This window comes from Hyperolius riggenbachi, chromosome 3 (assembly GCF_040937935.1).
Source record: "Hyperolius riggenbachi isolate aHypRig1 chromosome 3, aHypRig1.pri, whole genome shotgun sequence".
Taxonomy (NCBI): domain Eukaryota; kingdom Metazoa; phylum Chordata; class Amphibia; order Anura; family Hyperoliidae; genus Hyperolius; species Hyperolius riggenbachi.
Window position 1 is genome coordinate 9,813,024 of NC_090648.1, and position 273,355 is coordinate 10,086,378.

Sequence of the window (273,355 nt, forward strand, 5' to 3'; positions counted from 1 at the left end):
GACTGGAAGCTGTAATTGCAGCAAAGGGTGGTTCTACAGAGTATTGACTCAGGGGGCTGAATAATTACGCACACCTCACTTTGCAGTTATTTCTTTGTAAAAAATGTTTGGAATCATGTATGATTTTCGTTCCACTTCTCACGTGTACACCACTTTGCATTGGTCTTTCACATGGAATTCCAATAAAATTGATTCATGTCTGTGGCAGTAATATGACAAAATGTGGAAAACTTCAAGGGTGCCGAATACTTTTGCAAGCCACTGTATTAACAATATTTTACTACAACCTAACCTGACGCTACTCTCACAGAACCCTCCTTACCTGACACCTAACCCTAAAACTCCTCCTCCTGTTACCTAACCCTAAAACCACCTATAACTTAACCTGACCCTGCTCTCACACAGAACCCCCATTCCTGATGCCTAACTATAAAACCACCTACAACTTAGCCTGACCCTACTCTCACTCAGACCCCCCCCCCCTTTCTGATGTAACCCTAAACCCTCCTACAGCTTAACCTGACCTTATTCTCACACATAATCAACCCCCGCTTTCTGATGTAACCCTAAAACCCCCCTTCCTAATCTTATAATGCGTACGTACGAAAAGGGCGTCGGGAAAAAAGGGCGCGTGGTATAAACGATAAATGGAAATATCGTTTATAGAAATTATTGTGTAGAATTTCGTTTATAAATAGTGATTTAAAAATGTATAAATCACTAAATAATGTGTATGAGATCGGCAATTCTTAAAACGTTAATCTTCCCTGTTTGTAAAGTGAAACTTATATTTTCGTTTATTAAAAACCCTCCCTGTACCTATCCCTAACCCCTAGACCCCCTGTTGGTGCCTAAACCTAAGACCCCCCTGTTGGTGCCTAACCCTAAGACCCCCCTGTTGGTGCCTAACCCTAAGACCCCCCTGTTGGTGCCTAACCCTAAGACCCCCCTGTTAGTGCCTAAACCTAAGACCCCCCTGTTAGTGCCTAAACCTAAGACCCCCCTGTAGGTGCCTAACCCTAAGACCCCCCTGTAGGTGCCTAACCCTAAGACCCCCCTGTTGGTGCCTAAACCTAAGACCCCCCTGTTAGTGCCTAAACCTAAGACCCCCCTGTAGGTGCCTAAACCTAAGACCCCCCTGTTGGTGCCTAAACCTAAAACCCCCTATGGATAATAATGTTTTACAGACATGAATAAATAAAGAATGTAAAGAAAAAAAATGTAAATTATTTTTTTGGGTGGATAATAATGTGTTAGAAATGTTTTAGAAATAGTGATTTATTATCTTCATAAACGTTATTCGTCACGGGCTCATTTTGTAAACTTAAATCATCACAAACATAGTTATAAATCCTTAAAAATCTCCGGGCGCCGTTATAAATCCTTAAAAATCTCCGGCGCCTTATTTTCCCCGTTCAGCGCCCATTAAACGATATTTATAATGAAAGTGAATGGGGCGCCCTTTTTGTCCACTTGTCTCATGCGCCCAAATCTACTGCTTCCCTTATAATATTAACCATTTCAGCCTTAAGTTGTTTTTCACCTTATGCATCCCCCCATTTATTCACCAATAACTTTATCACTACTTATCACAATGAAATTATCTATATTTTTTTCTGCCACCATTTAGGCTTTCTTTGGGTGGTACATTTTGCTAAGAATTATTTTATTATAAATCAATTTTAACAGTTTAAGAGAGAGGACTGACATTTTATGTCCGGAGAGTGTCAACTAATGACAACCCTTTTGCGGCTGTTTTTGGCGGTGGGTTAAGCAGTGAGTGCACTGCCCACAGGATTAGCAGACAGCACTTTCTGCAACTTGGCCTGATGAAGGGCCTTCATGTGCCCGAAACGAACGTGTCGTTGCCCTTTTCAAAATTGCATGAAGTCTACGCTAGAGTCTATGCCTGTGCTGTAAATTTTGCATTGGAAGTTTTTGCAAGGAACCTGTAACAGTGAGATTTTTTACCTTTTTCAATGTGTCAATAAAGTTTTTGATGTTTTTGCATTTAAAAGTCCTGTATGAACTCTTTTCTTTTTTCATGGTCCTTTTTATACATGCAAAGTTCTGAAAGGGTATGGTGGATGACCCTAAAAAGGATTACAGGTTTTCTCTTTTTCCCTTTGGTGTAAAAAGTTTATACTCCCAATTATATAATATGCTGTGGGCAGAGGAGCAGGAACTGCTCAAGGGCAGAGGCGGAGTGGACGAGGGTGGCTGTGAAGGTGCAAGGGAGAAAGCGGCTGAAGATGCTGCACCTGAAGGAGGAAGAGGAGAAGGAGGGTGACTTTTCTTTTGTGTGCTGCTTTTGCTCAGGTGCTCTTCCCATTGCAGTGTGTGCCTTTTCTCCAGGTGCCTTCGTAAGGCACTTGTCCCTACGTGAGTGTAGGCCTTTCCATGGCTCAATTGTGGGAGGCAGAGAGTACAGATGGCATGGCTCCAATCTGAGGCAGACACATTAAAAAAATTCCAAACTTCTGAGCCCCCCTGGGGTGATGGCACTATGATGGTATCAGCAGCTGACATTGAAGGGTATGTTGACTGGCTGTACATAGGTGGCGATACATGGCGCCAGACACTGCCACCAGCTGTTTCAGAGGATGAGCTCCCCCTGCTTCTTTCAGGAACTCTTCTCCTCCTACTACTCTCTTACTCCGCCTCTGAACTGTCCCCCTGTTCATCTCCTCTATTGGGAACATACAAGGCATCCGTATAATCGTCATCATCATAATCATCCTGCCCAGCTTCGCTTTCCTCAGACAACTCCAAAACTGCAACAACAGCAGGTACTTCATCCTCCTCCTCACACATTACGTCCATAGTGTTGCCTATCAGTGAAAGGTATGCACTGATTTGACTAATACAATGTGCAGTCACACAGGTGTAGCAGTTAACAGGTATGCACAGAGTGGTATATCACACTGCGTGCGCTCACGTAGGTAGGTGAGTTCACTGACCGCAACAGCTAGGTATATGCTGTGATGAGGTGGGTTCACTGAACACAACAGCTAGGTATATGCAGATGAGGTGGATTCACTGAACACAACAGCTAGGTAGGTATATTCTGTGATGAGGTGGGTTCACTGAACATAACAGCTAGGTATATGCAGTGATGAGGTGGGTTCACTCAACACAACAGGTAGATATATGCAGATGAGGTGGGTTCACTCAACACAACAGCTTGGTATATGCAGTAATGGGTATTACAATGTGCAGCTCGCTGTCACACACACACACAGGTAGTAGTCACTGAATGGGCTGGGCCTGGCAGTGGCACACACACAGTATGAATTACAAAAGCTGTCTATGCAACACAAGTGTCAGTGGGACACACAGAAAAAAAAAAAAAAAAAGATCACAATAACAACATTATGTAACGACTGGTGTCAGCAACACAGATTTTTCTGATTATTGGTGATCTGCAGTATCACCAATAATACAGATGCTATACCTGATTATGTGGTGATCTGCAGAATCACCAATAATACTAGTATAACTAGACACAGGACACCCAATGTAGTATAGTGTTTGGTGCAACAGACAGTACTTGGAGGAGTTATCTCCTGAGAAGCGGGAGATACAGACACTACTGCAGCCAAGGATTCCATGAGGGGCAGGGAATCAGACTGTACTGCAGCCAGTGGACACCTGAGGGGCAGGGACCACTGTTTGGAAAGATATGGTGAAGATTGGTCTGCAGTTAGAGATTCCTTGATGAGCAAGGAATAAGACTGTACTGCAACCAAGGATTCCCTGAGAGGCAGGGAATCATACTGTACTGCAGCTAGTGGACCTAGAGAGGTAGGGATCCACTGACTATGCTGCCTGATGGCCTCCAGAGGAACTGATGACCATAGAACTGAGATGGCAGCAAGTAACCACCTGAAGAGCAGATGTCACAGGTGTACAGTAAGGCTGCTCACCCAAGAGCTAGGTGACAGCCAGGAAGGTCAGACAAGCCAGGTCGGCAACACACGGACAGACAAAGTACAGAAGCGGAAGACTGATTCGGTATCCAGGTACAGGCAATGTCGGCAACAGATAATCAGATGGGCAGAAGTACCGAATCAGAGGACAGGAGAATGGTCAGGAAAGCCAAAGGTCATAACAGGTAACAATAATGTGTCACAGTTCTAGACTTAGGTGTGAGGGCCTTGGTCTCAACACCCTGGAACTAGTCTAACAGATAAGTAGTGACAGTGATCTCCTAGACTTAGGTGTGAGGCCCTTGGTCACAACACCTTGGAACTAGTCTAACACATAAACAGTAACAGAGCAGTGATCTCCTAGTCTTGGGTGTGATGTCCTTGGTCACAACACCCTGGAACTAGTCTAACACATAAACAGTAACAGAGCAGTGATCTCCTATTCTTGGGTGTGAGGTCCTTGGTCACAACACCCTGGAACTAGTCTAACACATAACAGAGCAGTGATCTCCTAGTCTTGGGTGTGAGGTCCTTGGTCACAACACCCTGGAACTAGTCTAACACATAAACAGTAGCAAGCAATAGTACTTTAAGCTATCAATGGAATCTGACTCAGTGTGAATTCCCAGCTCCGGCTGGTTCTAACACACTGTGGGATCTGACTCTGGTCTGAGCGCTAACACGTAACTCTTCGCAACAGCAGACAACTTGCAAGTGATAGGCAAGTCCTATAAATACTAAAAGCGCTCCACAGCGCTGCCCCAGTCACTCAGCCAATCCAGAGCATAGCTGGAGTCAGCTGATCGGCCTGATCAGCTGACTCCCCTTCTAGCAGCATAATGGTCCTGTCGCCTGGCGCGCGCGCGCGTAGCTCTCCATCTGTGTGAACTAGAAGGACCAGGCAAAGCAATATCAGCAGCCGCTGGCTGAGACGCGGAGATAGCCGCCATGCCACTTGTCCATGCGGCAGCATCTCCGCTATTCATTACAGTACACCCCCCCCCGAGGAGTGGACCCTGGACACTTCCTACCCGGTTTCTCAGGATGTAAGTCATGAAATTCTTTTTTCAATTCCTCAGCATGCATGCGACAATCCGGCACCCAAGTTCTCTCCTCCAGACCATACCCCTTCCAGTGGACCAGATACTGCACAGAATTTTGCACCAATCGAGAATCCAAAATCTTCTCGATCTCATACTCAGGTTGGTCGTTAACCATCACAGGTGGAGGGGAGAGGAATCCACGTGCACTGCAGGCTTCAACAGAGACACATGGAATGATCTCACACCTTTCATGCTAACTGGGAGATCAATCGCATACGTGACATCATTAATCCTTCTGGAGTGGACACCGGGTATGGTCCTACAAATCTGGGTCCCAGTTTAGGTGACGGTTGCTTTAAAGCTAAATGCCGAGTAGAGACCCACACCATGTCCCTTGGAGAAAACTTCCACTCTGCAGACCATCTCTTATCTGCCTGTTTCTTCTGAGTCTGGAAAGTTTTTCCCAAATTCCTTTGAACCAAGACCATTTTGCCCTCAAACTTGGGGAGTTCTTCGACAAAGTCCATTGACAAATGAGTCCAAGGTTCATTTGGAACTGGTAAGGGTTGTAATGTACCCACTGATGTCTGACGAGAGGGCTTACCCCTAGCACAAACTGAGCACTCTCTCACAAACTCTCCACAATCAATTGCCATAGTAGGCCACCACTAGAGATGAGCGTAATGGAGTAATTACGATTTCGCAAAATTTTGCGTAATTAGTGTAATTACGTTTATGGCCGTAAGTACATAATCGTAATGAAGAAGGATTTCGCGAAATTTCGCGTAAGCGTAATTTTCACTTAATTTTCGCATTGCAACGGGTATTACGAAATTAATGCGTATGGTCATGCTCCCGAAGCGGAAAAGTTGATGCATGTATCAATGTTAGGTAGCCGCCGACTTTAAGGGTTAATAGCAAAGCCCCCTTAAATGCTAAGAGCCTCAAATTTGGAGAATATATTAAGGAGATCAGGAGGAATAAGAGGAAAAATTTTTCTTTCAAAAAGACCTTATAGTTTTTGAGAAAATCGATGTTAAAGTTTCAAAGGAAAAATGTGAACATTTAAAAACCCGCCGACTTTAACGGTTAATAGCAAAGCCTGCTTAAAGTTTAGGAACACCAAATTCCCAGGGTATATTAAGGGGATCAGTGGGAATAAGAGGAACATTTTTTTTTTCAAAAAGACCTTATAGTTTTTGAGAAAATCGATTTTTAAGTTTCAAGGGCGAAAATGTCTTTTAAATGCAGAAAATGTCAGGTTTTTTTGCACAGGTAACAATAGTGTATTATTTTCATAGATTCCCCCAAGTGGGAAGAGTTTTACTTACTTCGTTCTGAGTGTGGGAAATATTAAAAAAAAACGACGTGGGGTCCCCCCTCCCAGACCTCTTTAACCCCTTGTCCCCCATGCAGGCTGGGATAGCCAGAATGCGGAGCACCGGCCGCGTGGGGCTCCGCACCCTGACTATACCAGCCCGCATGGTCCATGGATTGGGGGGTCTCGGAAGGGGAGGGGCAGCCAAGCTTTCCCCTCCCCCTACGAGCCCTTGTCCAATCCAAGGACAAGGGGCTCTTCTCCACCTCCGATGGGCGGTGGAGGTGGAGGCCGCGATTTCCTGGGGGGGAGGTTCATGGTGGAATCTGGGAGTCCCATTAAAAAGGGGTCCCCCAGATGCCCACCCCCCCTCCCAGGAGAAATGAGTATAGAGGTACTTGTACCCCTTACCCATTTCCTTTAAGAGTTAAAAGTAAATAAACACACAAACACTTAGAAAAAGTATTTTAATTGAACAAAAAACATAACCACGAAAAAAGTCCTTTAATATTCTTAATTAACCATTAATACTTACCTGTCCCTTTAAATAAATTATCCCTCGAAATAGCCTCGGAAATGTTCTATCAGTTACAATGTAACAAAGTTATTACAATGTAACAACTTTGTTACATTGTAACTACGCCGCACCCGACGTCACTCGCCGCCGCCGCATATGCGTCTGCGCTGCACACATTCCCGACAGAGCTCTGAGCTATATAGCTCAGAGCTCTGAGAAGCATCTTTGTATTTTGGCTCCAAGGAGCCCCATTGGTCCTTAGCAGACCAATGGGGTTCCTTCAAATCAAAAAGAACCCCATTGGTCTGCTAAGGACCAATGGGGCTCCTTGGAGCCCAAATACAAAGATGCTTCTCAGAGCTCTGAGCTATATAGCTCAGAGCTCTGTCGGGTCCGTGCAGCGCAGACGCGTATGCGGCGGCGGCGAGTGACGTCGGGTGCGGCGTAGTTACAATGTAACAAAGTTGTTACATTGTAATAACTTTGTTACATTGTAACTGATAGAACATTTCCGAGGCTATTTCGAGGGATCATTTATTTAAAGGGACAAGTAAGTATTAATGGTTAATTAAGAATATTAAAGGACTTTTTTCGTGGTTATGTTTTTTGTTCAATTAAAATACTTTTTCTAAGTGTTTGTGTGTTTATTTACTTTTAACTCTTAAAGGAAATGGGTAAGGGGTACAAGTACCTCTATACTCATTTCTCCTGGGAGGGGGGTGGGCATCTGGGTGACCCCTTTTTAAAGGGGACTCCCAGATTTCACCATGAACCTCCCCCCGAGGAAATCGCGGCCTCCACCTCCACCGCCCATCGGAGGTGGAGAAGAGCCCCTTGTCCTTGGATTGGACAAGGGCTCGGAGGGGGAGGGGAAAGCTTGGCTGCCCCTCCCCTTCCGAGACCCCGCAATCCATGGACCATGCGGGCTGGTATAGTCAGGGTGCGGAGCCCCACCGGTGCTCCGCATTCTGGCTATCCCAGCCTGCATGGGGGACAAGGGGTTAAAGAGGTCTGGGAGGGGGGACCCCACGTCGATTTTTTTTTATATTTCCCACACTCAGAACGAAGTAAGTAAAACTCTTCCCACTTGGGGGAATCTATGAAAATAATACACTATTGTTACCTGTGCAAAAAAAACCTGACATTTTCTGCATTTAAAAGACATTTTCGCCCTTGAAACTTAAAAATCGATTTTCTCAAAAACTATAAGGTCTTTTTGAAAAAAAAATTTCTCTCTTATTCCCACTGATCCCCTTAATATACCCTGGGAATTTGGTGTTCCTAAACTTTAAGCAGGCTTTGCTATTAACCGTTAAAGTCGGCGGGTTTTTAAATGTTTACATTTTTCCTTTGAAACTTTAACATCGATTTTCTCAAAAACTATAAGGTCTTTTTGAAAAAAAAAAATTTCCTCTTATTCCTCCTGATCTCCTTAATATATTCTCCAAATTTGAGGCTCTTAGCATTTAAGGGGGCTTTGCTATTAACCCTTAAAGTCGGCGGCTTTTTTATATTATACGGAGCGTTACTGTTTAACGCGAAATTACGGTAGCGTTTAATGCGAAATTACGACATGAATGAAACGCGAAATTATGCGTTGAAAATTACGCTTACGGTATTTTCAATTACGATTTTAATGGCAATTACGCTACTGTAATTTCGCATCGTAATCACAAATTTCGCATGCGTAGTTTTAGTAATGCGAAATTACGAAAATTTCAGCTCAACTCTAGCCACCACACACATCTGGTCATCAAATCCAGAGTCCGAGCTGCCCCGGGGCGCCCAGCATTATCATGAGAATGGAACAATTGTAAAATTTGTAGGCGAAAAGGAAGTGGTACAAACATAACCCCCTCAGGTTTCCCCTCTGGAATGTCCTGTTGATAAGACTCCAGAGTAGCCGTCCAATCCTCCCAGGTTTCGGTAGCTGCCAACACCACCTTTTGAGGTAGGATGGTCTCAAGGGTTGAAGGCTGAACTGTCCCTGGCTCAAAACACCCAGCTAGAGCATCTGCTTTGACGTTCTTATTACCTGGTGTATACATTACAGGTAACCGGGAAGGACAGATGAAGCCTTTGCCCAAGTTTTCTTTAATGTATTCCTGCATTACCAGTCCCTCAGATCCCGACAGATTATGGAGATGGCCACTAGGAGGCCTACAACCGGGTCCTAACTCCATGGAATAATCAACATTCCAGGGAGGCGAGAGTTTACCTGCAGAATCTGGACAGAACTCGTCAGTGAATTCTGTACACTGCCTTGACACCCCTTTGAGCTGTATCTTGGTAGCGTAAACAGCAACTCTCTCCAAACAATGATGATGACAATGGGTTGACCAACTCTGTAGCTGACCTGAAGCTAAGTCAATTTGAGGGGAGTGGAGTTGCAACCAGGGCATACCAAGAATAATGGTAGAGGTTGCCATTGGCAGAACAAGGAACTGTAGTTTCTCTTTATGTAACACCCCTATATTACACAATAACAAGGGGATCTGGAAAAGAGCCTGTCTACACTGTAATGGCGAATCATCCACCGCCGTGACTAGAATCTGCCGGTCTAGAGGGAGTAAAGGAATCCCCAATTTTTTTACAAAATCATAATCTATAAAATTGGCTGCAGAGCCAGAGTCCACAAAGGCTTCTGTGAATCTGTTCTGACCCTCCCATGTAATGGAACAAGGAAGGAAAAGACGATTATTGTTTAGAGATAAAGACTGCTCGCCTATGGTATGACCTCTGACTACCCCTAGGCAGCAGCATTCTCCCGATTTTTTAGGACAATTGTGGACAACGTGACCCTCCTCAGCACAATTTAGACCGAGTCTTTCTGACCTTCTGCAAGTTTTTTCCACTTGCATCAATCTAGAGTACCCGATTTGCATCGGCTCGTCTGGAGGTGACGAGGGTGGAGAGGAGTCGTATGAGACAGATCTTATAGCATTCCTACCACGAATCTGTTTCTGGTAGTGCAAGCGGCGATCTATCCGCACGGCCAACGAAATCGCTTCGTCTACAGATTTGGGCTCAGGATGTCCTAACATCAGATCATAAACTGCATCAGACAATCCTGCCAGAAAACAGTCTAATAATGCATATGCTCCCCATCTAGCTGACACAGCCCACTTCCTGAACTCAGCGGCGTAAACCTCAACCGATTTACAACCCTGCCTGAGCATCTGGAGTTTCCTTTCAGCAGTGGAAGCAATATCCAGATCATCATATATAATGGCCATGGCCTTAAAAAATTCCTGAACTGAGGACAACGCCTCATGTTCTGCATGAAGGCTATATGTCCATGTTTGAGAATCCCCTGACAAAAGGGTCTTTATAAATGTTACCCTCTGAGACTCAGTTCCTGACAAGGTAGGCATCAACTCAAAATAAGACAACACACGATTCCTGAAATTCTGAAAGTCAGATCTATGGCCAGAAAACTTTTCAGGTACGGACATGTGAAGGTCCGTGACTGGAGGGGATCGCACTGTATTTATAGTCAATTGAAGTTCCTGAACAGCTCCAGACAGTTGTGTAATCTGGGTTTGTTGGTTAACAATCACCCCGAAAGACTGTTAACCGCAGTGGTCAGGACTTCAACATGACTATGCAGTGTGTCCATAATGTTTTGGTCTACTGTTCTGTAACGATTGATGTCAGCAACACAGATTTTTTTCTGATTATTGGTGATCTGCAGTATCACCAATAATACAGATGCTATACCTGATTATGTGGTGATCTGCAGAATCACCAATAATACTAGTATAAATAGACACAGGACACCCAATGTAGTATAGTGTTTGGTGCAACAGTACTCGGGGGAGTTATCTCCCGAGAAGCGGGAGATACAGACACTACTGCAGCCAAGGATTCCCTGGGGGGCAGGGAATCAGACTGTACTGCAGCCAGTGGACACCTGAGGGGCAGGGACCACTGTTTGGAAAGATATGGTGAAGATTGGTCTGCAGTTAGAGATTCCTTGATGAGCAAGGAATCAGACTGTACTGCAACCAAGGATAACCTGAGAGGCAGGGAATCAGACTGTACTGCAGCCAGTGGACCGAGAGAGGTAGGGATCCACTGACTATGCTGCCTGATGGCCTCCAGAGGAGCTGATGACCATAGGACTGAGATGGTCGCAAGTAACCACCTGAAGAGCAGGTGTCACAGGTGTACAGTAAGGCTGCTCACCCAAGAGCTAGGTGACAGCCAGGAAGGTCAGACAAGCCAGGTCGGCAACACACGGACAGACAAAGTACAGAAGCGGAAGACTGATTCGGTATCCAGGTACAGGCAATGTCGGCAACAGATAATCAGATGGGCAGAAGTACCGAATCAGAGGACAGGAGAATGGTCAGGAAAGCCAAAGGTCATAACAGGTAACAATAATGTGTCACAGTTCTAGACTTAGGTGTGAGGTCCTTGATCTCAACACCCTGGAACTAGTCTAACAGATAAGTGGTGACAGTGATCCCCTAGTCTTGGGTGTGAGGTCCTTGGTCACAACACCCTGGAACTAGTCTAACACATAAACAGTAACAGAGCAGTGATCTCCTAGTCTTGGGTGTGAGGTCCTTGGTCACAACACCCTGGAACTAGTCTAACACATAAACAGTAGCAAGCAATAGTACTTTAAGCAATGGAATCTGACTCAGTGTGAATTCCCAGCTCCAGCTGGTTCTAACACACTGTGGGATCTGACTCTGGTCTGAGCGCTAACACGTAACTGTTCACAACAGCAGACAACTTGCAAGTGACAGGCAAGTCCTATAAATACTAAAAGCACTCCACAGCGTCGCCCCAGTCACTCAGCCAATCCAGAGCATAGCTGGAGTCAGCTGATCGGCCTGATCTGCTGACTCCCCTACTAGCAGAATAAAGGTCCCGTCGCCTGGCGCGCACGCGCGTAGCTCTCCATCTGTGTGAACTAGAAGGACCAGGCAAAGCAATATCACGCTGCTGCGCGGCAGCAGCCGCTGGCTGAGACGCGGAGATAGCCACCATGCCGCTTGCCCATGCGGCGGCATCTCCGCTATTCTTTACACATTAGCTCTCAAAAGAGCTGTTGTGGGATGCTATTTTAGCAATAAGAATCAGCAAGGAACAAGCTAACAAGTCTACAAGAGCCTAACTAATCTTTCCCTATGAGAGTCTGCCAGCAGCTTGCCCTTCTCTCACTATTGCAGGAACACGAGTGAGTGTAATGGCCTGCACTCCCGGTCTTATATACAGGGGGGAGTGGCTCCAGGACTGAGTGTAGCCTGATTGGCTACAATGTGCCTGCTGACTGTGATGTAGAGGGTCAAAGTTGACCCTAATGGAGCATTATGGGGGCGAACTGAACTTCCGGGAAAGTTTGCAGGTCTCCGCGATCGCGAACACCCAGAAGTTTGCCGGGAACCGTTCGCCGGCGAACCGTTCGGGCCATCTCTAACTGTTAATGATATGGTTCTCAAACTTTGCACAATTTTTCACTGGGTGACCAGGATTAATATTCAGAAAAGTGGGTGGAGCTTACAAGAGCCAATAAAAAATCACCTATTGATTTTCAAGGGGAATATTTCATTGATGCCATTTGTGATGATTTGCTCAGCTGCCTGTGCAGGCAGGCAGCTTTTTGACCATTGTTTAGGTTTGCATGCTGCAGGACTCTGGAAAGAAGAGCTTCTGTCAGTTTTGCAGCTTGTACTTGCTAAGGAATTTGCATACGTTGTCATGCAAATTGCCTGGCCACATTCATTGGAGGCGTGTACTATAAGTACTATGTGTGTTCCACAATGCTTTGCTGGTCATATGGATTCCTTCCTGTGAAACACTTTGGAGAGTGTCAGCCATGCTCTTTGTTTGAAGATCAGCTTAGAGTAATTCCTGGAAACTGTGCTAGGCAGATTCCCTAGTGCAGTTAGGATTGTTTATCTGTTTTGTTTGTCTGTTGCGATTGTCCTGTCCCAGCGGTGGTCGACAGGAAATCGTTCTGATCTCTGTTCTTGAAGCATAGCTGGTGCGGCGGTTGCTACCAGCTATCTCTTCTGTTCTGCCTCTCTGGATCGCACTAGCATCCTGCGCTAGTGCTGTGGATCCTTCTGTTCTGTTACTCTTTCCCTGGATCACACTCGCTTCATGCTAGTGCTGTGGATCCTTCTGTTCTGCCTCTCTGGATCGCACTAGCATCCTGCACTAGTGCTGTGGATCCTTCTGTTCTGTTACTCTGTCCCTGGATCGCACTCGCTTCGCGCTAGTGCTGTGGATCCTTCTGTTCTGCCTATCTGGATCGCACTAGTCTCTTTTTGCTAGTGCTGTGGATCCTGGCTCTCGCTTGTTCCTGTTTTAGTGTGTCTGTCTTGTCTGCTACGAACGCTTGCTGGAGGCTCGGTGAGGTAACCGTTAAGCAAGCGCTCGCGTCCTCTATTTTACGTTTGTCTGTCGTTGGTTAGTTAGGCGTGCTTGTCCCTGTTGTGCTTATCACGTGGGGACCGCGCACAAATGCGTGCACTGTTGCGAATGCACGAGTGCGGGGTACGCGTTCAGTTAGCGTTTGTTATTTTCCTTGTCTTCTCATTGGCCCTGATTCACAAAGCGGTGATAACTCAGTTATCACGCCTAAAAGACTTTAGGCGTGATAAGCCGTGCAAAGCTGAGTTATCACCGATTTGTGCTGCTCTTCGCGCGAAGCTCCCGCACGCAAAGTTTTGCGCGCGTAGCGCACCGCGCTGCGCGCGCAAAGTCTCATAGGGCTCAATGGACGCTGCGCGCGAAGCATGGTACACTGCGCGCGCAGCGCGGTGCGCTACGCGCGCAAAACTTTGCGCGTGGGAGATCGCGCGAGTTTCTTCTTATCACGCCTAAACTGAGTTTAGGCGTGATAAAGGGCTTTTCACAGGCGTGCAAACACTTTGCACCGCTTTGTGAATCAAGCCCATTGTATGATTTGCTGTGCCTTTACTATCCTCGTATTCTGTTCTGATCTTCCTTGTGTCGCTTCTGGCAATCGCCTTTCTTGCGGTTGCGTTTCTGTTTCGTATCTGCTGTTGTGTGTGCGCTGTCGCGGGGTGACGACTGGGTTGGCGCACACACATACAACCTGTCCCTTTGCTCGTTCTCATTCGCAATCGCTTCTCTTGCGATTGCGTTCTGCGCTTCGTACAATTCCTGTCTGGCATTTGTGGAGGTACAGAGGATTGGTTCCTCTGCACTCCCCAGCGCCATCTGCCGACAGGAATTTCTCTCTACGGGTGCGTAGCACCTTTTGCTGGGTGCCTGCAATTATACGCTTGTGGAGGATTTCCGCCGTATCAGCGCACGCGTTGTGTGCTGCTCACGGAGAAAGTTCCACAATCGTTACACCATTCTTGCACTATTAATGGCACAAGTCTCAAATCTGGTACAGTTGGTCATTGGGTGACTAAGGTTAAAAAGAAAAAAGGGTGGAGCCACAAACAGACAATCATTTTTGTTTCATTTCTATTCAAATTATTGATGCCAAAGACCGCAAAGCTACCGTATTTTTCGGACTATAAGACGCTCCGGACTATAAGACGCACCTAGGTATAGAGGACAAAATCCAGGGGAAAAAATAATATACTAAACCTGGTGCGTCCATGGTGCAGGAGCGTCTTATGGACCTTTTCCCCAATTATGTCTGTCTTTCTTATACTTCTTGTGCCCCCTGTGTTCTCCTATGTTTCTCTGCCCCCCTTGTGTACTCTGCCCCCTGTGTCCACTGGTGTCTCTGTGTTCTTTTTACCCCTTTCTCTCCATGTCCTCTGTCCTCCTGTGTCCCCTGTCCTGGTGTCTGATGCCCTGTGCTCTGTCCTCCTTCCTCTGTCCCCTTTTTCCTCCATGTCCAGTGTCTTCTATCCCCATTGTCCCAGATTTTGCTATCCATGTGTCCCCATGTCTACATGTCCCCTTGTACCAGTGTCTGCATGTCCCCTATGTCCGCCTGTCCCAGTGTCTTTGTGTCCCCTATGTCCCAGTGTCTGTGTGTCTGCATGTATTCCATGCCCCTGGTGTCTGTTGTCCTGGTGTCTTAAACACATATATGCAGCTGCCACTCATCATCAGGCTGCCCCCCTGTCCCAAATACACAATGTTTGCGTGTCCCGATGTATCAAACACATACTTGCAGCTGCCACTTGTTCATCATCAGGCTATCCACGTGTCCCAAATACACTGTGTTTGCATGTCCCCGGGTGTTCCGATTACACACTTGCAGCTGCCACTTGCTCATCAGGCTGCCTAGTTTACCTCCCTTGAAGCTTTGATCATCGCGGTGTCCCCCGGTACAGCCGAAGTTTGTATCGATCAGGAAGTCCCGGGCGTCCGTGCAGACAAATGGACCAATCAGTTGGGGAGCGCTGTGATTGGTCCCGATGACGGAGAGGTGGCCCCGCCCTCGAGACATCACTTGAGCAGTGCGCAGCGTGATTGGCGGTTAAGGCTAGCGCCGCCGCCTGATTGGTGCATTTGTCTGCACGGACGCCTGGGACTTTCTGATCGATACAAAGTGCGGCGATACCGGGGGACACCGCGATGATCAAAGATTCAATGAAGGTAAACCGGGGAAAGCCTGTTGAGCAAGAGGCAGCTGCAAATATGTGTTTAAGATATCGGGACGCCCGGGGACGCGCAAACACCGTGTATTTGACACGGGGAACAAGTGGCAGCTGCAAATGATACATCGGGACACCCGGGGACACGCAAACATCAGGGACACAAATACTCAGATACTGGGACACAAGGGGACACACAGACACTGCAACACAGGGAGACATGCAGTCACTGGGGCACAGGGGGGCATGTAGACACGGGATAAGGAACAAGGGAAGGGAGGTGCAGGACCAAAAATGTAGCATTCGGACTATAAGACGCACTGATATTTTCCCCCCACTTTTGGGAGAGAAAAAGTGCATCTTATAGTCCGAAAAATACGGTAGTTCACAAACTAGGTCATTAAGTAACTGAGCAATTGTGTGTTAGGGCTAGAAAAAGTGGACGCAGCCAACACCAGGCAAATATATACGCTGGGTCATCAGTCGGTGGAGACAAATACAAATTTCACTGGGAAACTGTAAATTGCAGCCATTATTACGCTGTTAATGGCAGGGTTCGCAAACTTTGCACAGTTGGTCACTGGGTGACTGGGGTTAATATTCAGAAAAGTGGGTGAAAAAGCCAATCAAAATTCAACTATCGCTTTTCAAGGGGAATATTTAATTGCTGCCAGGGGCGTCGCTAGCCCTATTTTGGGGTGGCACGTGCCCCCAATCTGTCCTGGGGTGCCACAGATCTCAGCGGCTCCCTCCAGCCGCCGCCACCGCCGCCACGTCACTCAGACCTCAGGGTCAGGCAGCGAGCCGGCGACCAATCGTGCGGGCGCTAGGACCCAGCGCCTGCACTGATATGCGGAAGTGACATCACTTCCGCATATAGAGCGGGTGCGTCCGGCGCCCGCTCTTACTGGTCGGGTCGCCGCTGATCCTGAGGTCTGCTGCAAGGTAAGGGGGCGGGGAGCGGCGGCGGCAGTGGCGGCTAGAGGGGGGCCTCCCTGTCACTCACTCACTCCCTAAAGGGCCTCCCTGCCACTCACTCACTTCCTAAAGGGGCTCCCTGGCACTCATTCACTTCCTAAAGGGGCTCCCTGCCACTCACTCACTTCCTAAAGGGCCTCCCTGCCACTCACTCACTTCCTAAAGGGGCTCCCTGGCACTCGCTCACTCCCTAAAGGGGCTCCCTGTCACTCACTCACTTCCTAAAGGGGCTCCCTGGCACTCACTCACTCCCTAAAGGGGCTCCCTGGCACTCACTCACTACCTAAAGGGCCTCCCTGTCACTCACTCACTTCCTAAAAGGGGCTCCCTGGCACTCACTCACTCCCTAAAGGGGCTCCCTGGCACTCGCTCACTGCCTAAAGGGGCTCCCTGGCACTCACTCACTGCCAAAAGGGGCTCCCTGGCACTCACTCACTCCCTAAAGGGGCTCCCTGGCACTCACTCACTCCCTAAAGAGGCTCCCTGGCACTCACTCACTGCCTAAAGGGGCTCCCTGGCACTCACTCACTCCATAAAGGGGCTCCCTGTCACTCACTCACTCCCTAAAGGGGCTCCCTGGCACTCACTCACTACCTAAAGGGCCTCCCTGTCACTCACTCACTTCCTAAAGGGGCTCCCTGGCACTCACTCACTCCCTAAAGGGGCTCCCTGTCACTTACTCACTCCCTAAAGGGGCTCCCTGGCACGCACCCACTCCCTAAAGGGGCTTCCTGGCACTCACTCACTACCTAAAGGGGCTCCCTGTCACTCACTACCTAACTGGAGGCGCCTGTCACTCACTAGCTAACCTGGGGGTCCCTGTCACTCACTACCTAACTTGGGGGCTACCATATTAAGGGGGCATTCTGCCTATTTATGTGAAATGCTGTCTATTTATGTGCCTCATGACTGCTGAATTTGTCTTGTTGGGAGCCTTATGATTTGTTGGGGGCCTCATGATTGCTGAATTTGTCTTGTTGGGGGCCTCATGATTGCTGAATTTGTCTTGTTGGGGGCCTCATGATTTGTTGGAGGCCTCATGATTGCTGAATTTGTCTTGTTGGGGGCCTCCTGATTTGTTGGGGGCCTCAAGATTGCTGAATTTGTCTTGTTGGGGGCTTAATGATTTGTTGGAGGCCTCATGATTGCTGAATTTGTCTTGTTGGGGGCCTCCTGATTTGTTGGGGGCCTCATGATTGCTGAATATGTCTTGTTGGGGGTCACATGATTGCTAACTGCGAGACTATGGGAAAAGCTGAATCCTTATCATATGAGACAATAGCATTAAACTTACTTTTTTAGCTTTTTAAAACAGAAAATAAAACTGGGAGGTTCTAAAAAATTGAATACATTTTTCAGAAGTAGGATGGATGAAATTGTTTATCTTCACAGTTTATTTTCAACTTGGATTTTCCATAATGTTCATGTATGAGTTAAAACGTTTGTACAGTATTTAGTTTAAATTGCGGTTGCCACTTTGCGATAGATAAGTGACTTTTGGGTTGCAGTTTGGGCACTCTGCCTCCAAAAGGTTCGCCACCACTGTCATAATCTAATGTCCCACCATTGCTAGGTTCATGTAAATTTGTCTCCACCCATTACCACACCTATATTCTGGTCCATGGCCCACCCATTTTTCGGTGCGACGCGATAAGCACGCCGCACAACCTGATCCTCATATTTTTGGCACGCTAGCTGCAGTGTGCTGAATTCTGCTGCCTACAGTATGTACAGTATACGCTGTTCTCTAGTGCTTGCACTGTGTGCTGATTTACCTCCAGTGTGTACAGCGTAAGGTGTTACTCTGTGCCTTTACTGATTGTAAACCAGCTATATTGTATGCTGATCCCTGCTACTTTCAGTATGTACAGTATTAACTGTAAAGCCTGGTACACACATACAATTTTGATTAGCCAATTTTAGCTCTGTTCATAAAATTCATTGTCTGTTGTCCCATTTACTGCACTGGGGTGGTAAAATTGGGGGTCAGTGATTGACCAATCAAAATTGTATGTGCGTATACATCTTTGATCTATGCCTATACTGATTGTAAATTATCTAAATAAAGGACGGGGCTCCATCCAATATTTCGATGGGCAGGCCCGTTATCTGTAGCTTACACCGCTGCTAAGTTCATGTACATTTGGCCCCACCCATGGCCACGCCCACTCACCTCATGGCCACGCCCATTTTTTTGCCGCTGCGCGTATACCTCCCCGCCTGCTGCCCACAGGTGCCCCCGATCTCCAAGGACCCTAGAAACGCCCCTGATTGCTGCCATTCTTGCACTGTTAATGGCACAAGCCCCAAACCCGGGTACAGTTAGTCATTAGGTGACTGGGGTTCAAATTGAGTAATTGAGTAATTGCGTGTTAGGGTTAGAAAAGTGGGCAGAGCCAACACCAGCCAAATACATAAGCGGGCAATGCCAGGCCATCAGCTATTAGCTAATAAAGGCTTTTTTATTGATTATTGAGAAGGGTATGAATATTTTTTTTAGTATACTGCAATTTATCGTTATCGTCAATCTGCTTATGGATTGCCTGGTGCCACTGCCTATGGCTTTCCAACATCTGATATGGTTGTGTGACCACTAATCATGCCTGCTTGACTGGTGACAATTGCGAGACTTTGCTGGGATGACTAATATACATGCATTCAGACCTTGCCTGAAACTTGCTTTAAAGCCAAACTGGAAATACTTTTTTAAATACTCTGTTTCACTTACCTGCAGCTTCTGTAAGCCCCCAGCAGGTGTCCTGTCCCGTGCCGGTCCTCCACGAGCTTCCGTTCTTCCGCCGCCGCTCCGTCCCGTACCTCGACTTGTAATTTGAGGTCAGCGCAGCCCTGCCAAGCGTATCTTTTCTTCGCAATCCCCTCTGCAATAGCGGGGAACACGAAGAAAGGATACGCGTGGCCAGAGCCACGCAGGCGCAGCGGTCCGGCAGCAAAACCGAAAGTAGCTGGCGGCGGGGGAACGGAGGCTCGTTGAGGACCTGCGTGGGACAGGACGGCTGTTGGGGGCTTGCAGAAGCCCCAGGTAAGTGAAACAGTGAATTTAAAAAGTATTTACAGTTCCGCTTTAAGCCACTACATGCTTCTTGTTCATATGGGATCCCTGATCACACTAGGGGATTGTATTTAGGTGCAGTTGTATGTGGGTGTGTGGATGTGAGTGGTCATGTCACACACAGTGAGTCAGTGCACTTTTAATGTTTATTATTTTATGTAAATTGATGATTAATAAAGTGATGCTTTTGTATTTTTACATGAAGATAGTGTTGTCAGTGTAGGTTTGTTGCACTTGCCCCTCAACCCAACCCTGTCCCCCCTCCCCCGCATTTCTCTTGATCCATATATGAATCATTTTGGACTGGATACTTTTTGCTCAAATGTAAATAAAAGCTGAGAAATGTTTTTTTTTTTTATTCCCCACAATAATTCCTCTTGTACATCATCTTATTATCTTTTGGGAGACACCTATGTCATTTCCCATCAAAAAATTACTTGCTGGTTGAATAAAAGTAAATTTAAGTCAAAATGTGGGTATAAATAATTATGGGCGACACTGTAGATCATTTACGTGTGATGAGTAGTGATAAAGTTATTGGTGAATGAATGGGAGATTGCTTCCGTCCTGAAGGTGAAAACACTTGCGGGTTGAAGTGGTTAAAGATGATTTTGCTCTGGCTATACTTAGTATAGCTGCCAAGCGTATCTTTTCTTTGCAAACCCCTCTGCAATAGCGGGGAACATGAAGAAAGGATACTTAGTATAGCTAGAGCTGCGGCGAGGAGTGGCAGTGTGTGGTGGTGGCAGTGTGTGCTCATTTTTTTAAAAAAATTCCCACCACTCTGAACAAAAAAAGTTTAAAAAAATCAGGTAAAGTTGCCAGGGATTTTTCTACAGCCATATTGCGGCTGTATAGCTATCCCTGGCCAAATCGTTGCCGGGGGTCTGCTCCGTACGCACTGCATATGGACCCCCTGGAAACCCCTGGTAAGGGGGCTTTGCTATTAACCATGAAATTTGGGAGCCATTAGGCGAAAACACAAACATTTTAGTGTATTTTTGTAAAAAGAATCTTGAAAATGAAAATGGCACATCGGTTGCAAAAATGCCTTTGACGAAAATTTTCAAGCAACACTGCAAATAACATGAATACAAAAAGCAATATATTTCTAAGATAATAAAGTTCAAAACGATAATTTATGATATTATAATTCTCAGAATGCATTTCAAAACAATATTTATTGAAACACTAAATTCCCAAAATGAAAAATTTTGGTTGACCACTTCTAAGAGAAGTAGCTTGTTTTCTGACATAAATGCAAAGGTGCCAATATTTTATCCAAGACTATATACAGTCCATGTGCCAACATAAAAAGTAATCGGTTCTTTTCTTTCTCTTTTGGGGGTGATTGAACAGACATTTCTTATTGCATTTTCCTGCAGACTTATTGGTTTCCTAAACTTTGGATTTTCTGTTCACTTCACAGCCAGTAACCTCACTGCTCAGCTGGAGAAGTATAAACAGGATACAGGTAAGTCAACAAATAATTTCCATGATGAGGGCTGAGATACAAGTTTATATTAATTGACTCCTAGAACAAATCAGGTCATCTGATGCTGCTCTCCTCAATCTACTCATATTTGTTGATTTCCAACAAAAGTCTGTACTAGTCAAGGTTGCTCATTACGAGCTGTTGATCACGGAACACCCGTAATCACAAGTATTTTTTTTGTCTTCGAATTCAGAACCCGTGAGCAATAAAGATCACGGAATCCGAATTCAAGTGCACCCGTGATTACATCGAATTTGGGCGTGATCACGGGTGAAATCTGTGATCCCAAACCCAGATACACGCGCAGTAACCGTTGGATGACGTTGTTGGGCCAATCAGAGGGCCCCCAGCTGCTGCTGTGTCTTATAGCAAGTGCTTTTCTACTGTTTTACAGTGCGTTTTGCTTCTGTAACAACTAGTAGCTCAGCGGCTGCCGACACGCAGGGGGTGTCTGCAGCCTCTTCCTTTCCTGGCTCGCAGGCATTTTCCGTTCCCTCGGCATCTGGCATGCCGGGAACGGTCGGTTCTCTGACTCACAGGAGGTCTGTCTCGCGCGGGCGCACGCAGAGACAGGACCTTTATGCTAGCAGAAGGCGCGTCAGCTGACCTGCCGGTCGGCTGACTTCAGGGATGACTCTCGCCGCTCGGATTGGTGGAAATCCGAGGTGGGAGTGGCTGAGAGTCTCCCTCTTCCTCATAAGTCTTCACTTGTCATTCGGTCTTTGTCTGCTGTCGTGAATACTTACGTGTTAGCACTCAGACCTTAGACTAGATCCCAGGTGTTGAAACCAAGGACTTCACACCTAGACTAGGAATTGTTATATTGTTATTGATTACCTGTGTATGATTCTGGCTAAATCTCTGACCTTGCTTCCTGTTTAACGTTTCAGTACTTCTGCCTTTCTTCTAGTTGCTGAACCTCTGCCTGTTACCCGTTATCCCTTTGCCTCACGATTCTGTACTGATACTTACCTCTCTGTTGCCGAACCTAGCCTGTCTGACCACTCTGTCCTCTAGAGTTGGGCCGAACCTCCGATTTTAGGTTCGCGAACCTGGTTCGCGAACTTCCGCGGAAGGTTCTGTTCGCGTTAAAGTTCGCGAACCGCAATAGACTTCAATGGGGATGCGAACTTTGAAAAAAAAAATAATTATGCTGGCCACAAAAGTGATGGAAAAGATGTTTCAAGAGGTCTAACACCTGGAGGGGGGCATGGCGGAGTGGGATACATGCCAAAAGTCCCGTGGAAAAATCTGGATTTGACGCAAAGCAGCGTTTTAAGGGCAGAAATCACATTGAATGCTAAATGACAGGCCTAAAGTGCTTTCAAACATCTTGCATGTGTATACATCAATCAGGTAGTGTAATTAAGGTACTGCTTCACACTGACACACCAAACTCACCGTTAGAGTTGGGCCGAACGGTTCGCCTGCGAACGGTTCCATGCGAACTTCAGTGGTTCGCGTTCGCGTCCCGCAGGCGAACCTTTGCGGAAGTTCGGTTCGCCCCATAATGCACATGGAGGGTCAACTTTGACCCTCTACATCACAGTCAGCAGGCCCAGTGTAGCCAATTAGGCTACACTAGCCCCTGGAGCCCCACCCCCCTTATATAAGGCAGGCAGCGGCGGCCATTACGGCCACTCGTGTGCCTGCATTAGTCAGAGTAGGGCGAGCTGCTGCAGACTGTCTCTCAGGGAAAGATTAGTTAGGCTTAGCTTGTTCCTGTCTGGCTGCATACCTGTTCTGTGAACCCACCACTGCATACCTGTGCTGTGAACCCACCACTGCATACCTGTGCTGTGAACCCACCACCAGTGGTGCTCAGCAGAGCTCGAATATTCGAGTAGCTCGAATATTCGAGCTCTTTTTCAGCTATCCGAGCTCGGTATTCGAGCTCCGAATAGCTGTAGCTATTCGAATGGGCTATCCGAGTACACTCGAATAGCCCATTCACTATTCGAGCTATTCGAGCAAACGGCGCTATTCGAGCTCCGTACCGAGCTCGAATAGCGTCATAGCCCAGATTGATGTCCTTAGAGCCAATCAGAGGGCTCCCAGGCCCTCTGACGGCAGCCAATCACAGAGGGGGACCCTGGCCAGCCCCTACCCTATAAATAGCGGCCGCCATGTTCCGTTTCTCCATGCTTGCCTGAGACTTGTACAGAGAGAGAGTTGCTCCTTTGTGCTTTGGCTTAGCAAGTGCTCTATTGTGATCATTTACCTAGCGTTTTTGCTCACCTACACCTGCCATATACACCTATATTGTTGTTAGTTAGATAGACATTGTATTTTAGTTAGTAGCTTGTGTGTTACATTAGAGACAGGCAGCTGCTGCAAGCTTACAGGTTTAGGCCTCAGGGGGGCCTTGCCTCTGTGGGCAGCTGTCCTCTGTTTATTTCTCTCATCTATACCAGTATTTCTGCTGTCCTTTACTAATAGTATTGTAGTTATACTGTACTAGGAGTAGGACACTCACTGACTGTCACTGTTTATAGGCTACTAGCTAGCTCCTGCGTGTGTGCACTCACTCACTGTCTGTGTGTACACACACTCTATTTCCTTCTGATTACTGATAGATTATTGTTAGTTAGTTGTACTTACTGTTACTACTTACTCTTACTGTACTAGGAGTCTAGGACACTCAGTCAGACAGTCACTGTGTTCATAGGCTACTAGCTCCTGCGTGCGGTCACTCACTGTCTGAGTGTACACACACCACCCACACTCCATTTCCTTCTGATCGCTGATTGATTATTGTAATTAGTTAGTTCTACTTACTGTTACTACTTACTCTTACTGTACTAGGAGTCTAGGACACTCAGTCACTGTGTTCATAGGCTACTAGCTCCTGCGTGCGGTCACTCACTGTCTGAGTGTACACACACCACCCACACTCCATTTCCTTCTGATCGCTGATTGATTATTGTAATTAGTTAGTTCTACTTACTGTTACTACTTACTCTTACTGCACTAGGAGTCTAGGACACTCAGTCACTGTGTTCATAGGCTACTAGCTCCTGCGTGCGTGCACTCACTGTCTGAGTGTACACACACTAAATTTACTTGTGATTACTACTGATTATTGTAACTGCTAGTTGTACTTCCTGACTGTTACTACTCACTTACTGTACTAGGGGACACTCACTCAGTCACCTCACCAACCAACCCACTCCATTAAAGTACCCCACTTTTCACCCGCCCTTTTACAAAACTTTTGTCTATACGCCCAAAACATTTAAGATGTCTGGAAGTGGCAGCCAGCGCGGTTTGGGCAAGGGGAAGGGCAGCAAGGGAATCAGGAGGAGAGGGAGCAGCATTGTGGCAAGCCGCGGCCGCGGGCGCGCCACCATGCACAGTTCCGCAGCAGCAGCAGCAGCGTCAGTGGCTAACATTCCTCCCATAGCCACTGGCCGTGGACGCCTTGGGCGCCGCCCAGCAGGAGCATCTGCAACTCACGCTGCAGAGACACAGCAGCAGCAGCGTGTAGCACCTGCTCCCATTTTCCTCCAGCCGGGTCGGAAACGTCCCATTGAGGAAAAGGATGCAGACACTGTGGTGCAACTCATGACGGAGGATGAGCAGCCCGCCATCAGCTCTGCATCCGAGGCCTCCACCCTCACCACCACCACCACCCCTGTTCGCAGCAGCCGCCCAGCAGGGTCTGGGGAGGAGGCCAGTTCACCGTCACTCGCCGACCTGTCATTCAGCAGTCTTTTGACCCCAGGCATCATGAGTAAATTGTCTGCTGTTGTTGGCGATCTTGAGGAGGAGATGCTGATGGGCACTTTGGGGGATGAGGGATTGGACAGCAAGACTGTGGCGACAGTCAAGCAGCCCATCCATGCATCAGGAGAGGAGTTTGGGGGGTCCTCATCCCAGCAGGACATGTTTCAGGAGGGGGAGGATGATGATGACCCGGTGACAGACAGAGACTGGGTGCCACCACCTCCAGGGGATGTCGTCCTCAGCAGCTCTGAGGAGGAGGAGGAGGATGCTCTTGTGGGCCTTGCAAGGAGGCGCATCATTGCAAGCATTGGCAGCAGCAGTAGGCAGGTCCCACAGCCTGCTGGTGTCTCAGGCTCAGCAGCAGCAGCATCTGCCAGTACCACCACCAGCCGCACCCAAGCCCCCCAAGCCCCCCCCCCAACCACCACAGGGAGACAGGCAGCAGCGCTTCCATGCCGTAGGGGGATGTTTAAGTCACCAATCTGGCGATATTTCACCATGCCCACTGTGTACAGCAAGTACGCCACTTGCAACCACTGTCAGCGGAAGTTGAGCAGAGGTGCAGACCCCTTAAAGTTCTGCACCAGCTCGCTCATCAACCACCTTGCGGCTAAACATTTCCACCAGCATGAGGAGTTCCAGAGGCTGAAGGCATCTGGTGCTGGCAGTGGCACCACACCCATCACTGCACAGCCTTCAGCAGCAGCAGCAGCAACAGCAGCCACCCGCCCTCCTGCTCCTCCAGCAGCACCAGCAGGAGTGCGGAAACGCACTGCTCCTCCCCCCTCTGCAACTCCTGCCGCCGACACTGAGGCCTGTTCTGGCAGCCAGTCCTCAGTGGCCTCCTCTGCTGTGTCTGCTGATTCCCGTGTCAGCAAAAGGCCACGCCAGAGCCTTTTGAGCGAGTCCTTCCAGGGGGTGGTTAGGGCTCTGCCTCCCAGCAGCCGTCGCGTGCGGCAGCTGAACGGCTTGCTGGCACGGGCCATGTGCTCCCAACTCCTGCCGTACACGCTCGTGCAGGAGGGGAGCGACATTCGTGCGCTGCTTGCTTGCGCAGCCCCAGACTGGCAGCTCCCCAGCAGACACTTCTTTGCCCGCAAGGCCATTCCTGCACTGCACCGCTTTGTGATGGCCAATGTGGAGCGAGGGCTGGAGCACGCGGTTGGTGAAAGGGTCCACGTCACCATGGACTCCTGGAGCAGCCGCTTCGGGACAGGCCGCTACCTGTCCTTCACTGTCCACTGGGTCAGCTTGGTGGAAGGGGGTGAGGATGGGAGAGCAGCAGCGGGCACAGCAGCAGCAGCAACACAGTGGGTGGTGCCACCCCGCAGGCTCAGGGGAACTGCAGCAGGTTCCTCCGATCCTCTGCCATCCTCCGGCACACCTGGCCAAACCCCCCGCCTCAGCAGCAGCGTGAAGGCCCGCCACTGCCAAGCGCTGCTGCACTTGGTCAGCCTTGGGAAGACCAAGCTGACGGCAACCCATGTGTTGGCCAAACTCCAGGAGCAGGAGAGGATTTGGCTGACACCCAGAGGCCTCAGAGTTGGAGAGGTGGTGGCCGACAATGGGGCCAATCTGGTTGCCGCAATAGACAGGGGAAACCTGACCCACATCCCCTGTCTTGCCCACGTGCTGAACCTGGTGGTGCAGAAGTTCCTGCGCACCTACCAGGGGATGGGCGAACTGCTGGAAACGGCAAGGAATGTTGTGCGTCACTTCCGGCGCTCGGCTGCAGCCTGTGCGAGCCTGGAAGACGTGCAAAAGGAGCTGGATCTGCCACGCCATCGGCTGATCCTTGACGTTCCGACTCGCTGGAACTCCACCCTGGCGATGTTGGAGCGTCTGGTTGAACAGAGGCGCGCTGTCAAACAGTACCTTGCCCTGGCCACTGTTTCCGCAGCTCAGAGAAGGGACAAGACCAGCAACTTCCCGTCCATCGTCCCCGATGATGACTGGAGGCACATGCAGCAGGTGTGCTTAGTGCTGGCTCCCTTCCTGCAGGCCACAAACATGGTGAGCAGGGACCATGCTATGGTCTGCGAGTGGGTGCCCCTGGTTTCTCTGCTGAACAGGGCCCTCGATGCTTTGCTGGAACAGGGAGCGGCAGCCTTGGACCAGCAGGAGCGGCAACCAGCTGCGCAGTCCACCTCTGAGGGGGAGGAGGAGGAGGACTTGGTGGAGGTCCCTGACCTGGCTGCTGATGAGGGGGATCAGCACAGCGCAGCTGAGTTGGTGCGGGGGTGGAGAGAGGATGAGGCGGCAGAGGAGGAGGATGAGGACAGCACTGACGTCGATGTGCCAGCAGACGTGGCCCGCCTCTTCCCAATGGCAGCGCACATGCTGACGTGCCTGCGCAGGGACCCCAGGGTGATCCAGATGAAGCAGAGGGAGGACATCTGGATCAGCATGATGTTGGACCCACGCCTCAAGGGGAAGTTGAGCCAGTTCCTGCCACCTGCAGGAGGAGACCCAGCGCAACAAATAAGGAGCTTGCAGCAGGCCCTTGTTGAGCGCTTGGAGGAAGCCTTCTCCCAGCCTTCCACCCCCACTGTCCAGCAGCCAGCACAGAGGCAGCAGCAGGTGCCTGCATCCAGCAGCAGCAAGCGCCCCACAGACCTGCTGTCTCTCAGCCACGAGCTCTACAGGACTGTAGAGGCTCCGGCAGCAGTGACTAGAGAGGAGATGCATGCAGCAGCATCCTCCTCCGGTCACAGCCAGCGCCTGACCCGCATGGTGGCTGACTACATGGGGTCGTACAGCGGGCTTGACAGCGATGCCCCTGTTGATCCCATGGAGTATTGGGTCAAGCGCATGGAGATCTGGAGCGAGCTGGCGCAGTACGCCCTGGAAGTGCTGTCCTGCCCCCCTTCCAGCGTGCTGTCCGAGCGCTGCTTCAGTGCAGCTGGTGGCGTGGTCACCGAGAAACGCTCACGTCTGTCTCACAAGTCTGTGGACAGACTGACGTTTCTCAAGATGAACCAGGCGTGGGTGGAAGGCGAGTTCCTGGCCCCTGTTGTCGGCGAGAGGGGGACATGAACTGGCTGCCGGAACCATCGTTAATGTGCCTTACCACCCTTTACCACCTCCTGGCTCCTGCTCACTAAGCCAGCCTGGTTCACTTTGACTATTACGTCGCCTGCAGCCACACATTTTACACCTACAGTGGGCTGCTGTGTACTGCCCTTCTGCTGTCTGTCTGTGTTTCCCACTGCCAGGGTACACAGATGATTTACCTTCTGCTGCCACTCTGCCACCAGCTATTACGTCAAACAATAGCTGCTCGCCTACTCCTCCATTCCTCCTCCTGCTGCTGCTGTCTGTCTGTGTTTCCCACTGCCAGGGTACACAGATGATTTACCTTCTGCTGCCACTCTGCCACCAGCTATTACGTCAAACAATAGCTATATTGGTTGCAAAACCAAAAACCAAAAAACCATAAAAAAAAAAAAAAAGGTTTAATTTTTCTGAGGTGCCCGGGTTGAAAACTGTGTTGTCCCAGTTGTGTATTGGACACAATGTGGGCTGCACGACCGCTGTCTGGGACCTCCTGTTGTGTTTATTTACAGCCCTGGTATCACCGCTAGGTACCAGGGCTATTATGTCACGCTGCCTACCTGCTGCCACACTCACACTGCTCCTCCACACCTCCTCCTGCTGCTGCTGCTGCTGTCTGTCTGTGTTTCCCACTGCCAGGGTACACAGATGATTTACCTTCTGCTGCCACTCTGCCACCAGCTATTACGTCAAACAATAGCTGCTCGCCTACTCCTCCATTCCTCCTCCTGCTGCTGCTGTCTGTCTGTGTTTCCCACTGCCAGGGTACACAGATGATTTACCTTCTGCTGCCACTCTGCCACCAGCTATTACGTCAAACAATAGCTGCTCGCCTACTCCTCCATTCCTCCTCCTGCTGCTGCTGTCTGTCTGTGTTTCCCACTGCCAGGGTACACAGATGATTTACCTTCTGCTGCCACTCTGCCACCAGCTATTACGTCAAACAATAGCTATATTGGTTGCAAAACCAAAAACCAAAAAACCATAAAAAAAAAAAAAAAGGTTTAATTTTTCTGAGGTGCCCGGGTTGAAAACTGTGTTGTCCCAGTTGTGTATTGGACACAATGTGGGCTGCACGACCGCTGTCTGGGACCTCCTGTTGTGTTTATTTACAGCCCTGGTATCACCGCTAGGTACCAGGGCTATTATGTCACGCTGCCTACCTGCTGCCACACTCACACTGCTCCTCCATACCTCCTCCTGCTGCTGCTGCTGCTGTCTGTCTGTGTTTCCCACTGCCAGGGTACACAGATGATTTACCTTCTGCTGCCACTCTGCCACCAGCTATTACGTCAAACAATAGCTGCTCGCCTACTCCTCCATTCCTCCTCCTGCTGCTGCTGTCTGTCTGTGTTTCCCACTGCCAGGGTACACAGATGATTTACCTTCTGCTGCCACTCTGCCACCAGCTATTACGTCAAACAATAGCTATATTGGTTGCAAAACCAAAAACCAAAAAACCATAAAAAAAAAAAAAAAGGTTTAATTTTTCTGAGGTGCCCGGGTTGAAAACTGTGTTGTCCCAGTTGTGTATTGGACACAATGTGGGCTGCACGACCGCTGTCTGGGACCTCCTGTTGTGTTTATTTACAGCCCTGGTATCACCGCTAGGTACCAGGGCTATTATGTCACGCTGCCTACCTGCTGCCACACTCACACTGCTCCTCCATACCTCCTCCTGCTGCTGCTGCTGCTGTCTGTCTGTGTTTCCCACTGCCAGGGTACACAGATGATTTACCTTCTGCTGCCACTCTGCCACCAGCTATTACGTCAAACAATAGCTGCTCGCCTACTCCTCCATTCCTCCTCCTGCTGCTGCTGTCTGTCTGTGTTTCCCACTGCCAGGGTACACAGATGATTTACCTTCTGCTGCCACTCTGCCACCAGCTATTACGTCAAACAATAGCTATATTGGTTGCAAAACCAAAAACCAAAAAACCATAAAAAAAAAAAAAAAGGTTTAATTTTTCTGAGGTGCCCGGGTTGAAAACTGTGTTGTCCCAGTTGTGTATTGGACACAATGTGGGCTGCACGACCGCTGTCTGGGACCTCCTGTTGTGTTTATTTACAGCCCTGGTATCACCGCTAGGTACCAGGGCTATTATGTCACGCTGCCTACCTGCTGCCACACTCACACTGCTCCTCCATACCTCCTCCTGCTGCTGCTGCTGCTGTCTGTCTGTGTTTCCCACTGCCAGGGTACACAGATGATTTACCTTCTGCTGCCACTCTGCCACCAGCTATTACGTCAAACAATAGCTGCTCGCCTACTCCTCCATTCCTCCTCCTGCTGCTGCTGTCTGTCTGTGTTTCCCACTGCCAGGGTACACAGATGATTTACCTTCTGCTGCCACTCTGCCACCAGCTATTACGTCAAACAATAGCTATATTGGTTGCAAAACCAAAAACCAAAAAACCATAAAAAAAAAAAAAAAGGTTTAATTTTTCTGAGGTGCCCGGGTTGAAAACTGTGTTGTCCCAGTTGTGTATTGGACACAATGTGGGCTGCACGACCGCTGTCTGGGACCTCCTGTTGTGTTTATTTACAGCCCTGGTATCACCGCTAGGTACCAGGGCTATTATGTCACGCTGCCTACCTGCTGCCACACTCACACTGCTCCTCCATACCTCCTCCTGCTGCTGCTGCTGCTGTCTGTCTGTGTTTCCCACTGCCAGGGTACACAGATGATTTACCTTCTGCTGCCACTCTGCCACCAGCTATTACGTCAAACAATAGCTGCTCGCCTACTCCTCCATTCCTCCTCCTGCTGCTGCTGTCTGTCTGTGTTTCCCACTGCCAGGGTACACAGATGATTTACCTTCTGCTGCCACTCTGCCACCAGCTATTACGTCAAACAATAGCTATATTGGTTGCAAAACCAAAACCAAACAAACCATTAAAAAAACAAAAAAAGGTTTAATTTTTCTGAGGTGCCCGGGTTGAAAACTGTGTTGTCCCAGTTGTGTATTGGACACAATGTGGGCTGCACGACCGCTGTCTGGGACCTCCTGTTGTGTTTATTTACAGCCCTGGTATCACCGCTAGGTACCAGGGCTATTATGTCACGGCGAGCTGCCTGCCTCATTGACTGCCTGCTGCCACACACTCATCCTCCTCCTCCTGCTGCTGAATTTACCTCCTGCTGTCTTTGTGTTTCCACTGCCAGGGAGCACATACAATGGCGCTTCCAACATGCGTGCACCCACCAGCTATTTGTTACGCTCAAAAATAGCTGCATTTCTTTAAAAAAAAATTGAAAAGAGAAATACGTGAAGAAGAATAAGACTATATTGAAAAGGAAGGAGAAGAAGAAGAAGAAGAAGAAGAAGAAGAAGAAGAAGACGATATAGAAGAAGAAGAAGAAGACGATATAGAAGAAGACGATATAGAAGAAGAAGAACAAGTATATACAGTAACACTACTGAACAAAATTAAGGACACAACTTCTCTTTCCACATTTTTTTTTAAAGGAACATCCCCACATAATCACTTGCTGTTGTTACTTGGAAAAAAAGAGGTTTCTTGCATCATTCACCCTCAAAACAAGTGTTGGAAGCTATTTAAGGCCAATTCGAATAGTCAGCTCGAATAGTCAGCTCGAATACCGACTCGAATAGTGAGCTCGAAGTCCGAGGTCGAATCGAATAGTAAAAATTATTCGACTCGAATATTCGAATGACCTCGAATAATTTACTATTCGAATTCGACCAAACTCGAATTTTAAAAAGGGGTATTTGAGCACCACTACCCACCACTGCATACCTGTTCTGTTCAGTGGACCCGCCACTGTATACCTGTTCATTGAACCCACCACTGCATACCTGTGCTGTGAACCCACCACTGCATACCTGTGCTGTGAACCCACCACTGCATACCTGTGCTGTGAACCCACCACTGCATACCTGTTCTGTTCAGTGGACCCGCCACTGCATACCTGTTCTGTTTAGTGAACCGCCACTGTATACCTGTTCTGTTTAGTGGACCCGCCACTGCATACCTGTTCTGTTCAGTGGACCCACCGCATCAGTGCGCATACCTGTGCAGTTAAGTGAACCCGCCACTGCATACCTGTTCTGTTCAGTGGACCCGCCACTGCATACCTGTTCTGTTTAGTGAACCCGCCACTGCATACCTGTTCTGTTCAGTGAACCCACCGCATCAGTGCGCATACCTGTGCAGTTAAGTGAACCCGCCACTGCATACCTGTTCTGTTCAGTGAACCGCCACTGTATACCTGTTCTGTTTAGTGAACCCGCCACTGCATACCTGTTCTGTTCAGTGGACCCGCCACTGCATACCTGTTCTGTTCAGTGAACCCACCGCATCAGTGCGCATACCTGTGCAGTTAAGTGAACCCGCCACTGCATACCTGTTCTGTTCAGTGGACCCGCCACTGCATACCTGTTCTGTTTAGTGAACCGCCACTGTATACCTGTTCTGTTTAGTGAACCCGCCACTGCATACCTGTTCTGTTCAGTGAACCCACCGCATCAGTGCGCATACCTGTGCAGTTAAGTGAACACGCCACTGCATACCTGTTCTGTTCAGTGGACCCGCCACTGCATACATGTTCTGTTTAGTGAACCGCCACTGTATACCTGTTCTGTTTAGTGAACCCGCCACTGCATACCTGTTCTGTTCAGTGGACCCGCCACTGCATACCTGTTCTGTTTAGTGAACCCGCCACTGCATACCTGTTCTGTTCAGTGGACCCGCCACTGCATACCTGTTCTGTTTAGTGAACCCACCACTGCATACCTGTTCTGTTCAGTGGACCCGCCACTGTATACCTGTTCATTGAACCCACCACTGCATACCTGTGCTGTGAACCCACCACTGCATACCTGTGCTGTGAACCCACCACTGCATACCTGTGCTGTGAACCCACCACTGCATACCTGTTCTGTTCAGTGGACCCGCCACTGCAAACCTGTTCTGTTTAGTGAACCGCCACTGTATACCTGTTCTGTTTAGTGAACCCGCCACTGCATACCTGTTCTGTTCAGTGGACCCACCGCATCAGTGCGCATACCTGTGCAGTTAAGTGAACCCGCCACTGCATACCTGTTCTGTTCAGTGGACCCGCCACTGCATACCTGTTCTGTTTAATGAACCCGCCACTGCATACCTGTTCTGTTCAGTAAACCCACCGCATCAGTGCGCATACCTGTGCAGTTAAGTGAACCCGCCACTGCATACCTGTTCTGTTCAGTGAACCGCCACTGTATACCTGTTCTGTTTAGTGAACCCGCCACTGCATACCTGTTCTGTTCAGTGGACCCGCCACTGCATACCTGTTCTGTTCAGTGAACCCACCGCATCAGTGCGCATACCTGTGCAGTTAAGTGAACCCGCCACTGCATACCTGTTCTGTTCAGTGGACCCGCCACTGCATACCTGTTCTGTTTAGTGAACCGCCACTGTATACCTGTTCTGTTTAGTGAACCCGCCACTGCATACCTGTTCTGTTCAGTGAACCCGCCACTGCATACCTGTTCTGTTTAGTGAACCGCCACTGTATACCTGTTCTGTTTAGTGAACCCGCCACTGCATACCTGTTCTGTTCAGTGAACCCACCGCATCAGTGCGCATACCTGTGCAGTTAAGTGAACCCGCCAATGCATACCTGTTCTGTTCAGTGAACCGCCACTGTATACCTGTTCTGTTTAGTGAACCCGCCACTGCATACCTGTTCTGTCCAGTGAACCCACCGCATCAGTGCGCATACCTGTGCAGTTAAGTGAACCCGCCACTGCATACCTGTTCTGTTCAGTGGACCCGCCACTGCATACCTGTTCTGTTTAGTGAACCGCCACTGTATACCTGTTCTGTTTAGTGAACCCGCCACTGCATACCTGTTCTGTTCAGTGAACCCACCGCATCAGTGCGCATACCTGTGCAGTTAAGTGAACCCGCCACTGCATACCTGTTCTGTTCAGTGGACCCGCCACTGCATACCTGTTCTGTTTAGTGAACCGCCACTGTATACCTGTTCTGTTTAGTGAACCCGCCACTGCATACCTGTTCTGTTCAGTGGACCCGCCACTGCATACCTGTTCTGTTTAGTGAACCCACCACTGCATACCTGTTCTTTTCAGTGGACCCGCCACTGTATACCTGTTCATTGAACCCACCACTGCATACCTGTGCTGTGAACCCACCACTGCATACCTGTGCTGTGAACCCACCACTGCATACCTGTGCTGTGAACCCACCACTGCATACCTGTTCTGTTCAGTGGACCCGCCACTGCATACCTGTTCTGTTTAGTGAACCGCCACTGTATACCTGTTCTGTTTAGTGAACCCGCCACTGCATACCTGTTCTGTTCAGTGAACCCACCGCATCAGTGCGCATACCTGTGCAGTTAAGTGAACCCGCCACTGCATACCTGTTCTGTTCAGTGGACCCGCCACTGCATACCTGTTCTGTTTAGTGAACCGCCACTGTATACCTGTTCTGTTTAGTGAACCCGCCACTGCATACCTGTTCTGTTCAGTGGACCCGCCACTGCATACCTGTTCTGTTTAGTGAACCCACCACTGCATACCTGTTCTTTTCAGTGGACCCGCCACTGTATACCTGTTCATTGAACCCACCACTGCATACCTGTGCTGTGAACCCACCACTGCATACCTGTGCTGTGAACCCACCACTGCATACCTGTGCTGTGAACCCACCACTGCATACCTGTTCTGTTCAGTGGACCCGCCACTGCATACCTGTTCTGTTTAGTGAACCGCCACTGTATACCTGTTCTGTTTAGTGGACCCGCCACTGCATACCTGTTCTGTTCAGTGGACCCACCGCATCAGTGCGCATACCTGTGCAGTTAAGTGAACCCGCCACTGCATACCTGTTCTGTTCAGTGGACCCGCCACTGCATACCTGTTCTGTTTAGTGAACCGCCACTGTATACCTGTTCTGTTTAGTGAACCCGCCACTGCATACCTGTTCTGTTCAGTGAACCCACCGCATCAGTGCGCATACCTGTGCAGTTAAGTGAACCCGCCACTGCATACCTGTTCTGTTCAGTGGACCCGCCACTGCATACCTGTTCTGTTTAGTGAACCGCCACTGTATACCTGTTCTGTTTAGTGAACCCGCCACTGCATACCTGTTCTGTTCAGTGGACCCGCCACTGCATACCTGTTCTGTTTAGTGAACCCACCACTGCATACCTGTGCTGTTCAGTGGACCCGCCACTGTATACCTGTTCATTGAACCCACCACTGCATACCTGTGCTGTGAACCCACCACTGCATACCTGTGCTGTGAACCCACCACTGCATACCTGTGCTGTGAACCCACCACTGCATACCTGTTCTGTTCAGTGGACCCGCCACTGCATACCTGTTCTGTTTAGTGAACCGCCACTGTATACCTGTTCTGTTTAGTGGACCCGCCACTGCATACCTGTTCTGTTCACTGGACCCACCGCATCAGTGCGCATACCTGTGCAGTTAAGTGAACCCGCCACTGCATACCTGTTCTGTTCAGTGGACCCGCCACTGCATACCTGTTCTGTTTAGTGAACCCGCCACTGCATACCTGTTCTGTTCAGTGAACCCACCGCATCAGTGCGCATACCTGTGCAGTTAAGTGAACCCGCCACTGCATACCTGTTCTGTTCAGTGAACCGCCACTGTATACCTGTTCTGTTTAGTGAACCCGCCACTGCATACCTGTTCTGTTCAGTGGACCCGCCACTGCATACCTGTTCTGTTCAGTGAACCCACCGCATCAGTGCGCATACCTGTGCAGTTAAGTGAACCCGCCACTGCATACCTGTTCTGTTCAGTGGACCCGCCACTGCATACCTGTTCTGTTTAGTGAACCGCCACTGTATACCTGTTCTGTTTAGTGAACCCGCCACTGCATACCTGTTCTGTTCAGTGAACCCACCGCATCAGTGCGCATACCTGTGCAGTTAAGTGAACACGCCACTGCATACCTGTTCTGTTCAGTGGACCCGCCACTGCATACATGTTCTGATTAGTGAACCGCCACTGTATACCTGTTCTGTTTAGTGAACCCGCCACTGCATACCTGTTCTGTTCAGTGGACCCGCCACTGCATACCTGTTCTGTTTAGTGAACCCGCCACTGCATACCTGTTCTGTTCAGTGGACCCGCCACTGCATACCTGTTCTGTTTAGTGAACCCACCACTGCATACCTGTTCTGTTCAGTGGACCCGCCACTGTATACCTGTTCATTGAACCCACCACTGCATACCTGTGCTGTGAACCCACCACTGCATACCTGTGCTGTGAACCCACCACTGCATACCTGTGCTGTGAACCCACCACTGCATACCTGTTCTGTTCAGTGGACCCGCCACTGCATACCTGTTCTGTTTAGTGAACCGCCACTGTATACCTGTTCTGTTTAGTGAACCCGCCACTGCATACCTGTTCTGTTCAGTGGACCCACCGCATCAGTGCGCATACCTGTGCAGTTAAGTGAACCCGCCACTGCATACCTGTTCTGTTCAGTGGACCCGCCACTGCATACCTGTTCTGTTTAATGAACCCGCCACTGCATACCTGTTCTGTTCAGTGAACCCACCGCATCAGTGCGCATACCTGTGCAGTTAAGTGAACCCGCCACTGCATACCTGTTCTGTTCAGTGAACCGCCACTGTATACCTGTTCTGTTTAGTGAACCCGCCACTGCATACCTGTTCTGTTCAGTGGACCCGCCACTGCATACCTGTTCTGTTCAGTGAACACACCGCATCAGTGCGCATACCTGTGCAGTTAAGTGAACCCGCCACTGCATACCTGTTCTGTTCAGTGGACCCGCCACTGCATACCTGTTCTGTTTAGTGAACCGCCACTGTATACCTGTTCTGTTTAGTGAACCCGCCACTGCATACCTGTTCTGTTCAGTGAACCCACCGCATCAGTGCGCATACCTGTGCAGTTAAGTGAACCCGCCACTGCATACCTGTTCTGTTCAGTGGACCCGCCACTGCATACCTGTTCTGTTTAGTGAACCGCCACTGTATACCTGTTCTGTTTAGTGAACCCGCCACTGCATACCTGTTCTGTTCAGTGAACCCACCGCATCAGTGCGCATACCTGTGCAGTTAAGTGAACCCGCCAATGCATACCTGTTCTGTTCAGTGAACCGCCACTGTATACCTGTTCTGTTTAGTGAACCCGCCACTGCATACCTGTTCTGTCCAGTGAACCCACCGCATCAGTGCGCATACCTGTGCAGTTAAGTGAACCCGCCACTGCATACCTGTTCTGTTCAGTGGACCCGCCACTGCATACCTGTTCTGTTTAGTGAACCGCCACTGTATACCTGTTCAGTTTAGTGAACCCGCCACTGCATACCTGTTCTGTTCAGTGAACCCACCGCATCAGTGCGCATACCTGTGCAGTTAAGTGAACCCGCCACTGCATACCTGTTCTGTTCAGTGGACCCGCCACTGCATACCTGTTCTGTTTAGTGAACCGCCACTGTATACCTGTTCTGTTTAGTGAACCCGCCACTGCATACCTGTTCTGTTCAGTGGACCCGCCACTGCATACCTGTTCTGTTTAGTGAACCCACCACTGCATACCTGTTCTGTTCAGTGGACCCGCCACTGTATACCTGTTCATTGAACCCACCACTGCATACCTGTGCTGTGAACCCACCACTGCATACCTGTGCTGTGAACCCACCACTGCATACCTGTGCTGTGAACCCACCACTGCATACCTGTTCTGTTCAGTGGACCCGCCACTGCATACCTGTTCTGTTTAGTGAACCGCCACTGTATACCTGTTCTGTTTAGTGAACCCGCCACTGCATACCTGTTCTGTTCAGTGGACCCACCGCATCAGTGCGCATACCTGTGCAGTTAAGTGAACCCGCCACTGCATACCTGTTCTGTTCAGTGAACCGCCACTGTATACCTGTTCTGTTTAGTGAACCCGCCACTGCATACCTGTTCTGTTCAGTGAACCCACCGCATCAGTGCGCATACCTGTGCAGTTAAGTGAACCCGCCACTGCATACCTGTTCTGTTCAGTGGACCCGCCACTGCATACCTGTTCTGTTTAGTGAACCGCCACTGTATACCTGTTCTGTTCAGTGGACCCGCCACTGCATACCTGTTCTGTTTAGTGAACCCGCCACTGCATACCTGTTCTGTTCAGTGAACCCACCGCATCAGTGCGCATACCTGTGCAGTTAAGTGAACCCGCCACTGCATACCTGTTCTGTTCAGTGAACCGCCACTGTATACCTGTTCTGTTTAGTGAACCCGCCACTGCATACCTGTTCTGTTCAGTGGACCCGCCACGGCATACCTGTTCTGTTCAGTGAACCCACCGCATCAGTGCGCATTAGTGATGCTCAAATACCCCTTTTTAAAATTCGAGTTTGGTCGAATTCGAATAGTAAATTATTCGAGGTCAGTCGAATATTCGAGTCGAATAATTTTTACTATTCGATTCGACCTCGGACTTCGAGCTCACTATTCGAGTCGGTATTCGAGCTCACTATTCTAGCTGACTATTCGAATTGGCCTTAAATAGCTTCCAACACTTGTTTTGAGGGTGAATGATGCAAGAAACCTCTTTTTTTCCAAGTAACAACAGCAAGTGATTATGTGGGGATGTTCCTTTAAAAAAAAATGTGGAAAGAGAAGTTGTGTCCTTAATTTTGTTCAGTAGTGTTACTGTATATACTTGTTCTTCTTCTTCTTTATCTTTCTTCTTCTTCTAGATCTTCTTCTTCTATATCTTCTTCTTCTTCTTCTATATTTTCTTCTTCTTCTTCTTCTTCTTCTTCATCATCTTCTTCTTCTTCTTCATCATCTTCTTCTTCTTCTTCTTCTTCATCTTCTTCATCTTCTTCTTCTTCTTCATCTTCATCTTCTTCTTCTTCTTCATCTTCTTCATCTTCTTCTTCTTCTTCATCTTCATCTTCTTCTTCTTCTTCATCTTCATCTTCTTCATCTTCTTCTTCTTCATCTTCTTCTTCTTCTTCATCTTCTTCTTCTTCTTCTTCTTCTTCTTCTTCTTCATCTTCTTCATCATCTTCTTCATCTTCTTCTTCTTCTTCTTCATCTTCTTCTTCTTCATCTTCTTCTTCTTCATCTTCTTCATCTTCTTCATCTTCTTCTTCTTTTTCATCTTCTTCTTCATCATCTTCTTCATCTTCTTCTTCATCTTCTTCTTCATCTTCATCTTCTCCTTCTCCTTCTTTTTCAATATCGTCTTCTTCTTCTTCACGTATTTCTCTTTTCAAATTTTTTTTTAAAGAAATGCAGCTATTTTTGAGCGTAACAAATAGCTGGTGGGCGCACGCATGTTGGAAGCGCCATTGTATGTGCTCCCTGGCAGTGGAAACACAAAGACAGCAGGAGGTAAATTCAGCAGCAGGAGGAGGAGGATGAGTGTGTGGCAGCAGGCAGTCAATGAGGCAGGCAGCTCGCCGTGACATAATAGCCCTGGTACCTAGCGGTGATACCAGGGCTGTAAATAAACACAACAGGAGGTCCCAGACAGCGGTCGTGCAGCCCACATTGTGTCCAATACACAACTGGGACAACACAGTTTTCAACCCGGGCACCTCAGAAAAATTAAACTTTTTTTTTTTTTAATGGTTTGTTTGGTTTTGGTTTTGCAACCAATATAGCTATTGTTTGACGTAATAGCTAGTGGCAGCAGAAGAAGGTAATTCTGTGTACCCTGGCAGTGGGAAACACAGACAGACAGCAGCAGCAGGAGGAGGAATGGAGGAGTAGGCGAGCAGATATTGTTTGACGTAATAGCTGGTGGCAGAGTGGCAGCAGAAGGTAAATCATCTGTGTACCCTGGCAGTGGGAAACACAGACAGACAGCAGCAGCAGCAGCAGGAGGAGGTATGGAGGAGCAGTGTGAGTGTGGCAGCAGGTAGGCAGCGTGACATAATAGCCCTGGTACCTAGCGGTGATACCAGGGCTGTAAATAAACACAACAGGAGGTCCCAGACAGCGGTCGTGCAGCCCACATTGTGTCCAATACACAACTGGGACAACACAGTTTTCAACCCGGGCACCTCAGAAAAATTAAACCTTTTTTTTTTTTTATGGTTTTTTGGTTTTTGGTTTTACAACCAATATAGCTATTGTTTGACGTAATAGCTGGTGGCAGAGTGGCAGCAGAAGAAGGTAATTCTGTGTACCCTGGCAGTGGGAAACACAGACAGACAGCAGAAGGGCAGTACACAGCAGCCCACTGTAGGTGTAAAATGTGTGGCTGCAGGCGACGTAATAGTCAAAGTGAACCAGGCTGGCTTAGTGAGCAGGAGCCAGGAGGTGGTAAAGGGTGGTAAGGCACATTAACGATGGTTCCGGCAGCCAGTTCATGTCCCCCTCTCGCCGACAACAGGGGCCAGGAACTCGCCTTCCACCCACGCCTGGTTCATCTTGAGAAACGTCAGTCTGTCCACAGACTTGTGAGACAGACGTGAGCGTTTCTCGGTGACCACGCCACCAGCTGCACTGAAGCAGCGCTCGGACAGCACGCTGGAAGGGGGGCAGGACAGCACTTCCAGGGCGTACTGCGCCAGCTCGCTCCAGATCTCCATGCGCTTGACCCAATACTCCATGGGATCAACAGGGGCATCGCTGTCAAGCCCGCTGTACGACCCCATGTAGTCAGCCACCATGCGGGTCAGGCGCTGGCTGTGACCGGAGGAGGATGCTGCTGCATGCATCTCCTCTCTAGTCACTGCTGCCGGAGCCTCTACAGTCCTGTAGAGCTCGTGGCTGAGAGACAGCAGGTCTGTGGGGCGCTTGCTGCTGCTGGATGCAGGCACCTGCTGCTGCCTCTGTGCTGGCTGCTGGACAGTGGGGGTGGAAGGCTGGGAGAAGGCTTCCTCCAAGCGCTCAACAAGGGCCTGCTGCAAGCTCCTTATTTGTTGCGCTGGGTCTCCTCCTGCAGGTGGCAGGAACTGGCTCAACTTCCCCTTGAGGCGTGGGTCCAACATCATGCTGATCCAGATGTCCTCCCTCTGCTTCATCTGGATCACCCTGGGGTCCCTGCGCAGGCACGTCAGCATGTGCGCTGCCATTGGGAAGAGGCGGGCCACGTCTGCTGGCACATCGACGTCAGTGCTGTCCTCATCCTCCTCCTCTGCCGCCTCATCCTCTCTCCACCCCCGCACCAACTCAGCTGCACTGTGCTGATCCCCCTCATCAGCAGCCAGGTCAGGGACCTCCACCAAGTCCTCCTCCTCCTCCCCCTCAGAGGTGGACTGCGCAGCTGGTTGCCGCTCCTGCTGGTCCAAGGCTGCCGCTCCCTGTTCCAGCAAAGCATCGAGGGCCCTGTTCAGCAGAGAAACCAGGGGCACCCACTCGCAGACCATAGCATGGTCCCTGCTCACCATGTTTGTGGCCTGCAGGAAGGGAGCCAGCACTAAGCACACCTGCTGCATGTGCCTCCAGTCATCATCGGGGACGATGGACGGGATGTTGCTGGTCTTGTCCCTTCTCTGAGCTGCGGAAACAGTGGCCAGGGCAAGGTACTGTTTGACAGCGTGCCTCTGTTCAACCAGACGCTCCAACATCGCCAGGGTGGAGTTCCAGCGAGTCGGAACGTCAAGGATCAGCCGATGGCGTGGCAGATCCAGCTCCTTTTGCACGTCTTCCAGGCTCGCACAGGCTGCAGCCGAGCGCCGGAAGTGACGCACAACATTCCTTGCCGTTTCCAGCAGTTCGCCCATCCCCTGGTAGGTGCGCAGGAACTTCTGCACCACCAGGTTCAGCACGTGGGCAAGACAGGGGATGTGGGTCAGGTTTCCCCTGTCTATTGCGGCAACCAGATTGGCCCCATTGTCGGCCACCACCTCTCCGACTCTGAGGCCTCTGGGGGTCAGCCAAATCCTCTCCTGCTCCTGGAGTTTGGCCAACACATGGGTTGCCGTCAGCTTGGTCTTCCCAAGGCTGACCAAGTGCAGCAGCGCTTGGCAGTGGCGGGCCTTCACGCTGCTGCTGAGGCGAGGGGTTTGGCCAGGTGTGCCGGAGGATGGCAGAGGATCGGAGGAACCTGCTGCAGTTCCCCTGACCCTGCGGGGTGGCACCACCCACTGTGTTGCTGCTGCTGCTGTGCCCGCTGCTGCTCTCCCATCCTCACCCCCTTCCACCAAGCTGACCCAGTGGACAGTGAAGGACAGGTAGCGGCCTGTCCCGAAGCGGCTGCTCCAGGAGTCCATGGTGACGTGGACCCTTTCACCAACCGCGTGCTCCAGCCCTCGCTCCACATTGGCCATCACAAAGCGGTGCAGTGCAGGAATGGCCTTGCGGGCAAAGAAGTGTCTGCTGGGGAGCTGCCAGTCTGGGGCTGCGCAAGCAAGCAGCGCACGAATGTCGCTCCCCTCCTGCACGAGCGTGTACGGCAGGAGTTGGGAGCACATGGCCCGTGCCAGCAAGCCGTTCAGCTGCCGCACGCGACGGCTGCTGGGAGGCAGAGCCCTAACCACCCCCTGGAAGGACTCGCTCAAAAGGCTCTGGCGTGGCCTTTTGCTGACACGGGAATCAGCAGACACAGCAGAGGAGGCCACTGAGGACTGGCTGCCAGAACAGGCCTCAGTGTCGGCGGCAGGAGTTGCAGAGGGGGGAGGAGCAGTGCGTTTCCGCACTCCTGCTGGTGCTGCTGGAGGAGCAGGAGGGCGGGTGGCTGCTGTTGCTGCTGCTGCTGCTGAAGGCTGTGCAGTGATGGGTGTGGTGCCACTGCCAGCAGCAGATGCCTTCAGCCTCTGGAACTCCTCATGCTGGTGGAAATGTTTAGCCGCAAGGTGGTTGATGAGCGAGCTGGTGCTGAACTTTAAGGGGTCTGCACCTCTGCTCAACTTCCGCTGACAGTGGTTGCAAGTGGCGTACTTGCTGTACACAGTGGGCATGGTGAAAAACCGCCAGATTGGTGACAGAAACTTCCCCCTACGGCATGGAAGCGCTGCTGCCTGTCTCCCTGTGGTGGTTGGGGGGGGGGGGCTTGGGTGCGGCTGGTGGTGGTACTGGCTGATGCTGCTGCTGCTGCTGCTGAGCCTGAGACACCAGCAGGCTGTGGGACGCTGCCAATGCTTGCAATGATGCGCCTCCTTGCAAGGCCCACAAGCGCATCCTCCTCCTCCTCCTCAGAGCTGCTGAGGACGACATCCCCTGGAGGTGGTGGCACCCAGTCTCTGTCTGTCACCGGGTCATCATCATCATGCCCCTCCTGAAACATGTCCTGCTGGGATGATGACCCCCCAAACTCCTCTCCTGATGCATGGATGGGACGCTTGACTGTCGCCACAGTCTTGCTGTCCAATCCCTCCTCCCCCAAAGTGCCCATCAGCATCTCCTCCTCAAAATCGCCAACAACAGCAGACAATACCCTGATGGTGCCTGGGGTAAAAAGACTGCTGAGTGACAGGTCGGCGACTGATGGTGAACTGGCCTCCTCCCCAGGCCCTGCTGGGCGGCTGCTGCGAACAGGGGTGGTGGTGGTGGTGGTGGTGGTGGTGGTGAGGGTGGAGGCCTCGGATGCAGAGCTGATGGCGGGCTGCTCATCCTCCGTCATGAGTTGCACCACAGTGTCTGCATCCTTTTCCTCAATGGGACGTTTCCGACCCGGCTGGAGGAAAATGGGAGCAGGTGCTACACGCTGCTGCTGCTGTGTCTCTGCAGCGTGAGTTGCAGATGCTCCTGCTGGGCGGCGCCCAAGGCGTCCACGGCCAGTGGCTATGGGAGGAATGTTAGCCACTGACGCTGCTGCTGCGGAACTGTGCATGGTGGCGCGGCCGCGGCTTGCCACAATGCTGCTCCCTCTCCTCCTGATTCCCTTGCTGCCCTTCCCCTTGCCCAAACCGCGCTGGCTGCCACTTCCAGACATCTTCAATGTTTTGGGCGTATAGACAAAAGTTTTTTAAAAGGGCGGGTGAAAAGTGGGGTACTTTAATGGAGTGGGTTGGTTGGTGAGGTGACTGAGTGAGTGTCCCCTAGTACAGTAAGTAAGTAGTAACAGTCAGGAAGTACAACTAGCAGTTACAATAATCAGTAGTAATCACAAGTAAATTTAGTGTGTGTACACTCAGACAGTGAGTGCACGCACGCAGGAGCTAGTAGCCTATGAACACAGTGACTGAGTGTCCTAGACTCCTAGTACAGTAAGAGTAAGTAGTAACAGTAAGTAGAACTAACTAATTACAATAATCAATCAGCGATCAGAAGGAAATGGAGTGTGGGTGTGTGTACACTCAGACAGTGAGTGCACGCACGCAGGAGCTAGTAGCCTATGAACACAGTGACTGAGTGTCCTAGACTCCTAGTACAGTAAGAGTAAGTAGTAACAGTAAGTAGAACTAACTAATTACAATAATCAATCAGCGATCAGAAGGAAATGGAGTGTGGGTGTGTGTACACTCAGACAGTGAGTGCACGCACGCAGGAGCTAGTAGCCTATAAACACAGTGACTGAGTGTCCTAGACTCCTAGTACAGTAAGAGTAAGTAGTAACAGTAAGTAGAACTAACTAATTACAATAATCAATCAGCGATCAGAAGGAAATAGAGTGTGTGTTGTGTGTGTACACTCAGACAGTGAGTGCAGTGCGCACACGCAGGAGCTAGTAGCCTATATGAACAGTGACAGTGAGTGTCCCTACGGGTACAGTAAGAGTAAGTAGTAAGTAAGTACAACTAACTAACAATAATCTATCAGTAATCAGAAGGAAATAGAGTGTGTGTACACACAGACAGTGAGTGAGTGCACACACGCAGGAGCTAGCTAGTAGCCTATAAACAGTGACAGTCAGTGAGTGTCCTACTCCTAGTACAGTATAACTACAATACTATTAGTAAAGGACAGCAGAAATACTGGTATAGATGAGAGAAATAAACAGAGGACAGCTGCCCACAGAGGCAAGGCCCCCCTGAGGCCTAAACCTGTAAGCTTGCAGCAGCTGCCTGTCTCTAATGTAACACACAAGCTACTAACTAAAATACAATGTCTATCTAACTAACAACAATATAGGTGTGTATAGGAGGTGTATGTGAGCAAAAACGCTAGGTAAATGACCACAATAGAGCTCTTGCTAAGCCAAAGCACAAAGGAGCAACTCTCTCTCTGTACAAGTCTCAGGCAAGCACGGAGAAACGGAACATGGCGGCCGCTATTTATAGGGTAGGGGCTGGCCAGGGTCCCCCTCTGTGATTGGCTGCCGTCAGAGGGCCTGGGAGCCCTCTGATTGGCTCTAAGGACATCAATCTGGGCTATGACGCTATTCGAGCTCGGTACCGAGCTCGAATAGCGCCGGGTTGCTCGAATAGCTCGAATAGTGAATGGGCTATTCGAGTGTACTCGGATAGCCAATTCGAATAGCTCCAGCTATTCGGAGCTCGAATACCGAGCTCGAATAGCTGAAAAAGAGCTTGAATATTCGAGCTACTCGAATATTCGAGCTCTGCTGAGCACCACTGGTGCGCATACCTGTGCAGTTAAGTGAACCCGCCACTGCATACCTGTTCTGTTCAGTGGACCCGCCACTGCATACCTGTTCTGTTTAGTGAACCGCCACTGTATACCTGTTCTGTTTAGTGAACCCGCCACTGCATACCTGTTCTGTTCAGTGGACCCGCCACTGCATATCTGTTCTGTGAACCCGCCACTGTATACCTGTTCTGATCAGTGAACCCACCGCATCAGTGCGCATACCTGTGCAGTTAAGTGAACCCACCTACCTACGTGAGTGCACGCAGTGTGATATACCACTCCGTGCATACCCGATATGGACAAAACAGGTAGAGGAAGAGGTAGTGGCAGAGCCAGAGGAAGGCCACCCAGCAGGTCTGCGCGAGGTCGTGTAAATGTAATTTCGTGTGGACCTGGCCCACAGTACAGTGCTCGGAAGAAGGCACGTCCCATCACCTCCCAAGATTGTCAGGACGTGGTTGAGTATTTAGCGACACAGAACACCTCATCTTGCTCAGCCACCAGTGCTACTACTAGCACCACTTCCGCTGCATTTGACACTTCGCAAGAATTATTTAGTGGTGAAATCACTGATGCACAGCCATTGTTGTTACAGCCAGATGAATTTTCACCAGCTCATATGTCTGAGTTACGCGGCAACATTATGGATGTAACGTGTAAGGAGGATGAAGGACCTACTGATGTTGGTGCATGTTTGGATTTGTCTGAGGCAAGCGAAGCTGGGCAGGATGATTACGATGATGACGATGATAGGGATCCTCTGTATGTACCCAATAGAGGAGATGAAGAGGGGGACAGTTCAGAGGGGGAGTCAGAGAGTAGGAGGAGGAGAGAAGTTGCTGAAAGAAGCTGGGGCAGCTCTTCGTCAGAAACAGCTGGTGGCAGTGTCCGGCACCATGTATTGCCACCTATGTACAGCCAGCCAACTTGCCCTTCAGCATCAGCTGCTGAGGTCCCCATAGTGCCCACATCCCAGGGTGGCTCAGCGGTGTGGAAATTTTTTAATGTGTGTGCCTCAGATCGGACCAAAGCCATCTGTTCGCTCTGCCAACAAAAATTGAGCCGTGGAAAGGCCAACACTCACGTAGGGACAAGTGCCTTACGAAGGCACCTGGAGAAAAGGCACAAACAGCAATGGGATGGCCACCTGAGCAAAAGCAGCAGCAGCACACAAAAGCAAAGCCACCCTCTTCTCCTCTTCCTCCTCCATCAGGTGCATTATCTGCTTCTGCCGCTTTCTCCCTTCCACCTTCACAGGCACCCTCCTCCACTCCGCCTCTGCCCTTGAGCGGTTCCTGCTCCTCTGCCCACAGCAGCAGTCAGGTGTCCGTGAAGGAAATGTTTGAGTGGAAGAAGCCAATTTCGGCCAGTCACCCCCTTGCCCGGCGTCTGACAGCTGGCGTGGCGGAACTGTTAGCTCGGCAGCTGTTACCATACCGGCTGGTGGACTCTGAGGCCTTCCGTAAATTTGTGGCCATCGGAACACCACAGTGGAAGATGCCAGGCCGCACTTATTTTTCGAGAAAGGCCATACCCCAACTGCACCGTGAAGTTGAGAGGCAAGTGGTGTCATCTCTTGCGAAGAGCGTTGGGTCAAGGGTACACCTGACCACGGATGCCTGGTCTGCCAAGCACGGGCAGGGCCGCTACATTACCTACACAGCCCATTGGGTGAACCTGGTGGTGAACGATGGCAAGCAGGGCGCAGCGGACCAAATTGTGACACCTCCACGGCTTGCAGGCAGGCCTCCTGCCACCTCCTCTCCTCCTGCTACATGCTCTTCGCTGTCCTCCTCCTCCTTGGCTGAGTGGCAGTTCTCCTCTCCAGCTACACAGCCCCAGCTCCGCAGGGCCTATGCTGCATGCCAGGTACGACGGTGTCACGCCATCTTAGACATGGCTTGTCTCAAAGCGGAGAGTCACACTGGAGCAGCTCTCCTGGCTGCTCTTAAGAAACAGGTGGATGAGTGGCTGACCCCGCACCACCTGGAGATAGGCAACGTGGTGTGCGACAACGGCAGCAATCTGCTTGCCGCTTTGCATATGGGGAAGCTGACACACATACCCTGCATGGCACATGTCATGAATCTAGTGGTTCAAAGATTTGTGGCAAAGTACCCTGGCTTAGCGAATGTCCTGAAGCAGGCCAGGAAGTTCTGTGGGCATTTGAGGCGGTCTTACACAGCCATGGCACGCTTTGCGGAAATTCAGCGCAAAAACAACATGCCGGTGAGACGCCTCATTTGCGATAGCCCGACTCGCTGGAACTCGACCCTGCTCATGTTCTCCCGCCTGCTAGAACAGAAGAAAGCCGTGACCCACTACCTCTACAACTACAGTAGAATGAAACAGTCTGGGAAGATGGGGATGTTCTGGCCCGACAACTGGACACTGATGGAGAATGCATGCAGGCTCATGCGGCCGTTTGAGGAGGTGACCAACCTGGTGAGCCGCAGTGAGGGCACCATCAGCGACTTAATTCCCTACGCTTACTTCTTGGAGCGTGCTGTGCGTAGAGTGGCGGATGAAGCTGTGAATGAGCGTGACCAGGAACCGTTACGGCAGGAACAGGCATGGGACCAATTTTCATCAGACCCAGCTGTTTCCTCAACACCTGCGGCAGCACAGAGGGGGGAGGAGGAGGAAGAAGAGAAGTCGTGTGCAGAAGACGAATCAGACTCAGAGGATGATGAGCAAGGTGTTTCTTTGGGGGAGGAGGAGGAGGAGGAGGAGGGGACAGCGGCAGGAGAACAACCTCAGCAGGCATCGCAAGGGGCTTGTGCTGCTCAACCTTCCCGTGGTATTGTTCGCGGCTGGGGGGAGGAGGTTGACTTACCTGACGTCACTGAGGAAGAGCAAGAGGAGATGGAGGGTACTGGATCCGACTTTGTGCAGATGTCGTCTTTTATGCTGTCCTGCCTGTTGAGGGACCCCCGTATAAAAAACCTCAAGGGGAATGAGCTGTACTGGGTGGCCACACTACTAGACCCTCGGTACAGGCACAAAGTGGCGGACCTGTTACCAACTCACCGGAAGGTGGAAAGGATGCAGCACATGCAGAACCAGCTGTCAACTATGCTTTACAATGCCTTTAAGGGTGATGTGACGGCACAACGCCAGCAAGGTACCACTGCCACTAATCCTCCTCCCGTGTCCACGCAGTCAAAGACAGGACGCTCCAGCGATCTCATGGTGATGTCGGACATGCGGACGTTCTTTAGTCCAACGCCTCGCCGTAGCCCTTCCGGATCCACCCTCCACCAACGCCTGGAACGGCAGGTAGCCGACTACCTGGCCTTAAGTGTGGATGTAGACACTGCTGTGAACAGCGATGAGGAACCCTTGAACTACTGGGTGCGCAGGCTTGACCTGTGGCCAGAGCTGTCACAATTTGCCATCCAACTTCTCTCCTGCCCTGCCGCAAGCGTCCTCTCAGAAAGGACCTTCAGCGCAGCTGGGAGCATTGTCACAGAGAAGAGAAGTCGCCTAAGTCACAAAAGTGTTAAGTACCTCACCTTTATCAAAATGAATGAGGCATGGATCCCGGAGGGCTGCTGCCCGCCCCAAGACTAAGTCAGTCCCCGCACATACAGCATCTCTGCCTGCACGCCGTGTGACTGGCTGCCTGGCCTGCCCCAAGAAGACTAAGTCGCTCCCAGTCCCTCCACACAGCATGTCTGCCTGCAGGCCGCTTGACTACCTTCTCCGCCACCACCAACAGGGTCCGGGACTCCAGGCGGATTGCTGAATTTTTTAGGCCGCCGCTGGCCGCTGTAATAATTTTTCGGGTGCGTGTACATGACTGCCTAATTTTTCTGGCTGCACTGCGGGCAGCTGCAACAACAAAAGAAAAGGCATGTACATGCGCCCATTCCCCTTCGTGATCATTACCTTGCCGTGGTGAAGGGGCTTGCGTATCACAATGGAGCAATGACCGGCGCCTAGATGAGTGTCTCGGGGGGCACACCCACGATAATAAGGTCGTTGCCTCATTGTGGTCAGACCAAATTTGATCAGCTGGACAGTCACTGTTCTGTCATTCAGCTACATCAGCCAGGTGACCATATGGGCTGTAAAGCCACCAAAACCTGCACTCTCGCCATGGTGCGCACCAGTCCAGCACGGCCATCACTACACAAACAGCTGTTTGCGGTGCGTTACACGGTGAGTTTGGTGTGTCAGTGTGAAGCAGTACCTTAATTACACTACCTGATTGATGTATACACATGCAAGATGTTTGAAAGCACTTTAGGCCTGTCATTTAGCATTCAATGTGATTTCTGACCTTAAAACGCTGCTTTGCGTCAAATCCAGATTTTTCCCGGGGACTTTTGGCATGTATCCCACTCCGCCATCCCCCCCTCCAGGTGTTAGACCCCTTGAAACATCTTTTCCATCACTTTTGTGGCCAGCATAATTATTTTTTTTTTTCAAAGTTCGCATCCCCATTGAAGTCTATTGCGGTTCGCAAACTTTAACGCGAACCGAACCTTTCGCGAAAGTTCGCGAACCCGGTTCGCGAACTGAAAATCGGAGGTTCGGCCCAACTCTACTCACCGTGTAACGCACCGCAAACAGCTGTTTGTGTAGTGACGGCCGTGCTGGACTGGTGCGCACCATGGCGAGAGTGCAGGTTTTGGTGGCTTTACAGCCCATATGGTCGCCTGGCTGATGTAGCTAATTGACAGAACAGTGACTGTCCAGCTGATCAAATTTGGTCTGACCACAATGAGGCAACGACCTTATTATCGTGGGTGTGCCCCCCGAGACACTCATCTAGGCGCCGGTCATTGCTCCATTGTGATACGCAAGCCCCTTCACCACGGCAAGGTAATGATCACGAAGGGGAATGGGCGCATGTACATGCCTTTTCTTTTGTTGTTGCAGCTGCCCGCAGTGCAGCCAGAAAAATTAGGCAGTCATGTTCACGCACCAGTGGCGGGTCCACTGAACAGAACAGGTATGCAGTGGCGGGTTCACTAAACAGAACAGGTATACAGTGGCGGGTTCACTAAACAGAACAGGTATACAGTGGCGGGTTCACAGAACAGGTATGCAGTGGCAGGTTCACTGAACAGGTATACAGTGGCGGGTCCACTGAACAGAACAGGTATGCAGTGGCGGGTTCACTAAACAGAACAGGTATACAGTGGCGGGTTCACTAAACAGAACAGGTATACAGTGGCGGGTTCACTAAACAGAACAGGTATACAGTGGCGGGTTCACAGAATAGGTATGCAGTGTCAGGTTCACTGAACACAACAGGTATGCAGTGGCGGGTTCACTGAACAGGTATACAGTGGCGGGTCCACTGAACAGAACAGGTATTCAGTGGCGGGTTCACTAAACAGAACAGGTATACAGTGGCGGGTTCACAGAACAGGTATGCAGTGGCAGGTTCACTGAACACAACAGGAATGCAGTGGCGGGTTCACTGAACAGGTATACAGTGGCGGGTCCACTGAACAGAACAGGTATGCAGTGGCGGGTTCACTGAACAGGTATACAGTGGCGGGTCCACTGAACAGAACAGGTATGCAGTGGCGGGTTCACTAAACAGAACAGGTATACAGTGGCGGGTTCACTAAACAGAACAGGTATACAGTGGCGGGTTCACAGAACAGGTATGCAGTGGCAGGTTCACTGAACACAACAGGTATGCAGTGGCGGGTTCACTGAACAGGTATACAGTGGCGGGTCCACTGAACAGAACAGGTATGCAGTGGCGGGTTCACTAAACAGAACAGGTATACAGTGGCGGGTTCACAGAACAGGTATGCAGTGGCAGGTTCACTGAACACAACAGGTATGCAGTGGCGGGTTCACTGAACAGGTATACAGTGGCGGGTCCACTGAACAGAACAGGTATGCAGTGGCGGGTTCACTGAACAGGTATACAGTGGCGGGTCCACTGAACAGAACAGGTATGCAGTGGCGGGTTCACTAAACAGAACAGGTATACAGTGGCGGGTTCACTAAACAGAACAGGTATACAGTGGCGGGTTCACAGAACAGGTATGCAGTGGCAGGTTCACTGAACACAACAGGTATGCAGTGGCGGGTTCACTGAACACAACAGGTATGCAGTGGCGGGTTCACTGAACAGGTATACAGTGGCGGGTCCACTGAACAGAACAGGTATGCAGTGGTGGGTTCACTAAACAGAACAGGTATACAGTGGCGGGTTCACTGAACAGGTATACAGTGGCGGGTCCACTGAACAGAACAGGTATGCAGTGGCGGGTTCACTGAACAGGTATACAGTGGCGGGTCCACTGAACAGAACAGGTATGCAGTGGCGGGTTCACTGAACAGGTATGCAGTGGTGGGTTCACAGCACAGGTATGCGGTGGTGGGTTCACAGAACAGGTATGCAGTGGTGGGTTCACAGCACAGGTATGCAGTGGTGGGTTCAATGAACAGGTATACAGTGGCGGGTCCACTGAACAGAACAGGTATGCAGTGGCAGGTTCACTGAACAGGTATGCAGTGGTGGGTTCACAGCACAGGTATGCAGTGGTGGGTTCACTGAACAGGTATGCAGTGGTGGGTTCACAGCACAGGCATGCAGTGGTGGGTTCACAGCACAGGTATGCAGTGGTGGGTTCACAGCACAGGTATGCAGTGGTGGGTTCACTGAACAGGTATGCAGTGGTGGGTTCACAGAACAGGTATGCAGCCAGGAACAAGCTAAGCCTAACTAATCTTTCCCTATGAGAGAGAGTGTGCAGCAGCTCGCCCTACTCTCACTAACGCAGGCAGCACACGAGTGACCGTAATGGCCGCCGCTGCCTGCCTTATATAAGGGGGGGTGGGGCTCCAGGGGCTAGTGTAGCCTAATTGGCTACACTGGGCCTGCTGACTGTGATGTAGAGGGTCAAAGTTGACCCTCCATGTGCATTATGGGGCGAAGCGAACTTCCGCAAAGGTTCGCCTGCGGGACGCGAACGCGAACCACCGAAGTTCGCATGGAACCGTTCGCAGGCGAACCGTTCGGCCCAACTCTACTGTCCTCACCAGTGGGCTTAGCCTCTGGTGAGGGATTCTTAGTATTGAATCACCTGCTCCTCAGGTGATCCTTTCTTGCAGTATTGTTTGTAACACCTGCTCCTCAGGTGTCCACTAGACTGCGGTATAGTCTTAATCACCTGCTCCTCGGGTGATCATTAGTTGCAGTATTGTTTGTAACACCTGCTCCCCAGGTGATCACTAGACTGCAGTTTAGTCTGAATCACCCGCTCCTCGGGAGAGTCCATCAGCATCACCAGTTGCTGGGGCTCGTTCTCTGTTACACTGTCTGTGTACTGATTGTACCTCCAGCCCCTCTGGTGAGGCCTCGCCAAATTACTTAGTTACAGTCTGCGTATTTTAGTACCTTACCAGCCCCTCTGGTAAGGTCTTGCAAAACTAATAAAGTTACGGTTGGACCAAGCACTACACTCTTAGCACCCTATTCTGCAGATCACCACATAATCAGGTATAGCGTCTGTATTATTGGCGATTCTGCAGATCACCATATAATCAGACATCTGAGTTGCTATACCCAACCGTTACAGAACAGCAGACCAGAAAAAATATGGAGACACTCTGCAACCGGGTCGATGTGTTAGCCACTACTGTTAATGAACTCATCAAAATGGTTAAGGCACCACAGACTCAGATTGAGCAACTGACTGAGTCAGTTAACCGCTTACTAGACCCCAATGCACGAGTGTCACCCCCTTCTGTGATAGAACCGAGGGTGCCCCACCTGAGAAATTCTCGGGGCATCGCTCAGATTTTCGTAATTTTAAGCATAGATGTTTATCATATTTTGATTTACGACCCATCTCTTCAGGTACAGAAGGTCAGAGGGTCACTTTTATTAAGACATTGTTTACTGTATGTCCCCTTTAAATGATCGTTGTATTCTAGTATCACCTGTAAGGGACCTAAACATGGGTAAAGCATGTTGCTTAACCACCCTGGCGTTCTATTAAGATCGCCAGGGCGGCTGCGGGAGGGTTTTTTTTAAATAAAAAAAAACTATTTCATGCAGCCAACTGAAAGTTGGCTGCATGAAAGCCCACTAGATGGCGCTCCGGAGGCGCTCTTCCGATCGCCTCCGGCAGCCAGAAGTAACACGGAAGGCCGCAATGAGCAGCCTTCCGTGTTTGGCTTCTCCTGTCGCCATGGCGACGAGCGGAGTGACGTCATGGACGTCAGCCGACGTCCTGACGTCAGCCGCCTCCGATCCAGCCCTTAGCGCTGGCCGGAACTATTTGTTCCGGCTGCGCAGGGCTCAGGCGGCTGGGGGGACCCTCTTTCGCCGCTGCTCGCGGTGGATCGCCGCAGAGCGGCGGCGATCGGGCAGCACACGCGGCTGGCAAAGTGCCGGCTGCGTGTGCTGCTCTTTATTTGAGCAAAATCGGCCCAGCAGGGCCTGAGCGGCAGCCATCGGCGGTGATGGATGAGCTGAGCTCGTCCATACCGCTAAGGTGGTTAAATGGGTAAAGCATGTTGCATGTATGGATCCGCAGTAAATGGTAACTGTGCTCTTAAGGGGAATATGTGCCTTCAACAATGAACTATCCATTGGGCTGTGATGTGAGCCCACAACATTGAGCAAACCCATTGGATTGGTCTGATTTTATCATGATAAATTGTTGTGAGGAACTGCACTGTGAATTGTTTACACAGACATCTTTCCCCATCTGTGATGGATTTCTATTGCGCTGCTGTATTAAGGCTTATGCAAATTAATTGTAATATACAAAGTCCTGGGTATTGGTTGACCAATCTGGATATGAACTTTCTACTGTTGATATGCCTTACCTTCAATAAAATACCTGCGTAGTGGCCGTGTTACAGTGTTAAGCACAGGCAAGCCGCATGTGACATACTCCATGCAGTGAAATAACAAATGGTCAGCATGGTAACGTGATGCGGTGGGTGGAGCTTGAATTACTACATATGAGGTGACATCTACTAGCTAAACCACACCCTGATGAAACGCCCAATTAGAGCGTGAAACGCGTCGGTGGGCGGAGCTGACGCGGCTGCGTGTGCTGCAGCACTCATCCACACATGTAGTTTACGGAACTCCGGGCTGGCGTCCTCCGTGTTTGATGTCCCTGGTGTAGTGGAGCCGACAGTGTTACGTTCTTAAGCCATTCAAGTAGTATGGACTAAACCACATGGACCAGCGGATGTTTCGGTAATTGGGTACCCACGTGGATATGGGTGAGAGCTAATCCTCCCTGCTTGTTTAAAGTGGCATATATTCACACCTTCTCTCCTTTGTTTTACAGATTCTCTGTCCAGCAACGTTCAGAAGATTCAGGGAGCTGTGAAGAACTTGGACATGATAATCCATGATGTAAATAGTAAGTTTGTGTTACCTTAGGACAGCGACATTTACCTACAGACTGATACTCACCAGTAGCCCAGAGTCCCAATCCTACCAAACTACACTCCAACACTGTACTCGTTCACTGGCCCGTTAACCCTTTCAGAACCTATGCTAAGATCACCTAGTACAAGGAGGTGACCCATCCATCAGTGTGTGTGTGTGGGGGGGGAGGGGTCTGGCACTGGCTCAAGCACCCTATCCTCACCACTGATCAAAGTGTTAAACTGAGGGACTTGATGCTGTGTCAGTTCCAAAAGTGGCAAAAGCAATAGGAGAATATGTACTGTGTCCAAGGTTGAGAAAACTTTATTCTGGACGTCTATATATATAATAGGCTACGTGCCTCAACCTTCAAGCAAGAAGAAGAAGTATCGCCCTGCCCCCAGGGCCAGTCCAAGCAAGAAGAAGGGGCTGGTCCAAGCAAGAAGAAGAAGTAGCGCTCTGCCTCCAGGGGCGGTCCTACACTTGCCGCCGAGCTGGAGGGGGTAGCGGGCAGGAAGGGGGTATTGGGCAGAGCGGCGGGGAGGGGGGTCGGACCCCCCCTCACCTGGGTCCTCCATGTGCGCTCCCCCTCTAGCTTAAGTTCAGCAGCAGCCACCTCTATTAGTAAGAGGCAGTGGGTGGGGATGACTCACCTCTTCCGTGTTCCAGCGTGCATTCCACTGTTGTCACTTCCTGCAATGCCGTCCACTTACAATACAGTGGGCAGCATTGCAGGAAGTGATGACAGTGGAACACACGCTGGAACGCGGAAGAGGTGAGTCATCCCGGACCACTGCCTCTTAGTAATAGTGGTGGCTGCTGTTAAGAATCAGAATCACTTTATTTTGCCAAGTACAATGGGAGTTGCACCCGGAATTGTTTTTGGCACATACAGGGTCGGTGATGTACAGTAAGTGTTACATTTACAGTAAGCATAGCAGGTACAGTACAACATAGGAAGGCATTTGCACAGTACATAACCATCATGAAAGAAGAACCAGAGGGGTAGTTTGACTGAGTGCTATGTGAGTGGAGCTGCAACATTAACCTGCGGCGCTCAACAACTGTGCAGCAATTCCAGATGCCCGCTGTGTGTCCTTGTGACAGAAAGAGAGAAGAAAAGAGAGAGATAGAACAGAGAAAGAGATAAAGGATAGACAGAGATTGAAGAGAAAGAGAGTAGAGATAGAGAAGGAGAGAAAGAAAAATGAGAGATGGAAAGTCCTACTGGAGTTGCTGCGGTGAATCGGTCGACTAAGTGGGCTGTCGAGTCCTCAGGGCTCCCCAAAGGGCCCTTGGCTTGCAGATTAGTGTGGGGCCAGGTAGACAGCACTGGCCTGCAGCTTATTGTGGGGCCAGGGGATCATCACTGGCCTGCAGTTTTGTGTGGCCATAGGATAGGTACTGGCCTGCGGCTTAGAGTGGAGCCAGCGTGTGGCATAATCCTACAGCTTTGTGCGGTGCCAGGGAATTGACATTGGCCTGCAGCTTGGTGGGGGGGCCAGGGGACCGGCACAGGTCTGCGTCATGGTGTGGGGCAACACTGACCTGCCAGCGATGAGCCTCAGCAGCCTAGAGTGGTCCAAGGGCGATGGTGCAGTGGATCCAGGCATCACACACAGGAGGAGGCTGTCGGCAGTGATGGAGAGCCAGGTTCCCACATACCGTGCTGGACTGCCGAAGAACGACTGCATGGTGCACCCAGGCAGTGGCAGCAAGGACTGGGATTCCTCAGAAGCAGCTGGGGCCAGCATCACATCTCCAGGCTGTGAGGTGTCCCAGTCAACGGCGATGGAGTGCTGGAGCAGCGGCAGGGGGGCCGTGTGTCTGGAGTGTCCCAGGCAGCGGTGGTGAAGAGTCCCCGGGCAGCGGTGGTGAAGCGGGCAGCAGAGATGAGATCGGAGTGGCTGGTGGTGAAGCAGCAGCAGCGTGGAACCCTCCTGCGGGCGGGGTGCTCATCAGGACTCTCGAATTCGATTGTACCTGAAATTCGGGTAGAATTTCATGGTTGCCAAAGTTGAAGCCGAAGCCCGATGCTGTTGCTGAATTTGAAGGTTCCCGAATAGTCACTCTCGAATTCAGCCGGATGACGCGGTGATCACTAGGTTCGGCTTCGGTATCCGGGAATTACGTCACTGGGCCTCCCCTCCTCTATATACGGTGGCGGCCATGCTGCGGAGTCCCGTCCTTGCTTAGTGCCTTGTGGTACTGAGAGCATCTCCAGTGCTGCTACGTCTGAGAGCAAGTGCTTTTCTTGTGCTAAGCCCAGTGTTTTGCTTTATAATCACCTCCTGAACACTTCTATTATACTCATTTATAGTTAGCTAGTAATTTGTTTTTAGTCAGCTAGTGTATACAGTATACTGTGCTAGGCTAGTGTTAGTCTGTGTGCAGGCTAGGCCTGCTAGCCTAGGGCAGCCTTAGTCTACTACAAGCTTAGGTAGGTTAGGGATTCTAGTTAAGTTGTTAGTTGTGTACTAGTACTATAGGAGTTTAGTGAATTTGTACTGCTGTATTCTGTTAGTTTATTAGCTTCAGTACTGTGTTAGTTACTGACTGTGTACATGCCAGCAAGCATCTGTTGTGATCTGTGACTGTCATCTGCCCGATCCTATTGATTGCGTCTGTGTGCGATTGACTCAGTGATGCTCGGATAGTGCTTTTTAAAATCCGAATTGACCCCAATCCGGATACCTAGATATCCGGATCCGGCTCGGATATCCAAATCTGGCCTTTTAGATATCCGGTCGCATTATCCGCGGATATCTGGCCTATTCGGATATCTGGATAGAAAAACCGGAAGTGCCCTTTAAATAGCTTTAAAAGGGGTTTTGAGGGTAAATGAGGCATGTAGCATCATTATTTTGCAAAGGGAAACACTAATTGATGATGTGGGGACTTCGAATCCCCCCCCCCCCAAAAAAAAAATGACTGTCAATTAACATTAGGCCTAGATTCCAGACAGCGGTCGTGCAGCCCACATGGGGCTTGATTCACAAAGCGGTGCTAACTGTTAGCACGCCTGTGAAAACCCCCTTAGCACGTCTAAACAAACTTTACGCGCGCAAAACTTTATGTGCATAAAACTTTACGCGCATACTGCACAGAGCGCAGGGCGCTCCGCGCGAAGTGCCCATTAGAGCCTATGGGACTTAGCGCGCGTAAAACTTTGCGCGCGTAAAACTTTGCGCGCGCAAAGTTAGCGCGCGATCTGATTGAGAAATTTGGTGCTAACCTACTTAGCACCCTGGTTAGCGGGTCTAAAGACTTTAGACATGCTAAGTAGGTTAGCACCGCTTTGTGAATCAAGCCCATTGTGTCCAAAGTCCAACCGCACAACTGGGACATGACAGTTTTCAGTCAAGACACCTCCAAAAATTGATGCTGCAATTTTGTTTTGGGTTAAATATATGTAGTATCAGTGGCCTGTGGCACCCTGTCCTGGCGGTGGGAGCTGCACAGGCAGCAGAAGCAGGGCAATGCAGCAGCAGCAGGTGTAACGTGTGCCAGGAGCATGACGGACGTGGTACGTGGCACTTGCCAAGTGTCACGTGACAAGTGCAGAGTGACAGACAGCAGAGGAGAAGACACTAACTGGTGCACACTAACACATTAATGAATTAACAAGAGTGGAGTGATAGTGAAGGGGTTAATCACTGAGCTTATCACTCTGTACAGCCCTTGGCCCAGCAGCAGCACTGCAGCTGTACAGCACACACTCTAACTGTCACACTATGAGACATCAGTCAAGCTAATTAACGATTACTATGGAGTAGTGAAGGGGTTTATCAATGAACAGCTTTAGGTTTATAACTGTGTACAGGCAGCCCTGGCTAGGCCAGCAGCACTGGAGCATGTCTCTCAGGAAGCATTCAGCAAGCTAGGACGATATGTCTGATCATGGCAGCCCTCCTTATTATACAAGGGGGGCTGGCCAGTGTTCCTTTCTGTGATTGGGTGCCAGGGCTTAGGCTAGGAGGCCTCTGATTGGCTCAATGAGGTCAGGTGGGGCTGGCCAGGGTTCCCCTCTGTGATTGGTTGCTAGGGCTTCTGCTGGGAGCCCTCTGATTGGCTCCAGGACGTCATCACCTTAGTTACAGTATTTCGGGTCCGGATATCCGCGGATATCCGCAGATATCCGGGTCATGCGTCAAACTATCCGCAGATAGCTATCCGGATATCTATAGCTATCCGGGATCTGGAATCTGACCCGGATAGCGTAAAAAATGCTCGGATATCGGGGTTACTCGGATATCCGGAATCTAGATGAGCATCACTGGACTGACTTTAATTGTCACTCACTGTCTGCAACACGAGTTAGTTATCATGTACTACACTAGGGATTATAGTTAGTTGGTAACTACTACTACCACTACTACTAGTTCACTTAATTTCTACTGTTAGTCTGTGAGTTTAGTAGCTTCTGTACTGTAGTTACTTCACAGGCCAGCAGCATCTGTTGTGATCTGTGACTGTCATCTGACCAACCCTATTGATTGCGTGCCTGTGTGACCAACTTTGATTGTCACTGTCCGTCACACAAGTTAGTTCAGTGCTGGGCCGAAATTACGCATTAGCGTAATTACGCATCGTAATTCACTACAAATGCACCGTAAGCGTTACGTGTAAGGCTACGGTTTTATGCGTAATTAATTACGCATAGACCGTAGGGTTACGTTTTACGCGTAACAAATTACGCGTAAGACAGTAAACTCCCATTGAAATTACACAGTCTGCCGTAATCGCGTAATATTACGCTCCCGTATAATATAAAAAAGCCGCCGACTTTAAGGGTTAATAGCAAAGCCCCCTTAAGTGCTAAGAGCCTCAAATTTGGAGAATATATTAAGGAGATCAGAAGGAATAAGAGGAAAAAATTTTTTTCAAAAAGACCTTATAGTTTTTGAGAAAATCGATGTTAAAGTTTCAAAGGAAAAATATATACATTTAAAAACCCGCCGACTTTAACGGTTAATAGCAAAGCCTGCTTAAAATTTAGGAACACCAAATTCACAGGGTATATTAAGGGGATCAGTGGGAATAAGAGGAAAATTTTTTTTTCAAAAAGACCTTATAGTTTTTGAGAAAATCGATTTTTAAGTTTCAAGGGCGAAAATGTCTTTTAAATGCAGAAAATGTCAGGTTTTTTTGCACAGGTAACAATAGTGTTTTATTTTCATAGATTCCCCCAAGTGGGAAGAGTTTTACTTACTTCGTTCTGAGTGTGGGAAATATAAAAAAAAAACGACGTGGGGTCCCCCCTCCCACACCTCTTTAACCCCTTGTCCCCCATGCAGACTGGGATAGCCAGAATGCGGAGCACCGGCCGCGTGGGGCTCCGCACCCTGACTATACCAGCCCGCATGGTCCATGGATTGGGGGGTCTCGGAAGGGGAGGGGCAGCCAAGCTTTCCCCTCCCCCTCCGAGCCCTTGTCCAATCCAAGGACAAGGGGCTCTTCTCCACCTCCGATGGGCGGTGGAGGTGGAGGCCGCGATTTCCTGGGGAGGGGTTCATGGTGGCATCTGGGAGTCCCCTTTAAAAAGGGGTCCCCCAGATGCCCACCCCCCTCCCAGGAGAAATGAGTATAGAGGTACTTGTAGTACCCCTTACCCATTTCCTTTAAGAGTTAAAAGTAAATAAACACACAAACACATAGAAAAAGTATTTTAATTGAACAAAAAACATAACCACGAAAAAAGTCCTTTAATATTCTTAATTAACCATTAATACTTACCTGTCCCTTTAAAAGCCAGTTCCCACGCAATATCCTCGGAAATATACTAATCAGTTACAATGTAACAAAGTTATTACAATGTAACAACTTTGTTACTTTGTAACACCACCGCACCCGACGTCACTCGCCGCTCACCCGCCGGCCGCCGCATACACGCTAGTCCCCGCTGGCTCCCGCCGTCCACTCCGCCCACACCTGTCACTCATATACATGCTGGCACCCATGGGTGCCAGCATGTATATAGGTGACATGTGGGAGAGGCGGGGAGGGCAGCGGAGCCGGCGGGGACTTAGCGTCCCTTCACCCGACAGAGCTCTGAGCTATATTAGCTCAGAGCTCTCGAAAGCATCTTTGTATTTGGGCTCCAAGGAGCCCCATTGGTCCTTAGCAGACCAATGGGGTTCCTTCAAATCAGAAGGAACCCCATTGGTCTGCTAAGGACCAATGGGGCTCCTTGGAGCCCAAATACAAAGATGCTTAGAGAGCTCTGAGCTATAGCTCAGAGCTCTGTCGGGTCCTGCAGCGCAGACGGTGGCGGCGGCGGCGGTGAGTGACGTCGGGTGCGGCGTAGTTACAATGTAACAAAGTTGTTACATTGTAATAACTTTGTTACATTGTAACTGATTAGTATATTTCCGAGGATATTGCGTGGGAACTGGCTTTTAAAGGGACAGGTAAGTATTAATGGTTAATTAAGAATATTAAAGGACTTTTTTCGTGGTTATGTTTTTTGTTCAATTAAAATACTTTTTCTATGTGGTTGTGTGTTTATTTACTTTTAACTCTTAAAGGAAATGGGTAAGGGGTACTACAAGTACCTCTATACTCATTTCTCCTGGGAGGGGGGTGGACATCTGGGGGACCCCTTTTTAAAGGGGACTCCCAGATGCCACCATGAACCCCTCCCCAGGAAATAGCGGCCTCCACCTCCACCGCCCATCGGAGGTGGAGAAGAGCCCCTTGTCCTTGGATTGGACAAGGGCTCGGAGGGGGAGGGGAAAGCTTGGCTGCCCCTCCCCTTCCGAGACCCCCCAATCCATGGACCATGCGGGCTGGTATAGTCAGGGTGCGGAGCCCCACGCGGCCGGTGCTCCGCATTCTGGCTATCCCAGTCTGCATGGGGGACAAGGGGTTAAAGAGGTCTGGGAGGGGGGACCCCACGTCGTTTTTTTTTTTATATTTCCCACACTCAGAACGAAGTAAGTAAAACTCTTCCCACTTGGGGGAATCTATGAAAATAAAACACTATTGTTACCTGTGCAAAAAAAACTGACATTTTCCGCATTTAAAAGACATTTTCGCCCTTGAAACTTAAAAATCGATTTTCTCAAAAACTATAAGGTCTTTTTGAAAAAAAATTTTTTCCTCTTATTCCCACTGATCCCCTTAATATACCCTGTGAATTTGGTGTTCCTAAATTTTAAGCAGGTTTTGCTATTAACCGTTAAAGTCGGCGGGTTTTTAAATGTATATATTTTTCCTTTGAAACTTTAACATCGATTTTCTCAAAAACTATAAAGTCTTTTTGAAAAAAATTTTTTTCCTCTTATTCCTTCTGATCTCCTTAATATATTCTCCAAATTTGAGGCTCTTAGCACTTAAGGGGGCTTTGCTATTAACCCTTAAAGTCGGCGGCTACCTAACATTGATCCATGCGTCAACTTTTCCGCTTGGCAGCATGACCTTACGCATTAATTGCTAGTAGGATTTTACGCCTAAACCTATAACGTAATAACCTGAATTACGGTATACTTACGCGTAATTGCGTAAGTGCTATGCGTAATTATAGACATGTACCGAAATTGACTGTCTATGCCGTAAGCGTAATTTCGTAATGCGTAATAGCGTAAAATTACGCGTAATGATCCGTAAGCGTAGCTTTCTCCATTACGACCAGCACTGAGTTAGTTAGCGACTACTGTAGAGTACACTACTGTTATTTTTTGTTGTCAGTCACCAGTCACCACCACCAACCCAGACTCTTTATTAAAGTTTACACCCTTTCTCGCCCTTTTCTACACATTTTTTTTCTTATTGTATTTGTATAATTGTACAATGAATGGCAGAGGTAGAGGGCGAGGCACCACCAGGAGAGGCAGCGCCATTGCAGCAGCCACTGCCAGCAGCAGCAGGTCTGTGACTGGTCCGCCGCCAGCCACTGACCACAGAGTTGTGCAGGAGGGAGCAGAGGCACAACAGCAGCGGGTTGCACCCATCTGTGAGACGGGTCATCGCCCCCAGCCCATTGGGGAGAGTCAGGTGCTGGCTGTGGTGGAAATGATGGCGGAGCAGCAAGCCACCATTTCCAGCCAGACCTCCAGCACCAGCAAGACCAGTGCCACTGTAACAATGCGCATGTGTGTCATGGCAATGGACACTCCCACCAAGGGTTAAATATGCAATTACTTTTTGTGTGAAGTGCTGCTGTAAAGGGAGCCTGCAGGTGCCGCCAGGGGGAGCCCATGAGCAGGAAAGAGGAGTGAGAAGCTAGGCATGTGCAGGGGGAAATGGCAGTTGGGTTTTGGTAGTTGAAGGCTAGTGAGGGGGAGGAGCCTAGGAAGCTGTTGGGGCAGTGTTGATGATGCGGCAAGAAATAAGCTGGATGTGCGATGATATGGAGGAGAGGCACAAAAAATAGCAGCAATTGGTGAGACAGACTGAGCAAGGCACAGCCACAGACAAGAGAGCACAGCCACAGATAAGAGAGCACAACTAAAAACTAAAGCGAGGAAGAGAAAGAGAGCTGCAGACATACAGGAGAGGAGAGAGAGAGAGAGAGAGACCACTAACAACTACAGGCCAATAAAGAGCCGCATTACTGGAGAGATAAGCCAGAAGAAAAATAGGAAAGTAAAAATTACCTGTAACCGAGTGAGGTAACAGAAAACAGCAGAGACATGACAGTGACACAGAGACAGCAAGACAGCAAGACAGCAATGCATACAAGAGTGAGACAGAGAAACAAGTGACAGGATTACAGAAAAGGAGTGCAGACTGCAGTGCAGTGTCTGGAGAGATTGTGTGACAGCGGCTGGCAGACAAGCTACAGAGGAGACAGCAGTGAAGAAACCTTAAAAAGACAGCGGTGAAGAGGTGGCAGAATGAAGAGTGTTGTGTGAGGAAAATTCTTGCAAGTTATTGCTAATAAACTGTATCACATACATGTTTCCTGAACTAGCCCTGATCCTAGCAGGCGAATGTATATAAGAGGCATATCTATACTTACCTGCTAAGAAGAAGTTTATGAATGTGTTTTGTCACTTAATTTTTTTATCCATATGATTTAATACAAATATATTTTTTAAAGAACTTGATTGGTGTCTGGAGGATTTCTTGACAGTTAAAGTGTTCTGAAGGTGTTACACCACCACCAGCACTCCGGTCCGCAGCAGGCCTCCACCACCGCTTGAGGTCATGTCGACCCCAGCAACCAGCCTGCCCACATTGAGCTCTTTCTTCACCCCAGTGACTGCAAGCATTTACAGGGATGTTGTGGAACAGTTTGAAGCGGAGATGATGGGGACATCATCATGCAAGGAGGAGGAGTTTAATGCGGAGCAGTTTGTTGTTGGCGGTGAGGAGGAGGGACGTGATGCAGGGGATGTTGGGGTAGCGGAGTCGGTTGAGGTGGGCTCAGAGGAGATGTTTGGGGATGATGATGATAACGTGCTGGATCCTCCCTATGTGCCAGCAGTACCACCAGCACAGTTGGTTGAAGGCAGCTCATCATTGGAGGTGGAGGCATCTCTGGCACAGAGGCGTGGCAGCAGCAAGGCAGCCAGCACAGGGCGTGGAAGGCAGGAGCCACAGCCTGCTGCTTCAGCCGCTACCACCACCCGCAGCAAACCTCCCCAAGCAAAGTAAAAAAACCACAACCCTCTCAGGCCAAAAAAAAATCCCCAGCCCTCAACCTTGAAGGGCAAGTTGAAATCCCCAGTCTGGTGGTTCTTCACTGTGCGCAAAGACGACAAGACCCGTGCAATTTGCCACAGTTGCAGTGTCAGGCTGAGCAGAGGTTGCGATCTCAACAAGTTGAGTACCTCGTGTCTGCAGACCCACCTTGAGACCAAACATTTCAATGAGTACAGTGAGTTTCTGAAGCTGAAGGACAGTGGCGCAGGCAGTGGTCAGAGCCAGACATCCACTGCACAGACTTCAGCAGCAGCATCCCAGCAGCAGCAGGAGCACAGCAACTCACTGCCCCCCCTCCCTGGGCAGCCAGTCCTCAGTGGCCTCATCAGCTCCCTCCACAGTGGCCTCCTCTTCCTCCCATGCAAGCAAACGCCGCCAGACCCTGCTCAGCGAGTCGTTCCCTGGTGTGACCAAGGTGCTGCCTCCCACCAACAGGTTCATCCAGGTGCTGAACGGGTTGCTTGCTCGGGCCATGTGCTGCCAGCTCCTGCCATACTCCTTTGTGCAGGAGGGGAGTGACATGAGAGCGCTGCTTCAGTTTGGGATCCCTGGAGTGGCAAGTCCCCAGCCGCCACTACTTCTCCTGCACGACGATCCCAGCACTGCACCGGTTTGCTATGGCGAATGTGGGCCGCTCGCTCGATCACGCAGTGAGTGAGCGGATCCACATAACCATGGATTCGCGGAGCAGCCAGTTTGGGACAGACCGCTACCTGTCCTTCATGGCCCACTGGGTCAGCCTGGTGGAATGCGCCAGCGAGGAAGCAGCAGGTCCATCCTCGGGCGCATCAGCACCAGTTGCCCACTATGTGGTTCCACCACACGGGGTCAGGGGAGAAGCAGCAAACCCCGCCGCCAAGTGACCCAGCATCAACAGCAGCGTTAAGGCCGGCCACTGCCAAGCGCTGCTGGAGATGAGATGCCTGAGGAAGAACAGTCTCACAGCAGCCAACGTGCTCCACTACCTGAGAGAGCAGGAGAAGATGTGGCTGACCCCCAGAGGCCTCAAGGTTGATTTGGTGGTGTCCGACAATGCGGCCAACCAGCTGGCTGCCATCAGCAGGGGACACTTGACCCACATCCCCTGCTTGGCCCACGTCCTCAACCTGGTGGTGCAGAAGTTCATGCGCACCTACCAGGGGATGGATGAGCTGTTGGAAACAGCAAGGAAAATTGTGCACACTTTCCACCACTCAGCTGCTGCCACAGCAAACTTGGCAGACATCCAGCAGCACAAGGGCCTGCCACGACACCGCCTTGTCATTGATGTGCCAACTCGCTGGAACTCCACCCTGGCAATGTTGGAGCGGCTGGTTGAGCAGAGGAGGGCTGTCAACCGCCACATCATTGAGGGCACTCTCGCCGGCACCACAAAACTCCAGCTCCTCTCCAACACGCAGTGGGGGCAGATGCAGCAGGTCTGCTTGGTGTTGGCTCCTTCCTGCAGGGAACCAACCTGGTCAGTGAGGAACGGGCATCCCTCTGCCAATGGGTGCCCTTTGTTTGTCTGCTGGACAGGGCACTGTGCAATTTGCTGGATTTGGGAGAGGATGCCCTGATCCAGCTGGAACAGCAGCCACCTGCGTAGTCCACTTCTGCGTAGAAATTTGAGTTGTTGGAGGAGGATGAGGAGGAGTTGGAGGTGATGGACGTCGCTGTTGAGGGGGAACAGCAGAGCACAGCAGCAGTGGTGAGAGGGTGGAGAGAGGAGGAAGTGGATCAGGTGCCAGAGGAGGAGGTCAGCGAACTGGAAGCCACTGACCCTGATGTCTCTGGTGGAAGGACCACCCTGTTCACCATGGCTGGGCACCAGTGTTGATCGAACAGTGTTCGACACTGTTCGTTATTCCCCGAATATCGGGGTGTTCAGGTTCGGCTCGAGCCCAGCCGAGCACCACATGGTGCTCGGCCGAACAGAACGGTCTCCTCCCCTCACTTATTGGCGCCTTCAGGCAGCCAATAAGCGGCGACGATGGTTTTTTGCACAGCTATGGTTGCACAGCCTAGCTGGCTGTGACCATAGCTGTGATTGGCCAGGCGGGTCACGTGAGTCGGGTATATAAACCCACTAAATACCCCCCATATTGTACGGGCAAAAACAACCCTCAATAACCCACAAGAACGGGACCAGGTACTTCAGTGGTTGACTTCTCAAGCGTCCAGCAGCGGGTTAAGCACCAGCCCATCCTTGTCAGGCAGTTACAAGAAGCCAGTGAGCACAAACGTGACACAACCGGCAGCTACACCATGCACACAGTGGCAACATACTGACTCCGAGTCTGAGCAATTGATCCATGACACAATGGGATATTCGCAGGAGCTATCAACCCCCCCCCCCCCCAACATGTGCAAACTTACATATGTGAAAGGCCAATGGAACAGCCACAAATGTGCCTGGATTCACAAGCATTGGATGCAGAAAATGCATCAATTATTACTTAAAGAGGACGAAGAAACCCGAAGCTTGCAGCAGTGTGCACAGAAATTTGGATCGCAGGATGCCTGCCAAGATGAGGAAGGGATGGGATGCGCAGAGGTTCTTCTGAGGAGCTCTACTCCAGTGCAGACACATGACATGGAAGAAGTGGAAGAGGAGGTTAAGGACGATGAGTTCAGAGACCCAACATGGTAAGCAGGCCGTGGACGTCGGAATCATAGCACTACAGATGAGTCATCTGAAAAATCCACTGCTGCAAGAGTTTGCGTTGTGCCAGAAAGTATTCAGGGAAGCGCACAAGTGAGATGCAAAAGAGGCATCTGCCAAACTCCCCAGCAAAGCAGTAGGTCATCCAAAGTCTGGTCATTTTTTGAAGACAGCAGGAAGGATGTAACCAAGGTGGTTTGCAAGGTGTGCAGGACCACAATCAGCAGGGGGAAAAATGTAAACAACCTCACCACCTCCAGCATGCGCCGGCACATGGAAGCCAAACATCGTAATCTGTGGGCAGACACACAAGGCCAGAGTACCGGCTCGCTTCCAGCCCCCAGCAAAACTGGCTCCGTTTATGACACCAGACCCTCCTCAGCAGCCCAGCCATTACGTGTAGACCAACCATCAGTACCCGATGTCAGTCGCAGCAGTAGTGCTCTTGACTGCTCCCAGTCATTGATGACAACAACAATCAACTGCCCTTCAGTGTGCGATCCTACTGTTCAATTGTCTGTCCCGCAGATGTTGGAGCGCAGGAGAAAATTGCCAGCAAACGACCCCCGGGCCATAGCACTAACAGCCAGCATTGCCAAATTCCTGGCCTGCGAAATGCTGCCATATAGAGTGGTGGAGACAGAGAGCTTCAAATCCATGACGTCAACAGCCATACCACGTTACGTGGTTCCCAGCCGCCACTACTTTGCACGCTGTGCCGTGCCAGCATTACAGGAGCACGTGGAAGCAAACATCACCCGAAGCCTGAAAAATGCAGTTGCCTGCAAGGTTCACCTCACCATTGACACGAGGACGAGTGTGTTTGGCCAGGGTCGCTACATCTCCCTTACGGCGCACTGGGTTAACCTTGTGAAGCCTGGGAGCGACTCCTCACCCGCTATGGCACAGGTTTTGCCAACACCTCAAATAGCTAGACCTGCGACCCTATGAGTTGATACCTACCTCTCTGGCTCCTTCTCCTCCACTGCCTCTCCAAACTCTACCTCATCCGGCAGCGCTAACTCAGCAATAGGTGCGTGGAAGTGGTGCAGCACAGCTGCTGCCATGCGTCAGCAGGCCTTATTAAAGCTGATCTGCCTTGGAGATAAGCAGCACACAGGTTCTGAGATTTGGAAGGGAATACAGGAACAGACCCCAATGTGGCTGGCACCGCTGGACCTGGAACCAGGCCTGGTTGTGTGTGATAATGGGAGCAATCTCATTAGCGCATTATGGTTGGTAAAGCTGAGACACATCCCTTGCCTGGCCCACGTTCTGAACCTAGTGGTTCAGCGGTTCCTGAGGACATACCCAGAAGTGGCGGATCTTCTGCAGAAGGTGCGACGAGTGGCAAAGCATTTTCGCAAATCCAGTACCGCTTCGGCTGCACTCACCAAGTTGCAGCAGCCATACATTCTACCCAACCATCGCTTGGTGTGTGATGTCCCCACGCACTGGAATTCGACACTGTACATGTTAGCACGCCTTTGCGAGCAGAAGAGTGCAGTAGTCCAGTACCAGATGGAGCAGTACCGAGGCTTATCCAGTCAGCTGCCAAACTTCTGTGGTTCAGAATGGGCCACCATGTTGGACCTCTGCTAAGTCCTCCAAAATTTTGAGCAATCCACGCTGATGGTGAGCGGTAATAACTCATTAGCAACATTACAATATCACTGCTGTGTTAACTTTAGAAGTCAATGTTGAAGATCAAGGATGACGCAATCAGGATGGACCAGGAGGAATTCAGAGAGGAGTTGGACACCGCACAGTGTGATATCCACATCAGACAGTCTGCCACAGTTACTGCTGGTCCCTTGTATGATGAAGAGGATGAGGAACAGTTGGAGTTGGAGCTGGACATGGATGCCTCCACTGCCGAGAGAAATGGCCACAATTCAGTGGGAATGGGCAGGAGAAGGCAAGGAAGAAGGTGGGCATGATGCTGGTGATGGTGCATCACAAGCAAGCACAGAACATGATGATGATGACAAGCAACCTGTTGGGACTGGCACACATGGCTCAGTTTATGTTAAGGCTGCATTGAACACGACCCGTGCATTGTCCGAATTCTGGGGGAAGTGGAGTACTGGGTTTATACCCTTCTGGATCCACGCTACAAAGAAACTTTCCAACATTGATTGAAGAAAGTGTCAGACAGGTAAAAATGCAAGAATACCAGAAGGCCCTTGTGAAGAAATTGGTGAGGAGATTTGCATCCTCCTCCAGCCACGCCGACAGACTGACTTCCGCAAACCCAGGAGGACTAGGAGGGGAGCTGTAATGATCCGCTTGGCTGGCTGCACAGGCAGACAGCTGTTTGACCATTCCTTGTGTCTGAGGGATGCAGGTCTCTGGATAAGAGACCTGGCTTTGTCTTGCAAGTTCCAGACCTGCTCTGTTGCTGAGGGATTTGCATACATTGGTTATGCAAATCATCTAGCTGCTGGCAGTATAAAGGTTGGGATCACAATCCTTTGCTGGTCATTCCTTCAGGGTTTGTTGAAACACTCCTAGAGTGTCAGCCATGCTAGTTCTTGTTAAAGTTATCTTAGAGTAATTCGTGGAACTGTACTAGGCAGTTTCCTAGTGCAGTTAGATTGCATATCTGTTTTGTCTGTCTGTTGTGATTGTCCTGTCCCAGCGGTGGTCGACAGGAAATCTTTCTGTTTGTTTGCTTGCTAACCGGGGCAGCGGTTGCTACCGGTAGCCCCTTCTGATCTGTCTTGCCTGGATCGCACTAGCCTTGCGCTAGTGCTGTGGATCCTTCTGATCTGTCTTCCTGGATCGCACTAGCCTCTAGTGGTAGTGCTGTGGATCCTTCTGATCTGTCTTCCTGGATCGCACTAGCCTCTAGTGGTAGTGCTGTGGATCCTTCTGATCTGTCTTGCCTGGATCGCACTAGCCTTGCGCTAGTGCTGTGGATCCTTCTGTTCTGTTTTCTTGGAGTATAGCGGGAGCAGCGGTTACTACCAGCTATCTCATCTGCCTGTCTTGCTTGGATCGCACTAGCCCCTAGCGGTAGCAGCTGTGGATCCTTCCTAGCTTATTCCTGATTTCCGTTTGTCTGTCTTGTCTGATACGAACGCTTGCTATAGGCTCGGTGAGGTAACCGTTAAGCAAGCGCTCGCGTTCTCTGTTTCGTGTATGTGTGTCGGTGGTTAGTTAGGGTGGCGTGCTTGTCTCTGTTGTACTTAACACGCGGAGACCACGCTGTAAACGCGTTGCGAATGAGTGCGGTGTTCACGTTTAGTTAGCGTTGATTTGCTGTGCCTTTGCTACCCTTTGCTACTCTTGTCCCCTGTCTTGCTTAAGCCTTGTGTCCCCTCTGGCAATCGCCTCTCTCACGATTGCGTTCTTACTTTGTTTCTGCTGATGTGTGTTCACTGTCGCTGGGTCGCGACTAGATTGGTGAACACACATTCATACTGTACCTGTGCTCTTTCTCTTTAAGGGCTGTTCAGCCCCGCATTGTCTTGATCCGTACAATCCCCATCTGGCATCTGTGGCCGTGCAGCGGTTGTACTCGTCTGCACTCCACAGCGCCATCTGCCGGTGGAAATTGCCCTCTACTGGTGCTTGCACCAAAACTGGGTTCCCCCCTTCATACGCTTGTGAAGGATTTTCGCCGTGTCAGCGCACGCCTTGTGCGCTGATCACGGAGATTATTCCGCAATCGTTACAGGAGCAAAGAACAACACAACAGCTAGTCCCCACAAGGGAATGGTATCGGTAGTGTCCAAGGAGTGGCAACATTTTCTGACACCCATGCAGCAGCCCACAGAACAGTGTTCGTGCAGTTCCACCTCCAACACCGCTCGCCTGCAGAGGATGGTCAAGGACTACATGTCAGATGGCGTAGCCGTGTTCAACCAGTCCCCTTTAATTATTGGGTCTCTAAGCTAGACACCTGGCACAAACTGGCAATGTATGCAATAGAGGTGCTGGCTTGCCCTGTCGCCAGCGTTATATTCGAACGTTGTTTCAGTGCTGCCGGAGGCATCGTTACAGATCGGCGTATCCGCCTCTCCACAGAAAATGCAGACCGTCTGACACAAATAAAAATGAATCAATCGTGGATTGGAACTGACTTCGCAACACCCCCCAACCAAGCGCCATGAACATCTGTGTTGGGTTAGCGTTGCCGTTCCCAGATAGGAATAGGACTGCTTTTCAGGAATATCTACTTTGTATAATATTTATCAATGCATGGCGGCAAAATGCATTGGTTTAAAGTGAACCTGAGGATAATGAGATTGAGGTTGCCATATTTATTTCCTTTTAAACTATACCAGTTACCTGGCACCCATAATGATCTATTTGGACGCAGTGGTGTGTGAATTACACCAGAAAGAAGCATGCAGGCAATCTTGCCAGGTGGGACATTATTGTCAGAAACATCTGATCTGCTGCATGCTTGTTCAGGGTCTATGCCTGAACGTATTAGAGGCAGAGGATCTGCAGGACAACCAGGCAACTGGTGTTGCTTAAAAGGAAATAAATATGGCAGCCTCCATGTCACTCTGACCTCGGGTTCACTTTCAGCATGCATTCTGTATTCATGCAAGGCCTGGGTTGTGTCACAAAGCGTGGCCTTGTTCTCCTGTTGTACCTCCTCTTCCATTCTGTGTGCTGGGTTAGCGTTGCCGGTCCCATTGGTAGGACTGCTTTTCAGGAATATCTCATTTTTATTATATTTATCAATGCATGACGATAAACTGCATTAGCCTTAAGCATGCAGTTTTCCCCCATACATGTCACGTATGCCTTTTTTGAGGGGTTTTATTTGTTTTATTGGCAGTCAAGTATAATTGGCGCACTGTTCTGCAAACATGAGTCCCTGCTTTTGTTCTGAGCCTACGATCTATGTGTAAAATGCCTCCCCACTATTTCCAACCCATTTTACAGAAGTTTCCCTCATTTTCAAGTTTTTCCAGGCTGAAAAGCAGGCATGCTCGGGTCCTCATCGACTTCCATTAGGCTCAGAGTGAGCTGCACATCTGGAGTGAGCTGGCGCGTACTGCGCCTGGAAGTTTTGTCTTGCTCCCCTTCCAGCGCGCTGTCCGAGAGGTGCTTCAGTGCGGCCGGTGGCGTGGTCACCGAGAAGCGCTCTCGTCTGAGGGTGTGGACAGACTCACATTTTTGAAGATCAACCAGGCCTGGATTGAAGGCACGTTCCAGGCACCTGTTGTCGGAGAGAGGAGGACATGAGGTGCCTGGGAATTATTGTTTGACATCAACCTTCAGTCAGTGGGCCCTGATAATTTGGCCTATTTTTTCTTTAGTTGCTGTGGTACTAACGCTAGGTACCATGGCCCGTTACATGCCTGCTGCCAAACGTCACTCACCCTTCCTGCTGCTGCTGCTGCTGTATTTATACTCCTGCTGTCTGTGTTCCCACCACTAGGGTCCACAGAATTATGCACTGCTGCCCTGCGCCACTAGCTATTATGCCACTACAATAGCTACATTTTAACAAAAAAAAATCTGAGGTGTCTGGGTTGAAAACTGTGCTGTCCCAGTTGTGCATTGGACACAATGTGGGCTTCACAACTGCTGTCCGGAACCTCCTGCTGTTGGTGTTTATTTACAACGGTGGTACCAACGCTAGGTACCATGGCCTGTTACATTGCCTGCTGCCAAACGTCACTCACTCCTCCTGCTGCTGCTGTATTTATCCTCCTGCTGTCTGTGCTCCCACCACTAGGGTCCACAGCATTATGCGCTGCATGCGCCACTAGCTATTACGTCACTACAATAGCTACCTATATACTGTTGTAAAAAAGAAAAAAAAATCTAAAGTGTCTGGGTTGAAAACTGTGCTGTCCCAGTTTTGCATTGGACACAATGTCTGCATCACGACTGCTGTCCGGAACCTCCTGCTGTTGGTGTTTATTTACAGCCATGCTACCAACGCTAGGTACCATGGCCCATTCACCGCCTGCTGCCACACATCACTCCTCCCCCTCCTCCTCCTGCTGCTGCTGTATTTAACCTCCTGCTGTCTGTGTTCCCACCGCCAGGGTCCACAGAATACATTGCCTGCTGCCAAACGTCATGTCACTCCTCCTCCTCCTGCTGTATTTATCCTCCTGCTGTCTGTGTTCCCACCACTAGGGTCCACAGAATTATGCGCTGCTGCCATGCGCCACTAGCTATTATGCCACTACAAAAGCTAGCTATATACACAGCACCACGGAATATGTTGGCGCTTTATAAATCAATAATAATAATAATAATAATATACTGTTGTAAAAAAAAAATTCTGAGGTGTCTGGGTTGAAAACTGTGCTGTCCAAGTTGTGCATTTGGCACAATGTGGGCTTTACGACTGCTGTCCGGAACCTCCTGCTGTTGGTGTTTATTTCGGATCAGTGAATAATGGCGCACAGCGCCTATGCATACAAATGGCGCCGCATTAAAAAGATACTCTTATCGCTATTTATCGTTAGTACTGCATAGTAATGGCGCACAGGGAAAAAAGAAGAAAAACGGCACACACTAACGTTATTTATCAATAGTGCCGTTCATTTGCCAAACAGCAGACGTTATTGTGCACAGTAATGTTATTTATCAATAGCGCCCTACATAAGCCAAACAGCAGAAATTATTTAACTGCAAAACAGTGAATGGATTTAATGTAACACTGTCAAGGTTAGGGTTAGGCACCACCAGGGGAGATTTAGGGTTAGGCACCACCAGGGGGGTGGTTAGGGTTAGGCACCACCAGGGGGGTGGTTAGGGTTAGGCACCACCAGGGGGGTGATTAGGGTTAGGCACCACCAGGGGGGTGGTTAGGGTTAGGCACCACCAGGGGGTGGTTAGGGTTAGGCACCACCAGGGGGTGGTTAGGGTTAAGCACCACCAGGGGGTCTTAGGGTTAGGGATAGGTACAGAGAGGGTTCTGTGTGTTAACGCTAAATAACAATAAGGCTTTAACGTTAAATAGCGATAAGGCTTTAACATTAAATAGCAATAAGCGTCAAACAGATTAGCAGCAACACCCTGCACCATTATTCGCAGGCGCCATTTTCAGATGGACCAGTTTATTTACAGCCATGCTACCAATGCTAGGTACCATGGCCCGTTACATGCCTGCTGCCACACGTCACTCCTCCTCCTCCTCCTGCTTCTGCTGTATTTAACCTCCTGCTGTCTGTGTTCCCACCGCTAGGGTCCACAAAATTATGTGCTGCTGCCATGCACCACTAGCTATTACGCCACTACAATAACTAGCTATATACTGTTGTAAAAAAAAAAAAAATCTGAGGTGTCTGGGTTGAAAACTGTGCTGTCCCAGTTGTGCATTGGACACAATGGGCTTGATTCACAAAGCGGTGCTAACCTACTTAGCACGTCTAAAGTCTTTAGACGTGCTAACCAGGGTGCTAAGTAGGTTAGCACCGGATTTCTCAATCAGATTACGTGCAAAGTGTAGCACATTTTAGAGCATAGGCTTTAATGGGCACTTCACACGGAGCACCCTGCGCTCTGTGCAGTGCGTGCGTAAAGTTTTGCACACATAACTTTGCACGCGATGTGGTTCACCGTGCAAATTAGCACGTGAAAAGTTTGTTTAGACGTGCTAAGGGGGTTTTCACAGGCGTGCTAACAGTTAGCACCACTTTGTGAGTCAAGCCCAATGTGGGCTTCACGACTGCTGTCCGGAACCTCCTGCTGTTGGTGTTTATTTACAGCCGTGCTACCAACGCTAGGTACCATGGCCTGTTACATTGCCTGCTGCCAAACGTCACTCCTCCTCCTCCTTCTCCTCCTGCTTCTGCTGTATTTAACATCCTGCTGTCTGTGTGCCACCGCCAGGGTCCACAGAAGTATGCAATGCTGCCTGCTGCCATGCGCCACTAGCTATTATGCCACAAATTTAGCTATGCTGCCGGTGTTGATGAAAATTTTTTACAACAGTAGAGTTCTGTAAGAGAAAAAACATTAAGTTGGGTACAAGAGGAAGAATATGAACACAAAACAAAAAAAAAAAAAAAAAGAAAAAAGGAGGAGGAGGATGGAATTTGGATACATTTGAGCATGCCTACGTGTGAGCGATGATGAAGTGCTGGAGCAGCGCCGGCGGGGACCTGCTCATCGGAGCCTCCAGGTTGAGTGGTGGCTCAGGCAGCATCAGTGAGGAGACCCAGACAGTGGGGGTAAAGAGGCAGCAGGGGAGAGATACGGAGCGGCTGGGGCCGGCACCACGTGGGCCATCAGCTGAGCCGACCACGTGGTGAGCTGAACCTCAGCATGTGTGCCCTGTTGCCGGAGTCTGGGAGCCAGAGAGTCTCCCATCCTCCTGATGGTGTAGCAGAGCTGGAAGGAGACCATCAGAACAGTCACGGCCGTGAGTCCAGGAGGGAAAGGTTAAAAAAAGATAGATCTAGCCGAAACCCTGTGGCCGTGGCTACCAGTCAGGTGCCATCTTGGTGGCCTGAGCTTAAGCTGGAGGGGGAGCACAGATGGGGGACCCAGGTGAGGGGGGTCCGACCCCCTTTTTCTAACCCTAATACACAAACACTCATTGCCTAAGTTTGTGAGCTTTGGGGTCCTTGGCATCAATAATTTGTATTTTCCCACTAAAATCTGATTGGCTGTTTGTGGCTCCACCCCCTTTTCTGAATTTGAAGCCCATTCACCCAATGACCAACTGTACCAGGTTTGAGGCTTGTACCATTAACCACTTCAGCCTTCAGTCGTTTTTCACCTTATGCATCCGAGCAATTTTCACCTCCCATTCATTCACCAATAACTTTATCACTACTTATCACAATTAATTGATCTATATCTTGTTTTTTTTTCCGCCAATAATTAGACTTTCTTTGGGTGGTACATTTTGCTAAGAATTATTTTTTTCTAAATGCATTTTAACTGGAATATTAAAAAAAAAGTGGAAAAAATCATTTTACCTCAGTTTTTGGCCATTATACCTTTAAAATAATACATGCTACCATAAATAAAATCCATGTATTTAATTTGCCTATTTGTCCCGGTTATTACAGAATTTAAATTATGTCCCTATCACAATGTATGGTGCCAATATTTTTTGGGGAAATTCTTTTTTTTTCATTTTTGCGTCCATCACTATTTACAAGCTTATAATTTAAAAAAAAAATGTAATATACCCTCTTCTTATGCATATTTAAAAAAAATCAAACCCTTAGGTAACTATTTATGTTTTTTGCTTTTTTATTGTACTTTTTTTATTTAAATTAAAAAAAATATATATATAATTGAATATTCTTGTGGAGTGTGGAGGTAAACAGTTAATTTTAAATGTAATAAACTGTATTTATTTAACAAAAATGTATGTAGATGTAGTTTTACTAGATGGCCACAGTCATATTTTTTTTTTTAGTCCTGTAAGTGAGCACTCTCACTCTCACAGGATGTGAATGGAGGACAGGAAACTTTTTTTTTCTTCAGAAAGATTGCAGCTCCTGAAAGAAGCCATCAGTCTTTCTAACAGGGACTTAGATCAATAAATGGGAACTGTGTTCCCATTTATTAATCTCCAGGCTAACGGGCAGCAGCATGGGAGTGTACGGGCGTGCACACGATTGCGCGTGGGAGTGCATAACTGCACGCAGCAGCATTAGAGCAGCCTTTTGGATGTAGCAGCTACGTTCAAAAGGAGAAAGTGGTTAACAGTGCAAGAATGACAGCAATTTCAATATTCCTCTTGAATTTTGATTGGCTTTTGTAGGCTCTACCCACTTTTCTGAATATTTTTCCCAGTCACCCAGTGACCAACTGTGCAAAGTTTAAGAACCCTGCCATTAACAGTGTAAAAATTGGCTGCTGTTGACATTTTCCCAGTGAAATTTGTATTTGTCTCCGCCCCCTTTTTGTTACCTTAAAACTCAGTCACTCAATGACCAAGTTTGGGAGCTTTCAGGTTCCTGGCATCAAAATTGTGTAACTAGAAGTAGGTTATCAAAGAAATCTGGATGTTTGTGGCTCTGCCTCCTTTAGAGAATTTGAACCCCAGTCACTTAATGACTGACGGTAGCAGGCTTGGGGCCTCTGCCATTAACAGTGTAAGAATGGCAGCAGTTTAAATATTCCCCTTGAAAATCAATAGTGAATTTTGATTGGCTGTTGTAGGCTCCACACACTTTTCTAAATATTAACCCCAGTCACCCAATGGCCAACTGTGCAAAGTTTGAGAACCCTGCCATTAACAGTGTAAGAATGGCTGAAGTTTATATTTTCCTAGTGAAGTTTGTTTTTGACTCCACCCACTTTTTGTAACCTTGACACACAATCACTCAATGACCAAGTTAGTGAATTTGGACCCGATTCACCCAGTGACAGACTGTACCGGGTTTGAAGCATCTGCTATTAACAGTGTAAGAATGGCAGCAATTTAAATATTCCCCTTGAAAATCAACAGGTGAATTTTAATTGGCTGTTGTAGGCTTCACCCGCATTTCTGAATATTAATCCCAGTCACCCAGTGACCAACTGTGTCATGTTTGAGAACCCTGCCATTAACAGTGTAAGAATGGCTGCAGTTTATATTTTCCCATGTAAAAAATGTAGTTGTTGGTGCCGCCCACTTTTTCTAACCTTGACATACAGTCACACCAAGTTTATGAGCTTTGGGGTCCTTGGTATCAATAATTTGTATACTCCCATTGAAACAAAGCAAATCTGATTGGCTGTGGCTCCACCCCCTTTCTGAATTTGAACCCCAGTCAACCAGTGACCAACTGTACCAGGTTTGAGGCATCTGCTATTAACAGTGTAAGAATGGCAGCACTTTAAATTTTATGCTTGACAATCAACAGGTGAAGTTTGATTGACTGTTGTAGGCTCCACCCATTTTCCTGAATATCAGTCCAAGTCACCCAGTGGCCACCTGTGCAAAGTTTTAAAACCCTGCCATTAACAGTGTATGAATGGCTGTAATTTGTATTTTCCAAGTGATTTTTTTTGGCTCCACCCACATTTTGTAACCTGGACACACAGTCACTCAATGACCAAGTTTGTGACCTTTTAGGTTCCTGGCATCATAACTGTGTGAATGGAAGCAGTTTATCCTCCAAGGAAATATGATTGGATGTTTGTGGCCCCGCCCCTTTAGTGAATTTGAACCCCAGTCACCCAATGACCGACTGTAGCAAGTTTGAAGCCTCTGCCATTAACAGTGTAAGAATGGCAGCAGGGTAAATATTCCCCTTGAAAATTAATGGATGAATTTTGATTGGCTGTTGTAGGCTCCACCCACTTCCCTAAATCTTAATCTCATTCACCCAGTGACCAAGTGTGGCAAGTTTAAAAAAACTGCAATTAACAGTATAAAGAATGACTGCAGTTTACATTTTCCCATTGAAAATGAATGGCTGAATGTTGATTGACTGTTTTATGCTCCGCCCACTTTTCCTGGAATTGTCACCTCGGTCACCAAGTGACCAACTGTGCCAAGTGTGGGGACTCTGGCTTGATTACTGTGAGAAAGGCAGCCTTTTACATTTTTTCCATTGATATGAATGGGTGAAATCTGATTTGCTGTTTGTAGCTCCGCCCAGGTGTGCAGGGGGGACGCAAGACCCCCAGAACATATCATCCCAGGTAGTAAGGGATCTGTGTATCAAGTTTCGTTCAAATCGGTCAAGCCGTTTTCGCGTGATCGCGGCACATACACACACACACACATATACACACACACACACACACACACACGCACGCACGCACATCCAAATAGATAGATAGATAGATGAATAGATAGATAGATAGATAGATAGATAGATAGATAGATAGATAGATAGATAGATAGATAGATAGACTATAAGCCCATCCAGCCACAAAATTACCAAAAGGCACATACACACACACACATATACACACACACACACACACACACACACACACACACACATCCAAATAGATAGATAGATAGATAGATAGATAGATAGATAGATAGATAGATAGATAGATAGATAGATAGACTATAAGCCCATCCAGCCACAAAATTACCAAAAGGCCTGCATTTCCATCAGAGGCGTAGTTATGGGTGGGCAAGGGGGAACGTATGTCCCCGGGTGCAGCACTGTGAGGGTGATCAGCAGGGCCACTGCACCCTGAGAGGTGGCTCACTGGCTGCCCCTAACTGCCCCCGCTTCTCTGCCTCCCGCTGCAGAGGAGTGTAGAAGAGTTATCAGCAGAAAAAGTGGGGTAGATCTGGATATCTATAGGGGGAAGGGGACACATCTGGCTATCTAAACAGCATTTGTACATTTGACTCCACCCATGACCACAAACACATTCTGATGTGTGGCCACACCCATTTTGTTTGGGGGAAAGAGCTGTCTTTGTCCCCGGGTGCTGAAAACCCTAGCTGCGCCTCAGGTTTCCATTCTCTCACTATTGCCTTACAGACTCTCCTCTATACACAACATTTTCATCTCACCCTTTTAAGGTCAGGTCACACCAGTGGCATAGCAATAGGGGGTGCAGCGATACTAGCAACCGCATTGGGGCCCTTGGGCCAGAGGGGCCCCATGGGGCTCTTCCTCAACCAAAGTATTAGCTGTTTATTGGTCCTGTGCTGGTAATAATCACTTCTATAGATGCTTTGAATAGTAGTAATTATTAACACACTGTTCCCCACCCCCTTTTTGCACCTCTAATACTGGATGACCATGGCAGGTTTTAGTGCGCCGTATCAAGTGTTACATATACAGTGCTTGGGTAGGCCCCATGTAAAAGTCGCACCGGGGCCCATAGCTCCATAGCTACGCCACTGGGTCACACCCTCCTTTCATGGGATTCCCCTCCCTCCCCATGGAGACACTCCCCCCATGTACAACACAATCTTTCAGATTCCTTACCTATAACTTGCCACACTGTCCCTTTTTATTTGCACTGCTCCTTTCCAGGTATCAATACTCTCTAGGGGCTTGATTCACTAAAGAGTGTTAACACAGTTGTGCTAACTGCCTAAAAGCTTTGCACGTGCAAACTAGGGTGCTAAGTAGTTTGCACGGCAAAGCTGTTACTGTTCGCGTGCTATTTTAGTGTGCGTAAAACTTTGTGCACGTAAAGTTTTACACACACTACTTCGCATGCAAAATCAGCTGCTTTGCATGCAAAGTATGCTCATCACACTACTTAGCACATGAAGCAGCTGATTTTGCACGCAAAATAGTGCGCATAAAACTTTATGCATTATCACGCGAAGAGGCAGTTTGCACGTGATAAGCGGCTATTCACTGGCGTGCTTTTGTGAAACAAGCCCTATGTCTCCTTTTTCTCAGTTCTCAGCCTGCTTTCCCTTCATCATGCCCATGATCAGGGCCGGCCCGCTCATGAGGCGGGGTGAAACTTTTGCCTCAGGCGGCAAATTTCTAGGGGCGGCATCCGCCCATCGGTGGGTGCGGGGAGCCGGCCGCCCAGCTGGAGGGGTAGCGGGCAGGAGGGGGGTATTGGGCCTAGCGGCGGGGAGGGGGTCAGACCCCCCTACCTCGCCTGGGGCCCCCGTCCTCTGCTCCCCTCCAGCCTTAAATAGATAAGAAGCGCAACTCGTAAGAGGCAGTGGGTGGGGAGGACTCACCTCTTCCTCGCTCGATCCAGCGTGCGCTCCACTGACGTCACTTCCTGCAACGCCGCTCACTGTATTGTAAGTGGACGGCGCTGCAGGAAGGGACGTCAGTGCAGCGCACTAGGCCCAATACCCCCGCCGCTAGGCCCAATACCCCCGTCCTGCCCGATACCCCTCCAGCTCGGCGGCGGTGGTCCACGGAGGGGGGGGCGGCGGAAATCATTTTTTTTCCTCAGGCGGCAGAAAGTCTAGGGCCGGCCCTGCCCATGATGATAATGGTGATGCAAGTATGACTGAGGATGATGGTGCACAGGTAGTAATCAAGTAATACTGATGATCTATCCTGCAGGTACACGGAGCTGCAAGGCACTGCTGGACGGCGGTGTGATTCAGTCCGGCTGGTACACCATATATCCAGATGGGATGAGGCCTCTGAAGGTTCTGTGTGACATGGACACCGATGGCGGAGGATGGATAGTAAGTGGGTGGAGACAGAGGAATGGGTGGAGACAGAGGAACATGTGACTTATTGGTGGAAGAGGGAAATGATGTGTGACTTGCAAAGGAGCTCCTCAGGTTTGAAAATTGCATGTAAAGGGTGGAGCTACAGATGTGGGTGGTCAGCTGGAGCCAAATCTGTTGGATTGATTTGCTTGTTTTTACATAGAATATATGAGTGATCTTCTTTTAAAATGTTAGATTAACTACCTTAAGAGCGCCTCACGCTAATGGGCGTGACCGCGGCGGCAGCCCCAGGATGCCAATTAGCGTCCTGGGGCCGGCTACTGCGGAGGCTGCACGCATCTGCTGCTTGGAAGGGAGAGCTCCACCCTGCCTTCAGTCTCCGAGCAGCAATTAATCTTCGGGAGACCGTAAGACGGCAAAACCGCCATCTATTCACTAAGAACAGCACTGCGATTCACAGAAGAGCTGTATTTGGGACAGCCCTGTGACATGGCTGTCCCCTCCATTGGCTCAGAAGTGATCAGCTCTGTCATAGGCAGAAGGCCAGTGATTGGCTGGCGGGGAGAGGGGGGGGGGGCAGGGTTGAAAACAAAAATACATAAACAGTGAAATGTATTATAAAAATAACATAAATATTTACAAAAATAAAAAAATAAAATGAACATCTAAGGGGCATTCAGACCCCACTAACAGAGAGCTCTGTTGGTGGGGAGAAAAGTGTGTGTGGGGGAGAATCACTTGTGTGCTGAGTTGTAAGGCCCTGCAGCTTGGCCTTAAAGCTGCAGTGGCCCATTTGTGGCCTGGTCTTTAGAGGGGTTTAACACTGTGGTCCTCAAGTAGTTAAAAGTACATGTTTACACTGAGAAGCTCCTTCAGTTACAAAGTGAAGCATATGATTTTTATAAGATATTTACAGAAGTTTTATCCAACTGCCTGGTTGTCTGAGGGACTGAGGAGAATTGCTAAACGATATAAGCTGTCTTATAATTAAGACGGCTGTTAACGAGCTGAGAAATATCTCAAGGATGTAGGCCTCGGGTCTCACCTGGAATCGAAACAGATTATGCATGCATAATGGAGAGTCTCACACCAAAGGTTAATTGTATAGTGCTCTGCCCCAGAGGAGGACGAGAAGAGCTTTTATTAAGCTTATGTCATAATGTAATCACATGTTAATATGACATATAGAATGGGCTGTATTAAGATATGCATAGCACATATAAAAGAATAATTGCTGAACATGCTAGATTAATGTTAGATTGTCTATTGGTTAGTGAAATCTGCAGGTATAAGCATTCTTCGGCTGAATATTGTCTCGTGGTAAAGTCACGGGTGCATCTTGGCATCTTTGTGATGTCTGGTTTCATCAATCTGCAAGCTAAGGATCTTGTCTGGTGATCCGGCTGAAAGTAGCAAAACAGTACAGTACAACAATGCAATAGCAACAGAATTACAACCAAGCAAAAAGCAATACAGTACAATAAAATCCAACAGATTGCTACAGATTGTGCAAAGTGCGTCTAGTGCGATCAAGTTCTATCCAACAACCAACTTGTAGGGAGGACAGGTTGTTGAGTGGAGAGGGAGTGTGAGAAGAGAGTTCAGAGATTGGACAGCTGAGGGGAAGAAGCTGTTCTTGTGCCTTGAAGTCCTGGTGGCAATGGACCGAAACCTTCGGCCTGAACGGAGGCAACTGAAAAAGAAAGAGCCGGGGTGTGAGGGATCGTTGGCGATCCTCAAAGCTCTGAAATGCAACCTCGTATTTTAGAGGAGGTCCAGAGGGGGGAGTAGTCTCCCAATTATACTCTCAGCTGATCTGATGATCCTCTGTAGTTTATCCCTGAGGAACCAGCGTACCAGACCAGGATTGATGAGCACAGGACTGTTTTGAGTGTGGCGGAGTAGAAACTCATCAGGCGTTTCTGGGACATACCCATAGGCGTAACAATAGGGCCTGCAGCCCCTGATCCCACGGGGGGGGGGGGGCGTTTTGTGGGGGCTGGAGGGGTGGCAGCATGAGGGGAAAGCCTCACCTCGGGGCTCCCCCCTCTGCGCTCCCCTCCAGCTAGTTACAGTTTGGGCAGTGGGCAGCGGGCAGCGGCGGCAAGATGAGTGACTTTCAAAAGTGACGTCAGCCGCTAGAGCGAGGAGTATGCAGTGGAACGCAAGGAAGAAGGTATGTATCAGCCTGCCGCTGCCCGCTGCCCATTGGCCAAACTGTAACTAGCTGGAGGAGAGTACAGAGGGGAGAGCCCCAAGTTGAGGGAGAGGGGGGGAACTTCCCCTCTCCCCGCTGACTGTGGCCAAGGCTTTCCCCTCATGCTGCCACCCCTCCAGCCCCCACAAAACGGCCCCGAGCAGGCCCCAGGGAGGGGGGGGGGGGCGCAATGGAATTCTGCAGGGGGGCCCGTTGGGGCCTAGTTACACCCCTGGACATACCAAACTTCTTCAGTTTGTGGAGGAAAAATAGCCTCTGCTGCACTTTTCTCTGAGTGGAGGTGGTGTTGGTCTTCCAAGTCAGGTCCTTGGAGATTGTAGTGCCCAAGAGGAATGCCAAAGGGAACTATTTCAACTTCTGTGCTGTCAAAGCAGATTGGGGGTGGAGGGTGGCCTGTTTCTTAAAGTCTACAACCATCTCAACAGTTTTTGTGGTATTAAGGACCAGGCCATTTTCCTTTCACCAGAGGCAAATTCTCTCAACCTGGTGGCAGTTAGAGATGGCTCAAACCTTAGATTTTGGGTACGCGAGTCGCAAACATGAACCTCCGCAAAAGATTGTGAACCGGCGAACTCAGCGAACTGCAATAGACTTCAATGGGCAAGCGAACTTGAAAAACTACAAACACTGTTTCTGGTGATGGAAGTGATGGAAAAGATGTTTCAAGGGGTCTAACACCTGGAGGGGGGCATGGCGGAGTGGGATACACGCCAAAAGTCCCAGGAAAAATTACGGATTTGATGCAGAGCAGGGTTATAATTCCCAAGAGGCAGAAATCACATTGCATTCCTAAATTGGAGGCATAAAGTGCTTGAAAACATCTTTCGTGTGAATACAGGGATCACCAGGTAGTGTAAGTAGTGTACTGCTTCACACTGACACACCAAACTCACTGTGTAACGCACTGCAAACAGCTGTTTGTGTAGTGATGGCTGTGCTGGACTAGTGCGCACGATGGCAAAAGTGCAGGAGATGGCGGTTTTCAAGCCCCTATGGTTGGGCTGAGGTAGCTCAATGACAGAACAACAGTGACTGTCCAGCTGATCGAATTTGGTCTGTCCACAATGAAGCAACGACCTTGTTATCTTGGGTGTGCCCCCAACACACTCATATAGGTCATTGCTTCATTGTGATATGCAAGCCTCTTCACGGCAAGATAACGATCACGAAGGGGAATTGACACATGTGCATGCTTTTTGTTTTGTTGTTGCAGCCGCAGTGCAGCCAGAAAAAACAGGCAGGCATGTACACGCACCAGAAAAAAAAATATTCTTTTTGTTATTCTTTTTGCTAGCAGCGCCTTAAAAATTCAGGACTCCACCTGAACTCCTAGACCCTGTTGGTGGTAGCGAAGAAAGCAGTCAAGCAGCCTGCATGCAGAGATGTTGTGTGGGGACTGACTTAGTCTTGGGGCACGCAGTCACACGGCATGCAGGAAGAGATACTGTATGGGGACATCTCCGCCACTTTGTGCTTATACCGAGGGTCTAGTAGTGTTGCCACCCAGTACAGTTCAACCCCCTTGAGTTTTTTTATACGGGGGTCCCTCAACAGGCTGGACAGCATGAAAGACCCCATCTGCACAAAGTCGGATGCCGACCTACTAGCCATCTCCTCTTGCTCTTGCTCAGTGATGTCAGGTAAGTTCTCCTCCTCCCCCCAGCCACGAACAATACCATTGGAAAGGTGAGCAGCACAAGCCCCCTGTGATGCCTGCTGCGGTTCTTCTTCTGCCTCCAACTAAAAAAAAAACACCTTCCTTGTCTGACTCCTCTTCCACAGATGACTCCTCCTCCTTCCCCTCTTGCCCCCTCCTCTGTGCTGCCGCATTTGTTGATGAAACATCTGGTTCTGCTGATGATTGTTCCCACTCTTTCTCCTCTTCCTGTTCACGCTCCTCCACAGCTTGATCCACCACTCTACACACAACGTGCTCCCCAGAGACTGACATTTCGCCGTAGCTATACAGATATACAGCTATTATGCAGGAGAACAGAGGCGCCAAAAGGATAAAAGGAAGCTAAATGAGCTTAAAAACCAAATTCTTGGTAAATAGAGGAGATAGTGGTGGACTTACCTCCTCCAAGTAGACACACAACGACTGTAGTAAACACAGTCAATATATTTTATTTATGAACTCCAAATATGCAACGCGTTTCGCAGGTTTGATCCCGCTTCATCAGGCAATAACAACGGAGCAATAGCATATGTGGTCAGTAGAAGAGCCAGGCACCTACAGCTATACAGGCTTTCTCCTGTTGTAGCAGGCAGTCAATTATGAGGAGCATTGAATTCCAGCGAGTAGGGCTATTGCAAATCAATCGCCTCACCGGCAAGTTGTTTCTCTGCTTAATATCGGCCAAGTGCCCAATAGCTGTGCAGGAATGCCTGAAATGCCCACACACCTTCCTGGACTGCTTCAAAACCTCCTGTAAGCCGGGGTACTTACACACAAATCTTTGGATTATAAGATTAAGCACATGTGCCATGCAGGGTACATGTGTCAACTTTCCCAAACTCAAAGCCGACAAGAGATTGCTGCCGTTGTCACACACCACGTTGCCGATCTCCAGTTGGTGCGGGGTCAGCCACTGATCCACCTGTTTGTTCAGAGCAGCCAGTAGAGCTGCTCCAGTGTGACTCTGACTCTCGGCTTTGAGGCAAGACATGTCCAAGATGGCGTGACACCGTTGTACCTGGCACGCAACACAGGCCCTGGGGATAGAGATGAGCGTAATGGAGCAATTACGATTTCGCGAAATTTCGCGTAATTAGTGTAATTACGTTTATGGCCGTAAGTACATAATCGTAATGAAGAAGGATTTCGCGAAATTTCGCGTAAGCATAATTTTCGCGTAATTTTCGTATTGCAACTGGTATTACGAAATTAATGCGTATGGTCATGCTCCAGAAGCGGAAAAGTTGACGCATGTATCAATGTTAGGTAGCCGCCGATTTTAAGGGTTAATAGCAAAGCCCCCTTAAATGCTAAGAGCCTCAGATCAGGAGGAATAAGAGGAATTTTTTTTTTTTTCAAAAAGACCTTATAGTTTTTGAGAAAATCGATGTTAAAGTTTCAAAGGAAAAATTTAAACATTTAAAAACCCGCCGACTTTAACGGTTAATAGCAAAGCCTGCTTAAAGTTTAGGAACACCAAATTCCCAGGGTATATTAAGGGGATCAGTGGGAATAAGAGGAAAAACATTTTTTTCAAAAAGACCTTATAGTTTTTGAGAAAATCGATTTTTAAGTTTCAAGGGCGAAAATGTCTTTTAAATGCAGAAAATGTCAGGTTTTTTTGCACAGGTAACAATAGTGTATTATTTTCATAGATTCCCCCAAGTGGGAAGAGTTTTAATTACTTCGTTCTGAGTGTGGGAAATATAAAAAAAAAACGACGTGGGGTCCCCCCTCCCAGACCTCTTTAACCCCTTGTCCCCCATGCAGGCTGGGATAGCCAGAATGCGGAGCACCGGCCGCGTGGGGCTCCGCACCCTGACTATACCAGCCCGCATGGTCCATGGATTGGGGGGTCTTGGAAGGGGAGGGGCAGCCAAGCTTCTGCACATGTGGGTGACATGTGGGTGACATGTGGGAGAGGCGGGGAGGGCAGCGGGAGCTGCGGGGACTTAGCGTCCTGCACGGACCCGACAGAGCTCTGAGCTATATAGCTCAGAGCTCTGAGAAGCTCAAAAACTATAAGGTCTTTTTGAAAAAAAAATTTTTCCTCTTATTCCTTCTGGTCTCCTTATTATATTCTCCAAATTTGAGGCTCTTAGCACTTAAGGGGGCTTTGCTATTAACCCTTAAAGTCGGCGGCTACCTAACATTGATCCATGCGTCAACTTTTCCACTTGGCAGCATGACCTTACGCATTAATTGGTAGTAGGAATTTACGCGTAAGCCTATAATGTAACAACCTGAATTACGGTATTCTTACGCGTAATTGCGTAAGGGCAATACGTAATTACAGACATGTACCGAAATTGAATGTCTATGCCGTAAGCGAAATTTCGTAATGCGTAATAGCGTAAGCGTAGTTTTTTCCATTACGACCAGCACTGGGGAAGAGACAAGACAGATGTTTGCCCACAAACTCTCCAGGCAAGCTCTGCATCATGCTGTGTATAGTTACCAGCTTGCCTGCCCTCTAATTGCACTTTTATCAGCTAGCCTTGTGTTTCACATTGCCTTACAACAACAAACCTGAATACACCAGACACCAGACCAGCCCTAAATCACTGAATGAAAGGCAGCCTCGGGGGAGATGGCCCCCCTTCCCCCCCTGGCCAGTGTGGGTCTGCCCAGGGCCGGCGCTACCATTAAGGCAAAGGAGGCAGCTGCCCCAGGGCCCCAGAGCTTGTAGGGGCCCCCAGTGGCTACAAGAGGAAAAAAAAATCGATTTTAAAGTTTCAAAGGAAAAAAAATACACATTTAAAAACCTGCTGACTTTAATAGTTAATAGCAAATCCACCTTAAATTCTAGAAACCCTAAAATTGCAGGATATGTTAATGAGATCATTAGGAATAAGAGGAAAAAACTATTTTTCAAAAAGACCTTATAGTTTTTGAGAAAATCGATTTTAAAGTTTCGAAGGAAAAAAGTATACTTTTAAATGCGGTAAATGTCACTTTTAGTAGCAAACCTAACGGTAGTGTAATTTTACATGCATCAAACGAAAGCGCAATAAATTTCCTGACGGGGTTTCCAGGGGGTCTATACGCAGCCGCAGCGCTTTGGCCAGGGATCGCTATACAGCCGCAATATGGCTGTATGAAGATCCCTGGTATTTTTTCCTATTTTCCCAATTTTTTTTTTTATGTTTAGAGAGTGTGGGAATTTTTTTTTTTTTTAATTATGTGGGGTCCCCCCTCCTGAAACTTTTTAACCCCTTGTCCCCCATGCAGGCTGGGATAGCCAGAATGTGGAGCTCCGACCGATTGGGACTTCACACCCTGACTATACCAGCTGTAAAAAAGGTCCCCTAATGCCGATTTTTGTTTCGGGGTATATGTTGGGGGGGCCCCCCAGGTTTATTTTGCCCTGGGGCCCCATTGTTGCTTAAACCGGCCCTGGGTCTGCCTGCCACTGCAGCTGAGCTGAACATGCAGGCATATGGGAACAGTCTGAAAGACCACCTGGGGGGCCCAGCAGAGGTCAGAGGCCCCGGGGCATTTGCCCCTTTTGCCTCTATGGTAGCGCCGGCTCTGACTCGGTATATGCAGTGATGAGGTGGGTTCACTGAACAAAACAGCTACATATATGCAGTGATGAGGTGGGTTCACTGAACAAAACAGCTAGGTATATGCAGTGATGAGGTGGGTTCACTGAACAAAACAGCTAGGTATATGCAGTGATGAGGTGGGTTCACTCAACACAAAACAGCTAGGTATATGCAGTGATGAGGTGGGTTCACTGAACACAACAGGTAGGTATATGCAGTGATGAGGTGGGTGCACTGAACACAACAGGTAGGTATATGCAGTGATTAGGTGGGTGCACTGAACACAACAGGTAGGTATATGCAGTGATAAGGTGGGTGCACTGAACACAACAGGTAGGTATATGCAGTGATGAGGTGGGTTCACTGAACACAACAGGTAGGTATATGCAGTACTGGGTATTACAATGTGCACCTGTACACAGGTAGTCACTGAATGTGCTAGGCCAGGCTGGCAGTGGCACACACACAGTATGAATTATCAAGGCTGTCTATAATGCAACACAAGTGTCAGTGACACACAGAAAAAAAAAATCACAAGAACAGGATTAGCTCTCAAAAGAGCTGTCGTCGGGTGCTAGTATAGCAATAAGAATCAGCCAGGAGCAAGCTAACAAGCCAAGAGCCTAACTAATCTTTCCCTAGGAGAAACAGTCTGCAGCAGCTCGCCCTACTCTCACTATAGCAGGCACACGAGTGAGTGTAATGGCCAGTGCTCCCTGCCCTATATACAGGGGGGAGTGGCTCCAGGAGTGAGTGTAGCCTGATTGGCTACAATGTGCCTGCTGACTGTGATGTAGAGGGTCAAAGTTGAACCTAATGGAGCATTATGGAGGCGAACCGAACTTCCGGGAAAGTTCGCCTTCGCTTGCGAAGGCGAACCACCCAAAGTTCATCTGGAACCGTTCGCATGCGAACCATTCGGGCCATCTCTAATACTGATGCCTAACTCAGACATACGAGGTGGTGTAACATGCTTAGCATCTTCATCTTGTAACAATAATGGCTGTGAATCAGTTAATTCCCCACCAAATCACTCCTGCAAACTCTCAAATGGAGCGGATGTAGTGCTAGTAGTAGCAGTGGTGGCTGACGGCTAAGTGTTAAGTGAGGTGCCAGAATCAGAGCAGGAGGAGGAATATATGTCATGGTTCCATGCGGAAGCTGAGGAAGATGAGGTGTTCTATGTTAAATAGTCAACTATGTCCTGACAATCTTGGGGGTTGATGGTACATGCCTTCTGAACACTCTACTTTGGTCGAGGGCCGCACAAAATCACGCTAGCATGACCTCGAACAGACCTGCTGGGGGGCCTGCCTCTTGCTCTGCCTCTGCCTGTTATTTTGTCCATATTGGGGGCATATGATGTGAAAAGTATGCACTGACTGGACTAATACAATGTGCAGTCACAGATGCAGTGAAAGGTATGCACTGACTGCTGGTATAATACAATGTGCAGTCACAGAGATGCAGTGAATAGAGATGGCCCAAATGGTTTGACTACAAACTTATTTGTGCGAACATCGCTGGTTCGCGTTGAAACGGGAACTTTATGGTGAGTTCGACCCGCCCCTCAAGCTTGACCCTCTACCTCAAAGTCAGCAGACACATGGTAGCCAATCAGGCTACATTCCCTCCCGGAGCCCCCCCCCCCCCCCCCCCCCTTATATAAGGCAGATGCATCGGCCATTTTCCTCACTCAGTGTTGCTGCAGTAATTAGAGAAGGGAGAGGTGCTGCAGAGAGACATAGGGAAAGCTTAGTTAGGCTAAAGTTAGGCTTGTTATCTTGCTCCTTTCTGATACTTATTGCTAAAAAGCACCCCACAACAGCTCTTTTGAGAGCTAATCTTGTTCTTGTGGTCTGTTTTTTTTTTTTTTTGTGGCCCACTGACACTTGCATATACAGCCCTGTCTGTTAGTCGCAGCTGGCCCAGCACATTCAGTGACTACCTTTTCACTGCACGTGTGTGACACCTGCACATTTGTAATACCAATCTGACCGTCCATACCTGTTCACGGTACCTGTTTGTGTTACAGGCAGCTGCACATTGTATTGATACCAGTCACTGCATGCCTGTTCAGTGCACTTGCATAACAGCACGCAGTGTTATATTATATAGCAGTCACTGCATACCTGTTCATGGTACCTGTGTGTGTGACAGCTGCACATTTGTAATACTAGTCACTGCATACCTGCTCACGGTACCTGCATGTGTGTGACAGCTGCACATTTGTAACACTAGTCACTGCATACCTGTTCATGGTACCTGTGTGTGTGACAGCTGCACATTGTATTGATACCAGTCACTGCATACCTGTTCAGTGCACCTGCAGTGTTATATTTTATAGCAGTCACTGCATACCTGTTCATGGGACCTGTGTGACTGCACATTGTATTAGTCAAGTCAGTGCATACCTTTCACTTCATCCCCCCCAATATGGGCAAAACAGGCAGAGGCAGGCCGCCCGGCAGGTCTGTTCAAAGTCAGGCTGTTGTGATTTTGTGCGGCCCTGGACCAAAGTACAGTTTTCAGAAGGCATGTGCCATCAACCCCCAAGATTGTCAGGACATAGTTGACTATTTAGCACAGAACACCTCATCTTAATCACGGAACCGTGACATATCTTCCTCCTCCTGCTCTTATTCTGGCACCCAACTTAACTGGATCAGTGAATAATGGCGCACAGCGCCTATGCATATAAATGGGGCCGCATTAAAAAGATACGCTTATCGCTATTTATCGTTAGTACTGCATAATAATGGCGCACAGGGAAAAAATAAGAAAAACGGCACACACTAACGTGATTTATCAATAGTGGCACACACTAACGTTATTTATCAATAGTGCCGTTCATTTGCCAAACAGCAGACGTTATTGCCCACAGTAACGTTATTTATCAATAGCGCCCTACATAAGCCAAACTGCAGAAGTTATTTAACGGCAAAAAGGTGAATGGATTTAATGTAACACTGTCAAGGTTAGGGTTAGGCACCATCAGGGGGGTCTTAGGGTTAGGCACCATCAGGGGGGTCTTAGGGTTAGGCACCACCAGGGGGGTCTTAGGGTTAGGCACCACCAGGGGGTGGTTAGGGTTAGGCACCACCAGGGGGGTGGTTAGGGTTAGGCACCACCAGGGGGGTGGTTGGGGTTAGGCACCACCAGGGGGTGGTTAGGGTTAGGCACCACCAGGGGGTGGTTAGTGTTAGGCACCACCAGGGGGGTGGTTAGGGTTAGGCACCTCCAGTGGGGTGGTTAGGGTTAGGCACCACCAGGGGGGTGGTTAGGGTTAGGCACCACCAGAGGGGTGGTTAGGGTTAGGCACCACCAGGGGGGTTGTTAGGGATAGGCACCACCAGGGGGGCTTTAGGGGTTAGGGATAGGTACAAAGAGGGTTCTGTGTGTTAACGCTAAATAACGATAAGGCTTTAACGTTAAATAACAATAAGGCTTTAACGTTAAATAGCGATAAGTGGCAAACGGATTAGCGGCAACACCGTGCGCCATTATTCGCAGGCGCCATTTTCAGATGGATCCCAACTTAACACTCAGCCAACTGCCACCACCAAAGTGCCATTATCCCAGGGCTCAGCAGTGAGGAATTTTTTGTGTGTGTCTGCCTCAGATGAGAGCAATGTCATCTGTACTCTCTGCCACCAAAATTTGAGCCATGGAAAGACCAAGACCCATGTAGCGACAACTTCCTTACAAAGGCACATGATGACAAAGCACAAACTGCAATGGGATGACCACCTGAGAAAAAGCAGCACACAAGAGCATAGCCACACACACAACAGTGGAAGATACCAGGCCGCAATTATTTCTCAAAAAAGCAATGCCCAAACTGTACCGTGAAGTTGAAAGGCAAGTGGTGTAATCTCTGGCACACAGCGTTGGGTCAAGAGTCCATCTGACCACGTGGTCTGCAAAGCATGGTCAGGCCTGCCCGAAAACTAAGTCAGTCCCCACACACAGCGTCGCTGCCTGCACACCGTATGACTGGCTACCCCAAGACTAAGTCGGTAACCAGTCCCCACACAGCATCTCTGCCTGCAGGCCTCTTGACTGCCTTCTCAGCCACCACCAACAGGGTCCAGGAGTCCAGGTGGATTCCTGAATTTTTAAGGCCGTTGCTAGCAGCGGCTGCTATAATAATTTTTTCTGGTGCGTGTACATGCCTGCCTAATTTTTCTGACTGCACTGCAGCTGCAACAACAAAACAAAAGGCACGTCAATTCCCCTTTGTGATCATTACCTTGCTGCGGTGAAGGGGCTTGCGTATCACAATGAAGCAATGACCGCCGGCTATATGAAAGTGTTGGGGGGAACACCCAAGATATTAAGGTCATTGCTTCATTGTGGACAGACCAAATTTGATCAGCTGCAGGGGCAAATCCAGGATTTTCAAGGGGGGGGGGGGATTCCTGAAAGGCCCAGTATAGATTAGATAGGTAAATGCCTCCAGTATAGATTAGCTAGGTATATGCCCCCAGTATAAATTAGATAGGTATATGCCCAGTATAGGTTAGATAGGTATATTCCTAGTATAGATTTAGATAGGTATATGCCCCCAGTATAGATTAGATAGGTATATGTTCCCCAGTATAGGTTAGATAGGTATATGCCCCCAGTATAGATTAGATAGGTATATGTTCCCCAGTATAGGTTAGATAGGTATATGTCCCCCAGTATAGATTAGATAGGTATATGCCCCAGTATAGGTTAGATAGGCATATGCCCAGTATAGATTAGATAGGCATATGTCCCCCAGTATAAGTTAGATAGGTATATGTCCCCCAGTATAGGTTAGATAGGTATATGTCCCCCAGAATAGGTTAGATAGGTATATGCCTCCAGTATAGATTAGATAGGTATATGCCCCAGTATAGGTTAGATAGGTATATGCCCAGTATAGGTTAGATAGTTATATGCCCAGTATAGGTTAGATAGGTATATGTCCAGTATATCTTAGATAGGCATATGTCCCCCAGTATAAGTTAGATAGGTATATGTCCCCCAGTATAAGTTAGATAGGTATATGTCCCCCAGTATAGGTTAGATAGGTATATGTCCCCCAGTATAGGTTAGATAGGTATATGCCTCCAGTATAGATTAGATAGGTATATGACCCAGTATAGGTTAGATAGGTATATGCCCAGTATAGGTTAGATAGGTATATACCTCCAGTATAGATTCAATAGGAATATGCCCCCAGTATAGATTAGATAGGTATATGACCCAGTATAGGTTAGATAGGTATATGCCCAGTATAGGTTAGATAGGTATATGCCCAGTACAGGTTAGATAGGCATATGTCCCCCAGTATAAGTTAGATAGGTATATGTCCTCAATATAAGTTAGATAGGTATATGTCCCCCAGTATAGGTTAGATAGGTATATGCCTCCAGTATAGATTAGATAGGTATATGCCCCAGTATAGGTTAGATAGGTATATGCCCCAGTATAGGTTAGATAGGTATATGCCCAGTATAGGTTAGATAGGTATATGCCCAGTATAGATTAGATAGGCATACGTCCCCCAGTATAAGTTACATAGGTATATGTCCCCCAGTATAAGTTAGATAGGTGTATGTTCCCCAGTATAAATTAGATAGGTATATGCCCCCAGTATAAATTAGATAGGTTAGGTGGGGGGAGCGGGGAGAGCTGCGGGGAGAGAGGAGTTTCCACTTACCTGTCTTCATCCTGCACGCAGCTTCTATCTTCAGCCTCTCCCGGCACGCGTCGCATCAGTAAGAGCTCCCCCTGTGATGACATGCGGTTACGTCATCACTGGGGGCGCTGTTACCATAGTGACAGACGCCGGCCAGGACAGGAAGTACATAGAAGCTGCGCAGGATCCAGGCACCGTAAGTGGAAAGTCTTCTCTCTCCCCGCAGCTCTGCCTGGTGCTCGTACGCCCGCTGCCACCCGCCAGCAGCAAGCGAGGCCCCCCGCAACGTGAGGCCTGCTCATACAGACCCTCGCTGCACACACCCCACTTCCGGTCTCCGTGCAGGGGGGGTGTTCCAGAAACCCGGAACACCCCCTTCCGTGCGCCAGTGAGCTGGACAGTCACTGCTGTTCTATCATTGAACTACCACAGCCCGGCAACAATATGGGCTTGAAAACCGCCATGGCCTGCACTCTCACCATGATGCGCACCAGTCCAGCATGGCCGTCACTACACAAACAGCTGTTTGCGGTGCATTACATGGTGAGTTTGGTGTGTCAGTGTGAAGCAGTACACTAATTACACTCCCTGATTGATGTATACACATGCAAGATGTTTTAAAGCACTTTGTGCCTCTAATTTAGCATTGCAATGTGATTTCTGCCCTTAAAACGCTGCTGTGCATCAAATCCAGATTTTTCCCCGGGACTTTTGGTATGTATCCCACTCCACCATGCAAAACTCCAGGTGTTAGACCCCTTGAAACATCTTTTCCATCACTTTTGTGGCCAGCATAAATGTTTTTAGTTTTCATAGTTCGCCTCCCCATTGAAGTCTATTGCGGTTCGCGAAGTTCGCGCGAACCCGAACTTTTGCGGAAGTTTGTGTTTGAGGTTTGTGAACCTAAAATTGGAGGTTCGAGCATCTCAAGCAGTGAAAGGTGTGCATGGACTGGTATAATATTACAATGTGCAGACACACAGATGCAGTGAAAGGTATGCACTGACTGCTGGTATAATACAATGTGCAGTCACAGAGATATGATTCAAGTGAATTCAAATCCGTGATCATGATCAAGGAAACCGATTTGAATTTGCATTATTTTTCTTCTTCTTCTTCACCTCATCTTCTCTTCTTCACCTGGCTCTTCTTCTTCTTCTTCACCTGGTTGTTCTTCTCCTTTTTCTTCTTCTTCTTCCTCTTCTGTTTTCTGCTCCACCATCCTTTTCTTCATTTTCTTGTTCTTATTCTTCCTTTTGTACTCAACCTCATTTTATTTTTTCTTTCTTTTTTTTTTAAATTTTTTTATTTTTCTGCCACAGCATAGCTAAATTTAGGGCGTAATAGCTAGTGGCGCATGGCAGCAGCACCTTATTCTGTGGCCCCTGGCAGTGGAATCACAGACAGCAGAAGATAACAACAGCAGCAGCAGGAGGAGGAGGAGTAATGTGTGGCAGCAGGCAATAATAGGTCATGGCACCTAGCGGTGGTACCATGGCTGTAATTAAACAGCAGGAGGTTCCAGACAGCGGTCGTAAAGTCCACATTGTGTCCAATACTCAATTGGGACAGCACAGTTTTCAACCCAGAAACCTCAGAATTTTTTTTTTACAATGAAGTAGCTATTGTAGTGGTGTAATAGCTAGTGGCACATAGCAGCTGCACCTTATTCTGTGGACCCTGGCGGTGGGAGCACAGACAACAAGAGGTTTACTGCACCCGTAGGAGGAGGAATAACGTGTGGCAGCAGGCAAGATAATAGGCCATGGCACCTAGTGGTGGTACCACAGCTGAAATTAAGCAGCAGGGGGTTTCAGACAGCAGTCATGAAGCCCACAATTGGTACAGCACAGTTTTCAACCCAGACTCCTCAGATTTTTTTTTTTTTTACAACAGTAAAGTAGCTATTGTAGTGGCGTAATAGCTAGTGGCACATGGCAGCAGCACCTTATTATGTGGACCCTGGTAGTGGGGGCACAGACAGCAGGTGGTTAAATAAAGTAGCAGCAGCAGGAGGAGGAGTAACATGTGGCAGCAGGCAATAAAAGGCCATGGCACCTAGCGGTGCTACCACGGCTCTAAATATAACACCGAGAATACAGCAGGAGGTTCCAGAGAGTGGTCGTGAAGCCCACATTGTGTTCAATACACAATTGGGAAAGCAAAGTTTTGAACCCAAACACCTCAGAATTTTTGTTTTCTTTATGTTACAACAACAAAATATATAGCTATTGTAGTGGCGTAATAGCTAGTGGCGCATGGCAGCAACACCTTATTCTGTGGACCCTGGTGGTGGGAGCAGAGACAGTAGGAGGTAAAAGCAGCAGCAGCAGCCGCAGAAGGAGGAGGAGTAGTAACATGTGGCAGCAGGCAATATAATAGGCCATGGCACCTAGTGGTGTTACCACAGTACAAACAAAAATAAACAACCGTGAGGTTCCAGGAAGTGGTCGTACAGCTGAAGTTGTGTTGTCCCCACAGCTCGGACAACACAGTTTGCATCCCAGACATCTCAGATTTTTTTTTTTTTTTTTTTTACACAAGAACAGTAGTAGCTATTTTGATGATGTAATAGCTAGTGGCAGCAGGGCATAATTGAGTGGACCCTGGAAACACAGATAGCAGGAGGTTAAATGCAGCAGCAGCATACATGGCAGCAGGCAGCTTAAGCCATGGCACCTAGTGGTGGTACCACAGCAACTAAAAAAAAAACACAGGCCAAATTAGCAGGAGACTGAAGGTTGGTGTGCTAAAGAGATTCCCAGCCACCTCGTGTCACCCTCTCACCAACAGCAGGGACCAGGAACCTGCCTTCAATACAGGCCTGGTTGATCTTCAGGAATGTCAGCCTGTCAACAGACTCTGGGAACAGATGAGAGCACTTCTCGCTGACCACGCCATCGACCACACTGAAGCTCCTCTCGGACAGCACGATGGATGGGGGCATGCAAGGTCTTCAAGCTTCAAGGGTGAACTGTGCCAGCTCCCTCCAGATCTCCAAGTGCTTGATCCAATACTCCATGGGGTCCACAGAGGCCTCGGTGTCAAGCTCGCTAAAGGACCCTATGTAGTCTGCCAACATCCGGGTCAGGCACTGGTTCTTTTTTTTGTAACAATATTTTATTAAGTCAAAAATCAGAGTGTACAAACTTTGGTATCCAATAAAGAGAAAAAGAGAAAAAGTACAACACCACAGGACCAGGCGGGGTCCGAGACCCTTCCATGATTGTAGAAGAGGAAATACAGGCATCTTATAAACATATACAACATATCAAGTGCTAGAGGATAGAGGGCAGTAGAAGGATGGCCTATGGAAAACGATGTCATTGCAATAAGCTTATAGTAAAAGGGTAAGTAACAGATAGGCCTACGTCTCACTTTTGAACCAGAAGACTGCCCAAAATGTCATCTGTATCTCGTCCCACCATGGTGTTATTACATAGCTGCATCAGGGAGAAAGAACAAAAGAAAAAAAAAAAAAAAGTGTAGTTTGAATCACTCAAGCCTTGATATACTTGACAAGAGTGACTATGAATCATGTCTCCCCATGGCACAGAGGGAGCTTCTTGTTTGTCAGAGCAAGAATTAGTAAAACCTAATGGCTCTAGAATGGTAAAAGACCACTATCTTTTGAGGTGTCTAGCCAATTGGTTGTCCAGTTGGTTGTCCAGTTGAGGGCCCCTTGTCTATATAATGAAGAAACATGTAGAGAAAAGGGGAGCAGCACCTCCAGGGTATCTAAACAATCTGTAGTTAATCAGTTTCTCATGATATTCTTATAGATTTCCTTGTCCGTGAAATCATACCATAGCTAGTGTTGGGCGAACAGTGTTCGCCACTGTTCGGGTTCTGCAGAACATCACCCTGTTCGGGTGATGTTCGAGTTCGGCCGAACACCTGACGGTGCTCGGCCAAACCGTTCGGCCACATGGCCGAACTAAGAGCGCATGGCCGAACGTTCCCCGAACGTTCGGCTAGCGCTGTGATTGGCCGAACGGGTCACGTGGTTCGGACCCGAACGCGCTCTGATTGGCCGAACGGTCACGTGGTTCGGGTAAATAAATACCCGAACCACGTCATATCTCCGCCATTTGTCTGTGGGTTTAGCTTTGGGTAGGCAGGCAGGGTAGTTCGCGCTCCAGCCACGCTAGCCAGGGTCCCCCCCAGTCATTGTGTGTCGCAGCTGGGAACAGTAGTACACCGCTCGCTCAGCCACACTATATATAGCATTGTTTACTGCCACTGTGTACCTCGCTCAGCCACACTATATAGCATTCTGTGTACTGTTCTGTGTCTGCTGGGAACAGTAGTACACCGCTCGTTCAGCCACACTATATAGCATTCTGTGTACTGTTCTGTGTCTGCTGGGAACAGTAGTACACCGCTCGTTCAGCCACACTATATAGCATTCTGTGTACTGTTCTGTGTCTGCTGGGAACAGTAGTACACCGCTCGTTCAGCCACACTATATAGCATTCTGTGTACTGTTCTCTGTCTGCTGGGAACAGTAGTACACCGCTCGTTCAGCCACACTATATAGCATTCTGTGTACTGTTCTGTGTCTGCTGGGAATAGTGGTACACCGCTCGTTCAGCCACACTATATAGCATTCTGTGTACTGTTCTGTGTCTGCTGGGAACAGTAGTACACCGCTCGTTCAGCCACACTATATAGCATTCTGTGTACTGTTCTGTGTCTGCTGGGAACAGTAGTACACCGCTTGTTCAGCCACACTATATAGCATTCTGTGTACTGTTCTGTGTCTGCTGGGAATAGTGGTACACCGCTCGTTCAGCCACACTATATAGCATTCTGTGTACTGTTCTGTGTCTGCTGGGAACAGTAGTACACCGCTCGTTCAGCCACACTATATAGCATTCTGTGTACTGTTCTGTGTCTGCTGGGAATAGTGGTACACCGCTCGTTCAGCCACACTATATAGCATTCTGTGTACTGTTCTGTGTCTGCTGGGAACAGTAGTACACCGCTCGTTCAGCCACACTATATAGCATTCTGTGTACTGTTCTGTGTCTGCTGGGAATAGTGGTACACCGCTCGTTCAGCCACACTATATAGCATTCTGTGTACTGTTCTGTGTCTGCTGGGAACAGTAGTACACCGCTCGTTCAGCCACACTATATAGCATTCTGTGTACTGTTCTGTGTCTGCTGGGAATAGTGGTACACCGCTCGTTCAGCCACACTATATAGCATTCTGTGTACTGTTCTGTGTCTGCTGGGAACAGTAGTACACCGCTCGTTCAGCCACACTATATAGCATTCTGTGTACTGTTCTGTGTCTGCTGGGAACAGTAGTACACCGCTCGTTCAGCCACACTATATAGCATTCTGTGTACTGTTCTGTGTCTGCTGGGAATAGTGGTACACCGCTCACCCGCCACTGTATAGCATTGTGCTCTGTGTCGCTGCTGGGAATAGTGGTACACCGCTCACCCGTCACTGTATAGCATTGTGCTCTGTGTCGCTGCTGGGAATAGTGGTACTGTATAGCATTTCTGTACTGCCACTGTACTGCTGCCAGTCAGCGTGTACTGTAAGGATAAGTGAAATGAGGAAGAAATCCGGTGAAAGAGGGAGGGGCAAGGGAAGAGGTGTTTCCCCTGACGGTTCACGTACAGGCCACAGGGGAGCACCCAAGAAAACCCACTCAATACCGCCCATGTTGTCCAGGACAACAACCCTCACAAATCCAAAAGAACAGGACCAGATAATTACTTGGATGACCTCTCAAGCGTCCAGCAGTGGGTTAAGCAGCACCAGCACATCACGCACGAGGTCCGAGTCCTCAGCCAGTTACAAGGAGCCAGTGGGCACAAAGCTGACACAACCGGCAGCGACACCACGCACACAACTGCCAGATAACCAGTCCGATGAATTACCTCAGGACACAATGGGGTATTCGCAGGAGCTATTCCCAGCCCAACAAACTTCCACCTTTTAAAGGTCAATGGAGGAACAGCCAGAAATGTTGTGCCTGGATTCACAACCGTGGATTCACAACCGTTAACTGTGGGAAATGCACCGCGCACTGAAATACAAGGCGAGTCCGAAGAGGACTCGGAAACCCAAATCCCAGAGCAATTTGGGCAGGAGGGGTTGCAATTGCAGGAGGTCGGCCGACAAGATCTGGAAGACGACGTTGGAGTGTGCTGCGCAGAGGTTGTTGTGGGGAGCTCTACTCCACGGCGGCGGCCCAAAATGACATATGACGAGTTTGAGGAGATGGAAGAGGAGGGTATGGACAATGTGGACAGAGACCCAGATTTTGTTTGTGAACGAGAACATCGCCGTCGTAGCAGCAGCACAGATGAGTCTGTTGAAGAACCCACTGCTGCACGAGCTCGCCTTGTGCCACAAGGTAGGCGGCGCGCAATTTCAGGCACCACAAGCGTGGAAGTTCAAGTGAGAGGCAAAAGAGGAGCAAACAGAAATCGCCAGCAAGGAGGCAGGTGCTCCAAAGTCTGGGCTTTCTTTGAAGACTGCACTGAGGATGTTACCATGGCGATTTGCAAGGTGTGCAAGACCCGCCTGAGCAGGGGGAAAAGTATTAACAACCTCTCCACCACCAGCATGAGCCGTCACATGCTATCCAAACATCCCACTCTTTGGGCAAACGCGTCAGGACAGGGTGCCAGAAACAACACTGCCTCCCTTGGGTTCACCAGACCCGCCTCAGCAGCAGCAGTAGCCCAGCCATTGCGTGGTTCACAACATTCACAAACATCAGACGACGCTGACACTGTCACTTTCCGGAGTAGTGCTCTTGAGGTCTCCCAGTGTTCTTCAAACACAACAACCAACAGCCCTTCCGTGTGCAGCGCTACGGTTCAGTTGTCTGTGTCGGAGATGTTTGAGCGCAAGAGGAAATTGCCAGCAAATGACCCCCGGGCCGTGGCAGTAACAGCCAGCATAGCCAAGCTTCTGGCCTGCGAAATGCTGCCATATCGATTGGTGGAGACAAACAGCTTCAAGGGCATGATGTCAGTGGCCATCCCACGTTACGTGGTTCCCAGCCGCTACCACTTTGCACGCTCTGCAGTGCCTGAGTTGCATGAGCACGTGGTCAGCAAAATAACCCGAAGCTTGAAGAATGCCGTTGCCTGCAAGGTTCACCTCACCACTGACACCTGGACGAGTGCGTTCGGCCAGGGTCGATACATCTCCCTTACCGCGCACTGGATGAACCTTGTGGAGCCTGGCAGCGATTCCTCACCTGCTACGGCACGGGTGTTGCCCACGCCACAAACAGCTGCACCGCCGTCCCTCACACTGGATAACAGCAGCACCTACCTCTCTGACTCCTTCTCCTCCAACGCATCTCAAAGCTGTACCTCATCCGGAAACGCTAACCCAGCAGCAGTAGGATCGTGGAAGCAGTGCAGCACAGCTGTTGGCATGCGTCAGCAAGCGTTGCTGAAGCTAATCTGCCTTGGGGATAAGCAGCACACAGGGGAGGAAATTTGGAAGGGAATAAAGGAACAGACGGATTTGTGGCTGGCACCGCTGGACCTGAAACCGGGCATGGTTGTGTGTGATAATGGGAGTAATCTCATTCGCGCTTTAAGGTTGGCTAAGCTGACACACATCCCTTGCCTGGCGCACGTGATGAACCTAGTAGTTCAGCGGTTCCTGAGGACATACCCAGGCGTGGCCGATCTTCTGTTGAAGGTGCGTCGAGTGGCCAAACATTGTAGAACTTCCAGTACTGCTTCGGGGGCACTCGCCAAGATGCAGGAGCGCTTCAATCTCCCCCACCATCGCTTGCTGTGTGATGTCCCTACGCGCTGGAATTCTACGCTGCACATGCTAGCCCGCTTTTGCGAGCAGAAGAGTGCAGTGGTCCAGTACATGACGGCGCAGTACCGAGGCGCATCCGGCCAGCTGCCAAGCTTCTGTGGAACCGATTGGGCCAACATGTTGGACCTCTGCCAAGTCCTCCAAAATTTTGAGCAATCCACGTTGCTTGTGAGCAGTGACAACTCTTCAGTCAGCATTACCATACCACTGCTGTGTTTACTGAAGAGGTCGATGTTAAAAATCAAGGAAACAGCTGTCATGATGCAACTGGGGGAATCTGAAGGAGAAAACGATCAGCGTGATGGTACCAACATCAGGCCATCCGCCTCAGGGAACGCTGGCCCCAGCAGCTATGACGAAGAAGAGGAGGAGGAACAGCTGGAGTTGGAGCAGGAGTTTCATGCCACCACTGACGAGGGCCAGAGCGGTGCACGTTGGACTTCCACAATTCAACGCGAATGGTCAGCAGAAGCAGACCAGGAGGAAGGTGACGACTATGATGCATCACAACAACTATCACAACGCTCACAAGAGGATGATGAGGATTCTGGTGGGACTCTGGCACACATGGCTCAATTCATGCTAGACTGCATTGAACGTGACCCACGCATTGTGCGCATTCTGGACAACACCAATTACTGGGTTTATACCCTTCTGGATCCACGGTACAAACACAATGTTCCAAAACTGCTTGAAGAAAGAGTCAGACAGGTCAAAATGGAAGAATACCAGCAGGCCCTTGTGGAGACTTTAGAGAGGAGATTGACATCCTCCCCCTCCTCTAGCCAGTTGTACGCAGACAGACTGACTTCCGCAAACCCAGGACGACCAGGAGGGCAGCAAACAACGCAAGCCGCAGCTAGTACCCAAAAGGGAATGGTATCGGCAGTGTCCTTGGAGTGGGAAAATTTTCTGACACCCATGCAGCAGCAGCCCACTGAACAGCAAGCGTGCAGATCCACCTCCAACACCGATCGCCTGGAGAAGATGGTCAAGGACTACATGTCAGATGACGTAGCTGTGTCTAACAATCCATCTGCACCCTTCAACTATTGGGTATCGAAGCTAGACACCTGGCACGAACTGGCAATGTACGCAATAGAGGTGCTGGCTTGCCCGGCAGCGAGCGTTATGTCGGAACGCTGTTTCAGTGCTGCCGGAGGCATCGTCACAGATCGGCGTATCCGCCTCTCCACAGAAAATGCAGACCGTCTGACTCAAATTAAAATGAATCAATCCTGGATTGGAAACGACTACGCAACACTCCAGGACCCCAACCAAGTAACATGACCAATGAACATCTGGGATGGTTTAGCGTTTCCGGTCCCTGTTTATTGAACCTCTCATCTGTATTACACTTATGACTGCATGGCGGCAAAAAGCATTGCTATATCCGCACGCTTTTTGTCCTCATGCAAGGCCTGTGTTGTTGTGTCTCAAAAAGCTTGGCCTTCTCCTCCTGCGCCTGCTCCTGTTCCATCACGTCTGCTGCTGCTGGGTTAGCATTTCCAGTCCCTGTTTATTGAACCTCTCATCTGTATTACATTTATGACTGCATGGCGGCAAAAAGCATTGCTATATCCGCACGCTTTTTGTCCTCATGCAAGGCCTGGGTTGCGTCTCAAAAAGCGTGGCCTTCTCCTCCTGCGCCTCCTCCTGTTCCATCATGTGTGCTGCTGCTGGGTTAGCGTTTCCAGTCTCTGTTTATTGAACCTCTCATCTGTATTACATTTATGACTGCATGGCGGCAAAAAGCATTGCTATATCCGCACGCTTTTTGTCCTCATGCAAGGCCTGGGTTGTTGTGTCTCAAAGCGTGGCCTTCTCCTCCTGCGCCTCCTCCTGTTCCATCACGTGTGCTCTGTGCTGCTGCTGGGTTAGCGTTACCGGTCCCTGTTTATGGAACCTCTTCTCTTTATTACATTTATGACTGCATGGCGGCAAAAAGCATTGCTGCTATATCCGCACGCTTCTTGTCCTCATGCAAGGCCTGGGTTGTTGTGTCTCAAAAAGCGTGGCCTTCTCCTCCTGCGCCTCCTCCTGTTCCATCACGTGTGCTCTGTGCTGCTGCTGGGTTAGCGTTACCGGTCCCTGTTTATTGAACCTCTTATCTTTATTACATTTATGACTGCATGGCGGTAAAAAGCATGCTATCCGCACGCTTCTTGTCCTCATGCAAGGCCTGGGTTGTTGTGTCTCAAAAAGCGTGGCCTTCTCCTCCTGCGCCTCCTCCTGTTCCATCACGTGTGCTGCTGCTGCTGCTGGGTTAGCGTTACCGGTCCCTGTTTATTGAACCTCTTATCTTTATTACATTTATGACTGCCTGGCGGTAAAAACCATGTTACCTGTGCAAAGAAACATGACATTTTCAGCATTTAAAAGACAATTTTTCCTTTGAAACTTTACAATCAATTTTCTCAAAAACTATAAGCTCTTTTTGCTAAAAATTTTTTTCCTCTTGTACCCACTCCCAAGGTGCACATACCCTGTAAATTTGGGGTATGTAGCATGTAAGGAGGCTTTACAAAGCACAAAAGTTCGGGTCCCCATTGACTTCCATTATGTTCGGAGTTCGGGTCGAACACCCGAACATCGCGGCCATGTTCGGCCTGTTCGGCCCGAACCCGAACATCTAGATGTTCGCCCAACACTAACCATAGCGCCCATGTTCTGGTAAATTTATCAGGTTTTTCCTGTTTTAAGGATATTAATTCTTCTATATCTGCTATCCTCTGGACCCTTTCTAGCCACATCTTAACAGAGGGTGGGTTTGATGATCTCCACAAAGCTGGTATGCAGGCCTTTGCTGCATTAAGGAGGTGGCAAGGGAGGGACCCTTTGTAACCTTTACCTGTACCAGGCATGAGATGGAAAAAAATAGCCTCCGGGGCCCAGGGCACGTCAAATTCTGCAATGGTTTTCACCCATTTTTGTATGGCCTTCCAAAAAGTGATTATAGGGGGGCAAGACCACCATATGTGGAGAATGTCTCCGGGGTGGGTATTGCATCTCCAACACAGTGGTGATTGGGAGTTATAGATTTTATTGAGGAGAACAGGAGTACGGTACCAGCAAGATAGGAGTTTAAAGTTGCATTCCTGTGTCGTGACGTTCATGGAGCTTTTATGGGCTAGGTTACATACTTTCATCCATTCCTCTCCATCAATTGATCTACCTAAAATGTTTTCCCATTTTTCTAAGAAAAGAAAGGGAGGTGAGGCATTTCCTAATATTAAGTCTAGGTACAATTTGGACAGTAAATGTCTCTGGGGATTTGCCTGTATGCACATGGATTCTAAAGGTGTAAGAGTTCTAGTGTAGATATCTTTAGAGACAAGCGTACCTATGTAGCTGTGAATTTGTAGGTAGGCCCAGAAAGGTATTGGCTCATCCAGGTCAGCATTAAGGACAGCAAAAGGTTTCATTAGAGGAACCTGTACCCCGGTTAGGAAGTCTTTTATAAACAAATCTGAAAGGGAGGGGTGATTCTTGAGGAATTTCAGCTGCTCACCAGGAGGAAATGCTTTGTTCATTCTAATTGAGGATAATGGGCCTGGTACTGAGGAAAGTTTTGAGGAAGAAAGTATTGAGTGAAATTTTTGAAAAATTGGAGCTAGTATGGGGTGGTTAGATAGATCTAATAATAACGGTTTAGATATGTCTGAGGGTTTTGTCCACGTTAGCCATTTGAGAGAAACATTGAGGCTTTCATTCTCTAATGTGACCCAGTCTTTTGAGTCAGCATTACAGTGCCAGTCTACTACTCTGGAGAGGAGGGAGGCATGATGGTAGTGTGTCAAGTCTGGCAGGCCTAATCCGCCTTTAGGTTTAGGGTATGTGAGTTTGTGATGATGAAGTCTAGGGGGTTTGCCCGCCCAAACAAATTTCACTAATGATTTCTGCATTTGCCGAAGCCAAGCTGTAGGGAGTGAAATAGGTACTGTCTGAAAGACATAAAGTATACGTGGCAAAGCTGTCATCTTTAAGCTTGCTATACGGCCGAACCATGACAATGGCCTCTCTCCCCACTCACCCACGCTCGTAAGGAGTTGCGTTGCTAGGGGTAGGGGTTGATAATTATGCTTAAAGAGATCTTTAAGATGTCTTGTGACCTGTATTCCCAAGTATCTGAAGGATGTTGAGGTCCATGTAAAAGGAAAATTATTTTTGCAAATCTCAACAATTCTCTCTTGGAGGGAAACATTCATGGCAATTGACTTTTGGAAGTTAATCTTTAAATTGGAGAGTTCTCCAAAGATTTTGAATTCCTTAAGAAGGTTGGGAATCGAGATCAGAGGCTGTGTTATATAAAAGATCATATCGTCCGCAAAGGCGGCCACTTTATACTCTTTAGTTCCAATGCATACTCCATGAATGTTAGGGTTTTTGCGTACGGCATTCAAGAAGGGTTCCAAAGAAAGAATGAAGATGAGTGGGGAGAGGGGACACCCCTGTCTCGTACCGTTGTGGAGAGTGAACCTGTCAGACAGAGTGCAATTTACCTTCACCCTGGCATTAGGATCTGAGTAAAGGAGAGAGATCCATCCTTTCACGCTCTGGCCCAGGCCAATTGCATCCAACAGGGCAGCTATGTAGTCCCACGAGACCCGATCAAAGGCCTTCTCGGCATCGGTGGAGAGAAGCAAACCACCCACCGAATGCCGAGAAAGCCACCACTGAATATCTAGCGTTTTGATGGTGTTGTCCCTGGCTTCACGCCCAGGGACAAAACCAGTTTGGTCCCGTGATATCAGGTATGGGATATGTATGACAAGACGGTTTGCAAGAATTTTTGCAAACAGTTTCAGGTCGTTATTTAGAAGCGAGATTGGCCTGTAGCCAGAGCAGTCTTGGGGGTCTTTGCCCTCTTTATGAATTACTGTGATATGTGCTTCTAGGAGTTCTAAGGAATGTTTATCATCTTTTGGGACTGAGTTAAAGGCCTCCAAGAAATAGGGAGACAACACATCGCGGAACTGTTTATAGTACTGAATGGTTAGCCCATCAGGACCTGGGCTTTTGCCTGTTGCTGATTGCTTCAGCGCCAAAGTTAGTTCATCACTGCTTATGTTGTCCTCCATCTCCTCCAGAGCCTGTTCACTCAGCTTCGGAAGGTCATTAGCAAGTAAGAAAGCCTGGATAGCTTCTTTAGAGGTTCAATGAGATGCAGAGTCTAGATTAATATTGTAAAGGTTGCTATAAAACTGTCTAAACCTCTCAGCAATATCTTTTACGTGTTGGGTTGTGGTACCGTCAGCTTTCTTAATAGCGTTGACCTGGAGAGCCATCTTTCTTTGTCTTAAGGTGCGGGCCAATAATTTGCCTGGTTTGTTTCCCTCTTCGTAAAATAGTTTTTTCCTGTATAAAAAGGCCCTTTCTGCTTTTCTATTTAGGGTTACTAACAAAGCCTGTCTGGCCAATTTCAGTTCCTCAGCAGTAGAGTCAAGTGGTGACTTTTTATGCTGGAGTTCTAGGGTCCGTATTTTCTGGATTTGTGTGTCTAGCATAGCTTCTAATTCTCTTTTTTTTTTGGGCCCTCAACTGGACAAACAACCCCCTAATTACTGGCTTGTGAGCCTCCCAGAGCGTCATGGGATTAATATCATTGCTGTTATTCAAATGGAAGTATTCTCTCAATGTCTGCTCCACTTTATCTTTATTTCCCTCATAAGTCAACAGAGAGGGGTTTAACCTCCAGATCCACTGCTTATGTGAATGTTGAGGTTCATGGAGAACTATGGTAACAGGTGCATGATCAGATATAGAGAGAATACCTATATCTGCTGAGATTAAACGATGTAAGTCTCTCTGCATCAAAAAAATTGTATCTATACGTGAGTATTTCATGTGTAGTGAGGAAAAGTAGGTATAATCTCTGCCTGAAGGGTTTGCTAGACGCCAGGCATCTAGTAGTTGGAGAGAGGTAAGGGACTTTTTAATTTGAGCTATAGATTGAAATGGTAAGGAGGATTTTCCACTGGAGGTATCTAAAGCCGGTTCCAGCGGGACATTTATGTCACTGCCAATAAGTAATGTACCTTCACAAAACCCCTTTAACTTATAGGTGATAGAGCTCCAAAAACGTGATTGCTCAGTATTAGGTGAGTATACTGAAGCTATTGTGTATATCTCATTATCAATTTTGCCCTTAACGAAGAGAAACCTTCCATTAACATCTTTAAGCTGATCTATTAAACTAAAATTCAATTTTTTTGTGAAAGATAATTGACACCCCCTTGGTCTTGCCCACTGGAGCTGTTGCATGGAAAACCTGCGTATAGTATTTATCTCTCAAAGCAGGGATGTGGTCCCGTTTGAAGTGGGTCTCCTGAAATATACCTACACCTGAATTTAGCTTGTGGAGTTCTCTTAGGAGTGAATGCCTCTTATTGGGGTTGTTGAGTCCTTTCAAATTGTATGTTGTGACACGCAGGGGTCCCATGATGATGCCCAAATTGGCAAGAGCAAGTAAAAATAATGCAATTTTCAGTAGAGCTAGCCTATGCTGAAGGAATACAGTTTTGAGCCGTCCGTTGTGTGCCATGGGGAGAACACCACCCCTTATCTGTAATACAGTACTGGCTCTAGGCTGCAATGCTCCGCCAAGCCTCCGCAAGGCGAGATCTAAGGCGGGGATCACAGAGCCAAGAAATTACGAACAATAATCCCTGAGGGGTCTCCAAAATATATAGGAGGTCCCTCACTAATTGCGTTCGGGATAAAGTTGGGACTCCTCACCACTGGTCCACTCCCTCTAACAATGAGAGGAGCGAGCCAGCCCGAGTCAGCCCCAGACGGGGAAAAATAGCCCGACCAGCAAGTGCAAGACTTTGGGAGGAGGCAATAGAGAACTGAGGCTTTAAAAATGAATCGCCTCAAAATCAGCAGGTGAATAATTTCACAATTAACAACTATGACTTATTTTTAGTAAAAGCAAAAGTTATATCAACCAAAAAGTGTCAGCTAGCCCCTATTGGCTTCTCCCAGTGCAGGCAGTCAATTACTCATCTTTATATTGTAGATAGGCTAAGGGAAATCGATGCTATAATATCAGAAAATATCGTAAGCAATATGCTAATCATACGCCAACCATCCAAGACAGAGTAGGGATAATGCAGCAAAAGGCGAAGAGGGGGAAAGGGTTAAGGGGCAGGGAGGTTGGGTAGGTGGGGGAGGGGGGGGGGAGAGGGGGAGGTAAGGGGGGGTTTGGGGTGGAATGGGTAGTAGGATGAGGATTAGCATAATCAAGTAGCTGAACATCTGCATTTCTCAATAAGGTGGTTGACAGTCAAATCCCAACACATGAAACTAAAAACACAGAAAATAATGACCCAACATTGCTCTCAGAACAAAGAGAAGGAAAAGAGGGTGAATATATCTCACTGATCTAGTTTGCCCCATATTAAGCTTGCATAAAACATATACATGTTGGGGCGATTGTGAAGTAGTTACGCTTTAATGTCCACAAGGCTATAGGAGGAGAAAAACAGGGGAAATTAACCACCTCAAGTGTTTAGTACATAGATTTCCGAGCGTTACCTGAAAACAGAACGTCATAGGAGTCAGTCACCAGAGGGTTCCGTGGATGATTCGCTCTCTCTTTGCGAGGCATGTCTCTCTCTATCCTGGTTGCGAGAGGTGCCATATGGAGCACCTCGTTTTGGCCTCATGCCTCTGCCTCGGTATCTGCGTGGCAAGTTGGTAGAGAAGCTTCTCAGGGGTATGATCGCACCTTCATCATGCATTTGACCCAGCACTTCTGGTAGGCGGAATTCCTGGTACCACTCCGGGACTTCCGTATACGGAATCTTTAGATCATCGCAAAACTTCTCCAAGTCTTCCGGAGTGCGTAGTAGGCCTGAACACCCCTCTTTGAAAGCATAAAGAGCAAAAGGAAATCTCCATTGATAGGTAACGTTCGCCCTTCGTAGTTCATCTAGTAAAGGCCTTAATGCTCGTCTGTTCTATAAGGTGATCGGGGAAAGATCTTGGAACAGCTTGACTTCCTCAGAGTTAAAAAGTATGGCATCCTGCAGTCTGGCCTGTTTCATTATCTCCTCCTTGATAGTAAAATCGACTAGGTGACAGACAACATCTCGTGGTGTAGATCCCTCTTTTCCCTTCGGCCGCAAGGCCCGATGTGCTCTGTCCATGACTATGGTGCTTTCCTTCGGTCTGTCTAATAGACCATTAAAGATGGATTCTAGGGCCGAGTGTATGTCTTCTGGACCCACCGACTCTGGTATGCCTTTAACCCTTATATTGTGTCTCCGGCCTCTGTTATCGAGGTCTTCCATCTGCCTGTTTAGTTCAATAAGCTGGGTCTTGTGAGTGACCGCCGCTAGTTGCAGCTCCTCGATAGCAGCGTCTCGGCTATCTCCCGCCTTTTCTATCTCCCCTATTCTGGAGACTAGGCCCTGGAGATCCTCTCTCATCTCATGAACAGCGCCCATCATGCTGTTTTTAATGTCAGCTGCTAGAGACATCATGTCGTGCATTGTGGGAAGCTGCTTCATGTACTGGAACATGTCTGCAGTGCTTACCGGAGGGGTAGGTTGTTCGTCATGGAGGTCGGGTGGGTCCGGGCCTCGTGTAGGAACCGGCGCCATGTTGGCCGCTGCAGCGCCAGCCGAAATAGTCTTCTGCTGCCTAAAGATAGCAGGTATGTTGCCGCTAGCTTGGGGTCCTTTTTCTCCCTGGGGTTTAGGGATGGGATTCGGCTTGTTATTTTTCCCCGCCATTGCTTCAGAACGCTGACTGCTGTGCACTGAGAGGAGTTCAGGAGCGGAGCTCTCTCTTCACGCCGCCATCTCGCTCGCTGGCCAAGCCACGCCCCCCTCAGGCGCTGGTTTTGACTTTGAGAGGAGGATGCTGCTGCAAGCACCTCCTCTCTCAGCAGCTCTACCATTGTGTAGAGTGCCTAAGTCAGAGACAGCAGGTCTCCTGGGGACCTGCTTCTGCTGCTGCTGCTGGCTGCAGGCACCGGCTGCTGTGCTGGCTGAACAGGGACAGAGGGGGTGGAATGCTGGTGGAAGGCTTCCTCCAATCATCGAACAATGATCCACTGCAACTCCCTTGTTCACTGCTTATGGTCTCTCGCAGGCAAGAACTGACCACCTTTCCCCTCCAACAGTGGCTCCAGGATCATGCTGATGCAGATGTCCTCCATCTGGATCACCCTGGGCTCCCTGCGCAGGCACCACAGCATGCGCGCTACCATGGGGAACAGGGCAGATGCAGCAGAGACATCAGGGTCATCATCGGCACCCTCAGAGCCAACATCACTGTCCTTTTCCTCTGAGCCTCGTCCTGCCCTCTCCATCCTCGCACCACTGCAGCTGTGCTCTGCTGTTCCCCCTCAACAGCAACGTCAGGGAGTTTAAGGCTCCAAATCCTCCTCCAACAACTCAAAGTCCTCCTGAGAGGTGGACTGCACAGCCACCTGCTGATCCAGCTTGATCAGGGCCTCCTCTCCTGCTTCTAGCAGATCAAACAGGGCCCTGTCCAGCAGACAAACCATAGTCACCCACTCACAGAGGGATGCCCATTCCCGGCTCACATGTTGGTTCCCTGCAGGAAAGAAGCCAACACCAAGCACACCCTCTGCATCTGCCTCCACTGTGTGTTGGAGAGGACCTGGAGGTTGGTGGTGCCGGAAACAGTGGCATCAATGATGTGTTGGCTGACAACCCTCCTCTGCTCAACCAGCCACTCCAACATCACCAGGGTGGAATTCCAGCGAGTTGGTACATCAATGACAAGCCAGTGTCATGGCAGGCCCTCACACCAAGTTTGCTGAGGCACCGGCGGAGTGGTGGAAATGGCGCACAATTTTCCTTGCTGCTTTCAACAGATTGTCCATCCCCGGGTAGGTGCGTAGGAACTTCTGCACCACCAGGTTCAGGACATGGGCCAAACAGGGGACATGGGTCAAGTGTCCCCTGGTGATGGAAGCCAGCAGGTTGGCCACATTGTCGGACACCACCAATCCAACTCTAAGGCCTCTCAGGGTCAGCCACCTCTGCTCCTGCTCTCTGAGGTTGGCCAGAACATTGGCTGCTGTCAGTTTGGTCTTCTCCAGGCTGACCATCTCCAGCAGCACTTGGCAGTGGTGTTTTTTTAAGCTGCTGCTGAGGCGGGGACGCTTGGCGGTGGGTGTGCCGGAGAAGAAGGGACCTGGAGCATAGGAGCTTGCTGCAGCTCCCCTGAACCCGTGGGGTGCCCGAGGATGGATCTGCTGCTGCTGCTTCCTCACCCACTTCCACCAGGCTGACCCAGTGAGCCGTGAAGGACAGGTAGCGGTCTGTCACGAAACGGCTGCTCCAGGAGTCCATGGTGACATGGACCCGCTCGTTCATGGCTTGATCGAGCGAACAGGCCACGTTCGCCAACACAAACTGGTGCAGTGCTGGGATAGCCGTGCAGGAGAAGTAGTGGCGGTTGAGGATTCACCACTCAAGGATTCCATACTGCAGGAGCACTCTCATGTCACTCCCCTCCTGCACAAAGGAATATGGCAACAGCTGGGAGCACATGGCACGGGCAAGCAACCCGTTCAGCGTCCGGATGCACCTGTGGCCAGAAGGCAGAGCCTTGGTTACATTGGGAAAGGACTTGCTGAGAAGGGTCTGGCAGCATTTGCCCGCACAGGATGATGAGGAGGCAACTGTGGAGGGAGCATAGGAGGCCACTGAGGACTGGCTGCATGAACCAGCCTCAATTGTGGTGGAAGTGACGCAGGGGGGGCAGTGAGTTTCCACACTCCTGCTGTTGATGCTGCTGCAGGCTGTCCGGTGGGTCTCTGGCTCTGACCACTGCCTGCATCACTCTGCTTCAGCCTGTCAAGCGCCTTGTAGTTGTGATAATGTTTGTTCTGCAAGTGGGTCTGCAGGCTTGAGGTACCCATCTTGGACGGATCACGACCTCTGCTCAGGCTAGCCCAGCAGCTGTTGCAAACTGCATGGCTCTCATCCATGTCAGACATGTGGAAAAACCACCAGATTGGGGGTTTGAACTGCCCCCTCCGGCTTGAAGGCTGGGTTTTTCTCCCTTTGGTTGGGGGTTGACTAGTGTGGATGCCAGTGGTGGTAGTGGCTGAAGCAGCAGGCTGTGGCTCCTGCCCTCAGCACCCTCAAATCACTATATATCTATAAATCAGTACAATAAATGTGTTTAGAATTATTATGAAACAAAACACACTGTAAAACAGTTGAAAAGCGCTTGCTATAAGACACAGCAGCACTGGAGATGCTCTCAGTACCACAAGTCACAGCAAGGATGAGATCCTGAAGATGGCCCCTTGCCTTATATAGAGGAGGGGAGGGCCAGGTTGCTAGGGCCTTGGCTGGTGGCCCTCTAATTGGCCCAACAACTTCATCCCATGGATACCCCGCGTCATCCAGATTCGTGATCATGGGTTTAACCCATGATTATGACCAAATTCGAATTCAATCACGGGTGCACTCAAATTCAGATCCATGATTGTGATTAGAGATGGCCCGAACGGTTCGCCCGCAAACTTTCCAGGCGAAATTTAGGTGGTTCGCGTTTGCCAGCGAAGGCGAACTTTTGCGGAAGTTCGGTTTGCCCTCATAATGCTCCATTAGAGTCAACTTTGACCCTTTACACCACAGTCAGCAGGCACATTGTGGCCAATCAGACTACACTCACTCCTGGAGCCCCCCCCCCTTATAAAAGCCAAGGTTCTCCAGTTGTTTTACTCTTTGACACTTTCTCTTAAGAGGCTATGGCTGCCGATTGTCCCAGCTTTAGGTTAGCAGGAATGGTTGCATTGCCACCTAGCTTTTCATCCTTCCCAGGCCAGCTAGGCTGGCTTCAGCCTGTAGTGTCGGTAGTTTAGTGGTGAGCATAGCTGCCCTCCAAGCAGTTGACCTGGGTTCGATTCCTGGCCAAGGAATGTGAGTTAGCTTTTGACATCCTACAAATCCCTGGAAGACAAGATCCTGGAGGAAGATTACACTCCCTTAATGATGTATACACATATAGTAGTGTAGGCCTGCAATATAGCATTGAATGGGATTTCTGCCCTTAAAACACTGCTTTGGGTGAAAATCTATTTTTTTTCTGGCACTTTTGACATCTATCCCAGTCTACCATGTCTCCCTCCAGGTGTTTGATGCTTTGAAACATCTTTTCCATCAAGTTCGCCTCCCCATTAAAGTGTATGGCGGTTCATGAAAGTACGCGCGAACAGAACTTGCGCGGTAGGTTCGCGAACCTAAAATCGGAGGTTCGGGCCATCTCTAATTGTGATCGATATCGGGATCCAAATACCGAGTCCGTGATTGGGAAAAAGTGCTCGTGATCACAGGCTAGCCGTGATCACAAGCTCTGTATCTTTCTATCCAGAAAGTGGAAGACAATCCTTGGTGCGTTTTATTACATCTTAATAAATACAAGGGTTATAAAGGATTGATTCTGCCATGACTGCTTAATGCATCAAAAAGCCTTATCCCTCTTACCTGGAAATCTGATAAGACCCCCTCGATTGGGGAATGGATTGATTAAGTCAATGAGACTCAAGAAATTGAACACACAGTCATGACTAGTAGAGATTGTTATGATAAATATTATGCAATGTGGGCAGTGTGGATAGACTATAAGGATTTCGAAGAATACCTCAATATTATATCATGTAGGACTTAGCTCTCTGAATTAACTGGAGGCTGCCAATATGAGATATACTACATACCAATGTCAACATTTATTTGTTTACTAGCTGATGACCCAGGTATATATTTTGCTGGCATATGGCATTGGCTCTGTCTAACCCTAAATGTGTTAGGGTTAGGCTCCGTTCACACTTGCGTTTTTGCAAAAAACGGAACGGATCTCCGGATCCGTTCCGTGCGCATCCGGACCGGATGCGTACTGTTGCACTCAGGATCAGGTCCGGATCCGTTCCGTTTGCATTCATTTTTTCATCAATAGGTGATCAGGTTGATATCCGGATACGTTTATAAAGAGATACAGACTTTATAAATTCTTGGGGTCTGGGAGGTCTGCAGAAGCCCTGGGGTCATTGTTGGAGACAGCCTGAAGTGTGGATACCATCCTTGGATATAGAGACTGCAGTTTGGACCATGGATCCAGTGTTTTTGTACTCATTTTACCTGGGAATTGTCTCCTTTTTGATTTTTACCTATACTATGTGGGAAGAAGGCGTGCTCCTCACAGGAGATGGTGGGTGCACCAGGCAGGTAGCTGCTGCACCTGTAGAATCAGGTCCTCAGGTGTGTAGGGCCTCACCTCTTCGTCCGACATGCTGCCAAATATCTCCAGCCACAAGTCACTGCTGCTCCACTCCTCAAATGCTGGGCCCATGAAAACGCATAGGAAGTGGGTAGAACGTCCAGATTTTTTATAGCCAGTGTGTTGCCTCCTTTCCGTTTCTCATTGGTTCATCTGTGCGAATGGTGCAGTCAGGATCCGGTCCGGGTGCAGCGGCCGGATCCGACGTACGTGAAGAATAGAGCAAGTTGGAAAAGTGTCCAGAGTCCGGATCCGGTCCGCGTGGAACGGACGAGTATGTACGCATCCATAGACTATCATTGGATTGCCAAACGTCCGTTCCGTTTGTACAGTATACGTTTCGGATCCGGTCCAGAAAATCCTGACTGCTAACGCAAATGTGAACCCAGCCTTGGAAAATAACCCCAACACACAAAAACTGAATGACCAAGTTTGTGAGCTTTGGGGTCCTTGTCATCAATAATTTGTATTTTCCCAGTGAAAGGAAACAAACCTGATTGTTTGTGGCTCCACTGCCTTTTCTGAATTTGAACCTCATTCACCCAATGACCAACTGTACCAGGTTTGAGGCTTGTGCTAACAGTGCAAGAATGGCAACAATTACATATTCCCCTATAAAATCAAAAGTTGAATTCTGATTTTTTTTGGGGGGAGACTCCACCCACTTTTCTGAATGTTAATCCCAGTCACCCAGTGACCAACTGTGCAAATTTTGAGAACCCTGCCACTAACGGTGTAAGAAGGGCTACAGTTTACATTTCCCAGTGAAAATTCTATGTTTCCAACTGCCAAAAAACATCTCCTTTACAGACATCACCTGCCAGCAGTAAAAATGTTGTCATTTGATAAATACCAAAATGTGAATCTGGGAGAGGAAAGATTTTACAATGGGCAAATACTGACTAAATCATTATTGTGAAAATTAAGCACCTTTTTCAATTATATTGTTTTCACTGGAGTTCCTCTTTAATGACCAATAGTAGCAGGTTTGAGGCCCCTGCCATTAACAGTGTAAGAATGGCAGCAGTTTCAATATTCCCCTTGAAAAATAGTAGGTGAATTTTGATTGACTGCTGTAGGCTCCACCAACTTTTTTGAATATTAACCCCAGTCACCCAGTGGCCAACTGTGCCAAGTTTGAGAACCCTGCCATTAACGGTGTAAGAATGGCTGCAGTTTATATTTTCCCATGTAAAAAGTTAGTTGTTTTTGGCTCCACCCACTGTTTGTAACCTTTACATACAGTCACTGAATGACCAAGTTTGTGAGCTTTGGGTCCTTGGCATCAATAATTTTCATTTTCCAATTGAAATTTAATGGCTCCTCCTCTTTCCAGAATTTGAACCCCAGTCACCCAATGACAGAATGTACCAGATTTGAGGCCTCTTCCATTAACAGTATAAGAATGGCAGCGGTTTAAATATTCCCCTTGAAAATATATAGGTGAATTTTGATTGGCTGTTGTAGGCTCCACCCAATTTTTCTGAATAGTATTTCCAGTCACTCAGTGACCAACTCTGTCAAGCTTGAGAACCCTACCATTAACAGTGTAAGAATGGCTGCAGTTTATATTTTCCCATGTAAAAAATGTAGTTGTTGGCTCTGCCCACCTTTTCTAACCTTGACATACAGTCACTCAATGACCAAGTTTATGAGCTTTGTGGTCCTTGGCATCAATAATTTACATTTTATTTTTATAATATTATTTTTTAAATATTCCACTTGAAAATCTATAGGTGAATTTTGATTGGCTGTTGTAGGCTCCATCCACCTTTCTGAATATTAATCCCAGTCACCCAGTGGCCAACTGTGTGAAGTTTGAGAACCCTGCCATTAACAGTGTAAGAATGGCTGCAGTTTATATTTTCCCATGTAAAAAGTTAGTTGTTTTTAGCCCCACCCTCTGTTTCTAAGATTGACACACAGTCACTTAATGACCAAGTTTGTGAGCTTTCAGGTTCCTGGCATCAAAAATGTGTGAATGGAAGCAGTTTATCCACCAAAGAAATCTGTTTGGCTTTTTGTGGCTCTGCGCATTTAGTGAATTTAAACCCCAGTCACCCAATGACAAACCAGTGCAAGTTGAAGCCTCTGTCTTTAACAATGTAAGAATGACAGCAATTTGTAAATAAATAGGTGAATTTTGATTTGCTGTTGTAGGTTTCACCCACTTTCTGAAATCTTAATCTCATTCACCCAGTGATCAAATATGCTAACTTTGAAAACCCTGCGATTAACAGTCAGAATCAGAATCTTTAATCTTGCCAAGCACGACTGCGTTGTGCCCGGAATTGGGCTTGGCACGTACAGGGTACTGATACAGATACAAATACAGATACAGGATGGAACATGCAGTCAGAAGGAACCAAAAACAAAATAACAGATGCAGGGAGACACAATGAGGCATTAGTTACAAATCAAAAACACACCCAAAAAACAGGCAAAAAGTTTACTGGAGCAAGAGCGCCGACCATGTGCAGTATACCTCAGCATGATATAATGTGGTTTGAATTTGTAGGGTGAGGATGGCCAATTTCGTGGAGAGAGTTCATAAGGTTGACAGCAGAGGGAAAGAAACTGTTGTTATGTCTCGAGGTCTTGAAGAGGATGGACCAGAACCAGAGTCTCCGGCTCGAGGGAAGCTGACTAAAGAAGCGGTGGCCTGGGTGTGAGGGGTCGTTGGTGATCTTTAATGCTCTGGTGTTCATCCTGGAGTGGTAGAGGAGGTCCAGAGTAGTAAGGGCTTTCCCAATAATCCTCTCTGCGTATCTGATGATCCTCTGCAGTTTGAGCCTGTCGCTGGCGGAGGAGCCGGCATACCAGACCAGGATGGAAGAGCATAGGACAGATTTGATTGTAGCAGAGTAGAAGTTTGTCAGAAGTTTTTGGGCCATACCAAACATTTTTAGTTGGCGAAGAAAGAAAAGTCTCTGTAACAGTGTAAGAATGCCTGCAGTTTACATTTTACCATTGAAAATGAATGGCTGAAATTTGATTGGCTGTTTTATGCTCCACCCACTTTTCCTGGATTTGTAACCTCGGTCACCAAGTGACCAACTGTGCCAAGTGTGGGGACTCTGGCTTGATTACTGTGAGAATGGCAATTTTTTCGATTGACATGAATGGGTGAAACCTGATTGGCTGTTTGTAGCTCCACCCAGGTGTTCAGGGGGGCCGTTAGACCCCAAGAACATATCATCCCAGGTAGTAAGGGATCTGTATACCAAGTTTTGTTCAAATCGGTCAAGGCATTTTTGAGTGATTGCGGTACATACACACACACACGCATACCGGTACATACATACACACATCCGATTTTATATATACTGTAGATTTTTTACTTGTTATTGGTATTTCTATTTGTTTGAATTCTGGTGTTTCTGAATCTATGGTATAGACTGAGATCTGATCCCTCAGAAAACTAATTGGAACAACTGTGTCGTGTATGCTATAGATGGAGCCTCTGAAGACTCAGATCTGTAAGGTGAAAGGCTAAGAGACTGGATATTTATCTGTGTATTTACCAGACAGCTTTATGACCTTTGACCATATGTGAAATATAAAATTCACGCTGGATGCTGTGTTTTCATATTGTACCGCCTTTCTCTAAATAAAATTTGATTATGTAAAAAAAAAAAAAAAAATTAGATGGCTTGCATTCTGGAACTGGAACACAGGTCTTGAGAATAACAAGAAGCCTTGAGAAATATTAGCTTTCACCTTAAAGTGAATGGGAACTGCATTTAAAAAAATGAGACAGATACTTACCCAAGGAGAGGGAAGGCTCTGGATCCTATAGAGCCTTCCCGCTCCTCTCCTGGTCCTGTCGTTCCAGTGCTGGCTCGCCCGGTAGCAGTATTTCACTAATTTAGTCAAATACTGCTTTACCCAGCTGAAGGAGGCTTCAGAAGTCTTCTGGGAGCCCGAGTGCTCCTGAAGAAGGGCGGCCCTGTACTGCGCCTGCGCAAGCACGCTCTCTTGCACGCTCACGTCTGTGCAGTATGGAGCCGTACGTCTTCAGGAGGACACGGCTCCCGAAGACTTCCACATACCCTTTCGGTGGGGGATTGAAACGGGGGGGGGGGGAGCCAGCAAAGGATAGAGGGCACCGAGAGAGGAGACGGAATGCTCTATACGACCCAGAGCCTCCCCTCTCCTTAGGTAAGTATTTGCTTCATTTTTTTTAAAATGCGGTTCCCATTCACTTTAGAGGGAATGTCCAGGATCATTAGAAAACAAAAATCTGCTTACCTCAGGCTTCCTCCAGCTCCTTGCAGCTGTCCTGTGCCCTCGCCACAGCTCCAGTGGCTCCCGGACCCCTCCGGTGCAGAAGCCGATCTCGCCGGGTGAGGTGAGACGCACACTGAAACGCAAGTGGTAAGTACCGAAGGGGACCCCAGGCCACCGGCGGGGAGCGGAGCTGCAGCGAGGACACAGAATGGCTGCAAGTGTCCCCTCCAGTGTCCCGTCAATCCAGCACTGCAGCCCCCAAACAGCGGCGAGATAAAGATTTACCTACCGCAATCCCTGCATAGGTGCACTAGCCGCTCTCTGTTTGGGTTCAGGCAGAAATAGCCCTAGCCCAATTGGATCTGCTCTACTGCCCAAGTCCTTTGCGTCTGCGCAGTAGAGCAGATATGATCTGTTTCCGCTATTTCTGCCTTACCCGAATGAACAGCTGCAATCTTTTTTAAATGTAGAAGAGGTGGTGCAGTGGTAAGGCAACTGTTTTGTAAGCGTATGGTTTTGAGTTGGAAACACATTGGCATCACTTTTTTTTTTTCACTTTCACTCAAATAGAATTTTTATTTGTATTACTCCTCACAAAATATACAGGTGTCTAATGAAAATTAAGAACATGTTGACATAACACCACATTTCTATACTAAGTAGTGTATATGACAAGGTGAGTAGAGGAGGCGGCTGCTTTCAGTATGAGGGAGGACAGAGGCTCCAGAATGCTGTGGCTTTCAGTATGAGGGAGGAGAGAGGCTCTGGAACACAGTGGCTTTCAGTATGAGGGAGGACAGAGGCTCTGGAACACAGTGGCTTTCAGTATGAGGGAGGACAGAGGCTCTGGAACACAGTGGCTTTCAGTATGAGGGAGGACAGAGGCTCTGGAACACAGTGGCTTTCAGTATGAGGGAGGACAGAGGCTCCGGTATACTGTGGCTTTCAGTATGAGGGAGGACAGAGGCTCCATAATGCTGTGGCTTTCAGTATAAGGGAGGACAGAGGCTCCGGAATGCTGCAGCTTTCAGTATGAGGGAGGACAGAGGCTCCGGAATGCTACAGCTTTCAGTATGAGGGAGGAGAGAGGCTCTGGAACACAGTGGCTTTCAGTATGAGGGAGGACAGAGGCTCCGGAATGCTGCAGCTTTCAGTATGAGGGAGGATAGAGGCTCTGAAATGCTGTGGCTTTCAGTGTGAGGGAAGACAGAGGCTCCGGAATGCTGCAGTTTTCAGTATGAGGGAGGACAGAGGCCCCTGAACACTGTCGCTTTCAGTATAAGGGAGGACAGAGGCTCTGGAATGCTGTGGCATTTAGTATGAGGGAGGATAGAGGCTCTGGAACACTGTGGCTTTCAGTGTGAGGGAGGACAGAGGCTCCGGAATGCTGCAGCTTTCAGTATGAGGGAGGACAAAGGCTCTGGAATGCTGTGGCTTTCAGTATGAGGGAGGACAGAGGCTCTGGAACACTGTGGCTTTTAGTATGAGGGAGGACAGAGAATCCAGAATGCTGTGCCTTTCAGTATGAGGGAGGACAGAGGTTCCAGAATGCTGTAGCTTTCAGTATAAGGGAGGACAGAGGCTCCAGAATGCTGTGGCTTTCAGTATGAGGGTGGACAGAGGCTAAGAAACTCTGTGGCTTTCAGTATGAGGGAGGACAGAGGCTCCGGAACTCTGTGGCTTTCAGTATGAGGGAGGACTGAGGCTCCGGAACACTGTGGCATTCAGTATGAGGGAGGACAGAGGCTCCGGAACTCTGTGGCTTTCAGTATGAGGTAGGACAGAGGCCTCTGAAACTCTGTGGCTTTCAGTATGAGGGAGGACAGAGGCTCCGGAACTCTGTGGCTTTCAGTATGAGGGAGGACTGAGGCTCCGGAACACTGTGGCTTTCAGTATGAGGGAGAACAGAGGCTCCAGAACGCTGTCGCTTTCAGTATGAGGGAGGACAGAGGTTCAGGAACGCTGTGGCTTTCAGCAGCATGCAGCAATCAGTGTCCGGGAACAGTGGGCCTGGCACATGGATAGCTCAGGTACAGCAGTGTGATTAATGCTTAATGTGTGTGTGAGTGCCCCCTACAGGTAGAATCGCTTGCTGGTCTGCTCTCCACTATTCTCTATCCGGCCTCCACTTTCTCTTGCTGGTCATAGTGTAAGAATAAATAACGTTTTAAAAGATTTTGGATCTATCATAATTGATAATGGTAATTTGATAATGGTAAGAAGCGTTATATAATATAGCGATACCGGCATCACCATGCACCATTGCTTCCGGCTCTTCTTTTGGATTTATGCCCCATGACAAGGGCAGCAATAATACTCCCTCTATAAAAAATGCCACATTACACCATCCAAGTGCAGCAACCATCTCCAGCTCTGCTGCTGGCTCAGCCTGGATACTGAGATTAGAATCCTACAGATCCCCATATGTATAAATGGTACATTCCCACACACCACACTGAGGATAGCTCTGCTGCTGATCTGCCTGGATACTGAGATTAGAATCCTACAGATCCCCATATGTATAAATGGTACATTCCCACACACAGCACTGAGGATAGCTCTGCTGGTGACTCAGCCTGGATACTGAGATTAGAATCCTACAGATCCCCATATGTATAAATGGTACATTCCCACACACCACACTGAGGATAGCTCTGCTGCTGATCTGCCTGGATACTGAGATTAGAATCCTACAGATCCCCATATGTATAAATGGTACATTCCCACACACAGCTCTGAGGATAGCTCTGCTGCTGACTCAGCCTGGATACTGAGATTAGAATCCTACAGACCCCCATATGTATAAATGGTACATTCCCACACACCACACTGAGGATAGCTCTGCTGCTGACTCAGCCTGGATACTGAGATTAGAATCCTACAGATCCCCATATGTATAAATGGTACATTCCCACACACAGCTCTGAGGATAGCTCTGCTGGTGACTAGTGTTGGGTGAACAGTGTTCGCCACTGTTCAGGTTCTGCAGAACATCACCCTGTTCGGTTGATGTCCGAGTTCGGCCGAACACCTGATGGTGCTCGGCCAAACCGTTCGGCCACATGGCCGAACTAAGAGCGCATGGCCGAACGTTCCCCGAACGTTCGGCTAGCGCTGTGATTGGCCGAACAGGTCACGTGGTTCGGACCCCGAACACGCTCTGATTGGCCGAACGGGTCACGTGGTTCGGCCCGAACTAGTGTTGGGCGAACAGTGTTCGCCACTGTTCGGGTTCTGCAGAACATCACCCTGTTCGGGTGATGTTCGAGTTTGGCCGAACACCTGACGGTGCTCGGCCAAACCGTTCGGCCACATGGCCGAACTAAGAGCGCATGGCCGAACGTTCCCCGAACGTTCGGCTAGCGCTGTGATTGGCCGAACGTGTCACGTGGTTCGGGCCCGAACGCGCTCTGATTGGCCGAACGGTCACGTGGTTTGGGTAAATAAATACCCGAACCACGTCATATCTCCGCCATTTCTCTGTGGGTTTAGCTTTGGGTAGGCAGGCAGGGTAGTTCGCTCTCCAGCCACGCTAGCCAGGGTCCCCCCCAGTCATTGTGTGTCGCTGCTGGGAACAGTAGTACACCGCTCGCTCAGCCACACTATATATATAGCATTGTTTACTGCCACTGTGTACCTCGCTCAGCCACGCTATATATAGCATTGTGTTTTCTGACACTCTGTGTACACGGCTTAGTCTGGCTATATAGCATTGTGTGTATTGCCACTGTGCACCTCGCTCAGCCACGCTATATATAGCATTGTGTTTTCTGACACTCTGTGTACACGGCTTAGCCTGACTATATAGCATTGTGTGTACTGCCACTGTGCACCTCGCTCAGCCACGCTATATATAGCATTGTGTTTACTGCCACTCTGTGTACACCGCTCAGCCAGACTATATACCATTGATTACTGACACTCTGTGTACACCGCTCAGCCAGACTATATACCATTGTTTACTGACACTCTGTGTACACCGCTCAGCTAGACTATATACTATTGTTTACTGACACTCTGTGTACACCGCTCAGCCAGACTATATACCATTGTTTACTGACACTCTGTGTACACCGCTCAGCCAGACTATATACCATTGTTTACTGACACTCTGTGTACACCGCTCAGCCAGACTATATACCATTGTTTACTGACACTCTGTGTACACCGCTCAGCCAGACTATATACCATTGTTTACTGACACTCTGTGGACACCGCTCAGCCAGACTATATACCATTGTTTACTGACACTCTGTGGACACCGCTCAGCCAGACTATATACCATTGTTTACTGACACTCTGTGTACACCGCTCAGCCAGATTATATAGCATTGTTTACTGACACTCTGTGTACACCGCTCAGCCAGACTATATTGCATTGTTTACTGACACTCTGTGTACACCGCTCAGCCAGACTATATACCATTGTTTACTGACACTCTGTGTACACCGCTCAGCCAGACTATATACCATTGTTTACTGACACTCTGTGTACACCGCTCAGCCAGACTATATACCATTGTTTACTGACACTCTGTGTACACTGCTCAGCCAGACTATATACCATTGTTTACTGCCACTCTGATTCTGCTGGGAACAGTAGTACACCGCTCGCTCAGCCAGACTATATAGCATTGTGTTTACTGCCACTCTGTGTACACCGCTCAGCCACACTATATAGCATTGCGTACTCTGCCAGTCAGTGTGTATATTGCTGGGATCAGTAATACTCCACTCACCGTCAACCACTATATGAGCTCAACATGAGTTCCCCAGAGACCTCCGCTGTAAGCAGCACTCCCAACAACAGCAACAGCCAACGCCCCACGCAAGCTATAACATCCACCCCAGCAGCCAGTGGTCAGCAGCAGCCCTCCCCGGAGGAGAACATTGTGTCCATCGGTCCGTCGCCAGAGCGATTAATGAGGGCTGCCATTGAGGAGATGATGGGGCCTGATGTGGAGGAGGAGGTCTGGCTCAGGCCAGCATCCCAAGTTAATGTTGAGGACGATGAGGGGTCTGTGTCTGGGGATGTTGGGGTGGCAGAGGTGGTGGGTGGGTCAGACTCAGGAGAAGAGTTGTATGATGAGGATGATGATCGGGACCATCTGTATGTGCCTCAGAGTCCGACCCCGGAAAACATGTTGTATCGTGTGTTTAGGTACTAAAATCTGCGTTCCCTCCCAGTAGTGTTGGGCGAACAGTGTTTGCCACTGTTCGGGTTCTGCAGAACATCACCCTGTTCGGGGTGACTATATAGCAGACTATATAGCATTGTGTTTAATGCCACTCTGTGTACATGGCTCAGCCACACTATATAGCATTGTGTTTACTTCCACTCTGTGTCTGCTGGGAACAGTAGTACACTGCTCACCCGCCACTGTATAGCATTGTGCTCTGTGTCGCTGCTTACAATAGTGGTACACCGCTCACCCACCACTGTATAGCATTTCTGTACTGCCACTGTACTGCTGCCAGTCAGCGTGTACTTTAAGGATAAGTGAAATGAGGAAGAAATCCGGTGAAAGAGGGAGGGGCAAGGGAAGAGGTGTTTCCCCTGACGGTTCACGTACAGGCCACAGGGGAGCACCCAAGAAAACCCACTCAATACCGCCCATGTTGTCCAGGACAACAACCCTCACAAATCCAAAAGAACAGGACCAGATAATTACTTGGATGACCTCTCAAGCGTCCAGCAGTGGGTTAAGCAGCACCAGCACATCACGCACGAGGTCCGAGTCCTCAGCCAGTTACAAGGAGCCAGTGGGCACAAAGCTGACACAACCGGCAGCGACACCAGGCACACAACTGCCAGATAACCAGACGACGTTGGAGTGAGCTGCGCAGAGGTTGTTCTGGGGAGCTCTACTCCACGGCGGCGGCCCCCCACAATGACATATGACGAGTTTGAGGAGATGGAAGAGGAGGGTATGGACAATGTGGACATAGACCCAGATTTTGTTTGTGAACGAGAACATCGCCGTCGTAGCAGCAGCACAGATGAGTCTGTTGAGGAACCCACTGCTGCACGAGTTCGCCTTGTGCCACAAGGTAGGCGGCGCGCAATTTCAGGCACCGCAAGCATGGAAGTTCAAGTGAGAGGAAAAAGAGGCGCAAACAGAAATCGCCAGCAAGGCAGGTGCTCCAAAGTCTGGGCTTTCTTTGAAGACTGCACTGAGGATGTTACCATGGCGATTTGCAAGGTGTGCAAGACCCGCCTGAGCAGGGGGAAAAGTATTAACAACCTCTCCACCACCAGCATGAGCCACTACATTCTATCCAAACATCCCACTCTGTGGGCAAACGCAGCAGGACAGGGTATCACCAGCAACACTGCCTCCCTTGGGTTCACCAGACTCACCACCAGACCCGCCTCAGCAGCAGCAGTAGCCCAGCCATTGCGTGGTTCACAACATTCACAAACATCAGACGATGCTGACACTGTCACTTTCCGGACTAGTGCTCTTGAGGTCTCCCAGTGTTCATCAAATACAACAACCAACAGCCCTTCGGTGTGCAGCCCTACCGTTGAGTTGTCTGTCTCTGAGATGTTTGAGCGCAAGAGGAAATTGCCAGCAAATGACCCCCGGGCCGTGGCAGTAACAGCCAGCCAGCATAGCCAAGGTTCTGGCCTGCGAAATGCTGCCATATCGAGTGGTGGAGACAAACAGCTTCAAGGGCATGATGTCAGTGGCCATCCCACGTTACGTGGTTCCCAGCCGCTACCACTTTGCGCGCTCTGCAGTGCCTGAGTTGCATGAGCACGTGGTCAGCTAAATAACCCGAAGCTTGAAGAATGCCGTTGCCTGCAAGGTTCACCTCACCACTGACACCTGGACGAGTGCGTTCGGCCAGGGTCGATACATCTCCCTTACCGCGCACTGGGTGAACCTTGTGGAGCCTGGCAGCGATTCCTCACCTGCTACGGCGCGGGTGTTGCCCACGCCGCAAACAGCTGCACCGCCGTCCCTCCCACTGGATAACAACAGCAGCACCTACCTCTCTGACTCCTTCTCCTCCAACGAATCTCAAAGCTGTACCTCATCCGGAAACGCTAACCCAGCACCAGCAGCAGTAGGATCGTGGAAGCAGTGCAGCACAGCTGTTGGCATGCGTCAGCAAGCGTTGCTGAAGCTGATCTGCCTTGGGGATAAGCAGCACACAGGGGAGGAAATTTGGAGGGGAATAAAGGAACAGACGGATTTGTGGCTGGCACCGCTGGACCTGAAACCGGGCATGAAGCTAGACACCTGGCACGAACTGGCAATGTACGCAATAGAGGTGCTGGCTTGCCCGGCAGCCAGCGTTATGTCGGAACGCTGTTTCAGTGCTGCCGGAGGCATCGTCACAGATCGGCGTATCCGCCTCTCCACAGAAAATGCAGACCGTCTGACTCAAATTAAAATGAATCAATCCTGGATTGGAAACGACTACGCAACACTCCAGGACCCCAACCAAGTAACATGACCAATGAACATCTGGGAAGGTTTAGCGTTTCCGGTCCCTGTTTATTGAACCTCTCATCTTTATTACATTTATGACTGCATGGCGGCAAAAAGCATTGCTGCTATATCCGCACGCTTTTTGTCCTCATGCAAGGCCTGGGTTGTTGTGTCTCAAAAAGCATGGCCTTCTTCTCCTCCTGCGCCTGCTCCTGTTCCATCACGTGTGCTGCTGCTGCTGGGTTAGCGTTGCCGCCCGGTCCCTGTTTATTGAACCTCTTATCTTTATTACATTTATGACTGCATGCATGGCGGTAAAAAGCATGCTATCCGCACGCTTTTTGTCCTCATGCAAGGCCTGGGTTGTTGTGTCTCACAAAGCGTGGCCTTCTCCTCCTGCGCCTCCTCCTGTTCCATCACGTGTGCTGCTGCTGCTGCTGCTGGGTTAGCGTTGCCGGTCCCTGTTTATGGAACCTCTTATCTTTATTACATTTATGACTGCATGGCGGTACAAAGCATGCTATCCGCACGCTTCTTGTCCTCATGCAAGGCCTGGGTTGTTGTGTCTCACAAAGCGTGGCCTTCTCCTCCTGCGCCTCCTCCTGTTCCATCACGTCTGCTGCTGCTGGGTTAGTGTTGCCGCGTGGTCCCTGTTTATTGAACCACTTATCTTTATTACATTTATGACTGCATGGCGGTACAAAGCATGCTATCCGCACGCTTCTTGTCCTCATGCAAGGCCTGGGTTGTTGTGTCTCACAAAGCGTGGCCTTCTCCTCCTGCGCCTCCTCCTGTTCCATCACGTCTGCTGCTGCTGGGTTAGCGTTGCCGGGTGGTCCCTGTTTATTGAACCACTTATCTTTATTACATTTATGACTGCATGGCGGTACAAAGCATGCTATCCGCACGCTTTTTGTCCTCATGCAAGGCCTGGGTTGTTGTGTCTCAAAGCGTGGCCTTCTCCTCCTGCGCCACCCTCCTCCTGTTCTATCACGTGTGCTGCTGCTGGGTTAGCGTTACCGGTCCCTTTTCCTGGAACCTCTTATATGTATTACATTTATGACTGCATGCCGACAAAAAGCATGTTACCTGTGCAAAGAAAACAGACATTTCCCGCATTTAAAAGACAGTTTTCCCTTTGAAACTTTAAAATCGATTTTCTCAAAAACTATAAGCTCTTTTTGCTAATTTTTTTTCCTCTTGTACCCACTCCCAAGGTGCACATACCCTGTAAATTTGGGGTATGTAGCATGTAAGGAGGCTTTACAAAGCACAAAAGTTCGGGTCCCCATTGACTTCCATTATGTTCGGAGTTCGGGTCGAACACCTGAACATCGCGGCCATGTTCGGCCTGTTCGGCCCGAACCCGAACATCTAGATGTTCGCCCAACACTAGCCCGAACGCGCTCTGATTGGCCGAACGGTCACGTGGTTCGGGTAAATAAATACCCGAACCACGTCATATCTCCGCCATTTGTCTGTGGGTTTAGCTTTGGGTAGGCAGACAGGGTAGTTCGCGTTCCAGCCACGCTAGCCAGGGTCCCCCCAGTCATTGTGTGTCGCTGCTGGGAACAGTAGTACACCGCTCGCTCAGCCACACTATATAGCATTGTGTGTACTGCCACTGTGTACCTCGCTCAGCCACGCTATATATAGCATTGTTTACTGCCACTGTGTGTACACGGCTCAGCCAGACTATATAGCATTGTGTGTACTGCCACTCTGTGTACACCGCTCAGCCAGACTATATAGCATTGTTTCCTGCCACTCTGTGTACACCGCTCAGCCAGACTATATAGCATTGTTTACTGCCACTGTGTGTACACCGCTCAGCCAGACTATATAGCATTGTTTACTGCCACTCTGTGTACACCGCTCAGCCAGACTATATAGCATTGTTTACTGCCACTGTGTGTACACCGCTCAGCCAGACTATATAGCATTCTGTGTACTGCCACTCTGTGTACACCGCTCAGCCAGACTATATAGCATTGTGTGTACTGCCACTGTGTGTACACCGCTCAGCCAGACCAGGACAACAACCCTCACAAATCCAAAAGAACAGGACCAGATAATTACTTGGATGACCTCTTAAGCGTCCAGCAGTGGGTTAAGCAGCACCAGCACATCACGCACGAGGTCCGAGTCCTCAGCCAGTTACAAGGAGCCAGTGGGCACAAAGCTGACACAACCGGCAGCGACACCACGCACACAACTGCCAGATAACCAGTCCGATGAATTACCTCAGGACACAATGGGGTATTCGCAGGAGCTATTCCCAGCCCAACAAACTTCCACCTTTCAAAGGTCAATGGAGGAACAGCCAGAAATGTTGTGCCCGGATTCACAACCATTAACTGTGGGAAATGCACCGGGCACTGAAATACAACAAGGCGAGTCCGAGGACTTTGAAACCCAAATCCCAGAGCAAGTTGGGCAGGAGGGGTTGCAATTGCAGGAGGTCGGCCGAGAAGCTCTGGAAGACGACGTTGGAGTGAGCTGCGCAGAGGTTGTTCTGGGGAGCTCTACTCCACGGATGCGGCCCCCCACAATGACATATGACGAGTTTGAGGAGATGGAAGAGGAGGGTATGGACAATGTGGACATAGACCCAGATTTTGTTTGTGAACGAGAACATCGCCGTCGTAGCAGCAGCACAGATGAGTCTGTTGAAGAACCCACTGCTGCACGAGTTCGCCTTATGCCACAAGGTAGGCGGCGCGAAATTTCAGGCACCACAAGCGTGGAAGTTCAAGTGAGAGGCAAAAGAGGAGCAAACAGAAATCACCAGCAAGGCAGGTGTTTCAAAGTCTGGGCTTTCTTTGAAGACTGCACTGAGGATGTTACCATGGCGATTTGCAAGGTGTACAAGACCCGCCTGAGCAGGGGGAAAAGTATTAACAACCTCTCCACCACCAGCATGAGCCACCACATGCTATCCAAACATCCCACTCTGTGGGCAAACTCGACAGGACAGGGTACCAGCAACACTGCCTCCCTTGGGTTCACCAGACTCACCACCAGACCCGCCTCAGCAGCAGCAGTAGCCCAGCCATTGCGTGGTTCACAACATTCACAAACATTAGACGACGCTGACACTGCCACTTTCCGGAGTAGTGCTCTTGAGGTCTCCCAGTGTTCATCAAACACAACAACCAACAGCCCTTCCGTGTGCAGCGCTACGGTTCAGTTGTCTGTGTCGGAGATGTTTTAGCGCAAGAGGAAATTGCCAGCAAATGACCCCCGGGCCGTGGCAGTAACAGCCAGCATAGCCAAGCTTCTGGCCTGCGAAATGCTGCCATATCGAGTGGTGGAGACAAACAGCTTCAAGGGCATGATGTCAGTGGCCATCCCACGTTACGTGGTTCCCAGCCGCTACCACTTTGCGCGCTCTGCAGTGCCTGAGTTGCATGAGCACGTGGTCAGCAAAATAACCCAAAGCTTGAAGAATGCCGTTGCCTGCAAGGTTCACCTCACCACTGACACCTGGACGAGTGCGTTCGGCCAGGGTCGATACATCTCCCTTACCGCGCACTGGGTGAACCTTGTGGAGCCTGGCAGCGATTCCTCACCTGCTACGGCGCGGGTGTTGCCCACGCCGCAAACAGCTGCACCGCCGTCCCTCCCACTGGATAACAACAGCAGCACCTACCTCTCTGACTCCTTCTCCTCCAACGCATCTCAAATCTGTACCTCATCCGGAAACGCTAACCCAGCAGCAGTAGGATCGTGGAAGCAGTGCAGCACAGCTGTTGGCATGCGTCAGCAAGCGTTGCTGAAGCTGATCTGCCTTGGGAATAAGCAGCACACAGAGGAGGAAATTTGGAAGGGAATAAAGGAACAGACGGATTTGTGGCTGGCACCGCTGGACCTGAAACCGGGCATGGTTGTGTGTGATAATGGGAGTAATCTCATTCGCGCTTTAAGTTTGGCTAAGCTGACACACATCCCTTGCCTGGCGCACGTGATGAACCTAGTAGTTCAGCGGTTCCTGAGGAAATACCCAGGCGTTGCTGATCTTCTGTTGAAGGTGCGTCGAGTGGCCAAACATTGTAGGAATTCCAGTACTGCTTCGGGGGCACTCGCTAAGATGCAGGAGCGCTTCAATCTCCCCCACCATCGCTTGCTGTGTGATGTCCCTACGCGCTGGAATTCTACGCTGCACATGCTAGCCCGCTTTTGTGAGCAGAAGAGTGCAGTGGTCCAGTACATGACGGTGCAGTACCGAGGCGCATTCGGACAGCTGCCAAGCTTCTGTGGATCTGATTGGGCCAACATGTTGGACCTCTGCCAAGTCCTCCAAAATTTTGAGCAATCCACGTTGCTTGTGAGCAGTGACAACTCTTCAGTCAGCATTACCATACCACTGCTGTGTTTACTGAAGAGGTCAATGTTGAAAATCAAGGAAACAGCTGTCATGATGCAACTGGGGGAATCTGAAGGAGAAAACGATCAGCGTGATGGTACCAACATCAGGCCATCCGCCTCAGGGAACGCTGGCCCCAGCAGCTATGACGAAGAAGAGGAGGAGGAACAGCTGGAGTTGGAGCAGGAATTTCATGCCACCACTGACGAGGGCCAGAGCGGTGCACGTTGGACTTCCACAATTCAGCGCTAATGGTCAGCAGAAGCAGACCAGGAGGAAGGTGACGACTATGATGCATCACAACAACTATCACAACGCTCAAAAGAGGATGATGAGGATTCTGGTAGGACTCTGGCACACATGGCTCAATTCATGCTAGACTGCATTGAACGTGACCCACGCATTGTGCGCATTCTGGACAACACCAATTACTGGGTTTATACCCTTCTGGAGCCACGGTACAAACACAATGTTCCAAAACTGCTTGAAGAAAGAGTCAGACAGGTCAAAATGGAAGAATACCAGCAGGCCCTTGTGGAGACTTTAGAGAGGAGATTGACATCCTCCCCCTCCTCTAGCCAGTTGTACGCCGACAGACTGACTTCCGCAAACCCAGGACGACCAGGAGGGCAGCAAACAACACAAGCCGCAGCTAGTGCCCAGAAGGGAATGGTATCGGCAGTGTCCTTGGAGTGGGAAAATTTTCTGACACCCATGCAGCAGCAGCCCACTGAACAGCAAGCGTGCAGATCCACCTCCAACACCGATCGCCTGGAGAAGATGGTCAAGGACTACATGTCAGATGGCGTAGCTGTGTCTAACAATCCATCTGCACCCTTCAACTATTGGGTATCGAAGCTAGACACCTGTCACGAACTGGCAATGTACGCAATAGAGGTGCTGGCTTGCCCGGCAGCCAGCGTTATGTCGGAACGCTGTTTCAGTGCTGCCGGAGGCATCGTCACAGATCGGCGTATCCGCCTCTCCACAGAAAATGCAGACCGTCTGACTCAAATTAAAATGAATCAATCCTGGATTGGAAACGACTACGCAACACTCCAGGACCCCAACCAAGTAACATGACCAATGAACATCTGGGATGGTTTAGCGTTTCCGGTCCCTGTTTATTGAACCTCTCATCTGTATTACATTTATGACTGCATGGCGGCAAAAAGCATTGCTGCTATATCCGCACGCTTTTTGTCCTCATGCAAGGCCTGGGTTGTTGTGTCTCAAAAAGCATGGCCTTCTCCTCCTGCACCTGCTCCTGTTCCATCACGTGTGCTGCTGCTGCTGGGTTAGCGTTACCGGTCCCTGTTTATGGAACCTCTTCTCTTTATTACATTTATGACTGCATGGAGGTAAAAAGCATGCTATCCGCACGCTTCTTGTCCTCATGCAAGGCCTGGGTTGTTGTGTCTCAAAGCGTGGCCTTCTCCTCCTGCGCCTCCTCCTGTTCCATCACGTGTGCTGCTGCTGCTGCTGGGTTAGCGTTACCGGTCCCTGTTTATGGAACCTCTTCTCTTTATTTCATTTATGACTGCATGGCGGTAAAAAGCATGCTATCCGCACGCTTCTTGTCCTCATGCAAGGCCTGGGTTGTTGTGTCTTAAAAAGCGTGGCCTTCTCCTCCGGCGCCTCCTCCTGTTCCATCACGTGTGCTGCTGCTGCTGCTGGGTTAGCGTTACCGGTCCCTGTTTATGGAACCTCTTCTCTTTATTACATTTATGACTGCATGGCGGTAAAAAGCATGTTACCTGTGCAAAGAAACATGACATTTTCAGCATTTAAAAGACAGTTTTTCCTTTGAAACTTTACAATCAATTTTCTCAAAAACTATAAGCTCTTTTTCAAATATTTTTTCCCTCTTGTACCCACTCCCAAGGTGCACATACCCTGCTAATTTGGGGTATGTAGCATGTAAGGAAGCTTTACAAAGCACGAAAGTTCGGGTCCCCATTGACTTCCATTATGTTCGGAGTTCGGCGCGAACACCCGAACATCGCGGCGATGTTCGGCGAACGTTCTCGAACCCGAACATCTAGGTGTTCGCCCAACCCTACTGGTGACTCAGACTGGATACTGAGATTAGAATCCTACAGACCCCCATATGTATAAATGGTACATTCCCACACACAGCTCTGAGGATAGCTCTGCTGGTGACTCAGCCTGGATACTGAGATTAGAATCCTACAGATCCCCATATGTATAAATGGTACATTCCCACACACAGCTCTGAGGATAGCTCTGCTGCTGACTCAGCCTGAATACTGAGATTAGAATCCTACAGACCCCCATATGTATAAATGGTACATTCCCACACACAGCACTGAGGATAGCTCTGCTGCTGACTCAGCCTGGATACTGAGATTAGAATCCCACAGACCCCCATATGTATAAATGGTACATTCCAACACACAGCACTGAGGATAGTTCTGCTTCTGACTCAGCCTGGATACTGAGATTAGAATCCTATAGATCCCCATATGTATGAATGGTACATTCCCACACACAGCACTGAGGATAGCTCTGCTGGTGACTCAGCCTGGATACTGAGATTAGAATCCTGCAGACCCCCATATGTATAAATGGTACATTCCCACACACAGCACTGAGGATAGCTCTGCAGCTGACTCAGCATGGATACTGAGATTAGAATCCTACAGACCCCCATATGTATAAATGGTACATTCCCACACACAGCACTGAGGATAGCTCTGCTGCTGACTCAACCTGGATACTGAGATTAGAATCCTACAGATCCCCATATGTATAAATGGTACATTCCCACACACAGCTCTGAGGATAGCTCTGCTGGTGACTCAGCCTGGATACTGAGATTAGAATCCTACAGACCCCCATATGTATAAATGGTACATTCCCACACACAGCTCTGAGGATAGCTCTGCTGCTGACTCAGCCTGGATACTGAGATTAGAATCCTATAGATCCCCATATGTACTTTATAAATGGTACATTCCCACACACAGTTCTGAGGATAGCTCTGCTGCTGACTCAGCCTGGATACTGAGATTAGAATCCTACAGACCCCCATATGTATAAATGGTACATTCCCACACACAGCACTGAGGATAGCTCTGCTGCTGACTCAGCCTGGATACTGAGATTAGACTCCTACACATCCCCATATGTATAAATGGTACATTCCCACACACAGCACTGAGGATAGCTCTGCTACTGATGTCAGAATTCTAGCGGTTTTATTTATGCAGGAAAAGCTGTCATATGTGTGTTTTAAGTTGTAATGTTCTATGCAAAATTTCATTGTAAACTGTAAAGTAGGGTTACTTCTTTAATATATTGCTCTGTGACATCTCAGCATATTCCAGGCTGTAAAGCTTATAAGATTGTTTTAACTTGCAAGCTGGCAGAAAATGTATGTACTGGTTACAAGAAGCCAAAACATTCTTTGTTAATGTCAAGGTTAGACTGTGCAATATGTGTAAGGCAGAATGCTAGTTTAAAACTCACATTACTGCAGTAATTATATATGCACATTTTCTTAATTATTACACATATATATTATTAATCTAAATATTAATAATCAATACAGCCCTTCTAAAGAATGAAATAGTTATTGTTAAACCCTATATAATATAATGTAATACTTTGAAATACACTTAAAATGCTGGATTCTGCAGTAAAAGTTTCAAAATATATTAGCTGTTTTTCACAAAGTTGTTTAGACTATAATTGTTCTTTGGAATGTCAATAATAAGTTCCAAGGTTTTTGTATTGTCCTGTATTTAGGACAAATGATGCCACCTGGCGGTTTCATTGTCTTATAAAATTAATATTATAAATAGATTGTTATTTATGATGAGATAGTGACATCTGCCGGTTGAAGTCATTATATTTATTCATAAGAAAGGCAAATATATAGAACATGATTTTATATTATTAAGATTTAATATGCAATCACTTCTTATAATGATTAATTGTTTTAAGAAGAATTATATAATAAGCTTTATATTTAAATAAGTATATTAGAAGTCCTGTATGTTTTGTATGTGTAACGATCGGTGAAGCACAGAGAGGATCTGATTACCGGTGATCTGCAGTATCACTGGGAATACAGATGTATACCAGATTATAAGTGATCTGCAGTATCACCGATAATCCGATATACCAGCTAACCTCTGTTCACCTGAGTAGAGTGTAGTGTTTGGTGTAACAGTAACACTTCGAGGACTAGGCCTCAGTGCAGAGGGGAGTACTGCACGGATTCCTTCTGAAGACCTGGACTTTCCTAGATGGGAGGAGTCAGGCTGAGAGTAGGAAGGACTGTTCTGCAAGTGACACTCAGGAGGAAGTGTCACTAACAGGACGAGGAACCGCCTCCAATAGTAAGGTCGGTTCTCGAGGACGGACAAGCCAGGTCGTAAACACACGGACAGATAAAGTACAGATACAGTAGGCAGAGGCGGAGTCTAGGTACAGGCAGGGTTCGGCAACAGGTATCAGAAATATCGAGGTACAAGATCAGGAGGCAGAAACAGAGTCTAAGGACGAGCCGGGGTTCGGCAACAGAGTATCAGAAATATCGAGGTGCAAGATCAGGAGGCAGAAACAGAGTCAAGCAGGCAAAGGGTCATAACAGATAATCACAATCAAACTAGTACTTTAAGCTATCAACAGAATCTAGCTTAGTGTAGGATTACAGCTCCAGCTGGTCCCGGCACACTAACGGATCTGACTACAGGTCTGAGTGCTCCCACGTATGTGTTTGCAACGCCAGACAACCAGCAACTGAATAAGCAGCAGAATATATAGTTGCTGGACTCTGCTGCCCCGCCCGAACCATTCAGCCAATCATGAGTCCTGCAGGAATCAGCTGACCTTCCTGATCAGCTGACACTTCCTCTGCAGGTATAAAGGTCCTGAATTCAGGCCCGCGCGAGCATAGCTCTCCATCTGCCTAGGTGCACTCGCGCGTGTCACTCTGAATCTTGGTGGGCTATCAGTCCCAGCCACACCCAGCCACACCAGTACTGTCTTGCAATGTATCCAGTTCCAATGCGGATTCCGCCGCTCCCAATGTGGATTCCGCCGCTCTGCCTATGCGGCATGCGGCGGTTTTTCCGCGTTGTGACGCCATGCTGGATGCGGAAACAGCCGCCTCACCTTGAGAGACGGCGGCTTTTCCGCGTTTCTTCACAGTACCCCCCCCCCCCCCCCGAGGAGTGGACTCCGGACAACTCCTACCAGGTTTCTCGGGATGTAAGGCGTGAAACTCCCTCCTTAATTCGTCCGCATGCATGCGACTCCCCGGTACCCATTGTCTCTCCTCAATGCCATACCCTTTCCAATGTACGAGATATTGTACCGAGTTTTGTACAACGCGTGAATCTAAAATCTTTTCTACCTCGTACTCAGGCTGGTCATCCACCAACACAGGAGGAGGAGGAGTGGGACCCGCAGGGACACGTGGAAGGATCTTGCCCTATGCATGCTGGCGGGAAGATCAACGGTGTAAGTGACGTTGTTGATCCTTCTGGCTATCGGGAAAGGCCCGACAAACCTGGGCCCCAACTTGTCTGAGGGCTGTTTCAGGGCCAAGTGACGTGTGGATACCCAAACCAAGTCTCCTGGTTGGAATCTCCACTCCAAAGACCGTTTCTTGTCAGCTTGACACTTATGACTCAGAAACGCCTTTTCCAAACTGTCTCTCACCGTCCGCCAAATGTCTTTAAAAGACCTTTGCCAAGCCTCCAGAGCTGGAAACGGAGTGGAGGCCACTGGTAACGGTGAAAATTTGGGCAATCTTCCAGACACTACCTGGAACGGAGAAAATCCAGTGGAAGAACTTTTCAAATTGTTTTGTGCAAATTCTGCAAAGGGCGCCTCTGCAACTCTGCAACGTAGCATCTCAAAAACTGCTCTAATGACTGGTTGACCCTCTCCGTCTGACCGTTGGTCTGTGGGTGGTAGCCCGATGAAAACGACAGCTTCATGCCCATTTGATGACAGAATGCCCTCCAGAATTTAGATACGAATTGGACTCCCCGATCGGACACTATGTTTTCCGGAATGCCGTGCAGCCGGAACACGTGTTTGATAAACAAGTCGGCCAATTCCTGGGCCGAGGGGAGTCCTTTCAAGGGCACAAAATGGGCCATCTTGCTGAAGCAGTCGACTACCACCCAAATGACCGACATGCCCTCTGATCTGGGAAGCTCACCCACAAAATCCATGGACAAGTGGGTCCATGGTTCACTCGGGGTGGGTAAAGGCTGCAATGTCCCTACAGGTGCCAGCCGGGAGGGTTTGCTTTTAGCACATACCGCACAATCCTTAACAAATTCTTTGCAGTCGGCTGCACAGCACTGAGGATAGCTCTGCAGCTGACTCAGCCTGGATACTGAGATTAGAATCCTACAGACCCCATATGTATAAATGGTACATTCCCACACACAGCACTGAGGATAGCTCTGCTGCTGACTCAGCCTGGATACTGAGATTAGAATCCTACAGACCCCCATATGTATAAATGGTACATTCCCACACATAGCTCTGAGGATAGCTCTGCTGCTGACTCAACCTGGATACTGAGAATAGAATCCTACAGACCCCCATATGTATAAACGGTACATTCCCACACAGAGCAGGGACAAGGTCCTCCAGCACCCAAGGCTGAGACACCAAAGTGCGCCCCTCCATCCCTCCCACCCCAGCTGTCACACACTGATTGCTATTAGACTAAGAGGGCCACAGGGCCCACAAGCTCCTCAACACCTTAATATCTAGTTATCTGGCTTGCAGTCACTGCTATGTATCCCCATTTCTTATTTCTTCTTGCTTCATACACAATTAGGAATGACAGCTGAATGAATTGTGCGCCCCCTCCTACACTGCGCCCTGAGGCTGGAGCCTCTCCAGCCTATGCCTCGGCCCAGCCCTGTTCCCACACACAGCACTGAGGATAGCTCTGCTGCTGGCTCAGCCTGGATACTGAGATTAGAATCCTACAGATCTCCATATGTATAAATGATACATTCCCAAACACAGCACTGAGGATAGCTCTGCTGCTGACTCAGCCTGGATACTGAGATTAGAACCCTACAGACCCCCATATGTATAAATGGTACATTCCCACACACAGCACTGAGGATAGCTCTGCTGCTGACTCAGCCTGGATACTGAGATTAGAATCCTACAGATCCCCATATATATAAATGGTACATTCCCACACACATCACTGAGGATAGCTCTGCTGCTGACTCAGCCTGGATACTGAGATTAGAATCCTACAGACCCCCATATGTATAAATGGTACATTCCCACACACATCACTGAGGATAGCTCTGCTGCTGACTCAGCCTGGATACTGAGATTAGAATCCTACAGACCCCCATATGTATAAATGGTACATTCCCACACACAGCACTGAGGATAGCTCTGCTGCTGACTCAGCCTGGATACTGAGATTAGAATCCTACAGATCCCCTATATGTATAAATGGTACATTCCCACACACAGCACTGAGGATAGCTCTGCTGCTGACTCAGCCTGGATACTGAGATTAGAATCCTACAGATCCCCTATATGTATAAATGGCACATTCCCACACACAGCACTGAGGATAGCTCTGCTGCTGACTCAGCCTGGATACTGAGATTAGAATCCTACAGACCCCCATATGTATAAATGGTTACATTACCACACACAGCACTGAGGATAGCTCTGCTGCTGACTCAGCCTGGATACTGAGATTAGAATCCTACAGACTCCCATATGTATAAATGGTACATTCCCACACACAGCACTGAGGATAGCTCTGCCGCTGACTCAGCCTGGATACTGAGATTAGAATCCTTCAGACCCCCATATGTATAAATGGTACATTCCCACACACAGCTCTGAGGATAGCTCTGCTGCTGACTCAGCCTGGATACTGAGATTAGAATCCTACAGACCCCCATATGTATAAATGGTACATTCCCACACACAGCACTGAGGATAGCTCTGGGCTTCTGCATATGGCCACACATAGAGCACACACTGGTCCTGGGATTATCAGTGGTCAGAGTCTGTAGAGCACACCAGGGAGTGGCCACCTCCAATGACTTATCTCAGGAGAACTCAGCTGAAGACCTCTCTCCTCTCTCCCAGGTGTTCCAGAGACGTGCTGATGGCTCGGTGGACTTTAACCGAGACTGGGAAGACTACAAAAGAGGGTTTGGCAGCCAGCTGAGTGAGTTCTGGTTGGGTAATGAGAATATTCACCAACTCACAGCCACAGGTAAACCCCACATAGAGATAAACTTATTTTATGGTCAGAATTGCTTTTTTTCTCATTGGCACTTCAATCAATATTCTTCTCTCAGGTTCCTATCAGCTGCGGGTTGATCTGGAGGATTTTGACCATAACAGGACTTATGCCACATATAGTGAGTTTAAGCTGGCAAATGAGGGAAATCTTTACCGTCTGTGGTTCAGCAAATACACAGGAGGCACTGCAGGTAGATTATCCTCTTATATTTATCATACACAACTCCAACTTCCTGTGTTGTGTATAGACTGATTATGTTTAAAGGGAAGGTTCAGGGAGGGTGGGGAAAAAATAAAAATCAATTTCCACTTACCTGGGGCTTCCTCCAGCCCGTGGCAGGCAGGCGGTGCCCTAGCCAGCCGCTCCGCAGGCTCCCGGTGGTCTCCGGTGGCCGACCCGACCTGGCCAGGCCGGCTGCCAGGTTGGGCTCTTCTGCGCTCCAAGTCCTTGTACTTCTGCGTCCCACGCCGGCGCTCTGACGTCATCGGACGTCCGCCGGGCTGTACTGCGCATGCGCAGTAGTTCTGCGCATGTGCAGTACAGCCCGGGGGACGTCCGATGACGTCAGAGCGCCGGCGTGGGACGCAGAAGTACAAGGACTTGGAGCGCAGAAGAGCCCGACCTGGCAGCCGGCCTGGCCAGGTCGGGTCGGCCACCGGAGACCACCGGGAGCCTGCGGAGCGGCGGCGAGGGCACCTCCTGCCTGCCACGGGCTGGAGGAAGCCCCAGGTAAGTGGAAATTGATTTTTATTATTCCCCCACCCTCCCTGAACCTTCCCTTTAAGATACTGTTATACCAACTGTCCGTATATGGATTTTCCTTTAGTACAGAGTTTATGTCCCTTGCCTGTTAAATCCGTAGCTGTCAGAACATATTCTGGCATGTAGTCCGCAAGTTAAAGCATCATTGCCACACCGCTGACAGAGAGACACAACTGACAAAGACAGCCTCAATTCACTAAGCTTAACTCCTATCTTTAATAACTCTTCTGAGCTGTTTTACAGTTATCACAATTAGATCACCATGGTGATAACTGTAAAACAGCTCAGAAGAGTTATTAAAGACAGGAGTTAAGCTTAGTGAATTGAGGCAGTCTTTAACCCAATGCAGGTGTGTAACGTTTGGTGTCAGTAAGCACAGATTTTCTGTTTATTGGTGATCTGCAGTATCACCAATAATACAGATGCTATACCTGATTATATGGTGATCTGCAGAATCACCAATAATGCAAGTATAGCGTGACACGATACAATCGGATGCAAGAAGGTGCATGATGCAATAGAGTATCTCTATAGGGCACAGAGATACAACCTCCAGCAAGCTGGAACAGCAGACAACAATAATATACAGTGTAAATTCTCAAGTATGTGGAAAAGTCCACCACACCGTAATTCCTCAGAGGTGTGGTTACCTCTGAATGGAAAACCCGTGTGTGAGATCCTCCAAAGGATGGAGTGGAGGAGTCTCGGCCTCTAGCAGCAAGGGTTTGCTAGTGGCGGCTGTCTCAAAGAGGCAAGCCTCTGATAGAACCCTACTGTGGGAGACGTTCCACTGAAGGGAGAAAGGTCAGACAAAATGAGGTTCGGCAACAGATCAGGCGGCAGCAGTACAGAAACGTGAGAAAAGAGAATAGTCGTAAACCAAGCCAATAGTCGAGAACGGTACGGGCTGGCGAAGTACAGAATCAGGAAGCAGAAGAATAGTCAAGACAGGCACAGAATCATACACGATAAATCAAGACAGTATAATATGTGTATATATTGGCGATGAACCAGTATATGACGCAATATCAAATACAAGGCTGACTAGGTGTGACAAGAGCCGGGGTCCTGCCAGATTATCACACGGGAACTGACTAGGTCTGAGTGCTGACACAGGGTATCGCAAACACAGACGAAGTGTGACTGAGAAGCACTTCCTTATATACTGCTTGGGAGAGAAGTCTCCACCCCAAGCAGCAACCAATCAGAGCAGGAAAAAACGTCAGCTGACTTCTAGATCAGCTGACACACTTTCTAGGGGTATAAAGGCGTGCCTGGTGCGCGCGTACTCCCTAGAAGCAAGATGGCAGAGCCCTGATGTGCAGCACGCCGGTGAGTTTGGCGCAGTGCGCCTGGAGGATCTTGCGAGGCGGATGCCGCCAAATTTCCGCATTCCGCATTTGAAAGTCTGCATGCCGGAACGGATGCGACCATATTTCCGCAATCCATCCGGCGTCGTGGGATTTTCGTTACAAGGTGTTGCACATACAGTGTGATGAATAAACTCCACAGTGCGATAGGGGTGGGTAGAGACTGGGTGCTTACTGAGGATCAAACAATCTGGAATGAGATGGAGATAACCCTTTGATTATGACAGGAATAGTGCAACTCCATAAAATCTTACATTGCACAACATTATATTACTCACACATAACCTCAATGCAAATACAGTGCAACATATCACAGGTAACAGAAATCTGCATAACATGTGATCATCATGTCTGCCACATGCATTGTTCTAACAGTACTGCAATGAGTATCAGGGGATCTGTCCTGTGACAGCACCGCTCTTATCTCTTCCTCCAGCATATGAGAGATCAGGGGAGCTGTCCTGTGACAGCACCGCTCTTATCTCTTCCTCCAGCATATGAGAGATCAGGGGAGCTGTCCTGTGACTGCACCGCTCTTATCTCTTCCTCCAGCATATGGGAGATCAGGGGAGCTGTCCTGTAACTGCACCGCTCCCATCTCTTCCTCCTGCATATGAGAGATCAGGGGAGCTGTCCTGTGACTGCACCGCTCCCATCTATTCCTCTAGCATATGAGAGATCAGGGGAGCTGTCCTGTGACTGCACCGCTCCCATCTCTTCCTCCTGCATATGAAAGATCAGGGGAGCTGTCCTGTGACTGCACCGCTCCCATCTCTTCCTCCTGCATATGAAAGATCAGGGGAGCTGTCCTGTGACTGCACCGCTCCCATCTCTTCCTCCTGCATATGAAAGATCAGGGGAGCTGTCCTGTGACTGCACCGCTCCCATCTCTTCCTCCAGCATATGAGAGATCAGGGGAGCTGTCCTGTGACTGCACCGCTCCCATCTATTCCTCTAGCATATGAGAGATCAGGGGAGCTGTCCTGTGACTGCACCGCTCCCATCTCTTCCTCCTGCATATGAAAGATCAGGAGAGCTGTCCTGTAACTGCACTGCTCCCATCTATTCCTCTAGCATATGAGAGATCAGGGGAGCTGTCCTGTGACTGCACCGCTCCCATCTCATCCTCCAGCATATGAGAGATCAGTGGAGCTGTCCTGTGACTGCACCGCACCCATCTCTTCCTCCAGCATATGAGAGATCAGGGGAGCTGTCCTGTGACTGCACCGCACCCATCTCTTCCTCTAGCATATGAGAGATCAGGGGAGCTGTCCTGTGACTGCACCGCTCTCATCTCATCCTCCAGCATATGAGAGATCAGGGGAGCTGTCCTGTGACTGCACCACTCTCATCTCTTCCTCTAGCATATGAGAGATCAGGGGAGCTGTCCTGTGACTGCACCGCTCCCATCTCTTCCTCCAGCATATGAGAGATCAGGGGAGCTGTCCTGTGACAGCACCGCTCTTATCTCTTCCTCCAGCATATGAGAGATCAGGGGAGCTGTCCTGTGACTGCACCGCTCCCATCTCTTCCTCTAGCATATGAGAGATCAGGGGAGCTGTCCTGTGACTGCACCGCTCTCATATCTTCCTCCAGCATATGAGAGATCAGGGGAGCTGTCCTGTGACTGCACCGCTCCCATCTCTTCCTCCAGCATATTAGAGATCAGGGGAGCTGTCCTGTGACTGCACCACTCCCATCTCTTCCTCCAGCATATTAGAGATCAGGGGAGCTGTCCTGTGACTGCACCGCTCTCATCTCTTCCTCTAGCATATGAGAGATCAGGGGAGCTGTCCTGTAACTGCACTGCTCCCATCTATTCCTCTAGCATATGAGAGATCAGGGGAGCTGTCCTGTGACTGCACCGCTCCCATCTCATCCTCCAGCATATGAGAGATCAGTGGAGCTGTCCTGTGACTGCACCGCTCTCATCTCTTCCTCCTGCATATGAGAGATCAGGGGAGCTGTCCTGTGACTGCACCGCTCCCATCTATTCCTCTAGCATATGAGAGATCAGGGGAGCTGTCCTGTGACTGCACTGCTCCCATCTCTTCCTCCAGCATATGAGAGATCAGGGGAGCTGTCCTGTGACTGCACCGCTCCCATCTCTTCCTCTAGCATATGAAAGATCAGGAGAGCTGTCCTGTAACTGCACTGCTCCCATCTATTCCTCTAGCATATGAGAGATCAGGGGAGCTGTCCTGTGACTGCACCGCACCCATCTCTTCCTCTAGCATATGAGAGATCAGGGGAGCTGTCCTGTGACTGCACCGCTCCCATCTCTTCCTCCAGCATATGAGAGATCAGGGGAGCTGTCCTGTGACTGCACCGCTCTCATCTCATCCTCCAGCATATGAGAGATCAGGGGAGCTGTCCTGTGACTGCACCGCACCCATCTCTTCCTCTAGCATATGAGAGATCAGGGGAGCTGTCCTGTGACTGCACCGCTCCCATCTCTTCCTCCAGCATATGAGAGATCAGGGGAGCTGTCCTGTGACTGCACCGCTCTCATCTCATCCTCCAGCATATGAGAGATCAGGGGAGCTGTCCTGTGACTGCACCGCTCCCATCTCTTCCTCCAGGATATGAGAGATCAGGGGAGCTGTCCTGTGACTGCACCGCACCCATCTCTTCCTCTAGCATATGAGAGATCAGGGGAGCTGTCCTGTGACTGCACCACTCTCATCTCTACCTCTAGCATATGAGAGATCAGGGGAGCTGTCCTGTGACTGCACCGCTCTCTTCTCTTCCTCTAGCATATGAGAGATCAGGGGAGCTGTCCTGTGACTGCACCGCTCTCATCTCATCCTCCAGCATATGAGAGATCAGGGGAGCTGTCCTGTGACTGCACCACTCTCATCTCTTCCTCTAGCATATGAGAGATCAGGGGAGCTGTCCTGTGACAGCACCGCTCTTATCTCTTCCTCCAGCATATGAGAGATCAGGGGAGCTGTCCTGTGACTGCACCGCTCCCATCTCTTCCTCTAGCATATGAGAGATCAGGGGAGCTGTCCTGTGACTGCACCGCTCTCATATCTTCCTCCAGCATATGAGAGATCAGGGGAGCTGTCCTGTGACTGCACCGCTCCCATCTCTTCCTCCAGCATATTAGAGATCAGGGGAGCTGTCCTGTGACTGCACCGCTCTCATATCTTCCTCCAGCATATGAGAGATCAGGGGAGCTGTCCTGTGACTGCACCGCTCCCATCTCTTCCTCCAGCATATGAGAGATCAGGGGAGCTGTCCTGTGACTGCACCGCTCCCATCTATTCCTCTAGCATATGAGAGATCAGGGGAGCTGTCCTGTGACTGCACCGCTCTCATATCTTCCTCCAGCATATGAGAGATCAGGGGAGCTGTCCTGTGACTGCACCGCTCCCATCTCTTCCTCCAGCATATTAGAGATCAGGGGAGCTGTCCTGTGACTGCACCACTCCCATCTCTTCCTCCAGCATATTAGAGATCAGGGGAGCTGTCCTGTGACTGCACCGCTCTCATATCTTCCTCCAGCATATGAGAGATCAGGGGAGCTGTCCTGTGACTGCACCGCTCCCATCTCTTCCTCCAGCATATGAGAGATCAGGGGAGCTGTCCTGTGACTGCACCGCTCTCATCTCATCCTCCAGCATATGAGAGATCAGGGGAGCTGTCCTGTGACTGCACCGCACCCATCTCTTCCTCCAGCATATTAGAGATCAGGGGAGCTGTCCTGTGACTGCACCACTCCCATCTCTTCCTCCAGCATATTAGAGATCAGGGGAGCTGTCCTGTGACTGCACCACTCCCATCTCTTCCTCCAGCATATTAGAGATCAGGGGAGCTGTCCTGTGACTGCACCGCTCTCATATCTTCCTCCAGCATATGAGAGATCAGGGGAGCTGTCCTGTGACTGCACCGCTCCCATCTCTTCCTCCAGCATATGAGAGATCAGGGGAGCTGTCCTGTGACTGCACCGCTCCCATCTCTTCCTCCAGCATATGAGAGATCAGGGGAGCTGTCCTGTGACTGCACCGCTCCCATCTCTTCCTCTAGCATATGAGAGATCAGGGGAGCTGTCCTGTGACTGCACCGCTCTCATCTCTTCCTCTGGCATATGAGAGATCAGGAGGGCTGTCCTGTGACTGCGCCGCTCCCATCTCTTCCTCCAGCATATGAAAGATCAGGGGAGCTGTCCTGTGACTACACCGCTCCCATCTCTTCCTCCAGCATATGAGAGATCAGGGGAGCTGTCTTGTAACTGTACCGGTCCCATCTCCTCCTCCTGTACAGGTATATAAGAGATCAGGGGAGCTGTCCTGTGACTGCACCGCTCCCATCTCTTCCTCTAGCATATGAGAGATCAGGGGAGCTGTCCTGTGACTGCACCGCTCTCTTCTCTTCCTCTAGCATATGAGAGATCAGGGGAGCTGTCCTGTGACTGCACCGCTCTCATCTCTTCCTCTATCATATTAGAGATCAGGGGAGCTGTCCTGTGACTGCACCGCTCTCTTCTCTTCCTCTAGCATATGAGAGATCAGGGGAGCTGTCCTGTTATTGCACCGCTCCCATCTCTTCCTCTAGCATATGAGAGATCAGGGGAGCTGTCCTGTGACTGCACCACTCTCATCTCTTCCTCTAGCATATGAGAGATCAGGGGAGCTGTCCTGTGACTGCACCGCTCTCATCTCTTCCTCTAGCATATGAGAGATCAGGGGAGCTGTCCAGTGACTGCACCGCTCCCATCTCTTCCTCTGGCATATGAGAGATCAGGGGAGCTGTCCTGTGACTGCACCGCTCTCATCTCTTCCTCTATCATATTAGAGATCAGGGGAGCTGTCCTGTGACTGCACCGCTCTCTTCTCTTCCTCTAGCATATGAGAGATCAGGGGAGCTGTCCTGTGACTGCACCGCTCCCATCTCTTCCTCCAGCATATGAGAGATCAGGGGAGCTGTCCTGTTATTGCACCGCTCCCATCTCTTCCTCTAGCATATGAGAGATCAGGGGAGCTGTCCTGTGACTGCACCACTCTCATCTCTTCCTCTAGCATATGAGAGATCAGGGGAGCTGTCCTGTGACTGCACCACTCTCATCTCTTCCTCTAGCATATGAGAGATCAGGGGAGCTGTCCTGTGACTGCACCGCTCTCATCTCTTCCTCTAGCATATGAGAGATCAGGGGAGCTGTCCTGTGACTGCACCGCTCCCATCTCTTCCTCTGGCATATGAGAGATCAGGGGAGCTGTCCTGTGACTGCACCGCTCTCATCTCTTCCTCTAGCATATGAGAGATCAGGGGAGCTGTCCTGTGACTGCACCGCTCCCATCTCTTCCTCCAGCATATGAGAGATCAGGGGAGCTGTCCTGTGACTGCACCGGTCTCATCTCTTCCTCCAGCATATAAGGGATCAGGGGAGCTGTCCTGTGACTGCACCGCTCCCATCTCTTCCTCCAGCATATGAGAGATCAGGAGAGCTGTCCTGTGACTGCACCGCTCCCATCTCTTCCTCCAGCATATGAGAGATCAGGGGAGCTGTCCTGTGACTGCACCGCTCCCATCTCTTCCTCTAGCATATGAGAGATCAGGGGAGCTGTCCGGTAACTGCACTGCTCTCATCTCTTCCTCCAGCATATGAGAGATCAGGGGAGCTGTCCTGTGACTGCACCGCTCCCATCTCTTCCTCCAGCATATGATACATCAGGGGAGCTGTCCTGTGACTGCACCGCTCCCATCTATTCCTCCAGTATATGAGTTATCAGGGGAGCTGTCCTGTGACTTCACCGCTCCCATCTATTCCTCCAGCATATGAGATATCAGGGGAGCTGTCCTGTGGCTGCACTGCTCTCATCTCTTCCTCTAGCATATGAGAGATCAGGGGAGCTGTCCTGTGACTGCACCGCTCCCATCTCTTCCTCTAGCATTTGAGAGATCAGGGGAGCTGTCCTGTGACTGCACCACTCTCATCTCTTCCTCTGGCATATGAGAGATCAGGGGAGCTGTCCTGTGACTGCGCCGCTCCCATCTCTTCCTCTAGCATATGAGAGATCAGGGGAGCTGTCCGGTAACTGCACTGCTCTCATCTCTTCCTCCAGCATATGAGAGATCAGGGGAGCTGTCCTGTGACTGCACCGCTCCCATCTCTTCCTCCAGCATATGATACATCAGGGGAGCTGTCCTGTGACTGCACCGCTCCCATCTATTCCTCCAGTATATGAGTTATCAGGGGAGCTGTCCTGTGACTGCACCGCTCCTATCTATTCCTCCAGCATATGAGATATCAGGGGAGCTGTCCTGTGGCTGCACTGCTCTCATCTCTTCCTCTAGCATATGAGAGATCAGGGGAGCTGTCCTGTGACTGCACCGCTCCCATCTCTTCCTCTAGCATTTGAGAGATCAGGGGAGCTGTCCTGTGACTGCGCCACTCTCATCTCTTCCTCTGGCATATGAGAGATCAGGGGAGCTGTCCTGTGACTGCGCCGCTCCCATCTCTTCCTCCGGCATATGAGAGATCAAGGGAGCTGTCTTGTAACTGTACCGCTCCCATCTCCTCCTCCTGTACAGGTATATAAGAGATCAGGGGAGCTGTCCTGTGACTGCACCGCTCCCATCTCTTCCTCTAGCATATGAGAGATCAGGGGAGCTGTCCTGTGAGTGCACCGCTCTCTTCTCTTCCTCTAGCATATGAGAGATCAGGGGAGCTGTCCTGTGACTGCACCGCTCTCATCTCTTCCTCTATCATATTAGAGATCAGGGGAGCTGTCCTGTGACTGCACCGCTCCCATCTCTCCCTCTAGCATATGAGAGATCAGGGGAGCTGTCCTGTGACTGCTCCGCTCTCATCTCTTTCTTCAGCATATGAGAGATCAGGGGAGCTGTCCTGTGACTGCACCGCTCCCATCTCTTCTTCCAGCATATGAGAGATCAGGGGAGCTGTCCTGTGACTGCACCGCTCCCATCTCTTCCTCTAGCATATGAGAGATCAGGGGAGCTGTCCTGTGACTGAACCGCTCCCATCTCTTCCTCCAGCATATGAGAGATCAGGGGAGCTGTCCTGTTATTGCACCGCTCCCATCTCTTCCTCCAGCATATGAGAGATCAGGGGAGCTGTCCTGTGACTGCACCGCTCCCATCTCTTCCTCCAGCATATGAGAGATCAGGGGAGCTGTCCTGTGACTGCACCGCTCTCATCTCTTCCTCCAGCATATGAGGGATCAGGGGAGCTGTCCTGTGAGTGCACCGCTCCCATCAATTCCTCTAGCATATGAGAGATCAGGGGAGCTGTCCTGTGACTGCACCACTCTCATCTCTTCCTCTAGCATATGAGAGATCAGGGGAGCTGTCCTGTGACTGCACCGCTCTCATCTCTTCCTCTAGCATATGAGAGATCAGGGGAGCTGTCCTGTGACTGCACCGCTCCCATCTCTTCCTCTGGCATATGAGAGATCAGGGGAGCTGTCCTGTGACTGCACCGGTCTCAGCATATGAGAGATCAGGGGAGCTGTCCTGTGACTGCACCGCTCTCATCTCTTCCTCTAGCATATGAGAGATCAGGGGAGCTGTCCTGTGACTGCACCGCTCCCATCTCTTCCTCTGGCATATGAGAGATCAGGGGAGCTGTCCTGTGACTGCACCGGTCTCATCTCTTCCTCCAGCATATAAGGGATCAGGGGAGCTGTCCTGTGACTGCACCGCTCCCATCTCTTCCTCCAGCATATGAGAGATCAGGGGAGCTGTCCTGTGACTGCACCGCTCCCATCTCTTCCTTAAGCATATGAGAGATCAGAGGAGCTGTCCTGTGATTGCACCGCTCTCATCTCTTCCTCCTGCATATGAGAGATCAGGGGAGCTGTCCTGTGACTGCACCGCTCTCATCTCTTCCTCCAGCATATGAGGGATCAGGGGAGCTGTCCTGTGAGTGCACCGCTCCCATCAATTCCTCTAGCATATGAGAGATCAGGGGAGCTGTCCTGTGACTGCACCGCCCCCATCTCTTCCTCCAGCATATGAGAGATCAGGGGAGCTGTCCTGTGACTGCACCACTCTCATCTCTTCCTCTAGCATATGAGAGATCAGGGGAGCTGTCCTGTGACTGCACCGCTCTCATCTCTTCCTCTAGCATATGAGAGATCAGGGGAGCTGTCCTGTGACTGCACCGCTCCCATCTCTTCCTCTGGCATATGAGAGATCAGGGGAGCTGTCCTGTGACTGCACCGCTCTCATCTCTTCCTCTAGCATATGAGAGATCAGGGGAGCTGTCCTGTGACTGCACCGCTCCCATCTCTTCCTCCAGCATATGAGAGATCAGGGGAGCTGTCCTGTGACTGCACCGGTCTCATCTCTTCCTCCAGCATATAAGGGATCAGGGGAGCTGTCCTGTGACTGCACCGCTCCCATCTCTTCCTCCAGCATATGAGAGATCAGGAGAGCTGTCCTGTGACTGCACCGCTCCCATCTCTTCCTCCAGCATATGAGAGATCAGGGGAGCTGTCCTGTGACTGCACCGCTCCCATCTCTTCCTCTAGCATATGAGAGATCAGGGGAGCTGTCCGGTAACTGCACTGCTCTCATCTCTTCCTCCAGCATATGAGAGATCAGGGGAGCTGTCCTGTGACTGCATTGCTCCCATCTCTTCCTCCAGCATATGAGAGATCAGGGGAGCTGTCCTGTGACTGCACCGCTCCCATCTATTCCTCCAGTATATGAGTTATCAGGGGAGCTGTCCTGTGACTGCACCGCTCCCATCTATTCCTCCAGCATATGAGATATCAGGGGAGCTGTCCTGTGGCTGCACTGCTCTCATCTCTTCCTCTAGCATATGAGAGATCAGGGGAGCTGTCCTGTGACTGCACCGCTCCCATCTCTTCCTCTAGCATTTGAGAGATCAGGGGAGCTGTCCTGTGACTGCACCACTCTCATCTCTTCCTCTGGCATATGAGAGATCAGGGGAGCTGTCCTGTGACTGCGCCGCTCCCATCTCTTCCTCTAGCATATGAGAGATCAGGGGAGCTGTCCGGTAACTGCACTGCTCTCATCTCTTCCTCCAGCATATGAGAGAACAGGGGAGCTGTCCTGTGACTGCACCGCTCCCATCTCTTCCTCCAGCATATGATACATCAGGGGAGCTGTCCTGTGACTGCACCGCTCCTATCTATTCCTCCAGCATATGAGATATCAGGGGAGCTGTCCTGTGGCTGCACTGCTCTCATCTCTTCCTCTAGCATATGAGAGATCAGGGGAGCTGTCCTGTGACTGCACCGCTCCCATCACTTCCTCTAGCATTTGAGAGATCAGGGGAGCTGTCCTGTGACTGCACCACTCTCATCTCTTCCTCTGGCATATGAGAGATCAGGGGAGCTGTCCTGTGACTGCGCCGCTCCCATCTCTTCCTCCGGCATATGAGAGATCAGGGGAGCTGTCTTGTAACTGTACCGCTCCCATCTCCTCCTCCTGTACAGGTATAAAAGAGATCAGGGGAGCTGTCCTGTGACTGCACCGCTCCCATCTCTTCCTCTAGCATATGAGAGATCAGGGGAGCTGTCCTGTGAGTGCACCGCTCTCTTCTCTTCCTCTAGCATATGAGAGATCAGGGGAGCTGTCCTGTGACTGCACCGCTCTCATCTCTTCCTCTATCATATTAGAGATCAGGGGAGCTGTCCTGTGACTGCACCGCTCCCATCTCTCCCTCTAGCATATGAGAGATCAGGGGAGCTGTCCTGTGACTGCTCCGCTCTCATCTCTTTCTTCAGCATATGAGAGATCAGGGGAGCTGTCCTGTGACTGCACCGCTCCCATCTCTTCTTCCAGCATATGAGAGATCAGGGGAGCTGTCCTGTTATTGCGCCGCTCCCATCTCTTCCTCCAGCATATGAGAGATCAAGGGAGCTGTCCTGTGACTGCACCGCTCCCATCTCTTCCTCCAGCATATGAGAGATCAGGGGAGCTGTCCTGTGACTGCACCGCTTCCATCTCTTCCTCCTGCATATGAGAGATCAGGGGAGCTGTCCTGTGACTGCACCGCTCCCATCTCTTCCTCCAGCATATGAGAGATCAGGGGAGCTGTCCTGTGACTGCACCGCTCTCATCTCTTCCTCCAGCATATGAGGGATCAGGGGAGCTGTCCTGTGAGTGCACCGCTCCCATCAATTCCTCTAGCATATGAGAGATCAGGGGAGCTGTCCTGTGACTGCTCCGCTCCCATCTCTTCCTCCAGCATATGAGGGATCAGAGGAGCTGTCCTGTGACTGCACCACTCTCATCTCTACCTCTAGCATATGAGAGATCAGGGGAGCTGTCCTGTGACTGCACCACTCTCATCTCTTCCTCTAGCATATGAGAGATCAGGGGAGCTGTCCTGTGACTGCACCGCTCTCATCTCTTCCTCTAGCATATGAGAGATCAGGGGAGCTGTCCTGTGACTGCACCGCTCCCATCTCTTCCTCTGGCATATGAGAGATCAGGGGAGCTGTCCTGTGACTGCACCGGTCTCATCTCTTCCTCCAGCATATAAGGGATCAGGGGAGCTGTCCTGTGACTGCACCGCTCCCATCTCTTCCTCCAGCATATGAGTTATCAGGGGAGCTGTCCTGTGACTGCACTGCTCCCATCTCTTCCTCCAGCATATGAGAGATCAGGGGAGCTGTCCTGTGACTGCACCGCTCCCATCTCTTCCTCCAGCATATGAGAGATCAGGAGAGCTGTCCTGTGACTGCACCGCTCCCATCTCTTCCTCTAGCATATGAGAGATCAGGGGAGCTGTCCTGTGACTGCACCACTCCCATCTCTTCCTCCAGCATATGATACATCAGGGGAGCTGTCCTGTGACTGCACCGCTCCCATCTATTCCTCCAGCATATGAGTTATCAGGGGAGCTGTCCTGTGACTGCACCGCTCCCATCTATTCCTCCAGCATATGAGATATCAGGGGAGCTGTACTGTGGCTGCACTGCTCTCATCTCTTCCTCTAGCATATGAGAGATCAGGGGAGCTGTCCTGTGACTGCACCACTCTCATCTCTTCCTCTAGCGTTTGAGAGATCAGGGGAGCTGTCCTGTGACTGCACCGCTCTCATCTCTTCCTCTAGCATATGAGAGATCAGGGGAGCTGTCCTGTGACTGCACCGCTCCCATCTCTTCCTCCAGCATATGAGGGATCAGGGGAGCTGTCCTGTGACTGCACCGCTCCCATCTCTTCCTCTAGCATATGAGAGATCAGGGGAGCTGTCCTGTGACTGCACCGCTCTCATCTCTTCCTCTAGCATATAAGATATCAGGGGAGCTGTCCTGTGACTGCACCGCTCTCATCTCTTCCTCTAGTATATGAGAGATCAGGGGAGCTGTCCTGTGACTGCACCGCTCCCATCTCTTCCTCTAGCATATGAGAGATCAGGGGAGCTGTCCTGTGACTGCACCGCTCCCATCTCTTCCTCCAGCATATGAGAGATCAGGGGAGCTGTCCTGTTATTGCACCGCCCCCATCTCTTCCTCCAGCATATGAGAGATCAGGGGAGCTGTCCTGTGACTGCACCGCTCCCATCTCTTCCTCCAGCATATGAGAGATCAGGGGAGCTGTCCTGTGACTGCAGCGCTCCCATCTCTTCCTTAAGCATATGAGAGATCAGTGGAGCTGTCCTGTGATTGCACCGCTCTCATCTCTTCCTCCTGCATATGAGAGATCAGGGGAGCTGTCCTGTGACTGCACCGCTCTCATCTCTTCCTCCAGCATATGAGGGATCAGGGGAGCTGTCCTGTGACTGCACCGCTCCCATCAATTCCTCTAGCATATGAGAGATCAGGGGAGCTGTCCTGTGACTGCTCCGCTCCCATCTCTTCCTCCAGCATATAAGGGATCAGGGGAGCTGTCCTGTGACTGCACCGCTCCCATCTCTTCCTCTAGCATATGAGAGATCAGGGGAGCTGTCCTGTGACTGCACCACTCTCATCTCTTCCTCTAGCATATGAGAGATCAGGTGAGCTGTCCTGTGACTGCACCGCTCCCATCTCTTCCTCTGGCATATGAGAGATCAGGGGAGCTGTCCTGTGACTGCACCGCTCTCATCTCTTCCTCTAGCATATGAGAGATCAGGGGAGCTGTCCTGTGACTGCACCGCTCTCATCTCTTCCTCCAGCATATGAGGGATCAGGGGAGCTGTCCTGTGACTGCACCGCTCCCATCAATTCCTCTAGCATATGAGAGATCAGGGGAGCTGTCCTGTGACTGCTCCGCTCCCATCTCTTCCTCCAGCATATAAGGGATCAGGGGAGCTGTCCTGTGACTGCACCGCTCCCATCTCTTCCTCTAGCATATGAGAGATCAGGGGAGCTGTCCTGTGACTGCACCACTCTCATCTCTTCCTCTAGCATATGAGAGATCAGGTGAGCTGTCCTGTGACTGCACCGCTCCCATCTCTTCCTCTGGCATATGAGAGATCAGGGGAGCTGTCCTGTGACTGCACCGCTCTCATCTCTTCCTCTAGCATATAAGGGATCAGGGGAGCTGTCCTGTGACCGCACCGCTCCCATCTCTTCCTCCAGCATATGAGAGATCAGGAGAGCTGTCCTGTGACTGCACCGCTCCCATCTATTCCTCCAGCATATGAAAGATCAGGGGAGCTGTCCTGTGACTGCACTGCTCCCATCTATTCCTCCAGCATATGAGAGATCAGGGGAGCTGTCCTGTGACTGCACCGCTCCCATCTCTTCCTCCAGCATATGAGTGACCAGGAGAGCTGTCCTGTGACTGCACCGCTCCCATCTCTTCCTCTAGCATATGAGAGATCAGGGGAGCTGTCCTGTGACTGCACCACTCCCATCTCTTCCTCCAGCATATGATACATCAGGGGAGCTGTCCTGTGACTGCACCGCTCCCATCTATTCCTCCAGCATATGAGTTATCAGGGGAGCTGTCCTGTGACTGCACCGCTCCCATCTATTCCTCCAGCATATGAGATATCAGGGGAGCTGTCCTGTGGCTGCACTGCTCTCATCTCTTCCTCTAGCATATGAGAGATCAGGGGAGCTGTCCTGTGACTGCACCGCTCCCATCTCTTCCTCTAGCATTTGAGAGATCAGGGGAGCTGTCCTGTGACTGCACCGCTCCCATCTATTCCTCCAGCATATGAGATATCAGGGGAGCTGTCCTGTGGCTGCACTGCTCTCATCTCTTCCTCTAGCATATGAGAGATCAGGGGAGCTGTCCTGTGACTGCACCGCTCTCATCTCTTCCTCTGGCATATGAGAGATCAGGGGAGCTGTCCTGTGACTGCGCCGCTCCCATCTCTTCCTCCGGCATATGAGAGATCAGGGGAGCTGTCTTGTAACTGTACCGCTCCCATCTCCTCCTCCTGTACAGGTATATAAGAGATCAGGGGAGCTGTCCTGTGACTGCACCGCTCCCATCTCTTCCTCCTGCATATGAGAGATCAGGGGAGCTGTCCTGTGACTGCACCGCTCTCATCTCTTCCTCTAGCATATGAGAGATCAGGGGAGCTGTCCTGTGACTGCACCGCTCTCATCTCTTCCTCCTGCATATGAGAGATCAGGGGAGCTGTCCTGTGACTGCACCGCTCCCATCTCTTCCTCTAGCATATGAGAGATCAGGGGAGCTGTCCTGTGACTGCACCGCTCTCATCTCTTCCTCCTGCATATGAGAGATCAGGGGAGCTGTCCTGTGACTGCACCGCTCCCATCTCTTCCTCTAGCATATGAGAGATCAGGGGAGCTGTCCTGTGACTGCACCGCTCTCATCTCTTCCTCTAGCATATGAGAGATCAGGGGAGCTGTCCTGTGACTGCACCGCTCTCATCTCTTCCTCCTGCATATGAGAGATCAGGGGAGCTGTCCTGTGACTGCATTGCTCCCATCTCTTCCTCCAGCATATGAGAGATCAGGGGAGCTGTCCTGTGACTGCACCGCTCCTATCTCTTCCTCTAGCATATGAGAGATCAGGGGAGCTGTCCTGTGACTGCACCGCTCCCATCTCTTCCTCCAGCATATGAGAGATCAGAGGAGCTGTCCTGTTATTGCACCGCTCCCATCTCTTCCTCCAGCATATGAGAGATCAGGGGAGCTGTCCTGTGACTGCACCGCTCCCATCTCTTCCTCCAGCATATGAGAGATCAGGGGAGCTGTCCTGTGACTGCACCGCTTCCATCTCTTCCTCCTGCATATGAGAGATCAGGGGAGCTGTCCTGTGACTGCTCCGCTCCCATCTCTTCCTCCAGCATATGAGAGATCAGGGGAGCTGTCCTGTGACTGCACCGCTCCCATCTCTTCCTCAAGCATATGAGAGATCAGTGGAGCTGTCCTGTGATTGCACCGCTCCCATCTCTTCCTCTAGCATATGAGAGATCAGGGGAGCTGTCCTGTGACTGCACCGCTCTCATCTCTTCCTCTAGCATATGAGAGATCAGGGGAGCTGTCCTGTGACTGCACCGCTCCCATCTCTTCCTCCTGCATATGAGAGATCAGGGGAGCTGTCCTGTGACTGCATTGCTCCCATCTCTTCCTCTAGCATATAAGAGATCAGGGGAGCTGTCCTGTGACTGCACCGCTCCCATCTCTTCCTCTGGCATATGAGAGATCAGGGGAGCTGTCCTGTGACTGCACCACTCTCATCTCTTCCTCTAGCATATGAGAGATCAGGGGAGCTGTCCTGTGAATGCACCGCTCTCATCTCTTCCTCTAGCATATGAGAGATCAGGGGAGCTGTCCTGTGACTGCACCGCTCCCATCTCTTCCTCTGGCATATGAGAGATCAGGGGAGCTGTCCTGTGACTGCACCGCTCTCATCTCTTCCTCCAGCATATAAGGGATCAGGGGAGCTGTCCTGTGACTGCACTGCTCCCATCTATTCCTCCAGCATATGAGAGATCAGGGGAGCTGTCCTGTGACTGCACCGCTCCCATCTCTTCCTCCAGCATATGAGAGATCAGGAGAGCTGTCCTGTGACTGCACTGCTCCCATCTATTCCTCCAGCATATGAGAGATCAGGGGAGCTGTCCTGTGACTGCACCGCTCCCATCTCTTCCTCCAGCATATGAGAGATCAGGAGAGCTGTCCTGTGACTGCACCGCTCCCATCTCTTCCTCTAGCATATGAGAGATCAGGGGAGCTGTCCTGTGACTGCACCACTCCCATCTCTTCCTCCAGCATATGATACATCAGGGGAGCTGTCCTGTGACTGCACCGCTCCCATCTATTCCTTCAGCATATGAGTTATCAGGGGAGCTGTCCTGTGACTGCACCGCTCCCATCTATTCCTCCAGCATATGAGATATCAGGGGAGCTGTCCTGTGGCTGCACCACTCCCATCTCTTCCTCTAGCATATGGGAGATCAGGGGAGCTGTCCTGTGACTGCACCGCTCCCATCTCTTCCTCTAGCATATGAGAGATCAGGGGAGCTGTCCTGTGACTGCACCGCTCCCATCTCTTCCTCTAGCATTTGAGAGATCAGGGGAGCTGTCCTGTGACTGCACCGCTCTCATCTCTTCCTCTGGCATATGAGAGATCAGGGGAGCTGTCCTGTGACTGCGCCGCTCCCATCTCTTCCTCCGGCATATGAGAGATCAGGGGAGCTGTCTTGTAACTGTACCGCTCCCATCTCCTCCTCCTGTACAGGTATATAAGAGATCAGGGGAGCTGTCCTGTGACTGCACCACTCCCATCTCTTCCTCTAGCATATGAGAGATCAGGGGAGCTGTCCTGTGACTGCACCACTCTCTTCTCTTCCTCTAGCATATGAGAGATCAGGGGAGCTGTCCTGTGACTGCACCGCTCCCATCTCTCCCTCTAGCATATGAGAGATCAGGGGAGCTGTCCTGTGACTGCTCCGCTCTCATCTCTTCCTCCAGCATATGAGAGATCAGGGGAGCTGTCCTGTGACTGCACCGCTCCCATCTCTTCCTCTAGCATATGAGAGATCAGGGGAGCTGTCCTGTGACTGCACCGCTCCCATCTCTTCCTCCAGCATATGAGAGATCAGGGGAGCTGTCCTGTTATTGCACCGCTCCCATCTCTTCCTCCAGCATATGAGAGATCAGGGGAGCTGTCCTGTGACTGCACCGCTCCCATCTCTTCCTCCAGCATATGAGAGATCAGGGGAGCTGTCCTGTGACTGCACCGCTTCCATCTCTTCCTCCTGCATATGAGAGATCAGGGGAGCTGTCCTGTGACTGCACCGCTCCCATCTCTTCCTCCAGCATATGAGAGATCAGGGGAGCTGTCCTGTGACTGCACCTCTCCCATCTCTTCCTTAAGCATATGAGAGATCAGTGGAGCTGTCCTGTGATTGCACCGCTCTCACCTCTTCCTCCTGCATATGAGAGATCAGGGGAGCTGTCCTGTGACTGCGCCGCTCCCATCTCTTCCTCCGGCATATGAGAGATCAGGGGAGCTGTCTTGTAACTGTACCGCTCCCATCTCCTCCTCCTGTACAGGTATATAAGAGATCAGGGGAGCTGTCCTGTGACTGCACCGCTCCCATCTCTTCCTCTATCATATGAGAGATCAGGGGAGCTGTCCTGTGACTGCACCGCTCTCTTCTCTTCCTCTAGCATATGAGAGATCAGGGGAGCTGTCCTGTGACTGCACCGCTCTCATCTCTTCCTCTATCATATTAGAGATCAGGGGAGCTGTCCTGTGACTGCACCGCTCCCATCTCTCCCTCTAGCATATGAGAGATCAGGGGAGCTGTCCTGTGACTGCACCGCTCCCATCTCTTCCTCTAGCATATGAGAGATAAGGGGAGCTGTCCTGTTACTGCACCGCTCCCATCTCTTCCTCCAGCATATGAGAGATCAGGGGAGCTGTCCTTTTATTGCACCGCTCCCATCTCTTCCTCCAGCATATAAGAGATAAGGGGAGCTGTCCTGTGACTGCACCGCTCCCATCTCTTCCTCCAGCATATGAGAGATCAGGGGAGCTGTCCTGTGACTGCACCGCTCCCATCTCTTCCTCTAGCATATGAGAGATCAGGGGAGCTGTCCTGTGACTGCACCGCTCCCATCTCTTCCTCCAGCATATGAGAGTTCAGGGGAGCTGTCCTGTGACTGCACCGCTCCCATCTCTTCCTCCAGCATATGAGAGATCAGGGGAGCTGTCCTGTGACTGCACCGCTCCCATCTCTAACTCTAGCATATGAGAGATCAGGGGAGCTGTCCTGTGACTGCACCGCTCCCATCTCTTCCTCCAGCATATGAGAGTTCAGGGGAGCTGTCCTGTGACTGCACCGCTTCCATCTCTTCCTCCAGCATATGAGAGATCAGGGGAGCTGTCCTGTGACTGCACCGCTCCCATCTCTTCCTCTAGCATATGAGAGATCAGGGGAGCTGTCCTGTAACTGCACCGCTCCCATCTCTTCCTCTAGCATATGAGAGATCAGGGGAGCTGTCCTGTGACTGCACTGCTCCCATCTCTTCCTCTAGCATATGAGACATCAGGGGAGCTGTCCTGTGACTGCACCGCTCTCATCTCTTCCTCTAGCATATGAGAGATCAGGGGAGCTGTCCTGTGACTGCACCACTCCCATCTCTTCCTCTAGCATATGAGAGATCAGGGGAGCTGTCCTGTGACTGCACCACTCCCATCTCTTCCTCTAGCATATGAGAGATCAGGGGAGCTGTCCTGTGACTGCACTGCTCCCATCTATTCCTTCAGCATATGAGAGATCAGGGGAGCTGTCCTGTGACTGCACCGCTCTCATCTCTTCCTCCAGCATATGAGAGATCAGGAGAGCTGTCCTGTGACTGCACTGCTCCCATCTATTCCTCCAGCATATGAGAGATCAGGGGAGCTGTCCTGTGACTGCACCGCTCCCATCTCTTCCTCCAGCATATGAGAGATCAGGAGAGCTGTCCTGTGACTGCACCGCTCCCATCTCTTCCTCTAGCATATGAGAGATCAGGGGAGCTGTCCTGTGACTGCACCACTCCCATCTCTTCCTCCAGCATATGATACATCAGGGGAGCTGTCCTGTGACTGCACCGCTCCCATCTATTCCTCCAGCATATGAGTTATCAGGGGAGCTGTCCTGTGACTGCACCGCTCCCATCTATTCCTCCAGCATATGAGATATCAGGGGAGCTGTCCTGTGGCTGCACCACTCCCATCTCTTCCTCTAGCATATGGGAGATCAGGGGAGCTGTCCTGTGACTGCACCGCTCCCATCTCTTCCTCTAGCATATGAGAGATCAGGGGAGCTGTCCTGTGACTGCACCGCTCCCATCTCTTCCTCTAGCATTTGAGAGATCAGGGGAGCTGTCCTGTGACTGCACCGCTCTCATCTCTTCCTCTGGCATATGAGAGATCAGGGGAGCTGTCCTGTGACTGCGCCGCTCCCATCTCTTCCTCCGGCATATGAGAGATCAGGGGAGCTGTCTTGTAACTGTACCGCTCCCATCTCCTCCTCCTGTACAGGTATATAAGAGATCAGTGGAGCTGTCCTGTGACTGCACCACTCCCATCTCTTCCTCTAGCATATGAGAGATCAGGGGAGCTGTCCTGTGACTGCACCGCTCTCTTCTCTTCCTCTAGCATATGAGAGATCAGGGGAGCTGTCCTGTGACTGAACCGCTCCCATCTCTCCCTCTAGCATATGAGAGATCAGGGGAGCTGTCCTGTGACTGCTCCGCTCTCATCTCTTCCTCCAGCATATGAGAGATCAGGGGAGCTGTCCTGTGACTGCACCGCTCCCATCTCTTCCTCCAGCATATGAGAGATCAGGGGAGCTGTCCTGTGACTGCACCGCTCCCATCTCTTCCTCTAGCATATGAGAGATCAGGGGAGCTGTCCTGTGACTGCACCGCTCCCATCTCTTCCTTCAGCATATGAGAGATCAGGGGAGCTGTCCTGTTATTGCACCGCTCCCATCTCTTCCTCCAGCATATGAGAGATCAGGGGAGCTGTCCTGTGACTGCACCGCTCCCATCTCTTCCTCCAGCATATGAGAGATCAGGGGAGCTGTCCTGTGACTGCACCGCTTCCATCTCTTCCTCCTGCATATGAGAGATCAGGGGAGCTGTCCTGTGACTGCACCGCTCCCATCTCTTCCTCCAGCATATGAGAGATCAGGGGAGCTGTCCTGTGACTGCACCGCTCCCATCTCTTCCTTAAGCATATGAGAGATCAGTGGAGCTGTCCTGTGATTGCACCGCTCTCACCTCTTCCTCCTGCATATGAGAGATCAGGGGAGCTGTCCTGTGACTGCGCCGCTCCCATCTCTTCCTCCGGCATATGAGAGATCAGGGGAGCTGTCTTGTAACTGTACCGCTCCCATCTCCTCCTCCTGTACAGGTATATAAGAGATCAGGGGAGCTGTCCTGTGACTGCACCGCTCCCATCTCTTCCTCCAGCATATGAGAGATCAGGGGAGCTGTCCTGTTATTGCACCGCCCCCATCTCTTCCTCCAGCATATGAGAGATCAGGGGAGCTGTCCTGTGACTGCACCGCTCCCATCTCTTCCTCCAGCATATGAGAGATCAGGGGAGCTGTCCTGTGACTGCAGCGCTCCCATCTCTTCCTTAAGCATATGAGAGATCAGTGGAGCTGTCCTGTGATTGCACCGCTCTCATCTCTTCCTCCTGCATATGAGAGATCAGGGGAGCTGTCCTGTGACTGCACCGCTCTCATCTCTTCCTCCAGCATATGAGGGATCAGGGGAGCTGTCCTGTGACTGCACCGCTCCCATCAATTCCTCTAGCATATGAGAGATCAGGGGAGCTGTCCTGTGACTGCTCCGCTCCCATCTCTTCCTCCAGCATATAAGGGATCAGGGGAGCTGTCCTGTGACTGCACCGCTCCCATCTCTTCCTCTAGCATATGAGAGATCAGGGGAGCTGTCCTGTGACTGCACCACTCTCATCTCTTCCTCTAGCATATGAGAGATCAGGTGAGCTGTCCTGTGACTGCACCGCTCCCATCTCTTCCTCTGGCATATGAGAGATCAGGGGAGCTGTCCTGTGACTGCACCGCTCTCATCTCTTCCTCTAGCATATGAGAGATCAGGGGAGCTGTCCTGTGACTGCACCGCTCTCATCTCTTCCTCCAGCATATGAGGGATCAGGGGAGCTGTCCTGTGACTGCACCGCTCCCATCAATTCCTCTAGCATATGAGAGATCAGGGGAGCTGTCCTGTGACTGCTCCGCTCCCATCTCTTCCTCCAGCATATAAGGGATCAGGGGAGCTGTCCTGTGACTGCACCGCTCCCATCTCTTCCTCTAGCATATGAGAGATCAGGGGAGCTGTCCTGTGACTGCACCACTCTCATCTCTTCCTCTAGCATATGAGAGATCAGGTGAGCTGTCCTGTGACTGCACCGCTCCCATCTCTTCCTCTGGCATATGAGAGATCAGGGGAGCTGTCCTGTGACTGCACCGCTCTCATCTCTTCCTCTAGCATATAAGGGATCAGGGGAGCTGTCCTGTGACCGCACCGCTCCCATCTCTTCCTCCAGCATATGAGAGATCAGGAGAGCTGTCCTGTGACTGCACCGCTCCCATCTATTCCTCCAGCATATGAAAGATCAGGGGAGCTGTCCTGTGACTGCACTGCTCCCATCTATTCCTCCAGCATATGAGAGATCAGGGGAGCTGTCCTGTGACTGCACCGCTCCCATCTCTTCCTCCAGCATATGAGTGACCAGGAGAGCTGTCCTGTGACTGCACCGCTCCCATCTCTTCCTCTAGCATATGAGAGATCAGGGGAGCTGTCCTGTGACTGCACCACTCCCATCTCTTCCTCCAGCATATGATACATCAGGGGAGCTGTCCTGTGACTGCACCGCTCCCATCTATTCCTCCAGCATATGAGTTATCAGGGGAGCTGTCCTGTGACTGCACCGCTCCCATCTATTCCTCCAGCATATGAGATATCAGGGGAGCTGTCCTGTGGCTGCACTGCTCTCATCTCTTCCTCTAGCATATGAGAGATCAGGGGAGCTGTCCTGTGACTGCACCGCTCCCATCTCTTCCTCTAGCATTTGAGAGATCAGGGGAGCTGTCCTGTGACTGCACCGCTCCCATCTATTCCTCCAGCATATGAGATATCAGGGGAGCTGTCCTGTGGCTGCACTGCTCTCATCTCTTCCTCTGGCATATGAGAGATCAGGGGAGCTGTCCTGTGACTGCGCCGCTCCCATCTCTTCCTCCGGCATATGAGAGATCAGGGGAGCTGTCTTGTAACTGTACCGCTCCCATCTCCTCCTCCTGTACAGGTATATAAGAGATCAGGGGAGCTGTCCTGTGACTGCACCGCTCCCATCTCTTCCTCCTGCATATGAGAGATCAGGGGAGCTGTCCTGTGACTGCACCGCTCTCATCTCTTCCTCTAGCATATGAGAGATCAGGGGAGCTGTCCTGTGACTGCACCGCTCTCATCTCTTCCTCCTGCATATGAGAGATCAGGGGAGCTGTCCTGTGACTGCACCGCTCCCATCTCTTCCTCTAGCATATGAGAGATCAGGGGAGCTGTCCTGTGACTGCACCGCTCTCATCTCTTCCTCCTGCATATGAGAGATCAGGGGAGCTGTCCTGTGACTGCACCGCTCCCATCTCTTCCTCTAGCATATGAGAGATCAGGGGAGCTGTCCTGTGACTGCACCGCTCTCATCTCTTCCTCTAGCATATGAGAGATCAGGGGAGCTGTCCTGTGACTGCACCGCTCTCATCTCTTCCTCCTGCATATGAGAGATCAGGGGAGCTGTCCTGTGACTGCATTGCTCCCATCTCTTCCTCCAGCATATGAGAGATCAGGGGAGCTGTCCTGTGACTGCACCGCTCCTATCTCTTCCTCTAGCATATGAGAGATCAGGGGAGCTGTCCTGTGACTGCACCGCTCCCATCTCTTCCTCCAGCATATGAGAGATCAGAGGAGCTGTCCTGTTATTGCACCGCTCCCATCTCTTCCTCCAGCATATGAGAGATCAGGGGAGCTGTCCTGTGACTGCACCGCTCCCATCTCTTCCTCCAGCATATGAGAGATCAGGGGAGCTGTCCTGTGACTGCACCGCTTCCATCTCTTCCTCCTGCATATGAGAGATCAGGGGAGCTGTCCTGTGACTGCTCCGCTCCCATCTCTTCCTCCAGCATATGAGAGATCAGGGGAGCTGTCCTGTGACTGCACCGCTCCCATCTCTTCCTCAAGCATATGAGAGATCAGTGGAGCTGTCCTGTGATTGCACCGCTCCCATCTCTTCCTCTAGCATATGAGAGATCAGGGGAGCTGTCCTGTGACTGCACCGCTCTCATCTCTTCCTCTAGCATATGAGAGATCAGGGGAGCTGTCCTGTGACTGCACCGCTCCCATCTCTTCCTCCTGCATATGAGAGATCAGGGGAGCTGTCCTGTGACTGCATTGCTCCCATCTCTTCCTCTAGCATATAAGAGATCAGGGGAGCTGTCCTGTGACTGCACCGCTCCCATCTCTTCCTCTGGCATATGAGAGATCAGGGGAGCTGTCCTGTGACTGCACCACTCTCATCTCTTCCTCTAGCATATGAGAGATCAGGGGAGCTGTCCTGTGAATGCACCGCTCTCATCTCTTCCTCTAGCATATGAGAGATCAGGGGAGCTGTCCTGTGACTGCACCGCTCCCATCTCTTCCTCTGGCATATGAGAGATCAGGGGAGCTGTCCTGTGACTGCACCGCTCTCATCTCTTCCTCCAGCATATAAGGGATCAGGGGAGCTGTCCTGTGACTGCACTGCTCCCATCTATTCCTCCAGCATATGAGAGATCAGGGGAGCTGTCCTGTGACTGCACCGCTCCCATCTCTTCCTCCAGCATATGAGAGATCAGGAGAGCTGTCCTGTGACTGCACTGCTCCCATCTATTCCTCCAGCATATGAGAGATCAGGGGAGCTGTCCTGTGACTGCACCGCTCCCATCTCTTCCTCCAGCATATGAGAGATCAGGAGAGCTGTCCTGTGACTGCACCGCTCCCATCTCTTCCTCTAGCATATGAGAGATCAGGGGAGCTGTCCTGTGACTGCACCACTCCCATCTCTTCCTCCAGCATATGATACATCAGGGGAGCTGTCCTGTGACTGCACCGCTCCCATCTATTCCTTCAGCATATGAGTTATCAGGGGAGCTGTCCTGTGACTGCACCGCTCCCATCTATTCCTCCAGCATATGAGATATCAGGGGAGCTGTCCTGTGGCTGCACCACTCCCATCTCTTCCTCTAGCATATGGGAGATCAGGGGAGCTGTCCTGTGACTGCACCGCTCCCATCTCTTCCTCTAGCATATGAGAGATCAGGGGAGCTGTCCTGTGACTGCACCGCTCCCATCTCTTCCTCTAGCATTTGAGAGATCAGGGGAGCTGTCCTGTGACTGCACCGCTCTCATCTCTTCCTCTGGCATATGAGAGATCAGGGGAGCTGTCCTGTGACTGCGCCGCTCCCATCTCTTCCTCCGGCATATGAGAGATCAGGGGAGCTGTCTTGTAACTGTACCGCTCCCATCTCCTCCTCCTGTACAGGTATATAAGAGATCAGGGGAGCTGTCCTGTGACTGCACCACTCCCATCTCTTCCTCTAGCATATGAGAGATCAGGGGAGCTGTCCTGTGACTGCACCACTCTCTTCTCTTCCTCTAGCATATGAGAGATCAGGGGAGCTGTCCTGTGACTGCACCGCTCCCATCTCTCCCTCTAGCATATGAGAGATCAGGGGAGCTGTCCTGTGACTGCTCCGCTCTCATCTCTTCCTCCAGCATATGAGAGATCAGGGGAGCTGTCCTGTGACTGCACCGCTCCCATCTCTTCCTCTAGCATATGAGAGATCAGGGGAGCTGTCCTGTGACTGCACCGCTCCCATCTCTTCCTCCAGCATATGAGAGATCAGGGGAGCTGTCCTGTTATTGCACCGCTCCCATCTCTTCCTCCAGCATATGAGAGATCAGGGGAGCTGTCCTGTGACTGCACCGCTCCCATCTCTTCCTCCAGCATATGAGAGATCAGGGGAGCTGTCCTGTGACTGCACCGCTTCCATCTCTTCCTCCTGCATATGAGAGATCAGGGGAGCTGTCCTGTGACTGCACCGCTCCCATCTCTTCCTCCAGCATATGAGAGATCAGGGGAGCTGTCCTGTGACTGCACCTCTCCCATCTCTTCCTTAAGCATATGAGAGATCAGTGGAGCTGTCCTGTGATTGCACCGCTCTCACCTCTTCCTCCTGCATATGAGAGATCAGGGGAGCTGTCCTGTGACTGCGCCGCTCCCATCTCTTCCTCCGGCATATGAGAGATCAGGGGAGCTGTCTTGTAACTGTACCGCTCCCATCTCCTCCTCCTGTACAGGTATATAAGAGATCAGGGGAGCTGTCCTGTGACTGCACCGCTCCCATCTCTTCCTCTATCATATGAGAGATCAGGGGAGCTGTCCTGTGACTGCACCGCTCTCTTCTCTTCCTCTAGCATATGAGAGATCAGGGGAGCTGTCCTGTGACTGCACCGCTCTCATCTCTTCCTCTATCATATTAGAGATCAGGGGAGCTGTCCTGTGACTGCACCGCTCCCATCTCTCCCTCTAGCATATGAGAGATCAGGGGAGCTGTCCTGTGACTGCACCGCTCCCATCTCTTCCTCTAGCATATGAGAGATAAGGGGAGCTGTCCTGTTACTGCACCGCTCCCATCTCTTCCTCCAGCATATGAGAGATCAGGGGAGCTGTCCTTTTATTGCACCGCTCCCATCTCTTCCTCCAGCATATAAGAGATAAGGGGAGCTGTCCTGTGACTGCACCGCTCCCATCTCTTCCTCCAGCATATGAGAGATCAGGGGAGCTGTCCTGTGACTGCACCGCTCCCATCTCTTCCTCTAGCATATGAGAGATCAGGGGAGCTGTCCTGTGACTGCACCGCTCCCATCTCTTCCTCCAGCATATGAGAGTTCAGGGGAGCTGTCCTGTGACTGCACCGCTCCCATCTCTTCCTCCAGCATATGAGAGATCAGGGGAGCTGTCCTGTGACTGCACCGCTCCCATCTCTAACTCTAGCATATGAGAGATCAGGGGAGCTGTCCTGTGACTGCACCGCTCCCATCTCTTCCTCCAGCATATGAGAGTTCAGGGGAGCTGTCCTGTGACTGCACCGCTTCCATCTCTTCCTCCAGCATATGAGAGATCAGGGGAGCTGTCCTGTGACTGCACCGCTCCCATCTCTTCCTCTAGCATATGAGAGATCAGGGGAGCTGTCCTGTAACTGCACCGCTCCCATCTCTTCCTCTAGCATATGAGAGATCAGGGGAGCTGTCCTGTGACTGCACTGCTCCCATCTCTTCCTCTAGCATATGAGACATCAGGGGAGCTGTCCTGTGACTGCACCGCTCTCATCTCTTCCTCTAGCATATGAGAGATCAGGGGAGCTGTCCTGTGACTGCACCACTCCCATCTCTTCCTCTAGCATATGAGAGATCAGGGGAGCTGTCCTGTGACTGCACCACTCCCATCTCTTCCTCTAGCATATGAGAGATCAGGGGAGCTGTCCTGTGACTGCACTGCTCCCATCTATTCCTTCAGCATATGAGAGATCAGGGGAGCTGTCCTGTGACTGCACCGCTCTCATCTCTTCCTCCAGCATATGAGAGATCAGGAGAGCTGTCCTGTGACTGCACTGCTCCCATCTATTCCTCCAGCATATGAGAGATCAGGGGAGCTGTCCTGTGACTGCACCGCTCCCATCTCTTCCTCCAGCATATGAGAGATCAGGAGAGCTGTCCTGTGACTGCACCGCTCCCATCTCTTCCTCTAGCATATGAGAGATCAGGGGAGCTGTCCTGTGACTGCACCACTCCCATCTCTTCCTCCAGCATATGATACATCAGGGGAGCTGTCCTGTGACTGCACCGCTCCCATCTATTCCTCCAGCATATGAGTTATCAGGGGAGCTGTCCTGTGACTGCACCGCTCCCATCTATTCCTCCAGCATATGAGATATCAGGGGAGCTGTCCTGTGGCTGCACCACTCCCATCTCTTCCTCTAGCATATGGGAGATCAGGGGAGCTGTCCTGTGACTGCACCGCTCCCATCTCTTCCTCTAGCATATGAGAGATCAGGGGAGCTGTCCTGTGACTGCACCGCTCCCATCTCTTCCTCTAGCATTTGAGAGATCAGGGGAGCTGTCCTGTGACTGCACCGCTCTCATCTCTTCCTCTGGCATATGAGAGATCAGGGGAGCTGTCCTGTGACTGCGCCGCTCCCATCTCTTCCTCCGGCATATGAGAGATCAGGGGAGCTGTCTTGTAACTGTACCGCTCCCATCTCCTCCTCCTGTACAGGTATATAAGAGATCAGTGGAGCTGTCCTGTGACTGCACCACTCCCATCTCTTCCTCTAGCATATGAGAGATCAGGGGAGCTGTCCTGTGACTGCACCGCTCTCTTCTCTTCCTCTAGCATATGAGAGATCAGGGGAGCTGTCCTGTGACTGAACCGCTCCCATCTCTCCCTCTAGCATATGAGAGATCAGGGGAGCTGTCCTGTGACTGCTCCGCTCTCATCTCTTCCTCCAGCATATGAGAGATCAGGGGAGCTGTCCTGTGACTGCACCGCTCCCATCTCTTCCTCCAGCATATGAGAGATCAGGGGAGCTGTCCTGTGACTGCACCGCTCCCATCTCTTCCTCTAGCATATGAGAGATCAGGGGAGCTGTCCTGTGACTGCACCGCTCCCATCTCTTCCTTCAGCATATGAGAGATCAGGGGAGCTGTCCTGTTATTGCACCGCTCCCATCTCTTCCTCCAGCATATGAGAGATCAGGGGAGCTGTCCTGTGACTGCACCGCTCCCATCTCTTCCTCCAGCATATGAGAGATCAGGGGAGCTGTCCTGTGACTGCACCGCTTCCATCTCTTCCTCCTGCATATGAGAGATCAGGGGAGCTGTCCTGTGACTGCACCGCTCCCATCTCTTCCTCCAGCATATGAGAGATCAGGGGAGCTGTCCTGTGACTGCACCGCTCCCATCTCTTCCTTAAGCATATGAGAGATCAGTGGAGCTGTCCTGTGATTGCACCGCTCTCACCTCTTCCTCCTGCATATGAGAGATCAGGGGAGCTGTCCTGTGACTGCGCCGCTCCCATCTCTTCCTCCGGCATATGAGAGATCAGGGGAGCTGTCTTGTAACTGTACCGCTCCCATCTCCTCCTCCTGTACAGGTATATAAGAGATCAGGGGAGCTGTCCTGTGACTGCACCGCTCCCATCTCTTCCTCTAGCATATGAGAGATCAGGGGAGCTGTCCTGTGACTGCACCGCTCTCTTCTCTTCCTCTAGCATATGAGAGATCAGGGGAGCTGTCCTGTGACTGCACCGCTCTCATCTCTTCCTCTATCATATTAGAGATCAGGGGAGCTGTCCTGTGACTGCACCGCTCCCATCTCTCCCTCTAGCATATGAGAGATCAGGGGAGCTGTCCTGTGACTGCACCGCTCCCATCTCTTCCTCTAGCATATGAGAGATAAGGGGAGCTGTCCTGTGACTGCACCGCTCCCATCTCTTCCTCCAGCATATGAGAGATCAGGGGAGCTGTCCTGTGACTGCACCGCTCCCATCTCTTCCTCTAGCATATGAGAGATCAGGGGAGCTGTCCTGTGACTGCACCGCTCCCATCTCTTCCTTCAGCATATGAGAGATCAGGGGAGCTGTCCTGTTATTGCACCGCTCCCATCTCTTCCTCCAGCATATGAGAGATCAGGGGAGCTGTCCTGTGACTGCACCGCTCCCATCTCTTCCTCCAGCATATGAGAGATCAGGGGAGCTGTCCTGTGACTGCACCGCTTCCATCTCTTCCTCCTGCATATGAGAGATCAGGGGAGCTGTCCTGTGACTGCACCGCTCCCATCTCTTCCTCCAGCATATGAGAGATCAGGGGAGCTGTCCTGTGACTGCACCGCTCCCATCTCTTCCTTAAGCATATGAGAGATCAGTGGAGCTGTCCTGTGATTGCACCGCTCTCACCTCTTCCTCCTGCATATGAGAGATCAGGGGAGCTGTCCTGTGACTGCGCCGCTCCCATCTCTTCCTCCGGCATATGAGAGATCAGGGGAGCTGTCTTGTAACTGTACCGCTCCCATCTCCTCCTCCTGTACAGGTATATAAGAGATCAGGGGAGCTGTCCTGTGACTGCACCGCTCCCATCTCTTCCTCTAGCATATGAGAGATCAGGGGAGCTGTCCTGTGACTGCACCGCTCTCTTCTCTTCCTCTAGCATATGAGAGATCAGGGGAGCTGTCCTGTGACTGCACCGCTCTCATCTCTTCCTCTATCATATTAGAGATCAGGGGAGCTGTCCTGTGACTGCACCGCTCCCATCTCTCCCTCTAGCATATGAGAGATCAGGGGAGCTGTCCTGTGACTGCACCGCTCCCATCTCTTCCTCTAGCATATGAGAGATAAGGGGAGCTGTCCTGTGACTGCACCGCTCCCATCTCTTCCTCCAGCATATGAGAGATCAGGGGAGCTGTCCTTTTATTGCACCGCTCCCATCTCTTCCTCCAGCATATGAGAGATCAGGGGAGCTGTCCTGTGACTGCACCGCTCCCATCTCTTCCTCCAGCATATGAGAGATCAGGGGAGCTGTCCTGTGACTGCACCGCTCCCATCTCATCCTCCAGCATATGAGAGATCAGGGGAGCTGTCCTGTGACTGCACCGCTCCCATCTCTAACTCTAGCATATGAGAGATCAGGGGAGCTGTCCTGTGACTGCACCGCTCCCATCTCTTCCTCCAGCATATGAGAGTTCAGGGGAGCTGTCCTGTGACTGCACCGCTTCCATCTCTTCCTCCAGCATATGAGAGATCAGGGGAGCTGTCCTGTGACTGCACCGCTCCCATCTCTTCCTCTAGCATATGAGAGATCAGGGGAGCTGTCCTGTAACTGCACCGCTCCCATCTCTTCCTCTAGCATATGAGAGATCAGGGGAGCTGTCCTGTGACTGCACCGCTCCCATCTCTTCCTCTAGCATATGAGACATCAGGGGAGCTGTCCTGTGACTGCACCGCTCTCATCTCTTCCTCTAGCATATGAGAGATCAGGGGAGCTGTCCTGTGACTGCACCGCTCCCATCTCTTCCTCTAGCATATGAGAGATCAGGGGAGCTGTCCTGTGACTGCACCGCTCCCATCTCTTCCTCTAGCATATGAGAGATCAGGGGAGCTGTCCTGTGACTGCACCACTCCCATCTCTTCCTCTAGCATATGAGAGATCAGGGGAGCTGTCCTGTGACTGCACCACTCCCATCTCTTCCTCTAGCATATGAGAGATCAGGGGAGCTGTCCTGTGACTGCACTGCTCCCATCTATTCCTCCAGCATATGAGAGATCAGGGGAGCTGTCCTGTGACTGCACCGCTCTCATCTCTTCCTCCAGCATATGAGAGATCAGGGGAGCTGTCCAGTGACTGCACCGCTCTCATCTATTCCTCCAGCATATGAGAGATCAGGGGAGCTGGCCTGTGACTGCACCGCTCTCATCTCTTCCTCTAGCATATGAGAGATCAGGGGAGCTGTCCTGTGACTGCACCGCTCTCATCTCTTCCTCCAGCATATGAGGGATCAGGGGAGCTGTCCTGTGATTGCACCGCTCTCATCTCTTCCTCCTGCATATGAGAGATCAGGGGAGCTGTCCTGTGAGTGCACCGCTCCCATCTTTTCCTCCAGCATATGAGAGATCAGGGGAGCTGTCCTGTGACTGCACCGCTCCCATCTCTTTCTCCAGCATATGAGAGATCAGGGGAGCTGTCCTGTGACTGCACCGCTCCCATCTCTTCCTCTGGCATATGAGAGATCAGGGGAGCTGTCCTGTGACTGCACCACTCTCATCTCTTCCTCTAGCATATGAGAGATCAGGGGAGCTGTCCTGTGACTGCACCGCTCCCATCTATTCCTCCAGCATATGAGAGATCAGGGTAGCTGTCCTGTGACTGCACCGCTCCCATCTCTTCCTCTAGCATATGAGAGATCAGGGGAGCTGTCCTGTGACTGCACCGCTCCCATCTCTTCCTCCTGCATATGAGAGATCAGGGGAGCTGTCCTGTGACTGCACCGCTCTCATCTCTTCCTCTAGCATATGAGAGATCAGGGGAGCTGTCCTGTGACTGCACCGCTCCCATCTCTTCCTCTGGCATATGAGAGATCAGGGGAGCTGTCCTGTGACTGCACCACTCTCATCTCTTCCTCTAGCATATGAGAGATCAGGGGAGCTGTCCTGTGACTGCACCGCTCCCATCTCTTCCTCTGGCATATGAGAGATCAGGGGAGCTGTCCTGTGACTGCACCGCTCTCATCTCTTCCTCTAGCATATGAGAGATCAGGGTAGCTGTCCTGTGACTGCACCGCTCTCATCTCTTCCTCTAGCATATGAGAGATCAGGGGAGCTGTCCTGTGACTGCACCGCTCCCATCTCTTACTCTGGCATATGAGAGATCAGGGGAGCTGTCCTGTGACTGCACCACTCTCATCTCTTCCTCTAGCATATGAGAGATCAGGGGAGCTGTCCTGTGACTGCACCGCTCTCATCTCTTCCTCTAGCATATGAGAGATCAGGGGAGCTGTCCTCTGACTGCACCGCTCCCATCTCTTACTCTGGCATATGAGAGATCAGGGGAGCTGTCCTGTGACTGCACCACTCTCATCTCTTCCTCTAGCATATGAGAGATCAGGGGAGCTGTCCTGTGACTGCACCGCTCTCATCTCTTCCTCTAGCATATGAGAGATCAGGGGAGCTGTCCTGTGACTGCACCGCTCCCATCTCTTCCTCTGGCATATGAGAGATCAGGGGAGCTGTCCTGTGACTGCACTGCTCCCATCTATTCCTCCAGCATATGAGAGATCAGGGGAGCTGTCCTGTGACTGCACCGCTCCCATCTCTTCCTCCAGCATATGAGAGATCAGGAGAGCTGTCCTGTGACTGCACCGCTCCCATCTCTTCCTCTAGCATATGAGAGATTAGGGGAGCTGTCCTGTGACTGCACCACTCCCATCTCTTCCTCCAGCATATGATACATCAGGGGAGCTGTCCTGTGACTGCACCGCTCCCATCTATTCCTCCAGCATATGAGTTATCAGGGGAGCTGTCCTGTGACTGCACCGCTCCCATCTATTCCTCCAGCATATGAGATATCAGGGGAGCTGTCCTGTGGCTGCACTGCTCTCATCTCTTCCTCTAGCATATGAGAGATCAGGGGAGCTGTCCTGTGACTGCACCGCTCCCATCTCTTCCTCTAGCATTTGAGAGATCAGGGGAGCTGTCCTGTGACTGCACCGCTCCCATCTCTTCTTCCAGCATATGAGAGATCAGAGGAGCTGTCCTGTGACTGCACCGCTCTCATCTCTTCCTCTGGCATATGAGAGATCAGGGGAGCTGTCCTGTGACTGCACCGCTCTCATCTCTTCCTCTGGCATATGAGAGATCAGGGGAGCTGTCCTGTGACTGCGCCGCTCCCATCTCTTCCTCCGGCATATGAGAGATCAGGGGAGATGTCTTGTAACTGTACCGCTCCCATCTCCTCCTCCTGTACCGGTATATAAGAGATCAGGGAAGCTGTCCTGTGACTGCACCGCTCCCATCTCTTCCTCTAGCATATGAGAGATCAGGGGAGCTGTCCTGTGACTGCACCGCTCTCTTCTCTTCCTCTAGCATATGAGAGATCAGGGGAGCTGTCCTGTGACTGCACCGCTCTCATCTCTTCCTCTATCATATTAGAGATCAGGGGAGCTGTCCTGTGACTGCACTGCTCCCATCTCTCCCTCTAGCATATGAGAGATCAGGGGAGCTGTCCTGTGACTGCTCCGCTCCCATCTCTTCCTCTAGCATATGAGAGATCAGGGGAGCTGTCCTGTGACTGCACCGCTCCCATCTCTTCTTCCAGCATATGAGAGATCAGAGGAGCTGTCCTGTGACTGCACCGCTCCCATCTCTTCCTCCAGCATATGAGAGATCAGGGGAGCTGTCCTGTGACTGCTCCGCTCCCATCTCTTCCTCCAGCATATGAGGGATCAGGGGAGCTGTCCTGTGACTGCACCGCTCCCATCTCTTCCTCTAGCATATGAGAGATCAGGGGAGCTGTCCTGTGACTGCACCGCTCTCATCTCTTCCTCTAGCATATGAGAGATCAGGGGAGCTGTCCTGTGACTGCACCGCTCTCATCTCTTTCTCTAGCATATGAGAGATCAGGGGAGCTGTCCTGTGACTGCACCGCTCCCATCTATTCCTCCAGCATATGAGAGATCAGGGGAGCTGTCCTGTGACTGCACCGCTCCCATCTCTTCCTCCAGCATATGAGAGATCAGGGGAGCTGTCCTGTTATTGCACCGCTCCCATCTCTTCCTCCAGCATATGAGAGATCAGGGGAGCTGTCCTGTGACTGCACTGCTCCCATCTCTTCCTCCAGCATATGAGAGATCAGGGGAGCTGTCCTGTGACTGCACCGCTTCCATCTCTTCCTACTGCATATGAGAGATCAGGGGAGCTGTCCTGTGACTGCACCGCTCCCATCTCTTCCTCCAGTATATGAGAGATCAGGGGAGCTGTCCTGTGACTGCACCGCTCCCATCTCTTCCTCAAGCATATGAGAGATCAGGGGAGCTGTCCTGTGACTGCACTGCTCTCATCTCTTCCTCCTGCATATAAGGGATCAGGGGAGCTGTCCTGTGACTGCACCGCTCTCATCTCTTCCTCCTGCATATGAGAGATCAGGGGAGCTGTCCTGTGACTGCACCGCTCTCATCTCTTCCTCTAGCATATGAGAGATCAGGGGAGCTGTCCTGTGACTGCACCGCCCCCATCTCTTCCACCAGCATATGAGAGATCAGGGGAGCTGTCCTGTGACTGCACCGCTCCCATCTCTTCCTCCAGCATATGAGAGATCAGGGGAGCTGTCCTGTGACTGCACCGCTCCCATCTCTTCCTCAAGCATATGAGAGATCAGTGGAGCTGTCCTGTGACTGCACCGCTCCCATCTCCTCCTCTAGCATATGAGAGATCAGGGTAGCTGTCCGGTAACTGCACTGCTCTCATCTCTTCCTCCTGCATATGAGAGATCAGGGGAGCTGTCCTGTGACTGCATTGCTCCCATCTCTTCCTCCAGCATATGAGAGATCAGGGGAGCTGTCCTGTGACTGCACCGCCCCCATCTCTTCCTCCAGCATATGAGAGATCAGGGGAGCTGTCCTGTGACTGCACCGCTTCCATCTCTTCCTCCTGCATATGAGAGATCAGGGGAGCTGTCCTGTGACTGCACCGCTCCCATCTCTTCCTCCAGCATATGAGGGATCAGGGAAGCTGTCCTGTGAATGCACCACTCCCATCTCTTCCTCCAGCATATGAGAGATCAGGGGAGCTGTCCTGTGACTGCACCGCTCCCATCTCCTCCTCTAGCATATGAGAGATCAGGGTAGCTGTCCGGTAACTGCACTGCTCTCATCTCTTCCTCCTGCATATGAGAGATCAGGGGAGCTGTCCTGTGACTGCACCGCTCCCATCTCTTCCTCTAGCATATGAGAGATCAGGGGAGCTGTCCGGTAACTGCACTGCTCTCATCTCTTCCTCCTGCATATGAGAGATCAGGGGAGCTGTCCTGTGACTGCATTGCTCCCATCTCTTCCTCCAGCATATGAGAGATCAGGGGAGCTGTCCTGTGACTGCACCGCCCCCATCTCTTCCTCCAGCATATGAGAGATCAGGGGAGCTGTCCTGTGACTGCACCGCTCTCATCTCTTCCTCCTGCATATGAGAGATCAGGGGAGCTGTCCTGTGACTGCACCGCTCCCATCTCTTCCTCCAGCATATGAGAGATCAGGAGAGCTGTCCTGTGACTGCACCGCTCCCATCTCTTCCTCAAACATATGAGAGATCAGTGGAGCTGTCCTGTGACTGCACCGCTCCCATCTCTTCCTCCAGCATATGAGAGATCAGGGGAGCTGTCCTGTGACTGCACCGCTCCCATCTCTTCCTCCAGCATATGAGAGATCAGGAGAGCTGTCCTGTGACTGCACCGCTCCCATCTTTTCCTCTAGCATATGAGAGATCAGGGGAGCTGTCCTGTGACTGCACCGCTCCCATCTCTTCCTCCAGCATATGAGAGATCAGGGGAGCTGTCCTGTGACTGCACCGCTCCCATCTCCTCCTCTAGCATATGAGAGATCAGGGTAGCTGTCCTGTGACTGCACCACTCCCATCTCTTCCTCCAGCATATGAGAGATCAGGGGAGCTGTCCTGTGACTGCACCGGTCTCATCTCTTCCTCCAGCATATAAGGGATCAGGGGAGCTGTCCTGTGACTGCACCGCTCCCATCTCTTCCTCTAGCATATGAGAAATCAGGGTAGCTGTCCTGTGAGTGCACCACTCCCATCTCTTCCTCCAGCATATGAGAGATCAGGGGAGCTGTCCTGTGACTGCACCGCTCCCATATCTTCTTCCAGCATATGAGAGATCAGAGGAGCTGTCCTGTGACTGCACCGCTCCCATCTCTTCCTGTGGCATATGAGAGATCAGGGGAGCTGTCCTGTGACTGCACCGCTCCCATCTCTTCCTCCAGCATATGAGAGATCAGTGGAGCTGTCCTGTGATTGCACCGCTCCCATCTTTTCCTCTAGCATATGAGAGATCAGGGGAGCTGTCCTGTGACTGCACCGCTCCCATCTCTTCCTCCAGCATATGAGAGATCAGTGGAGCTGTCCTGTGATTGCACCGCTCCCATCTTTTCCTCTAGCATATGAGAGATCAGGGGAGCTGTCCTGTGACTGCACCGCTCCCATCTCTTCCTCCAGCATATGAGAGATCAGGGGAGCTGTCCTGTGACTGCACCGCTCCCATCTCCTCCTCTAGCATATGAGAGATCAGGGTAGCTGTCCTGTGACTGCACCACTCCCATCTCTTCCTCCAGCATATGAGAGATCAGGGGACCTGTCCTGTGACTGCACCGCTCCCATCTCCTCCTCTAGCATATGAGAGATCAGGGTAGCTGTCCTGTGACTGCACCACTCCCATCTCTTCCTCCAGCATATGAGAGATCAGGGGAGCTGTCCTGTGACTGCACCGCTCCCATCTCTTCTTCCAGCATATGAGAGATCAGAGGAGCTGTCCTGTGACTGCACCGCTCCCATCTCTTCCTGTGGCATGTGAGAGATCAGGGGAGCTGTCCTGTGACTGCACAGCTCCCATCTCTTCCTCCAGCATATGAGAGATCAGGGGAGCTGTCCTGTGACTGCTCCGCTCCCATCTCTTCCTCCAGCATATGAGGGATCAGGGGAGCTGTCCTGTGACTGCACCGCTCCCATCTCTTCCTCTAGCATATGAGAGATCAGGGGAGCTGTCCTGTGACTGCACCGCTCTCATCTCTTCCTCTAGCATATGAGAGATCAGGAGAGCTGTCCTGTGACTGCACCGCTCCCATCTATTCCTCCAGCATATGAGAGATCAGGGGAGCTGTCCTGTGACTGCACCGCTCCCATCTCTTCCTCCAGCATATGAGAGATCAGGGGAGCTGTCCTGTTATTGCACCGCTCCCATCTCTTCCTCCAGCATATGAGAGATCAGGGGAGCTGTCCTGTGACTGCACCGCTCCCATCTCTTCCTCCAGCATATGAGAGATCAGGGGAGCTGTCCTGTGACTGCACCGCTTCCATCTCTTCCTACTGCATATGAGAGATCAGGGGAGCTGTCCTGTGACTGCACCGCTCCCATCTCTTCCTCCAGCATATGAGAGATCAGGGGAGCTGTCCTGTGACTGCACTGCTCCCATCTCTTCCTCCAGCATATGAGAGATCAGGGGAGCTGTCCTGTGACTGCACCGCTCCCATCTCCTCCTCTAGCTTATGAGAGATCAGGGTAGCTGTCCTGTGAATGCACCACTCCCATCTCTTCCTCCAGCATATGAGAGATCAGGGGAGCTGTCCTGTGACTGCACCACTCCCATCTCCTCCTCTAGCATATGAGAGATCAGGGGAGCTGTCCTGTGACTGCACCACTCCCATCTCTTCCTCCTGCATATGAGAGATCAGGGGAGCTGTCCTGTGACTGCATTGCTCCCATCTCTTCCTCCAGCATATGAGAGATCAGGGGAGCTGTCCTGTGACTGCACCGCCCCCATCTCTTCCTCCAGCATATGAGAGATCAGGGGAGCTGTCCTGTGACTGCACCGCTTCCATCTCTTCCTCCTGCATATGAGAGATCAGGGGAGCTGTCCTGTGACTGCACCGCTCTCATCTCTTCCTCCTGCATATGAGAGATCAGGGGAGCTGTCCTGTGACTGCACCGCTCCCATCTCTTCCTCCAGCATATGAGAGATCAGGGGAGCTGTCCTGTGACTGCACCGCTCCCATCTCTTCCTCAAGCATATGAGAGATCAGTGGAGCTGTCCTGTGATTGCACCGCTCCCATCTTTTCCTCTAGCATATGAGAGATCAGGGGAGCTGTCCTGTGACTGCACTGCTCCCATCTCTTCCTCCAGCATATGAGAGATCAGGGGAGCTGTCCTGTGACTGCACCGCTCCCATCTATTCCTCCAGCATATGAGAGATCAGGGGAGCTGTCCTGTGACTGCACCGCTCCCATCTCCTCCTCTAGCATATGAGAGATCAGGGTAGCTGTCCTGTGACTGCACCACTCCCATCTCTTCCTCCAGCATATGAGAGATCAGGGGACCTGTCCTGTGACTGCACCGCTCCCATCTCCTCCTCTAGCATATGAGAGATCAGGGTAGCTGTCCTGTGACTGCACCACTCCCATCTCTTCCTCCAGCATATGAGAGATCAGGGGAGCTGTCCTGTGACTGCACCGCTCCCATCTCTTCTTCCAGCATATGAGAGATCAGAGGAGCTGTCCTGTGACTGCACCGCTCCCATCTCTTCCTGTGGCATGTGAGAGATCAGGGGAGCTGTCCTGTGACTGCACAGCTCCCATCTCTTCCTCCAGCATATGAGAGATCAGGGGAGCTGTCCTGTGACTGCTCCGCTCCCATCTCTTCCTCCAGCATATGAGGGATCAGGGGAGCTGTCCTGTGACTGCACCGCTCCCATCTCTTCCTCTAGCATATGAGAGATCAGGGGAGCTGTCCTGTGACTGCACCGCTCTCATCTCTTCCTCTAGCATATGAGAGATCAGGGGAGCTGTCCTGTGACTGCACCGCTCCCATCTATTCCTCCAGCATATGAGAGATCAGGGGAGCTGTCCTGTGACTGCACCGCTCCCATCTCTTCCTCCAGCATATGAGAGATCAGGGGAGCTGTCCTGTTATTGCACCGCTCCCATCTCTTCCTCCAGCATATGAGAGATCAGGGGAGCTGTCCTGTGACTGCACCGCTCCCATCTCTTCCTCCAGCATATGAGAGATCAGGGGAGCTGTCCTGTGACTGCACCGCTTCCATCTCTTCCTACTGCATATGAGAGATCAGGGGAGCTGTCCTGTGACTGCACCGCTCCCATCTCTTCCTCCAGCATATGAGAGATCAGGGGAGCTGTCCTGTGACTGCACCGCTCCCATCTCTTCCTCCAGCATATGAGAGATCAGGGGAGCTGTCCTGTGACTGCACCGCTCCCATCTCCTCCTCTAGCTTATGAGAGATCAGGGTAGCTGTCCTGTGAATGCACCACTCCCATCTCTTCCTCCAGCATATGAGAGATCAGGGGAGCTGTCCTGTGACTGCACCACTCCCATCTCCTCCTCTAGCATATGAGAGATCAGGGGAGCTGTCCTGTGACTGCACCACTCCCATCTCTTCCTCCTGCATATGAGAGATCAGGGGAGCTGTCCTGTGACTGCATTGCTCCCATCTCTTCCTCCAGCATATGAGAGATCAGGGGAGCTGTCCTGTGACTGCACCGCCCCCATCTCTTCCTCCAGCATATGAGAGATCAGGGGAGCTGTCCTGTGACTGCACCGCTTCCATCTCTTCCTCCTGCATATGAGAGATCAGGGGAGCTGTCCTGTGACTGCACCGCTCTCATCTCTTCCTCCTGCATATGAGAGATCAGGGGAGCTGTCCTGTGACTTCACCGCTCCCATCTCTTCCTCCAGCATATGAGAGATCAGGGGAGCTGTCCTGTGACTGCACCGCTCCCATCTCTTCCTCAAGCATATGAGAGATCAGTGGAGCTGTCCTGTGATTGCACCGCTCCCATCTTTTCCTCTAGCATATGAGAGATCAGGGGAGCTGTCCTGTGACTGCACTGCTCCCATCTCTTCCTCCAGCATATGAGAGATCAGGGGAGCTGTCCTGTGACTGCACCGCTCCCATCTCCTCCTCTAGCATATGAGAGATCAGGGTAGCTGTCCGGTAACTGCACTGCTCTCATCTCTTCCTCCTGCATATGAGAGATCAGGGGAGCTGTCCTGTGACTGCATTGCTCCCATCTCTTCCTCCAGCTTATGAGAGATCAGGGGAGCTGTCCTGTGACTGCACCGCTCCCATCTCTTCCTCTAGCATATGAGAGATCAGGGGAGCTGTCCTGTGACTGCACCGCTCCCATCTCTTCCTCTAGCATATCAGAGATCACAGGAGCTGTCCTGTGACTGCACTGCTCCCATCTCCACCTCTAGCATATGAGAGATCAGGGTAGCTGTCCGGTAACTGCACTGCTCTCATCTCTTCCTCCTGCATATGAAAGATCAGGGGAGCTGTCCTGTGACTGCATTGCTCCCATCTCTTCCTCCAGCATATGAGAGATCAGGGGAGCTGTCCTGTGACTGCACCGCTCCCATCTCTTCCTCCAGCATATGAGAGATCAGGGGAGCTGTCCTGTGACTGCACCGCTCCCATCTCCACCTCTAGCATATGAGAGATCAGGGTAGCTGTCCGGTAACTGCACTGCTCTCATCTCTTCCTCCTGCATATGAAAGATCAGGGGAGCTGTCCTGTGACTGCATTGCTCCCATCTCTTCCTCCTGCATATGAGAGATCAGGGGAGCTGTCCTGTGACTGCACCGCTCCCATCTCTTCCTCCAGCATATGAGAGATCAGGGGAGCTGTCCTGTGACTGCACCGCCCCCATCTCTTCCTCCAGCATGTGAGAGATCAGGGGAGCTGTCCTGTGACTGCACCGCTTCCATCTCTTCCTCCTGCATATGAGAGATCAGGGGAGCTGTCCTGTGACTGCACCGCTCCCATCTCTTCCTCTAGCATATGAGAGATCAGGGGAGCTGTCCGGTAACTGCACTGCTCTCATCTCTTCCTCCTGCATATGAGAGATCAGGGGAGCTGTCCTGTGACTGCATTGCTCCCATCTCTTCCTCCAGCATATGAGAGATCAGGGGAGCTGTCCTGTGACTGCACCGCTCCCATCTCTTCCTCCAGCATATGAGAGATCAGGGGAGCTGTCCTGTGACTGCACCGCACCCATCTCTTCCTCAAGCATATGAGAGATCAGTGGAGCTGTCCTGTGATTGCACCGCTCCCATCTTTTCCTCTAGCATATGAGAGATCAGGGTAGCTGTCCTGTGACTGCACCGCTCCCATCTCTTCCTCCAGCATATGAGAGATCAGGGGAGCTGTCCTGTGACTGCACCGCTCCCATCTCCTCCTCTAGCATATGAGAGATCAGGGTAGCTGTCCGGTAACTGCACTGCTCTCATCTCTTCCTCCTGCATATGAGAGATCAGGGGAGCTGTCCTGTGACTGCATTGCTCCCATCTCTTCCTCCAGCATATGAGAGATCAGGGGAGCTGTCCTGTGACTGCACCGCTCCCATCTCTTCCTCTAGCATATGAGAGATCAGGGGAGCTGTCCTGTGACTGCACCGCTCCCATCTCTTCCTCTAGCATATGAGAGATCAGGGGAGCTGTCCTGTGACTGCACCGCTCTCATCAGAGGCATGACTAGAAATCCCTGGGCCCCCCTGCAAAAAAATTCACTGAGCACATCCCTTCTGGCCCAACAGGGACGTTTTGGAAGGCAGGAGGAGTCGCAATATGAGAAGAAAGTGTAGTAGCACATCAGCGGGGAGGGGAGACGTCCAGCCCTTCCTTACCTCGAGCTCTCCACTCAGCGCCCCCATCTCTTCCTCCAGCATATGAGAGATCAGGGGAGCTGTCCTGTGACTGCACCGCTTCCATCTCTTCCTCCTGCATATGAGAGATCAGGGGAGCTGTCCTGTGACTGCATTGCTCCCATCTCTTCCTCCAGCATATGAGAGATCAGGGGAGCTGTCCTGTGACTGCACCGCCCCCATCTCTTCCTCCAGCATATGAGAGATCAGGGGAGCTGTCCTGTGACTGCACCGCTTCCATCTCTTCCTCCTGCATATGAGAGATCAGGGGAGCTGTCCTGTGACTGCACCGCTCCCATCTCCTCCTCTAGCATATGAGAGATCAGGGTAGCTGTCCTGTGACTGCACCACTCCCATCTCTTCCTCCAGCATATGAGAGATCAGGGGAGCTGTCCTGTGACTGCACCGCTCCCATCTCCTCCTCTAGCATATGAGAGATCAGGGTAGCTGTCCTGTGACTGCACCACTCCCATCTCTTCCTCCAGCATATGAGAGATCAGGGGAGCTGTCCTGTGACTGCACCGCTCCCATCTCTTCTTCCAGCATATGAGAGATCAGAGGAGCTGTCCTGTGACTGCACCGCTCCCATCTCTTCCTGTGGCATATGAGAGATCAGGGGAGCTGTCCTGTGACTGCACCGCTCCCATCTCTTCCTCCAGCATATGAGAGATCAGTGGAGCTGTCCTGTGATTGCACCGCTCCCATCTTTTCCTCTAGCATATGAGAGATCAGGGGAGCTGTCCTGTGACTGCACCGCTCCCATCTCTTCCTCCAGCATATGAGAGATCAGTGGAGCTGTCCTGTGATTGCACCGCTCCCATCTTTTCCTCTAGCATATGAGAGATCAGGGGAGCTGTCCTGTGACTGCACCGCTCCCATCTCTTCCTCCAGCATATGAGAGATCAGGGGAGCTGTCCTGTGACTGCACCGCTCCCATCTCCTCCTCTAGCATATGAGAGATCAGGGTAGCTGTCCTGTGACTGCACCACTCCCATCTCTTCCTCCAGCATATGAGAGATCAGGGGACCTGTCCTGTGACTGCACCGCTCCCATCTCCTCCTCTAGCATATGAGAGATCAGGGTAGCTGTCCTGTGACTGCACCACTCCCATCTCTTCCTCCAGCATATGAGAGATCAGGGGAGCTGTCCTGTGACTGCACCGCTCCCATCTCTTCTTCCAGCATATGAGAGATCAGAGGAGCTGTCCTGTGACTGCACCGCTCCCATCTCTTCCTGTGGCATGTGAGAGATCAGGGGAGCTGTCCTGTGACTGCACAGCTCCCATCTCTTCCTCCAGCATATGAGAGATCAGGGGAGCTGTCCTGTGACTGCTCCGCTCCCATCTCTTCCTCCAGCATATGAGGGATCAGGGGAGCTGTCCTGTGACTGCACCGCTCCCATCTCTTCCTCTAGCATATGAGAGATCAGGGGAGCTGTCCTGTGACTGCACCGCTCTCATCTCTTCCTCTAGCATATGAGAGATCAGGGGAGCTGTCCTGTGACTGCACCGCTCCCATCTATTCCTCCAGCATATGAGAGATCAGGGGAGCTGTCCTGTGACTGCACCGCTCCCATCTCTTCCTCCAGCATATGAGAGATCAGGGGAGCTGTCCTGTGACTGCACCGCTTCCATCTCTTCCTACTGCATATGAGAGATCAGGGGAGCTGTCCTGTGACTGCACCGCTCCCATCTCTTCCTCCAGCATATGAGAGATCAGGGGAGCTGTCCTGTGACTGCACCGCTCCCATCTCTTCCTCCAGCATATGAGAGATCAGGGGAGCTGTCCTGTGACTGCACCGCTCCCATCTCCTCCTCTAGCTTATGAGAGATCAGGGTAGCTGTCCTGTGAATGCACCACTCCCATCTCTTCCTCCAGCATATGAGAGATCAGGGGAGCTGTCCTGTGACTGCACCACTCCCATCTCCTCCTCTAGCATATGAGAGATCAGGGGAGCTGTCCTGTGACTGCACCACTCCCATCTCTTCCTCCTGCATATGAGAGATCAGGGGAGCTGTCCTGTGACTGCATTGCTCCCATCTCTTCCTCCAGCATATGAGAGATCAGGGGAGCTGTCCTGTGACTGCACCGCCCCCATCTCTTCCTCCAGCATATGAGAGATCAGGGGAGCTGTCCTGTGACTGCACCGCTTCCATCTCTTCCTCCTGCATATGAGAGATCAGGGGAGCTGTCCTGTGACTGCACCGCTCTCATCTCTTCCTCCTGCATATGAGAGATCAGGGGAGCTGTCCTGTGACTGCACCGCTCCCATCTCTTCCTCCAGCATATGAGAGATCAGGGGAGCTGTCCTGTGACTGCACCGCTCCCATCTCTTCCTCAAGCATATGAGAGATCAGTGGAGCTGTCCTGTGATTGCACCGCTCCCATCTTTTCCTCTAGCATATGAGAGATCAGGGGAGCTGTCCTGTGACTGCACTGCTCCCATCTCTTCCTCCAGCATATGAGAGATCAGGGGAGCTGTCCTGTGACTGCACCGCTCCCATCTCCTCCTCTAGCATATGAGAGATCAGGGTAGCTGTCCGGTAACTGCACTGCTCTCATCTCTTCCTCCTGCATATGAGAGATCAGGGGAGCTGTCCTGTGACTGCATTGCTCCCATCTCTTCCTCCAGCTTATGAGAGATCAGGGGAGCTGTCCTGTGACTGCACCGCTCCCATCTCTTCCTCTAGCATATGAGAGATCAGGGGAGCTGTCCTGTGACTGCACCGCTCCCATCTCTTCCTCTAGCATATGAGAGATCAGGGGAGCTGTCCTGTGACTGCACCGCTCCCATCTCCACCTCTAGCATATGAGAGATCAGGGTAGCTGTCCGGTAACTGCACTGCTCTCATCTCTTCCTCCTGCATATGAAAGATCAGGGGAGCTGTCCTGTGACTGCATTGCTCCCATCTCTTCCTCCAGCATATGAGAGATCAGGGGAGCTGTCCTGTGACTGCACCGCTCCCATCTCTTCCTCCAGCATATGAGAGATCAGGGGAGCTGTCCTGTGACTGCACCGCTCCCATCTCCACCTCTAGCATATGAGAGATCAGGGTAGCTGTCCGGTAACTGCACTGCTCTCATCTCTTCCTCCTGCATATGAAAGATCAGGGGAGCTGTCCTGTGACTGCATTGCTCCCATCTCTTCCTCCTGCATATGAGAGATCAGGGGAGCTGTCCTGTGACTGCACCGCTCCCATCTCTTCCTCCAGCATATGAGAGATCAGGGGAGCTGTCCTGTGACTGCACCGCCCCCATCTCTTCCTCCAGCATATGAGAGATCAGGGGAGCTGTCCTGTGACTGCACCGCTTCCATCTCTTCCTCCTGCATATGAGAGATCAGGGGAGCTGTCCTGTGACTGCACCGCTCCCATCTCTTCCTCTAGCATATGAGAGATCAGGGGAGCTGTCCGGTAACTGCACTGCTCTCATCTCTTCCTCCTGCATATGAGAGATCAGGGGAGCTGTCCTGTGACTGCATTGCTCCCATCTCTTCCTCCAGCATATGAGAGATCAGGGGAGCTGTCCTGTGACTGCACCGCTCCCATCTCTTCCTCCAGCATATGAGAGATCAGGGGAGCTGTCCTGTGACTGCACCGCACCCATCTCTTCCTCAAGCATATGAGAGATCAGTGGAGCTGTCCTGTGATTGCACCGCTCCCATCTTTTCCTCTAGCATATGAGAGATCAGGGTAGCTGTCCTGTGACTGCACCGCTCCCATCTCTTCCTCCAGCATATGAGAGATCAGGGGAGCTGTCCTGTGACTGCACCGCTCCCATCTCCTCCTCTAGCATATGAGAGATCAGGGTAGCTGTCCGGTAACTGCACTGCTCTCATCTCTTCCTCCTGCATATGAGAGATCAGGGGAGCTGTCCTGTGACTGCATTGCTCCCATCTCTTCCTCCAGCATATGAGAGATCAGGGGAGCTGTCCTGTGACTGCACCGCTCCCATCTCTTCCTCTAGCATATGAGAGATCAGGGGAGCTGTCCTGTGACTGCACCGCTCCCATCTCTTCCTCTAGCATATGAGAGATCAGGGGAGCTGTCCTGTGACTGCACCGCTCTCATCAGAGGCATGACTAGAAATCCCTGGGCCCCCCTGCAAAAAAATTCACTGAGCACATCCCTTCTGGCCCAACAGGGACGTTTTGGAAGGCAGGAGGAGTCGCAATATGAGAAGAAAGTGTAGTAGCACATCAGCGGGGAGGGGAGACGTCCAGCCCTTCCTTACCTCGAGCTCTCCACTCAGCGCCCCCATCTCTTCCTCCAGCATATGAGAGATCAGGGGAGCTGTCCTGTGACTGCACCGCCCCCATCTCTTCCTCCAGCATATGAGAGATCAGGGGAGCTGTCCTGTGACTGCATTGCTCCCATCTCTTCCTCCAGCATATGAGAGATCAGGGGAGCTGTCCTGTGACTGCACCGCTCCCATCTCTTCCTCCAGCATATGAGAGATCAGGGGAGCTGTCCTGTGACTGCACCGCACCCATCTCTTCCTCAAGCATATGAGAGATCAGTGGAGCTGTCCTGTGATTGCACCGCTCCCATCTTTTCCTCTAGCATATGAGAGATCAGGGTAGCTGTCCTGTGACTGCACCGCTCCCATCTCTTCCTCCAGCATATGAGAGATCAGGGGAGCTGTCCTGTGACTGCACCGCTCCCATCTCCTCCTCTAGCATATGAGAGATCAGGGTAGCTGTCCGGTAACTGCACTGCTCTCATCTCTTCCTCCTGCATATGAGAGATCAGGGGAGCTGTCCTGTGACTGCATTGCTCCCATCTCTTCCTCCAGCATATGAGAGATCAGGGGAGCTGTCCTGTGACTGCACCGCTCCCATCTCTTCCTCTAGCATATGAGAGATCAGGGGAGCTGTCCTGTGACTGCACCGCTCCCATCTCTTCCTCTAGCATATGAGAGATCAGGGGAGCTGTCCTGTGACTGCACCGCTCTCATCAGAGGCATGACTAGAAATCCCTGGGCCCCCCTGCAAAAAAATTCACTGAGCACATCCCTTCTGGCCCAACAGGGACGTTTTGGAAGGCAGGAGGAGTCGCAATATGAGAAGAAAGTGTAGTAGCACATCAGCGGGGAGGGGAGACGTCCAGCCCTTCCTTACCTCGAGCTCTCCACTCAGCGCCCCCATCTCTTCCTCCAGCATATGAGAGATCAGGGGAGCTGTCCTGTGACTGCACCGCCCCCATCTCTTCCTCCAGCATATGAGAGATCAGGGGAGCTGTCCTGTGACTGCACCGCTCTCATCTCTTCCTCCTGCATATGAGAGATCAGGGGAGCTGTCCTGTGACTGCATTGCTCCCATCTCTTCCTCCAGCATATGAGAGATCAGGGGAGCTGTCCTGTGACTGCACCGCTCCCATCTCTTCCTCTAGCATATGAGAGATCAGGGGAGCTGTCCTGTGACTGCACCGCTCCCATCTCTTCCTCTAGCATATGAGAGATCAGGGGAGCTGTCCTGTGACTGCACCGCTCTCATCAGAGGCATGACTAGAAATCCCTGGGCCCCCCTGCAAAAAAATTCACTGAGCACATCCCTTCTGGCCCAACAGGGACGTTTTGGAAGGCAGGAGGAGTCGCAATATGAGAAGAAAGTGTAGTAGCACATCAGCGGGGAGGGGAGACGTCCAGCCCTTCCTTACCTCGAGCTCTCCACTCAGCGCCCCCATCTCTTCCTCCAGCATATGAGAGATCAGGGGAGCTGTCCTGTGACTGCACCGCTTCCATCTCTTCCTCCTGCATATGAGAGATCAGGGGAGCTGTCCTGTGACTGCATTGCTCCCATCTCTTCCTCCAGCATATGAGAGATCAGGGGAGCTGTCCTGTGACTGCACCGCCCCCATCTCTTCCTCCAGCATATGAGAGATCAGGGGAGCTGTCCTGTGACTGCACCGCTTCCATCTCTTCCTCCTGCATATGAGAGATCAGGGGAGCTGTCCTGTGACTGCACCGCTCCCATCTCCTCCTCTAGCATATGAGAGATCAGGGTAGCTGTCCTGTGACTGCACCACTCCCATCTCTTCCTCCAGCATATGAGAGATCAGGGGAGCTGTCCTGTGACTGCACCGCTCCCATCTCCTCCTCTAGCATATGAGAGATCAGGGTAGCTGTCCTGTGACTGCACCACTCCCATCTCTTCCTCCAGCATATGAGAGATCAGGGGAGCTGTCCTGTGACTGCACCGCTCCCATCTCTTCTTCCAGCATATGAGAGATCAGAGGAGCTGTCCTGTGACTGCACCGCTCCCATCTCTTCCTGTGGCATATGAGAGATCAGGGGAGCTGTCCTGTGACTGCACCGCTCCCATCTCTTCCTCCAGCATATGAGAGATCAGTGGAGCTGTCCTGTGATTGCACCGCTCCCATCTTTTCCTCTAGCATATGAGAGATCAGGGGAGCTGTCCTGTGACTGCACCGCTCCCATCTCTTCCTCCAGCATATGAGAGATCAGTGGAGCTGTCCTGTGATTGCACCGCTCCCATCTTTTCCTCTAGCATATGAGAGATCAGGGGAGCTGTCCTGTGACTGCACCGCTCCCATCTCTTCCTCCAGCATATGAGAGATCAGGGGAGCTGTCCTGTGACTGCACCGCTCCCATCTCCTCCTCTAGCATATGAGAGATCAGGGTAGCTGTCCTGTGACTGCACCACTCCCATCTCTTCCTCCAGCATATGAGAGATCAGGGGACCTGTCCTGTGACTGCACCGCTCCCATCTCCTCCTCTAGCATATGAGAGATCAGGGTAGCTGTCCTGTGACTGCACCACTCCCATCTCTTCCTCCAGCATATGAGAGATCAGGGGAGCTGTCCTGTGACTGCACCGCTCCCATCTCTTCTTCCAGCATATGAGAGATCAGAGGAGCTGTCCTGTGACTGCACCGCTCCCATCTCTTCCTGTGGCATGTGAGAGATCAGGGGAGCTGTCCTGTGACTGCACAGCTCCCATCTCTTCCTCCAGCATATGAGAGATCAGGGGAGCTGTCCTGTGACTGCTCCGCTCCCATCTCTTCCTCCAGCATATGAGGGATCAGGGGAGCTGTCCTGTGACTGCACCGCTCCCATCTCTTCCTCTAGCATATGAGAGATCAGGGGAGCTGTCCTGTGACTGCACCGCTCTCATCTCTTCCTCTAGCATATGAGAGATCAGGGGAGCTGTCCTGTGACTGCACCGCTCCCATCTATTCCTCCAGCATATGAGAGATCAGGGGAGCTGTCCTGTGACTGCACCGCTCCCATCTCTTCCTCCAGCATATGAGAGATCAGGGGAGCTGTCCTGTGACTGCACCGCTTCCATCTCTTCCTACTGCATATGAGAGATCAGGGGAGCTGTCCTGTGACTGCACCGCTCCCATCTCTTCCTCCAGCATATGAGAGATCAGGGGAGCTGTCCTGTGACTGCACCGCTCCCATCTCTTCCTCCAGCATATGAGAGATCAGGGGAGCTGTCCTGTGACTGCACCGCTCCCATCTCCTCCTCTAGCTTATGAGAGATCAGGGTAGCTGTCCTGTGAATGCACCACTCCCATCTCTTCCTCCAGCATATGAGAGATCAGGGGAGCTGTCCTGTGACTGCACCACTCCCATCTCCTCCTCTAGCATATGAGAGATCAGGGGAGCTGTCCTGTGACTGCACCACTCCCATCTCTTCCTCCTGCATATGAGAGATCAGGGGAGCTGTCCTGTGACTGCATTGCTCCCATCTCTTCCTCCAGCATATGAGAGATCAGGGGAGCTGTCCTGTGACTGCACCGCCCCCATCTCTTCCTCCAGCATATGAGAGATCAGGGGAGCTGTCCTGTGACTGCACCGCTTCCATCTCTTCCTCCTGCATATGAGAGATCAGGGGAGCTGTCCTGTGACTGCACCGCTCTCATCTCTTCCTCCTGCATATGAGAGATCAGGGGAGCTGTCCTGTGACTGCACCGCTCCCATCTCTTCCTCCAGCATATGAGAGATCAGGGGAGCTGTCCTGTGACTGCACCGCTCCCATCTCTTCCTCAAGCATATGAGAGATCAGTGGAGCTGTCCTGTGATTGCACCGCTCCCATCTTTTCCTCTAGCATATGAGAGATCAGGGGAGCTGTCCTGTGACTGCACTGCTCCCATCTCTTCCTCCAGCATATGAGAGATCAGGGGAGCTGTCCTGTGACTGCACCGCTCCCATCTCCTCCTCTAGCATATGAGAGATCAGGGTAGCTGTCCGGTAACTGCACTGCTCTCATCTCTTCCTCCTGCATATGAGAGATCAGGGGAGCTGTCCTGTGACTGCATTGCTCCCATCTCTTCCTCCAGCTTATGAGAGATCAGGGGAGCTGTCCTGTGACTGCACCGCTCCCATCTCTTCCTCTAGCATATGAGAGATCAGGGGAGCTGTCCTGTGACTGCACCGCTCCCATCTCTTCCTCTAGCATATGAGAGATCAGGGGAGCTGTCCTGTGACTGCACCGCTCCCATCTCCACCTCTAGCATATGAGAGATCAGGGTAGCTGTCCGGTAACTGCACTGCTCTCATCTCTTCCTCCTGCATATGAAAGATCAGGGGAGCTGTCCTGTGACTGCATTGCTCCCATCTCTTCCTCCAGCATATGAGAGATCAGGGGAGCTGTCCTGTGACTGCACCGCTCCCATCTCTTCCTCCAGCATATGAGAGATCAGGGGAGCTGTCCTGTGACTGCACCGCTCCCATCTCCACCTCTAGCATATGAGAGATCAGGGTAGCTGTCCGGTAACTGCACTGCTCTCATCTCTTCCTCCTGCATATGAAAGATCAGGGGAGCTGTCCTGTGACTGCATTGCTCCCATCTCTTCCTCCTGCATATGAGAGATCAGGGGAGCTGTCCTGTGACTGCACCGCTCCCATCTCTTCCTCCAGCATATGAGAGATCAGGGGAGCTGTCCTGTGACTGCACCGCCCCCATCTCTTCCTCCAGCATATGAGAGATCAGGGGAGCTGTCCTGTGACTGCACCGCTTCCATCTCTTCCTCCTGCATATGAGAGATCAGGGGAGCTGTCCTGTGACTGCACCGCTCCCATCTCTTCCTCTAGCATATGAGAGATCAGGGGAGCTGTCCGGTAACTGCACTGCTCTCATCTCTTCCTCCTGCATATGAGAGATCAGGGGAGCTGTCCTGTGACTGCATTGCTCCCATCTCTTCCTCCAGCATATGAGAGATCAGGGGAGCTGTCCTGTGACTGCACCGCTCCCATCTCTTCCTCCAGCATATGAGAGATCAGGGGAGCTGTCCTGTGACTGCACCGCACCCATCTCTTCCTCAAGCATATGAGAGATCAGTGGAGCTGTCCTGTGATTGCACCGCTCCCATCTTTTCCTCTAGCATATGAGAGATCAGGGTAGCTGTCCTGTGACTGCACCGCTCCCATCTCTTCCTCCAGCATATGAGAGATCAGGGGAGCTGTCCTGTGACTGCACCGCTCCCATCTCCTCCTCTAGCATATGAGAGATCAGGGTAGCTGTCCGGTAACTGCACTGCTCTCATCTCTTCCTCCTGCATATGAGAGATCAGGGGAGCTGTCCTGTGACTGCATTGCTCCCATCTCTTCCTCCAGCATATGAGAGATCAGGGGAGCTGTCCTGTGACTGCACCGCTCCCATCTCTTCCTCTAGCATATGAGAGATCAGGGGAGCTGTCCTGTGACTGCACCGCTCCCATCTCTTCCTCTAGCATATGAGAGATCAGGGGAGCTGTCCTGTGACTGCACCGCTCTCATCAGAGGCATGACTAGAAATCCCTGGGCCCCCCTGCAAAAAAATTCACTGAGCACATCCCTTCTGGCCCAACAGGGACGTTTTGGAAGGCAGGAGGAGTCGCAATATGAGAAGAAAGTGTAGTAGCACATCAGCGGGGAGGGGAGACGTCCAGCCCTTCCTTACCTCGAGCTCTCCACTCAGCGCCCCCATCTCTTCCTCCAGCATATGAGAGATCAGGGGAGCTGTCCTGTGACTGCACCGCCCCCATCTCTTCCTCCAGCATATGAGAGATCAGGGGAGCTGTCCTGTGACTGCACCGCTCTCATCTCTTCCTCCTGCATATGAGAGATCAGGGGAGCTGTCCTGTGACTGCACCGCTCCCATCTCTTCCTCCAGCATATGAGAGATCAGGAGAGCTGTCCTGTGACTGCACCGCTCCCATCTCTTCCTCAAACATATGAGAGATCAGTGGAGCTGTCCTGTGATTGCACCGCTCCCATCTTTTCCTCTAGCATATGAGAGATCAGGGGAGCTGTCCTGTGACTGCACCGCTCCCATCTCTTCCTCCAGCATATGAGAGATCAGGGGAGCTGTCCTGTGACTGCACCGCTCCCATCTCCTCCTCTAGCATATGAGAGATCAGGGTAGCTGTCCTGTGACTGCACCACTCCCATCTCTTCCTCCAGCATATGAGAGATCAGGGGAGCTGTCCTGTGACTGCACCGCTCCCATCTCCTCCTCTAGCATATGAGAGATCAGGGTAGCTGTCCTGTGACTGCACCACTCCCATCTCTTCCTCCAGCATATGAGAGATCAGGGGAGCTGTCCTGTGACTGCACCGCTCCCATCTCTTCTTCCAGCATATGAGAGATCAGAGGAGCTGTCCTGTGACTGCACCGCTCCCATCTCTTCCTGTGGCATATGAGAGATCAGGGGAGCTGTCCTGTGACTGCACCGCTCCCATCTCTTCCTCCAGCATATGAGAGATCAGTGGAGCTGTCCTGTGATTGCACCGCTCCCATCTTTTCCTCTAGCATATGAGAGATCAGGGGAGCTGTCCTGTGACTGCACCACTCCCATCTCTTCCTCCAGCATATGAGAGATCAGTGGAGCTGTCCTGTGATTGCACCGCTCCCATCTTTTCCTCTAGCATATGAGAGATCAGGGGAGCTGTCCTGTGACTGCACCGCTCCCATCTCTTCCTCCAGCATATGAGAGATCAGGGGAGCTGTCCTGTGACTGCACCGCTCCCATCTCCTCCTCTAGCATATGAGAGATCAGGGTAGCTGTCCTGTGACTGCACCACTCCCATCTCTTCCTCCAGCATATGAGAGATCAGGGGACCTGTCCTGTGACTGCACCGCTCCCATCTCCTCCTCTAGCATATGAGAGATCAGGGTAGCTGTCCTGTGACTGCACCACTCCCATCTCTTCCTCCAGCATATGAGAGATCAGGGGAGCTGTCCTGTGACTGCACCGCTCCCATCTCTTCTTCCAGCATATGAGAGATCAGAGGAGCTGTCCTGTGACTGCACCGCTCCCATCTCTTCCTGTGGCATGTGAGAGATCAGGGGAGCTGTCCTGTGACTGCACAGCTCCCATCTCTTCCTCCAGCATATGAGAGATCAGGGGAGCTGTCCTGTGACTGCTCCGCTCCCATCTCTTCCTCCAGCATATGAGGGATCAGGGGAGCTGTCCTGTGACTGCACCGCTCCCATCTCTTCCTCTAGCATATGAGAGATCAGGGGAGCTGTCCTGTGACTGCACCGCTCTCATCTCTTCCTCTAGCATATGAGAGATCAGGGGAGCTGTCCTGTGACTGCACCGCTCCCATCTATTCCTCCAGCATATGAGAGATCAGGGGAGCTGTCCTGTGACTGCACCGCTCCCATCTCTTCCTCCAGCATATGAGAGATCAGGGGAGCTGTCCTGTTATTGCACCGCTCCCATCTCTTCCTCCAGCATATGAGAGATCAGGGGAGCTGTCCTGTGACTGCACCGCTCCCATCTCTTCCTCCAGCATATGAGAGATCAGGGGAGCTGTCCTGTGACTGCACCGCTTCCATCTCTTCCTACTGCATATGAGAGATCAGGGGAGCTGTCCTGTGACTGCACCGCTCCCATCTCTTCCTCCAGCATATGAGAGATCAGGGGAGCTGTCCTGTGACTGCACCGCTCCCATCTCTTCCTCCAGCATATGAGAGATCAGGGGAGCTGTCCTGTGACTGCACCGCTCCCATCTCCTCCTCTAGCTTATGAGAGATCAGGGTAGCTGTCCTGTGAATGCACCACTCCCATCTCTTCCTCCAGCATATGAGAGATCAGGGGAGCTGTCCTGTGACTGCACCACTCCCATCTCCTCCTCTAGCATATGAGAGATCAGGGGAGCTGTCCTGTGACTGCACCACTCCCATCTCTTCCTCCTGCATATGAGAGATCAGGGGAGCTGTCCTGTGACTGCATTGCTCCCATCTCTTCCTCCAGCATATGAGAGATCAGGGGAGCTGTCCTGTGACTGCACCGCCCCCATCTCTTCCTCCAGCATATGAGAGATCAGGGGAGCTGTCCTGTGACTGCACCGCTTCCATCTCTTCCTCCTGCATATGAGAGATCAGGGGAGCTGTCCTGTGACTGCACCGCTCTCATCTCTTCCTCCTGCATATGAGAGATCAGGGGAGCTGTCCTGTGACTGCACCGCTCCCATCTCTTCCTCCAGCATATGAGAGATCAGGGGAGCTGTCCTGTGACTGCACCGCTCCCATCTCTTCCTCAAGCATATGAGAGATCAGTGGAGCTGTCCTGTGATTGCACCGCTCCCATCTTTTCCTCTAGCATATGAGAGATCAGGGGAGCTGTCCTGTGACTGCACTGCTCCCATCTCTTCCTCCAGCATATGAGAGATCAGGGGAGCTGTCCTGTGACTGCACCGCTCCCATCTCCTCCTCTAGCATATGAGAGATCAGGGTAGCTGTCCGGTAACTGCACTGCTCTCATCTCTTCCTCCTGCATATGAGAGATCAGGGGAGCTGTCCTGTGACTGCATTGCTCCCATCTCTTCCTCCAGCTTATGAGAGATCAGGGGAGCTGTCCTGTGACTGCACCGCTCCCATCTCTTCCTCTAGCATATGAGAGATCAGGGGAGCTGTCCTGTGACTGCACCGCTCCCATCTCTTCCTCTAGCATATGAGAGATCAGGGGAGCTGTCCTGTGACTGCACCGCTCCCATCTCCACCTCTAGCATATGAGAGATCAGGGTAGCTGTCCGGTAACTGCACTGCTCTCATCTCTTCCTCCTGCATATGAAAGATCAGGGGAGCTGTCCTGTGACTGCATTGCTCCCATCTCTTCCTCCAGCATATGAGAGATCAGGGGAGCTGTCCTGTGACTGCACCGCTCCCATCTCTTCCTCCAGCATATGAGAGATCAGGGGAGCTGTCCTGTGACTGCACTGCTCCCATCTCCACCTCTAGCATATGAGAGATCAGGGTAGCTGTCCGGTAACTGCACTGCTCTCATCTCTTCCTCCTGCATATGAAAGATCAGGGGAGCTGTCCTGTGACTGCATTGCTCCCATCTCTTCCTCCTGCATATGAGAGATCAGGGGAGCTGTCCTGTGACTGCACCGCTCCCATCTCTTCCTCCAGCATATGAGAGATCAGGGGAGCTGTCCTGTGACTGCACCGCCCCCATCTCTTCCTCCAGCATATGAGAGATCAGGGGAGCTGTCCTGTGACTGCACCGCTTCCATCTCTTCCTCCTGCATATGAGAGATCAGGGGAGCTGTCCTGTGACTGCACCGCTCCCATCTCTTCCTCTAGCATATGAGAGATCAGGGGAGCTGTCCGGTAACTGCACTGCTCTCATCTCTTCCTCCTGCATATGAGAGATCAGGGGAGCTGTCCTGTGACTGCATTGCTCCCATCTCTTCCTCCAGCATATGAGAGATCAGGGGAGCTGTCCTGTGACTGCACCGCTCCCATCTCTTCCTCCAGCATATGAGAGATCAGGGGAGCTGTCCTGTGACTGCACCGCACCCATCTCTTCCTCAAGCATATGAGAGATCAGTGGAGCTGTCCTGTGATTGCACCGCTCCCATCTTTTCCTCTAGCATATGAGAGATCAGGGTAGCTGTCATGTGACTGCACCGCTCCCATCTCTTCCTCCAGCATATGAGAGATCAGGGGAGCTGTCCTGTGACTGCACCGCTCCCATCTCCTCCTCTAGCATATGAGAGATCAGGGTAGCTGTCCGGTAACTGCACTGCTCTCATCTCTTCCTCCTGCATATGAGAGATCAGGGGAGCTGTCCTGTGACTGCATTGCTCCCATCTCTTCCTCCAGCATATGAGAGATCAGGGGAGCTGTCCTGTGACTGCACCGCTCCCATCTCTTCCTCTAGCATATGAGAGATCAGGGGAGCTGTCCTGTGACTGCACCGCTCCCATCTCTTCCTCTAGCATATGAGAGATCAGGGGAGCTGTCCTGTGACTGCACCGCTCTCATCAGAGGCATGACTAGAAATCCCTGGGCCCCCCTGCAAAAAAATTCACTGAGCACATCCCTTCTGGCCCAACAGGGACGTTTGGAAGGCAGGAGGAGTCGCAATATGAGAAGAAAGTGTAGTAGCACATCAGCGGGGAGGGGAGACGTCCAGCCCTTCCTTACCTCGAGCTCTCCACTCAGCGCCCCTATCTCTTCCTCCAGCATATGAGAGATCAGGGGAGCTGTCCTGTGACTGCACCGCTTCCATCTCTTCCTCCTGCATATGAGAGATCAGGGGAGCTGTCCTGTGACTGCATTGCTCCCATCTCTTCCTCCAGCATATGAGAGATCAGGGGAGCTGTCCTGTGACTGCACCGCCCCCATCTCTTCCTCCAGCATATGAGAGATCAGGGGAGCTGTCCTGTGACTGCACCGCTTCCATCTCTTCCTCCTGCATATGAGAGATCAGGGGAGCTGTCCTGTGACTGCACCGCTCTCATCTCTTCCTCCTGCATATGAGAGATCAGGGGAGCTGTCCTGTGACTGCACCGCTCCCATCTCTTCCTCCAGGATATGAGAGATCAGGGGAGCTGTCCTGTGACTGCACCGCTCCCATCTCTTCCTCAAGCATATGAGAGATCAGTGGAGCTGTCCTGTGATTGCACCGCTCCCATCTTTTCCTCTAGCATATGAGAGATCAGGGGAGCTGTCCTGTGACTGCACCGCTCCCATCTCTTCCTCCAGCATATGAGAGATCAGGGGAGCTGTCCTGTGACTGCACCGCTCCCATCTCCTCCTCTAAAATATGAGAGATCAGGGTAGCTGTCCGGTAACTGCACTGCTCTCATCTCTTCCTCCTGCATATGAAAGATCAGGGGAGCTGTCCTGTGACTGCATTGCTCCCATCTCTTCCTCCTGCATATGAGAGATCAGGGGAGCTGTCCTGTGACTGCACCGCTCCCATCTCTTCCTCCAGCATATGAGAGATCAGGGGAGCTGTCCTGTGACTGCACCGCCCCCATCTCTTCCTCCAGCATATGAGAGATCAGGGGAGCTGTCCTGTGACTGCACCGCTTCCATCTCTTCCTCCTGCATATGAGAGATCAGGGGAGCTGTCCTGTGACTGCACCGCTCCCATCTCTTCCTCTAGCATATGAGAGATCAGGGGAGCTGTCCGGTAACTGCACTGCTCTCATCTCTTCCTCCTGCATATGAGAGATCAGGGGAGCTGTCCTGTGACTGCATTGCTCCCATCTCTTCCTCCAGCATATGAGAGATCAGGGGAGCTGTCCTGTGACTGCACCGCTCCCATCTCTTCCTCCAGCATATGAGAGATCAGGGGAGCTGTCCTGTGACTGCACCGCACCCATCTCTTCCTCAAGCATATGAGAGATCAGTGGAGCTGTCCTGTGATTGCACCGCTCCCATCTTTTCCTCTAGCATATGAGAGATCAGGGTAGCTGTCCTGTGACTGCACCGCTCCCATCTCTTCCTCCAGCATATGAGAGATCAGGGGAGCTGTCCTGTGACTGCACCGCTCCCATCTCCTCCTCTAGCATATGAGAGATCAGGGTAGCTGTCCGGTAACTGCACTGCTCTCATCTCTTCCTCCTGCATATGAGAGATCAGGGGAGCTGTCCTGTGACTGCATTGCTCCCATCTCTTCCTCCAGCATATGAGAGATCAGGGGAGCTGTCCTGTGACTGCACCGCTCCCATCTCTTCCTCTAGCATATGAGAGATCAGGGGAGCTGTCCTGTGACTGCACCGCTCCCATCTCTTCCTCTAGCATATGAGAGATCAGGGGAGCTGTCCTGTGACTGCACCGCTCTCATCAGAGGCATGACTAGAAATCCCTGGGCCCCCCTGCAAAAAAATTCACTGAGCACATCCCTTCTGGCCCAACAGGGACGTTTTGGAAGGCAGGAGGAGTCGCAATATGAGAAGAAAGTGTAGTAGCACATCAGCGGGGAGGGGAGACGTCCAGCCCTTCCTTACCTCGAGCTCTCCACTCAGCGCCCCCATCTCTTCCTCCAGCATATGAGAGATCAGGGGAGCTGTCCTGTGACTGCACCGCCCCCATCTCTTCCTCCAGCATATGAGAGATCAGGGGAGCTGTCCTGTGACTGCACCGCTCTCATCTCTTCCTCCTGCATATGAGAGATCAGGGGAGCTGTCCTGTGACTGCACCGCTCCCATCTCTTCCTCCAGCATATGAGAGATCAGGAGAGCTGTCCTGTGACTGCACCGCTCCCATCTCTTCCTCAAACATATGAGAGATCAGTGGAGCTGTCCTGTGATTGCACCGCTCCCATCTTTTCCTCTAGCATATGAGAGATCAGGGGAGCTGTCCTGTGACTGCACCGCTCCCATCTCTTCCTCCAGCATATGAGAGATCAGGGGAGCTGTCCTGTGACTGCACCGCTCCCATCTCCTCCTCTAGCATATGAGAGATCAGGGTAGCTGTCCTGTGACTGCACCACTCCCATCTCTTCCTCCAGCATATGAGAGATCAGGGGAGCTGTCCTGTGACTGCACCGCTCCCATCTCCTCCTCTAGCATATGAGAGATCAGGGTAGCTGTCCTGTGACTGCACCACTCCCATCTCTTCCTCCAGCATATGAGAGATCAGGGGAGCTGTCCTGTGACTGCACCGCTCCCATCTCTTCTTCCAGCATATGAGAGATCAGAGGAGCTGTCCTGTGACTGCACCGCTCCCATCTCTTCCTGTGGCATATGAGAGATCAGGGGAGCTGTCCTGTGACTGCACCGCTCCCATCTCTTCCTCCAGCATATGAGAGATCAGTGGAGCTGTCCTGTGATTGCACCGCTCCCATCTTTTCCTCTAGCATATGAGAGATCAGGGGAGCTGTCCTGTGACTGCACCACTCCCATCTCTTCCTCCAGCATATGAGAGATCAGTGGAGCTGTCCTGTGATTGCACCGCTCCCATCTTTTCCTCTAGCATATGAGAGATCAGGGGAGCTGTCCTGTGACTGCACCGCTCCCATCTCCTCCTCTAGCATATGAGAGATCAGGGTAGCTGTCCTGTGACTGCACCACTCCCATCTCTTCCTCCAGCATATGAGAGATCAGGGGACCTGTCCTGTGACTGCACCGCTCCCATCTCCTCCTCTAGCATATGAGAGATCAGGGTAGCTGTCCTGTGACTGCACCACTCCCATCTCTTCCTCCAGCATATGAGAGATCAGGGGAGCTGTCCTGTGACTGCACCGCTCCCATCTCTTCTTCCAGCATATGAGAGATCAGAGGAGCTGTCCTGTGACTGCACCGCTCCCATCTCTTCCTGTGGCATGTGAGAGATCAGGGGAGCTGTCCTGTGACTGCACAGCTCCCATCTCTTCCTCCAGCATATGAGAGATCAGGGGAGCTGTCCTGTGACTGCTCCGCTCCCATCTCTTCCTCCAGCATATGAGGGATCAGGGGAGCTGTCCTGTGACTGCACCGCTCCCATCTCTTCCTCTAGCATATGAGAGATCAGGGGAGCTGTCCTGTGACTGCACCGCTCTCATCTCTTCCTCTAGCATATGAGAGATCAGGGGAGCTGTCCTGTGACTGCACCGCTCCCATCTATTCCTCCAGCATATGAGAGATCAGGGGAGCTGTCCTGTGACTGCACCGCTCCCATCTCTTCCTCCAGCATATGAGAGATCAGGGGAGCTGTCCTGTTATTGCACCGCTCCCATCTCTTCCTCCAGCATATGAGAGATCAGGGGAGCTGTCCTGTGACTGCACCGCTCCCATCTCTTCCTCCAGCATATGAGAGATCAGGGGAGCTGTCCTGTGACTGCACCGCTTCCATCTCTTCCTACTGCATATGAGAGATCAGGGGAGCTGTCCTGTGACTGCACCGCTCCCATCTCTTCCTCCAGCATATGAGAGATCAGGGGAGCTGTCCTGTGACTGCACCGCTCCCATCTCTTCCTCCAGCATATGAGAGATCAGGGGAGCTGTCCTGTGACTGCACCGCTCCCATCTCCTCCTCTAGCTTATGAGAGATCAGGGTAGCTGTCCTGTGAATGCACCACTCCCATCTCTTCCTCCAGCATATGAGAGATCAGGGGAGCTGTCCTGTGACTGCACCACTCCCATCTCCTCCTCTAGCATATGAGAGATCAGGGGAGCTGTCCTGTGACTGCACCACTCCCATCTCTTCCTCCTGCATATGAGAGATCAGGGGAGCTGTCCTGTGACTGCATTGCTCCCATCTCTTCCTCCAGCATATGAGAGATCAGGGGAGCTGTCCTGTGACTGCACCGCCCCCATCTCTTCCTCCAGCATATGAGAGATCAGGGGAGCTGTCCTGTGACTGCACCGCTTCCATCTCTTCCTCCTGCATATGAGAGATCAGGGGAGCTGTCCTGTGACTGCACCGCTCTCATCTCTTCCTCCTGCATATGAGAGATCAGGGGAGCTGTCCTGTGACTGCACCGCTCCCATCTCTTCCTCCAGCATATGAGAGATCAGGGGAGCTGTCCTGTGACTGCACCGCTCCCATCTCTTCCTCAAGCATATGAGAGATCAGTGGAGCTGTCCTGTGATTGCACCGCTCCCATCTTTTCCTCTAGCATATGAGAGATCAGGGGAGCTGTCCTGTGACTGCACTGCTCCCATCTCTTCCTCCAGCATATGAGAGATCAGGGGAGCTGTCCTGTGACTGCACCGCTCCCATCTCCTCCTCTAGCATATGAGAGATCAGGGTAGCTGTCCGGTAACTGCACTGCTCTCATCTCTTCCTCCTGCATATGAGAGATCAGGGGAGCTGTCCTGTGACTGCATTGCTCCCATCTCTTCCTCCAGCTTATGAGAGATCAGGGGAGCTGTCCTGTGACTGCACCGCTCCCATCTCTTCCTCTAGCATATGAGAGATCAGGGGAGCTGTCCTGTGACTGCACCGCTCCCATCTCTTCCTCTAGCATATGAGAGATCAGGGGAGCTGTCCTGTGACTGCACCGCTCCCATCTCCACCTCTAGCATATGAGAGATCAGGGTAGCTGTCCGGTAACTGCACTGCTCTCATCTCTTCCTCCTGCATATGAAAGATCAGGGGAGCTGTCCTGTGACTGCATTGCTCCCATCTCTTCCTCCAGCATATGAGAGATCAGGGGAGCTGTCCTGTGACTGCACCGCTCCCATCTCTTCCTCCAGCATATGAGAGATCAGGGGAGCTGTCCTGTGACTGCACTGCTCCCATCTCCACCTCTAGCATATGAGAGATCAGGGTAGCTGTCCGGTAACTGCACTGCTCTCATCTCTTCCTCCTGCATATGAAAGATCAGGGGAGCTGTCCTGTGACTGCATTGCTCCCATCTCTTCCTCCTGCATATGAGAGATCAGGGGAGCTGTCCTGTGACTGCACCGCTCCCATCTCTTCCTCCAGCATATGAGAGATCAGGGGAGCTGTCCTGTGACTGCACCGCCCCCATCTCTTCCTCCAGCATATGAGAGATCAGGGGAGCTGTCCTGTGACTGCACCGCTTCCATCTCTTCCTCCTGCATATGAGAGATCAGGGGAGCTGTCCTGTGACTGCACCGCTCCCATCTCTTCCTCTAGCATATGAGAGATCAGGGGAGCTGTCCGGTAACTGCACTGCTCTCATCTCTTCCTCCTGCATATGAGAGATCAGGGGAGCTGTCCTGTGACTGCATTGCTCCCATCTCTTCCTCCAGCATATGAGAGATCAGGGGAGCTGTCCTGTGACTGCACCGCTCCCATCTCTTCCTCCAGCATATGAGAGATCAGGGGAGCTGTCCTGTGACTGCACCGCACCCATCTCTTCCTCAAGCATATGAGAGATCAGTGGAGCTGTCCTGTGATTGCACCGCTCCCATCTTTTCCTCTAGCATATGAGAGATCAGGGTAGCTGTCATGTGACTGCACCGCTCCCATCTCTTCCTCCAGCATATGAGAGATCAGGGGAGCTGTCCTGTGACTGCACCGCTCCCATCTCCTCCTCTAGCATATGAGAGATCAGGGTAGCTGTCCGGTAACTGCACTGCTCTCATCTCTTCCTCCTGCATATGAGAGATCAGGGGAGCTGTCCTGTGACTGCATTGCTCCCATCTCTTCCTCCAGCATATGAGAGATCAGGGGAGCTGTCCTGTGACTGCACCGCTCCCATCTCTTCCTCTAGCATATGAGAGATCAGGGGAGCTGTCCTGTGACTGCACCGCTCCCATCTCTTCCTCTAGCATATGAGAGATCAGGGGAGCTGTCCTGTGACTGCACCGCTCTCATCAGAGGCATGACTAGAAATCCCTGGGCCCCCCTGCAAAAAAATTCACTGAGCACATCCCTTCTGGCCCAACAGGGACGTTTGGAAGGCAGGAGGAGTCGCAATATGAGAAGAAAGTGTAGTAGCACATCAGCGGGGAGGGGAGACGTCCAGCCCTTCCTTACCTCGAGCTCTCCACTCAGCGCCCCCATCTCTTCCTCCAGCATATGAGAGATCAGGGGAGCTGTCCTGTGACTGCACCGCTTCCATCTCTTCCTCCTGCATATGAGAGATCAGGGGAGCTGTCCTGTGACTGCATTGCTCCCATCTCTTCCTCCAGCATATGAGAGATCAGGGGAGCTGTCCTGTGACTGCACCGCCCCCATCTCTTCCTCCAGCATATGAGAGATCAGGGGAGCTGTCCTGTGACTGCACCGCTTCCATCTCTTCCTCCTGCATATGAGAGATCAGGGGAGCTGTCCTGTGACTGCACCGCTCTCATCTCTTCCTCCTGCATATGAGAGATCAGGGGAGCTGTCCTGTGACTGCACCGCTCCCATCTCTTCCTCCAGGATATGAGAGATCAGGGGAGCTGTCCTGTGACTGCACCGCTCCCATCTCTTCCTCAAGCATATGAGAGATCAGTGGAGCTGTCCTGTGATTGCACCGCTCCCATCTTTTCCTCTAGCATATGAGAGATCAGGGGAGCTGTCCTGTGACTGCACCGCTCCCATCTCTTCCTCCAGCATATGAGAGATCAGGGGAGCTGTCCTGTGACTGCACCGCTCCCATCTCCTCCTCTAAAATATGAGAGATCAGGGTAGCTGTCCTGTGACTGCACCACTCCCATCTCTTCCTCCAGCAAAAGAGAGATCAGGGGAGCTGTCCTGTGACTGCACCGCTCCCATCTCCTCCTCTAGCATATGAGAGATCAGGGTAGCTGTCCGGTAACTGCACTGCTCTCATCTCTTCCTCCTGCATATGAGAGATCAGGGGAGCTGTCCTGTGACTGCATTGCTCCCATCTCTTCCTCCAGCATATGAGAGATCAGGGGAGCTGTCCTGTGACTGCACCGCTCCCATCTCTTCCTCTAGCATATGAGAGATCAGGGGAGCTGTCCGGTAACTGCACAGCTCTCATCTCTTCCTCCTGCATATGAGAGATCAGGGGAGCTGTCCTGTGACTGCATTGCTCCCATCTCTTCCTCCAGCATATGAGAGATCAGGGGAGCTGTCCTGTGACTGCACCGCTCCCATCTCTTCCTCTAGCATATGAGAGATCAGGGGAGCTGTCCTCTGACTTCACCGCTCTCATCAGAGGCATGACTAGAAATCCCTGGGCCCCCCTGCAAAAAATTCACTGGGCACATCCCTCCTGGCCCAACAGGGACGTTTTGGAAGGCAGGAGGAGTCGCAATATGAGAAGAAAGTGTAGTAGCACATCAGCGGGCAGGGGAGACGTCCAGCCCTTCCTTACCTCGAGCTCTCCACTCAGCGTTCTCCCCTCCTGCAATTATCAGTGGCAGCGGGTGACTGCAGGACACATACCTCTATCCACTGCGGAGGTCCATCTATAAGTGCTTCCCGCCACTTCCTGTTTAAACAGGAAGTAGTGTCAGACACTTAGGGATCGGAACCTCCGGCGTGTGGAACACAGGGAGGTATGTGTCCCTGTCCACCACTAGAGTTGGGCCGAACGGTTCGCCTGCGAACGGTTCCATGCGAACTTCCGTGGTTCGCGTTCGCGTCCCGCAGGCGAACGTTTGCGGAAGTTCGGTTCGCCCCATAATGCACCATGGAGGGTCAACTTTGACCCTCTACATCACAGTCAGCAGGCCCAGTGTAGCCAATTAGGCTACACTAGCCCCTGGAGCCCCACCCCCCTTATATAAGGCAGGCAGCGGCGGCCATTACGTTCACTCGTGTGCCTGCATTAGTGAGAGTAAGGCGAGCTGCTGCAGACTGTCTCTCATAGGGAAAGATTAGTTAGGCTTAGCTTGTTCCTGGCTGCATACCTGTTCTGTGAACCCACCACTGCATACCTGTACTGTGAACCCACCACTGCATACCTGTTCATTGAACCCACCACTGCATACCTGTTCAGTGAATCCACCACTGCATACCTGTTGTGTTCAGTGAACTCGCCACTGCATACCTGTTCTGTTCAGTGGACCCGCCACTGTATACCTGTTCAGTGAACCCGCCACTGCATACCTGTTGTGTTCAGTGAACCTGCCACTGCATACCTGTTCTGTGAACCCGCCACTGCATACCTTTTCTGTGAACCCACCACTGCATACCTGTTCAGTGAACCCACCACTGCATACCTGTTGTGTTCAGTGAACCCGCCACTGCATACCTGTTCTGTTCAGTGGACCCGCCACTGTATACCTGTTCAGTGAACCTGCCACTGCATACCTGTTCTGTGAACCCACCACTGCATACCTGTTCTGTGAACCCACCACTGCATACCTGTTCAGTGAACCCACCACTGCATACCTGTTGTGTTCAGTGAACCCGCCACTGCATACCTGTTCTGTTCAGTGGACCCGCCACTGTATACCTGTTCAGTGAACCCGCCACTGCATACCTGTTGTGTTCAGTGAACCTGCCACTGCATACCTGTTCTGTTCAGTGGACCCGCCACTGTATACCTGTTCAGTGAACCCGCCACTGCATACCTGTTGTGTTCAGTGAACCCGCCACTGTATACTTGTTCAGTGAACCCGCCACTGCATACCTGTTGTGTTCAGTGAACCCGCCACTGTATACCTGTTCTGTTCAGTGAACCCGCCACTGCATACCTGTTGTGTTCAGTGAACCCGCCACTGTATACCTGTACTGTTCAGTGAACCCGCCACTGTATACCTGTTCTGTTCAGTGAACCCGCCACAGCATACCTGTTGTGTTCAGTGAACCCGCCACTGTATACCTGTTCTGTTCAGTGAACCCGCCACTGTATACCTGTTCAGTGAACCCGCCACTGCATACCTGTTGTGTTCAGTGAACCCGCCACTGTATACCTGTTCTGTTCAGTGAACCCACTGCATCAGTGCGCATACCTGTGCAGTTAAGTGAACCCACCTACCTACGTGAGTGCACGCAGTGTGATATACTACTCCGTGCATACCCGATATGGACAAAACAGGTAGAGGAAGAGGTAGTGCCAGAGCCAGAGGAAGGCCACCCGGCAGGTCTGCGCGAGGTCGTGTAAATGTAATTTCGTGTGGACCTGGCCCACAGTACAGTGCTCGGAAGAAGGCACGTCCCATCAACTCCCAAGATTGTCAGGACGTGGTTGAGTATTTAGCGACACAGAACACCTCATCTTGCTCAGCCACCAGCGCTACTACTAGCACCACTTCCGCTGCATTTGACACTTCGCAAGAATTATTTAGTGTTGAAATCACTGATGCACAGCCATTGTTGTTACAGCCAGATGAATTTTCACCAGCTCATATGTCTGAGTTACGCGGCAACACTATGGATGTAACGTGTAAGGAGGATGAAGGACCTACTGATGGTGCATGTGCAAATTTGGACAGAGGCGCCAGGCAGGTTAAAATGATCTAAAAACAACTAAAAAGGAGGAGTACAGGTGGACTTACCTCCTGAAATGATGGACAATCGAGATTGTTCAAATCGCAAATAACAATTTATTTTGGCACTCCGCAACGCGTTTCGCAGGTATAACCCGCTTCATCAGGCAAGGAGTGCAAGCTAAAAATCAAGCATACAAACCATAAACAATATACAATAAACAAAACACGACCCTAAGAGCTTGCCATCATAATACAAAAAGCAGAAATGACATATGTCTGTCACAGAAGGGGCGATCTGCTGTGACAGGAGACGTGTAAATACCAAGGGCCTGATTTACCCGTCTCCTGTCACAGCAGATCGCCCCTTCTGTGACAGACATATGTCATTTTTGCTTTTTGTATTATGATGGCAAGCTCTTAGGGTCGTGTTTTGTTTATTGTATATTGTTTATGGTTTGTATGCTTGATTTTTAGCTTGCACTCCTTGCCTGATGAAGCGGGTTATACCTGCGAAACGCATTGCGGAGTGCCAAAATAAATTGTTATTTGCGATTTGAACAATCTCGATTGTCCATCATTTCAGGAGGTAAGTCCACCTGTACTCCTCCTTTTTAGTTGTTTTTAGATCATTTTAACCTGCCTGGTGCCTCTGTCCAAATTTGCACAGTATATAGTCCACCTTGGGTGGAGGGGACTGTCCCCTTCTTTCTATCTACAGAGAGCGACTTCTTAAACCTGAGTGGGGTCAGGTTCTAATACTCCCCACCTGCATTTCAAGTGGTTGCCTATGTGGTAACCCGTGTTTGTGAGTATATCCACATCTGTTAATTATTTCGCCAACAATTGTTAGACTTACTGCACTATATTGGGCTCTCGGTTTTTCTTTTTGTTTCAAGTGCATACTGATGGTGCATGTTTGGATTTTTCTGAGGCAAGCAAAGCTGGGCAGGATGATTACGATGATGACGATGATCAGGGGCGTTTCTAGGGTCCTTGGAGATCAGTGGCACCTGTGGGCACCAGGCGGGGAGGTAAAATGGGCGTGGCCATGCGGTGAGTGGGCGTGGCCATGGGTGGGGCCAAATGTACATGAACTTAGCAGCGGTGTAAGCTACGGATAACGGGCCTGCCCATCGAAATATTGGACAGAGCCCCCTGTCCTTTATTTCGATCATTTACAATCAGTATATGCATAGATCAAAGAAGTATACGCACATACAATTTTGATTGGTCAATCACTGACCCCCAATTTCCCACCCCCGTGCAGTAAGTGGGCCAACAGACAATGAATTTTATGAACAGAGCTAAAATTGGCTAATCAAAATTGTATGTGTGTACCAGGCTTTACAGCTAATACTGTACATACTGAAAGTAGCAGGGATCAGCATACAATACAGCTGGTTTACAATCAATAAAGGCACAGAGTAACACCTTACACTGTACACACTGGAGGTAAATCAGCACACAGTGCAAGCACTAGAGAACAGCGTATACTGTACATACTGTAGGCAGCAGAATTCAGCACACTGCAGCTAGCGTGCCAAAAATATGACGATCACGTTGTGCGGCGTGCTTATCGCGCCGCACCAAAAAATGGGTGGGCCATGGACCAGAATATAGGTGTGGTAACGGGTGGAGACAAATTTACATGAACCTAGCAATGGTGGGACATCAGATTAGGACAGTGGTGGCGAACCTTTTGGAGGCCGAGTGCCCAAACTGCAACCCAAAAGTCACTTACCGGTATCTATCGCAAAGTGGCAACAGCAATTTAAACTAAATACTGTACAAACGTTTTAACTCATACATGAACATTATGGAAAATCCAAGTTGAAAATAAACTGTGAAGATAAACAATTTCATCCATCCTACTCCTGAAAAATGTATTCAATTTTTTAGAACCTCCCAGTTTTATTTTCTGTTTTAAAACGCTAAAAAAGTAGGTTTAATGCTATTGTCTCATATGATAAGGATTCAGCTTTTCCCATAGTCTCGCAGTTAGCAATCATGTGACCCCCAACAAGACATATTCAGCAATCATGAGGCCCCCAACAAATCAGGAGGCCCCCAACAAGACAAATTCAGCAATCATGAGGCCTCCAACAAATCATGAGGCCCCCAACAAGACAAATTCAGCAATCATGAGGCCCCCAACAAGACAAATTCAGCAATCATGAGGCCCCCAACAAATCATGAGGCCCCCAACAAGACAAATTCAGCAATCATGAGGCCCCCAACAAATCATAAGGCTCCCAACAAGACACATTCAGCAGTCATGAGGCACATAAATAGACAGCATTTCACATAAATAGGCAGAATGCCCCCTTAATATGGTAGCCCCCCCAAGTTAGGTAGTGAGTGACAGGGACCCCCAGGTTAGCTAGTGAGTGACAGGCGCCTCCAGTTAGGTAGTGAGTGACAGGGACCCCGATAGTGAGTGACAGGGAGCACCTTAAGGTAGTGAGTGAGTGCCAGGGAGCCCCTTTAGGCAGTGAGTGACAGGAAGCCCCTTTAGGCAGTGAGTGAGTGCCAGGGAGCCCCTTTAGGCAGTGAGTGAGTGACAGGAAGCCCCTTTACGCAGTGAGTGAGTGACAGGGAGCCCCTTTAGGGAGTGAGTGAGTGACAGGGAGGCCCTTTAGGGAGTGAGTGAGTGACAGGGAGGCCCTTTAGGAAATGAGTGAGTGACAGGGAGGCCCTTTAGGGAGTGAGTGAGTGCCAGGGAGCCCCTTTAGGAAGTGAGTGAGTGCCAGGGAGCCCCTTTAGTGAGTGAGTGCGTGCCAGGGAGCCCCTTTAGGGAGTGAGTGCGTGCCAGGGAGCCCCTTTAGGGAGTGAGTGCGTGCCAGGGAGCCCCTTTAGGGAGTGAGTGACAGGGAGCCCCTTTAGGGAGTGAGTGAGTGACAGGGAGCCCCTTTAGGGAGTGAGTGACAGGGAGCCCCTTTAGGGAGTGAGTGACAGGGAGCCCCTTTAGGGAGTGAGTGAGTGACAGGGAGCCCCTTTAGGGAGTGAGTGCGTGCCAGGGAGCCCCTTTAGGGAGTGGGTGCGTGCCAGGGAGCCCCTTTAGGGAGTGGGTGCGTGCCAGGGAGCCCCTTTAGGGAGTGAGTGCGTGCCAGGGAGCCCCTTTAGGGAGTGAGTGAGTGAGTGAGTGCCAGGGAGCCCCTTTAGGGAGTGAGTGAGTGCCAGGGGAGCCCCTTTAGGGAGTGAGTGAGTGACAGGGAGCCCCTTTAGGCAGTGAGTGAGTGACAGGGAGCCCCTTTAGGGAGTGAGTGAGTGACAGGGAGCCCCTTTAGGGAGTGAGTGAGTGACAGGGAGCCCCTTTAGGCAGTGAGTGAGTGACAGGGAGCCCCTTTAGGCAGTGAGTGAGTGCGTGCCAGGGAGCCCCTTTAGGGAGTGAGTGAGTGACAGGGAGCCCCTTTAGGGAGTGAGTGCGTGCCAGGGAGCCCCTTTGGTGAGTGAGTGAGTGAGTGAGTGACAGGGAGGCCCCCCCCCCTCTAGCCGCCGCCGCTCCCCCCTACCTCTCAGCAGACCTCAGGATCAGCGGCGACCCTACCAGATGTACGAGCGGGCGCTGGACGCACCCGCTCGATATGCGGAAGTGATGTCACTTCCACATATCAGTGCGGGCGCTGGGTCCTAGCGCCCGCACGATTGGTCGCCGGCTCGCCGCCTGATCCTGAGGTCTGAGACTGTCAGTGACGCGGCGGCTGGAGGGAGCCGCTGAGTCTTGACAGAGGGGGCGGCCGGGCGGAGATCTGTGGCACCCCAGGAAAGATTGGGGGCACGTGCCCCCCTAAAACAGGGCTAGCGACGCCCCTGACGATGATAGGGATCCTCTGTATGTTCCCAATAGAGGAGATGAAGAGGGGGACAGTTCAGAGGGGGAGTCAGAGAGTAGTAGGAGAGAAGTTGCTGAAAGAAGCTGGGGCAGCTCTTCGTCAGAAACATCTGGTGGCAGTGTCCGGCACCATGTATCGCCACCTATGTACAGCCAGCCAACTTGCCCTTCAGCATCAGCTGCTAAGGTCCCCATAGTGCCCACATCCCAGGGTGGCTCAGCGGTGTGGAAATTTTTTAATGTGTGTGCCTTAGATCGGACCAAAGCCATCTGTTCGCTCTGCCAACAAAAATTGAGCCGTGGAAAGGCCAACACTCACGTAGGTACAAGTGCCTTACAAAGGCACCTGGAGAAAAGGCACAAACAGCAATGGGATGGCCACCTGAGCAAAAGCAGCAGCAGCACACAAAAGAAAAGTCACCCTCCTTCTCCTCTTCCTCCTTCAGGTGCATCATCTGCTTCTGCCGCTTTCTCCCTTCCACCTTCACAGGCACCCTCCTCCACTCCGCCTCTGCCCTTGAGCGCTTCCTGCTCCTCTGCCCACAGCAGCAGTCAGGTGTCCGTGAAGGAAATGTTTGAGTGGAAGAAGCCAATTTCGGCCAGTCACCCCCTTGCCCGGCGTCTGACAGCTGGCGTGGCGGAACTGTTAGCCAGCTGTTACCATACCGGCTGGTGGACTCTGAGGCCTTCCGTAAATTTGTGGCCATCGGAACACCGCAGTGGAAGATGCCAGCCCGTACTTATTTTTCGAGAAAGGCCATACCCCAACTGCACCGTGAAGTTGAGAGGCAAGTGGTGTCATCTCTTGCGAAGAGCGTTGGGTCAAGGGTCCACCTGACCACGGATGCCTGGTGTGCCAAGCACGGGCAGGGCCGCTACATTACGTACACAGCCCATTGGGTCAACCTGGTGGTGAACGATGGCAGCGGACCAAATTGTGACACCTCCACGGCTTGCAGGCAGGCCTCCTGCCACCTCCTCTCCTCCTGCTACATGCTCTTCGCTGTCCTCCTCCTCCTTGGCTGAGTGGCAGTTCTCCTCTCCAGCTACACAGCCCCAGCTCCGCAGGGCCTATGCTGCATGCCAGGTACGACGGTGTCACGCCATCTTAGACATGTCTTGTCTCAAAGCGGAGAGTCACACTGGAGCAGCTCTCCTGGCTGCTCTTAAGAAACAGGTGGATGAGTGGCTGACCCCGCACCACCTGGAGATAGGCAACGTGGTGTGCGACAACGGCAGCAATCTGCTTGCCGTTTTGCATATGGGGAAGCTGACACACATACCCTGCATGGCACATGTCATGGCTCTAGTTGTTCAAAGATTTGTGGCAAAGTACCCTGGCTTAGTGGATGCCCTGAAGCAGCCAGGAAGTTCTGTGGGCATTTGAGGCGGTCTTACACAGCCATGGCACGCTTTGTGGAAATTCAGCGGAAAAACAACATGCCGGTGAGACGCCTGATTTGCGATAGCCCGACTCGCTGGAATCGACCCTGCTCATGTTCTCCCGCCTGCTAGAACAGAAGAAAGCTGTCACCCAGTACCTCTACAACTACAGTAGAATGAAACAGTCTGGGAAGATGGGGATGTTCTGGCCCGACAACTGGACACTGATGAAAAATGCATGCAGGCTCATGCAGCCGTTTGAGGAGGTGACCAACCTGGTGAGCCGCAGTGAGGGCACCATCAGCGACTTAATTCCCTACGCTTACTTCTTGGAGCGTGCTGTGCGTAGAGTGGCGGATGAAGTTGCGAATGAGCGTGACCAGGAACCGTTACGGCAGGAACAGGCATGGGACCAATTTTCATCAGACCCAGCTGTTTCCTCAACACCTGCGGCAGCACAGAGGGGGAAGGAGGAGGAAGAAGAGAAGTCATGTGCAGAAGACGAGTCAGACTCAGAGGATGATGAGCAAGGTGTTTCTTTGGGGGAGGAGGAGGAGGAGGGGACGGCGGCAGGAGAACAACCGCAGCAGGCGTCGCAGGGGGCTTGTGCTGCTCAACCTTCCCGTGGTATTGTTCGCGGCTGGGGGGAGGAGGTTGACTTACGTGACGTCACTGAGGAAGAGCAAGAGGAGATGGAGGGTACTGGATCCGACTTTGTGCAGATGTCGTCTTTTATGCTGTCCTGCCTGTTGAGGGACCCCCATATAAAAAACCTCAAGGGGAATGAGCTGTACTGGGTGGCCACACTACTAGACCCTAGGTACAGGCACAAAGTGGCGGACCTGTTACCAACTCACCTGAAGGGGAAAGGATGCAGCACATGCAGAACCAGCTGTCAACTATGCTTTACAATGCCTTTAAGGGTGATGTGACAGCACAACGCCAGCAAGGTACCGCTGCCACTAATCCTCCTCCCATGTCCACGCAGTCAAAGACAGGACGCTCCAGCGATCTCATGGTGATGTCGGACATGCGGACGTTCTTTAGTCCAACGCCTCGCCGTAGCCCTTCCGGATCCACCCTCCACCAACGCCTGGAACGGCAGGTAGCCGACTACCTGGCCTTAAGTGTGGATGTAGACACTGCAGTGAACAGCGATGAGGAACCCTTGAACTACTGGGTGCGCAGGCTTGACCTGTGGCCAGAGCTGTCCCAATTTGCCATCCAACTTCTCTCCTGCCGTGCCGCAAGCGTCCTGTCAGAAAGGACCTTCAGCGCAGCTGGAGGCATTGTCACTGAGAAGAGAAGTTGCCTAAGTAACAAAAGTGTTAAGTACCTCACCTTTATCAAAATGAATGAGGCATGGATCCCGGAGGGCTGCTGCCCGCCCCAAGACTAAGTCAGTCCCCGCACACACAGCATCTCTGCCTGCACGCCGTGTGACTGGCTGCCTGGCCTGCCCCAAGTAGACTAAGTCGCCCCCAGTCCCTCCACACAGCATGTCTGCCTGCAGGCCGCTTGACTACCTTCTCCGCCACCACCAACAGGGTCCGGGACTCCAGGCGGATTGCTGAATTTTTTAGGCCGCTGCTAGCAGCGGCCGCTGTAATCATTTTTCTGGTGCATGTACATGACTGCCTAATTTTTCTGGCTGCACTGCGGGCAGCTGCAACAACAAAAGAAAAGGCATGTACATGCGCCCATTCCCCTTCGTGATCATTACCTTGCTGTGGTGAAGGGGCTTGCGTATCACAATGAAGCAATGACCGGCGTCTAGATGAGTGTCTCGGCGGGCACACAAAAGATAATAAGGTTGTTGCTTCATTGTGGTCAGACCAAATTTGATCAGCTGGACAGTCACTGTTCTGTCATTCAGCTACATCAGCCAGGCGACCATATGGGCTGTAAAGCCACCAAAACCTGCACTCTCGCCATGGTGCGCACCAGTCCAGCACGGCCGTCACTACACAAACAGCTGTTTGCGGTGCGTTACACGGTAAGTTTGGTGTGTCAGTGTGAAGCAGTACCTTAATTACACTACCTGATTGATGTATATGCAAGATGTTTTAAAGCACTTTAGGCCTGTCATTTAGCATTCAATGTGATTTCTGCCCTTAAAACGCTGCTTTGCGTCAAATCCAGATTTTTCCCGGGGACTTTTGGCGTGTATCCCACTCCGCCATGCCCCCCTCCAGGTGTTAGACCCCTTGAAACATCTTTTCCATCACTTTTGTGGCCAGCAGAATTTTTTTTCCAAAGTTCGCCTCCCCATTGAAGTCTATTGCGGTTCGCGAAATTTTCTGCGAACCGAACGTTCCGCGGATGTTCGCGAACCCGGTTCGCGAACCTAAAATCGGAGGTTCGGCCCAACTCTATCCACCACCAGCTGCCACTGATAATTGCAGGAGGGGAGCGTGCTGAGGGGAGAGCCCGAGGTGAGGGAGGAGGTGAACGACTCCCCTCCCCGCCGATGTGCAGCTACGCTTTCCTCTCATATTGCGACTAGAGATGGCCCAAACCTCCGATTTTAGGTTCGCGAAACCGGTTCGCTAACCTCCGTAAATGTTCATATAGACTTCAATGGGAAGGCGAACTTTGAAAACTAGAAAAAATTATGCTGGCCACAAAAGTGATGGAAAAGATGTTTCAAGGGGTCTAACACCTGGAGGGGTGCATGGATGAGTGGGATAGATGCCAAAAGTCCCGGGGAAAAAATCTGGATTTGACGCAGAGCAGCGTTTTAAGGGCAGAAATCACATTGAATGCTAAATTTCAGGCCTAAAGTGCTTTCAAACATCTTGCATGTGTATACATCAATCAGGCAGTGTAATTAGAGTACTGCTTCACACTGACACACCAAACTCACCGCAAGCAGTTGTTTGCGTAGTGACGGCCGTGCTGGTCTGGTGCGCACCATGGCGAGAGTGCAGGCCGTGGCTGTTACGATCGCTTCTGCAGCGTTTACTGCTGGCTGCAGTGGTATTGCAGCCCAAGCAGTTCTGATGTCATTACATGCATTTGCTTGCATAGTTTGGTTTGCACTTAAACTAGTTGCTGATTCCATCTGCAGTCGCTCTGAAGTTAATGACAGTTTAATATGCTTTTGTGTAAACAAACATTGTCTGCTGCAATGGAGTGGCAATTGCTTTCCTGCAGGCTGCATATCATTGTCTGCCTTTTCCTGCTGTCAGCCTGTGATTAATTACCATTCACTTGTGTGGGAATCTGCAGGTCTGCTCCTATTGGATGACCTCAGTATAAAGAACTGCTTCCTGCAATGTTCCATGGGCTACCATAGTCTCAGATTCTGTCTGTTACTCTGCTTGTGCCCCACCTCGTTCCTAGTCCGTGTGGACTGCGCTGACTCCTGCGAAGGGGTCAGCGAGTCCTCCTAGTTCTGCTCTTGTTTCTAGAAGTTGTTACTTTGCTTGTCTTGTGTCATATATTGGTTCATCGCCAATATATACGCATACTTGCACGTTTTGTTATTTTCCTTGTATTCGTGTTACGTTGATACATCGGTGTCGCTGATATATATACGTACACGAACTGTTTATATCCTGTGTTCAGTTAGTCAGCTTTCCAGCACGTTTTGGTAGTTTGCGCGTATCGTGATCACCCGTGCTGAGTTAGTATCCTGCTCCTGGTTCTGTTTGTGGATTGCGTTCATCTCTGCGAAGAGATAGCGAATCCTTCTGAGTCCTGTTCCCTGTATTGCTCCAGTCCTAGTCAGTGTTCCTGCTTATGTCATATCAGAATCAGAATCAGAATCTTTATTTTCGCCAAGCACGACTGGGACGTGCCCGGAATTGGGTTTGGCACATTACAGGGGTGCTGATACATGAAATAGTTACAGTTACAGGACAGGACATGCAGTAGGAACAGAACATTATATAGCATTAATACAGAGGGAGACAATGTGGCATAAGTAACCACACCAAAAACAAAGCAAAATAACAAAAAAAAAAAAAATACACTTAAGCTGGAGCATCGTCTATATGCAGAGTGCCTCAGCGCGGGCATGGTATTTGGGGTGGGGATGGGCGTTTCCATGGAGAGAGTTCAGAACGTTGACAGCCGAGGGAAAGAAACTGTTCTTATGTCTTGAGGTCCTGGTGAAGATGGAGCGGAACCGGGGCCTTCGTCTTGAGGGGAGCTGACTAAAGAAGCGGTAGCCCGGGTGTGAGGGGTCGTTGGTGATCTTTAAAGCTCTGGAGTTCAGCCTAGAGTGGTAGAGGAGGTCTAGAGTGGGAAGAGGTCTCCCGATTATCTTCTCCGCTGATCTAATGACCCTCTGCAGTTTGAGCCTGTCGCTGGCGGAGGAGCCGGCGTACCACACCAGGATGGACGAGCATAGGACAGATTCAATTGTGGCGGAGTAAAAGTTTGTCAGAAGCTTTTGGGCCATACCGAACTTTTTTAGTTGGCGGAGAAAGAAAAGCCTCTGTTGGGCTTTCCTCTGTGTTGAGGCAGTGTTGGCTTTCCACCTCAGGTCATTGGAGATAATTGTGCCCAGAAGGCGGACACTGGGGACTCTTTCTACTTCCTTGCCATCAATGCAGATTGGAGGCGGGGTGGAGGCACGCCTCCTGAAATCAACGATCATCTCTACAGTTTTCACTGTGTTCAGGACCAAACCGTTCTCTCTACACCAGTGGCAGATGCTATCGACCTGGTGACGGTACTCCTTCTCATCGTCTTTGGTGATAAGACCGACAATGGTCGTGTCGTCGGCAAATTTGATTACTTTTACCGAGTCTGACGTGGATTTGCAGTTGTTCGTATACAGCGAGAATAGAAACGGCGACAGGACGCAGCCTTGCGGGGCACCTGTGTTGGTGATCCTAGGTTGTGAGGAGATAGTGCCTAACCTGACGACCTGGGACCTGTTGGTGAGGAAGTCCATGATCCACAGGCATAGGGTGGGGTGAACTCCTAGCGCAGAGAGATTGTCTTGGAGTATTTCAGGGCTGATGGTATTGAATGCCGAGCTGAAGTCCAGTAGGAGGATCCTGGCGTAGGAGTCTGGTCTATCCAGGTGTTCATAGACGAGCTCCAAGCAGATGTTTATGGCATCATCGGTGGACCTGTTTGCTCTGTACGCGAACTGGTGCGAGTCCAGCAGTATATCGGTTCATTGCCGATATATACATATGTTAGTCAGACGTTACAAATAGTTTCATTGATAGCTGTAATTGTAATACGCTAGGAAAACATACTTATTGTATATTTGTCTGTGTTACGTTCATCTATCTTGATCCTCCTATTTCCTAACTATCCTGTCCTGTCTTTGTGAGGCACGCCATCGCTGCAACGCATTGGCTGCCTCATTCCAGTCTGTCTTGTTGTGGACGCTTTCTGTCACTAAGTAGTGGCTAGTTAAGCAAGCGTTCATTCTGTCTACCTGTCCTGATCTCCTCAGTCCTGGTTTATGCGCTCAGCGCTACTTTGCGCTGAGACGTTATCACGAAAGTATTGTTTGTGGCTGTTCGGATCTGCACCGGCTCTGTGCGCCACAATCTCCTATTGGAGTCAGTCCTCTCCTCCACTAAACTGGGGATATCCTGATTCCTTGTGCTGGTGTGTGTACCTCCTTCACGTCAGCTTATGTGTTGCATGCTGACTGTGGAGAATACACCTCCAAGCCTAACATTATGGTAGCCCCATTACCAATCCCCATTGTGGGGGGGGGGGGGGGGGTTCCAGCAAAAATGACACTGTTTGTTATGGTTCCTGTTCCTTTAAGAAATTTGAGAAACTTAATTCTGAAACAGAAAATGAGTTTTTTTCTGAATGTACCAGGTTCCTGGCCAATCCTGAGCTCCAGGCTACTCCTGTTTCAACGTGGCCCCCCCAGCTAATTTATGTTTTGTTTAAGGGAAATTTGTTCCAGTGGGCGTACGATGTCTTGGATCATACCAATTTGAAAGAGAGACCGCTGGAATTTCTAGCGTTTGTGATCCATAACTGGCTGCGCAAAACTAACTTGCCTTACCCTTTTAATGAGCTCCTGGCAGCTTGTCAATCAGCTGCTCCTTCTACTGCTTGCAAAAATAATCAGCAAGCAGATAATTGTTCTGATAACTTTTCTTCTGCTTTGAATAAATCACCTAAGGCAGCAGGGTCTAAAGCCAAACTTAAACGCTCCAAAAGAAAAGCTTTACAATCAGCGGAGTCATTGCCCTTAGCGACTGCGCATCAGATCTGTAATGAGACTCCGCCATTAGCAGATAATGAAATTCAGTCACCATTCAGGGGAGTCAAATGGACCTGTGAAACTACTAATGAACTTTCATTGCTAGCCAGGGAAAATAAAAGTTCTTGTTTAAATGAATTATCTGAATATGATTATGAAGATATATTACAGAGTATTGAACAGATCAATTTATTCGTGCAGCAAGGGAAATTTGCATACACTACAGTTCAACACTTGCTACAGGTATTGGAGATCCTTAGGAATAAGAAATCGGCCAATCGCCTGCTAAATAACCCAATGTATGTTTCTGCCACAAACACATTTGCAAACTGTGATCAGCCGGAATGCTCAGCTGTTAAATATGCATGGGATCCTCCATTTGAGAAAGGAGAGATGGAAGCCCTGGTCTATGAATGGAAGAAAGATGCAAGTTCATTTTGTCAGTTTTACAGTGCAAAAAGTGAATTAGTATTGAATGCATGCATTAAGTCGGCTTATAACCTAATAAAGACTGGTGTGTGTGGGTATGACTTTGTGGCTCCATTGATCGATGTGTGGAGAATGATTTTGGACGATTTTTATGCGATTCAATCAGTTGATACCAGGGAAGACACACTGTCAATTGGAGATTGTTCCACTTCCTCAGTTCCTGAGGACTCGCCTGCTTCAGCACCTTTGGCTGATTCAGCGAGTGATTCAGAGCTCTTTTTGTGTGAAATTGAAGTTCCTGTAATTCCACCCTGTACCATGGATAACTCAGTGTTACTTCCCAGTAAGACAGAAATTACTTATACTTCCTTAACCTTGCCCTGCACAAATTTCTCAGCAGAGGACCCAGAGGTCCTGCTGACTTCTGAGTCCAGCCTAGTCAGTACTCATGAGTCTTTGTTCAGTGAAACAGACATTAGAAAATCTTTGCCTGCCTCTGCAAACACTTCTGTAGAATTTACCTGTGTTAATAAAGTTCAACTCCTGTCTGATCCAGCAGATGCCAATAGATGCACTACATTAGTTTCTGAGTCCCAGCAATCCTGTCTAGAAACCTCAGAACCCCAGCATCTGAATTTCCCAATTTTACAATTGAATAGTGATTCAGATGCACAAACATTGTGCCTTGATCTTCCTGTCTCTACACCTCGCTCTAGTTTCGTGAATAGCTCAGAGCATCTGCTATGTGAACCTGAAATCGTAGAATTATTACCTTGTTCAGAAAATGTTCCAGTAAATTTGCCCTGTACCATGAATTGTGCAGTAGATCTTTCCAATGAAGCTCAGGTCACAGAATCATTATGTTGTCCAGCAGGTGCTTCCATGGTTTTGCCCTGCGATATGGCCTGTTCAGTGATCCTGTCCAGTGAAGCTGTGGTCGCAGAGTCTTATGCTTCACCCAGTACTTTGGATACTTCAGATCCTCTAGCAGAGGAGTCTGAGGCACTGCTTACTTCAGTTGGTGTTGCAGTAATATTCACTTGTTTAGCAGCTGTTTTGGAATTACAGTCTGCTCTAATAAAACTTGATGGATCTCTGCCCAGTGAAGCAGAAGCTATTGAAACATTGTCTCTGTCAGCAAGCGTTCTTGATACCTTGCCCTGTACACAGTCTGATTTAGCTAAAGATGTTGAGTCCCTCTCTGATATCACAGCAGTCAGGGAACTTCAGCCCTGTCCTCTGAATGTTTCAGAAGTATTGCCCTGTAACATGGATAATTCTGACTTGCTGGAAAAAAATAATAGAGATCTCAGAATTTCAGTCCGGGTTAATGAGTGTTTCTGAAACCCAGCCCTGTATGCTGGAAAATTCTGGTTTTCTGGCCGGTGTGGCAGAAGTTCCAGAGTCCCCTTCCTGTCCAGTGAGTTTCTCAGTTTTGCCTAGTTCAGTGGGGATTGCTGCAATATTGACTTGTTTTGCAGCCCTTCATGAGCTCCAATCCAGTGTATTTGATGAGTCTCTGTCTAGTCCAGAAGAAGCTATGGGAACCCTGTCTAGTTCGGTGCATACATCAGATTTGTCCTGTCTTGTAAATGCCCCTGAACATGAGTTGTTAATAACCTTGCTGGAATCAGCAACATCTAAGTCTGATCCTGCAGTTTTTAGTGAGAATCCAGTAACTGTGAAGTCTAGTCATGATGATTTTTTTTTGCCCAGTCCTAGTTTCGGTCCTGTCTTGACTGACTTTGAGGTTCGCAGTTCCTTGACATGCCCAGAGGTTTCTCTTGTGTCGGTGTGCCCAGATGTGCTTCGTATGCCAGAGTGCCCAAGTGTGTCTGTGTTAGCGTGCTCACATGCTTCCCTAGTGGAGACATGTTCTGATGTTGCCGGTTGGCCTGCATGCCCGGAGATGGTTCTGGTCCCTAAAAGCCCTGATCTTGATGTTTGTCCTTGTGACCCTGACTCTAGAGTTGCCCTGGGTTCCATAGGGGTTCTTGATAGTTCTCCATGTGAGCCTAAGGGGCGTTCTAACCTGTGGGGATCTCTTTGGAGCTTCCAAGTGTTCTGGGAGATCTCTGAGGAAACTTGTCCTGGTACCTTGGACTGGTTCAACAGTGGGTTTTGTGTTGGTAAGGACAGTTCCGGTGGGCATTGCAAAGGCTTTGGTGTTTTTGGACAGTCCCTGGAAGGCGGTGGGTATCGCTCAGAGAGTTTCTGGGGGCTTTTTTCTGGAAGTCGTGGTTCTGATGGGTATCACACTGAGGCTTGTAGTGCTGACGGGCATGGTTCAGGTAGGTTCTGGTTCCAATTGGTCTAGTTTTGGTGAGACTGATTCAGGAATTTGGTTTTGTCGGCCTGTTCCGACCTTCATGAATTATCAGTCAGATCAGTTTGCTGGATTTTCCACTTCTGATTTTTTGGTTTGGGTGGTTCAGGAGAAATATGTCAGTTTTTATAGGCGTCCAGAGGCCGCGTTTAAGGGGGGGGGTACTGTTACGATCGCTTCTGCAGTGTTTACTGCTGGCTGCAGTGGTATTGCAGCCCAAGCAGTTCTGATGTCATTACATGCATTTGCTTGCATAGTTTGGTTTGCACTTAAACTAGTTGCTGATTCCATCTGCAGTCGCTCTGAAGTTAATGACAGTTTAATATGCTTTTGTGTAAACAAACATTGTCTGCTGCAATGGAGTGGCAATCCCTTCCCTGCAGGCTGCATATCATTGTCTGCCTTTTCCTGCTGTCAGCCTGTGATTAATTACCATTCACTTGTGTGGGAATCTGCAGGTCTGCTCCCATTGGATGACCTCAGTATAAAGAACTGCTTCCTGCAATGCTTCATGGGCTACCATAGTCTCAGATTCTGTCTGTTACTCTGCTCGTGCCCCACCTCGTTCCTAGTCCGTGTGGACTGCGCTGACTCCTGCGAAGGGGTCAGCGAGTCCTCCTAGTTCTGCTCTTGTTTCTAGAAGTTGTTACTTTGCTTGTCTTGTGTCATATATTGGTTCATCGCCAATATATACGCATACTTGCACGTTTTGTTATTTTCCTTGTATTCGTGTTACGTTGATACATCAGTGTCGCTGATATATACCTACACGAACTGTTTATATCCTGTGTTCAGTTAGTCAGCTTTCCAGCACGTTTTGGTAGTTTGCGGGTATCGTGATCACCCGTGCTGAGTTAGTATCCTGCTCCTGGTTCTGTTTGTGGATTGCGTTCATCTCTGCGAAGTCCTGTTCCCTGTATTGCTCCAGTCCTAGTCAGTGTTCCTGCTTATGTCATATATCGGTTCATTGCCGATATATACATATGTTAGTCAGACGTTACAAATAGTTTCATTGATAGCTGTAATTGTAATACGCTAGGAAAACATACTTATTGTATATTTGTCTGTGTTACGTTCATCTATCTTGATCCTCCTATTTCCTGACTATCCTGTCCTGTCTTTGTGAGGCACGCCATCGCTGCAACGCATTGGCTGCCTCATTCCAGTCTGTCTTGTTGTGGACGCTTGCTGTCACTAAGTAGTGGCTAGTTAAGCAAGCGTTCATTCTGTCTACCTGTCCTGATCTCCTCAGTCCTGGTTTATGCGCTCAGCGCTACTTTGCGCTGAGACGTTATCACGAAAGTATTGTTTGTGGCTGTTCGGATCTGCACCGGCTCTGTGCGCCACAATCTCCTATTGGAGTCAGTCCATTCCTCCACTAAACTGGGGATATCCTGATTCCTTGTGCTGGTGTGTGTACCTCCTTCACGTCAGCTTATGTGTTGCATGCTGACTGTGGAGAATACACCTCCAAGCCTAACAGTGGCGGTGTTCAAGCCTATATGGTCGCCGGGCTGTGGTAGCTCAATGATAGAACAACAGTGACTGTCCAGCTGGTCAAATTTGGTCTGTCCACAATGAAGCAACGACCTTATTATCTTTGGTGTGCCTGGACATGGGAGGAGGATTACTGGCAGTGGTACCTTTGCGTTGTGGTGTGACATCACCCTTAAACACATTGTAAAGCATAGTTGTCAGCTTGTTCTGAATGTGCTGTATCCTTTCTGCCTTCTGGTGAGTTGGTAACATGTCTGCCACTTTGTGCCTAAACCGAGGGTCTATTAGCGTGGCCACCCAGTACAGCTCATTCCCCTTAAGTTTTCTTATATGGGGGTCCCTCAACAAGCTGGACAGCATGAAAGATGCCATCTGCACAAAGTTGGATCCAGACATACTCTCCATCTTCTCTTGCTCTTCCTCAGTGACATCAGGTAAGTCCTCCTCCATCCAGGGCCGGTTTAAGCAACAATGGGGCCCCAGGGCAAAATAAACCTGGGGGGCCCCCCAACATATACCCCGGAACAAAAATCGGCATTAGGGGACCTTTTTTGCAGCTGGTATAACAGGGTGTGAAGTCCCAATCGGTCAGAGCTCCAGATTCTGGCTATCCCAGCCTGCATGGGGGACAAGGGGTTAAAAAGTTTCAGGAGGGGGGACCCCACATAATTAAAAAAAAAAATATTCCCACACTCTAAACATAAAAAAAAAAAATTGGGAAAATAGGAAAAAATGCCAGGGATCTTCATTCAGCCATATTGCGGCTGTATAGCGATCCCTGGCCAAAGCGCTGCAGCTGCGTATAGAACCCCTGGAAACCCCGTCAGTAAATTTATTGCGCTTTCTTTTAATGCATGTAAAATTACACTACCGTTAGGTTTGCTACTAAAAGTGACATTTACCGCATTTAAAAGTATACTTTTTTCCTTCGAAACTTTAAAATCGATTTTCTCAAAAACTATAAGGTCTTTTTGAAAAATTGTTTTTTCCTCTTATTCCTAATGATCTCCTTAACATATCCTGCACATTTAGGGTTTCTAGCATTTAAGGTGGATTTGCTATCAACCATTAAAGTCGGCAGGTTTTTAAATGTGTATTTTTTTTTTTCCTTTGAAACTTTAAAATCGATTTTCTCAAAAACTATAAGGCCGATTTGAATTTTTTTTTTCCTCTTGTAGCCACTGGGGGCCCCTACAAGCTCTGGGGCCCTGGGGCAGCTGCCTCCTTTGCCTTAATGGTAGCGCCGGCCCTGCCTCCATCTCCTCCAGCCACGAACAATACCACGGGGACGTTGAGCAGCACAAGCCCCCTGCGACGCCTGCTTTGGTTGTTCTTCCGCTGCCTCCTCCTCCTCCACAGAAACACATTCCTCATCATCCAAGTCTGACTCCTCTTCCCCACACGACTCTTCTTCCTCCTCCCCCCTCTGTGCTGCCACAGGTGTTGAGGAAAAATCTGGTTCTGATGCAAATTGCTCCCACAACTGTTCCTGCCATAACTGTTCCTCTTCACGCTCCTCCACAGCTTGATCCACCACTCTACGCATGGCACACTCCAGGAAGTAAGCGTAGGGGATCAAGTCGCTGATGGTGCCTTCACTGTGACTCACCAGGTTGGTCACCTCCTAAAACGGCTGCATGAGCCTGCATGCATTTCGCATCAGTGTCCAGTTTGGGAGCCAGAACATCCCCATCTCCCCAGATTGTGTCCTTCTACTGTAATTGTACAGGTACTGGGTGATGGCTTTCTCCTGTTCTAGTAGGCGAGAGAACATGAGCAGGGTCAAATTCCAGTGAGTCGGGCTATCACATATCAAGCGTCTCACCAGCAAGTTGTTTCTCCGCTGAATGTCCGCAAAGCGTGCCATGGCCGTGTAAGACCACCTGAAATGCCCACACAACTTCCTGGCCTGCTTCAGGACGTCCTCTAAGCCTAGGTACTTTGACACAAATGTTTGAATGACTAGATTCAGCACATGTGCCATGCAGGATACATGTGTCAGCTTTCCTAAATTCAAAGCGGAAAGATCGCTGCCATTGTCACACACCACGTTGCCGATCTCCAGCTGGTGCGGGGTCAGCCACTGATCCACCTGTTTGTTAAGAGCAGCCAGGAGAGCTGGTCCAGTGTGACTCTCCACTTTGAGGCAAGACATGTCTAAGGTGGCGTGACACCGTCGTACCTGGCATGCAGCATAGGCCCTGGGGAGCTGGGGCTGTGTAGTTGGAGAGGAGATTGCGGCACCAGCCAAGGAGGAGAAAGATAATGACAGCGAAGAGGATGTAGCAGGCGGAGAGGAGGTGGCAGGAAGTCTGCCTGCAAGCCGTGGAGGTGTCACAAGTTGGTCCACTGCACGGCCACGTACTTCCTGCTTGCCATCGGTCACCAGGTTGACCCAATGGGCTGTGTAAGTAATGTAGTGGCCCTGACCGTGCTTGGCACACCAGGCATCCGTGTTCAGGTGGACCTTTGACCCAACGCTGTGTGCCAGAGATAACACCACTTGCCTCTCCACTTCACGGTGCAGTTTGGGTATTGCCTTTTTAGAGAAATAATTGCAGCCTGGCATCTTCCACTGCGGTGTCCCAATGGCCACAAATTTACAGAAGGCCTCAGAGTCCACCAGCTTGTATGGTAACAGCTGGCGAGCTAACAGTTCCGCCATGCCAGCTGTCAGACGCCGGGCAAGGGGGTAACTGGCAGAAATTGGCTTCTTCCGCTCAAAAATTTCCTTCACGGACACCTGGATGCTGTGGGCAGAGGAGCAGGAACCACTCAAGGTCAGAGGTGGAGTGGAGGAGGGTGGCTGTGAAGGTGAAAGGGAGAAAGCGGCTGAAGAAGCTGCACCTGAAGGAGGAAGAGGAGAAGGAGGGTGGCTTTTCTTTTGTGTGCTGCTTTTACTCAGGTGCTCTTCCCATTGCAGTTTGTGCCTTTTCTCCAGGTGCCTTCATAAGGCACTTGTCCCTACGTGGGTGTTGGCCTTTCCATGGCTCAATTTTTGCTGGCAGAGAGTGCAGATGGCTTTGCTCTGATCTGAGGCACACGCACTAAACAATTTCCAAACCGCTGAGGCCCCCTGGGGTGATGGCACTATGGTGGCCTCAGCAGCTGACGTTGAAGGGCATGTTGGCTGGCTGTACATAGGTGGCGATACATGGCGCCGGACGCTGCCACCAGCTGTTTCTGAGATTGATCCCACCACTGCTTCTTTCAGCAACTCGTCTCCTCCTACTCCTCCCTGACTCCCCCTCTGAACTGTCCCCCTGTTCATCTCCTCTATTGGGAACATACATGGGATCCTTATCATCGTCATCAATCATAATCATCCTGCCCAGCTTCGCTTGCCTCAGACACCTCCAAAACTGCACCAACAGCAGGTACTTCATCATTCTCATCCTCACACATTATGTCCATAGTGTCGCCTAACTCACACATATGAGGTGGTGTAACTTGCTTAGCGCCTTCATCTTGTTGTTGCAGAAGTGGCTGTGAATCAATGATTTCACCACCAAATAAATTCAGTGTCAAATGCAGCGGATGTGGTGCTTGTAGTAGTGCTGGTGGCTGCGGGAGATGAGGTGTTCTGTGTTAAATAGTCAACCACGTCCTGACAATCTTGGGAGTTGTTGGAACGTGCCTTCTTCTGAGCTCTGTACTTTGGGCCAGGGCCGCAAAAAAGCACATCAACACGACCTCCCACAGACCTGCCTGTGCCAGGCGGCCTTCCTCTGGGTCTGCCTCTTCCTCTACCTGGTTTGTCTATTTTGTTCATCTCGGGGGGGGGGGGGGGAGTATATGCAGTGATGAGGTTGGTTTACTGAACACAACAGCTAGGTATATGCAGTGAGGTGGGTTCACTGAACACAACAGCTAGGTATATACAGTGATGAGGTGGGTTCACTGAACACAACAGTTAGGTATATGCTGTGATGAGGGTGGTTCACTGAACACAACAGCTAGGTATATGCTGTGATGAGGTTGGTTCACTGAACACAACGGCTAGGGATATACAGTGATGAGGTTGGTTCACTGAACACAACAGTTAGGTATATGCTGTGATGTGGTGGGTTCACTGAACACAACAGCTAGTGATACACAGTGATGAGGTGGGTTCACTGAATACAACAGGTAGGTATATGCTGTGATGAGGTGGGTTAACTGAACACAACAGCTAGTGATACACAGTGATGAGGTGGGTTCACTGAATACAACAGGTAGGTATATGCTGTGATGAGGTGGGTTAACTGAACACAACAGTTAGATATATGCTGTGATGAAGTTGGTTCACTGAACACAACAGCTAGGTATATGCTGTGATGAGGTGGGTTTACTGAACACAACAGCTAGGTATATGCAGTGAGGTGGGTTCACTGAACACAACAGCTAGGTATATACAGTGATGAGGTTGGTTCACTGAACACAACAGTTAGGTATATGCTGTGATGAGGGTGGTTCACTGAACACAACAGCTAGGTATATGCTGTGATGAGGTGGGTTCCCTGAACCCAACAGCTAGGGATATACAGTGATGTGGTGGGTTCACTGAACACAACAGCTAGTGATACACAGTGATGAGGAGGGTTCACTGAACACAACAGTTAGGTATATGCTGTGATGTGGTGGGTTCATTAAACACAACAGATAGGTATATGCTGTGATGAGGTGGGTTCACTGAACAAAACAGCTAGGTATATGCTGTGGTGAGTTGGGTTCACTGAACACAACAGCTAGGTATATGCTGTGATGAGGTGGGTTAACTGAACACAACAGTTAGATATATGCTGTGATGAGGTTGGTTCACTGAACACAACAGCTAGGTATATGCTGTGATGAGGTGGGTTAACTGAACACAACAGTTAGATATATGCTGTGATGAGGTTGGTTCACTGAACACAACAGCTAGGTATATGCTGTGATGAGGTGGGTTCACTGAACACAACAGCTAGGGATATATAGTGATGAGGTGGGTTCACTGAACACAACAGTTAGGTATATGCTGTGATGTGGTGGGTTCACTGAACACAACAGCTAGGTATATGCTGTGATGAGGTGGGTTCACTGAACACAACAGCTAGGTATATGCTGTGATGAGGTGGGTTCACTGAACACAACAGCTAGGTATATGCTGTAATGAGGTGGGTTCACTGAACGCAACAGCTAGGTATATACAGTGATGAGGTGAGTTCACTGAACACAACAGCTAGGGATATACAGTGATGAAGTTGGTTCACTGAACACAACAGTTAGGTATATGCTGTGATGAGGTGGGTTCACTGAACACAACAGCTAGGGATATACAGTTATGAAGTGGGTTCACTGAACACAACAGTTAGATATATGCTGTGATGAGGTTGGTTCACTGAACACAACAGCTAGGTATATGCTGTGATGAGGTGGGTTCACTGAACACAACAGCTAGGGATATATAGTGATGAGGTGGGTTCACTGAACACAACAGTTAGGTATATGCTGTGATGTGGTGGGTTCACTGAACACAACAGCTAGGTATATGCTGTGATGAGGTGGGTTCACTGAACACAACAGCTAGGTATATGCTGTGATGAGGTGGGTTCACTGAACACAACAGCTAGGTATATGCTGTAATGAGGTGGGTTCACTGAACGCAACAGCTAGGTATATACAGTGATGAGGTGAGTTCACTGAACACAACAGCTAGGGATATACAGTGATGAAGTTGGTTCACTGAACACAACAGTTAGGTATATGCTGTGATGAGGTGGGTTCACTGAACACAACAGCTAGGGATATACAGTGATGAAGTGGGTTCACTGAACACAACAGTTAGGTATATGCTATGATGAGGTGGGTTCACTGAACACAACAGCTAGGTATATGCAGTGAGGTGGGTTCACTCAACACAAAAGGTAGGTATATGCAGTGAGGTGGGTTCACTCAACACAAACGGTAGGTATATGCAGTGAGGTGGCTTCATTAAACACAGAAGGTACTATGTATATGCAGTTCTGGGTATTACAATATGCACCTGTCACACAGGTAGTCACTGAATGTGCTGGGCCTGGCACACACAGTATGAATTAGCAAGGCTGTCTATAATACAACACAAGTGTCAGTGGGACACACAGAAAAAAAATAGATCACAAAAACAAGATTAGCTCTCAAAAGAGCTGTTGTGGGGTGCTATTATTGCAATAAGAATCAGCCATGAGTAAGCTAACAAGCCAGGAGCCTAACTAATCTTTCCCTAGGAGAAACAGCCTGCAGCAGCTCGCCCTACTCTCACTATAGCAGGCACACGAGTGAGTGTAATGGCCGGCGGAGCCTGCCTTATATAAGGGGGGGCGTGGCTCCAGGAGATAGTGTAGCCTGATTGGCTACAATGGGCCTGCTGACTGTGATGTAGACGGTCATAGTTGACCCTAATGGTGCACCATGGGGGCGAAACAAACTTCCGGAAAAGTTTGCCTTAGATGGCGAATGCGAACCACCGAAAATTTGCCGGCGAACCGTTCGGGCCATCTTTACTTGTGACAAAAAAAATGAAATCTGCCATGGACTCACCATGCCCCTCTCTGAATACTTTGGGGTGTCTACTTTCCAAAATGGGGTCATTTGTGGGGTGTTTTTACTGTCCTGGCATTTTGGGGGGTGCTAAATTGTAAGCACCCCTGTAAAGCTTAAAGGTGCTTGGGAGAAATATCGCTGTAAATGAGATTTTTTCGATTTTTTTTTTTTTTTACACACAATTTTCCATTTACAGAGATATTTCTCCCACCCAGCATGGGTATGTGTAAAAATACACCCCAAAACACATTATACTACTTCTCCCGAGTGCGGCGATACCACATGTGTGACACTTTTTTGCAGCCTAGGTGCTCTAAGGGGCCCAACGTCCTATGAGTACCTTTACTCATTACTAAACAATAAAAATCAATCAGTTTATAGAAGATTTTATTTTTTGTCACAAGTTAGCGGAAATTGATTTTTATTGTTTTTTTTTTTTCACAAAGTGTCATTTTGTACTACCTTGTGACAAAAAATAAAATTATCCATGAACTCGCCATACACCTAACGGAATACCTTGGGGTGTCTTCTTTCTAAAATGGGGTCACTTGTGGGGTTCCTATGCTGCCCTGGCATTTTAGGGGCCCTGAACCGTGAGGAGTAGTCTAGAAACCAAATGCCTCAAAATGACCTGTGAAATCCTAAAGGTACTCATAGGACATTGGGCCTCTTAGCGCACCTAGGCTGCAAAAAAGTATCACACATGTGGTATCGCCGTACTTGGGAGAAGTAGTATAATGTGTTTTTGGGGTGTATTTTTACACATATCCATGCTGGGTGGGAGAAATATCTCTGTAAATGAGTTTTTTTTTTTTTTTTTTTACTGCCCTGGTATTTTATGGGCCCAAAACCATGAGGAGTAGTCTGGAAACCAAATGCCTCAAAATGACTGTTCAGGGGGTATAAGCATCTGCAAATTTTGATGACAGGTGGTCTATGAGGGGGCAAATTTTTTGGAACCGGTCATAAGCAGAGTGGCCTCTTAGATGACAGGTTGTATTGGCACTGAAGTGCAGGAAGCGCAGGATGTTCTCTGGACATGGCAGCAGAGAACATGGGCATGTGATGTATTGGGTGCGTAGACCAATAAGACCGCAATACATTCTTTTTGACTAGACACACGTTAAGGAGAAGGCCCCAAAAAATGTTATGTTCAGAAACTTGGAGTGGTTTCTGTGACGTATGCGCAGTCACCCACCAATTCCTGCTCGCTTTGCTGCAGTTTACCATAAAGCCTCAGACCCTGAGGGAATCCTGAAGACAGTCAGAACTGCAGGCAAAGTAACCTTTTGGATTGGTTGGTGAGTCCACACACAGTCCAATTTCGATTGTATATACAATCGATACAATCTGTGCTCTCATATAGAGGCCAGGTCGCTGCCACCAATCCGCAATAAAAGTGTGCGAATGCGCTAATTCTAACTCTAGCTAAATCCTGTAGGGAAAAGGGTTAATTAGACAACCTTTCTAGAGATGGCAAAACTAACAATCCTACTAATATAATAAATGGGAAAGTTTGGATGTTTGGATGTTTGGATGTTTGTTACTCGATCACGCAAAAATGGCTGAACGGATTTGAATGAAATTTGGCACACACATAGTAAATTACCTGGAATAAAGTATAGGATACTTTTTATTCCCATAACCAAAAAGGGGGCGGAGACATACAAATTTCACTGAAAAATGTGAACTGCAGCCATTCTTACACTGTTAATGGCGGGGTTCTCAAACTTTGCACAGTTGGTCGTTGGGTGACTGGGATTAATATTCAGAAAGGTGGGAGGAGCCTACAAAAGCCAATCATAATTCACCTATTGATTTTCAAGGGGAATATTTACATTGCTGCCATTCTTGCACTGTTAATGGCACAAGCCTCAAACCTGGTACAGTTGATCATTGGGTGACTGGGGTTCAATTTCAGAAAGGAGGTGGAGCCACAAACAGCCAATTAAATTTGTTTCATTTCAATGCAAATTATTGATGCCAAACACCGCAAAGATCACAAACTTGGTAATTGATTAATTGTGTGTGAGGGTTAGAAAAGTGGGCACAGCCAACACCAGCCAAATACATAAAAGGGCAACGCGGAGTCATAAGTGGGCGGAGACAAATACAAATTTTACTGGAAAAATGTAAACAGCAGCCATTCTTACACTGTTAATAGTAGGGTTCTAAAACGTTGCACAGTTGGTCACTGGGTGACTGGGGTTAATATTCAGAAAAGTGGGTGGAGCCTACAAAAGGCAATCAAAAATTACCTATTGATTTTTCAGGGGAATATTTCATTGCTGCCATTCTTGCACTGTTAATGGCACAAGCCTCAAACCTGGTGCAGTTGATCATTGGGTGACTGGGGTTTACATTTATAAAAGGGGGTGGAGCCACAAACAGATAATATGATTTGTTTCATTTTAATGCAGGTTATTGATGCCAAAAAATGCAAAGCTCACAAACTTGGTCATTGAGTAATTTATTCATTGTGTGTTAGGGTTAGGAAAAGTGGGCGCAGCCAGCACCTACAAAATACATAATCGGGCAATGCCGGGTCATCAGTAGGCGGAGACAAATGCAAATTTCACTGAGAAAATGTAAACTGCAGCAATTCTTACACTTTTAATGGTAGGGTTCTCAAACGTTGCACAATTGGTCACTGGGTGACTGGGATTAATATTCAGAGAAGTGGGTGGAGCCTACAAAAGCCAATCAAAATTTACCTATTGATTTTCAAGGGGAATATGTAATTGCTGCCATTCTTGCACTGTTAATGGCACAAGCCTTAAACCTGGTACAGTTGGTCATTGGGTGACTGGGGTTCAAATTCAGACAAAGGGGTGGAGCCACAAACAGCCAATCAGATTTGTTTAATCTCAATGCAAATTATTGATGCCAAAGACTGCAAAGCTCACAAACTTGGTTATTGAGTAATTGTGTGTTAGGGTTAGAAATAGTAGGCGGACCCAACACCAGCCAAATACATACCTAAACAATGTTAGGAATAAGTGGGTGGAGAAAAATACAAATTCCATTGCGCAAATGTAAACTGCAGCCATTCTTACACTGTTAATGGCAGGGTTCTCAAACTTTGCACAGTTGGTCACTGGGTGACTGGGATTACTATTCAGAAAAGTAGGTGGAGCCTATAAGAGCCAATCAAGATCCACCTATTGATTTTTAAGGGGAATATTTAATTGCTGCCATTCTTGCACTGTTAATCACCTGTACCTGGTACAGTTGGCCATTGGGTGATTGGGGTTCAAATTCAGAAAAGGGGTGGAGCCACATCCAATCAGATTAATTTTATTTCATTGCAAATTATTGATGCCAAAGACCGCAAAGCTCACATACTTGGTCATTAAGTATTTGTGTGTTAGGGTTAGGAAAAGTGGGCAGAGCCAACACTAGCCAAATACATACCCGGGCAACGCCGGGCGTCCAGCTAGTATTTAATATCAAAACAGTTATGGTAACATGTCTCTCTGAAGATGTGAATTCTTTTGGCGGAGATTTGTTTCAGAACAGCACTTAGACGAACGATTTCTAAATTGTTTATTTAAAGAAATAATGCAGAACAAAATATAGCAATAGAAACAAATGGATACAGAAATAATAAGGGTTCAATATGAAAATAATAGCTGATTACAGTCTGAGCAGTTTGTCAAGTTACCGTGTCCTTTGTGATATGAAATCCAACAGAAGGTTTAAAGTCCAGTTATGGAAAGTTCTGTGGAATAGATGGAAGTCTTGTAATGCCAATTCCTTTGATGGTATCGGATGGCTGGACAAAAGACCCCCTCCTTAGAGATGAGCGTAATGACCCAATTACGATTTCGCGAAAATTCGCGTAATTAGTGTAATTACGATTATGGCCGTAAGTACATAATCGTAATGAAGAAGGATTTCGCGAAATTTCGCGTAAGCGTAATTTTCACGTAATTTTCGCATTACAGTCGTATCATGCCGTAATTTCGCATTAAACGCTACCGTAATTTTGCGTTAAACCGTAACGCTCCGTATAATATAAAAAAGCCGCCGACTTTAAGGGTTAATAGCAAAGCCCCCTTAAATGCTAAGAGCCTCAAATTTGGAGAATATATTAAGGAGATCAGGAGGAATAAGAGGAAATTTTTTTTTTTCAAAAAGACCTTATAGTTTTTGAGAAAATCAATGTTAAAGTTTCAAAGGAAAAATGTAAACATTTAAAAACCCGCCGACTTTAACGGTTAATAGCAAAGCCTGCTTAAAGTTTAGGAACACCAAATTCCAGGGTATATTAAGGGGATCAGTGGGAATAAGAGGAAAAATTTTTTTTTCAAAAAGACCTTATAGTTTTTGAGAAAATCGATTTTTAAGTTTCAAGGGCGAAAATGTCTTTTAAATGCGGAAAATGTCAGTTTTTTTTGCACAGGTAACAATAGTGTATTATTTTCATAGATTCCCCCAAGTGGGAAGAGTTTTACTTACTTCGTTCTGAGTGTGGGAAATATAAAAAAAAAACGACGTGGGGTCCCCCCTCCCAGACCTCTTTAACCCCTTGTCCCCCATGCAGGCTGGGATAGCCAGAATGCGGAGCACCGGCCGCGTGGGGCTCCGCACCCTGACTGTCACAGGAGCCCTTGTGGCTGACCGCACTTAGCCTTCTAAACGGTGCCAGCGCACAGATCGTGCGAACTCTGGTCGCAGTCAATGCGCAGGAACCGTTAAGAATTAGCCGCAGACAACTCAGAAGGGAGCCTGTGAGACACGGGTGATTACAACGTCACCTACTGGTTCAGAGTAAACTGCCACCACCGCGGTTACTATGGGACCGTGGGGCCCACTAACTGACTGACTAATCCTGCGAATAAAACGGTTAAACACACGATATTCTGTCTAGCCAACAACAAACAAACAGTAGCGTATCTTCAGAGACCCGGGATCAGTTCTGTGTGTGCTGATAAGCAGGGTAGCGAAACAGTGAATGACTTGGGGAAAGTCGTTTATTCACGCAATATAAATAATTAATATATACAGACAATTATGAAAATCAACAATTATGAAAACAGTAATAGCCAGTATGAAAAATAAAAGAAGGGAGAAAAATACTTAGTTCCTGGAAAGATGTCCTGTTTGTGGGAAAAAATCAGAGTTCTGGTTTCCAATCAAGTTCAAGCAAACGGTTTCAAGTTCTTAGAGTTCTTTGTTCAGATGGGTCAGCAAAATGGCCACCAGCCCTATGTCCTCTGGCTGGCAGCAGATTGTCATGAAGATGGTAAAGGGAGGAAGATCTTCTCAGGCAGCTCATTCACTTTTAATGGAGATGAGCTCAGAGGCGGGCTTCCAGAGTCGGCCCCCTAGGCCGGACTATGGTAATCACACCTGGGCAGGGGCTTTAGCAAACTCAAAATCCTGACAGGTTCCCTAGGCCGACCTGCGCGGCCGGCACACAGATAATAATTACATATTCTCGATCCCCAGAACCTACCGATTAATATGCTATCAAACTTGGGCATGTTTGCATGCCCGGTTACAAAACGGTGGAATTCCCAGCGTTCTGGTTAGGCTAGGGGCCCAAATTTAATATCAAAACACTCACAAGCTCCGGACCAGCAGAATGATATAACTTTCACATTTCTCCGATGTATGGTACTTCCAAAACATGCATAAAGATCATAACTCTATGTTTCCCTATCCTGGCTGAATGGTTCCGCTAAGTCTGCCCCCTGCTGGGATTAGCTTCCTTGGCTCTGAAAAGACTCCTGGTTTGTTAATTAACATCTCCATGAGATCAGCTAAGTGTCACCTGGTTCCCAGAGCCAAAAGGGAAATTGTGCCTTCCACAGGGAATATGTCCCAGCTAATTAACAGCTTCCCCCCAGGCTGTCACTGTAGCTTAGGAACAGCTGGGGAATCTGTCTTAGCTGAGGGATACTGTCTGAAGCGCAATCGATGCAGGAATCGAGTGCGATCGTTCTTTACTTCACGGGCGGTGCCAGGACGCGCCTGCGTCCCCGCAACCGTCCGTGACAGCCCTCCCCCTTGTCCGCGGCTCAGCCACTCATCCGCAAGATGTGTGGCGGCCCCGCTAACCTGGCTGACGGGCCTCGAGTTGCCGGTACGGCGGGAAAACCTATTGGAGCCTGTGGCTCGGTTCCCCTGGACCGGTCGCAGTCTGCTACCCTCAGGGTTGACCCGACATGGACCGTTCTTGACAGGGCGTTTGCGCCACTGCAGTCGGACGTGGTGTCTGCTGGGACTGCTGACAACGGGCAGTGGGTTGGTTAGGTCAACAGCCAGCCCACGCAGGGTTCCCCTGCTAAGTGGCTGTGGACCTAAGGGAACCCCGCGGGAATCCCTGGACCTTCCCAGCTCCTGACAGACGGCACATGCCCTGCAGTAGTTTGCTACATCCCTGTTCATCCGGGGCCAATAAAACTGGTTCCGAATACCGGCGAGTGTCTTGCGGACCCCTGAGTGCCCTGTCAGAGGATTACCATGTGCGGATTTCAGCACATGTCCCCTGAACGCACTCGGGACCACAAGCCATTTGGTATTCGCGTGGGATCTACCTGTAGGGGGCTGTGCAGACTCACTGTACAGTCTCCCACCTTCCCAGTACACCTTGAAAGCGGCCCCGTCTGCGAGGGGCTCAGCGGCTTGCTGCATGAGCACCTCCAGGCTTGGGTCACTTTGTAGTGCGGCTGAGAATACGGCGCTGTCAGTTTCAGCCAACTGGCTCATGTCACACGAGGCCAGCGGCTGAAAGGTCTCATCCCTGCGGTCAGAGGAGGGGGAGGAGGCCGGAACCCCCTCCACCTGTTCTGAGCTCGGGTTCTGAGCAGTGCAGCTGCGCGGTATTGCTAGCACAGGTACACTGTCAGAATGGCACAGACGGACATTACTCAGATCATCATTGCATGCAGTAATGACATTGACAGGTATAGACATTTTTTCATTACAGACAGGTTGTACAGGAGACTCAGGTACAGTTACAGCATCATCACAACAGACAGTCTGTACCTCAAACTCAGGTGCCTTTGAAGCAGGCACTATTGAACCTGGTACCCTTGAACTGGGCACATTCAACCCACCTCCCCCTGGTGCTCCCCCAAGTGTATAAAGTACCTGGTGGTGGGTGGAGAGTCCGTCTCCTTCCGTGAGCGACAAGGCGGTCGTGGCAGGTTCATAGTAGGACACAAGCTTGCCCAAATCAGTCCCTAGCAACACAGGGACTGGGAGATCCTTCATAACCCCAACAACCCTTTCTTGGACCCCTCCCACTCCCCAATCCAGCTTCACTCTGGCGTGGGCTATGTAAAAAAGGGTGCCTTCTACTCCAGTAAGGGCAAGGGATCGGCTGGAGCTGATGCTCTCCTTTGGCACAAGGTGTGAGTGAACTAACGTGATGTCAGCTCCGGTGTCTCGGAATCCGGTGACAACTTTGCCGTTCACTCTAACAAGTTGCTGCTGGTCGGTTCGGTCGCGGATTTCCTTTCCGCGGGCAAACAGGACAAAATCGGATGATCCAGGCTGTGGTTCGCTGGCGGGTTGCCTCTGCTGTGGGTGAGGTGCAGGTGATGCAGATGATCCAGGTGCTGGTGGTGTCTGTCTCCGCTCCGGACAGTCGAATTTCATGTGTCCGGGCTGGCGGCAGTAGTGACAGGTGACCTCTCCAGGCGCTGCAGGCCTGGGTGCAGCAGCTGCGCTGGGTGGCCTCTGTGGCGGACGGCTCACAGGGGCAGGAGGGTCTGCCGAGGTATTGGGCTGACCTCCTCTCCAGCTGGATGGGACAGTTCTGCGTGTATCAGCCACCCGGGTAGTTGCAAAAGTCTCAGCAAGGTCTGCAGCGACAGTGGCTGAAGCCGGCCTGCGTTCTAGCACAAACTGGCGTACATCAGCAGGGCAAATGTTCAGAAATTGTTCGAGGACTATCAAGTCCTCCAGGACGCCATAAGACCCTTTGGTGAGGCCTAGAGTCCACTGCCGTAGTGTGGTGAGCAAGCTGCTGGCCACATCTCGGTACGAATCAGAAGACTTTTTCTGCCAGGCCCTGAACTTTTTCCGATAGGCTTCTGGCGTCAGCTGGTACTTCGTAATGATAGCGTCTTTTATAGCAGCATAATCATTATCCTTCTCCGCAGGCAATTCTGCGAAGGCATCAAGCGCTTTGTAGCGCAGCAAAGGTGTCAGATGTCTGGCCCACTGGTCTTGGGACAGACGATACTGACGGCATGCTTTTTCAAAAGACCGCAAAAACAAGTCAATGTCTGTGTCTTTCTCAATATTAGCAAATTTAAATTTTGCACTTACGGGTGCTGCAGCTCCTTCAGCAGGGAGGCTGGGCGGTGAACTCCGGCTGGCCTGTTGCACTTTTGCCATGTTTAGCTCATGCTGTCGTTGGCGTTCCCGCTCAGCGGCATCCCTCTCCGCGTGGCGTTCTGCAGCAGCAGCAGCAGCGGCTTGCCGCTCCCGTTCCTCTCGTTTTTGCTCCGCCATGTACTGCAGGTACTTGTCCAGGTCAGTCTCCATCAGCTTTTGTAATGCCTGCTGCATTACCGGGTCAGCACCCATGGACAGTCCAGTACTGGCCAGTTCCGGGCGAGTACTGTCAGAAACTCTGGGATTGGGGTCCACACTGACATTCTCCGGCGTAACTGTTGATGCAGGGCCCTCAGGATGCACAACCTCTGTACGGTCAGGAGTCTCAGTCTCTGGTTCCCCTCGATTGTCAGATGGGCTGGTATCCACCTCAGCGGACACTCCCGGCTCCCGCAGTTGCTGGGTATCCCATCTGGACAAGTCGGCTATCAGGTCCCGTTTTGTCTTGCGGAGGATGCCAATGCCCCTCTCTTCGCAAAGATTTTCCAGGTCTGCTAGGCACATGTTCTGGTAGTTCCCGGACATTTCCATGCCAAATAAAATAAAACTTTTGGGGAGGGGTACTGGCTACACAGTCTCTCTGTATATATAAAAAATATATTGCCTTCCAGCTACACCAACGAATTAGTTCGTTTCTCGATAGCGCTAGCGCTATCGCAGATACTTTCAGCACAACACAGGTCCCAACCGCTGCCTAACACTGTCAAAGGAGCCCTTGTGGCTGACCGCACTTAGCCTTCTAAACGGTGCCAGCGCACAGATCGTGCGAACTCTGGTCGCAGTCAATGCGCAGGAACCGTTAAGAATTAGCCGCAGACAACTCAGAAGGGAGCCTGTGAGACACGGGTGATTACAACGTCACCTACTGGTTCAGAGTAAACTGCCACCACCGCGGTTACTATGGGACCGTGGGGCCCACTAACTGACTGACTAATCCTGCGAATAAAACGGTTAAACACACGATATTCTGTCTAGCCAACAACAAACAAACAGTAGCGTATCTTCAGAGACCCGGGATCAGTTCTGTGTGTGCTGATAAGCAGGGTAGCGAAACAGTGAATGACTTGGGGAAAGTCGTTTATTCACGCAATATAAATAATTAATATATACAGACAATTATGAAAATCAACAATTATGAAAACAGTAATAGCCAGTATGAAAAATAAAAGAAGGGAGAAAAATACTTAGTTCCTGGAAAGATGTCCTGTTTGTGGGAAAAAATCAGAGTTCTGGTTTCCAATCAAGTTCAAGCAAACGGTTTCAAGTTCTTAGAGTTCTTTGTTCAGATGGGTCAGCAAAATGGCCACCAGCCCTATGTCCTCTGGCTGGCAGCAGATTGTCATGAAGATGGTAAAGGGAGGAAGATCTTCTCAGGCAGCTCATTCACTTTTAATGGAGATGAGCTCAGAGGCGGGCTTCCAGAGTCGGCCCCCTAGGCCGGACTATGGTAATCACACCTGGGCAGGGGCTTTAGCAAACTCAAAATCCTGACAGGTTCCCTAGGCCGACCTGCGCGGCCGGCACACAGATAATAATTACATATTCTCGATCCCCAGAACCTACCGATTAATATGCTATCAAACTTGGGCATGTTTGCATGCCCGGTTACAAAACGGTGGAATTCCCAGCGTTCTGGTTAGGCTAGGGGCCCAAATTTAATATCAAAACACTCACAAGCTCCGGACCAGCAGAATGATATAACTTTCACATTTCTCCGATGTATGGTACTTCCAAAACATGCATAAAGATCATAACTCTATGTTTCCCTATCCTGGCTGAATGGTTCCGCTAAGTCTGCCCCCTGCTGGGCTTAGCTTCCTTGGCTCTGAAAAGACTCCTGGTTTGTTAATTAACATCTCCATGAGATCAGCTAAGTGTCACCTGGTTCCCAGAGCCAAAAGGGAAATTGTGCCTTCCACAGGGAATATGTCCCAGCTAATTAACAGCTTCCCCCCAGGCTGTCACTGTAGCTTAGGAACAGCTGGGGAATCTGTCTTAGCTGAGGGATACTGTCTGAAGCGCAATCGATGCAGGAATCGAGTGCGATCGTTCTTTACTTCACGGGCGGTGCCAGGACGCGCCTGCGTCCCCGCAACCGTCCGTGACACTGACTATACCTGCCCGCATGGTCCATGGATTGGGGGGTCTCGGAAGGGGAGGGGCAGCCAAGCTTTCCCCTCCCCCTCCGAGCCCTTGTCCAATCCAAGGACAAGGGGCTCTTCTCCACCTCCGATGGGCAGTGGAGGTGGAGGCCGCGATTTCCTGGGGGGGAGGTTCATGGTGGAATCTGGGAGTCCCCTTTAAAAAGGGGTCCCCCAGATGCCCACCCCCCCTCCCAGGAGAAATGAGTATAGAGGTACTTGTACCCCTTACCCATTTCCTTTAAGAGTTAAAGTAAATAAACACACAGACACTTAGAAAAAGTATTTTAATTGAACAAAAAACATAACCACGAAAAAAGTCCTTTAATATTCTTAATTAACCATTAATACTTACCTGTCCCTTTAAATAAATGATCCCTCGCAATATCCTCGGAAATGTTCTATCAGTTACAATGTAACAAAGTTATTACTATAGCTCAGAGCTCTCTAAGCATCTTTGTATTTGGGCTCCAAGGAGCCCCATTGGTCCTTAGCAGACCAATGGGGTTCCTTTAAATCAGAAGGAACCCCATTGGTCTGCTAAGGACCAATGGGGCTCCTTGGAGCCCAAATACAAAGATGCTTAGAGAGCTCTGAGCTATAGCTCAGAGCTCTGTCGGGTCCTGCAGCACAGACGCGGCGGCGGCGGCGGCGGTGAGTGACGTCGGGTGCGGCGTAGTTACAATGTAACAAAGTTGTTACATTGTAATAACTTTGTTACATTGTAACTGATAGAACATTTCCGAGGATATTGCGAGGGATCATTTATTTAAAGGGACAGGTAAGTATTAATGGTTAATTAAGAATATTAAAGGACTTTTTTCGTGGTTATGTTTTTTGTTCAATTAAAATACTTTTTCTAAGTGTCTGTGTGTTTATTTTCTTTAACTCTTAAAGGAAATGGGTAAGGGGTACAAGTACCTCTATACTCATTTCTCCTGGGAGGGGGGGGTGGACATCTGGGGGACCCCTTTTTAAAGGGGACTCCCAGATTCCACCATGAACCTCCCCCCCAGGAAATCGCGGCCTCCACCTCCACCGCCCATCGGAGGTGGAGAAGAGCCCCTTGTCCTTGGATTGGACAAGGGCTCGGAGGGGGAGGGGAAAGCTTGGCTGCCCCTCCCCTTCCGAGACCCCCCAATCCATGGACCATGCGGGCTGGTATAGTCTGGGTGCGGAGCCCCACGCGGCCGGTGCTCCGCATTCTGGCTATCCCAGCCTGCATGGGGGACAAGGGGTTAAAGAGGTCTGGGAGGGGGGACCCCACGTCGTTTTTTTTTTTATATTTCCCACACTCAGAACGAAGTAAGTAAAACTCTTCCCACTTGGGGGAATCTATGAAAATAATACACTATTGTTACCTGTGCAAAAAAACCTGACATTTTCCGCATTTAAAAGACATTTTCGCCCTTGAAACTTAAAAATCGATTTTCTCAAAAACTATATAGTCTTTGTGAAAAAAAATTTTTTCCTCTTATTCCCACTGATCCCCTTAATATACCCTGGGAATTTGGTGTTCCTAAACTTTAAGCAGGCTTTGCTATTAACCGTTAAAGTCGGCGGGTTTTTAAATGTTTACATTTTTCCTTTGAAACTTTAACATCGATTTTCTCAAAAACTATAAGGTCTTTTTGAAAAAAAAATTTTTCCTTTTATTCCTCCTGATCTCCTTAATATATTCTCCAAATTTGAGGCTCTTAGCATTTAAGGGGGCTTTGCTATTAACCCTTAAAGTCGGCGGCTTTTTTATATTATACGGAGCGTCACGTTTTAACGCGAAATTACGGTAGCGTTTAATGCGAAATTACGGCATGAACGAAACGCGAAATTACGCGTTGAAAATTACGCTTACGGTATTTTCAATTACGATTTTAATGGCAATTACGCTACCGTAATTTTGCATCGTAATCGCAAATTTCGCATGCGTAATTTTAGTAATGCGAAATTACTAAAATTTCGGCTCAACTCTACCCCTCCTCTGTCCAGCATTGTTGGTTTTAACTCTTCCTCTGCCAGAGGGCGGAGTTATAAAAGGAGATGGGTGTTGTATACCTTCTCCCGCCCTTTGTTATGACAAGCAGAAAGAATAGGCAATAACTGGAATGATCATAGCTCGGCAACAGCCGACCAAAACCTGCAGCGAGTGACACGGGCGCGCTTCTAGCGTTCTCTGTGTCACACAGATACCAAACATGTGCATCTTGGGGTATCCCAAGGCAAATCACACTGTTGCTTGCTTTCAGATAATGGTAGGAACGTTCTGATTGGTTCCACCACACACAAATCATTACTAATAATGGTCTGCTAATTTTGTAATGGCTAGCCTTGACAGAAAACTGATTAATTTAGTAAAATGTCTGAATGACTTATTCATTCATATCCAGGTGAATTAAAAGTCATTCTCTCTAACTCCCCTCAGGCTAGATGCAGGAATGTGATGGGTCCTAATGAGTTTACGACCCGGCCTGTTTGTCCAGGCCTAGCTAGTATCACCTTTGAAGAAGATTTATGTGCTATGTGAATGGCTCTGGTTTTAGGGTTTATCTCTGCTCTCCGGGAAGAATACACAAACATTCACATCCCCCCAGTGCAGGGGTTGTGAGATGGAAAAACACTCATTTTCTAAAAGCAGGCTAATGAATTCAAAGGGGTACTCCAGAACCGATTTTGTGCGCAATTTTGTACGATTGCGCCGATTGCGGTGTTCTGCTGGTGAACCCAACCGTCACAGTTTCCACCAAAAAGGCTGGGCATGGTAGCTTCTTGGATTGGCAGTTGCATATTGTGTGGCATAACGGTTGGTCTCAGCCACAATTAAGTCGTAGAGACCAGCAGTGATCAGGAAAAAAAAATTCTGTCACTGCAGTGGGGCGGGTGAGGGTTTGGCCGGGTGATCAGAAGCCAGCAGGGGGCAGATTAGGGCCTGATCTGATGGATAGGAGTGCTAGGGGTGACAGGAGGTGATTGATGGGTGTCTCAGGGGTGATTAGAGGGGAGAATAAATGCAATCAATGCACTGGGAAGGTGATTGGAAGGGGGCCTGAGGGGGATCTGAGGGCTTGCCCGAGTGATCAGGAGCCCACATGGGGCAAATTAGGGCCTGATCTGATGGGTAGGTGTGCTAGGGGGTGACAGGTGATGACAGGAGGGGATTGATGGGTGTCTCAGGGTGTGATTAGAGGGGGGAATAGATGCAAGCAATGCACTGGGGAGGTGATCGGGGGGGGGGGGGGAGGCTGAGGGGGATCTGAGAGTGTGGGCGGGTAATTTGGCCCCTACAAGGGACAGATTAAGGTCTGATCTGATGGGTAGCAGTGACAGGTGGTGACAGGGGGTGATTGATAGGTGATTGATGGGTTATCAGTGGGCAAATTAGGACTTGATCTGATGGGCAGGTGTGCTAGGGGGTGACAGGTGGTGACAGGAGGGGATTGATGGGTGTCTCAGGGTGTGATTAGAGGGAAGAATTGATTCAAGCAATGCACTGGCGAGGTGATCAGGGGGGGGGGGGAGTCTGAGGGTTATCTGAGGGTGTGGGCGGGTGATTGGGTGCACGCAAGGGGCAGATGAGGGTCTGAACTGATGGGTATGATGGGTAGCAGTGACAGGTGGTGACAGGGGGTGATTGATGGGTGATCAGTGGGTGATTAGAGGGGAGAAAAGATGTAAATAATGCAATGGGAAGGTGATGGGGGGGGGGGGGGGAGTCTGAGGGCAATCTGAGGGTGTGGGCGGGTGTTTGGGTGCCCGCAAGGAACAGATTAGGGTCTGATCTGATGGGTAGCAGTGACAGGTGGTGACAGGGTGATTTATAGGTGATCAGGGTGTGATTAGAGATGAGAATAGATGCAAGCAATGCACTGGCGAGGTGATCAGGGGGGGTCTGAGGGCAATCTGAGGGTGTGGGTGGGTAATTGGGTGCCCGCAAGGAGCAGAATAGGGTCTGATTTGATGGGTAGCAGTGACAGGTGGTGACAGGGGGTGATTGATGGGTGATTGATGGGTGATCAGTGGGTGATTAAAGGGGAAAACAGATGTAAACAATGCACATGGGAGGTGATCTAAGGGCAGGTCTGTGGGCGATCTGAAGGTGTGGGTGGGTGATCAAGTGCCCGCAAGGGGCAGGTTAGGGTCTGATCTGATGGATGGCAGTGACAGGTGGTGACAGGGGGTGATTGACAGGTGATTGACAGGTGATCAGTGGAGTGGGTGATTACAGGGGAGAATAGATGTATACAGTACACAGGGGGGTGATCAGGAGCCCCAAGGGGGCAGTTTAGGACCTGATCTAAAATATAGCATTGACAGATCGTGACAGGGGATGATTGATGGGTGGTTAGGGGGGTGATTGGGTGCAAACTGTGGTCTGAGGGGGTAAAAGGGGGGGTCTGATGGGTGCTGTGGGCGATCAGGGGGCAGGGGGGGCAGGATCAGTGTTTGTGTGTGCTTACTACGGGGGCTGCAACCTGCCCTGGTGGTCCCTCGATCACTGAGACCACCAGGACAGGAGGCAGCCTGTATAGTACACTTTGTATACATTACAAAGTGTATTATACACTTTCAATGCGGCAATCGAGGGGTTAACAACCCGCCGGCGCTTCTAAACAGCCATCGGGTTGATGTCGCGGGTGGGCGGAGGCTAATTAGTCCCCCAGGTGCCACTGCCAATTGGCGTTACGCGGTCCTGGGGGTGCCACTTTGGCTATAGGCGGTCGGCAAGTAGTTAAAGACAAAATTCCAATTTGTTTCCATTTCGGGAACAATTGTAATTATGAAAAACGATCAAAATAATGAAATTTTGTGTTAACGCTCCAGATTGTCGGTGTCTTCTTGCATGTGAGCTGCGCTTGGAAACACTGCCTATCTGTAGCCAGACTCGCTGTACAGATCACATTCAGTGTGAACTGGGCAGCGTGCAGCAGATTTATGGATCACACAGCTGAATCCAGACACTAATGCATTGTGCTGGTTTTGTCTCTGCAGAGGACTCTCTCACTTATCATAAGGACCTGGCATTCTCTACAAAGGACAGAAATTATGACAGAGCTGGTGGAGGAAACTGTGCAGAGAAGTACTTTGGAGCCTGGTGGTACCACTCATGCCATTTCTCCAACCTGAATGGATTATACCTGCGGGGGAAACACAGCAGAGACAGTGGCTCAGGTGTTATGTGGGAAACATTCAGGGGACCTTACTACTCCCATAAAGTGTCTGAAATGAAATTCCGCCCAGAATAACAGAAGGGAATAAATCTGCAGCTCTCTGCCAGTTCAGCGATAGACAGAGAAGCGTGGCTTCCAGAAATTATGCAAATGCTGAACACAATGATCACATGATAAGTACCCAAGTCTCTGACTGGCTGGACATGTTTAACCACTTCAGCCTTCAGTGTTTTTTCACCTTATGCATCCGAGAAATTTTTACCTCCCATTAATTTGTCAATAACTTTATCACTGCTTGTTATCACAATGAAATGATCCACATCTTGTTTTTTTCCGCCACCAATTAGGCTTTCTTTGGGTGGTACATTTTGCTAAAAAATATTTTTTTCTAAATGCATTTTTAATGGGAATATTAAGAAAAAAAATAAAAAAAAATCATTCTTTTTCAGTTTTTGGACATTTTAGCTTTAAAAGAATACATCCTACCATAATTAAAACCCACATATTTTATGTGCCCATTTGTCCCGGTTATAACACCATTTACATTATGTCCCTATCACAGTGTAGGGGGTCAATATTTTATTTGAAATTAAAGGTGCATTTTTTCAGTTTTGTGTCCATCACTATCTACAATCTTATAATTAAAAAATAATAGAAATATACCCTCTTGACATGCATATTAAAAAAAAAGTTCAGACCCTTAGGTAACTATTTATATTTTTTGTTCTTCCATTGTAAGATCGGGAGACCTTGGGGGCATTCAACTGGCCCACGACGACCAATCCACTTTCCAGGAAACTGTTCATCTAGGAATGCTCAGACCTGACACCCATAATGTGGTGGTGTACCGTCTTGGGTGTCAAGTCCGAGCATTCCTAGATGAACAGCTTCCTGGAAAGTGGATTGGTCATCGAGGGCCAGTTGAATGGCCCCCATGGTCTCCCGATCTGACCCCCTTAGACTTTTAGCTTTGGGGTGATCTGAAGGCAATTGTCTATGCTGTGAAGATACGAGATGTGCAGCACCTGAAACTATGGATATTGGAAGCCTGTGCTAGCATTTCTCCTGCTGTGTTGCTATCAGTATGTGAAGAGTGGGAGAAGAGAGTTGCATTGACAACCCAACACAAGAGATGTCGCGAACGGTTCCCGAACCGTTCGCGGGCAAATATCTCAGCATCTCTGGGCCCTGTACTACTTATGGGTCGCTATGACCCGGAGTAGTACGCCTGTGCTGGCCCGGCAGTGCGCATCCTAGATCGTGCTCCTGTTGCCGGGCACTTTCTGCGCATGTGCGTGACGTCATGAGTGACGTCACGCTCATGTGCAGAGAGTGCCCGGCAACAGGAGCGCGATATAGGACGTGCACCGCCGGGCCAGCGCAGGCGTACTACTCCGGGTCATAGCGACCCATAAGTAGTACAGGGCCCAGAGATTCGCCCGGTGAACAGTTCGGGCCATCTCTAACCAACAGAATGGGCAGCACATTGAACACATTTTATAAGTGATCAGAAACTTGTAAGTAACTCATGAAAGAATAAAGTTACGTTAAAACCAAGCACACTATTGTTTCTCTTTTGTGACATTCCCAATAATTTTGATGTGTCACATGACCCTCTACCTATTGAAAAAAGAAAGTGTGGATTCAAAATGGCCGCCATGGTCACCACCCATCTTGAAAAGTTTCCTCCTAACACATACTAATGTGCCACAAACAGGAAGTTAATATTACCAACCATTCCCATTTTATTAAGGTGTATCTACATAAATGACCTACCCTGTAGAATCCCAAAATGCAATCGCTCCAAAATCGTCTTCCTGTACAGTGAAAAAACATAATCACCTTGCAGAATGCTAGTGATGTAACTATGGTTTTGAGATTCCCAGTGAAGGAAGCATAAGGGTTGGTTCACACTCAAGTGCTTTTTCAGCACTCACCAGCGATCAGCAAAGTGCTGCTGCTAATGTATCCCTATGGGATCATTCTCACTGCAGCATTTGCTATTTGAATCAATCACAAACGCGCTGCATGCAGTGCCGGGTCGCCTGGTCCACCAAGCGGTCATCTGGGGCGCGGTGCAGGGAGGACTGGGACAGTGCCCACGCCCTCCCAGGTTGTCGGTCCCCCGTGGTACACTGTCCGCCAGTTCACTCCCCACAGTCCGCAGCTCACCTCAGCCTGCGGGAGTCTTCCAGCAGGCAGAGCAAAGCTATGGGGAAATGGCTTCTGAAGCTGTGCACTGAAGACTATTTGTGTCTCCAGTAGAAGGCTTTGGGCGCCATCTTCCCATAGCCCTACTCTGCCTGTGTCAGCGCGGGACTTTCTCAGTGGCTGGCTTCATGTAACATAATGGGGAGCTGTACCCACAGAGGGCCCAAGTACCACAATTTTGCTGTAGCAGTTCCATTTTGAAGCCCCCTTCACGATATCACAGGGCATTGTGCATTTGTCACAGAGAGGAGCCTAGTCCAGCTCTCTTCACAGAGCAGGAGAATGTGGCAAATAGCAGCAGCTTCCCACTGGCCAATGCTCTTGCTGCTTTGGCAATCTAATAAGAAGAGGAGGGAGGGGTGTTATTTAAAAGAATCCCTGTGCTGTGCTCTGCACTGGAGACATGTGCAGAGGCAGCTGGATGTGATTTTGGAGACCCGTGCTGCTGATCCCTGGGAGATTATGACAGGCTGCCTGTGTTTGTTTATCTCCGTCATCTGTGCTGCAGACTAGGAGGAGATAAGAACTGTCCAGATCAGTGAGCTGCCTTCCTGAGTCCCATGCTCTGCACACACTGGTGAGTCACTTAATTTTCAGGGCATGGGACTGTCACTTAAAGGGAACTGAGCACATTCTCTTTCATTGGAATCTCTCCTGGCATAGAAGTTGCCATGTTCCCCCTCCTCTTCTCACATTCCTTATTTACAGAAGTCAGAGATGTTATCTTGACACATTGACACACACACAATGGGCTCGATTCACAAAGCGGTGCTAACCCAGTTAGAGACTTTAGGAGTCAGTGGCGGCACCAGGGGGGTGCAAGGGGGTGCTCAAGCACCCCCTAGAATTGTCCAAGCACCCCCAAAGCACCCCCTGGCGTGAACTGACTTCAGGTGTCTAAGAGACGCCGAGTCAGTTCACAGCGGCAGCCCGGAGCAGCAGGCAGGGCTACGGTAAGATGGCCGCCTGAAGCCCTGCTCTGCAGACTTCGAGTCTGCAGTGAAGTCTGCAGTGCAGGGCTTCGGGCGGCCATTTTCCCGTAGCCCTGCTCTCAGCATGCAGGCAGGAAGTAACCTGATGTCCGGAAAGAAGTGGATCGTGGAAGCTGCGCGCCACAAGGAGGTCGGGACAGGAGGTCGGGAAAGAAGGTCTTCTGGCTGTAGGTGAGTAAATGGGTTTTTCTTTTCTTTTTCAGGTGGTACTGCTGATTGTGGTCAGAACTGCTGAGGAAGGATTGTGCCTATTGGGGTCATATCTGATAACGATTGTGCATATTGGGGTCATATCTGCTAACGATTGTGCATATTAGGGTCATATCTGCTAACGATTGTGCATATTGGGGTCATATCTGCTACCGATTGTGCATATTGGGGTCATATCTGCTAACGATTGTGCATATTGGGGTCATATCTGCTACCGATTGTGCATATTGGGGCCATATCTGCTACCGATTGTGCATATTGGGGCCATATCTGCTACCGATTGTGCATATTGGGGCCATATCTGCTAACGATTGTGCATATTGGGGTCATATCTGCTAACGATTGTGCATATTGGGGTCATATCTGCTAACGATTGTGCATATTGGGGTCATATCTGCTAACGATTGTGCATATTGGGGCCATATCTGCTAACGATTGTGCATATTGGGGCCATATCTGCTAACGATTGTGCATATTGGGGTTATCGAACGTGTTTTTCGTTCAAATCTGCTTACATTACGTGTATTTTCTTGAGAAAACTTACACAATTATGTGAATTTTCTGGGGAAAGGGTCACCAAAGCTTGGGCCCTCTGTCTTTGCGTTGCACTTTTAAAGGGAACCCAAGGTGAGAATACTATTGAGGCTGCCATATTATCTTCTTTTAAGTAATACCAGCTGCCTGGCTGCCGTGTTGGTCCTCTGCCTCTAATTCTTTCAACCATAGACCCTGAACAAGCATGCAGCAGGTCAGGGGTTTCTGACAATATTGTCAGAACTGACAAGATTAGCTGCATGCTTGTTTCTGGTGTAATTCAGTTCACTACTACAGCCAAATAGATCAGCAGGGCTGCCAGGCAACTAGAATTGTTTAAAACAAATATAGCAGCCTCCATATCACTCTCACCCGGTTCACTTTAAATTACAGTTAGCCCTGCCCTCATCCGGTCATGACCATGCCCATTTTTTAGCCACACCCATTTTTTGCCGCGGTCATCAGCTACCCCGGAAAATGGTCCAGCACCTGCATAGCACCCCCTAAAAAAATTTCTGGAGCCGCCACTGTTAGGCGTGATAACCATTGCACCACGCTGGTGAAAAGCCAGTTTAGGCGTGATAAGTTTAGGCATGATAAGTTTAGATAAGTTTAGATCGCATGCAAAGTCCCGCACGCAAAGCAGCGCCATTAAACTCTATGCAAAGTGCACCAGACTTTGCTAGCGCAAAACGTTTGATCAGCTGTGCACTGTGGTGCTAACCCAGTTGGTGCTTAAACTTATCACGCCTAAACTTTTCACACCTAAACTTATCATGCCTAAACTTATCACACCTAAACTTATCACACCTAAACTTATCATGCCTAAACTGAGTTTAGGCATGATAGAGGGCTTTTCACCAGCGTGCTAACTGTTAGCACCGCTTTGTGAATCAGGCCCAATGTCTTTGAAGAAACAGTCCTAATTACTCACCCCCTTTGTTGATGAAAAGGCATTGTTTACCTGTTGGTAATTAGCTCAATAAAACAATTAGGTTCCTGAAGTCTCTGTGTAACGATTGTGGAACTTTCTCCGTGATCAGCGCACAACGCGTGCGCTGACACGTCGGAAATCCTCCACAAGCGTATATTTGCAGGCACCCAGCAAAAGGTGCTACGCACCCGTAGAGGGAAAATTCCTGTTGGCAGATGGCGCTGGGGAGTGCAGAGGAACCAATCCTCTGTACCTCCACAAATGCCAGACAGGAATTGTACGAAACGCAGAACGCAATCGCAAGAGAGGCGATTGCGAATGAGACGAGCAAAGGGACAGGTTGTATGTGTGTGCGGCAATCCAGTCGCCACCCCGCGACCGCGCACACACAACAGCAGATACGAAATAGGAACGCGATCGCAAGAGGTGCGATCGCCAAACGTGACACAAGGCAGAGCAGAATAGAATACGAGGGTAGCAAAGGCACAGCAAATAATACAATGAGAAGATGCGGAAAACAACAAACGCTAGCTAACCGCGAACACCGCACTCATTCGCAACAGTGCACGCGGTTATGCGCAGTCCCCACGTGATAAGCACAACAGGACAAGCACGCCTAACTAACCAACGACAAACAAACGTAAAACAGAGGACGCGAGCGCTTGCTCAACGGTACCTCACCGAGCCTCCAGCAAGCGCTCGTAGCAGACAAGACAGATACACGAAAACAGGGACAAGCGAGAGATAGGATCCACAGCACTAGCGAAAGTGGCTAGCGCGATCCAGGTACAGAGTAGCAGAACAGAAGGATCCACAGCACTAGCGGAAAGTGGCTAGCGCGATCCCAGAAGACAGAACAGAAGGATCCACAGCGCTAGCGAAAAGTGGCTAGCGCGATCCCAGGAGACAGAACAGAAGGATCCACAGCGCTAGCGAAAAGTGGCTAGCGCGATCCCAGGAGACAGAACAGAAGGATCCACAGCACTAGCGAAAAGTGGCTAGCGCGATCCCAGGAGACAGAACAGATGAGGTAGGCAGAAACAACCGCTGTTCCAACCTACACTCCAGACACAATCAGAAGGATCCACAGCCGCTAACGCTAGGGCTTGTGCGATCCAAACACAAGACAGACGGAACAGGCAAAACAGATAATGCAATCCTAACTGCACTAAGGAAATCTGCCTAGCACAGTTTCCAGGAATTACTCTAAGCTGATCTTCAAACAGAGAGTAAGGCTGACACCCCACCAGGAGTGTTACATAGGACGAAATCCTTATGAACAGCGAAGCATTGTGGGAAAGACATAGTACTTATAGTACACGCCTCCAATGAATGTGGCCAGGCAATTTGCATGACAACGTATGCAAATTCCTCTGCAAGCACAAGCTGCAAAACTGACAGAAGCTCTTCTTTCCAGAGTCCTGCAGCATGCAAATCAAAAACAATGGTCAAAAAGCTGCCTGCCTGCACAGGCAGCTGAGCAAATCATCACACTCTGCGGTTGGGAACGGTCGGGGAGGCCTGCTGAAACAGGCTAAAATGAAAGTTTATTTTAATAATGAAACAGATTGTCGGCATGCAATTTTCATGTGCTATAGAAATGTCCTGAGTGATAAAAAAGGTGCTCGGTTCACTTTAATTATGGAGGGGTGGGGGAGCTGCAGTCATTTGATGACAGGGCTCAGGATATCATTGCCCTGTGCTCTATACAGTGCATGAAATGAAAGTATAAAGGGCAATGACATTGTGAGCCTTAACCTCCTTGCCGGTTATCCTGAGCTGAGCTCGAGGTAACTCGCGCAGGAGGATTGCTCTGGCCCTGCTGGGACGATTTTCATAATTTTTTTTTCCACTAGCACTAGGCTAGCTACATGATTTAAAAAAAAAAAAAGTGCTGCGCTGCCCCCTTACCGCAAACAATTGGAACGGCAAGGGGGTTAATCTGGGATGTGTTTCTGTAATATAGAACATGTATCAGGGCTCATAATGGCATTGCCCTACATACTTTGTAAGTTTGTAATTTTGCATCCTCCATTTTTTTTGTCTATTGTTAAATGTGATTATGTGGATAAGGGGGGAAAAAAACAGCAGTTTATCTTACTTGGGGCTTCTTCCAGTCTCTTGCAGGCATCCTGTTCCCCTCGCCGTCATTCCACCATCCTCTGGTCCCCCGCAATGCCCCTCTGTCAGCTGGCTACTTGCTTGGGTGCTGTGCATGTGTGCCGCAGTCTTATGTACAGCGCATGTGCAGAACACTCCTGTCCACGAGAGGAGAACAATCAGGAAACACATAGACTGGGGCCATGCATACAGCTGGCAGAGGGGTGCTACGGGGGGACAGAGGGTCATAGAATCATGGCGAGGGCGTAGAATGACTGCGAGGGGCTTATGTAGGTTAAACTTCTATTCCCCCCCCCCCCCCCCCCCCCACACACACACACACACACACTTTAGGTTTTTTCAGCCTCCAATTTTTTTCTCCTCCGGGAGTGGGGAAATGCAGTTGATAGATTTTATATTTGGTCATGCCTACCATACAGTGACCATGCCAATAATAGCATGGCCACACCCCTTTTTCTTCAACTGGCTGCCTCTTTTTACTGGCTACAAAGTTGGGAGGTGATAAGATTATTTGAACCTCTCAGTGGTCATTTTGTGCTGAGACGCCATTTTGTGCTGAGACGCCATTTTGTTTCTTTAGGAAGCCATTATTTCCTCTGGTTTCACGGCTTTTTATATTAATACAGGCAAAATACTGACAGCCATTGAGAAGTCATTTGTATTTGAAGCTAATATATTCCAGTTCTCTTTCTTACCAGTAACAACTTATTTTTCTCTGCTATGCATTTCAAGGCTCAATAACAGCACCTGCTTGCTCAAGGTTTATCCTAGCATAGAATACATCATAACATAGCAGCTTATTAACCAAAACATTGCAAGCTCTAATGATAATAATACAGTGTAGCCAAATAGCTTTTCTCCGCCTCTGTGAGAAAAATTTCAGCTCATTAGTATATTTCTTGTTTAATAATGTAATGTCATTCATTGGTTACTTTTACTGTGATGCATAATGATGAAAATTGCCCTTATAATCACTTACACGGAAGTAAAACTTTGATTGAGCTTGGATCAACTTGTGGTGTCTGATCATTCCTCAATCCCAATGCATCGCATTTGACTGTCTGTCAAGGTCCATGGTGTGCTGGGTTGGTGTATCTGTGTGTATATGGTTGGAGTCCCAAAGAACCCACTAAATCATCCTTACAGTTTGGTGTCAGAAGTTTTTATCGCTGCCAGCAGACTGGGAACTTTAAACACTGGGTAAGTAGAAATATATTTGTTCTGCCTCTGCCCTCTGTTTGCATCCCATCTACTCAGTGCTTCTGGGGACTTCCTTAGTATTTTTTGTTGTTGTTGTTGTAAAAAAAAAAAAGAGAAAGGGGAATAAGGTGGTAGTTAAAGTCTACATTTTGAGATGTAGCCAGTTAGAGTCTGGTTAGTGGGTTAAAGTCCTATATCAGTTAGTTAAAGTCTACATTTTGTGATGTATCCAGTTAGAGTCTGGTTAGAAGGTTAGAGTTCTATCTAGGGTGTTTTGGGGGGAGTTTAAAGTCTCATGAAGGGAGTTAGAGTCTTATTTGTGCTGTTTTAAATAGGTTGCAGTGAGGTAATGCAATTGCTGTTTTGGGGAGTGGGCGTTATTCTCATATTAAAAACTCTACGGGGCTGTTACGCTGCATGTTGCATGCTGCATGAATATATCTGTGTTTTCTGTTCGTTATAGAAATAGTGCATGTTTATGTATTTTTTGTTATATTGTCTGTATACTAGTCTGATGGTAAGCAGACTGCATGGTAAATATTTAGGCTCAGAGAAAAAAAAATTGTCAGCTTTATGTCTGCTCTACTCTGTCTGTTCATTACATTGTGTGTATAATTGGTCTGAGGGTAAGCAGATTTTGTTTATGTAATCTTAAAAGAATCTTTTGACAGCTTTGTACCTATGCTGTTTTAGATTTGCATCTACTTCTCTGGTATAATTAGGGGTGATAGAGAGTGTATATGTATATATATTTTTATATATATATATATATATTTTTATATATTTTTATATATATATATATATATTTTTATATATATATATATATATACATATATATATATATATATGTATATATATATATATATTTTTTTTTATATATTTATATATATATATATATATATATATATATATATATATATATATATATATATATATTTTTATATATATATATATATATATATATATATATATATATATATATATATATATATATTTATATATATTTTTATATATATTTATATATATATATATATATATATATATATATATATATATATATATTTATATATATATATATATATATATATATTTATATATATATATATATATATATATATATATATATATATATATATATTTTTTATATATTTTTATATATATATATATATATATTTTTATATATATATATATATATTTATATATATATATAGATAGATATATAGATGGATATAGATAGATATATATTAGATATCATTTTTATTGTGGTAATTTGTCTCTATTTTTATCTTGGGTAATAGGTAAAAGTAGTGGTTTGGTGATAAACTGTAATTAATACCCCATTTACATAGACAGAAATCCACAGAACCATTGTCCAGTGATAAATCTTAATATAGTTTTGACAAAGATATTATTTTTAAAATTAATATGATGACACCTCAAGAAAACCTTGAGAGATTGAGCGGTCAGAGACAGAATTACCAGTATGAAAAAGTAGCTACATAGATGGGTCTCAGATACCTTGGGCCTGATTCACAAAGCGGTGCTAACAGTTAGCACCCTGGTGAAAAGCCCTTTATCATGCCTAAACTCAGTTTAGGCATGATAAGTTTAGGTGTGATAAGTTTAGGTGTGATAAGTTTAGGCATGATAAGTTTAGGTGTGATAAGTTTAGGCATGCTAAGTTTAAGCGCCAACTGCGTTAGCACCGCAGTGCACAGCTGATCAAAAGTTTTACGCTAGCAAAGACTGGTGCACTTTGTATAAAGTTTAATGGCGCTGCTTTGCGTGCGGGACTTTGCAAGCGATCTAAACTTATCTAAACTTAGCATGCCTAAACTTATCACACCTAAACTTATCACACCTAAACTTATCACGCCTAAACTGGCTTTTCACCAGCATGGTGCAATGGTTATCATGCCTAAAGTCTTTTAGGCATGCTAACTGGGTTAGCACCGCTTTGTGAATCGAGCCCCTAAACTGGCTTTTCACCAGAGTGGTGCAATGGTTATCATGCCTAAAGTCTCTATCTGGGTTAGCACCGCTTTGTGAATCGAGCCCTAGGTGTGATAAGTTTAGGCATGATAAATTTAGGTGTGATAAGTTTAGGCATGATAAGTTTAAGCGCCAACTGGGTTAGCACCGCAGTGCACAGCTGATCAAAAGTTTTATGCTAGCATAGGGCTCGATTCACAAAGCGGTGCTAACCCAGTTACAGACTTTAGGCGTGATAACCATTGCACCATGCTGGTGAAAAGCCAGTTTAGGTGTGATAAGTTTAGGCGTGATAAGTTTAGGCATGATAAGTTTAGGCATGCTAAGTTTAGATAAGTTTAGATCGCTCACAAAGTCCCGCACGCAAAGCAGCGCCATTAAACTCTATGCAAAGTGCACCAGACTTTGCTAGCACACAACTTTTGATCAGCTGTGCACTGCGGTGCTAACCCAGTTGGTGCTTAAAGTTATCATGCCTAAACTTATCACACCTAAACTTAACATGCCTAAACTTAGCACACCTAAACTTATCACGCCTAAACTTATCATGCCTAAAGTGAGTTTAGGCATGATAAAGGGCTTTTCACCAGTGTGCTAACTGTTAGCACCGCTTTGTGAATCAAGCCCCTAGTCTGGTGCACTTCGTATAAAGTTTAATGGCACTGCTTTGCATGCGGGACTTTGCACGCTATCTACACTTATCTAAACTTATCATGCCTAAACTTATCACACCTAAACTTATCATGCCTAAACTTATCACACCTAGGGCTCGATTCACAAAGCGGTGCTAACCCAGTTAGCATGCCTAAAAGACTTTAGGCATGATAACCATTGCACCATGCTGGTGAAAAGCCAGTTTAGGCGTGATAAGTTTAGGTGTGATAAGTTTAGGTGTGATAAGTTTAGGCATGCTAAGTTTAGATAAGTTTAGATCGCTTGCAAAGTCCCGCACGCAAAGCAGCACCATTAAACTTTATACGAAGTGCACCAGACTTTGCTAGCGTAAAACTTTTGATCAGCTGTGCACTGCGGTGCTAACGCAGTTGGCGCTTAAACTTATCATGCCTAAACTTATCACACCTAAACTTATCATGCCTAAACTTATCACACCTAAACTTATCACACCTAAACTTATCATGCCTAAACTGAGTTTAGGCATGATAAAGGGCTTTTCACCAGGGTGCTAACTGTTAGCACCGCTTTGTGAATCAAGCCCCTAAACTGGCTTTTTACCAGTGTGGTGCAATGGTTATCATGCCTGGGGCTCGATTCACAAAGCGGTGCTAACCCAGTTAGCATGCCTAAAAGACTTTAGGCATGATAACCATTGCACCATGCTGGTGAAAAGCCAGTTTAGGTGTGATAAGTTTAGGCATGATAAGTTTAGGGGCTCGATTCACAAAGCGGTGCTAACCCAGTTAGCATGCCTAAAAGACTTTAGGCATGATAACCATTGCACCATGCTGGTGAAAAGCCAGTTTAGGCGTGATAAGTTTAGGTGTGATAAGTTTAGGTGTGATAAGTTTAGGCATGCTAAGTTTAGATAAGTTTAGATCGCTTGCAAAGTCCCGCACGCAAAGCAGCGCCATTAAACTTTATACAAAGTGCACCAGTCTTTGCTAGCGTAAAACTTTTGATCAGCTGTGCACTGCGGTGCTAACGCAGTTGGCACTTAAACTTATCATGCCTAAACTTATCACACCTAAACTTATCATGCCTAAACTTATCACACCTAAACTTATCACACCTAAACTTATCATGCCTAAACTGAGTTTAGGCATGATAAAGGGCTTTTCACCAGCGTGCTAACTGTTAGCACCGCTTTGTGAATCAAGCCCTAGGTGTGATAAGTTTAGGCATGATAAGTTTAGATAAGTGTAGATAGCGTGCAAAGTCCCGCATGCAAAGCAGTGCCATTAAACTTTATACGAAGTGCACCAGACTATGCTAGCATAAAACTTTTGATCAGCTGTGCACTGCGGTGCTAACCCAGTTGGCGCTTAAACTTATCATGCCTAAACTTATCACACCTAAATTTATCATGCCTAAACTTATCACACCTAGGGCTCGATTCACAAAGCGGTGCTAACCCAGCTAGAGACTTTAGGCATGATAACCATTGCACCACTCTGGTGAAAAGCCAGTTTAGGGGCTCGATTCACCAAGCGGTGCTAACCCAGTTATCACGCCTAAAGGACTTTAGGCGTGATGACCTCTTCACCACTGAGTTAGCACCGTTTTTGGCTGCACTTCGCGCGAAGTTATCGCGCGCAAAGTTTTGCGCGCGCACCCGCACAGGCGCGCGCGCAAAGTCCCATAGGGTTTAATGGGCGCATCGCGCGAAGTGCGGGGCGCTTCGCGCGCACGCACGCGGGAGCGCGCGCAAAACTTTACGCGCGGAAACTTCGCGCGAAGCCCTTCTTATCATGCCTAAAGTGACTTTAGGCGTGAAGAGGGCCTTTTCACCACGGTGCTAACACTTTGCACCGCTTGGTAAATCGAGCCCTAGGTGTGATAAGTTTAGGCATGATAAGTTTAGGTGTGATAAGTTTAGGCATGCTAAGTTTAGATAAGTTTAGATCGCTTGCAAAGTCCCGCACGCAAAGCAGCGCCATTAAACTTTATACGAAGTGCACCAGACTTTGCTAGCGTAAAACTTTTGATCAGCTGTGCACTGCGGTTCTAACGCAGTTGGCGCTTAAACTTATCATGCCTAAACTTATCACACCTAAACTTATCATGCCTAAACTTATCACACCTAAACTTATCACACCTAAACTTATCATGCCTAAACTGAGTTTAGGCATGATAAAGGGCTTTTCACCAGCGTGCTAACTGTTAGCACCGCTTTGTGAATCAGGCCCTTAGGGCTCGATTCACAAAGCGGTGCAAAGTGTTAGCACCATGGTGAAAAGGCCCTTATCACGCCTAAAGTCACTTTAGGCATGATAAGAAGAAACTCGCGCGAAGTTGCCGCGCGTACGCGCGTAAGTGCGCGCGCAACACCCGACGCTTATCACTTATCACACCTAGGCCTCGATTCACCAAGCGGTGATAACCCAGTTATCACGCCTAAAGGACTTTAGGCGTGATGACCTCTTCACCACTGAGTTAGCACCGTTTTTGGCTGCACTTCGCGCGAAGTTATCGCGCGCAAAGTTTTGCGCGCGCACCCGCACAGGCGCGCGCGCAAAGTCCCATAGGGTTTAATGGGCGCATCGCGCGAAGTGAGGGGCGCTTCGCGCGCACGCACGCGGGAGCGCGCGCAAAACTTTACGCGCGGAAACTTCGCGCGAAGCCCTTCTTATCATGCCTAAAGTGACTTTAGGCGTGAAGAGGGCCTTTTCACCACGGTGCTAACACTTTGCACCGCTTGGTAAATCGAGCCCTTTAGGCGTGATGACCTTTTCACCACTGAGTTATCACCGCTTTTTCCTGCTCTTCGCGCGAAGTTACCGCGCGTACGCGCGTTCGCGCGTACGCGCGTGAGAGCGCGCGCAAAGTCTCATAGGGTTTAATGGGAGCTTCGCGCGAAGCGTCGGGTGCTGCGCGCGCACTTAAGCGCGTACGCGCGAACGCGCGTACGCGCGGTAACTTCGCGCGAGTTTCTTCTTATCACGCCTAAAGTGAGTTTAGGCGTGATAAGGGGCTTTTCACTGGCGTGCAAACACTTTGCACCGCTTTGTGAATCAAGCCCCTAAACTGGCTTTTCACCAGAGTGGTGCAATGGTTATCATGCCTAAAGTCTCTAACTGGATTAGCACCGCTTTGTGAATCGAGCCCTTTAGGCGTGATAACCTTTGCACCACTGAGTTATCACAGGCGTGCAAACACTTTGCACCGCTTTGTGAATCAAGCCCAAGGGGCTTGATTCACAAAGCGGTGCTAACAGTTAGCACGCTGGTGAAAAGCCCTTTATCATGCCTAAACTGAGTTTAGGCATGATAAGTTTAGGCATGATAAGTTTAGGTGTGATAAGTTTAGGCATGCTAAGTTTAGATAAGTTTAGATTGCTTGCAAAGTCCCGCACGCAAAGCAGCGCCATTAAACTTTATACGAAGTGCACCAGTCTTTGCTAGCGCAAAACTTTTGATCAGCTGTGCACTGCGGTGCTAACGCAGTTGGCGCTTAAACTTATCATGCCTAAACTTATCACACCTAAACTTATCATGCCTAAACTTATCACACCTAGGCCTCGATTCACCAAGCGGTGATAACTCAGCTATCACGCCTAAAGGACTTTAGGCGTGATGACCTTTTCACCACTGAGTTATCACCGCTTTTTCCTGCTCTTCGCGCGAAGTTACCGCGCGAACGCGCGTTCGCGCGTACGCGCGTGAGAGCGCGCGCAAAGTCCCATAGGGTTTAATGGGAGCTTCGCGCGAAGCGTCGGGTGCTGCGCGCGCACTTACGCGCGAACGCGCGAACGCGCGTTCGCGCGGTAACTTCGCGCGAAGCCCTTCTTATCATGCCTAAACTGAGTTTAGGCGTGATAAGGGCCTTTTCACCACGGTGCTAACACTTTGCACCGCTTGGTGAATCGAGCCCCTAAACTGAGTTTAGGGGCTCGATTCACAAAGCGGTGCTAACCCAGTTAGCATGCCTAAAAGACTTTAGGCATGATAACCATTGCACCATGCTGGTGAAAAGCCAGTTTAGGCGTGATAAGTTTAGGCGTGATAAGTTTAGGTGTGATAAGTTTAGGCATGATAAGTTTAGATAAGTTTAGATCGTTTGCAAAGTCCCGCACGCAAAGCAGCGCCATTAAACTTTATACAAAGTGCACCAGTCTTTGCTAGCGTAAAGCTTTTGATCAGCTGTGCACTGCGGTGCTAACGCAGTTGGTGCTTAAACTTATCATGCCTAAACTTATCACACCTAAACTTATCATGCCTAAACTTATCACACCTAAACTTATCACACCTAAACTTATCATGCCTAAACTGAGTTTAGGCATGATAAAGGGCTTTTCACCAGCGTGCTAACTGTTAGCACCGCTTTGTGAATCGAGCCCCAGGTGTGATAAAGGGCTTTTCACCAGCGTGCTAACTGTTAGCACCGCTTTGCTAATCAGGCCCATGGAGTATGGGATACAGTTTTGGGCACCGCACTATAGAAAGGACATAGGGCTCGATTCACAAAGCGGTGCAAAGTGTTAGCACCATGGTGAAAAGGCCCTTATCACGCCTAAAGTCACTTTAGGCATGATAAGAAGAAACTCGCACGAAGTTGCCGCGCGTACGCGCGTAAGTGCGCGCGCAACACCCGCCGCTTCGCGCGAAGCTCCCATTAAACCCTATGGGACTTTGCACGCGCTCTTACGCGCGTACGCGCGAACGCGCTTACGCGCGGTAACTTCGCGCGAAGAGCAGGAAAAATCGGTGATAACTCAGTGGTGAAAAGGTCATCACGCCTAAAGTCTTTTAGGCGTGATAACTGGGTTATCACCGCTTTGTGAATCGAGGCCATAGACCTTCTGGAACAGGTACAAGGACAGGCAACTAAATGAATCGAAGGGATGGAAGATCTCACTTACCAAGAAAGGTTGGTCCTACTGGGCTTATTTAGCTTGGAAAAAAGGCGACCGAGAGGTGACCTGATTAACATATATAAATACATCAGAGAGCTATACAAAAGTGTGGCAGATGAGCTTTTTGTCCCTAGGGTTGTACATTGGACAAGGGGACATGATTTGCGTATGAAGGAAAAAAGTTTTTGCCATCTATTTAAAAATGGGTCCTTCACAGTGAGAGTGGTTAAAATCTGGAACATCTTACTTCAGGAGGTAGTTATGGCAAACTCTATATCTGTATTTAAGGCTGCTCACAGTAAGATGTTACAGGCGCACGTTAGAGCAGCCTGTAACGCAGCCCAACTCACAGTAACTAAAAATCACTGGGCTGCTCACAGTGCCCACGTTGCGTTACAGTATAACCACGTTAGACTGTTTGCACGTGCTCAGTAATGCGTATTGTGAGTAGCCACATGGCTAGTTATTATTCACTGTGCTGACGTCACTGGCGGGACCACGTGTTGCGGAGTGTTCCGATCACGTGGTCTCCACAGTCTTCTGACGCATGCTCCATTTTCGTTCTATCAGTATAGAATGAAAATGGTGCACCAAGAGCCGCATAACGCGGCTCTATGTAGCACCCAAAACACAAACACCACCATGCGTTGCGTTAGGGGCACGTTTTGCCACCTTAACATCCCACTGTGAAAGAGCCCTAAAGAGGGCTTGGATGCTTTCCTTGCATTGAAGGGCATCCACGGCTATAATTATTAGGTAATTCCTGGAAGAGTTGATCCAGGGATTTATCCCACTGCCATCTGGAGTCTGGAAGGAATTTTTACCTTCTAAATCTAATTGGCCCAGGCCTTGTAAGGTTTTCACCTTCGGATGTGTGCAGGCTCAGGATGGTGTTTTATCTATGTATTTATTTATTTTTTTATGGTTGGACTTGTTTGATGAATGTCTTTTTGTCAACCCACATGCGCACACACACAAACATACGCATTTGCTAAAACATGCAATGCTAAGTCGCATATCAGTGATGAGGAAACATTTTTTTTTTTTTCGCAATGTTGTGCTTTTTGTGTTTTTTTTTAAGTAAAATTATAGATTTTTTGCAATTCTCATGAATTTGAATAACGTATTTTCCCAAATATTTCCTTGAAACCGAAAATAGCTTTTTCGATGCAAAAATGACTCTGGGGAAAATTTTCAAGCAACACTGTACATATTGCAACATATTGTACTTCAATACAACTCATACAACTCCCTTATTGCCAAACCCCTAATGCAATCCTACAGTCCCTCTGTGATTCGAAAGCAATAGTTGATTTTACAGTACGATTCTTTCGCTGTGCTGTTTTCTACGCTGTGGAATTTTAACCACCTTAGCGGTATGGACGAGCTCAGCTCGTCCATTACCGCCAGAGGGTGCCGCTCAGGCCCTGCTGGGCCGATTTACATGAAATAAAGAGCAGCACACGCAGCCGGCACTTTGCCAGCCGCGTGTGCTGCCCGATCGCCGCCGCTCTGCGGCGATCCGCCGCGAGCAGCGGCGAAAGAGGGTCCCCCCAGCCGCCTGAGCCCTGCGCAGCCGGAACAAATAGTTCCGGCCAGCGCTAAGGGCTGGATCGGAGGCGGCAGACGTCAGGACGTCGGCTGACGTCCATGACGTCACTCCGCTCGTCGCTATGGCGACGATCTAAGCAAAACAAGGAAGGCCGCTCATTGCGGCCTTCCTTGTTTATTCCGGGCGCCGGAGGCGATCAGAAGAACGCCTCCGGAGCGCCATCTAGTGGGCTTTCATGCAGCCAACTTTCAGTTGGCTGCATGAAATATTTTTTTTTTTATTTAAAAAAAACCCTCATGTAGCTGCCCTGGCGATCTTAATAGAACGCCAGGGTGGTTAATGCAAATTATGCTTGATGATGCGTTTCCTCTTTCCAATCCTACCTCATGAATGTGGATAAAAAATAAAAACAAACACTTCAAAAAAAGCAGGAAAAAACACAATTTAAATGCAAACAAAGCACACATATAAATGCAAAAACATGCATGCTCTGTCCACAGATGTAAGTGTGAACCCTCCCTAAGGGCTCTTTATTACACTGCAAGTCACACAACACAATCACAATTTTTACAGCATGAATCTCTGTTTTCCATCTGCAGTTGTGTTGTGTGATTTCCCCTGGATTGTAGGAACACCAGCACATATACTCAAAAAAATGCAGCACGTTTGTGTTCATAGCAATCTGATTGCACCAGTGTTAATGAATTTCCATGATTTCCGTCATCTTGGAGCTGTCCTTCTCAAATATCTGATCAGTAGTTGCCTTTTGCATGACCAACAACTACGAAAGGAACCAACCTTTAAAGTATTGCAATTATCAATACTGCATAATGGAGTTAATTCTCTAGTTCATTCTCTAGAGAACCCAGTGTATATATATATATATATATATATATATATATATATATATATATATATATATATATATATATATATATATATATATATACACACACACAGTACAAACCAAAAGTTTGGACACACCTTCTCACTCTAAGGGTTTTCTTTATTTTCATGACTATGAACATTGTAGATCCACACTGAAGGCATCCAAACTGTGAATTAACACATGTGGGAGTATAGTACATAACCAAAAAGTGTGAAACAACTGAAAATATGTCATATTCTAGGTTCTTCAAAGTAGCCACCTTTTGCTTTGATGACTGCTTTGCACACTCTTGGCATTCTCTTGATGAGCTTCAAGAGGAAGTCACCTGAAGTGGTTTTCACTTCACAGGTGTGCCCTGTCAGGTTTAATAAGTGGGATTTCTTGCCTTATAAATGGGGTTGGGACCATCAGTTGCGCTGTGGAGAAGTCAGGTGGATACACAGCTGATAGTCCTACTGACTAGACTGTTAGAATTTGTATTATGGCAAGAAAAAAGCAGCTAAGTAAAGAAAAACGAGTGGTCAGCGTTACTTTAGGAAATTAAGGTCAGTCCGTTCGAAAAATTGGGAAAACTTTGAAAGTGTCCCAAAGTGCAGTCTCAAAAACCATCAAACGCTACAAAGAAACTGGCTCACATGCGGACCGCCCCAGGAAAGGAAGACCAAGAGTCACCTCTGCTGCGGAGGATAAGTTCATCCGAGTCACCAGCCTCAGAAATCGCAGGTTAACAGCAGCTCATATTAGAGACCAGGTCAATGCCACACAGCGTTCTAGCAGCAGACACATCTCTAGAACAACTGTTAAGAGGAGACTGTGTGAATCAGGCCTTCATGGTAGAAAATCTCCTAGGAAACCACTGCTAAGGACAGGCAATAAGCAGAAGAAACTTGTTTGGGCTAAAGAACACAAGGAATGGGTATTAGACCAGTGGAAATCTGTGCTTTGGTCTGATGAGTCCAAATTTTTCCAAGATTTTTGGTTCCAACCACCGTGTCTTTGTGCGATGCAGAAAAGGTGACCAGATGGTCTCTACATGCCTGGTCCCCACCGTGAAGCATGGAGGAGGAGGTGTGATGATGTGGGGTGCTTTGCTGGTGACACGGTTGGGGATTTATTCAAAATTGAAGGCATACTGAACCAGCATGCCTACCATAGCATCTTGCAGCAGCATGCTATTCCATCCAGTTTGTGTTTAGTTGGACCATCATTTATTTTTCAACAGGACAATGACCCCAAACACACCTCTAGGCTGTGTAAGGGCTATTTGACCAGGAAGGAGAGTGATGGGGTGCTGCCCCAGATGACCTGGCCTCCACAGTCACCAGACCTGAACCCAATCGAGATGGTTTGGGGTGAGCTGGATCCAGGGGCGTAACTTGAAACCACTGGGCCCCCCTGCGAAATTTTGGATGGGGCCCCCCCCCACCTTTCACGCCCCCCCCCGCCCCCCCCCCCCCCTAACCACCACCTTTCAACCACCCCTCCCCCCCACACAATAAAAAATAAAAAAAAGCTATGATTTTTTTCATCTTTTTATTGTGGCATATACAAAAACGTTTTAAAAGATCAACACATATCACAATGATAAAACCTATATTTACAAAAATTGTACAATCAAATCAGGTGCTTCCAGTGTCCTCTGTGTATAAACATCAGTGAATATACTTTATGCACTATATAAAGACCGTGTATTTACTGTTTTCCATAACAACCACTTCCACAATATTTGATGTAAGATAAGAGTACTGTCCTATTGAAATGTCAACCAGGAGCACAAGGTAAAAAAATAAAATCCACAGGATGATAGTGGCAGCTCTGGAAAACAGAAAGACAAAATAAAAACAATAAAGTATCTAAAATGACAGTGTATAGTGCAGAAAAGAAAAGTTTAGACTTACCTGCAAGTCTTCATCAATCCAGAAATCTTAAATGTAGTGGTGAAACTCCAGTTTCTATCTTCATTGGAGAACAGGTCCCACCACTTTTTTTAAAAAAAAAAGGAGGTAAAAAAAATTAACCAATAGTCTAATCAGACAATTCTACTCTATATTTCTTTATTCATACTTACTCTTTTCACTTACACTTGAAATCTGAAGTCTTTAACCGTATCCAACATCAAGCCTCAACGAATGAACATCCAAAAACCAATATATAACACAGGCTGAACAGTAGAAATGCTTTTAAAACAGAAAAACCTAGATTTAAAAAAAATGCATTAGTACATTCCTTTTAATTTTTTTTCTCTTTCTTTTTGACTAACACAGCTAACACCATGCACATTAAGTCCATGTAGAGTTTATTTGCTCTTTAACAGCTTGGAGTCACCTGGCTATAGATGGACAAGTGCTTTAATCTCCAGTTGAAAATAAGGGGGTTTCCATTTCACTGTGTGGAAAAATATTTTAAATAATCCACAATTATTACAATTACGCCAGTTTTCTGGTACAGGGATGCTGGCTGCTTACACATAATATATCTTTAGTAAATAGGGGGGAAAAAAACAGTAAGCTGTGGACAGTCAAAAAAAAAAGAAAGAAAAATATCTTCAGTGGCTATCAGTTTATAGAACTCAAATAGTGGAAGCAAAATTGCAGGCAAATGTTGAACAGGTTCAGAAAAGATGTTCAGCCACTGTTAGCACACTAGGTAGCCAGGGAAGGACCAGTTGTGCCACATGTGACATCTGGCTGTGAATAAGCACTATCACAATGCTGAGTATTTTCTTGTACTTGCTACTTTCAGCAAAATCAGTGTACAATATTCATGACTTACAGCACTATTACACTTTTAGATTGGTAAAATAAGTTCCTGTCTTATCAGTGTATTATAACTGATGTTTTGTCAATTTAGCTGTGTCTTGGAACATACGTAAAGAGGTTAGTTGCTTATTTTCTGGGTTAGCTGTAAGCATTGCAGGATACATGTAGAAGGAATATTAAAATAAACGCTTTCAACATTTGCCTGTTTTTCTGTTTTGCAATGCTGTAACAGGTGTGTTGAACAAACTGGCTATGCCAACAGGGCTCTGCCAACTGAAGCTAGGCTGGACAAATTGCAGAAATCAGGTAGCCAATGAGCTTGAGGAGAAAGAAAAAAAAAGCTGGCACTTAACCTTAAATTGGTTCCCAATTATCATGGCCAGTAAAAAATTCCCATTAGCCCCTGGTTTGGACCAACTGGCTCTTGAATTCCTTAGCAATTTATCCATCCATGGAAGAAAGGCCAAAGAGTGAAGTGGCTATGCCAACGGGGCTATGCCAACTGTAGCAAGGCTGGAAAGAGTAAACTGGCTATGCCAACGGGGCTATGCCAACTGTATCTAGGCTGGAAAAGAGTGAACTGGCTATGCCAACGGGGCTATGCCAACTGTAGCTAGGCTGGAAAAGAGTGAACTGGCTATGCCAACGGGGCTATGCCAACTGTAGCTAGGCTGGACAAATACCAGAAGTCAGGTAGCCAATAAGCTATACAAAAATTACAGGTGTCAGTTTAACAAGTTTTCAATGAATCTTGTAATTAAAAATTTCCTTTTGGGTCCTGGTTTGGACACACTGGCTCCTGAATTCCATAGTGATTTGCCCATTCCAGAATGAATGACAAAAAAAACTGGCTATGCCAACGGGGCTATGCCAACTGAACAAAGAAGCTGGAGAAATCTTTGAACTCCAACTTCAAACCAGTATACTCACTCAGAACACTATTAGAACACACGTTTGCGTGCTTTCACATCTGCAAAGGTCTCCACAATGCTGTCAAGGTTTAACATCTTTGCTCGTGCATTTTCAATGCTTAGGACCGCAAGCCCAGAAAGTCTTTGCTCAGACATTGTGCTTCTCAAATAGCTTTTAATTAGCTTCAATTTGGAAAAGGACCTTTCTGCCGATGCTACTGTCACAGGTAATGTTAAGAACAAAAGGAAGGCTATGCAGACATCTGGCAATGTGGATGCTAGGGCACTGTTTTCAACCAAAAGCAAGTGTGTTAGGTCCTTCACAGAACATACTTTCTGTATATCAGCGTTAAGTGCTGACCTGAAGCTCAGAAGCTGGCCAGGAAAAGAGGAAGACAAATCGCTGGCATACTTGTTGTGCAATTTTTCTGCACCTTTATATAAGTCTTCATCTGACACTGATGACATAACAGCGGGCTGAATAATAGAAAAGCGATCAACAACTTCATTCAGTCCCTGAAATCTATTGGAGAGCTGGCCGGTAACTGTGTCTAAGCACTTATAAAAAACAGAGACTTTGAACCGTTCTTCTGGGTCTTTTAAACGTTCATCAACACAGAGCTCATCAAAATGCCTTTTGACTAAGTGAACTCGCTTTGCTTCAAACTTTGGGGAAATATTCCAGTTCTGTGCCAGCGAGACAGCATTTTTTTTGGCTTCGTCAAAATTATTTCTGAACTGGGACACCTCTTCAATTGCAGTTTTAATTAACTGAGCAGCTCTGGACAAATCCATGCTCTCAGACTGGAGTACTTTGGAGAGAGAATTTACAATACTGAGAATCTTTGACTGCAGTACAATGAGAAAGATGAAATGGAAGGACTCCAATTTTGTTTTAATCTTCATTGCCTCCTCTCTTTCATTTTTTTTGGATGACACAAGGATTATTTTTGATAATGCCTTCAACACATCCACATATCGAAAACGTAATGCAAGTAGGGAATCAAATCGAGAAGACCAACGCGTGGGGCATAGTTTTTTCAGTGTTACTGAAGATTCAGAAGTAAAACTAGAAAGGATTTGCCAACGCTTTCCACTATCCCCAAAAAAGGAATACACCTGCTGTAGTGTTGCCATGAAATTTGAGATTTCTGCTATATCAGACACAGCATCCTGGAGGACTAAATTTAGGTTATGAGCAGCACAATGAACGTAAAGTGCATTCTCCTGCCTCTCTAGAATTCGGGCCTGAACCCCAGAATAGACCCCACTCATTGTAGCAGCTCCATCATAACCTTGGCCACGGCATTTATCTAAAGAAAGGCCCTTTTCCGCAATGCATGCCAAAATTTCTTGTTCTATCCCAGCAGCAGACTGATCTTCTACCACATGAAATCCCAGAAAAGCCTCTTGGATGTCAACTTTGATTGCTCTCATACTAACATCTCTCTTAATTGTCACATAGCGAATGACTTGGCTCATCTGATCCACTTTAGAGATGTCTTGAGTAGTGTCAATTATTAATGAGTAAAATTGAGCCTGCTGTACTTCAGAGACAATTACATTCACCACCTGTTTAGAAAGTATTTCTATTATTTCATTTTGTATTTTTGGGCTGAGGTATTTTATGGTACCCTGTGGTAACTGTAGCAGTTGTTTAAGTATGGGGTCATACTCTGCTAACAGTTCGATAATCGCTAGAAAATTTCCACTATTTAGTTGGCCAATTTTTTCACGATGGCCTCGAAAAGCAATGTTCCCCATTGCCATAGTCAGAGTGACATTAATTATTCGTTTTAAAACCTCTCTCCAAAAACCTTTCTCCTTTCGAATTTGTTTTTCCTGCTCCTCATCAATGGTTCCCTCCCTTCGCCAGTGATCATAAACAACACACGCATCAATATGAGTTTGGGACGATTCATGCACACTGATTTTTTTAGACAGACCTCTCCATATTTGAATACCTTTGGCCCAAGCCGGTTCAAGTCCCAGTTTTTTACGGTCCCCAAAAAGCCAGCATGGCTCACAATAAACAGAATTTAGTTTGGGTGAGTAACAAAGCCAGGTTACTGGAATTTTTAGCCCTGTCTTTGTTGTTTTTTCGTAGTAGCTCACAGAAAAACATCTTTTCTCATCATCGTTATCTCTTGGAAACGGTCCCGTAGGTTTGCAAGGACCATGAGAAATGATAAATCTCTTCACACGAGCATCTGTTATTGTTATTGGGAAGTTAGCTCTGTCTGTGATGTATTTCTCTGCAGCAATGGTAGTCAGATCAATTACATCACTAGCCACCAATTCTAGTTCACCTGACCTGTGTGGTTCAGCTTCGCTTAGTTCCACATTTTCCCTTGCAGGGCTGCCAACATCTAAAGATGTACTTAGCTCTGGTTCAGCTTCACATTGTTCCACATTTTCTCTTGCAGGACCGCCAACATTCAAAGATCTTGGCTCTGCCAGAATATCATCACTTGTTTCAGACTCCTGCACTACACTACCTGGGGAGCAAAGAGTTTCTGGGCATGCTTCCACAACACTTTTAATGGGTGAAGTTGCCTTAGAGCTTTCACCAGCACCGGGAGCAGTAAAAAAAGTGGTAATTTTGGGTTTTTTTTGTGATTTCTCGCTGGTTTCCTTTCTCCTTTTACGTTTCTGCGCACCACTTTGATGGTGGTAAGTAGACATGTTACTGATGGCTGTAGGAACGAAGTATAATGGAACATTCCTTTACCATTAAAAATTAAGCTTAAAATGTTCTAAAAACTAAATGAGTACATTAGGATACCATCATATTGAAGGATGAAGGATCGAGTGATATCGATTAAGAGTGAGCATGTCATTTAGGAAGCGATTACTATCCAATAAAATTAAAATTGGATCATTCTTTTTGGCATGTGACTGATGGATGAGGATGGCTATTCAGCAACTAATACAATTTTTTTTCTGAAAGGCTACATACTCACCTAAATATATCCTGCAGAGCTCTTACGCCCAAGGGATCAGGTTTCATTCACTGGTGGGTGACAGAACACCCACGACATTATACATATATGTCATTAGCCTCTGGCTAATGACGTGTATGTTGCTATGTGGGGGGAGCAGAGGGACTAAGAGCGTTGAACAATGGCATCATGCACAGCTTGTCATGCTGCCGCTGTACACACGCTATATTTGCCGCCACAGCCAAGTGCAAACCAGCGTGGGTATGGGCTTAAATCACTAGCAGCTTCAAAAGAATGGTCTTGTTTGAGATAAGTGCACTGCTTTTGACCTCAGCCGGTAGAACTCGTTGTGCTGTAAATATTTGGAATGCTTTGATGTCTCTCTGCTAGCAGAAAACATAGTAACTAAAAGTAGTCCTCTGTTGTCTCACACTGCCCCCTATTGACAAGTGGCCATAAATACACATTACAGCAGTACAAAATATTAGCAAGGAAATATAACAAAAATGTGCCAATATAAAAAAATTGGTCCGGAGCACTTGCAAGCCTCTAAATAAACTGGCTGCTAAAGGGATAAAGAGGAACTGTAGTGAGAATTACATAATGGAAATATAATGAATACAATTATTTTTTACAATACTAATTAAGGCTACTTGCACACCAAGACGTTGCGTTAGGTGCTACGTTAAGGTCGCATAACGCGCTCCTAACGCAAGGCCTGGTGCTCTTCGATGTGGACGTCAGAGTGAGCCGCGTTGTGTAGCTCACTCTGGCGTCCGTGATGCGTACTCTTGGACGCATGCGGCATCATGTGGTCCCGCCAGCCAATCGCCGCACAGAGCGGCCGCTCCAGGAAGTAAACACTGCACGTCACAACGTGCAGTGAATATTAATTAGCCATGTGCCTGGCCGCTCTCCGCTCCTCCCCAACATTACTGAGCATGTGCAAACAGTCTAACGCGGCTTAAGCCGCTGTAACGCTATAGTATGCTGCACACTCTGAAGAACGTGCAGCGTTACATGTAACGCAACGTGGGCAGTGTGAACAGCCCCATTGACTTTGTATTGCTGTGAGTTGGGGAGCGTTACAGGCTGCACTAACGTGCGCCTGTAACGTCATTGTGTGCAAGCAGCCTTAAAGATTGTTTTTTAGTCAGTGTTTCCTCTCCGATTTAAATTCTAATATTTATCACAGGTGGCCAGAGCTTTAGTCTGCCAGGCGATCTGTACAGAATGTTCATTTATGGAGAGTTCTATTCCTTATAATCCAATAAGCCTAACATTTTTATAGCACTCTTCTCCTGTCGCACGCAAAGCGCTGAAGAGCTGCAGCCACTGGGACGCGCTCAAGCGGCCACCCTGCAGTGATAGGGAGTCTTGCTTTAAACTCCCTACTGAATAGGTACTGACCCTAGCAAGGATTTGAACCCTGGTCTCCCATGTCAAAGGCTGTGCTCTTAACCAGTAAACTAATGCACTTCTATCTGCAGCCTAGATTAACAGTGATCCCTCTGGTGTGCCCCTTAAAGGACATGTGACATTATGAGATAGACATGTGTATGAACAGTGCCTAGTACACAAATAACTAGGCTGTGTTCCTTTTTTACTTTCTCTGCCTGAAAAAGTGAAAAATCATGTATGTAAGTGGCAGTTCCAGTCCGGGACCGAGTCGGACTCTAGCATATCCCTCACTGACGAGGAATTGCAGCCATACAACACTTTTGTGGCAGTAAATGGCTTCTAAGAGCAGGAAAGAGATAAAAAAGGTCAACAGTTCATATATTTTAGCCCTGGCATACTTCAATTAATGTGTCATTGAGAAAAGGCCATGAAACAGTAAAAGCTTAAAAAGTTGATTAAAATATAAAATAAAACTGCGGGATAACTTTTAAAAAGTCATTTTTAGAAGGAGGAAGACAGATACAATTGTTTATCTCAGTTTTTTTTTTGCCTCGGATATCCTTTAACTTTAATAGTTTTTAGTGGTGCACTAGTGACCCCTTTATTATAGTAGTCCTTTCTGGTCTAGTGGTTCCGGCCTTAATATAGAATTTCACAAGAAACTTTTCCTGGCGGTTTAGTGGTTCCCCACCACATTTACCCCATGCACCCCAGTCTAGGCAATCAGTAGAGTAGCAGTGGTGGTATGGGATATGTAGCTTCTTAGCAATGTGTGTTGTATCCTGTCCATCCTATGAAGCAGCCGCCTGCTCCATCTCCTGCATGTTGAATGTAATCATGTGACACATAGGAGAACTAGGATGCAGTGGGTGCTGCAGTGAAATGGGCAGGACAGTCAGGAAGGTTGACACTTTGAAAGATGTAAGAGGTTTTTTAAACCACAATTACCACCACTGACAGTAAGGGAGCACAAGACAGTGGCCTTAGGAGAGAAGCAAGAATTTGGGCCCCCTCCCCAATCAGTGCATGGGCCCCCAAGTCATGGGACCCAAGAACAGAGCAGCTACAGCCTCTCTCTGCCTGTCACTTGTTATGCAGGGACTTGTATGTTAGCTCTTTACTGGAATCCGTTCTTAAGTCGGAACACTGCTCCCTCTCTGCCCCCTTCACCTCCACAGTGTGTACCTCTGTTTCATCTCCACCGCCCCCCCCCCCCCCCCATTATGTCTCCCACTGCTCTTCCCCTTGTGTCCTCCTCTGTGTAACTGTTGCATCCTCCGCCGCTCACCCTTGCATAGAATAAAAAGCAGCAGCTGCATGTCTCTCACCTCGTTCATCAGAGCCCGCAGCGATAAGAGACCTCTGCTCTCACTCACTCTTCACCCTAGTGCCAGCTTCTGCTGATCATTAAATACGACCAGCATAAGGGAACAGTGAGGTAAAGGAGAGGTCTCTGATCGATGCGGGTTCCGATTGATGAGGTTAGAGACATGCTGCTGTTGTTATCTATACACAGGGCAGCAGATGAGGACACAGTACATTACAGGGAGTCCCCAGTATGGTGGCGGGGTCGCCACTTCATATCTGCGGGTATTCATAGGTTGGGGGGGGGGGGGATCCCTGTATGTGGAATATAAAAGACGCAGTGAATTTTTCATTCCCATGTTTGGGGAAGAAAAAAAAAAGTGTCATATTCCAAACAATGCATACACAAACAATACTGCAAATACTTACACACACACACAAACAAGATCAGCCAGGAAGCACAGTCCGCCAATATGGACCGTAGGTAGCCCTTTGTCTTCCTCTCAGCAGCTGCTGTTTAGCCTGTGTTGAAGAGCCCTGAAAATAGGAACAAGAGCTTTAAAATAGGAACAAGAGCTATTGCAATACATCTGCCTAAATCCCCACAACACATGCCCCCTCTACCAGGCAAGAATACTAACACCCCCCCCCCACACACACACACAACATACACAATACCCCACATCAGGTGCAAACCCAGGCTTTTCAAAGGGGGGGGGGGTTCCTGAAAGGTCTCTTGGCAAGCCGCACACTACTGCGCAACATACACATGATGCACAGCATTTCCCTACAAAATACACACAATGCGCAGTGTTTCCCTACAAAATACACATGATGCAGTAGTGTTTCTCCAAAATATATATAATGTGGCAGTGATTAAGTAGCCAGATAACCTCCCTTTATTATGGATGACCAGATGACCCCCATTTACAGTTTAGGTAGCTAGATGACCCCCCAGTTAGGATAGGTAACCACATGATCATAGTGATTATAGTATATATAATCATGATCATAGTATATAGCCAGATGACTCCCTGTTCAGTACATTCCTTTTTGTACTTTGCCAGATCCCCCTTGTATATAGCCAGTGTATATAGTCAGATCTTCCTTGTATATAGCCTGATCCCCCTGTATAATAAAAAAAAAAATTATATATATATATATATATATATATATATATATATATATATATATATAGTGCGTGCGTGCGTGCGTGCGTATATAGCCAGATCCCCCCCCCCTGTATATATAGCCAGATCCCTCCTGTATATAGCCAGTGATCATCTGCTGCTCTCCCTATGGAGGCACCAGCCACCAAAGTGTAATGCGGGGAGGGAGGCCGACATCACTCCTCCCTCCCTCTCCATCAGTGCCCCCTCCGTAGTTCCCTTGCAGAGAACGCGCAACGGGTGTCTAGTTTACCTGTCTGTGCGCTCCGGCCGGCTTCTTCTCTCTAAATCCTGTTTTACGTCATGGGAAACAGGAAATAGAATGAAGCCAGTCAGAGCACACAAACCGGTAAACTAAATGCCCGCTGCGCGTTCTCTGCAAGGGGACTCAGGAGGGAGCACTTGAGAGGGAGGGAGGGAGGAGCGATGTCAGCCTCCCTCCCCGCATTACACTTTGGCGGCTGGTGCCTTGATAGGGAGAGCAGCAGCCTCGTGAGCTAGTGCACATACTTACACACACGAGATTAGCCTGGAAGCACCGTCCGCACGCAGGAACGCAGGCAGCCCTCTGTTTTCCTTTCAGCAGCTGTTGAGCCCTAAGAAATTAGTAGGTACAATATTTTTAATAAACGCGTTTAATACCACTTTAGAGTAAACATGAGACAAAGGGAACAAGGGGATTTTTATTTTCCTCGGTCTTCTCCCAATCCCCTATAGTCCGTGAGCTCCCTCAATGTCCTCTTGGTCCAATCCACTGCGCTGCATGAGCTGAAAAGGGCTGTGCACCTCCTCCTTCATGCTCCTGTGGCCAGCCAAGGGAACACAATCAGGTGCATAGTACTCCGCAGTTGAGCCGGGGTTCGCAGTGGCACAATGGAGGGGACCAAAAAGACATTGAGGGAGCTGACAAACTTCAGGGGCTGGGAGAATCCCCAGGTGAGTAAAAATTCTCGTTCCCTTTGCCAAAAACACTTTAAATTGTGCCCCTTGCTGAATGAGAATAAAATACATCCATGTCAATAGTTGACAAATCACAAATAAATGTACTTGAATGGCGCCGCTTTCTACCTGCCAGAACATACTGTCAGTCACATTGATGTCAGCATGCTTGGGCCACTGTAAAGCCGTGCAGTTCAGGTCAATGTATGTGTGACAGTAGCCGTTGCCACTATTAAAGTGGATCCGAAATGAAAAAGTAACTATAACAAGTAACTTGTCTATATATCTTATCTAAAAAGTTTACATAGTTTGCACAGCAAATCTAGCTACAAACAGCTTCAAAAGTTTATGATCATTTATTGCTGTGGTACAATGAGGGCAGCCATGTTTGTCACATTGTCACAGGCAAGCTGATAGCATCTGCAGCCCTCAGCTCAATCACACAGTGAGGCACGGTGAATCTCTCTCGTCTCTAACAACAACAAA

The 273,355-nt window shown here is 49.6% G+C and overlaps 1 protein-coding gene across 1 annotated transcript; it reads left to right on the forward strand.

The window, feature by feature from the left end:
* The first annotated feature begins 68,501 nt into the window (after positions 1-68,501).
* Positions 68,502-243,397, forward strand: LOC137561314 (ficolin-1-A-like). The gene is made up of 5 exons (XM_068272592.1): positions 68,502-68,712; positions 80,703-80,830; positions 139,194-139,323; positions 139,409-139,543; positions 243,100-243,397. Exons 1-5 carry the CDS (start codon positions 68,502-68,504, stop codon positions 243,351-243,353), a joined length of 858 nt encoding a protein of 285 aa, XP_068128693.1. The 3' UTR covers positions 243,354-243,397.
* Positions 243,398-273,355: the final 29,958 nt, after the last annotated feature.

What these genes read in the sequence shown, in the direction of transcription:
- LOC137561314 (XM_068272592.1), top strand. Translation starts at nt 68,502, where the DNA reads ATGTTGAAGATCAAGGATGACGCAATCAGGATGGACCAGGAGGAATTC. An exon ending in CCGATGGCGGAGGATGGATA is followed by an intron (nt 80,831 to 139,193) that starts GTAAGTGGGTGG and finishes CCTCTCTCCCAG; the next exon opens with GTGTTCCAGAGACGTGCTGA. An exon ending in TCACCAACTCACAGCCACAG is followed by an intron (nt 139,324 to 139,408) that starts GTAAACCCCACA and finishes TTCTTCTCTCAG; the next exon opens with GTTCCTATCAGCTGCGGGTT.